General features: G+C 39.6%; 1 protein-coding gene across 1 annotated transcript; it reads right to left on the reverse strand.

Moving 5' to 3' along the window:
- Positions 1-4307: 4307 nt before the first annotated feature.
- Positions 4308-229896, reverse strand: TAFA1 (TAFA chemokine like family member 1). The gene is made up of 5 exons (XM_065642755.1): positions 229807-229896; positions 227628-227748; positions 47916-48056; positions 9096-9220; positions 4308-4325 (listed from the first exon to the last, which is right to left on the reverse strand). Exons 2-5 carry the CDS (start codon positions 227743-227745, stop codon positions 4308-4310), a joined length of 402 nt encoding a protein of 133 aa, XP_065498827.1. The 5' UTR covers positions 227746-227748; positions 229807-229896.
- Positions 229897-288358: the final 58462 nt, after the last annotated feature.

Raw genomic sequence — 288358 nt, forward strand, 5'->3', positions numbered from 1 at the left:
CATGTCAAGCCTATGATCTGAATTCAAACTGGTGAACTAGAAAAAGTGTTGACAGCCTTAAACCAACTGCCCGGTACACACAGCTCCTTCTGTCTACCTGAAAGATTATTTATGGAATGTATTTCTATTTTTCCCTGACAAAAAATAGAATACCGAGCAAAGAAGAATGAGCCGTTTCATTGTCAGGCAAGCTTTAAAGCCTGCTTACTGGGATGTGACTGAGGTACTGATGAAAGAGAACCTCATTTTAGGCCACAATATTAGTCCTGCCACCGAAGAAGAAACAAAGGCTGCCACCTTCAGATGAAGTGGATGTGCTTTCCAAGCCAAGGTATGTTTATCTCTACAACTTCTCTATCATCTGTGATTATATTTGGACCATACAGTGGAATAGAAAAGTGGCAGATGGGGAGAGTTAGGAGCATAAACTATTATTTTTAATAGGAATATATATAAGCAATACACCACTGAATGTATCTGCAAACTCTGTTAATGGTCAATCAATAGGCCTGATAAAAGCATCACTCATCACTAACTGTATCGCCTGCAGTAATTTTTCATGGGACTTTCTCTGTGTAATGCCAGGTTTGGGTGCACATCATGCTGTTCATAATTGTTTGCCATAGCAGTGGACTTTCTCCATGGGTCTTTTTTCTTCAACTATAATGTGTAGCATTACTCAAAGCAATATCAGGTCATACCACACTGAGCTTTTTAGTACCAGAGATTTTTGGACAGAAGCACATAATCTAGATTTTCGGAATCAATAGGCAGATGGTAGCTACTTTTTTCTTTTTTTTTCTCAGTATTTTTTCCAACTTGTACATTTTAGATTTACATAACTTGGTTTCACACATCTGAGGAAGAAACACTGACATAAATCTAAGTTTACCTTTGATGCATTTACAAATATATTTTTCCTTGACATGACTCTGTCTAGACTTCTGCCAGAAAAACCAGGAACTGTAACTTTCTTGTCTGTTGATGTAAATACCTTTCAACACTCTGCAGAGAATGGCATGACTTTCACTTTTTCATGAGAATGTGGGACCCATTCACTCCACCACTGAAACATACTGGGCTTCCATTGGCCAAGGTGAAAAACCATCTCTGACATCTTCACACTACACACTTCGTTACTGTGCATATCACTGAAACACATGATCATCGTGACTCCAGGCTGATTGAATTTTTTTATTATTGTTTTCAATTTGGTTCACTGAGACAATGAAGGTTAGCTGCATCCGGCTCTTAATTTGACTTCACGTTTTATTAGCCATTATTTTTGCAAAGGCCTTAATTCCCCTCTAAAACATTTTAATTAAAACAGCAATTTCTCAGTGCCGCACTTCATGAACAGATTTTGCAGCAACTTCAAAGAGACGCAGATGTTTACTGAATTTGGTGTGGTGATATTTGAGGCTGCCTACTGGCGAAGAAAAATTCATAAACATCCCCAAGAAACTTTGCTGTGGAAATGACAACATTTCCTTCTTCTATTTTAGCAAGTCTAATATTTCCCAATCTCAACAGGCATAAGCATTGTTATCTACTCATAGTCTGAGCCATGTCAGATACATTGCTATGGGCTATATACCTCTCAATGGTGATACCTTGGGCTTTGGCAAAGGGTATAAGAGGCCATGGGTTAGTTTGCTGTGTGTGATTCATCTTACAGAATCTCAGTAGACTGGGAATAAGGAAACCAAAGTTCAATTTCTGCTCAGTTTTCCATAGCTCTCCAATGTGATTCTGAGTGGCCATTTAGCTTTAGGTGCCTCAGTTCTCACTGTTAAATGGATGATAACATATCTTGGCTTTTAATCAACTTAGACCCTGCCCCAGGAGATATCTCTTAGTGCACCAAGGGCTACCTAGCTCTAGAAGGTCCTGGGGTTTTTTAAGTGCTGTTCTATAAGAATTGAGAAATGCTAAGGATTTCTTTTGGAGAAGTCTCTCCTTGTTTGTGGCAAGTGAGTCTGGAGCTGGTCTGATGATCTCATTTTGGGACCACATCTATCTGTGGGTGACCAGGCAGGCAGTGGTGCTTTTCAAATTGAGATGGTGGGATCAGGGACACATGGTCATGGCAGATCATGTCTAAAACATAGACCAGGGTCCAGGTATCTTCTGTGGTTTAAGCAGGTGGCTGTGGACAGAAAATACGTGGCCCATCCAGCTGGGCCACCAGTGGGGCTGGTTGCCACGTGCTAGGACCTACAGCTGGCAGTGAGGCTGGTGCTCCTACTTAGTCTTTCTGTGCACAGAAGAAAAACAAGTTTCTTCGCTGGACACTTTTCACTCTCATATCTTTTTGAAGCGGAAATAATAGAAGTACTTGGAAACAGCATATCCATTTCCACTGTGAGCTTCAGGCAGGGACCAGCACAGAAAGCCTGCATGGAGTATGGCGTGACATGTCATGTAGCTGCTTTAATACACAGTGTAATTGCAGTGACAAATTTCTGCCTCGTGAAGCCTCAGGGACTGAAGCGGTTTCCCTGAAGGAGAAAGGTAGTGGGAGAATTTTGACCAACTCCTGGTCAGGAAGTGCAGCACTTCCTCTGCATTGGATTAAATGTTATTGGCATGGCCAAAGTGGTCTGGTGAGAGACAGGTAAGCAGGCTGAAAGGAAACTGGAAATATTAAAGAAATGAAGCAGGAGTGGATAGAACAAGTTTTACAATTCCCTGTTCCTCTTTGATTTGGTAGCATTAGGTGTACCAAAGGGTAGATTGCACAGAGTTATGCGTGACAGTGAGATACTTTTCCACACGAATAAACCCCCTGAAATTAATTGGACTGCTCACAAAAGTGCCTGGGAATATGAACTACACTGGCACATTTCAGCCCTCAGATTTGATCTTTCTTCAGCAATGCAAGGGCCAGGCTGCATGGTCAACAGCATCAGCTTAGCTAGAAATGTGAATTCAAACTGCTTGAAGTGAGATCTATGTCTCTATGGACGCATCCTTGCTGTAAAGCATCTCATCTCAGCGGAATTAACCTTAACAAGAAACAGATTAAAATTAAACTGAAAGAAACTATTCCTGAAAGAAAAGCAGGGCTCGGACACAGTTTGCTTTCCACAAACTGTTGTGCATTTGTTGTGCGATGGAATTGCCCATATATATGCTTTTAGCTGGTGGCAAATGCTCTTAACATGACTTAGTCTGGTCTGCATCAAGGGAAGTTTAACTTCAGGTGGTGCTCCCTTGTGTGTGGGTGTGCCTGAGCATCCAAGCTGTCCAGAGAGGCATTCGCTTAAGCTGTAATGCTTGCTCACAAATTGCAAATGGTCTCGTTAATAAAACCAAACTGTAACTAAAAGCCCTCTTGCATGTTAGTCTGGAAAGAAACGGCTTTGTTGTTGTTTCAAAGAATTAGTGAGCCAACAACGCAAAGCTTTGGAGTTGGTTACTGGGTTTTTACTGTAGTCTCTATGAGCTATACAAAGCCTGAAGACATTGTATGTACAGTACATTTTTAATAAGAAGTCTACCAAACTCTGCCAAATAATCTTTTAATACATACTGTACTTCACTCAGTAGTTGTCCGCCTCTTCTTCACAGAATATCTAACAGCTCTAAAAATATTTTCTTGGAAGAGGATAGAATTATCATTGTTATATATCAATCAAGTATGGTTAATGAAGCAAAGCCGGCATGCTAGTATTGCACAAGGGGAAAAGCCTCCAACACAAAGTGGAACAACAAATGCCCTCGAAATTCTGCCGAAGGGAACAGGAAGCTCTGGATGCCGCATCGGTAGCAATCATGTAGCTCTTAGGCGTCCTTGTACCGCAGCAGGTTTGCTTTGCCTCTTCACTGCCACATTTCTCTCTGAAACAGGTAAGGATCTTCCAGACCATTACAAAAAAAAAAAAGAGAAAAAAAAATTACAGCAGCTGCAGCAAAGTGTGGTACTATTCAATTTCTTGAAGACTGAGGCTTTTATTTCAAAATATCATATATTTTTATATATATATTTCTATATATATACTTTAACTGGTATAAAGTAAATTGTAGATCCAAACTTATATGGTTGTTTTTAATTCATAATCTCGGAAACTTTACCAAAGGAACCATTTTCTTCATTTTTATTTTCAGCTGTCAAAAACCAGGGGCATTATTTCCACTGAATATTTTCTTTCACACAGTAAAGCCACTGTTGTTAGCTGGTAAACAGTCAAAGTGCAAATAAGAAATCCATTTGGCTTGTAAATGCTGAGATGGTTTTAAACTTTCAATACTTTGTCCTCATAAATCAGCATGGCTTTCACTGTCTCCATGCAGACGGCGCTCTGTTAGGTCCTTGGATGGATCTGCAATAAGAGTGAGAATGAGTCAGTTATATAAATTATGAGACAAAAGACAGACTCAGGCTTTGTGGCACTTTGCCCTGCTCATGATATAGCTGAATTTAAATTGCAATATTCTGAGGGGTTTCTTTTCTCTTAGGACTGCAGGGATTCAAGCATGTGCAAGAGGCAGACGCTGAGTGAGCTCCTGCCTGTGGCTTGGGAGCTCCTGGATGTGCATCCATCACCTGGGCTGGTGGTGCAGGAGATGCCAGGACAGCTTTGGGCATGGGGCCATGCTCACCCCAGCTTTCCACCCTCCCCTTCTCAGGGTGATGCTAGTAGCTTCTGCTAGACAAGGACATGCAGATGGATCTGTCTTTCGGGTTCATTTGGACCCCCACCAACCCACTGAACTGAAGAGGGGCAGGATAGGAGTGACTAGTTGTATGATAGACTGGCAAGTTTGACCGACTTCATCTACTCACCTTGGGTGAGATAACACGGCCTGCAACAGACTGTAAAACCATTGCTCTTTATGACTAACACCACAATTGATCTCAGTGAGTGCACTAATGGCTTGAAGAGGAAACGCCACTGCCCAGAGGTTTTTTTAGGATGCTGAAATAAGAATGACTGACCAGAAACAAAACTAGCTCTCTGGAGGAGAGGCATTTGTTTCTTTCCTGCACTGATACACACAGATGAATGGCACAAGGAGTTCAACCCTTTGCTAGATTACTAGGTCAGCAATGAAACTCAAATTGATTTGAATACGAGCAGGCTTGGGCATTAAATCAGGGCTACAAATTATTAGTTAAGCACTAGGTGATATGATGAAATGTAGCGGTAAGTCTTATAGCAAGAGATATTTACTATCTTGTGCTCTGCTGCTGTGAGCTGACCTCTTAATTACAGAGACTGTTATCACAAAAATAGAGGGGTTTCTTCACTGCTCTAAAGAAAAAAACTTAATCTGGAAATTACCTGATATATTAACCTAGTTGGATAGCTTAAAAAAATAAAATAAAACTCCGGGTTTGTTTACCATTTCCTTCCTTCCCCCAGTTCCCATTTTCTGCTCTCCTGGGTTGCCAGACAAGTGACCCTGCTGGGTTTTCTCTCCTGGGGATGAGTACATCCCTTACTTGTTTGTACACTGTCTCAAGAATTTGTGTGTTTGGTACAGGTGCGGGGAATGACATTAGGACTACGATGGCGAGGGGCCATGGGCACCTCAGGTGCTATTTCCTTCAGCATGAGACGAGCAGTGGCTGCTGAGAAATGTGGTACTCAGGTCCCTTGGGACAACGGCCTGCATGTCTCTGATAGCAAAATGTGTGCTGCTACTCTGGAAACTGGGGGGGTGGGTGGGCTGTAACGGGGGTTGCAGGCTGTGATACAGGAGACATGCTCCAAGCTGAGCTGCTCTGACAGTCCCCAAGTGCTCAAAGCTTTGATTTCCATTGTTCACAGTATCAGCAGAAAAACAGCTTGTCGAAGTATTTAGAGGGCTAATACATGAATGGCAGGTGTCATTAATGTGGATTACACAAAAAGAGCATTTTGCGGTGCAGTGCACACATGAACCGGGGCAGAAAGCCCTGGGGAAGAGCACGGCGCTCCTCACGCACCCTGCAAACCGGGGCGCAGAAAAGCCTGTGTAAACACCAATCCAAGAGCTACTGACTCCCTCGCTCGGATGGGAAGTGACAAAACATGGGATACACAAGGAGCCATGTTTTCATGTTTTTCAGCAGCTCTGATTCTTGCAGGCATTTATGTGCCTTTGTGGGTTCTATCTCCCAGCATTCTGACTGAGATCGTGCTCTTGCATTTTCCCTGGTGCCAGTAGCTCTGCTGAAGTGTAGTGATGTGATTTCCAGTCAGGTCCCAGTACAGCTCCAAGAGCCCCATATTTTTAAGGAAATATTGAAACTTATGTTCTTAAAAAAACAAAACAAAACCAAAACGAGTGAATAGGAGTTAAAAAAAGCATTGAAACTGCTCCAAAAATTGAATTACAAAATTATTTCTTTCCAGCGTTTGTCACCTGCTCTGATCACCAATAGAAAACAAATCGATTTACAGAGGCTGTGAGCTTTATATCTTTGGCTTTAACAACTTAATTGGTGAGCTATGCTAAAGGACTAAACACAGGAACAAATGCATGAAAAGGAAAGGAGGATGTGCTGGCAAAGCCTTCACTGAGAACCAGCCATGAATTAATACACTACCCTGTAAAATTTAATATATTGTGTATATACATGTGTTCACATATATATATACACATACGCACATGCTTATATCTGATTTACTGTGGACCTTGAAGAATATACTAATAGGTATTTTGATCCTGTGAGTCATAAATGTGAATGTTTTCCTTGACAGGAGAGCAGCTGCCTAGCATAAATGTATTTAGTGCAAGGAAAAGCCTTCATTAAAACAGTTTACAGCCTATGGTGACTTGCTCTAGTTCGTTGGCTAATCACCACAGATATATCTAGGATGTTGACTGATTTGTCTTGTTTCTTCTGCTTTCTTAACTTCCTTAACTACACAAATTAGATACACATGGCCCAATCTTGCAGCCTGGACTGGGATCAGTACAGATTATAGTGTAATCTCTTTCTCTGATGCCATCTGAAATGACAAAACAAAGAAAAAAATGCCTGTTTCAGGATCTGATTGCTTCTATTATTTTATATTTATGTTGCTAGACTTGACGAAGCAGTACGGATTCAAGCAAAGTTTCATGGATTATGAAGAAGAATTTTTGCTTAGAAAATGAAAGAGACAGTTGCTAAGCACATCATGTAACGTTGCCTTTGTCAATTGGGTTCTGTAATGATATTTTAAAGCAACAAAGCAAAATTCTACTGGAAGCAGCACCATAAGGTACTCCCCTCATGAGCTAATTAAAATAACTCCTGTGGGTAAATGAAGAAATATTTTTTCAGTTATGAGCACTCACTCTGTAAGTATTTAATTTAAATGAAATACAATAATGCATACTGAATAGATTGGACCATACATCTGCATATTAATGAATCTGCTAAATTTCCAGCAATCACTTCTAGATGCAGGCTATTGCCTAAAACTAGTTTATATGATGAGGGTTGAGGGAGTTAAGAGCAGGACAATTTCACAGAAAAAAAGCAAATGCAGTTTCTAAATTATATAATTTGCAGACAGACTGCAGAAGTACTGAATTATTGTAATTTAACCAAAGTATAACATTCTTTTTCATGTTGCTTATTGCTTCTTTAATATCACTTTCTTCCATTTTAAATCCTTAATTCAGTGAGAAAAATGTTGGCTCACTGAAAAGGACATGTAGTAGCTTCATTTTTCTGTTTTTAATTGCACTGCAAGGCACATAGAGCAGGGCACAATCTTCCAGTGGTGTTTCAGTTGTGAGCACAGAGTGGTTTGTAGCACCAACCACACTCCAGGAAGAAATCGTTCCAAGGAATCACAGTTCCCTCCATGATTTTTCCTTCGGTCTGGGAGATGGCAAAGAGGTAATATGCACCGTTTTTTCAGGGGCCACTTACTGCTTTCTGCAAGGAAAACCTCCTATGTTTATATGTATCCTAGGAATTTAATGTGGTGGTGAGATTAGCCATGCCAGAAGGCACCATTCAAGAAACTAGAGCTGCAACACAAATCCTGGGGTAAGTCATATGGAGGGAAAGAAAAGAATTCAGAAGGCATGAGGATCAGTTGGGGTAAAATCTCCTCCTTCAACAAAAGGCCTAGAAGACACGAAAAATGACTGGAGTTAGAATTGTAGAAAAAGGAAGAAGTCAGGAAATCATGACACTAAGCTTCATGTTCCTGTGAATTAGTAGCTCAGTATGAGTATGTAGAACTTCTTAATAAACAGGGAAAAATTTCTTGCAAATTTGCTTTTTTTTTTTTCCTTTTCATTTAGTAAGCTTCCAGAGTTATTTTCCACTTCACTGAAAAACAACTTTGTTCATTTATTAAAACTATTTTGACTTGACTACCACATAATTTTCTTGGGAAAAAAATCAGTTGTGGTATGAAAATAATTTAATAAAATTGTTGAATACAGGTATAGGTGGCAGTTTTAAGAAAATGGTTGTGAAACAATTGCACGGTGCAAAAGAAACCTAGAATCTATTTTTGAAAAACACTTTTTTTTCCCCAAGATATTCTCATAGTAGGAGAAGTTTAGCCAGCTCATTCATGCTCTTTCTCTTTGCAGCCATATCTCTGCATTTTCCTAGCAATGCATGGTCAAAGCTGTTACCTGAATCTTCAGCATCTAAAGCCAGTGTCACTAATGGGTGCATGGGGCTAGAGCTGCTCTGAGGTAAGACCTGAAATGCAGATTTGGGTCCTCAGCACCACCTCATGCTACAAAGCACGTGTAGAGCTCATACAGACATGGCCTGGAACAGCGAAGGAATGGATATATGATGCAGCATATCCCTTCCATTTAATGTTCTTTCCTTTATCCACTAGAAAGGGATCAAATGATATTCACTAGCTTTTTTTTCTGAAGTGACAATGTCTGTAAGAAGGTGACCTGGTGATTCAGCAGCTCTGAGCTACTGGTTATCAAGCCTGGACTCAGCTGACCAGCCTGAATCCATTCAAATTTTCCCTAAATTAAGGCCAGAAGTGTTGGGTGGCTGAGAAGGTATGCAGCAGTCTGTAAGACTTTTACAGCAGACATGATGATGGAAAAGATACAGGTGAGCAATTATTGGTGACTCCCTTTCCTATTAAGACCTCCTAGGTATAGACAGGAAGACGACTTACTCTGGTGGTCTTGATTTTATTGCCAGTTGCACACATCCATCCAGAATTATCAGGTAACGTCTTACATTCCTCTCCTTCTAGGCAGGGCTCCATCTCGCACCACCACTTCCCAATCACTATTGAAGCTAAAAGAGAAAAGACAATGTTCACACTATGATGAAAAAATCTAATTAAATAATATCTCCAGGCTCTACTGCTGCATTTAAGAGGCAGTGTCCCTTCTAAACCCTTCAGCTGAAATTTAGTTGCAAGGATTTCACATTTAATTACTTTGTTTGCATCCTAGATTCTCCACGACAGTGCGCTACTTGCCATAGCTCCCTTATGCACGAGATCTATCTCCCCATGGCTGCAGGGAATGCTGTGATGGCAGCAGTACTGCTTCAGACCAAGGGACCATCCACCCGAACAGCCTGTCTCTGTGAGTAGCCAGTCTGATCTTTATGGACATATTGTACAAGGCAAGTCAAAAGAGATTTTGCCCAGTATATTATCCACGTCTTCAGGACTTGTGGCTCAGGGTACTCCAGAATAAACAGTGCCTGCTTTGCTTTCAATACCTGTAGCTGGCTTCTTCTGTGCAGATTTTTTTGAAACCATGTAGACTTTTAGATTTCACAGCATCCCATGGCAGGGAATGTCACAACTAGACACAGAAGGTAAGGTAACACTGAACAGCAGCACAAGCTCAGTTTGTTGAAATGTGATTATGAATTTTATAGAAGCCATATTATCTCCAGCAGTAACTTTTTAATTTCCAAATGTTTAACATTGTAAATAGTGACAGTGTTTGGATCTTGTTGTTTGGATTTAATTGGCACATATGTTTACAACCTTGATTGTACCTTAACAAAGTTTCTTGTCTGGGAATTGGTATCTGTCTATAACCTTAACTGTATCTTAATGACATTTTTTGTCTGGGGATTTTGATAAACTTTAGCTCACCTTGTAAACCGTGAGTAGTTGGTGCATGAGTGGCTCTATCTGTGGTTTGTTTTCCCTGGCAAGGATTAATTTCATGGTTGCACTCATGACAGCCTAACTGTCAAAGCTTCTCACACACTCCAAGAGAGATGCTTAACCCTTTTTTATCTCCCCACATAGCCGCTTCAAGCCCATAATATACCTTTGAAGCAGCAGACTACCTTGTAAATACACCATCGAGCTCTGGAAAATGCCCTGTTGTGGATGCATTGATTTAAGGATATTTCAGAGTTTACAACTAGATAAAAAAATAAATCAAGACTTTAATTATAATCTGTTTATGCTTACAAAGTGCTAAGGAAACCCTCCAAAGATATATCTGCAGCTGCTACTAATGCCCATCCCCTTAATTCACAAATACAAAGATGAAGCTACAAATCCCTTTTTCTCTAATCTCTAACATATGACTAGCCCACACTGAAAAATAAATGTACCAAACCCACAGACACTCCTAGACTAAAAAGTGCATCACTAGTCCATTTATTTATGCAAGATGAGGCTCTGATTGGCACACAAAGCAGGAGCCTATACAAGAGAGAGACTAAAGTCACAAAATAGGGACCCTGGCATTTGCAATAGTGCTTGAACTGCAATCTTGTTTTTGGGTTAGGGGAGGTGGGCACTAGGTGACCACAGCTTCCAAGTTACGTATCATCAGCATTATCTATACAGCGTTATACCCATCATGTTATCTTTCCAGACCTTCTGTTAACTCCCCCTAAACAGTTGACTTTGTTGGTCCAATCCTAATTTACAAGGAACAGTTTCCATTTTGTGCTTAGTTCTGAAAGGAAAAGTAACTTTTCATAGGACTGTTCCAATTTAGCATTTCGTTTTCCAGTGAGGTCCATGAAAAAGGAACCACTTGCCAACAAGATGAGCCCTCAGCCACTTTGTCTGGCAGCCTCACATAATTCCTTCTCCTTAATGCTCCCCTGACTTTCCGATCCAGCTTCTTTTGCTGCAGACTAACAAACAGCACACACACACAGATGCAGGCATGTAGGCGTGTAATACTATGAATGTATATTTACAAATGGGAGAGTTATGTACAAATGTTTACACCCAAACTAAGCCCAAAACTGTATTATTTAGGTAAGAATGTAACAGAGAGAAATAATTTAGATTGGTTAAATGAACATGAAAATATGTCATGGGCCCAGAAAGGCAGCTGTTTTTTAATGTAAAATTGGTAGTAAACTGGGAAAAAAAATGGTAAAGATAGAGTGGGAAACCCTGTAAAGAAGGTCAGGTATACATTTATTAAATTTTACTTTTATTTCCTTTAAATTGCAATTAAGACTTCCCTTGGAAAGATGAAATCTTTGTTCCTCAGATAAGCTGGCCAAACCAGCCTCTGCCACTTTTTGAGGTACATAGTTGATCTGAATGGCATATGGTCAAGATATCTGGTGGGCTACGCTGGAGTGCATCCAAGTATAGCCCATCCTAGCGAAAAATAAACCTGAATGAGAAGCAATATTTCTGGGGTAGGTAATTAACTGTAATGGGAAGCTACTGCAATTCAGGAGTCCAACTTAGTATCACTAATATAGGCCTTTACTTGGTATGTGATGATACCAGCAGACTTCCTGAATAACTGTCCCAACAGGGATATCGTTTTCACTCTCTGTGTTTACCTGAAACACAGGGAGAAACACCTGGAGTTTGAAAGCTGCTTTGGTCTGGAAGAAGAGTTGAGAAATTTGGAGCAAGTAAGATAAGCTAAGCTTAGACTAGAATAGAATAGTTCAGTTGGAAGGGACCCCCAATGATCATCTAGCTCTCTGTGTTGTCTTTCCTATTTCTTCTCACACCTTATACCTCATTTTCATAATGTAATATATAATTTCTCCATATCTACAATACAAAAAAAACCCCCTCACCTTTACAGATGCACTTGCATGGCTGTTTAATGATTCTATTCACACATATTTTCAGAAGGGTGTCATTAATACTGGTAACAGTGGAGAAAAGAAATATCCCTCTTTGCTATGCATGAAAAGGCACGTGGGGGCTGAATCTCCTCTCTAATAATAGATTGTGCAGTAGGCAAAATGAAAAACCATATCCTGCTAAATACTGGCCTTCATGGCTATTATCAGAACAGATCATCCTCAGAAAATGCGAGGAGAATCCTGTGATATGGAATCAAAAGCGATGATCATAATTATTTACTAGTAGTAGTGCTGTAGCATGAAATAATCACAAAGATGGATCCTATGGTGCTAAGTACTAAACCCCACAAAACTGAATGCCCTGGCCTAGGGGCAATGTAAAACAGAGGTATGAGATGAAAACAGACTGTGAGTCAGCATGGAGAAGCAATGCTGTTCATAGCAATTAAAACGAACTAAGTACTTATTGATGCTGTTAAATACAGCCCAAGTATTTGAGTATCGATCTTGAAAAGTAATCAAATGCAAAGTCAGTGCTGAACCCTTATGTGAAATGATTCATCTAATAGTGTCCAGGTTTTGGTTGGTGTATATATTCATATATAAATTTGTGGTCAAAGTGCAGTTACAACCACAAGATAGCCCACCCAAGTTTCCACCAGTCCCTACCCAGTATAGCTGGGCTGGAGACAAGGCTCCTTTTATAAAAGGGGAGACTAAGGCCATCTGCAGATGAAAAACCTCCTATTTGTCTCTAATATATAAGTGGGCAAAATCCTTTGTAAGTCTGAAGCACTACAAAGCTTGCTGTGGTCTAGTGCTCAGCATCCAGTGCCCAGTGCAAATTGTTTCCTTTGAGTCTTCTGTTTATAGGTTTTTTTCTTCTATTAAGAGCCTTTTAATCTTTAGGACTGGTTGTCCTTTTTGGGCACTGCTGATCCTTAGAGGTCTACTTGATTTCAAAGTTTTACACCTCCAGCTCTGTTCATAGAGGCAGGAAAAAGCTTTAAAATGAATCACAGTTTGATGTGTTTGAGATTAGGTACACCTGTATGGGGGGGTGGAGCTTCCCCAGGGAATACAATTCAGCTTCTCTACATTTAGTTTTTGTTGTTCTGAAATGTGCTGAAGCAGTCATGTGAGAGAGAGAATTATTCAAGTTAAGATACTTTCCCTCCGGGCTGTTTGCATTGAAGATATCCCAGATCTTGAGGAATCGGAGCTTCTCAGTGACCTGAACTGCTAATTCTGGATGAGAATTATGGACTTCTGTTAGTCACCAGGCATCACAGGCTGTGAGTGCTCACATCATGCTGAATTAGATGCCTGTAATGTTTTGGAGTGGTTTTCATTGTGCTTTTCTCACTGTCTGGGGAATACATGAAGTATGGAGCTTTTTCATGCAAGGCTGATTTGACTGAGACAGATACCCTCAGCCAAGGGGGAAGAAAGAGGATACGATATAAAAGAGGCTTGACTACTCCTGCTTTGTATTTTGGTTTGGGTTTTTTTGTTTGTTTGTTGTTTTGTTTTGGTTTTTGTTTCTTTGTTTTTTACCCCCAGCTCCTACTAGTGTGAATATGGGATTGCTTATATGTGAGTCCTTCTCATGAAAATGCCTCTTTTAAAAGAACATTAAACTCTAAGCACAAAACTAATGGAGCTGAGGAGAAAAGCAACCTTCTTCAGAAAATTCTTGAGGTTTGTTTTTCCAGTCCAAGTCACACTGGTTTTGTTTAGTTTTTTAAATTTTTGTTTGCAAAGCCGTAGAAAATTTTAATCAAAATATTTAACTTTTAATGTATTTAGTCTGCATGGATTAACAGACAAAGAAGCACTTGGTTGAAATGGCATTTGCTAATCATGTGTACCAATCAGAGAATTAAACTACAGAGATCTGGCGATCGGATTGAATATAGCGAAAGAGCAAGAGACTAGCTTATGTTTGCTGGTGTTTATACAATTCAATTGCATTTTAAAATGAATTTGTTCCCAAACATAATGCCCAGAGCCTTAGGTGGCTGCAGGGAACTTCCAGCTTAGACTGAATTCAGTGGGCTTCAGCCTGCAAAGTTCATAAGAACCTTTGCAGGTTGCATAAGGGCATTGACCTCTTTTTTACTTATTCTTGTGCACCATTTGGAGCACAAAGTTTTGATGCATGAAGAGACCTGGCTAGGGATGTTTTCCCCTTGAATTTCAGTAACAAATTATTCTATTACAGGATGACAGTAAAAATGCACTGAACACCTTCAAATATCCACACTTAAACTGAAATCAAATCAACATGGAAATAATAACAATTCCGTCATCTTCCTCTTGAATCAAGCCACATTTGAAAAAAAAAATACACAATCCATTTGATTAAAACTTCCTTACTTGTTGAAACTCCCAAACTTGTTGAGTTTCATATTTCTCAGTCTTCATGTCCTTGCATTAAACTGCAGCTACTCAGTTGTTCAAAGTGGTGACTAACTGTCCTCTTACAGGTGATTAACAGGACATGGGCAGAGGGTGGTCTGAGAGAAAATGTGCACACACAGCCCAGAAACTCGCAGGCACTTGCTTGTGTCATGTTAGCTGCTCCAGTGTGTATTAAAAATGCAAAGACTTTTTTCTTTTTTTTCAGATAGAATTTTCCTTTAACTTTTCTGCATATGTATTTAGGAAATTGCTTTAACAATATGACAAACTATATATGACAATAAGTATAAAGGCATTATATTTAACAATGTAACAATATGACAATACTCACAGCGTAATATATAATTTTAATTCATGTTTATGGAAGACTCTGAAATATGAAAACAGAGCAAAGTATCATCATGCATTTTTCAACAGTTTATAGGGAACATGCTATGTATTAAAATGTTCCAAAATTGCTTCTGCATTTACCATTATAAAGCCACAGCACTTATCTCTTTTTTTGCCTGTGATAAAGTGTACTCATTTTGTTTATATAGAAATAGAATACAAAGCAATACAGGTATTAGATTGTGCTTCCTCCTGATCATAGGTATCATGTTGCTCCAAGGAATAAGAAACAGAGTTCGTTTTCAAAACCAGTATGACACTCGTTGCAGGATGGGAACATTTTTACTGTAAGTATAAAGCATTCCATTTTACTCTAGTTTCCACCAGAGAAGATTGATATAAATAAAATTTAAATAGAGAACACATTTCACAGATGCCAGCAGTGAAAAAGACTTTGTCAGCTTAATGAAAAGATATCAATTTTCTCCACTTTATTCAATAAATTGTGAGTCATTTTCTAAATGGATTAGATTAAAGGAAAGTTCAAACTCCCCATGAGAGACTCTTGCTCTGACGGAGACTTTTGGCAATGGGAATAGCACAGAGGTAGGTAAAATCTTTCAGGTCGTTTGTTTTGGTTTGGTTGTTTTTTTCAAAACCCCCTGATATAAACTAGAATAGGAGAATCTGTAACCCCGTGCTCACCTATTCCTTATAAAACAAAATCTCAGAGAACTGAATGAGACATGAAGTTTCTCTTACTTTATTGGGATGTCATGGGGTATGGAATGAATTATGGGGGTGGGAACACACTTTCCAGGAGGATGAGAAAACCACAGTGAAAGAACATGTCGTGAAGGGTTATGTATTTCATAAACAGGCTGAGATACCATTTACTCTGGGAGTTGTAAAGCAGTAGTCTGATAAGTTAAAGAATACAAATCTGAAACAAAAGATTTCAGGTTGAATAATGCTGTCTAGGAGAAATACAAGATGCTTCCTACAGGGAGTCCATCAAACTATCTGTTTTAATTCAATCTTACTCAATTTTAGAAGCATCAATCTAATGCTCACACAGTGTAATACTTTGCAGACATTGATAACAGACCTCTTGTAACTCTGGGAAAACTGACATTTCTCCAATTTAAAATACAAGCACAGTGCAATCAGTCTGGCAAGTGATGTTTCATATCTCCTAATTGCCTCAGATCCAGTCTTGCTGAGTTAATTTAATATTTTTTAATTGCAGTAAACATTAAAAAGAGATCATCGTATTAAGTTGGTGGGGTTTTTTTTTTTCAGAACTTTTTCATCTTTGCAATATTCTCTGGGTTTTTGAACAACGTTTTACTAATTCACTGGCAGAAACTGTAGAAAGAATTGAAGGGGTTTATATTTTTTTTCATCCATAATTCTTGATTTTTCATTGCAATATATTCAGCAGCCAGGGTAGGATATTTTTAAGAGTGTAATATGTATCTGAACAACCCTGTGGGCTGCACTAAAATATATCCGTGAAACATGAAAGGGCAGATTAGACACAAGGAATCCATGAACAACTTCCATTTAAGATCTGCACAGACTAGCAAAAAGGGTGCTAATTCAACAGCATGAGAAGACTCACTAGTGAAAAAACCACTTACATTGCCATTTTCTAACAGTTGGCATACTGTTAAGTAAATTGGAATAAATGACATAAGCATGTTGTATACTTCCTTCATCGCAATATGACTAATAGAGATGGCATTGGCTAATGGCCTGATAATCAGAAACTCCTGAGGCTTATTTAATCCCAGCTCTGCTTCTGACTTTATTCCTACATGTAAATCACCTTCTTGCTATACCAATTTTCCATCTGTAATTTTATTTACTTAAAAGGATGAGTTATTTTTGCCTTATTTCCTTGTGTGTTCCCTTCTGTCTTTACTGACTTGTTGAGCTTCAACACTGTATTGCAACAATTTGGGACTGACCTTTTTTCTGCATTTGTACAACTAGAAGAATGGTGTTTTGGACTGAGACTGGGTTTCCTAGGTACTGTGATAACAAATAATAACATCAAAATTATATGAAGTCTGTGTGCTGCTGGAGGTTTTTAAGCAAATGTCTGACTTTCAGCTGAATAGAGATGGTCTGTTAAAGAGCAGATTTCATACAAAATAGCTTAGAAATTGCAAAGGAATTTCCAGCCCTCAGTGCTGCTCAGCCTGGGTGGGTCGTACATTGCAGCTTTTACATTTTTCCACGTCCATCTCTTTGCACCTTTGGAAACAAATGTTGCTTAGACATATGGCCAAGGGGCATCCCTAACTGAAGTAGGATCATGATTTCTCATGGGTGGCATCTCCATGGTGAGTGAACATGCATCTTCACTTCCATGAGTGCATTAAAAATGACAGTACTCGAATCCTCCGAGTACTTATACAGTGTGTATTGCTGTTCAGAGGTAAAAAATCTCTGTTTTGTTAGCTAGGTACACAGATGAAAATATCCAGATTTTAAGGAGAACTGTAGGACTTGCATAATTATCTTCTGAGTTAAGTAGATCTTGGAGATCTCAGCAGCACTGAATACAGGCCAATAAAAGCAATCAAAATTTTGCGTCGGCTCTATAGTTGTGAGATAGTGTGAGATCCTTAAAAAATCTCAGATTTTAAGGCAATAAGAAAATGGAGCCACCAGAAGCTGTTAGGTTTGGAGGCCTATGGATTGTAGCACTCCTTCCCAGAGATGCCAGCAGGTCCCAGGTCAGTCAAATTGAGCTTGGCAGCCGGCTCTCAACCTCTGTACGGTTTTCATTTGCTAATACTGTATTCAAAGGGCATTTTCGCTTTTTTAATTACTCCACATTCCACTGAGTTCAGACATGACCAGTGCTTGACATTTTTTCTCTGACCGTTATGCATCATAGTTGATAGTATAACTCAACCTTCACTGAATTATCTATCTGGAAACTTGATTTCTACAATGAAAGGCAGAGCAAGCCTCCACAAAACAGGTTTTTGCAGATATCTATGGCAGAGAGAAAGGACATGAAATGATAAAATAAACCACATATGATAAACTTGTCTCCCCAAAAGTGCTTAGTGTGTTCTATGACCTTGCAGAGCGACAGGACACAGCCTTACATTTTTTTTTTCTTGGAAATTCTTGAATTCATACCCAGCAACATGCATATAAGGCAAGTGCTGAGCTGTCCACCTTTATTTATAATTTCATGCACGTGAGTTTATTGGTGTTTGACATAACCTCACTGCAAAGACAGTGGGTCATTTGAGAGCAACCTGCTGACACTAATGAGCGCTAATGAGGCTAATGAAAATATGAAATGTTCATATGCAGGGAGCTGAAATGAATGCAGGTAACTAAGGATCCCCTCTCAAACTGTATGGGGAAAAAATTGATCTTTAATAGTTTAGGGAGACCCATTGGTGTTATTTATTACTGAAGTTTGGAACGGAATATGTCCCTTGCTGCAGAGCAAAGCTGAGAGCAGGCTGATAAAATATTTGTGCAGCATAGCAGTGTTATTTACACCCTATTTGAACTGCTTCTAGATAGCCTAGTGAAAGCTTAATCTTATTGTTATATATTTAATGAAATGCCAACTGCAGCATAATTACACATTTTTGGAAAGACAATAGGAAGCTGCTTATAAATATTCACACATTTCAGACCAGGATTGAGGACTTGTGTGCCATCAAAGAAGAAAAATGTCTTCCATGCAATGTTAATTTTTCATTCGTAATAATTCATTAATAAAGTAAATGAATGAGTTGAGATGCGGAAAGAGATGACCCAGGCTGTGAGATGAGGATAAGGGAAGTACACAGAGGTTTGTAGGTGGCCTCGCGATGTTATTCCTCCAGCGGCTGCAGGGATGCTAAGTTTTATATATATACATACGATGACCTGCTGTGGTCCTGATGCTGCTGCGGAGACATTTGCTCACATAACCAGTATTGCCAGGAAATGACTGTGTTGAACGAAAGATATAATTGCTATGACTTTGTCCCTCGTGATGGTGGAAGCGAGCACCCAAGAGGAACAATTGTTGCCTGCTTTTGCATTAGAAACCAATGATCCGTGTTTTGGGTCTGATGCAACAGTTATGAAGAAATAGGAAAAAAAATCCTCAGGTTTTGCAGGCTTTGGACCAAATCTGGTGTCTGTAAAAGTTGCCATTTGCTCAAACGTGACTCTCCTGCATTGCAGGAGGTTGGGTTTAGCGAGGTGGAAGGGAAAAGCTGCAAGACAGGCTCTGAAGGGTGAAAGTCTATTAGGAAATTTTGACTGAATTAGGTGCCAGAAACATAGCTTAGCAGTAAAGCACTCTACAAAAGCACAGTAAAAATGAATAAATTATATAACTGTAATCCATTTATAAGGCATAACAAAGCACTCATAATATATTGGATAGTTATCAGTTATGAAATTAAGATCTGGTATGCCGCTTGGGTATAAACTGTGTAGTATTTGTTTCTTGTTGTTTCCAGTCCACAGAGAAGATTGCTGTAAACAAATAAGGAAAATTCTTCTGTTGAATATTTAGAAATTAATAACACATAATATGATTATGTGTTATTGGTCAATAAAAAACCACTTTTTAAAGTTTCGTATATGTTTTTCCAGGGGAAATTATATATTTTTTTTTCCCCCTGTGAAGAACACTAGGTTCTCTGTGCTTTAAAGGCCTAAGTCTGAACCTCTAATTTTACAAAATGTAGAAATATATAGCAGGGGTTCCGAGTGTCTCCCTATAATAGTGAGGGCTGTCAGGTAAGTACCTGCTGCTGAAGAAAGCATGTGAGGACAGAAGTGGCAAAAGAACTGAAAGCACAATGATCAGAGATCAGTGTGAGCAGTAAAAGGGTGATGTTTCTCCTAACATGTAGATATCAAGAAATTTTTGGAAAAAGAGACTGCTAAGACATGTTAAGTACCTGAAGCCATCTGCTATTCTTCCCTTAAAAAGGATGAGAAGAGGATAATTATCAGAGCTGGAAAATTCCTGAATCAAAACACTCCATAATTTTGAACTCATTATAAGAATCTAATGTCTTAAAAGTGTCTGAAGACCACCGCTGGTCTGAGCCTCTTGCTGGGTTGAGTGGTACTGGTAGATTCAGCAATACACTGAGGTGTGGGATTAAACACGGATTTCAGCTATCACTTCAGTGAGTTAGGTTTGCAATTTTATAGCAGAAACCTTCCTTGAGGTGTCATCCTTTTGGACTGGCTGACCCCGTCATGTGAAGATGGGCTTGAGATGTGAGCAGCTATCTGATGGCATTGTCACCGTGGCCAGACATGACTCTAGAAGGACCTTCTTGTCTCAATCCCATCAGCACAAGCACCTGCTGGTGCAGTCATCCTTATGTCCAAAATACCCACCATAACATCTTTGATCTGTCTTGCAGCTGTAAAGCTGCCTAACTGCTTCATGGCTCGTGATCAAAACACTTCTCAAATAGTTACGGTTCTTCTGTGCTTGACCTAATGTCTCATAATACATTCTTGGTATCTCTCTTCCCTCCCGCCCCTGAAATATTCTGCCTGGTGTGTCCTGCAGCCAAATAAAATATGCACAGATCTATTATCCAATGGACACATGGAGAAGAACCATGGCCTTCATTAGCTGCCTGTTGGCAAGCGGCCATTTGATTTTCAGACTAAAGTGATGTGCGACAAAGACTTGATGAGCACTACCCATGGATGACCCAGGGTGCTCTGGGAAAGAATGAGAGCAGCCCATTGCTCCTGTCTGTGCCCACCAGCTATTTTCAGACCACATCAACTACAGAAACATGTTTATGACAGATTGGTTTACAGCTGTGTTATTTAACATCCCCGCAACCAAAAACCTCACACTGCAAACTTGGGTCAGGTGCCCAGTGCTCTCGTTGCAGGGATAATTCAATCTGAAATGACAAACTAAGAGAGGTTTTATTGTCCTAATGATGGTACTATGAACTTGCATGTGGTGTGCCATTTTATGCGTAGTGGTACCAAAAGGCAGAGCTTGTGAATTTTTTAGGAGCTAGTTTAGCTAACTTGCAATTATCTCTGCTGTAAAGAGATTATATGGTCCAAATTCACTTCCGTGACTTGGGGGTTACTGTGATATGAATAATACACCTACAGGGCACTTAAATCTCCACAGTCCAGCTCTCAAAATTTATCTCAGAATGGCACAGTTTAAAATCTGTGTGGAGGAAGCTGTTTTCAAAGGTTAAGTTAAATGAGCCAACCTGCCACTCGACAAGGTAATTACTGATTTATTAAAAGTGTTGTATTCATTCAACTCTCTTTGTTCTGTGATGTAAGACAAGTCTAATTTTGTTTTAAAGATTAAAGGAACATTTGGTTTTTGTAAACAAATCCCTAGCTACTATTACAAATTATATCATGCATAATCTTGACATGATAGATTTGGAGATATTTCAGTGCAACAATGCCAGTACAATCAGAACAAGAACTGCGAGACTAAACAAAAATTGATGAATTGAGCACACGATACTTTGTATCTCATATCACACTTAATTACTGCTTCAATACACATGGAATAAGGGAAGTAAGTCAATTATAGAAGCTTATCAGCAAGACCTAAAAAAAAGTGAAATTCATGAATGGATATTAAAGTGACCTTAACTGAAAAGCTTTTCTTAGAAATTATGTTTTCTTTCAGTGCTCATAATACTTATTTACTCTGAAACATTTTACAGAGCTAAGAAGTCTGTTAATGGGCACTTGAAATTTCATGGCTGTGTTGGTATTGGCACAGCTTATGTCTTTTTGCCTCCGTTCAATTGAACCTGGAGTTTTATTATTTAAAAAAATGAAAATTCAAGATCCACTTACAGGTGTTTTGTTTTTCACCTTGGAAAAGTCCCTGGATTGCACGTCTAGGTAAGTCTTTGCTACAAATAAATTATATGATGACCTTACTCTGTTGTCCTCAGAGTGAGTAATCCTGAATTCATACAAGGATTATTACTTCTTATGTTTGTAATACACAAGTTGTGCTCTTGAAAAAATAACCAAATGGAAGAAGCTGTGAGTCTTTGACTCCAGATACTTGAGGAATCTCATGCACGCTCCGGTCAGATGATTCTTAGCTATCTAGCTGTAAGCTCTATTCTCATCACTACAAACAGGAGTTTAACATTTTATTTTTCACAAACATCTGTCCTTGTTCTACTTGATCTCATTAAGGCTCATACAAAATGAATGGAAATGGAACCTGAGCATGCCCAGAGCAAGTTCTTTTACAAATCTGAGCATGAATTAGAGTAAAATGCTTTGCAGAATATGTTCATTTCTGCCAGTTGAAAAATGTAGGCAAGCAGAAGCCCTCCAAAGATGAATTACTAAACGAAGATACTGAGAATTGCTACAGTTACTAGCAAACCAAACAGGAATTTGGTTTAGATGATATTTTATAATAGTCTTTGTTCAACTTTTTAAAGCACTTTAAAACAGCACAAGGTTGAAATAGCTGGGTTTTCTTTCTAAATAGTCACCTCCACAATTACTTTAAAGCTAAAAGTAGATCAAATAGGAAAAATAATTGGCTAGTGGATCCCCTAATTCTGGGAATTACACGGCAGTCCTCAGATTAGCAAAATCTCTCATTTTCTGCTTTAGCACTGTTCATGTTGATCTGCCATAGAGCTGTAGGACGGATATTCTTTCCACTACCACTTACAGTATCTGACTTCTCATTCAATCAATCAATCAGTGCGAGTGATTTCTTGTTTCACTTGCTCCAGGCTTCGTCTCAGTACCTCTCTCTCCCCTTCTGCTCATTAATTCAGCCTTCACATTTGTGATCTCAAAGTCAAGGCTGGAAACCAATTGCTCCTCCCGTAAGATATCGAGCATGGGTACATGCTCATGTACATGGGTCACATACTTGATTGTGTGGCACATTTAGTACAAACACCTTAAGACAGAAATGTTATTTTACTTTGAACTCTAGGTGCTGGGTTTTATTTTTTTGCTGCTACCTAGATAGAATGCTCTTACCCTGGACCTTGTGATGACAGCCAGCAGAAGGGTCTTTGTTACAAAAGGCAGTTTTCAAACTTTTGTAATTTAACTTTCAATGAAGGTAGAATATGATAATTTATTACGAGTTCCTTCTGCATGGGCTTCCTCAAATATTTATAAACTCATTAAATAATTAATACGGGAGTTTTAATAAACTGTTTATATTCACAAAAAGAATGTCATTTGCAGGTGCTAGGAAACACAGGCCACATGAATTAAAAATAATGGCTCGCATCTAAAGTTTACATGACCTTTTCACAAGTTGTCTAAGATCATTTTCTTGGGGTGAAAAAGTGCTTCTATTGAGCTGGTTAAGCTATGCACTGCACAGGCTATTTTAGGAAGGAAAAATGAATGACCTTCTATTAGTTTGGGGATTGTAAAGATCAAGGTTTATCCAAAGAAACAAAATATATTGTATTAATTAAGCATGTTGACATGAATTTCTCTCTTTTTTCCCTTCCCCCCCCCAACCCCCAATTGTGGCTGCATACTATTCTCAGGAAAGCGAAACTAGCTTTTCATTTATTGGGACAGGTTTCATTTATCACTATAGCAGGCCATTTTTTAATTAAGTATAAGCTTTTTTAAAATTTTTCTCTTTTTTCTCACCTAATATATATAAGCACAAAAAAACCTCCACAAACCCTTCACCACATGTAGAAAGGCAATCACAGATATTTCAATTACCAAACAAATACATGGTTTTTTTGTAACAACTTCTGCTATCTTAAAACTCAGGGGTACTGTGTTCTGCAAACAGCGTCTCTTTGCTGTGCTGGTGTAAACCACTGGCAGTCTCCAGCTTGGCTCCTGGGGAGAGCGTTAGCAACTAAACCAAGGTGGATAGCAGGGAAGGAAAGGAAAATATGCAAATTTCACTGGGCACACTATTATTATTATTAATTCATAGGGGAACAGATCACAGTATTTCACACTTATCCCATGTAATTCAGTCACAGCAGTATTCATTTTATTATTAATTTTAATAGAATAATTACCTTTATAAGGAAGAGAGAAACTATCGTTAGAGGGTCAGATCCTCAGGTGGGGAAGATATGGTGATTTATGCTAGTTTGATGAATTTTCTAATCTCCCTTTTTCCTTCCTTTGAAAAGGAATTCAGTAATTGACTAGTTGCCAGACTTAAAGAGATAATCTATGCTAAATGAAGCAAAATAAGAAGAAATGGTAAAGCAAAGAAATGCAAACACTTAATGGTAAAATGTACATATCTGTATTTGAATGTTTATGTATGTCTGTGCCTGGCAGACGTGCATACACATACACACAAGTGTCTAAACAGCCAGTTCCCAGTTCATTCCCAACAGTGTCTGGCAGGAAAAACAGTTCCCATAGTGACATATATTGCTGAATTCATAATGTTATGTGTCCAGATTCATCTCTGCAGAATGGAAAGGAGTTTGGGATTCCAATAACATTCGAGCATTAGCAGAGAGAAGGGTTTAGAATATGAGCTGTATAAATGACCTACAAAGTAAAGAACAGATAGCTATACTACTATCTCAAGAGCCCAGAAAGATATGCAAACCACTTAAAAATTTTGCTCTTGGCTACCAGAAACTTTTGATAGAGACACTTCATAACCTGCAGCTGTCATAGTTCATATATTTTTAAGAATAAGCTTAGACCTTACCCTCTGCCATTTGCTGCCCTCACATCCATTCTGCCTTTTTTCTTGTTTTCCCTGACATTTCCCTTTCCGTGTCCTTTTGCTTCATTCTCCTGTCCAGGCCCAGAGGAGCAGCTCCAGCAGATCTGCCTTCTGCCCAAGATGGTGTGGCAGAGAGGAGGCAGAATAGAAGGAGGCAGAGCTGGGCAGTTTCTGCATCTGCCTCTTGGCTTTAACCAGCTTCACCTGCTGCAATTTAGATACTTCAAGGTGTTGCATTATATTAAAATGAAATGCTTTGAGAATGACTACTGAGATTAATTGAATTGATGGTCCCACCCAGGAGTATATGCCTTCTTGTTGTGATAACGCGATAATCTGTTGCTTGAAACAGAAGTTAAAATACACACCAATTTCGTCATTCAGCAATGCCATCATTAAAGTATTTTACCTCAAAAAAAAAAAAACATTCAAGATAATAGTTTCCTTTCTCTCTGCTAAGGTTTCATATTCAACTATTTTATTTCAGGGTTCTGTTTAAATTGAAACTACTACAGCATTACAGGCAAAGAGAAATCAGTCTCAGAGCGGGGAAAAAGAAGAACTAAATATAGATTAAAAAGCTACCTCTCCAAAGATTTTTGAAACATGAGAAGCCTGGCTCTGCATGTAAAATTAATGACAGCTACGTGTGTGATGAATAGTTCAGCTCAAATCAGGGGAAAGTTTCGCCCTAAGTATCTGCTGTTCCGAGTGTTGAAACCCCGATATCATCCAGACATACAGCAGGTGCCCACGGCCTCCCTGTTCTCCTGGACTGCACAATGAAGTGAACAACAAAGAGAAATAATACGTATACTTATAATCAACTCACTTCACTTTATTACAAAAAGGTAATTTCTCTCTCTGGTTATCTTTTTTTTTTTTCATTATTTTTATACATGGTAATACATTGGCTTTGTTCACTTCTTATTAAGAAATGTACTGGTGACAGAGACTTGTCTCACATAGCAGCCTATGAATGGAGCTATTCTTGTACTTTAAATTGTAAGTATTTTTTTGAAGAATGGACAAAATGAATATTCAGTCACTGTGTGTTCAGGCGCTCAGTTCGTGGCCAAGGAGCATTCAAGACTTCAATTCTGCATTGGGAGCTCATGGGGAGACCTTCCAGCTCTGCCTCGCAGGGAGCACCAGTCCTGGCCAGGGAAATGCAGAATGTCTTCTGCAAAGAAGTGTCTTTAGTGGCTGATGTGCTTCAAGATTTTGTATTTTAATATAAATGCATTATTCAAACAGTGTCAGCATTTGTTCATTAAAAAGCCAGGCAGAAATAGTCAAACTAGGACAGCTTTTGACCTCCAAAGGCTTTTGTAGTAACGAGGAGGCTCATGCTGCAGCAAAGTTGAGGCATCATCCAGCCATAGCAGTTTCCTGTGTCTTTTTAACAGCTCCTCTGCAAGGATCTCAATGCAGTTTCCAAGCCCTACCTTGATACAGTAAAGCCCTGCTGAGGTGGAATGGAAAGAATATTCTTGTCCCTGGATCACTGTGGTTTGTACAAGCTGCTCTGAAGCACATGGGCAGAAATCGTAAAAATATCCATTATCGTTCAGTGGAAACACTGGGTTGTATTTGTATTCTGTTTGCCAGAGAGAAAAGTTGGTGGGAGGTTCCCTTCCACTTTCTGTGGCAGTGGAATAAAAAGGCACTCGTGATTTCTTTAGGAATGGACATAACATTTTATATAGCTATAAAAATCAGGTTTTTCTAATACTAAAAAAATCTGACCCAAGAGAGAGGTCTCAATGTACACATGTACATTTATTATTACTTTTTGGAAGGAAATTCCACAAAAGCTAACAAGTTATATAAACTTCTTTTTTTAAATCATTGTATTTGCTATTACTTTCAAATGGAATGAGTCTGAGAAAATGAATTATACAGTTATTAGTGCTTTTTGTTTTAAATTGCAACTTTTAATTTAGAAAGCCAAGGAGGGCAAGTAATTTAGGTGCCCAAATGTGGAATGTAGATGACTCACTAGAAGCCCTCAGTCTTTGAAAGTGAGATCTTAAATACTAGTTTGCGCTAAAGAAAGAGAGGAACAGGCTATGTCTGCAACTTTGTTAGTGCAGCCTCAGGTGTGTGTTCTGGGTCTTTCTTCAGCAGCCTGCAACGCTCTGCCAACTCATCACTGAGCATGATTGCAAACAGCTTCTTTTAATATACACCTGAGGAAACTATACAGGATGGGAGGTAAAAAAAACCACAACCAGACAGCTGTGAAATGCATTACATATATATACATATATATTTCTGTGTCATCTTTTCTTTTTTCAGGGGACTGAAAGAGAAAGACAATAGGGACACAGCTTTGCGACATCATCTCCCCATGCAGAGATGCCTGGTTCTACCACAGTGAAGTTAAATCCCAGCAGCATCTCAGTGAGACCTTGCTAAACTCTAGTGAAGCGAAGGGGAGTCAGATCAGCTCCACAAAGACAATATAACTATGTATTTAATATCCCTAAAGGACTGTCTGTGACCAATCTCTCAGCATAGCACGCTGCATTACATTTTTGTTCTGCAAGGGTAGAGCAACAAATGGGACTATCAGAAAAGGCCACAGATGCATCTTCTGTCATTTTTAAGAAAACTAGGTTTGGAAGAAGTCAGCCATACTGTATGCAAAATAGGATCTAAATGTACTGGAATAAGATTGAAGACTTGACATTTAAATTGCAAGGCTGAAGTTTTAATGCATTTTTATATGCATGCTGCTATGGCTAGGTGGGCAGATGAAAGATAGGAATGAAGAAGTGAAGAAGTATTCACCTTCTGATGATGGCTTGCAAAGGCAAAAAGAGAAATTTTTATTTAGAGGGATGTTGAGCATATTTTTATAAAAAGCACTTGCTTATTCAGGACAAAGACCTGGAAATCTCTGGATTTTGCTGGAACTGTTGGAAGATGTGTACATATAAGTGGTGGGGATCCGCACTCACACTGTGTTTCCAGTGATGCAGTAAAAAGAACTTTCCACTTGCAGCAGGTTATACAGTTATACAAATAAGAGTAGAATTGAACGTTAAATCCAGCAGCATTTCATAATGCAGGACTTCTTCCTAACTAGAAATGCAATCTATCTCACTAATTTTGATTCTGTCTCTTTCTATCTTCTTCATTTTAGTGGTGACTAGATCTGATTGAGAATTAGTTTGCTCCATTTAATCCTAATTCATGTGTGTCTATGACACTTCCTACCTTGCCCGCCTTTCCTGGTGTGTATACCTATAATGCAATAATCTGTGGTTCATAAGGTTTTTATGATGACAGCAAGCCAGAGAAGGTGCTTTAACTGAGCCAAACTATACTCGGCATCAACCTTAACATAAAAGTTGTCTTATTATCCACATCTCATTCTGAAACAGTTGGTGATAGTTGCAAATGTCTATCTCCTGTAGAAGTTTGGACTGGACTAGGCTGCTGTGCGGTGCAGGCAGCTGCTTCGCTTTCAAGAGGCTCAGAAGCAGCTGGGGGAGTTTCAAGAGAGATCAGGCACAGCACCAAACCATCGTCTCAGCTGCCTCTCTTTGCTGCTCTTCTAGGGAACTATGTCAGATGCTTAAAGCATCTCGTCCAGAGGCTTCTTACAAGGCAACTAAAGGGTGGAACTTTACCCCAATGCCCAGCAAATCTTTGCTTAGCAAGCAGTATATTTGCACCTCTCTTCTTCAGCAGGGCTGAACTGTTCCTGTAGAGTTTTGCATGGCAGTGGGTGGCAGCGAAAGGCTACCATGTGAGTTGGCATTCATTTGTACCAGTTATCGTGAAAGAAGAAACACATATATGTGTTAGTCTAGAAACAATACACAAGGGATATCATAGACAGATTAATCTGGCGCCTTGGAGACAGAATAATTCATTTGGATGAAAAGGGGATTCTCCCCAGTGACACAGAGAAAAATCTCCTTTTATCCTTTTCTTGGCAGAAGCATGAAACACAAGGAGAAGCTCTTCTCCATGGGAAATGGGGAATGTTATTATAATTGCTGACACCACTCTGGTCAGAGAAACTCAATTAGCCTCATCTCCAGTTTTGTTCTTGGCCATAGGCTTCTGTGGGCACCTGGGCTTTGTGATTCAGTTCCCTAAATATACCACAGGCACAACACCAACTTTTCGGTCTGCCTGTTCATAATAGGAGGACCAGTGATGCCGTGAGCACTGGTAGAATGACCAGAATAGGACAATTTCAGCCTCTCCTGGGAGCTGGGATTGCAAGTCTTGCAAAATTCATGCAAGTCTGTAACACAGACCAAAAAGTTTTCCCTCTGTAAACATTAAGTTCAGGCTAATGGTGGTCACGGGACGTCACTGTACATGGTACAGCTTCAGCACTGTCAAACTCTGCCCTCCAAACTTCCTTTGGAAAATATATTATTGTAGGCAGAGTTAATTCCTTGTAACTGTCAAGAGGCTTTATTTTTTCTTCTCCCCTGTGATGAATTCCCTGTTCACCAAAATAATCTGACAAGGAATAATTGTCAAAGAGGTAAACTCATACTCAGCTCTTTTGATGATTTGGCAGTTTTTTAATTTGCATAGATGGCAAGCAATGTTTTTTTTGATATACTGGACTTGAATATAATCAAATGTGCTTACAGTAAAATACCTCTTATCTGCATTTCAAAATGGAGAGAATTGCGGACAGATGTAGGTCAAGATTTCAGAGTAAGGCTTGCTGGATGTGTTGACTCTATTTTGAGGTGGGTAACTTGCCACTCCCTGAAGATATTTGGTTTTCAGAGAGAGTATAGGTCAGCTCTCTTAGAAAATGAGATTTCTATAAAGGCCTGTCCATTTGGTGCATCATTATGCACCACTTCAGAAAATCTCAAGTAGACTCTTCTCTAACTGCTATTTCTGCTGCAAAGATGTGCAAAAGGGGCTATACTCATTTCTCATCAAGAACCTGAATCCACACTCCTGGAAAACTCCCATTAGCTTGAATGTGAATTGCCTTATGCCAGTATAAAGTTATAAATATGGAATAGCACCACTGGCACAGAACTGACACTATTGTAAAATATGAGGTATGATTACCTTGGCCTGTTTTATTCTGTGTGCTGCTTCAGTAATATAGCTTCCAAGGCCCACCAAAGTTTGCAATAATCCCCTAATTTGCATCAGATGTCTATCCTCCATTCAATGGCTTTTTAATGTCTCTGTGATGCCACAGGGCAGTGATACTGGGCATACAGCTTTGGCAAGGGGCCACCGGAAACACGGTGTTTCCTTTGCAGCATTTTATTAGCAAAAAGACTAGGTAATGGAAAGAATGTTCAAAGAGCTGTAAAAATAATAATAGCACTGAGATATTGATTTATAAGGAACTAGTTTTAGATTACAACAAGACAAGCAATACTTAAATTCAACACCAAGTAAAAAAAGTATCTAAAATATTACTATAGAGGGAAATGTGAGACACAAGGAGCAACATCCTGAATAGCAGGCTGGAGAACAGAACAAGGTGTATCATCAGCACAGGGAGTCCTAGAAGAGAGTACAACACATCGGCTTGACACTAGACCTTGGTGAAGGCGATTGATTACGTTAGTATTTTGCTGGCAGGGAAAATTAGATGAGCAACTTGCCCAAACAAGAAGAACCATGAAGAAAAGTCAAGACCAAGGCTGCAGTCTTTGTTTCCACTGTCTGTAACACTGCATTCCTTGGAAAAGGAAATGATATTAAAAGATACTGGCTTGAGAATATTCCCCTGAAGAAAGTCTGTTTGTGCATGGCTAGAGACAGGAATATAGGCTGGAGAGATCCTGGAGGGAAACGTCATTGCTGCAACACCAGTGAAAGTGCAAAGACCGAAGGGGCAGCTAAACCAAAACAGATTATGCCACTAAATCACATTTCTTTCTTGAAAGGGTGAAGATTAATCAAGACAGAACTAAAAGTGAGTCTTTGATAAAATGCTTAAGTGGCCACATTTGATCAGCAAATTATTTGCATCAACTAGAGGATGAAACAGTAGTTTTCCACTGTGCTGTAGGAAATAGTGGCTTGCTAAATAACTCTTTTAACTTTCCTCTGGCACCTATTGATTATATCCAATAGAAATTAAGAGCAGAAGGCAATTAAGTTCAAAATTTAATGGTGTTCTGCTCCTGTTAATTTACTGCCTGACCTAATCAATACATTACACTGGATAACAATCTACACCAGCAAGGCTTGGTTCCTCCAGAGCCCCTTCCACTAAAATTATAATCATGACAAACAACTAAATTTTAAGCAAAAATTACATAAAATAATAAAATAACATATAAAATAATTTAAAAATTGATTATTCACTGTAGTGGTGAAAACAACAGCTTAAAACTAAATGGACTTTTACAACACAGAGCTTGGACTTAGTAAAATATTGGATAAGCCACAACCTCAGCTTCACAGAAGCCTCTGGAAATTGAAATCTCAAGCAAGTATTACACTACTCACATACACAGCAGTACAAAAAACCCACCCTTAATCTAGAGGGCAAAATTGAAGTGCAAAATTAAAGATCAATGGTAGTGAAACAATATTCTGCTGCAGTTGTTCTTTTTTGTACATAATATTTAAGGTCTCTAGGTGAATAAATACAGTATAGGTTTATGTATAACAAGCTCTATCAAAACCTAGAAGTTCTGAGTTGATTTGCACCAGGATGCAGGTTTTTTGGGGGCTCTCCCCAAAAACTTTGGAAGCACTTTTAAAATAACTAAGACAATTTCCTAAAGAACAGAGGGATGCGGCAGCATTTGTTACCTCCTTTTATTCTCAGAGGTGGCAGGTGAGGAGGTGCACAGATGTGGGGTGAGGAGCAGGTGAGCCTCCATCTCCCATCAACCTGCCTCGCAGTTGCTCCCGGCTCCCACAGTGCCACATGACTTTGAGTGGTCTTGGGGACCACAGGGATGCTCCTTCAGCACTGTCCTGCAGATATAATCCCTGAAGAGAACAATCCAGGTGCAAATAGTGATGAGCAGTTCAGCAAGTGTCAAATAATGGAGCATTTCTCTGGAAAGGTATCTCCTTCCAGGAGCAGAATCATCAAGTGAGTCTTTCTCCATGTGTGCCTATGTGCACACATGCATGCCTATGTAACAGTCTGAATTCCATAACTTTTTTTGCCAAAATTCAACATGTCAGCATGAAGTCAAAACAAAATCTGATGAGGTTTTCTGAAAATATCCTCTTTACTGATTGGCTGTATCCCTACCAGCATTCACTGTGTATCCAGCACACCATTAATCATTGTGAAACATTTTCATTTATTTTGACATTGAAGAGAAATTGGAAGGAAGAGTATTTTGGGATGGGAATGGAAAGCAGGCTGTAGGAATATGTCCTTTTACCTTAGGGTTTCCCCAGACTGAGTGTAGAAGAGGACTCTGTGGGTCTTCCCCCTCTCTGCCCCCCATGCTATTTGTTCTTATCTCATCCTTCACAGGTACAGTAACAGTGCTCTGAAGAGTGTACATCTTTAGTCTGTCTAGTTACTGCACACTCTTTCAGGTTTCTAAGAAATAAAAAAAATCCAAATGTCTGAGATAATTTACTGTATCCAGCATTACCTAAAACAGCAAGTCTGCTCCCACTCTGCAGTGTAACCTCTCTTCACTCCTGTGTTTCCTATAGCCCAATATTTCTTTTTTTCACTACACATAGCCTGTGCTCCTGCCCTTGCTGGATGCCTACCTTGTTTTGCAGCATAGACTAGTAGACCGCGGTTCCTTGTTAGATTTTGGAGTGCAAGTACAGCCCCCTCGGTCTCTGCAAAATTCCTGGCAAGAACCTCTCAACACCTGCAGTGTTGTTTTCTTAGTGAAAAAACAAACACAATTATGTAACAAATACAGGCACCTGTCATTTTTACCTGAAAAATGTGGTAGGAAATAGCAGGCTCTACATTCTTTGACATATCCTAGTGTGCCATGAAGCGAGCAAATACAAGGGCAGACTTAACCAAAAGATGTTGTGCAAGCAGGACACTACACTAACGTAACTGATCAATATTCTACAGAAAGCTACATTTAGGAAGACCTAATATTTCAGGAAAAGCTAGCAGAACAAATGCATGATCCATACCCTAAGCACAGGGATACTGCAGTAAGCCCTGCCCATAATTCTGCTCAAAACCTGTGGACTCAGCAGAGCCAGGTAGGGCTCCGACTGGCCCTTTTGCTTATTCTGAGACCTGCCAGCACTGCTAATGTTCCTGGCTACACATTTCCTCCAGGTCCATGACTACTAGATAGTCTTATTTAGGAAGGGAAAGTAAAAAAGTAAGAACATCAGAATAAAAATGCAGCAAAATTCAGCAACATGCAATTAGTACTTCCTATAATGGCATAAGTATCCACCAAAAAACCCAGAGCTGGCACTCACAATGGTGGTGAAGATGCACTGTAACAGGTCATTAGGATCCAGGTGGTCCTTACAGGATTTCTACTAATAATGCATTGTCGAAATTGAAAGAGTGTATTTACCGCTTTACATTTTCAGTAGCAGTCAGTAATAAAGACCTGTGTGTTATATTTGCTTCTTATTGCACACTACGTAAAGCAGAGCCTAGCAAATACTTCATGGCTAGCAATTTATTTGATTTAGGAATGTATTTTGTGTCCATGAAAAATCTGTTAGCTGAGTGTGTTGATTACATTTTGGTCATTTTAGAACTATTTGGTGAAAAAAATTAAAAAGGAGACAGTTTGCTCTCTGGCTACTGTGCTAACATGTCAGGCATTCACTACTGCGAGTTTATTAGCTAGGTTGAAATCTTTCAGATTTATTCCTGTAACGCTACTTGCTCACAGGTCATCATCTGTATTGATTAGACCTGAGACCTGGAGGTCGTTTAAAACCATGAATTTCTATTGCTATTTCTATTGGTTTGATAGTAATCCAATAATAAATGATTCTAATCCCCTTTTCAAATGCCAGACTATTTTTCGTTACAAATATAGACAGGAAAGAGAAAAAGACCCTAATTAAAGAAAGTTAAATCAGCAGGACAGAAGTTACTTACAGATTTTAATATACGAAAGCATTCATGGGCAGTTTTTTTCTATACTAAAAATGTCTATTTTAACAGTTAGGAGGTAATATTTTTGGCATTTCTGCCCCAGACTTCCATATTGCATCACATTCAGAGTCAGGGCAGCCTTTTCACACTGCCTCTACTGACCTTTATGGGACTGGCTTCCACACCTCTGAAGACCAGGAAAAGAAAAAAAAAAAGTCACGTTCAGTTCAGGCTGCTCCTGATACAAGTGGCAGAACAACTTCATGATTTTCCTTCCGATTACCCAGGATCTGCTCAGCCAAAACAGGCTGAAGATGCAAATTGCCCACAGCTGCTCCCCACTGACAGCCACGGACCGGTCACCTCTAAGGACAAGGTCCCAGCAAACCAGAGCTGGAGGTTCTCTCTCCTGTGGGACTCATGCCTAATCAGAACTACTGATTTTGGAAACTAGTACAGAGCAGTGGGAAGCTGCCAACACTAACTTCCTAAAGGTTAATACTTACAACTACATTTTGGCTGATATTTTCAAACCTGCCTAGGGGGAATGGATGCCCAGTCCCCATTAATTTTAATGGGAACTGGGCAGGCACAGTCCTTATGATGCTCTGACTATTTCAGCCTATTACTGCTGGTGACATAAGGTTTGATATTGCAGGAGGTTGATTACCTGCTGGGAGCACTGAAACTAGTGCAGCTCCTATATTTTGGCTTGAAAATTGAATATGCAAAATGCATGAAGAGTGTGGCTATGCTTACCATAAATAATGAGTTTTAAATTAGGGTGGTTCACATGGAAAGGGTCTAACCCAAAGCTTGTAACAAATGAGTATTCCAGATTATTTCTGAAATATACCAATTCAATACAGTGCTCACTTGCAGGAGTTTTCACTGAAGGTCTTTGCATAGGGTTGCCATATTTGCAGTGTAAGCTTCTAACCTGCTTTGTCAATTTATTCCTTTTATTAGAAAATTGTATCAGCTTTCAAAAGGTTTTCAGTGCCAGTAAACAGTAAAAAACAGACCTGGGTGGTATGTAATTACATTTGAATTTTAGGAATTTCAAAACCTCCCCCATTCATTTTATATACCAAACCTGGCTACACACAATACATTTAGACCACTTCCATTGCAATCACAGATCACCTCTGATCACAGATTCCATTCTGCTGTGTGTTAATCAGCAAACTCAGCTGGGAAATCTTCAAACTCGAACTGGTAAGTTTTGCTAGAATCCTCACTTGTGGGACACCAGAAGTCATTTTAACAATGCAAGCCAGGTAGCAACGTTATAATTTACTTAATTTATGTTTGCAAATGTCGATTTCACAATGACCACACAGAACTTAAAAGCACTGTTTCAGAGGAGTAGTAGAAATGTATTCTGCAATACTCCCTCAACTGTTGCTCATCCAGGGAAGTCCAGCACTGCCATCTCCAACAAATAGAATAGATTAAAAAAATCTAAATCAATACTTACAATGGAGAATTAATTGGTTCCACTTCTAAAACTGATTTATCAGCATTTTATTGCAAATGAACGGATAAGATATATCAATATTGGCCAACCAAACAATAAAAATTATTATATCAAATAAAGTCAAACTGTAACGAAAGACTTCAAAATGGGATGAAACTTTTCTGTATATCTGCATGGCAATTTTTTCCTTCCTTTTTTAATTAATAAATTCACAACATTGACAATACATTTTTGTTTTCAAAAATTGCCTTTCAAAAACCATCACACAGCCTGCCGGACTTCACCCTTTTGTTGGTAAGAAATGCAACTGCCTGAAAACTAATGTGATTTGTTTGTTATAAGTTTGCTGTGGGTTTTTTTGTTGTTGTTTGGTTGGGGTTTTTTAATTGTTTTGGGGGGGTGGGGAAGGGGTGGTCAGGTTGAATCAATTCTTGCTATATTAAAGGCAAAGCATATATGCAGTTGGTTGTGTCTCTAACACATGAATAAATTCTTATGAGTCTCCTCTGCAGTTATTTTTCTTGACTTTTTCAGTCTGCAGTACCTCTATTGTTCACCAGTATGCTGCAGTGTTATTTTCTCAAATAATACTAATTTCTTTGCCTTTTGGTATAGTGAAAGATGTTGGAAGTCTGCAAAACTAGCTGGCATCCCTACTGTGAAGCTGTTGCCAACCTCCTCTAACAGTTAGTACTATTCTTCTGATTTCCAACCTACATTTAATGATGGGGAGTTCATATTGATTAAATCTTCCACTGTTTTCTTAGCCATTTTTCCATTCCTGGTGCACACACGCTGATGTGACACCAGATTCATGCTCCTTCAGCCTTCCCTTTGCTGCCCTACAAGTCTTTCCTCTCAATAGAGGCTGCCCATTGTCCTGAGCAGCCAAAGCCTTTCTCCACACCTGGGCTCCCAAGTTAATTCACCTCCTTTTTTGAAGCTGAGTGGTCAGAACTGCACATCCATCCCGGGAAAGGACCCATCACTGCAATACAGAGAAGCATTACACTTCTCCAGCTCTGCCACAAATTCCTTGCCTGATTTCCCACCTGACATTTGAATGATCCAAATTCATCACAACACGCACACATGAGGAATGAATAGCACCAGTGCAACGAGGCTGGGCCTTTGCTACTGAGCTGAACCCCAGAGAAAACACAACCTGTCAAAAACTGTACAGATTTTCTCCTTTATTGCTTCATTCCTGTGCTCTCTGTTTCAAAGCAACGGTCACCCTCCTTTCCCCCATCCTGCTCAGAGCAAGAAGTATTTGTGTCCTGGGATAACAATCTCACTAATAGGATACAATGTTCATTACACTAATAAGCTTCTTCTATTTTTTTCTTTTCTTTTTTTTCTTTTTTTTTTTTTCAGATTTATTTAACAGGGACTACAGGTGCTCTTGTTTTCATGTGTGTTCATCTAGTTAGCAATTTTCAAGAGGAGGAAATTTCCAAAGGAAATAGAGTTCATTTGATATTTGCATAACTATATTACATACAACCGCATTTGATGGTATTTCATAGAGGGGTCTGAAGAAAAAGGAGAGGTCATTTTGTAGTATTAAAACCAACAGAGAGAGATGTTTTCTACTCTCATTTGAGTTAATGAGAGATTTGCCATTGTCCTCAGTTAGGACAGTGTCATCTGCTTCTCAATTTCATTTCTGAGTGATGGTTTATGCTGATGTTTCACCTTGCTGTTTGTGAGTTCTGAGCACATTAGGAAGATAAAAAAAAATGTACTGACCATGTACACATCTTGAAAACTGTTGTATGCTTGCTGCCTAGGAATTGTAATCAAAAAGAAATGATTACACAAGACCACATATTAAAAACAATCCATCTGCCTGCAGAACAGGTTTTATGTACTAATGACACAGGGCAGAATATTTAAATTGTAAAGCACAGCTCTTTTCCACATCGCTGTCTTTTGCATGATAGTTTCAAAAGGGAAAGGCAGCACTTTTTGAATATTATTGAACTTTGCCATACTACATCAGCATTTGTGCTTACTTAACCTTGAGCAGTTATTGTGGTAAACCGAATGGTCTATGGAAACACTTAACTCCCCAAGAGGAATAATGCTTTCTTTGAGATACTGGATTACTAAGCTCCTTTCTGGCACCTACATAGAGAGACCTGTTCCAAAATCTGCAGGCAATGTACATGCCGAATGGCACACTTCCTCGGCACAAAGTCTAAGATTTGAAATAAATCCCTTGCTTGCAATGTACTTACTTGATTCCTAAATGTAAGGCAATTCTGCAATGTTAATGCGTGAAAATCACCCAGAACGGACTATGGGCTGACAAACTGCAGAGGGGTTTGGGCCCTACAGCTACCTGGCTGTATTCTGAGAGGAGGAACTGGAAACATGTCTGTGATCAATTTTATGGATAATCAATTCTCTGAAATCAATTAAACACTGTTGACTTGCCCACCTCTAGTTGCAGTTGTCAGATTAATTCATGTAGTTCAACACAACAGATAATCCTAGTGCTAAATTAATGACTCTTATTTGAACTCACTGCACCAATAAAAGGATTAACAAAGTGTATTCTTCTTACAATGATTTTGTCATTGTTTCTTTAAAATTTCAGTGTGTAATAACTTCAGATTCTCGTCTCTTAATTTAAAGAGAGCACACTATGTAGCAGCATTTTCCATTTTTACTTAATCATCCACTTCTTTTGTGTTCAAATCCTAATCCTACAAACCACATTCAAGCCTTGTGAACTAGCTCCATGTTTATAGATAGAAGGTAGCTTTGAAATAAAAGAAAAAAAGACTTACAGCTCTGCAATACTCTGATCACGTATTTTCTATACTATATTAGAGACACCTGTAGACAAGCAGCATTTCACAGCCCTGCTGCACTGAAAATACAGCATCTGATGCAGAAAAGATGTGTATCATGACTTTAGGTAGAATTAGCTATTTAGTAATCTGGTCCTTCCTGGCAGAGATAGATTACCATCTGAATTACTGCAAAAATTTGGTGTAAGGGGATACAACACAGATGCTAATCTGACCTTAACGTTTCTCTAAACTCCTCTTGGCCACTGATTAGATAAATGCTGGTCCCGTATATTCCCTAAAGACCACCATAAGCAAGGATTAACAGCCAGTTGCCACTCTATTTATTTTCCTAAACTCAACAAACTGTGTCCTCATTTGGCACCAACTAGCAGGTCTCTCTGGGTTTCAAGAGCCAGTTTACACCAGCTGAAAATCTGTCTCTGGGTGTCAAACTGCTTTCTGAATGCGTTTGGAATGTTGTACTTAGACCGTGCACTTGTGCTTTGTTGCAGAAGACACAGATAAACCCAGTCTTTTGTTTAAAGACATGGTGCAAAGGTTTAAACCTTTTATTCCTGAGACATCACACATTCTGTATCACCTGGTGACATCACTTCACGCACATGTAGTAAATGGTAACAAAGCTCTTGCTGCTGCAACGCAGGGCAGCTACAGAGCAGACTCCATATCTTGCGGTAGCTGTGATGGGTACAAATACATCAAGGACCTTACACACAAGATCCTTTTAAATATCCAGATCTTACTCTTCGGAGCTATTTCTATGTTTCCCACCAAGCAAAGCTTTTTGGCTCTGACATGGTGCTGCTCACCCCAGCCTTGCAATCTCCTCTTGGACAGGCTTTTCCCATCTAGTTCCTGACATCTGGAAATCTCTCCCTCAGCACTGCTGGATGCTCACTTGTTGAGAGAGGAGCCTCCCTCAGCATTGCTGAAGTTTTTTTCCCCCCCACATCTGTCACCTCTAGCTTTGCAGATAGGTCCCAGGAGGCTGCTGCCCCTCTTCTGGGGTAATCCAGGCTCACTGTGGTAGATTTGCAAGAAGTCTTTGCAAAGAGCCTTTCTCCTGGCTGTTTTCTGTGCTTGACCAGGCAGCATGCCTGATCCTTATGTTACCTGAACTCACGGGGCACACCTGTATGGTCCTGCTCGTGGCTTCACTCCTGTGAGGGAATTTACTTTAGGCTCTTTTTTCTCACCCAGCTTGTGTTTCTTTTTCCCTGCAGTGCCTGGCACACCGGTGTGGCCGGCTGCCCTCGGTGCCTGTGCTCCCTGCCTCCAAAACCCCTTACCAGGCTCTTTCCAGTCCTGTGATTGACACTTAATGCTACCTATAAGAGGAGAAAATTCCTACTGTTTTTCCATTTAGCCTCTGGAGGGCTTATTGCAAGTATTTTAGAGAAAGGTTACTTTCCTCTGTATGGAGGTGAAGTAATTATATGTTCCTGTGTGTCTTTACACTGCTGTGTGGCCGTGCCATTCTGTAATTTCACCATAAGGCTGCTGCTTGTGCACCCCGGTTGGCTGCGAGGGCTCTGCGTCAGCACTGAAACCTGTCAGCTGGAGCCAGGAAAAATGACCACCCCTCACGCAGATGGAGACAGTGCCATGACTTACGGCTTTTTTCTCCTCTTAAGTAGAAAAAGAAAATGTTTTTTCTGTGTAAATTGGGATTTAAGTGAGCTCTCTGCACTTCATCAGGGGTGGATTAGTCAGCTGTTTTATGGGCTTGATATTAAAAAGGGTGGGAGCTTTGCTACGCAGGAAACCTCAATATCAATTGGAAAAGAAAGAAATATAAGACATAGGTAGGGAGATAAATTATAGCTGAGATGAAGATGTACTCACATAAACCCACAGTCAGATGATCTCATTAGCTGCACCATCTTCACACCAGAAAGACATCATCATCTGTCTGCTTCTCCCTAATGCCTGGTGGATGTTTGCGTGCGGCACAAACGATGCAGCCCTCACTGAGAGATGGGGAAGCACCTAACTCGGCAGCCCTCGCTGCAGACTTTGGCTCAGGTTGGCTGCAAATTTGACCCTTGAATATCTTCCCCTGTTTCCTTAATCACTGGAAACATGGGTACACATCTGATCATCACTGGCTGCTTTGATGTACCACCCATGGCAGAATGATTCTGCAGTATGTGCACAGATATACATATATGTATACACACAAATATATGCATTTGTACATACGCTTTCTCAGGGAGAAGCGTGGCCTCTCTGCTCTCTGCAGGTTGCTCACTGATGGGTTGGGTTTGGGAACTGTGCTGTGACACAAAAGTTCACCCACTATCGGCAGGGTCAGGCACATCCCTCCCCTCTGCTCCATCCAGCCTTTGCCCTGCAGATTAGGGGGCAAACTGGTAATGAGAGCTCCTGTAAATGAACTAATTATTCTGCGCCATCATTGCCAGTTTTGCTTTTGCTCCTCCTGAAGTCAGCACCTCTCAGGATCTGGCTGCAATTTCAGGGTGGCTGCAAGGGCGTTTCAAGAAGATGTGTTTCTGGACAAATGCAAAGTCAGAAAATATTTCACTACACAGTTAGGCTTCTCTCTCTCCCCCCACTTTTTTAATAGTGTACATGATATGCTGTGAATATTTTTTGAGCTTACTAAATGGGTGTTAGTGTGGAATGGATACATTTTTTTCCTCCTTAGAAATGAAGTAATCTGAATTCACCTAATAAAAAAAATACAAGTCTCTTGCTCAGTTCCCATGGTGCTACAGAAGGACAGGGCTATAGATTTTCCCAGGAGTGTGGAATAATTCACCAAGCCCGCTTGTTATTCATATAGACAGTGCATTAATAATATGGGACCCTGAGATCTCTTCTTATCTAGGCCGAAGCACAGCTAGAGGGATGAGAAGCTGACTCCTTGGATTTCGAAAACATTTTTCCCCCCTTTCTTCAAGAAATAAGAATTGATCGAAAGTATTTTCACAGAGTGGAAAAAAAAAAGGCTTTCTGGTGATACCACCTAAAGTACATATTAGATAAATAGAAAACTATTGGCTTTGTGACTGTGAACTGTTTTCTCTTGATGTAAGTGCTGATAGATATAGGATTCTATCTAACAAAGCATTTAGTAAGCACCTGACCCCAAGTCAATAGGAGTCTTTCATTTCATTCTACGGGGCTCAAATCCTGCACTCACTCCGAGGAGAGCCAGGAAGTTTCTGTATTTCCCATGTATTTTTCGGTGTATTTCTCTTAGCCAGTGTGAGCTGGGGTAGCAGGGGTGCTGTGGGAGGATGCATGGGCTGAGCACCAGCTCAGGGACCCGCGAGTGGACGTGCTGCATCTCTGACTGCAGGAACACAGTGCTCCTGAATTATGAATGCTTACTCTACAGTAGGCATCTTATCCATAATTTAAAAAATAAAACAAATTACCTCATGCCAATAGCATGGCTGCATTTACTGTCTGCCCAAGGAGTGACATAGCAGGTATGAGCTTTTCATTTGCAGGTCCTATGTGAGAGAAAGGAGGGCAAGCGCCAGCAAAGGGAACAAGTGCTAATTAATGCTGCCATCTTTCTGCTCCCACCATTGCACACGGCAAAATAAGGATGTGCTGTACTAACCACCCAGTAGCATGACTGGACAGTTGTGAGGTGCTGGGCCAGAGAGGCATTAAAAGTCACAGTGGTCCCAATGGTCATCAAGACTTTTGTTTAGTTTGTTAATGCTGTCCTGATGAAGTCTGATGTAAATTCACAAGGCCCCATGGTGGCTAGTGCTGGCTAATCCTCAAATTAGTAGAAACCTGACATATGCACAAACATGTTAATATTTCATATATTATGGAATTATTTGAAACCGGATGTGATCCGAAGCTAGTCTGGGAGAAAGGGAAATACTGGATTAATTTCATTTTATTTTTCTCTATCACTGAGTGATTTCCCTTTTCCCTGATGCACGACTGGTATAAATTGGACAACAGCAGACCATGGAGAGTTAAAACACTAGTCCTGCTGCCTGAGAGCTAATGCCTTAAATACTGTGTTGCAGACAACACGGAATCGGATCATCTCAGATCTCTGCAGAGACCTTTCTTAAAGGAATAATTTAGAAGAAGAGGTACTGGACAGCATTTTAGTAGCACCTTCCTTTTTCTACATTGTTTTTGACCAGTGTTAAAACCACCTCTTTTCCTAAAAGCACTGGCAACACGCACAACCTGCATGAAAATCCCTTTGTGACTGATTTCAAAAGCCAGCGCAGGTGCTTTTCTGTTATTCCATACTCTGTGGTCCAACAAATTTCACAGATAATTGTGCAAGAAATATTGAGGTTGCCTCTGAAAGAATTTTAAAAAGACTGGAAGATTGAAGAGAAGGGAACAAAAAATTCAAGCATTAAAAAATATGTGTTTGTGAGCATCATTAACCATAACACAGTAAACTTCAGTATAGATGAACAAATTATGTATTATTCAAAGGCCTCAAAGAACACAGAGACATAACCACCTACTGACTGTACAGAATGGTTCAATACCACTGTAAATGATATGGTGCAAAGCACGTTATTCACAGCATAAAAGTGACAGAATTAAAATTATAAGTATCATATTCCTATTACATTTTTATAGCAATCATATGAAGTATTAGGACTGAGAGAATATTATCAGAGCTTTTCTGTTAATATTTACTCAGTAACCCCATGGGCTCACTTGGCCTCTGTTCCTACCTGCTTCACACAGGCTATTTGTGACATATTTACTGATATTCTGAAAGAAACATGAGCAGTTGCTGCGAAGTACAGTAGAAAGCAAAAGTGTGTGTCCTTACAGGGAATGGGAAACTTCCAAATAGGAAAATTTTCACCTGCTTTCAACTAGAGTGTAGAAAAGGTGGTGACTCCCATGTCCAATCAAACATTCACGTTGTACATACTGAGTACTAAAACGAACTACTTAAAAAAACCCAAACCAAACCAACAAAACAAAGAAAAAAATAAATGAAGTGGCCACAAGACTGTTTTGCTAATGCAAGCAACCAAAGAAAACTGCAAGTCATGTAAACAAGCCATAAAGAACCAAACCAAAATGACATAAGTGTATTAATCAATTCACTGTTGCTCTCTAACTCACACAGCCAACTTCATTCATTTGGCAGAAGAAAACCTATTCAGAAGGGTGGCATCAATTTTGCATGAAGATTAGGTCAACGAAGAATGAGAGGTGGACATTACAGTCCTGACGCAAATATGACAGTCTTGTATGACCTTTACATTTCATACTGTCACAACGAAATTATTTTGAAGTCATAAAACCCCGTATGATGCCAAGATCTGATGATGCCCCACCAAACCTGGGGCAGTCTGCAGCCTTTTATTTGAAGAAAGTGTCTTGTAAAAGTAAAAGCAAAATGGCTTTTCAGGAGGCAGTGTGAATGCAAATCCCTCAGTAACATTTAAATATTTTGAGAATATGCTGAGTACATTTAGGAAAGGTTCAAATAGCATTTTAAAAGGTGTTTAAAAGCCACGTTTTTTCATCAGGGTTTCACTAGCCTCAGTGCTTTCCATGATAAGAAGGAAGATGGTGCAGGAAAAGAAAGCTCTGATGAAGTAATGAACAAGATTAAGACTATCTCCATGTTTGCATGAACAATAGAAGAAATCTTGGTCCCACTTAATGTAAAAGATGTGCTGGGAATGGTAGAAAAGTCTTTAAAAAGCCTAATATCTATTTAAAAATAGGAGAAATATATGACTTTTTAATTTTCATTTTAGTGGATACTTTTAGTTTTGTGGGGAATTCACTTATTAAGAAAACAAACAAACCAACCAAAAAACCTAAATGAAACAAAATTTTGCAGTCACCAACTGATCTTTATTCACAGAGGTAAATAGATTTTCTAAAGGATGTGGGCTTGAGACCTGAAAGGACAATTGTCATGTGCCCACTGACCCTACCAGGAAGATGCAAAAGGCATTGCTCTAAAGGAACAGAGGACATCACTGGGAACATCTCTCTTGGATAACCACAGTACCAGAAGAAGAATTCAGCTTATAAAGACAATGACATGAAACTTCAACCCTCAGGAGAGATTGTACTAGCCATGTGTCACCTAGCAAGGGGACAAATCCCAGCTATTTGTGCTGATACCTGAGTGCCCTCACAGGCCTACAGAGCCTATTGCAGGAGGAGGAAAATTCATGGGCTTCTGACACAAGGAAGACAAGCTGCTTGTGAGCACAGTGGAGAGGGAAGGTGTGAATTCAGAAGCATGGCTAAGAAACCCTTGCAGAAATAGCCAGCATGTTGCACAAGATATGCCTGCAATAACACAAAAACAAGAGAGAGTAAGTAGGTCCATCAAAGTGTGAAGCTAGAGGGGTCTGCATGCCTGTCTGAGCTGCAAACCCTGCAAGCCCTGTGCTGACCCTGGCCGTCTCTGAAGTGTGTGGGCAGGATGGTAGGTCAGGGCTTGCTCTGGTACCTTCAGATGGTGGATGCACCTGGTGTGTCCAACAGCATTGCTGCAGCATAGGGTAGGAACACCCAAAGCTGCACAGGTCTCCTGGAGGCAGAGAGCTGGGGACTCCCTGGCCATGCTCGACACTTCTTTGCCCAAAATAAAGGGACATTCTCAAGCTGCTGTAACACAAATGAGGTAAATCCATTTGGGACTTGCTCAGGAGAGGTATGAGGGGAAATGGAGAAAATAATAACAACCATGACAGAGAGCTGAACAGACTGATGCCTGTGGTATGTGCTACGGCCAAGTGACATGCAAGATAAATTGTACAGAGAGAACGGAGCATTCAAACCATCCTTCAAAAAAAAAAAAAAAAAAAAAGACCTTGAATCATGAAAGTAAATGTGCAACAGAATAGGTAAAGAAACAGAAACCGACATCTCTGTTTCATGACAAGATTTGGCTTTTGTTTTGCTCTCACTGTTGCTACTACATAATTCATTGGTGACTGAGGCAGGTTTTAGGACAGTGTCTGTTAAATGAGCAGCAAGGAATAACTTATAACTTCAGAGGCTGTCACAGCCTGGCCTCACTATACCTTTTTTAAGACGAGGCCCCCAAAGAAAAAGTTTGCTGGAGTTGGCAGGAAGCGATGCTTGGGAATACATGACAACATCCTGCCCTTCACAGCACAAAACCCCCACATTCTCAGCCTGAATTTCAGCTCATTCAGGAGAAGGATGGCATATGAGCATCCTATGTACAATGATGGTGTGCTGCCTATGATGAGAGCTCAGAGCAAGAGGACAAAAGGACCATTTATCACCCCGGATACTTATTAAAAAGGTTAAGATAACTCCTACGTATAATTGTATTCTCTCTTAAACAGAAAATAAAACTACCTCTCCATGCAGCCCAGTTATGTCTCGGAGCAATGGCTGGTAGGAGTGGAAGGCAATGCAATCTGTCCTCTGTAACACGAACTCAAATTGTCAAAGCATCAGCCTTGATGAGGTGTTTTCTGATGAAACTGGACTGAGAAACACCAAAAGCTTGATTACAATCCCATTAACTCACAGTTTGGCCAATGGTATAAACAGAGCAGAGCTGAAGTTCAGCTCGTTTTATATGCACTACTAAGCAGCCATCAGGTGGAGCTGGCTCAAGGCAATCATCAGCCACAGATGGGAGTCAAACTGCTAATGTGGCATCTCCCAGCCCTTGTCACCTTTCACAGGTGATCGGTCTGTTTGGCTGTGAGTATACTGCTCTACCTGAACATCCACGGACTTTTAAGTAATGGTTCCAAGCAAGCTTTCTTAATGATAGATTATGGCTTCAAATTGTATGCAGTATAAAACCCAGTGTGAGATTAAATGGTCTTAATCATTTCAATATGGTAGGTAAAGAAGGCAAAAAGTTGCAGATGACCTATTGAAATGTTCTCATGTACAAAAGAAATAACAAATCCCAAATCTTTGTGTGAGCTAAGGTATGGACATTAATGGGACTCCTTATGGGAAGTTTGGGAGTTTGCCTTAGCAAGAACAGAACCACTAAATAGGTCAAAGTTTTGACTTAAAACAGGTCAGTGTATCAAAAGTCACAAAGCAAACTCTGGGATAAAACAAAGGCCAAAGTAAATGCCCCTTCTGTTAATTTTTACGAGGAGCGTATTGGGCTTTTGAACCATTCACCAGCCATCTACAAAAGAAGCTACGGGCTGACTACAACAACTAAACTTGAAAAGGGAAGACATTTCTTTGTAGTTCACATTTGCTGGCTTTGAAGTCACTGTGAGTCTTACCAGTGACTTCAATGGGACTAGCTTTGCACTTTTATATTGGCCATTGTTTTATCCTTACTCCTTTCAAAATTCCAGACAATAACATTTCTTTTTATTGTAATCCTGACAGAGCAATTAGGCTCCAGTCCACACCTGCACCCAACTTTTTTTCTTAACACATCATTCTTTGAGCTCCTCTTCTCTGAAGAGAATTATAAGATCTGAATTAATGGTGTCTCTCTACACAGTGCCTCTGTTTTTCATGATCTACTGAAGAATATTAAATTCTTTAAGGCTTCTACATCTGATCTTTGGTTAAGACCATCTGTAGGTTTCACCTACAGTTTTATGAGTGTGCTTAACAGAAAAAGAAAGGCTTATTTTTTTCAGGATAATTAAGCAATAACAGAATGACAGAATGTGGATTAAAGCATAATCATTCACAGGTGCATTCATAGCTTGTTTTTAGTCATCAGTTCAGAAGCTGAATCACATTCCCACTGTAACAAGCTATGAACTACTGCCTCATAATGTAAAAATTTGAAAGCATAATGCTAAAACATTTTCCTTCTATATTTAATAAATTAACCTGATACGTACACACCACAAATACTTGCTGAGGAAACATGAGGTTCTCATCCCTCCAAGGCACTCCAAATCGCTCATCTTTTTATTGCAGAATGTGCAAGCATTAGAGCTTTGTCTACATAATCCACAACACCCACAAGTACTCCTGTCTAACTTTTGGCTACAACTGGACTGGCCCCTGCTCCTTTGCCAGTGCCTTTGCAGCACGTCATTGAGGAAAGGTGCCCAGAAGAAAGAATTTTTCCCAATGTTTGCTTGTACATCTTCCCCCTCTCACTCACTCACAGGGAAGCTGAATGCCAAAGAACGGACTCAAAGAAGAAACATTGGGTGCTTCCAAGAAATGCAGCTGTGCCACCACCCCTGGACATCCAGCCACAGTAAGGGTGAGGAAAGCCCAGGACAGAACCCACCTCAACTCCAGCCAAATGACCTCTGGCTCTTTGAAGCACGTTTGGGCTGTGCGGTGGTAGAAACAATGGCACGAGACATTTACCACAAAAAGCAGAGGGGAACTTCTATGAGATATTCTGTTTCACAAAGCTGCTGCACAGAGGGATTTTACAACATGGAGTGGCTTGTTTGGGAAGGGTAACTAACGGGATCAGTACCACTTCCCATCTTCTTATGAGATTCACATTTTGCTAAGGACTTCCAAGCCACGGCTTTCTTCCTAATTACTGCACAGTTTCACCCTGAAGCACTGGCAGGGGAGCCCCAGAGAGAAACAAACCCTGTGGAGCTAGACCTGATATGAAACCCAGACACAAATAACATGGTGGTCTTCCTTCAGCAAAGAAAGGCCCATGACAAGAAACAATACCAGTCATTTCGAAAGACAAAGATTCATCTTTTAATCTTTTTTACCAGGATTCATTTACTTATGTGGTTTTGCCACTGACTTTTGAAATGGCTAATCAAATCAAAATGAATGGCCACTGTCCTTTGAAATATTTATGAATCAAAACTAATGTGGCAAATGAGGGATCCTGTGAAGTGACTCAAAGATAATTTTGTCCAGTTATTTATTAAGAGCTTGATATCACCATAGAATCTGTTATACTTTTCCTGTACTGAATGCTGTACTCTCATTTTTGTGAGTAAATCTGAATGTGACCCACGTGCAAAGAATGATGCACTAAAGTACCAGGTGATGTCGTGTAAATGCATGCTTCTGGTTATACACTTTTCTGTTTTGTTAAATAGAGAACACAACAAAGTTCCTATGCATAATCTATAGATTTAAAGCTATTTACTGGATGGTACACAAACAGAGACATATACACAGGAGGAGCTACTTGCCATCAACACAAGAAGGTCTGTTTCTTGTAGTCCCAGCCACTTTCCCAGGTAGACAGGAACATTTTACTGTTTGTGATCTTTCTTCAATTCGATTCTTATTACAGCATCTGTGTGCTGCTATAACTTCACATGTTCCTCCTTCTGGCAAAAAAAAGAAGAAAGAAAAAAAATGAAAAGGAGAATATTGACACTGATTAGGAAGAGCAGCAGTGGCTAATCAAAGCACCCAGGCATGCTCCTGTCAGTATGTCTGTACAGCTTCTGTACAGGTGGAATTACAACATTATTCCTCTCATTGTGTGTGCTCCTGACTAAGCCAGGTGCTGCTATACCTCGGTTTTAATAGGAAATGCAGATAAATGTCCCTGTACAGCAGATATAGCTTGCCCATCTTATATTAGAAGCTTCTCTGATGTCAGCAGAATTTTTGGCCTGAAAAATGACTGTGTCATGATCTGGCCCTGAAGAAATGTAGGTAACACACTGCAGCAAATGTGCAACAACTGTTGGCTGATTTTATGCTTGTAATATTGGAGACCTCTTCTTCCAAATATTCTCTTGTACAAGGACGGGGACTAAGGGAATCCATCTAGAAATAAGCTGTTTCTCCAAATGTTTGATTCTATGCTAGTATTCAGCCCTTAGGGAGTGACAATCAGTCTCTTCAAATTACAGGATGGTCCAGCAGCACTTCCCTTTGCTACCCCCTCACTAAATTGGCAGCTTTAAGGGCAGGAGACCTTCCCTTGGTGTGCAAGATCACCAGGCTTAATTAGTCTTCTCCCTAATTGTTCTTTATGAACATTTTAAGTGGAGAACACAAAGGAGTGATCGACAGACAGACATTGGCTTAGGGTTTATTAATACTTGGTGTTTGTGGCATATGTTATGCACAGAAACAAAGCGTCAGGTGTATTATTCCCCTTCACCTCTGCAGTGCAGTGCAAGGAGATGAGACACCACAGTGGGCTAATGCACTGCCCAAGTAATTTCTCACTTCCTCAGTTCAGGTTCTATTTAGCTCATAATCACCAAGTATTTAATAGCACCCGTCTGCTCCCCACAGATATTTGGCTACTTTATGAAATTGCAGCATAAATTTGGCAGGATTTGTTTAAACTTAGTTCAAAACATTGTGCACAGCCTACTAAAGAGCAGAATGTGTAAGAAGGCTTGCTATTATAGAAAAGCATTATTACTTTATGCCACTATGAAATGCTAACTGTACATTGCTTTTATTATAGCATAAAAAGCACTATTCCTATCTTAGGCTTTCATGCTTTTTGAAACAACTTTGGGAGCTTTTGAACACTACTGTAACCCTGCAGCCAGGTAGGAGAATAAGCAGTGTGGAGATGCTGATCCATGTCTGTCTGTGAACGGAGGGATTTTGGAAGAGGTTGGTCAGTCCAGTAGCATCTCCCTGCTCAGGAGTGAGTCCTGTTACCTGGTAATTCTACAACTGTGGTATTTCTGTAGCCAGGCACTGGGGTAGATGGTCAGGGAGGAATCTCCCTTGAACGTGTGTAGTTACGGTCATGTGGTGGTGTGCTATCAGGTGTACTCACAGTATTAAGTGGTACAACAACTACCAATGAACAGGGATGCCACAAAGTGTGGTAATGTTTTATAATATTAAATTTTAAAACCACTGACCTTCCAGGGTGAGTCAGTGGATGAAAGCCTGTGAACGTCCATTAGGGTAAACGAGCTTAGGTTGCCTGGTCATGGGGTTAAGCATTGATGAGTTTGCAAGCATGAAACAAGACTAACACTGCAGTAAATATTTAACACATCAGGAGGGAAATTCTGCTAGATGTATTAGTTATTAGGTGCATTTGGCCTGCTGACACAAGCTTTTTGAAAGCCAATAGGTGCCATGGAAGAGCAACAATTCAAAAACCCATCACCTGACAAATGGTCTTTTAAGTGTCTCTTAGAAGTAAGAGGAATTGTGATAATCAACTCAGCCCCAAATGCTTGTGTTTTTCTATGAAGTAATGCTTCAGGTAAACTCCCTGTTCTCCCATCGAAATCATATTGAAAACAATGAAAAGATTCTCATTGGTTTAATTCATCTTATGGTCATGCCCTAAGAGAAGCAAGACTTGTGATTTTATTGATTGCAACCTCAACAGTAATGCAGACAGTATTAAGCATTTCTAATTTTAGACTACATAGACTGTGTGGTAAATATCTGTGAATAAGCTAAATGCTTAATTTTCTCTATTAATTTGCTGTATGAGTACTAATAGCCACATGAGCTAGTCTTGCTTAGTTATCTATTCAAAATAATGGGTTGTGGTGTATGTGCTTTATAACACCTTTAATTGTTATGTGGAAGCTCAAGTTGCTGCAGTAATAAAGAATTTAACTCAAAGTGTATAGTTGTTTAGAAATGGCAAAACATAATGAAACACTAACAGCAATGAAAAACCACTTTTTCTTTACCACTAGACAGTTAAGTATGTTAACTGGAACTTTTAGCTGCATGGACTATAACTGTAATGTGACTAATAAGAATAATAACAATAAAAAGACCCTTCCCGGTTCTGACACAGAAGAAAAATTCCATCTCACATGGAGAAAGTTATGCATGTTACACACCCAGTTTTCCTGGAAAATTTGTTTTGTGGGATTAGATTTTTCCATTAAAGCATGTTTAGCTCATGAATGACTACTGGAAAGCATTGCATTCTTTGTGTTTTGCTGGTATATATTTTAGCAACCCTGCATATACATGTTAGACTTTTTAAAAGCCATATATGAAATGGGAATACATAGCGGAACTCAGGCAAATACAAACAGCCACAGTGATACTAGGAAAATACATAACTGAAAAAACACTCTTCATTACTTTAGTCAGAGAAATACCTATACCACAAATATATTGGGGAGTGATACACATTCAACTTAAATCTCTATTTCAGCTGTACAAATGAAGAAGTTAGAGCAGGGAGAGGAACATGAACCAGTCTTCAGTTTCCACTGAAAAAAATCTAACGTGTTCAGATGCGTATGTGAAGTATCTCTTTATTCTGCAATTTTTTTTTCCAACTTTCTCTTTTTTGGGGGAGAGAGGGAGCAGGAGAGGGCACAAAGAAATGCTGTAATACCAAAATCTGAGGACTTCTGCTCCTGAACCAGTGATTTTTTCTCAGTGGTTTTTCTAGATTACAGGAAGACTTGGCAAAATGTTACAGTGCTGGGAGTCCTGAAAAAAATGTGAATTATTGACCCAATAGGCTGTGAGTGTGGCAAAAGTTTAAATCCTTGTCACAAAGAACAGAAGTGTCTTTTTTTGGGGAAGTTTATGGTCTACTGAGCTAAGGCAGCTTCTGGCTTTGTTTCCACAATAACAACCTCATCCAACTCTTTCAAGTCAATAGGGGAATTGCCATTGGCCTTAAAAGGAGAGGGAAGAGTCCTAAAATCCTCTAAGTAAGTGTCTTCTGAATCTTTTGTTGACAGTTGCATTTCATGAAGTGGCTGTTTTATCCACCTGGTAAGAAAAATACTGCCTTTTTTTTGTGTGCGTGTTTTTATTCTTTCTTTTTGTTTAAATTCTCTCCTGCCCCAAGAAAATAAGAAAAAAGATTAAAAACGAAATGGGAACTTGCAAATTAGGAATAGCTTTGCTGCACCTTCAAGAAGCTTCCGAGGTAAATGAAAATGTCCTAACATGACTTATATCCTCTTCACACGAGACATTAGCAGGACGTGACGGTAAGAACAGCTGATGAACTTTGCATGAAGGAAATGGGATGCCTATCGAAGCAAGAGGGACAGAATTGGCTGCTGGGAAGGACTCTGGGTTGTTGAAGATGGCAACTATCTGTAGCGTTATGACTCTGCTCGTATCTCCTAGCCTTTTAGGAGTCTTTGCTCTGGATAGGCTTAAAATATGAAACTGTAGAAATTATCTACCATTCTTACTGTAAAGCAGGGATAACTGTTTGTTTATAACTCCTGCAAATGGTTTAATTCTGATTGGAGGACGCTAAGCTCCTGAAACTATTTTCATGTTTATTTCTGTTATAAAGCCACCTTGAGTTTACACACCGCAGAGCAAAATATTTTATCATAAGTAAGAACCTACTCTGGGTGGCTGTGATTTAAAATATCTAATCATCTATAGGGTCCGAGTTCATGTCTGGCAGAAGCCAAAAAGCCATCTTCTAGTCATCTCTGGGTTTTATATCTCTAGCTGAGAGGTAATAATAAAAGCATATTTTGCACTTCAAAATTATAACTCACCTCTGTATTCTAGCCAAGCCTGAATTTATCAGTAAACAAACATATAAAAGGCAAACAGTAGTGCTGATTTGCGTTATACATTGTGGAAGTCATTAACTATGACTCAGGTAGCAAAACTTATACGTTCTCTCTTTGACAGTGATGACAATTTAATAGTATTTGACTCTGCTGAGTTACATGGAGCATCCTGCAGCAATGAGAGATGTTGTTTATCAAAATGATAAACATGTTTTCATTTCCTTCTTGGCTGCATGTATGTGATCGGAAGTCTAAGGCCATCAAGAATTCACTTATTCTGGCCACCAGGCAGACATTAAGCTATTCGGGACCATCTGTGCTTGAAATGAGTTCCACTTAATGGACTTTCCTAGGGCAGGTCAGTCATAATGAATGCAAGTGTGCATGAATGCATGAGCAAAGCACCGCTTAGGTGAGACTTCTTGGGTTTTTTGGCAGAGGCACAGACGGTTGATAGATAAGATATGCCTTTCTTTTGGGAGTCATACACCCAGTGATTTTAGAATTCAGATCCTCTATTACATTTGCTTCCATCTCATCATCAATGCACCAGACAACCTAATCCAGTTGAAGGTTGTTGTAAGTACTTGCTCATGTTACTCACAAAAAATAGTGATAACCAAACAACTTTATACGCTTTGCTGGTCAAATTCTGTCTTCTGTCACACCATAAGCAACCCACCTTGGAAATATGAGCAAAGGAAATCATGTGGACCAATTCTATCGACATTTCCAGAGAGTTCATTAGAAATATTACTGTTTTTCCTAGCTCTGTTTATTTATACAGTGTCAGCTAGACAGACTCTGTTCCAGTGTTGTCATCCTGTTTGGGGTCACATACCCAGTGATGTTATTCTGATAAATGCTTAAGTATATGCAGATGATGCTAGACCTGGGAGATCACAAAAAACTTTAAACTGAATTGAAATTCTTTAGACCTCAAGAAAATGATTAACGACATGACAGTGAAAAAATTCATCAGATACATGAAGACTTTCTGAAAAAGTGCCTACATAAACGAATGGGTAAAAAACTTTGCACCCTTGCCACGTCATGCCTTTATACAAACATCCTAGAGAAAGAGAATGCAATCCTGTGATAGCTATTTTTACATTTGCTAAGAAGAATTCAGATTTGGGGGCTGCAGTTTGAATAAGCTTTGGAAACTTCCCAGGTGTAATTAATACATTCATAAGCTTTAATCAAAATGTTTATGCCAGCTAATGTGCCAGAACTACAGACTACACTGTGCTCAGGGGAAAATACTATACTTTACTTTAAGAAATAATAAGCTACTTCTATGTTACTTACAAAATAACATTTTTGCTTCTGACAGAAATATGTAACAGATGGAAAAACAAAGTCCCATGCTACTCCATGAGCCACTTCATAAGTGAACAAATGAAAGACTCCTCATAGCCACAGCACAATTACACTCAAATTTTTTGTTTTACATATAATCCACTGACACTCTGTATCTGCTCCAGAAGGAAAAAGATCAAGCTTACAGGATGCATTTCTGCACACAGAGGAGTGTGTATTTCTGTGCAGAGATAGTGACAATGCTGCAGAGATATCAGACGGGGCTTAGGGTTTTTACTCATTTTTATAAGGCCAAGGCTAACTGCACCTCAGCTGCCAGAGTGCCATCAGTCGCAATGAAGTTACAAAATAGCTGAATTTGCCCATGAACTTTAAGTGGCACAAAGGTACCATCAAAAAATGGACCCAAGTATAAAAAGTTAGCATTAAGCCATAGTTAATTCTTTACCATTATGATAACTGATACAAACAGATTCATGGGTTACTCATTATATATGGAGTTAAAATAACAACCATGGGAATTTGTAACACACTGCACATGCTCCGCAAGCCTCCTGGTTATATACTGGATTTCTTTTGCCCAGTGTACCAGAACAGACTGCAGTGGTCTGTTCCCTAAACTTATATTTATATGTTCATTAATATTCAGTATTTTCGTTGTTCATTATGTGGGATATATATTATTTTCAGTTTGGGAAGGCTCTATGCAACTGCAGCAACATAAGCGACTCCTGCGTTGGATCATTAAGTTTTAGGTTGGGATATTATTTTCTCAAATCTTGTTGCTATGGAAGGGTTCTGGAGACACAGGGAACCTCCTCTTACAAAAGACCAGAACAACTAGTTCCATGAGGAGTTTGGCTAGCAAAACTTGCGTTTCCTGTAGATTTGCACCTTGTTGTTTATTTTGAACTCCTACTGAGCTTCTTTTGATGTCTAGGTGACTTAAAAGAGTACTTGTGGAGCTACAGCTCAGCTGAGAGCCCACAGGACTCTTTCCTGGTGGGTGGTGCAATAACCCCGTTCGGTGCAGGCTCCTATTCCTCTGTCACCCATACAACGACCCTGTTTCTAGTAAGACCAGGAATGTTATTGTCTTGGTTTGTGTTGGAGAAGAACTGCTAGACAAAGCAGGTCAGCTACAGCTGGAATTTAATTTCATGCTAAGCCAAAGGTTTGATAGATTCTGGAGTCAGAATTCAAATCTAAGAGGGACAATATGTATTAGCAGAGGCATCTCTGGTTATTTAGAGTGCTATATGCTAATTTTCTAACAGTGATTTCGACAGAAAACTTCATTTCCATGAAATCAAACTTTTCTACAGAAATCCATAATAAAAGAATTTCTAGAGGAAAATAGTATCTTTAAAATATTTTGTTCATCAGAATGTTAATATTTCATTTGAATACCAACTCTCTCATTTTTTTCATTTGTATTTTATTTCCCATTCAGTATAATAGGGGAATCAGGGATATGGAAAGCTCTAATTAGCACACGGATCTGAAGTCTTTTACAATTTTCTACTAATGCTCTCTGCCATCAGCCACAGGAGGTTTTTATCTGAGAGATTTACAGATTCTTATACTTACACCCAGAATAGACTCTGATTCTCAAGAATTGGTTTATTCTCAGAAAGTAAAAATAAGTATTTTTTGTAAAGAAGAAATGGTACAGATTCTGCTCTTGAATTCACACAGAAAACCCAGAGCGCACCACTGTATGAGATGTGGGTGGATCTAGGGCAGGCTTATGGATTTCCATATCAAACCAATATACACACTAGAGAATAGGTCTTTCTACTAAAGAGCCTTGCAAATTGATCTCCTGAGAAATTTGCACAGGACCTTATTCTTATGCATATTTAAAAAAAAAAATTCTTAAAGATGAATCAAAGGAAAAATGGTATCCAGAAAAACAAGGCAGTCTTCTAAGCAGCTACTGCCTCTGGCACATTGCATCTCAAATGGCAGCGCAATAACCAGTGTCGGCTGGAGTATTCAAGAGGACAACAGGGCAAAAGGGGCTGGAGAGGAATGCTGATGAGGAATTTGCTTCTAGCTATTAGGGAAGAAGAGCTATGGGTAGTTTTAATTATGATTTTGTATGCACACATACACTATACATATACACAAAAAATGACAGAGTTTATGAGAAAATCCCACCTATTGTGTGTGTATGCAGTCCCTGATAAACAGCAGAGTGAAAGCAATCAGGCAGAGCTGCCTGCAGAGGACCATACACATACCCCACACATTTGATTGCTTTTTTGTCACAGGGAGTATTGAAAGTGAATTGAAATAAGTACTATTAGCATTCTTGTATTGATGAACTACAAAAAGCAGATATGTAGCTCACGAGGCAGCCAAGAATCCCATGTTCTCATAGTGGGAATCTTCAGTCTTTTAATGAGATTTTTTTACTTTAGAGAGAGATCAACTTTCAGCCACTTTGAGAAATGAAGGTTAGAAATTAGAAGTTTTGGTGGGATTTACAGCTCTAGAATACCATTAAGAGATCATAGGATCATAGAATAGTTTTGGTTGGAAAAGACCTTGAAGATCATCATGTCCAACCGTTAACGGCACACTGCCAAGTCCATCACTAAACCATGTCCCAAAGCACCACTTCTACACATCTTTAAAATATCTCCAGGGATAGTGACTCAGCAACTTCCCTGGGCAACATGTTCCAGTGCTTGACAACCCTTCTTGTGAAGAAAATTTTCCTAATACCCAATCTAAATCTCTGGCCTCAATACTGAGCCCTGGGGAACACCGCTCCTGACCAGCCGCCAACTGGATTTGGCTCCGTTCACCACAACTCTTGTGGCCCGGCCCTCCAGCCAGTTCTTTATCCATCGCAGATACAGCCATCCAGGTGATGAGCTGCAGCTTCTCCAGGAGAATGCTGTGGGATACGGCGTCAGAGGCCTTAGTGAAGTCTAAGTACACAGAGGTGGCGAATGAATAACGTGTTAATTTCCATCACTATGTAATTCCCAAGTGCTTAGAAGCTCTGAGTGCAGAGGGCAGCAGGGGAGGGGACAGGGGAACTGAAGAATGCTGTGCAAAATGAAAGCTATCTTGATACCAAAGATGAGTGTATAATTGAAAGCAGCTGCACTTGTAAATGGAATGCCCATCCTAGATGCGAAGTGAAAACAGTAGGTCCATTGGCAACAGAATAAAGCCTTAAAGCAGTCCCATGTAAGAGCTGTGACGTGAGGTCTCATGACAGACTTGGTCTTCTGGCGGGTTGTGAAGCAAGGTACCAGGGCCACTGAGCAAGTGCCAAGCTAAGTCGTATCCCAACCCTTCAAAGAAGGTCCAGTGCTGTAATGCTTGACAGTAACAACAGGCACAGAAGGCGTTCTGACAATGTTACGAATGACTGACTGTTAAAAGTGGGAGACCTCAGGACAGCATCAGCGAGATAGACATGTAGCCAAAACAAGTACCTTAAGAAACCCGAAGTTAAATAAACTAAAATTGAAAATGAGAGGAGAGACTGCAGTAAAACACACACTCCCCTCCACTGTCGCAGCCAGCCCTGCTGACAAAAATGTTAGAAACCCATTCACCAAAAAAAATCCTTCTGTCCTGTACAGCAAGGCAGCGAGCTAGCCATGGAAGACTGTGCCAATGAAGACACTGCATCCATATTTCAAGTGTTTTCTTGACTGAAGATGAAAGGTCCTTTTGTGGCTGTGAGTGGTATGTGGGTGGCCCCAGAGTCTGAGTCCATTCCAGAGGCTGGGTTGGGGAGCTGGTTGTTTGTAGAGCTAGAGTGGTGTTGGTGCAGTCGTTGTTGGAGCAGGTGTGGATTCTGGAGCTGTTTGGCTTGGTGGCAGTGGATGTGTGTCTAGAGAAGGTTGCCGCTCACTCTGGCGGGTCTGGAGTGTGTTCCAGAGCTGGTTCTAGGTCGCTGGTTGGTTCTAGATCGGGTTCTAGACCAGGTTCTAGGTTGCTTGAAAGTTCTAGATCGGGTTCTTGAGCGTGTTCCAGGACACTTGAAAGTTCTAGATCGGGTTCTAGACTGGGTTCTAGGTCGGGTTCTAGGTCGCTTGAAAGTTCTAGGTCGGGGTTCCAGGTTGCCTGCCTGGACTAGACTTGGGTTGCAGAGTCAACACATGGTTCTCGACAGGGATCCTCTTCTCAGAGGGGCTGGGCCTAGAATCTACCAAAGGGCAAAAGTTTAAAAGATGGAGAATTGCTGGGGTGGCTTGAGCGGAAACATTGCCGGGCCGTCCCTGACTTCATCCCTTGACATCGCTTTTCGGGATCTCATTTTAGGGCTGCTCTGTGGTCTGGCTTTTAAGCTCATCCCTGTCAACGAGGACAGCTGAGAATGGCTCCCCTCCTAGCACTTGCTTAGTGCTTCACCACATGCTTAAAATTACAGCTCCACTTAAGTGGCTTCTTGAGGTGGCTCTCCACTTGGAAAAGATCTCTTCTGTGCCAAAACTGAACACCGTCAAAATATCTCTGTAGGTCGAGCAATGTAACGGGCAAAATTCGAGACTCCTGGATATCAATTGCTAAACTTACACTGCCTCCTCTCTGGGGGCAACAGGATAAAAATCACCCAAAACGTTACACAAATCAACACCTTTGCCCGTCCTGTCCTGCCAAGGGAATGGAACAAACGCTCCGTTCAGTCGAGTGACAGAGACACCTGTGGCAGGCGGGAAGTTGTTCATTTTTTTGCTCGTTCTTCTGATGCATCAACGACGTTTCCAACTACGCTTCCTTGCAAATTCTACAGAACAAATACATTGCCTGGGGAACTGAGGGGTTTGTCTTACCTCCTAGACCCTCCTCTGCACAGGGTAAAGTGGCCCTGTTTAATGGCTCCGCTATTTGTGCTGTTGCTTCCCTGGTTTGCTACGTAGGAGCCCTTGAGCAAGGGGCACTCCAAGGAACTCAGTAAACCCACCCTTTTCCTTTAGCTGATCTTGGAGCCAGCCCCTCTCCAGGCTCTGGAGGCCTCTCAGCCTCCTTGCTGCACGAGATAACAGCTGGAGACAACGATGCTCTCTACGTTCTTCGTCGAGTTCTCTCGCTCCTCTTCCGTACAGTGTTTTCTGGAAGCTCAAGGCCGTTCAAACCCTGCTTTGTGGTTATGACTCCAGGTCAGATAAAGCACAGATGCTCCTAAGACGTTTGCAACAAGTGCAGGATGTGATCTTGGGCTTTGCTTCTTATCAAATCCAAAACAAATTTTAAAAGAACCCTCAACATCTGGATTTCAGCAGTAACATTTCCTTTTAAATACATCTGGATGGTCACAGAAGCACTACCGTACATCAAGCCTTCGTATTCACGGTCTGCTTAACAGAAGCCTATCTGAATCTCTGAAATGGTTAAGCACGTGCTTAAGCATAATGGAGTGTGGACCCGGTCATGTGGACCCGCTCTAACATCTTTTTCAGCTTTCTGAAGCACAGTTTTCCTTACTTTTAAAATAATCATGCAGTGAATTATTCTGGCTTCACCCCAATCTCACATTTCTAATGTCGCAGGCTTGATCAGCAAATTTTAAACCAAAGCATTTCCTGTGGCTTCTTAGATTAAAGTGAAAAAAAACCCGCAGCTCAGCTGTTTATATACAAACATGCAGCAGTTATAATGAAGGAATTACCCACAATGCCAGTGTAACTATAGTAACCTGCATTCATAAAAATCTACATTTAGCAGTGGTTGAAGTCAAATGCATATTTATTTTCACGTAGCATTCTCGTAATAGAACGCAACAGCAAAAAACAACCTGGGGATGCATACATTAGTTAGGTGTGAAGTTTCCTACCAAATAAACTCTGCCTTTGCTAACAGGATGCAGACTCCTCAGCTGCTCCAAGCATGTCAGAAGACTGTTATTCAAAGTGTTATTTCAGCGCAAAGTCAGCTGAAACCCCAGTTGTCTAACCACTCATCCACAGCGGTATCCACTGGCGGAGGTCCCGCTCTGCAGGATAGTGCGGGACTGATGCGCTCTAACCTGTGGCAACTCCTGCATCTTCTGACTGCCATAAATATCAAAAATCAGGTGTTTGACTGTGTCAGAGCTGTTATTGATTCTAAGCAACGGAAAAAAACAAAAACCAAAAAAACAGTAAAAACCAAACAGAAGGCAGATAGAGGGAAGAACATAAGAAGTGGATGTAGACTGTAATCAAAAGATCCTCTAACTTCGTTGCCCTTTATGATGATGCTCTGTTAAAGAGAGTGGGAGTTTTTCAAGTCTATGGCTGATTGCAGGCAGAAATAACCACTGATCAATAGAAACCTCCACTGGGAATGGAACATTGCCTGGAAATGATCTTAGCAAAACTATCTGGCTTATTGCCTTGCAAGTTTATGCAACTACTTCTTCATAGTTGTTTCAATTCTTCTCGTATGCAGAAGAGTCACTATTGGCCCATATACACCTTCGTAGCTGGGTAGTGTCAGGGAATGTTAGGGTACAAGAAATGACTGTTTCCTCTACTTTGACTACTCTTAGACGCTGTGCTTTTAGTTTTGCCTAAATATTCCACATTAAGACTGCAAAACGTTCAGGACACTACCAGTACATGATGGGCAGAGGACGGGACAGAGCTGGGAGTCCAGGCATCTTCTGAAATGGGAGGTACCTGGATGATCCCAGTAAGAAAACCTCACCTCTCCTAAAGAGAAAGGCACAACCATCCTGCAAGCCTTGCAGACCTGGCACAGAGGAAAGAAAAGAAAAATCATTCCCAGCCTCAAAGCTGGTGAGTGAGGAAAGCACAACAGGCAGAGTCTGGGAATGCGTGTTCTCTGTGCCACCTCCTTCATTAGCCCACAGCAGCCCCTCTTCAGCAGCTGCGTCCTTCCACTGATCCTTCAGAGCAAGACAGAAGAAAACTCTCAGATTTTATCTAGGCAGTTGTTTGCTTTATAGAGAGAAAGCCAAATAAGTATGACCAGGTTTATCTGAGATGAATGGTTTCAAGCCTGGAAATACCAAAACAATATTGATGAAGGTTTCTCAGGGTTCAGAATAATTCCAAACCAATGTTTGTTCCAGCCACACTTAAAGCACGCTGTGCTTTTCGCAAGACCCATTTGTTACAGTATTATGTCTTTAATGGCTGCTGTCAGATTCATGTGTGCGTATCCATTTGTCCCCAAAGGCTGGGTTCCGATTCACAAATATGTGGAGGAAATGTTAGGGTATAAAATGGGTACATGAAAGCTTAAAGTCAAGCACCCATTTTGTGGGCTAGCGCTGATTTTTACCAGAGTTTGGTGTATCAACCTGCGTGGTTAAAACGGTTTCTATAGTGGGCTAGCATGTAAGACTGTGGTAGCTGGTGCCTTCCTCATCTTCCTGGTCGGGCTGACTTGGTACCTATTTACTGCTGCCTTGGCTGCCAACATCCCCTAATGCAAGGAGGTGTTATCCGCACCGAGAAGCTGTGTCTACGTTGTCTCTGTGACTTTGAAATAAAAAGCACTATAAAGCAGCTTGAAATTAGCTGCATTTTGTTATAGCTGAAAACAAGAACATAATTTCAAATGAACAGCACAGAGCTGTCAGTTGCTATGTTCTTTACATCTAAAAGTTTAATGTGATTCATCGTACGTGGATGAAGAAAAAAGGGAGAGAGCAAGTGTGGGTACGTGGAAGGAAAACTAAGGGCTGGCAGGTGGATGGGCCCAGTTCATTAGTACATTTCCGTCAGATCTGAAGGAAAACTTTGACGGTAGTAAAAATGTGAATGACTTATATGAACAGAAAGAGAATCAAAAACAGAAAAGTAGACAACAGTGCAGCTGGGATATAAATTCATAACGGCATGTTTGCAACATAGGACAAAAGTTTAAAATCTTGTTCCTAAACCAATAAAGAATAAAAAATGGCATACTTTACTCCAGTCATATAGCTCTTTGAATTTCAATCTCAAATAAAGCAAAAGCAGGTTGCCATGACTACTGAGTGTTATTGGATGTCTTCATATCTGTATAATTGCTGAATATTTGTAGACAAACAGTTGAAATGCATCTTGCACTTGAAAACTTGGAAGCCAACTAGTTGTTAAGTGAGTCCCCTGGTGTCTTTGGGAATAATCAGCTCGACATTAAGCTACAATTATCTCTATCCAGACAAAAAGATAGCTATTCAAACAGTCATCAGACATATATCAGACCTGAAAGTCATTACATGTTAACATGCAGTATATCTTAATTTTACAGAGCTTTCCCCATTTAGATAAATCAAGGGCCGCTAACATGGTCGATGTTATTTTATGAAGCTGGGCTGTTTGATCTTTGCTTCCAAAACTCGATAGCTTTTCACAGAGAAGTGGATCCCTTCAGCACAGCTGTGGCGCTCCTGTGTGTGGAGAACTGACAGTGTTCTAGGGCTTGTCAAGGATCTGTCACGGGGCTCTTTTAGACAGTGCTTGCCCACAGTGTTTCCCTTCATCTGGTAGGTGGGAGATCAGATCTAACAGGCATTGCTCATGGGTTTTTTGGGGTTTTTTTTTGCATTTGTATTGAGTTAAACTGTTCACATGCAAAATGAGATGTGGAATTTCCACTGTCTTCATATATTATGCATATACACTGTACTCCATTTGCCTGTGAAATGCAGCACTTCCCACTTTCGTAGAACTAATTGATGTTTAAACCAGCATAAGCAAGAATTGCCCCCAGTGAGACTAATTCAATATCCATAACTTTCAACAACATCACAAAACTTAAATTTTGATTAACTTGTAATCATCTATAAGTTACCTGCACAGTTTGTGCTTAGGCAAAGATCTCAACTTCTCTTTTTTTTTTTTTTTCCCCCCCCTTCGTGTCATGCCTTTGAGAAGATCTGGTCCTAAAACTGGAAGGAAAATATTTGGAAAGAAAGAAAAAATCCTTAATAATTTCCCTACTTTTCATCCAATTTAGAAATATAATTAAATGTTAGGAAAACCAAAAGCACTGTTACTTTTGTCTGCCTTTTTTTTTTTTTTTAACTGCATCTACAGTAGCAGATATGTGGGAGTAAATAGGAGGTAGGTGGTTCAGAAAAACAGACTTCATGTTGTATTGAGCAGTTGACTTTGCTATATAGCGCCTGTAAAAGAATTAAGAAAACATAGGATAATAGGGCACAGTTCTGTAAGGTACTTAGAGCTTTAAGCTCAAAGTTGTGCAAGTAAATCCCTGAGAAATAAATGTATATGGAAAGCAAGCTCAGAAGTAACGTGGAAAATGCTGAAATATTTGGGCGGGCTGTTTCCCCCTCACTCCACCAGTACTTGCCTGTTCTAGAAATAGTGTTATTCCTCATACAAAATTTTTGAACCTCTACGTATGCGTTTCTCACCAGCAGTGAAAGCAGTATGGTTATTGCTAATTAGCTGTTATTAGCAAAATGGCAGAACTCCAAATCAGAGAACTCTTAAAACTTCTGGCAGCACCTAACACGACAGATCTGGATCAAATTTTGCAGCTATTCCCTTGATACACAACTAATTACCCAAAATCCAACTTAGACCCTACTCCACTTCTGAAAAATAATTTAAGCATATACTGAAACTTAATAGTAGTAAAATTGTTACTTGCAGCTTGCTTTCTGATTAAAAAAAAAAAAAAAATGCTAACCTTAAAATCAGAAAGCTTATTTTATTTCTTCTAGCTGTACTAGGGTTGGTCCAATTTACTGGATTTTCCCTCGTGACTCTGCAGAAAGCAGCTTGGGTATCTCCATGTATAGTGTGCCTCCCACCTCACAAGCCTTTCATCCCCTTGTAGCTCTGAAGGCCACTGGAGTATTTTTGTTGATCTGTTTTAGGTCAAGAGAAACTCAGTCCATTGTACTTGGAACTGAGCTATGAAACTGTCTCCTTTCAGAACCAGTATGTGTCCACACCAATATTTCATGCATGTAACTCAGGCATGACTATGGAAAATAAGTTTTTTCCCAATTTCCAAAAAATTCTTACACTTTCCCCTTTTTCATAATAAATGGCCTCTGGTTTATCATTTTAGTGAGCGCAATTTATGATATTTTGAAGTTTTTTCTTGTATTACGTATTGACCTATTGACCCCAGTGAATTAGGCAGAGATATAATTACATAAAATTCTAGACTTTAGCTCCTGTGTATATGAATGTCTTTAACATCTGAATAATGGAAAAAAGGAAATAAACTAAACAAGGAAATACACATAATTAATCCTTCCAAGGTTCACAGACTCAGCATGTCAAAAGTGTGTGAGACGTCTCTTTTTACAGAGTTATTCCATTGACTCAAAGATTTTTAAAGTCAGAAGGTGTCACTAGAATTAGGTATTCCATTCTCTGGTGTAATATAGGTCACAGGATTTCATCCAGCTGTTTCAGTGCTGAGCCTCATAAACTCCATTGAATAAGCATATTTACTGAGGCAGAAGTCAATGAACTGGAGAAAAGAAAAGCGTTGTCTCCTCTCAGCCTGGCAAATCCCCTCTGTCCTATTCCATTTTTATTCAAAATGCCAACCTTTTAATAGATAAAAATATCTACATACATAGAGATTATGTCAGTTCTTTAGAACTAGCATCTAACGTTCTTTCTAGTGAAGGAAATGCATATGATGTACTCTTCTGAATACACATGTGCGCGCACACACTAATCTCATGCTAGTTTCTGTACTTGATAAAGTGTCCATGAGAATAAATAGTATTAGTTCTGCAAACATTTGTAATCCCTCTGTCCTGATCATCCCTATATCTATAATCCATTTGTTTTAGAGAATGGAAACTCTTCAGAAACTTCATAAAAGCTTTACAGATCAAATTTACAAGGAGGACAAAATTCTAACTTACAGAAGTAACACTGCTAAAACAAAGGAAAAAATGTATATGGCCTGTGCTTATTTGCGTAATTTTCTTGGAGTGACCCTTTGGTAAACTGTTTAGGACATCTGCAGCTCATCTGTCCAGTAGCCTCAAACACTGCAGTAAAATGCAAAGAAAAAGATTTTACTTTCTAGTTATGTTTAGTTTCCAACACAGTAGGAAAAAAAAAAAAAAAAAGAATGAGTCCCTTATCAAAGATGCTCTGCTTATTGCTAAACTTGTGACCTGAGACCTGCTAAACATTTCTGAAAGCATCACTGTGGTTGCCCAGGTACCATGGATGGACACTCATCCTCCATGTGCCTGCTGGCTTCCAGAGCTGCCCAGGACACTGGTGGCCAACATGATGCTTTCCAAGAGGGCAAGGAAATCTTTGGAACCCAAGTGGAGTCCTTCCCAGGCCATCCCGGCCAGGGAGATGATTGTGGGTTGTCAGGTGCCAGTCTGGGGTTTGAATGGTGTTAGGTGAAGAGCTTTTTCTGTAATCAAACAAAGCAGAAACTCAAGTATGAGTGTCCTGTGATCAGTACTGTGCATGCAAGTTGCTACAGAAAAGCATGTACAGGAGCTTTATTTAGTTCTGATGCAGAAGGGATGATAGATAATTTGAAAAAACGCACTGTATCAGCTGCACTGCTAAATGTATTGGTTGTGCATGAAGAATCTTAGGAAAAAAGGAAAAAAAAAATTTAAACCCTGAAGCTATGTCTGTAGAAACTACTGAGAAAACTCACATTTTCAGTAAGTCTAATACTTGGGAAAATTTCATTACAGGTTCAGGTAACTGAAAAGCTTGAGAGCTTGTAAGCTGTTTTGTCCATAAATAAATAGGTACCGGTGCATTTCTCAAGCATATTATCATACCATGTTACACTATAGCACAATGTGTATATTGGGTAGGAGTGCTGTCTCTACAGTGTACTCCAAAGGTTGGAACTGCCCCCTGTTACATGTCTGCTGTGGTGGCTCATCCTGGAAACAGGGAGATTTGCCACAGTGAGCAGGTGTGGTGTTGATATGAAGGAGCAATATTGCTGCTGAAGAAGTGAAGCCGTGTTGCAAAGGCTGCTGATGTGCTGTGAGTAGTGATCCTGAGCAGGTTTCCCAAATGGTTTCCCAAGGAAATAGTGTGTTTCTCTATTGAACTGACTGCAGTGGGCAAGGCAAGGACTAGATTATTCCTTGAACGAACAGGTTGAAGTTTAGCTAGTGCTGGAAAAGCTGACGTCAAGGCTGAGCACTATTTAAAAAAATTTCTTCTCTTGTATTAAGCATAAAATCTTGTTGAAAATAGGTTTTTCCATGTCTTAATTGTAACACAGAAAGTGTCTTTTATTCTTTCTGTGCTTGAGATAGCAAGGTAATTTCAGAACTGAAACTGATTGTCTCAGACATTCACGACTCAAATATTTAATCTAAAGGGTGAAATTCCCAGAGTACTTCTCTCGTTGCTCCTTAGTTCTGTAGAGAATAAAAGCTTCAGCTTTATATGATCTGATATTATTTCCATTATTGGAATTATGCTGGAGGCAAATATCCTTCAAAAAGCAAAATCCACTTCCCCAGTGCTCAGTAAGTTGCGCACCACAAAGGCCCAATCTCTCCTTTGCACTCTGTTCTGGAGATGCCTTGTAATCTGCTGAGAATTTAATAACAATTACTTTACTTCTTGTAGTGTAGAGCCTTTAAGATGTAATATAAAATACTCATCTGAAATCTGATGTATCCAAATTTCAGGGGCGATTTAGGACTGAAGGATGAATTTTCCAGCTAACCGAAGAGTTTAAGTAGTAGTATGCCTCTACATGTATGCATCTATGTACCTCTACACATGGGCATGCAATGACTGTCTTTGGCACCACTCTGATTTTACTGTTCTAATATATGCAAAGGCCGTGATAAGTAATAGCTTACTCCTAAGTAGTTCGTACATTTTTTGAGCTCTGCCTCTGGAAACAGAATAAAAATAAGCATTTGCCTGTGTGGAAAGCAAAGACATCAAGTTCATTTTTTCCAATAACCTCTCAAATTCTGTATCTCCTTAATAACAGCTCAAAGACTTCCACATGATCTGAGTCCAATTGCTTCTATCTGAAAGTGGTAAAAACTGCTAGATAAGAACTTCTAAACAGCATGCAGTGTAATATGACAAACTGTAAAATATTCTGCAATTGAAAACAGTGGGTAATGTAATGCACCTTACTTGTAATACAGAAGGGACCGATTAACGATATCAGACAAATTCATGATGTCTTTTTTTCAGTTCTTACTGAGTAGAAATCCCATTGACTTTATCACCTCAGTGGGGCTACAGGATTTTATCAATCCTGCTTGATACCATAACAACATGAATATGGATTGCTTTCTATATTTATTATAATACAAGGAAATACGCTTTGTAATTGTGTGTAGTGAGGTCTATGAAGCTATGAGGTGTGTGTGTCTGTGCATTTGCCACATACATGCAGGCAGGAGATGAATACAATTTCTCTGCTATCGATCATTTCTAAACATAAAATGAGATGGTAGGGAAGATTGCTTACCGCACTTGCACAAAGCAGTTACTGCATCTACAGAAGAAACTTGTGCAAACAAGTGAAAGAGTGAGGACTGGAACAAATACATGAGAATTCAGGGACACGTAGTTGATAATTGTATAATGGTATACACACAGAGCAGCAAGATCAAAGATTAGACTGAAATATTGTAGTAGACAAAGTCTTTTCATTGCTAATGTGTTGCTTTCTGTATCCAAAATATCTTTGAAGAACATTATTTGCTGTGTACAATTGTTACATCTAATTTGTAGATGACACAGTTGAGCCTTGATCGAACAAAGAAACAAGGGAATTGAAGACCAAGTATAAGGAATCATGACTCAGGACTGTAGAACAGACTGAAAAGCGAGAAATCACAACCTGTGCCAAAGAATGAGAGCTTTAATGTGTGCTTAGTCTGAATTTTCCATACCAGTCCAAACCAGGAGAATGAGAAGAATTCAAACTAGATGCTAATCAGTTGCACAAAAAAATATGTTCCCTTCCCTGTTATGACACAGTAAGGGGGATTCATTTTGTGCTGGTTTGAATGGTTACAATGCAAATGTTTACACCTGAGCTCAAAGATCCCCTTGCAGTCAAAAGCTTTGCATGATCTAATGTGCAAAATGCTACTGGCAGGCAGCAGATGCCTGACAATGATAATGTCATGTAGATAATACATAGCAACCAAATAAGCTATGTAAGTTTTATATATATTGACATGCTAAACCAAAGACCTAAAGGATACCAATAAAGATGAGAAACACCAAATTGTGTTAGAAAAGGGAATCATTTTGTGGGAGATGCTACATCTAGTTCGTGTTAGCTTTGTGGACCAAATTTTAAATCACTGAAGCTGTATCAAGTAAACATATCAAGCAATAATAGTTATGATGATCCACATTAGTTACGGATCCATTTCAGGATTCTGATTTTGATATTTTTCAAACATTAGAGAACAGAAAATTAATCCAGTGTGTTATTAAGTCTGATAAAGTTAATTAACATAATAGATCATCACTTCTACAATCTGGATGTATGTGAAGTTTAGTATTCATTGAGTGAACCAGGGTTATCACCAAAATGTGGCATTTTATTGTAGAAAATGATCTATATGTTCAATTTTTTATCTAACTTGCAAATAGCTGGTAAGTGTCAGAACATGCCAGATGACATTAAGGAAGTTATTCAAGCAAAGCTGTTCTAAAACACTTACTAGTGCCTGTGGTGTTTCTAGATGGAGAGTAGAAGACATCACTCAATTTCCTCTTGTTTTCTGGTAATAACAGCAGGTAAAGGTGGAGCAGTTGTTCAAATGTACCTTAAGCTATCTGCTAACTGCACATATCTTTCAAGATAGTCAGGGACTCCTGAGGAAAATACAATTGAATTTTAAATTCCAAGCTAGCTGAACCTTTATGAACCTTCATGTTTAAAAATCAGTATGTGTTTATACACATGTACACAGATTTTAGAGATATTCACTATGAGTGTGTGCAAATACGTTCTTAAATGGCATTATAATCTCCACTTAAATACAGAATATACCCTGCTTCAAAGTCAATACATTTCTCTCAGTCTCCTTTATTTGCATTTTTCAAAGAAGATTGTAGGAGTGAAGTTACACTGAATCTCTGATTTTATAGGTGAAAATAGATAATATCATTTATCATTAATTGATGATCCTTTTATTATCTTCTGTTACTTAGTCTTTTGAACAAATATAATGCAGCCTACTGTTGCATGAAAATTGTAATAATGTGGCTAAGTATTTTATTTTGCATTTATAGCAGCCACTTGCTGCATTATCTGGCTCTTCAAGGGACAAAGACTCTAGGAGACATCAGTATTCAGGAACAACTGTAGGACAGTGCAAAGATTAAAAAAGAATTAGAGGAACAGCAAGAAAGCAGCAGATAAATAATAAGAGGCATAGTCACTAAGAAAATGGGATTGCCACCTGTGATGGGGACAATGGTGACTAAATGTTGTACTCCATCTGGAAATAAAAAAAAAAAAAAAAGAAAACAGACACAAACAACAGAGCACATTCTCATTTTAATTGGTGAATAGGCTCTATAGTGACAGACACTGCAAATTATGTTGATGAATCTATAATATCTAATTAATAAAGTTACAGAATAATCTCATGAAGTTCCTGGGGATGGGATTGTATTAGTTGCATGCATGTTGCCATTAAACATGTTTATATTTTGGGGAAGAGGCAACATCTCTCGTCTTCCTGGGCCTTTTTAGAAGATACTCATAAGGGAACTGTGGGATTAGGGAATCAGCTCACCCATGCTGGGAAACACTGAGAGCTAAAGAGGGTCCCAGCCCAGGCAGGAGGAGATTCTGCAAGGAGGTTTCAAGTTTGCAGGAAACCTTCCAAGTGATGCAGGGCATCAGTCACCTTTAATGAGATGGGTCTTTTTATCTGAACCATTTTATCTGAAGCCATTATTAAGGTCAAGATCTAATTATTACTTTATTTTAATATTATAATAAATTTTGCACATGTTCTAAAGGAGCTTGAATAGTCATTTGCTTGAGCTGGAAAATTGCAAAACCAACTGAAAAAACATTGACTTCTTAAACATTTTGCATTACTGCCCAACTCTTTTAGCAAAAAAGGGAAAATCTCAGCCATACAAGCTAAGTGCAGGAATTCAAGAATCAAGACCTTTTTGAAAGTCTGGGGTTTTTTTTGCAAAATAAAACAAGCTGCCAAGTAACTTCCAGTCATTCTTGCTGTGGCAATAACCTTTCTCAAATTGATGCACTGTTACTTTATTAACTCATCTAGGTATAAAACTTTCTCCAGCCAGCCAGGCAACCTCTCCTTTAAGAAAATATAATAAATTTAAGCATATAGCAGGGAGTTAGTTGGTGCTATGATAGTCATAGTAGATCACTGGGAGGAGGTGATATAGTTCATAAAGCAGTTACTGCTGGGTTAGTGTGGGATATGCACTGTTAAAAATGCCCTCCCCTGGCAGTGGTCACCGCTTGTAGCCATTAGAGATGTGATGGTGCTCTTCATGTAGGGATGAGTATGAATCTACAGTGTCAAAATTAAATGCTAGAGGTCTAACAAGGAAGTTTTCTTGTTATTCATGATATGTTATTCAAAAAGCTTTGGGAATTATGGTTGTATAATTTTGTCCAAATATGTAAATATATCATGCAGGACAAAATGGTTTCAACATTTTATCCCTGATGCCTGTGAATTTTCTTAGGAAAACCCTGTTCTGTTTGGAAGTATATAAATTTTCTTCAATATTTTCAGCAGAGTGGAAGAAGCAAATGTTATGATATATGCATAGTGTTTGTTATTTTCCCCTATACTTTTGAGTAGTTTTGTAAGAGTTGTTGGAGGAAGCTGTGAAAGAGTTTGGATGCTGTATGGATGCAGTTAGAACACCCTTTGACCGTGTTTTGTACATAATTGTCTGTAATGTTTAAGCTGTTCTATAGTAAAGCTGGAGGACTGGATAGCAAGCATAGAAGCATACTAAGTGGTCACCTGAACACCTACAACACTTTTTCTGAGAACATGTACCTCGTTGACAACTGACCTGATTGCTGCCTGGTTATTTCCTGATTTCTACTTTCTACATTTTACTTTGAGGGTGACAGAGCCCTGGAACAGGCTACCCAGATAGGTTGTGGAGTCTCCTTCTCCGGAGACATTCAGAACCTACCCAGAGACATTCAAAACCCACCTGGACACATTCCTGGGCAATCTACTCTAGGTGAATCTGCTTTAGCAGGTGGGTTGGACTAGATGATATCCAGAGGTCCGTCTAACCCCAACCACTCTGTGATTCTGTGATTATAGTAGGTACAGGAATGAAAAAATACCTCCTCACTCCATATGCAACATCTAGCTTGAGACTGAGAAGTTGAAGCCAAGTTGAACACTACAGATATTTGCCGGCGTTGCTGTTCAGTTAAGCTGATGTGTATGTGACCTTCTGTAACCAAGGGAAAAATTAAAGTGGACAGGAGCTAGTTTGAGAAAAGGCCCAAGCATAAGGGCATAACCTGTTACCATATTTGGAAAAGGGAATCAACATCTCTTATTCACAGTCTAAAGTATGTTTTTAAAACCATCTACAAGGGTGATAGCATTTTGCCTTTTCTCCAATTGCTTTTTGATGATTGGCATCAAGAATCAAGCAATGTGGTAGAAAGATCTTGACATATCCCTTAGTGACATACAATACCTTGTAGGATGGTATGCAGCAGAATTTGCTTTCCATTAATAAAATTCTAATGCTTCCACGCAACCCCCATGATGTCAAATACCTGCCCTCCACCAGTTCAGATGTAATACTTAGCCTTCCAACAATGGCCTCAATTCACAACTCTCTCTGAAATATTGTCACTCTGGCAATTAAGTTTGTGGAGCTCAAGGCAGTAATAGTAAATCACAAAATATGCAGTACACAGCGTTTAATATTGCTTAGCAATACTGTAAGAGTAACCTACTGAAATCACAGATATGTGAGCATGTTTGTGCATGTATTTAATAAACTGAGCTAAAAATATATTGTGAAACATATTTTAACACTCTGAAAAAATACAGAAAAATGTACTGCTCATCTCTAATGAACACAGATTTTCTGTAATAGGCTCTATGGGTATAACATGGAAAACTCTTTATATCTGCACACAGACCACAGTCAAGCACGCTCAGCACTGATGGTTGCAGACCTGGATGGATGCTGATGTGCCCAATTGCCCACCCCGTGCATGCACATCCAGAGTTTTTACAGGCTGACATGCACAACCATGACTAAAAAGTGTGTGTGGCTTGGAGTCCCTGCTGGAATATGAAATTCCTTCACACTGCATGCAGATCAGTCTTAAAACTAAGACCTCCTTATGTTTGGGTAGCCAAGACAATATAAAGGCAAATAACGCTCATATAACAGTGTATGTACATGGGTGGGTGTGTATGTGCAAATAATGGAATTCTCTTCAGTAATGCCTTTAATGTTCTAACACTGCTTTCAAGTATTTCCAGAGTTACACAAAAATATTTGTTATAGTTATATATTATTTTAAATGTTAATTAATTAGCACTAAGAGATGTGTTTACCATGAATTAGATTTACTAAATGTTTGGGCAATGATCTGGCAAGTTTAGAAAAGTACGGTTTAAAAACATTTTTAATGAACACATGGAGAGACTTAGACTGATACAGTGGACAGTCTTGCGTGTTGTTGTAAAATATGTGGGATCCATGGTGTACCAGTAGTACCAGGGACATAAAATAATATGGATATTTTTCTGGATCATTTGAACATCATGACTTTGCATAGGATGAAAACTACTTCCAAAGGAATAGGAACTCCTATACCCCAGGATATGAGTGTGTAAGCAAGCTATATTGTAGTTGTCCCATTTTGGGGCTTCTTTAATATTCCTTTGAAGCCCCTTTGTGTTGGATCTGTCGTGAGTACAGAACAGGTGATGGACAACAGTTCTGATCTAGTTTGGCAGTTTTCATGTTCCAGGTTTGTACACCTTTAAGGGCCATTTAGCAGTGAATCTGGGACACTGAGGATTTCTCAGGTGCATGTGAGAGTCATCCTTAGCTTGAAGCCTAAGCACAAAGAAGTTTTGGAGAGGGAGTGGCTAGCAACAGAAATCAAAGAATTTGGGGGAGATTTTAGGGCAATGTGCATGACAACTTTGACATTTCCTTCCTTGTTCTGTCCTCTAGCAGTGACTCTGGACAAGGCTCCACAAGGCAGGCTGTCAGATGATGAATGAAATAAATAAAACTTTGAGTATGTAATTCTGATGGCATTTCATAGCACAAGTCTTCTTTTGAGAGAGCACATCAAAACTGATATAGTTTGAGTACAAAGAGAATACAGGAGATGGAAGCATGAAGGAGATTGGCCCTGGATAAGAACAGAAATAATGGAAACTCAAGACCTGAAGGGATATGAAATTCCCAATATGTGATTTATGTTAGGAATACATGTCCTAAATAAACTTGATAACACTTTGTAGTGGGTTGCTATTTTCAGTAGACTAGAAGAATGACCTCTGGGACATCGAGACCATCTCTGAGAATACAAAAACAACCTTACTGGGTCAGGCAAGGAATCCAGTATCTTGTCTCCAGATGCAATCACAGCACATGCTAAGGCACAGTACAGGAGTGATACATATGGAGAGTTTCCCCCTCAACCTTCCCAGTTTTCAATAGTTTGTGACTCAATGTTTACTAAACACAATCCCTAAATGAGTTTTCTCCCATTTGCTTGTCTAACCACTTCATGAACTTACAGAAAACTTTCGGTTCATGTGCCTTGTGTGAGAAAATCTCTGTCATTTGTCTGAACCTTCAACTGCATATTCTGTCATAACTCCTGGATTTGGTACTAGAAGGCACAGAGAAAATTCATATTTCCCTGACATTTAGCATTACCCTGATTACACATAATTTCAAACCACACCTCATGTTCATAACCCCTAATAATTGTCTTTTCCAGAAAGTCACTCTTATTTTGGTTAGAAACATTTGAATTTTGTTCATAACTAATATTAGTCACCACCGATTTACTATTTACTTTTTACAGTTGGTCAAACCTAATCTTCTCATACAGGGCTTTGGGGATTGTGTCAATGAGTTGCAGTTAACTTTTTGTCCTCTTTTATTCACTTTATATTATTATTTACCGAGTTTTGTTAACAAATGTTTATTGGCTTCATTATGAATAAAGTCAGACCTAGGAGAAACGCCTTCCACAATAGCAAATGATTTTGGAAAACTCTGTTTTGAGGGCATAATTGAAGTTTCTGAAAGGTGCCTGGTTTTCAGTGTGTTTATCTTTAACCTTTTCTAGCACATCTCCATGTAGACACTCAAAATCAGCAGCTACTGTGGAAAAACTTGATTTCATTATTCTTTTAGCTAGCAGGGTCAGTGGAGAACTGTCTTGTTCACAGGACTTAAGTGCTAACATTGTATGCAGACTGAGAGCTACAGAATTGCTGTTATAAGTCAGATGAGCCATTCAGAGGACTGTCATGTGTAGCAGCTGCCCCTATGACTGTCATTTACTGTTCCAGAGAGACTAAAAGTATGTTCAAAAGTTTTTTAAACACAGGATTATGAACATTCCCTTGAAGATATATATGCATTTTTTCACAGCTTATATTTTTTCTTCATGAATTTTGGATGAATTACAAGCCCTTATTTTTACCTTTTTCTAGTAGTGGCTTCCATACTAAAATCTCAGAGCTCCACAAATAAGAGAGAAAGCACATTTGTTCTTTATATAACCGAATTAATTTGAGAAGTCCCACCAGGATATGTCAGGTCTGTTTGCCAAGTAAGCTTCATAAAAGGTGTTCTACCTCATGCAAAGGAGTAAGAAACACAGAACATTATTGTGAATCATGCTACAGTGCAGTCTTCTCTGTGATGGGACATGGTGACACACAGTCAAACTGCATGCAGTTCCAGGAGTGAAGAGATGAGTATATTCACCTGTAGCATGAATTTGAGTGCAATGCAATTATCCAAGTCAGAATCCTGTCCCTTTCCTAATGGCTTATACTGGCATTCACCATCATAGTATTTGAGCGTCTTCCATGAGGGGACATTCCATAATGTTCCATGAGGGACATAAACACTGCTATTTTCCTTGCCTAGTGGAATAGGCTATTGTATTTTGGTTTTCTTCAATTCTTAACAGCATACAGAAGAATGTGAGTGGTATCTCCTTTGCTTTTATGGAAGAAAACTGGGTAGAGAGGTTGACTCTTTTGTGGCTGTGAATGTTCCTAAATCATCTGGCAATGAATTTTGCAATCTAACTAAGCTCTTCAAAGCTCGTTGTTTCTGGTTGCACTCACACCAAAGCCACCTGCTACCACGGAGCAGTAAGTGAGGCTATGATGGACATCATGGCTTGATAACCAGGTTAATGAAGCCTAATGGAGGGCTTCCAAAAATCTGCAGAGTGGCAGCCAGTAATTAGACCTTGCTATCTTATGGGACTGATACAAAGAGCAGTGGATGATACTTCTCAGAAAATAATCTTAATGAGATGGCATCTGCTACTTTGTGAAGTGATTGGAGTTTTCTTAGGACACTGTCTCATTCCTACCCAAAGGAATTTGGCCAAAACTGGAGATTTGATTTCATCCCTTGCCATTGACATTTGTAATGTTTTACCTTTTGAAAAGACGATTGCCATCATCTTTTGCCAAATGACTTTTCTCTTTCTCTCTCTCTTTTTTTTTTTTTTTTGTCAACAGCTAAAAGTATCTGGAGAGTTCAGCTTAAACATTCGCTTTAACTAAGCCTGTATTTCTTCAAGGAATTTCAGTGCAGTTTTACGCTTTTCTTTTTTGCTTGGTTCTGATGCCCAAGTGCTTACTTTCTCGGATCAGAAACAAAGCCATAAAACCAAGAGCAGTTGACTGGAAAGCCCGTATGTTAGATAACTGGCCAGAAGGGAGCAGAGCTATCATCAGTCCGTCATGCTGGTGACCATCTGATGAAATTCACAGCACAATTAAAAAAATTTCTGACTAAGTGAGGGTCAGTGAGTGACCATCAACAGCTGAGAGCTTGTTTGTTTAGGGCATTGATCAGGGCATATTTTCAATCATCTTAAATATCCCTTTTGAAGCAGTCACAGTCAGTGATTTATTTAGGACACAAAACCTCTAACATAAACAAGGATTAATCTTGGAAGGAAACTAACAGAGACAACAGCTTTGTGCCATTTCTTTTGTTTGTATAATTAATGTTCAACATTAAGTGTTCACTGGGCTGATACATGCATAGTACCAGCAAAGTAAATTCATTCAAATGCAAACAGTTTCTCTTGTGTTGTTTTTAGAACTATATGGTACATTTATTCAGCTCTCTGGTAATACTTTAAAAGCTAATTACTTTGAAAAGTAAACAGGTATGCAAATATACATCAAGAAGTGCCAATTGGTTGATTTTGAGGTTTTGGGTTGAAAGAGCCCAAAAGGAGAGAACCATGAGTTTGCTGAGTTACTGACAGTGCTGTATTTTCTATTTTCTATTGTAGCTCTCTGCAGGAGTTTTTTCTATTGTCAGCCTCTACAATACTTTCTTTATCCAACCTACTTTAAAAAGAATTTGAATCAATGCTTCAGGATTGTGCAAATTTTCAGCTGAAACAAGTCAACAAAGTAGTGATAATGGGGAGGAGACCACAAATGCCCAGGAGATTTGATCTGTTTGGAAAGCAGCAAGCAGTTGAATATTTATGCACCAACTTAACAGATCTCACAAATAGCTTGCCTACATTGGCTTGGGATGATAGGCTTTTGGTTGCTGCAATGAAAACATAAATGAACAAAGCAGAGAAGGAGAATAGGACATTTGGGGCAGCTGTGTCCCATTGTGCTTTTTCCAAGCCCAGGTTTCTCTTCTGTTGTTCACTGAGCTGAAACGTCGTGAGGTTAAGGGTTCCCTCCCTGACGCTGCATCTGCTGCAGCTCAGGACCAGGAGCTCAGGGGCTCAAATGCTACAAGCCCATGCGCTTTCTGCTCCGTGTTCTCTACTCTGACACCATTATCTTAGATGTAAACAGGTAGGTACAGAGATTTGCAGTGCATTGCTTGCTAGTTATGTGAGACACCTTAGTATTCAACTGTGCCAGTGAAACATCTACACCCAGGTGCTCTCACCCCTCTTGTCTGAGTGGAAGAGACCATGTGCTCATTTTTCCTCCTTGCAAGTCATCATTAGGAGGACGGGAACCACAGTTGTTTGTGGATGTCCCACTGGTGGTACTCTGTGAGGCTGCTCTCTGAGCATAACCAGTGAGCAGCAGGACAAAGTTTAAGCCTTTCAGATCTAGCCAGCACCTTAGATTTTTTCAATGATAAAACTATACATATAATGCTTAGGTATGAACTGGACAATGTCCAGTAACTGCTCAAAGGCAGATTATAGTAATTCATTACCTTGATATAAGGAAGCTTCTAGTTCATGTTTTTAAAGGAGCAGTCAGATTACTCAAAACCTGTGCCCAGCAGCCTCAGCATCTTCTGACATGACAGTTATTTAGGACCTGGTGCTATTGCACTGAGCTAGAAAATTTCTCAAAAGACCAACTCCTGGTCTGAGAAAGTCCTGCCATTAGATTTCTGTTCCAGCACCATTAGTTCGCTAGTCTGCTTCTCAGTACCATCCTGTGCCTGCAGAACAATCCCTTAAAATTCCAGTTCCAGTATGGCTGAGTATTACCTATTGATATGAAAAGAGGTATCTGATCCTGAAAGCATTAACTTATATATTCAGATATTGAACAGGTGATTTGCCTCACAGAGAGAATTATGCTTTCTAAATAAAAATAGGGCTACCACGTATGAGACAATGAGGTGGTGATTGCAATATCAAAGGAGGAAATAGAATGAACTTTCTGATTATTTCAGTAGCTTACTTGCTTGATACAGTGTGTAAGTTATTGTACTTACTTTAAATGAAATTTGTGTAAGTAAAAGTATTTTTCTAGATACACAAATTTGTCAGAAAAATATGTTTTGGATGTTTTCTGTGGATTTTTTCTGGTGATTGAAATAAGAGCCATGTCCTAAAGCTATTATTGTAGCAACATGGATTTTCTGGCTGCATTACTTGTTCACAGATGGTTAGCCTTTGACATGGCAATGAGATTGTTCACTTCTGCAAGATGTTAGCACAGATCAATAAGAAAACTGTCTTACAGAGAGAACACCTGTTTGTCAACCAAGCCTGCCTTAAAGGTATTTCTGATATTACATTTTTGTTTGTTCAGTGAAAAGGCAGTTGTTTCACTGGCTGCAGGGCTGAATTTCCTCTTTGTTAGTGTGCAGCTTGATAGTGGTAAGGAGAAGACTCCCTTTGGAAAAGGAGGGAAACCCACATCTTTGCAGTGCTGGATGGGCAGGATGGGCTTAAAAATCTGTTTCCCTTATTCCATTTTAGGCCATAGAGGCATTGGAAGTGTTAGTTTAGTTTTCTGCCAAGCAAAAAAATAAATTTCATCATCACTTTCTAGTTTTAAAATAAATATTTGGTGACTGCTCTATCCAGGTTGTGGCTCATAGGAAACAGAGCCTCTACCTGTTTACCAGTAATACTAAAATATGTGTTATAACAGATGTCACTGAAGTCCAAGACTCATAATAAAAAGGATCAGAAACATTCAAAGGCCTAGGAAATAATGTGAGTGAAACTAGAAAATTGTGAACTAATATATCTGGGGAAAAGAAGTATTCAAGTATTAATGCTGGAAAATTGCTAGCTGCTGCAGTGGGGATGAAAAAAATAGGAAAGTGATGACATTTTCTCAAAAAGCAGGAGGTAATAGTCTCTTTCCTTGTTGAGAACACTGCTGGAAAGCACAGAGCCCCATTTCAATTAGATATGGCATTCCTTTTCCACTCAGACTGTGTGCTAGATTTTCTGTTACATAGCATCTGTCTCTGTTTCTATCTATCCCTTGTTTTTAATTCCTTGTCTATCTCCATAGTGCCTACATGCCTAAGCAGTAGTAGATAAATGCCTGTGTATCTGGTAGTTTATACACTGATGCGCAAATATTTTTGAAATTTTATTAACTCATGTTGGTTGTCTATGTTTTAGTTAACACTGCTGAAGAGCAGGCTAGAGATAAATGCCGGGTTGGGAAAACAGAGCAGATTTCCTCTCTTAAATGGAGATGATAATACGTATCAACTTAAGAACATAGAATTTTTATCACTGTTAGTGAAAATGTTATTGTTATATAGTGGAATCTTAAAAACATCCGTACCAGTGATGTCAATGATGCAGAGAAGAGCTATAGGCATAATTAAGGTGATGGAGGCAGGCTTATGAAGAAAGATGAAGAGAAGCAGCAAATGCACAGCTTGGCTAAGTGGTGATAATGATGATGGGGGATGTGGTGACCATCTGAAATGTTTCTGACATCTGTAAACATAGAATAGGGAATAGTTGTGTTCAGTTGGTCATGGCATTACAATTAGCGTTAATGAGGAAAACTGAGCAAAAGAAAACACAGAACATTTTTTTGCTGTTCAGCTCAATGGTAGATCACATTAAATGCTAAAATGGTATCTTCGAAGGATCCCCTGTTGCACCACGAGAAGCCAAATTGCTTAAATAATGTGAAAATAAATTGACCAAGATGCTCATGAGTATGCAGAGGGACACATTTTGATACTGGGAAAGGACTGGGCAAGATGACCTCTTCTGCTTCTAATTTCCAACACACTATTAGAGTTAGCAGAGATGCCCTATATCTAGTTTGCAGGAATTTCTTTTTTTTACCAAAAAAAAGAAAAAAATATATATATATCTCTCCAAAATTATCAAAAACTTTCAAGATAGGAAGAACTGGAAGTCATTAGCTAAAAGTAGTTGAGTTACATGAATTATAATCTCCCTGAGACAAAGATTTTTTCTTGAACGGAAATTTATTGATGTTTGACAATAACATTTTAATTAAAAAGAAAAAAATTTGTTTAAAAAGCAATTTTAATTACAAAAAGCCTACTCCAAATTCTCAGAGATAGTATTTTGATGAATACTGATCATTACCAAGGGTAAACAGGAGAGAAAAAAATAAATGCATTTTCTGCCAGGCTTCTTTGGTTCTGCTAACTACAGAACTCCCTGACACTGCTACTGTTTAACTAATAAAAATAAATTAATATTAATTTCAAGCCAATGCTGTAATGTATCACACATTGCTTTCAAAGTAGGAAATTATTTGCTCACTAGACTTCATGTAATTTCAGTCAAGTATGCAGCCCTTTTTATTCGTATTATAAGGGAACAGAATGAACTGAATTGCATGTGTATTCAAAGAAACAGCACGAATCTGAACAGGAGCCAGATGATCAATTATTAGGATGTAGTACTGCATTGTGTTGTTCACCAAGAACTGAGAGAGAGACAAGAAAGAAATTGTCAAAGAGAGAAACATTCAATATAGTTACAAAAGAGGTAAAAATAGAGAGAGAGGAGAACCAGAATAAATCATGGTTAGAATTGTATACTGAGAGCTGGAGCGGAAAGACCGAGCAAATCAAGGTGACAGGAAATAAAATGTTGCTCATCAACAGAAACAGGCAGGAGAGAGGCATCAAAACATGGAGACTTATGCAAAGAAAAGGCAACTCAGGATAGTGACTATGGGAAAATGAAGGGGAAAGGAGGTTTAGGGAATGTTTGATGTAGTTTGGAAAAAGACAAAATCAGTCAGACTTTTTTGAGATGAATGCCACAGAAATAAAACACAAGAAAATAAGAGGAACCAAAAGTTCATGAAATAAAATTTTGCCACTGTCCTCTCCCTCAAAATTTTGGTGAGGAGTAGGCAACCACCCTTCCACTACGGCTTCCCGTAGAAGTGGCCACAATGAAGATTTAAATTTTGAGAAGAGTAACGTCTGAATTGCATGTCATCCTCTGTTTCCCTCTCTCTTCCTCAGATGTAGTTTGGTCCTGACCAGTAGTAAAACAGCTTAATCATGCCTAGGTCTGGATGAAATAGATTATTTTGAGAGATAATTTTTTAATCTGTTAATTCGTAACCACAGTATAGCAGTCTGAAAATTAAAATATTGCTGTTCTCACATCCAGTCTGTAACATTTACTGAAGTGTTTGACAGTGCTTGAAGCTAAATAAGGTTCAGTAATGAGTCTTCTATAAATTCCTTAGGCTCAGGTTCTTCTGCTATGGATAATGTATGGAGTGTAAAATGCTTCCCATGCAAAAACAACCGATCGCCTCTGTTCCTTCAATTCCATCCTCTGTCCTTCTGTACTATTGTGCAGTCAGTTCCTGCAAAGGTATAATTTTCTACTCAAATTTAGGACGAGCTGCTGGTGGTCACGGCATGAATGACTCTAGGAATATATGGGGTGGGATAATGTGCACGCTCGTTCACTGAAAAATGACTGAGAAATGCTTTCTTAACATTGCTTGGCTGTAGGAGAGTACAGAATTTACTGCTGCTGCTCGTGGCACACAGCACCTGTACAGTGACATTTTCATTACATATGCTGTAACTCATGGTCCTTTGTTTTCCTTTTTGTGGATTTTGTAACACATGGTCAACCCCATTGAGGAAAATGTTACTGCCACTAAAGCAAGACAACCCATCTGTAAGAGCTTCCATTCAAAACATCTTCACTTTGATCCCACCCTAACATCTCTGTTTTATATATTGGCCAAATTCTTTTAGTCCTGTTCCTCCTTGTTATTTTGTTTATTGCTATTCTTTGGAAGATTAATGCAGCTTCTGCACTGGGTATAATTCTCTATATCAGTCTGTCTATATTATCTCTGCAATCCTAGCTCTTCATCACTGCACATTCTTTATGGATCACATTACTTTCACCATCCCTTATCTAACTACTTCATAAAAATCACCTCACACATCTATAAAACATGACAAGAGCATTACCATGAACTATGTTACTCTATTCAGTAAACACATTATAGTCTCTCCATAGGCTAATCACCTTAGTGGATAAAAATATCTGGGGACAAATTTATCTGCAGCAATCATATCAAAAGATAAACTGTATAGAACAGCATTGTTCTGCTTTTCCACAAGAGTTTAAGATCCCTGCATTATTTTGTCTCAACTGAAAGCCTGGGTTTTAAAATTGGTTATTGCTGATCTTCTTTGTTATCAGTAGATTTATTTATTAATATTTAACAGAGATCCTAAACATGTGAGATTTTCATGTATCAGATGAAACAATAAAGGCTATGTTATGAGTGTAATAAGCAACTTTGGGTCTCTTTCAAGGTAATATAGTTTCCCAATTTGGAGAGTAAATTGAAGATAAAGGCATTTAATAAAAGGATTAGGCAGTTTTAGAGACCTGGAAACATCAAGGCGCTCAGGCAAAGCCTGTTGGACAAGAGCAAGACTCTGTCAGGACCAAACAGCACTCGCATGGTTGACATAGAATAATTTCTAAATCCTTTCTTAGTAACTACTTCTCATGCCCACTTCTATATTTATTTCTCATCAGCAGCTATGGCTAAATCACATATTTCTTATCAGTCTGATTATTTCACCTGAAAAGAGAGTTATCTTTCTTCCATTGTGTGCCTTTTCTAAGACTCATACTAACTTAACAACCATTCTTTGGATGCCTTTTGCTGGCAGAAGTTAGAAGAACAACATTTTGAGGCCCCAAGAACAATATTCTGTGGTTCACCCAAATTTTGTTCCTAGGATATTTTCAGGCTTAATTGCAATTTGTATTTTTGCTGTGGTCTGGCACGAAACCAGAGATGCCAATATTGAAAATGTTTGTTTCTGTTTAGCAGCAGCAATGTTCATTTCGCCACAGCTTTGTTACCTAGAGAATTTGTTCTGGGGAAGAATTGTGCAGCTGCAAAGCAATGATCGGAATAGCACAGTAGGTCTTTTTAATCTCTGGTTTTATCTTGCTGCCTGCAGTTTAAGTTATAGGAGAAGCACTGCTTCAAGGCAGGCATATTACATCTACTTTGCCCAAACTGTTTTATTTTATCCTCTCTGACAAATTAAATTTTAAATTTTCCAAACTACCCAAGTGACTAAGGGCAAGATTTTTTTAAAGATTCTTCTAGATTTTATGCTCAGCCTTACTAGGCCTACATCATTTAGACCAAGGAGTTGCATTTACAAGTGATATAGACCTTTTGGAGTGTCATAACTCACTGAAAATCAATGAAACTTAGGTTCATAATGCCTATTACTTTTCGATATGGAGCTTAAGTTATTTCTCAGAAATAACATTCTTCTATTTCTGCATTTTCAAAGTCTTTTCTCTTCATATGCAGCCACCCAAAGGTTCTTAGGGAGCTGGTGGATGTGCTCACTAAACCACTTTCAATCATTTATCAGCAGTCCTGGCTAACTGGGAAGGTCCTGGTTGACTGGAGGTTAGCAAATGTGACACCCATCTAGGAAGGGAGGATCCAGAGAACTACTGGCCTGTCAGGCTGACCTTGGTGCTGGGGAAGGTCATGTAACAGATTGTCTTGAGTGCCATCACAGTTCACATACAGGACAACCAGGTGATCAGGCCCAGTCAGCATGGGTTTATGAAAGGCAGGTCCTGCTTGACTAACCTGATCTCCTTCTATGACAAGGCAACCCACCCAATGGATGAGGGAAAGGCTGTGGGTATTGTGTACCTAGACTTTAGTAGAGCCTTTGACACCATTTCCCACAGCGTTCTCCTAGAGAAACTGGCTGCTTATGGGTTGGATGGGCATACTCTTCACTGGGTAAAGAACTGGCTGGATGTCCAGGCCAAAAGAGTTGTGGTGAGTGGAGTCAAATCCAGTTGGTGGCCAGTCATGAGTGGTGCTCCCCAGGGCTCAGTATTGGGGCCAGTTCTGTTTAATATCTTTATCTGAACAAGGGGATTGAGTGCACCCTCAGTAAGTTTGCAGACAACACCAAGTTGGGTGGCACTGCTGATCTGCTTGAGGGTAGGAAGGCTCTACAGAGGAATTTGGACCAGCTGGATCGATGGGTTGAGGCCAATTGTAAAAAGTTCAATGAGGCCAAGTGCCGGGTCCTGCACTTGGGTCACAACAACCACATGCAGCGCTACAGGCTTAGGGAAGAGTGGCTGGAAAGTTGCCCAGTGGAAAAGGACCTGGAGGTGTTGGTCAAAAGCAGCTGAATATGAGCCAGCAGTGTGCCCAGGTGGCCAAGAAGGCCAACAGCATCCTGGCTTGATCAGCGATAGTGTGGCCAGCAGGACCAGGGCAGTGATCATCTGCTTGTATTCAGCACGGGTGAGACTACACGTCAAACCCTGTGTTCAGTTTTGGGCCCCTCACTACAGGAAAGACATTTAGGTGCTGGAGCAAGTTCAGAGAAGGGCAACAAAGCTGGTGAAGGGTCTGGAGTGCACATCTTATGAGAAGCGGCTGAGGAGTCTGCATCCTGTTAGCAAAGGCAGAGTTTATGTGGTAGGAAACACCACACCTAACTACCGTATGCATCCCCAGGTCATTTTTTGCTGTTGTGTTCTATTACCAGAATGCTACGTGAAAACAAATATGCATTTGACTTCAACCACTGCTAAATGTAGATTTTTATGAATGCAGGTTACTATGGTTACACTGGCATTGTGGGTAATTCCTTCATTATAACTGCTGCATGTTTGTATATAAACAGCTGAGCTGCGGGTTTTTTTTCACTTTAATCTAAGAAGCCACAGGAAATGCTTTGGTTTAAAATTTGCTGATCAAGCCTGCGACATTAGAAATGTGAGATTGCGGTGAAGCCAGAATAATTCACTGCATGATTATTTTAAAAGTAAGGAAAACTGTGCTTCAGAAAGCTGAAAAAGATGTTAGAGCGGGTCCACACTCCATTATGCTTAAGCACGTGCTTAACCATTTCAGAGATTCAGATAGGCTTCTGTTAAGCAGACCGTGAATACGAAGGCTTGATGTACGGTAGTGCTTCTGTGACCATCCAGATGTATTTAAAAGGAAATGTTACTGCTGAAATCCAGATGTTGAGGGTTCTTTTAAAATTTGTTTTGGATTTGATAAGAAGCAAAGCCCAAGATCACATCCTGCACTTGTTGCAAACGTCTTAGGAGCATCTGTGCTTTATCTGACCTGGAGTCATAACCACAAAGCAGGGTTTGAACGGCCTTGAGCTTCCAGAAAACACTGTACGGAAGAGGAGCGAGAGAACTCGACGAAGAACGTAGAGAGCATTGTTGTCTCCAGCTGTTATCTCGTGCAGCAAGGAGGCTGAGAGGCCTCCAGAGCCTGGAGAGGGGCTGGCTCCAAGATCAGCTAAAGGAAAAGGGTGGGTTTACTGAGTTCCTTGGAGTGCCCCTTGCTCAAGGGCTCCTACGTAGCAAACCAGAGAAGCAACAGCACAAATAGCGGAGCCATTTGATAGGGCCACTTTACCCTGTGCAGAGGAGGGTCTAGGAGGTAAGACAAACCCCTCAGTTATCCAGGCAATGTATTTGTTCTGTAGAATTTGCAAGAAAGCATAGTTGGAAACGTCGTTGATGCATCAGAAGAACGAGCAAAAAAATGAACAACTTCCCGCCTGCCACAGGTGTCTCTGTCACCCGACTGAACGGAGCGTTTGTTCCATTCCCTTGGCAGGACAGGACGGGCAAAGGTGTTGATTTGTGTAACGTTTTGGGTGATTTTTATCCTGTTGCCCCCAGAGAGGAGGCAGTGTAAGTTTAGCAATTGATATCCAGGAGTCTCGAATTTTGCCCGTTACATTGCTCGACCTACAGAGATATTTTGACGGTGTTCAGTTTTGGCACAGAAGAGATCTTTTCCAAGCGGAGAGCCACCTCAAGAAGCCACTTAAGTGGAGCTGTAATTTTAAGCATGTGGTGAAGCACTAAGCAAGTGCTAGGAGGGGAGCCATTCTCAGTTGTCCTCGTTGACAGGGATGAGCTTAAAAGCCAGACCACAGCGCAGCCCTAAAATGAGATCCCGAAAAGCGATGTCAAGGGATGAAGTCAGGGACGGCCCGGCAATGTTTCCGCTCAAGCCACCCCAGCAATTCTCCATCTTTTAAACTTTTGCCCTTTGGTAGATTCTAGGCCCAGCCCCTCTGAGAAGAGGATCCCTGTCCAGAACCATGTGTTGACTCTGCAACCCAAGTCTAGTCCAGGCAGGCAACCTGGAACCCCGACCTAGAACCTTCAAGCGACCTAGAACCCGACCTAGAACTTTCAAGCGACCTGGAACCCGGTCTAGAACCCGATCTAGAACTTTCAAGATATCTAGAACCCGATCTAGAACAAAAAAAGGCGACCTAGACCGTGGTCTAGAACCGCCCAAAAAGTGACCTTTAGTGAGCTAAACCCTGATCTGGACCAGACAAGCAATTTGGAAACCTCCGCGTGATGCACAACACAGACTGGAACATGGTCCAGAAAACACGCTGGGAGAGCCATACTCCAATCTAGAACCAACATGTGACCTGGATCCCCGATCTAGAACTTTCAAGCAACCTAGAACCCAGTCTAGAACCCGACCTAGAACTTTCAAGCGTCCTAGAACACGATCCGAACCCGATCTAGAACTTTCAAGCAACCTAGAACCCGGTCTAGAACCCGATCTAGAACCAACCAGCGACCTAGAACCGGCTCTGGAACACACTCCAGACCCGCCAGAGTGAGCGACAACCTTCTCTAGACACACATCCACTGCCACCAAGCCAAACAGCTCCAGAATCCACACCTGCTCCAACAACGACTGCACCAACACCACTCTAGCTCTACAAACAACCAGCTCCCCAACCCAGCCTCTGGAATGGACTCAGACTCTGGGGCCACCCACATACCACTCACAGCCACAAAAGGACCTTTCATCTTCAGTCAAGAAAACACTTGAAATATGGATGCAGTGTCTTCATTGGCACAGTCTTCCACGGCTGGCTCGCTGCCTTGCTGTACAGGACAAAGGGATTTTTTTTGGTGAATGGGTTTCTGACATTTTTGTCAGCAGAGCTGGCTGCGACAGTGGAGGGGAGTGTGTGTTTTACTGCAGTCTCTCCTCTCATTTTCAATTTTAGTTGATTTAATTTCGGGTTTCTTAAGGTACTTGTTTTGGCTACATGTCTATCTCGCTGACGCTGTCCTGAGGTCTCCCACTTTTAACAGTCAGTCATTCGTAACATTGTCAGAACGCCTTCTGTGCCTGTTGTTACTGTCAAGCATTACAGCACTGGACCTTCTTTGAAGGGTTGGGATATGACTTAGCTTGGCACTTGCTCAGTGGCCCTGGTACCTTGCTTCACAACCCGCCAGAAGACCAAGTCTGTCATGAGACCTCACGTCACAGCTCTTACATGGGACTGCTTTAAGGCTTTATTCTGTTGCCAATGGACCTACTGTTTTCACTTCGCATCTAGGATGGGCATTCCATTTACAAGTGCAGCTGCTTTCAATTATACACTCATCTTTGGTATCAAGATAGCTTTCATTTTGCACAGCATTCTTCAGTTCCCTGTCCCCTCCCCTGCTGCCCTCTGCACTCAGAGCTTCTAAGCACTTGGGAATTACATAGTGATGGAAATTAACACGTTATTCATTTGCCACCTCTGTGTACTTAGACTTCACTAAGGCCTCTGATGCCGTATCCCACAGCATTCTCCTGGAGAAGCTGCAGCTCATCACCTGGATGGCTGTATCTGCGATAGATAAAGAACTGGCTGGAGGGTCAGGAGCAGTGTTCCCCAGGGCTCAGTATTGGGGCCAGTTCTGTTTCATCTCTTTATCAGTGATCTGGATGAAGGGGTTGAGTGCACCCTCAGTAAGTTGGCAGATGACACCAAGTTGGATGGGAGTGTTGATCTGCTGGAGGGTAGGATGGCCGTACAGAGGGATCTGCACCGGCTGGAGCATGGGCTGAGGCCAATTGTCTCAGGTTCAACAAGGCCAAGTGCAGGGTCCTGCACTTGGGTCACACCGATCCCAGGCAGCGCTACAGGCTCAGGGAAGAGTGGCTGGAAAGCTGCCCGACGGAAAGTGATCTGGGGTGTTGGTGACAGTGGCTGAATATGAGCCAGAATCCTGGCTTGTGTCAGGAATAGTGTGGCCAGCAGGACTACAGAAGTGATTGTGCCACTGCACTCGGCACTTGTGAGGCCCCACCTTGAATCCTGTGTTCAGTTTTGGGCCCCTCATCATAAGGAGGACATTGAAATACTAGAGACAGCGCAGAGGAGGTGACGAAGCTGGGGAAGGGGCCTGCAGCACAAGTGAGATGGGAGCGGCTGAGGGAACTGGGGCTGTTCAGCCTGGAGGAGGCTGAGGGGAGACCTTCTCGCTGTCTACAACTACCTGAAAGGAGGTTGGAGCATGGAGGGGGTTGGTGTCCTGAGTAGCAAGTGATAGGACAGGAGGAAATGGTCTCAAGTTGTGCCAGGAGAGGTTTAGATTGGATATTAGGAAAAAATTCTTCCTGGAAGGGGTTGTCAGGCACTGGAACAGGCTGCCCAAGGCAGTGGTGAAGTCACCATCCCTGGAGGGGTTTAAAAGGTGTTTAGACGAGGTTCTTAGGGACATGGGTTACTGCTAGAGTTAGGTGAGGTTATGGTTGGACTCGATGATCCTGAGGGTCTCTTCCAACCAAAATGATTCTATTTTCAGCCAACACAGAAACGCAATAAACAGTTTCTTATGAAGGCAGAACAAGACCAGTCTGTCATCAGCACATCCATCTCCAAATAGCATGACCCCAATTTCATAGTCTTCCCCTTCAAAAATCAGCATGAAGTGCAGTAGAGAGCATGAAAGTTGAAACCAGCTTTCCCTTGGGAACAAGCTGAATGTTTCAGGAACCAGACAGACATGCTTAAGACCAAGCCAGCCCACTGCACGTGTGGTTTACAAAACCCTTGTATTAAAAGCAAGGTAGGATAATGAGGGTTGTAATATCTCTTGTAGTATTAACTATAAATGAACATATTGACTCCAAACCAAAGTGAAGGTCACTAAATAGGGAGAAATGGTTCATTGTCCTCAAGCTCTTTCTTTTGGGTAATCAAGAATGAAAACACTGTAGTTTTGTACCTGAGATTCCAGCACCTCTGTGACTGATACCAAGAAATGGAGTTAAATGTTTAACAATTGCAATCTGAAGGTCCATCTCAAAGCAATCCAGCACAGCTCCTACCTACCTGGTCTAAGATTTCAGCAAAAGGAGCTAATGTCAAGATCCAGAAATAGTCTAAGGTACCTTTTGGACTGCAGTGATCAATAGAAGAGGAGAAACCATGCTCTTTATGATCCATGCTTACTTTTGCTGAATACATATGAACTAGTTTACGCTCTCAAGTCTTTTCCAGGATTTTTGTCTAAATCAACTTACCAACCACTCAAGACCTACCGCTTCAGAAACCCACGTTGCTTCTGAAGAGCCACCAAACTCATTGAGAGCAAGTATGCAAAAACTTAAATGGATATCTTGAAAACAAAGGACATGGGATAAAAAACAGACAAGAATTTTGCAGGGTTTCACCCCTACCTTCCAGCAATAGCTACTCCTACTACTTCTGTTCCTTGCATCTTATACATAGTAATTCATATCTCAAAATCTCCTTTACTTTTCTTTTAATGTGGCTCTTTAACTCTCAGTTCTTTTGCATTTAATGCCTCTGACTTTATTCATGCCAGGTAGGATTGATTATTTAAAATAACATTTTTAATATATGCATTAATGCTGTTTTAGGAACAGAATAGTCTCTACTTGGTCAAATTAGTGTATCTCTCATTTAATTACAACTCAAAAGGTTAGGAAGTTTTATCATGCACACATATTCTCTGGGAATTATCTGATTCTAAAATATAATTAATCATTCTCTGTCATGCTTTTATTATACCCACTGCTCTCTGGAGTCATTCTTTTATTTCTTCTTCATTCATATTCCTCCGACCTTCCTCTTCACTCTGTTACCACAGACCTCAGGTGAATTTTAGCCGACTGCTCAGAAATGAGTGGATATTGTTAAACCCATTTGTCAACCACATTATCAACTCACAAACATGAGATCTCTGCATATGTTCGGCATTTTCCATATATAGCAGTCCAAGTATTAACATGGATGGCATCTGTCAATGTTGACTAAAATTAAATTTTGGAACTACTGTAAATAATAAAGCAGTCATATAAAGATTATTTCTCTGGAGCATAAGCTACCAGTAAACATGATTTGCATATTGTGCTTACAGCTGTTTCAACATGAACTGTTTGCTGTGGTTCATTAAAATGATTTGATTTGTCAGATTCCAGGACAGTCACAAGTCTACGTATACCAGCTTGGATGAATGTGGTGACAATTCAGGTTTTCAGAACTGTGCACGTGTGTACTGGATTAGTGAGCTAAATTGAATAATAAAGCTTAAAAAGAAATCGTTAATCACATGTTTCTGATGAGAGAAATGAAAGAGGGAGTACCTCTGAGACACGTTCCTAAGAAACACAGAACACAAATAGCAAAGCAATGTCCCCTGTGAAAAGAAAACCTCTTTTATAGACGCAGATCTCACTTCTATTCAACACATCACAATATTTTCTATTGACTTACTGGAAGTTAAACTGGGATTTGGGCATGAAACTTGAATGATACTTCCATATAATATTCTTGTTCTAGATAATAATACATCTAAGAAATGTTTTATTCTAAGTTATTGTAAATCAGCACAAATATTTTTTTTTCTCATGAACATTTTCTCTATTTCTTTCTCCCATAACATCACAAGAGTCTAGATTTTCTCTTCTCTCTTTTCATCCCTGTACATGTAATCACAGCAGAGCAGCGCAGAGCAGGCAGAAATTTGATTTCAGCTATGGAGCTGTCGCTTCCCAAACAGAAAAATTGTAAGATGGCGCAAAGGCTGAAATAAAAGGAATCCTGTGCTGTGAAAACAGGTGAACACACAGATAAGACTCACCAAAGAGCCATAGCACTCGTCTGTATGATTAGGGCTGTATTTTAGAGTTCATCTATGCCAGAAAACAGCAACACCGAGAGCACCCTTGACATCACTTCAACTTTTGGGGCTAATTTATCTTTATACCAGACCCTCTGGGCGTGAGCCTGAGCTTGGTGGGGCTGGCTGTGAGACTGATGCTGGATCCCAGGTTACCCCAGCTTCCCTGCATCACATCCCCCAGTACACAGAGTCCCAGCTCATAAGGGAAACTTAAAAAGCAAGTACTGTGAGTAACTAGGATGACAACAGCTGCTCTGTGTTTGGTTATCCAGCCTTCCTTTCCACCACCTTGCTATCCCTTTCTGCTTTCAGCCATCATAAGAGGAAGATCTTAAGAGGGGCCCTAGATGTGCAGTTTTTTCTCAATTTGCAGAGTGCACAAGTTACAGAGAGCAGCACAGAGGACAGGCACTGCCTGGCTTCTCACTCTATTGCAGACAAAGCAATAGATGTGACACCCACTTGAACAGCTGTGTCCTGAGCAAAAACATTCCATTTTTGTCTTCTCTGCTTCTGCACCTCCTTGCTCTTCACAGTGCTGAAGTAATTTTCAACATTATTGAAAGAGATAAGATACCAAAGTCAGAAATAAGGATACCATAGTGTGGCACTAAACTTTTATAGCATTTGGACATCACTGAAAGTGTCAGTGCAGCTTTTAGAGGTGTATTTTCCAGCCAGGAGTCAACTTCACTGGAATAGAAATGGGTGTGATTGCAGGGCCTCTGCAATAATCCTGGTTAACTAGTGCTAACCTGTGAACTTTGGTGGTTAGCAAACACATGTCATTTGACTCCTAAATCTGCAGTCCAAGGCAATGGAGATGTTTCACTGCTCACAGAATATTACAGGAATTCAAATCCTACATTTGCCATAATAATAAAAGCTTCAACAAAAATACACATGGAATAACTGTTCATTGAATGCATGTCCAAGGAAAGCGCTCCGCAGAGTATTCTACAGCAAGAGTCTGCCACAGAAAGAACAAACATGCAAAATATTTCAGCAAAAGAAATTCTCTTGCTAGTCACAGACAGATAGATTTGCTTCCAGGAAAGCCTGTCCACTCTTGAATAGTCTGCTAAAGAAATGTAATGCTTCAAGAATGCTGGAACAGGGAGAAGGAGAGAGAAAAATAGATTCTTCTGTTTCCCAGCCAGTTCTGAGATTGAGAAGGAAATTGGTTTAGGTCAAAACAGATATGCTTTTGCAACAACAACAAGGCCTCCGCATTTAGAATAAGCACAATCTGAAATGCTTCATTTAACCTAAAATAAAGTATTTTATTATGTTTTTGGTTTATTTAACTCTTGAACAAAATATTGTTTCCTTTTTGAGTAGGTAGAGGGTTTTCTTTTAAACTGAAAAATGCTGATTTGAAGCAAAGAGCTAAGAAGTTGGATCATTAAAGCACTGAAATGAAATGGTTTGGCATTTCCCATGAAATGGTTTTGAATTCTCTCCTGTTCCTATATTTTTCATCAGGAGCTATTTATAGGATTTGACCCGAATTATTTTCTCCTCAGCTAGCTCCTATTTTTCAACTAATTTATTAGTTGTCCAGTCAAGTAGTCCCCAGATCCAAAGGTAGCATCAGTTGAGTTATCTAAAGAAAGCAGTAAAAAAAAAAAAACGACTCTCAAAAACTCATACAGGGATAAGAATGGGAAGAGAAACTTTCCTTACTGTACTTCTATTTTTCAAAATATTTCCTAAGAAGGAGCCTTCACAATAGACCAATTGTGTTTGAAATGCAGCTTCTCTTACTTGATGACATATTCCTTACTCCATGTTAGCCTGCAGGGACAGTTTTTATGCCTCACGCGTATGCTGAAGCCCAAGTATTTGTTATGAAATCACACTAGAGCTCGTACCCTGCCATCCTCTAGGTCCCAACAGTGGGATTTGCAGCTGTGCATCCTCCTTTGAATACATGCAACTAATTCCCGTGAATTTCTGTACATTTAAACAGCGACTGGGTGAAGACTTGGGCAGGAACAATCTTATTTCTATGCCAAATGAAACAGGGTTTTGGAGTATGAGAGCCACCAGGTTTTCTCCTAGCAGATATGTCAACTGAACCAGATATTCCAGGTGTAATCTGGATTTTGCTAAGGAGCTGCATTAAGAGCTGCAGAATAGCTACCAAGGTATGCTCGATCAATTTTTTTTTTTTTTTTACTGTTTTTTATCCCTACATTTTTCCATACCTGTGTTCTGTTATGCTTTTCAATTTCAAGCAAATTATTGGAGCCAAATCCTTGCTCAGATGCTGACAGCAAACAGCAGTCTAGAAGTCGCCACAGAGACCACTTGTGGGTAACTGCTAAACTGGCAGAAACAGGTTCTTTTATTTTAGCGAGCAGAAAGGTTTTGACATAGCTCAAATTATATAACCACATTTTCTTCTAGACGTAGAAAGACAGACCTTATTGAAGTCAAAATCAAAACACCCATTTACTTAAAAGGGCCAAAAAGTTAAAAATCTGAAGCCTCTGTAGCTTAAAAAGGAGAATCATAAGAGAGCCAGCTATCCCATTAGTTTACTGGATCTATCTGAAGAGTCTGGTCTGAGTAGCCTTTTTTAACATCCAATTTTTTGAGAAGATTGAAGGAAAGAAATGACCTGCATAGAGAAAAAGCAAATGGATGATTTTTTATTTACTTATTTATTTATTTATTTATTTTAAATTCTGAGGAGTTGGGGGGGGAAGTGGAAGTTATATTAGTTTTAGTTGCAAGTTACAAAAATATCATTGTAATTTGACCTAACTCAGTCCTTACCCTTTCATTAGCAAAGGCTGCTGTCTGCACCAGATAACTAATGACGGCTTTGTGATGGCTGCAGCACACCCAAACGCACCAAATGTCACACTGAGACTGTTTTTAGAATCACACAATGCAGCTACTACCTTGTACTGTAACTGCAGATCTGATTAAATAATGCAAACTGCCTCCAGAACAAAGTATTTTTGAAAACATTTGTTTATATACTGAAGTCATCAATGTTATATAAAATAACAAAAATTTAAAAGACAGAAAAGAATGAGCACTTGAGAATTCACAGACATTTACACTGTCAGTCAAGTCGATTATGGCAAGTAGGGAGAATAAGGAACTGGATATTACCCTACTGCAGGACAATATGCATAGGGCCTTGATAGAGCATTAAATGCTGCAGATGGATAGCAACAAATCTTAGATATCTAAAACTGTCACCAAAGAGCCTGCTAACAGCACAAGATCAGGCTTGCAATGACCTCAGCACCATCACACACACTTTATCTGCTAAATTGCTTTGTGGTAACCTCACCTCATGTCCTTGACCATACTTTTAAAAGTATTTGTCTCTCGATTTCCAAAGAACTGACCATCCTTTGGGGTTTCTGAATATCAGAAGGATATGTGGTTTTTTATTTATCTATTTCTTTATTAATTTTTACATTTATTAACTATTCCTGCTTTTTTCATTGTAGACACAGTCCATTCCTCCTTCTTACTACTTACACAACTGAAGAGTTAAATCAATTTTGGCATACAATGTCCATTTATCTCATTGAGAGTTACAGTTTTAATTAGCCAATTGGTAGTTGGCAAACAAAAGAATTACCTGTGGCAGTGCATGAAATGGGACAATTTCAAAGGATGCTTAAGAAAACATCCTTTGAAAAAGAAAAAAAAGTTTTTCAAAAAGGAAGAATTTAAAAAACAGTAGAAAAGCTCAACACAAACCAGTCTTTTGTATGTAGATACTTTACAATAACTACAGGACAGATGTTGATTTTTAAAATACACAATATTCCTGCATGAAATAAATAGGATATCCTGGGTTTGGTGTACACTACTTCACGGTGGACACTATTCGCTGCCTCCCTGAATGTTCTTGTTTCAACTGGAAGGAAAACGGGCAGGTAAGTGTGGCCCCACCAGAGACCAGAGTCAGCTCAGCGAGCCCAGCCTGGAGCAGGTGGGCGAAAACACACCTCACATCTCCTGCCCTTGGGGAGTCCCCTCAAACCAGGCTGGTGCTGGTGGTAAGTGACCCACTTTGGAGTCCCATCTGCACAGCAAATGGGGAAAAGGGCTCACACTGGCTAACTCAAGCTTGTAAAGTATTACTCATGGGGGAAAGATGCTTAAGGAATGTCTTTAAGACATACTTGGAAATCCATGGAGAATATCCACTATCCAAATGCACAACATGACTTTGGTCATTCTCAAGCCTTCCTCTCCTTTCTAGTGCAAGTCTCCCTCCTGGTCTCTCTGCAGTGTTCTGGGATGGAAGTAACAGACTGTGATATTTGTCTCCATTTAGGCTTTTTCGCCCCCCCCACTACTCTTTGCATTTTCTACTCCTTCGCGCTTTTTGTATTTATACAGCAAACTTTTGGAAGCAGAGACTTTCTCCTTTTCTGTCTGTACTGTGTCTCAAACCATGGTGTCCCATCAGTGCTCGGTCTGTTGGCACAACAATAATAGACTTGATAATTATTATTGGTCCATGCCATTAAAGTTACATCAGTGACATGAATGTGCAAAAACATCAAGCTGCTGGAAGAATATCTGCAAATATCTTAGCAGATGTCATGTGTGTGAGAAGCTTAGGTAAGGAGCTAAACAAGTACAAATCTGTTTAGAAAATGATGAAAATTCTCAGAATGGATGGAATTAGTTGGCACAGCACAAAATGGAGGTATCGTGGTGCTAGATACTTACTTCACCTATTCTTGTTTTACATCAGGGGTCATACTCCATTACCTTTTGCTCCAAGCTCCAAGTCAAATTTGATTAGGGACTAATCTGATTCCACATAATGAGAATACTATTTAGGACGCATGCTTTAAATGTGGCTTTTAGTCCACAGTTTGTTAGGTTAATGAATTTAACAATTGAGATGATTTGTACGTTCCATGGATGATTTGCCATGGAAGGCATTTGTAAAATGTGCAAAATGTGCTAAAAATGGCATTTCAAGCAAAACAAGCAAATAATTAAGGCTGATGCCACAACTTGCATTTGTCCTTCACTGATACATGGTAGTTAATATTTTTCAGATGTTTTTAAAAATACAGTTAGAAAACATGAAACGAGGAAGAATTTCTTGGACAGATAAAATGCAAGATGTCCCAATCACCCACCTCCGCTGGGCAGCCTGGTCATTAAGTGACAGGCAGAGTAACCCCATGCTGCTGAGTAATAGAGATAACAAGAAGGCAGATAACTACCTCTGGAAAGGTAGAAGCCCTGGATCCTGACCCCCACTTCCAGAAGCATAGGCACATTTTATTCAGTCACTTGAGGCATGCTGTTAAACCAAAGCATTTAGGTATGGCCAGAAGTGGGTAGCTGGATGAGCTTTCAGGGTTGCAATTTCAGACACAGGAATCTGAATTTTGCCCAAACCTTACCGTGATGCTCAAACCCTGTATTGGATTTGTCTTGCTCATTCCTGCTCCAGTATCTGAGAGCCAATTGCTTGTCAGAAGCACTGAAGCAGAGTGGTGGGAGGGCAGAGAAACTCTAATAGCACTACAAATCAATAATGACTTCTTTATATTACGAGTTTCTTGCAGCACAAAGCTCTGCAATCAGATGCTGCACATATTGTTCTTTTTTATAATTTGGAGGCATGGGGACTCTTGTAGTGAAAAGAGCACTGGGAGATTTCATGCCAAGCCAACTGTTCTAGGGGAAAGAAAGTTGTATTTCCCAGGGCACCACTAGGCTTTTCTTGAAAGCAGCAGCAACAAGGCTATCTGAAAAATGTCCTTAAAAAAAAAACATCTACCATGGTTACACTGCATGTCAAGGCTCACTCTGCTGTGTTTCCTTAGAGCTCTACTGCAAAGATCGTATTTCTGCTGGCATGTCACAAATTCCCATGATCCCCATGGTAACTTCAGAGAATGTGAAGTTCACTTTCCCTCTCCTTACTGAGTTGAAACCAACACCTACAGGCAGAAGTGGTGGTGCTTCCAGAGAGAAAGGATGACAAGTTCAAACACACCTAGAAGGGGAACTTCTTGGTGAAGAGATGCCAATCAAAGCCTGGAAGGAGCTGCAAAAAGCAATGAGACTCCTTCTCTCTGGTTTTCACTCCCAACATGGCATATGCCACTGATGGTAACCTGCCTTCGTTGAAGCCCATTGCCTTTACAGTAGTTTAAATTTAACTTACAATTACAGAAGAAGTCAGATCAGACCTCTGAGTTTTTGTGCTGCTGTGAGTGCAAGTCAGCCCTACTCTACAAGGTGAAGAGGAGCAGTCCCCCAGTCATCACTTCTAGGTGCACCACAGATTTGTTGGGTCCAAGTGGAAACAGATACATGACTTCAAAGAGTTTTCAGTTCCATCACATAAAACTCACAAAAGCTCAAAAGTGTACTGTTCTGAACCACTGTTGTGTCGTCCTATTTAAGGCAGAAGTATTACCTCTCACTTTGCTCTCCTGCTCAAGCAATATCTCTGTTAAGTGCGCAGGGTGTATCACAGGATTCGCCTTAGGGCAGAGACAGTAGTGATTACATTTCCCAGCTAATGAGCATCTGAGAAAAGGTTGTACAAGGAAGAGAAAAAGACATAGCAGCAATGCTTTTAGTTAAATATCACTCATTTGATCAGTCTTATTCCAGCTTGATGTGAACATAAAAACATTTAGGTCAATGCTGTAACTTACTGAACTTTGAGAAGCAGACATGATCTGGGGTGGATCACGCCTCTCCCACTGACAACGCAGGATCTGTGACTTCTGAACAACCAACTCAAGCACCTGACAACTTAAAAGACATTTTACAAAAGTACATTTATTATGGGGTACATCCTAACTGACACAAATATACTCAGCTGATTTTTGCCAGCTAGGAATCTTGCCTTGGAACGATGACAGAAGGGCAGGCTAGAGGAACATGATCAGAAATAAATAGCTGGTGTAACTTCTGCTCTTGTCTTGAAGTGCCTCACTTGAGTTTAATGGTGATTCCTTACAGCACAAAGTGCAATTCCACTCAAAGTGGGAAGGCAAGTGAGCGGATGACAGAGGGAGAAAGGGATAAGCATTTCCCTTTCCCAGAGTATGTTACAGAAACTACAGTATTCATTCTCCCAACTTCTTTCCTTTGAGATACCTCCTTATGTTGATCTGATGATACTAGGATGCTATCTAGTCCAGCATTTATAGAAATAAGCTGGCAGGACTACACTAATATTAGCATTTAGGAGAATTTATCTGGTTGAGTTAGCTTTGGACACATGTGCATTCTGTTGAAAAAGTGCACAAGGGGATCTTCAGCAAGAAATAATCATCGCAATGAACACAACACTGAAAGCAAGCCCTGTCGATTGCTGTATGCTGACCAATGCATTAGAGATCCCAACGACTATGTGCTTTGTGTGGATATTTAAACATATCTATTGCTAATATCTTCTTCACGGTTTGCTTAACACTGACCTTCTGATTTCAGCTCCTCATAATAAGCAGAAGTAATTTGCCAAGGTAACAACAGTAACAAGTAACAACTGTACTTAGGCTTAGCTCCCATATTGCCACAATAATATAACTGTATTAGCATCTGATGGCAGGGAAGATTTCAAGTCCCAGCACAGCGAGATAAACGTTACTAAACGTTAGACTACTGTGAAAGATTCAACAAAACATAATTACTATGATTATAGGCTATAAATGTAACATTACAAAAAAGCTCACTTAATACAAAGGAGAGGAGGAACAAAAAATAGATTTCTGTCTAGAGGTCCCTTTTACCCTATTACAGAACATTTCAGCAGTCGATAGAAAAAGCCAGGTTGTTGTATCCAGAAAAGCAGAAATAATTGGATTTTTCATTAAACCAGTGGGATCTCCTCACTTGCCTTCCTCCACCTGGTTCTACTGGTTTTATTCTGTTGAGAGTTATTTTGACAGGCCATGACCAACTTGTCACCCCACAAAGGCATTAAGACAACCTGTCTTTCACTTGAGGAGTTTCACATGACCCACAGTGGCATACAGAAGGAACAGGACTTTAAAAGGGTCCAAAGCAAACATAGAAGTAGTGCAAAAACCACATGAGTATAAACTTTCTGTCACGTACTATATATAAAATATTCCTTCTTTCGGGAGATGCAGAGATGACTTTTATTAAATTTTCTGTAACCAGACCACTGGGCTGGCCCCATGCTTACATCGCATATGGTGTGCTGTACATAATAATAGTGTGCATGCCTATATTCAGTGCCACTTTGGGATAGGATTCATCCCAGAATATGCATATCTAATTCTGTTACTTGAGTGAGCATCCACTCTTCCTCTCTACAGTGTCATCTATGTCAGGTTTATATTTCAGTTTTCAGCTCCCTCATGAAAGAGTTTTGGGGACGTTTTGCTGTTTGGCACGAATCAGTGTTTACCAAAATCTCAAAAATTGCCAGCCATTCTTCTCCTGTTACTTTGTGCTGACATTTTCACTCTCTTTCCAATGGAAAAGTAAGCATACAGAGGTATTTCTTACCAGCAGAGCAGCTTGTTAAAAATATTTTAATGAGTTGCAGTCAGCTCAGACTTTGCTTTGGCCAGAATTAGAGGCATTACCCAGAAATTCCTTTCAAAGAAAAAAATGATTGCCAACATAATTTAAAGTTTTAACTAATGATTCTCTTGAATAACTTACACACAGGTCACCATATTCTTGTTCTGGGTAATCTGTTATTTTTCTGCTCCAGGGAGGCTTTTCTTAGCTAGATCGATAATGTTCTGCCCTGCCATTTTGAGAAACTGAAGCATGAAAAAAAAGTTTTGAAAAACATTTTGAGCCCTTTTTTGTGCTTCAGAGAACTCAAATCTCTGTGTGTACTGTCAGAGGATAGATCTGTTGTGTCATTCACTGACTGAATGCAAGCGGTTTGAATTCAGTCGTGATACATTAAAAGAGTGCATGTAAAGAATGTGGTATTGCTGAAGGGAGAAGACTCATATAAACAATTGAGTCTGTTTTCTGTATCATGAAAGACAGAGGAGAATGATGGAGTGGCTTTGAAGTCAGAGGCAACCTTAGGTACACCTAGGACAGGACGTGAGTTCAGCTGAAACTCTGCTCTTGCTGGAGCCTCAATGGGAGCGAGGCACAGAGTGATGCTCTCAGAAGTGCTCGCCTGCATATTTAGCTTCCTAAATAATGTAGGTAATCTTAATCACCAGCATCGAAACAACACACTGTATTTACATGCACTGAAGGCAAAATTTCTATTGAATTTATGCCAGGTATTGAATAAAAGAGAAAAGCAGAAACGAAACCAGCATTTACTGTCTTTGCCTATAGTATGTTCTCTGAGGGCTATTTACACAGCATGAGGAATGTCCCAAAAAACAGCCTCATTAGTGGTCTCCCACCTCCTCTGGCTGCAATTTACGAAAAGACTTCAATCGTGAGGTGATCACAAAGTGCTGGAGAACACAAAGCCAGAAGTTGTTCAGAAACTCACAGCATATTCATTAATGGCCCTGGGAGAGATGTGCATTCCTCCAGCAGCTTTTCAGGCAGATGCGTGCATTGATCTCTGCAAGCTGCCTCCTTCAGAGAGGCTGCACAGCAGTCCTGGTCACATCTTCCGGATGACCTCGTCTCTTCTGGAAATAACTGCACTCCTAAGAGCAGGACATCTTGTTTTTACTCTCTTCCACTTTCAAACCCCTCCAGAACTCACTTTTTATGTCTGTGCTGAAAAACTAGTTACAGCAGGTTCCATATCACCTTCCCACTCTTCCTTCCAAACTGGCAAGCCAGCAGAACCTCTATTTTTTTCCCTAAATTATAGCCACTAAGAGGAAAAGCAGGCAGACGGCAATGGGTATTGGGCAGAGGGCCAGTTTCGGTGGGGTCTGGGGTAGCTGAACTCAGCAGTGCCATCACCCACTCCTCGGCTAATGAGCCACAAATATAATCTTGCTGGGCTTGTAGACTAGAAACTACTGCAGACAGGACTGTGTTCCCTCCACTGTCGTTCAGGTGATGGGCCTGTCCACATCGTGGCTCTGCAGCCTTTGTTTTAGGTCTAATTATTCATTATTTTGCAACTCAGCCACAAGCACTGGGATGTGGCACAGCGGGAATCTTTTATATGTACAGAAACATTTGAATTTCAGTTTTGCTTAGGATCACTTTACATGATTTGCCAGTCACTTAACATGACTAATGATCAAATGGGAGGTAAAAGTTTCCTGGTGAAAGTGATAAAAATCAAGGAAAGAAGCCTTTATAATAATTCCAATTATTTTCCAAATTTGGTTCATAAGTGACAAATTAATGCTTAAGCATATTGGGGGAGTATGTGCCCTTTATTTAAACAGCAATAAAGATATCAATTAAAGGACAAATTAGTTATACCTTTTGACTTATGTGCAAAGAAGAAAATTGCTACAATATTAAAGAGTTTTTAACTATTGGATAGTATGGTAATTAGGGAGCTGTCAGAGCTTGTTATGTTATCTTTCAGCAGTTGGTGTTCAAAATACTTCTTGCCACTCATGATCTGAGTGGGATGTTGTTAACATGCAGCTACAGTCTACAAGAGTTCAAAGGGTAGAATTTAATTATAATACTGTAAATTCTTAATTTTCAATTACTATGACACTAGGGAACTGCCCTTGACAAAGGGCAGATAAAAGACATTTTGGCATTTACAAATGTATGAATAAATAAGGCAAAGAGAAATAATATTTGCAGGATTGTTACATTTACAAGTTCCATGGTTGTTTTTTTAATTTATTTTTGCTGTACTAAATTGCAAAACACTTTTCCCCTGTCAAGACTTACAATGCATCATTTGCAGATGTTATTTCATGCCAAGCAGCAGTTTCAAGGCCATCAAAAATATTCCTTTGATCTGCAGTGTATTGTAAGCCCATTCACAGCTGATGGCCACAAGAGTTACGTACAGAAAATAGCTACCTATTCGAGGAAAAACCCTTATTCAGAATGAAATAACCAGGTACCTCGCAAGTCTCCTTTATTGTTGAATTCACACAATCACCTATACCAGTGATATGCAAATATTTGGGAGGAGGCCTTTCTCTGCCTTCCAGTTTTATCACTGGTCATCACCGACCTCACCACCAAACGCAGCAGTATAGGAATGATCTGGCTTCACCACCAGGCAAACTCCACCTGGAGGCTGCAAACCAAACTGGAAATGATGGATCAAAGTATCCTCCTTCCTTGCTGAAGCTCCATTACTAACTGGAGTTGACCGAATAAACCTAATCCTGACACACAAGAATATTTTTGTATGAAAGACCATATATTCATTAGATGGCATACAAGGGAGTCTCTGGAAGTCAGTACTAATAAGGAAAGCCAAGAAGTAGAGGAAGAAAGATTGCCTAGATAAAATAGTATGTTAAAGAGATGAGTAACTTTTGCCCCATGGGCAGTACTTGAGTCCTGTTTAGGAGGGAGAACACTGAACATTGGCCCCATGTAGCCACTTTGACAGGCGAGCATTGTTCTCGTGCTACCCCTAGCAGCACAGCCTGTTATCTATCACCTACAAGTACATCAAGTGCATTTCGTCAACCTGGTTTTCTCTCTGCCATTTTCAGAAGTGCCAACACAAGTGTTGACCCCAGGGCAGCACAGCTCAACACAGGAACTCACGTACGGAACACTCCCTCGTGCCCGCGGCGAGGCGAGAAATGGTGCTGCTCGCCCTCATCCACATGCAGAGCCGCACGCAGCAAAGGGCTCACTCACCACCTTTGCCTGCAGCGGGATGGTTTTCAGCTTCTCTTGTCCTAGGACTTATCAGACACAGTTCTGAAACAATTCTTAGCAGAAGGATAACAAGCAAATGCCTCACATAAAAGGAAAATAGGAAACACTCCATGACCCCGGGACATGTCTTTTATCATTGAAGAGAACCAGTGACTTGCATTTTAGACTTACAGGCAAGTTACTGCAGCTTAACAAGTTACACCAGGCTAGCAGAGCCACGCTGCCCATCTGGGTGCATGGCCTTTGCCTGCGGTGACTGCAAGCTAATGCGGCTTCTCTTACACCTTAGGGAAACGGCTCTTAGGAGAAGCTGCGTTACCTTGTGTTCACCACAACAACTTCAGACCGTTACAGAGGCTCAGCTGATCTGGCATGTTGTTACTTCAACTTACTAATTTACAGGGGAGCATTCAGCAGATGCACCAGCCGCTGGATTTCTGTTTCAGTGGGAAAACTACACATCACCCGCAGAACCCGACTTCCCAGATCTGCACTCCTGATATTTGTCGGTTCTGAATACCACAGCTGATAGTTTCACAGCTCCCAGTAAAACTGAGCAAGATCAAACTCACAGAAAACTCCGCGTTCCTCTCTGAAACTGCAGTGATTTTATTTTATGATGGCCTTTATGCCAAGTTTCACAAACAACCACTCTCTGAGGGACTGCAGCAGAAAACATATTTGTAGGTGTTTCCTACCAAACCTAGAAAATAAAAATGAATGCTCCAAGACAAAATATCTAAAGATACCTTTCATTTGAGCTGAATAAATAGCTATAATTGAATCCTGTGAAACAGACTGATGGTGGGGGAAGGGATAAATAGCCGTAATCAAAAGTTTACGTAGCGTGAGACTCCGCAGTAGGAAACTATGCTATTAAAGTATTTTTTCTGATGTATTTTTAAAACATTTATAATTTATATAAAAACACCAGGTGGTACCTTTAAAGTTATTTAGCATGAAAGTCCAATAAAAAGCTCCTTAGGTTTTAACAGCGTGATACAATAGCTCTCACAGTATGTACAGTTAGCCAACTCACATTCAGTAGTATAGGGAACAAAAGCAGAATACTTAGTGCTCTCTGTCAAACCAAGAAAAAGTCACTTCACCACTTACCATGATTTACATGCACAGCAAGTCAGACCAAAATGCTGGTACCTTATCCAAGAAGGGAGAGGAAGCTCAAAAGGTCAGAAACACCACCACAAGCACTACATATAAAACAGTTTCATCAGGTTTTCACAGATAAGAGATGCTGAAGGAAATCCCAACTGAAACATGTCCTTCAAGTAACACACATGTAGCACTATCCTAATTTGCTCAGTTATTCAGCAGTGAAGATCGTGTCAGCTTGTTAATAAGGCAATCAGCATGTGAGACACCAACAAAAAGTAGTAGGAAAACAACCTGTTTTCAAGTTGTAGGTACACAGGAATAATTTATTTGGGGTCTTCAGTTTCTGATTCTGAGCTTCAAACCTCTAGCCTCAGGTCCCACTATATAATTTCTCATTACAAGTCTATGGGAGTCTATACGGCCAAGGGCAGATTTCATCTCTATGCCTGTGATTAACGATTTGAGGAGGTAAAAGCAGCAAAGTAAAATAGAAACAAAACTTATTTTTATGTAGGACAGCTGCTTTTTTTTTTGCTCTGGACCACTCCGCACCATGGATCTTTGACATGGACCAGCTTTGAAAAGGCATACAGCAAAAAGAAATCATGATTACATTGGCATCCATGGTGCAGGCAAATCACTTTTCATCAGTTGCTCTATTATCAGTCAAAACTGGTGGCAATAGCATCAGCACGATCTAAGCCATTTTCCCACACGACAGCTTCCAAGAGCTGCACGTGGTGCAAGACCTGCATCTCCCAGCACTTGAGGAGGGGACATACTGTAACATTTTGCAGTGACAAACCTGCACACCTGTTGAAAACAGGTAGAAGAATGGCATCATACCAATGGAAAGGGCGTGCGGGATGCATGAACGAAGACCGTGGCGGTGCCACGCATGCACAAACTTGTTTCACAGCCAGCCCGTCAGCCAGTGGCATCACAATACTAATTTGGTTTGTTTGATTTGTCCAGTGCACAGAAACCAACTATAGTGGGTAGGTTGAGAGGGGAGAATTTGTTTTTGCAAACTAAGAGTAATTTTTTTTCTAGACTGACTCCCATTAACATAATCTAGAAGTGTTTCAAGGTGGTCTTTCAATAACAAAGTCTTAATAGATTATGTTGTAGATCCCCACACTAATTCAGATAGGCATCATGCCTAGGCTGAAGAGAAACCTAACAGTTGCTGATAAACAACTGAGGCATGAACATCAGTTCATTCAGCTCAACTGATGGTGAGAGCTTGAGAGAGAGCGTAACTATAGCTTCATCTTGATAGGAAATTAACTACCACTATTTATACTTATAATGAAAAAAAAAAAAAATCAACACAGAATAAACTTTTAAGCTGCAAAAACACAACTCTGCTCTGTGATCATGGGAGAAATAAAGGCTGAACAATCTTGTTTGCTTCCAGATCCAGAGCTGGGTTGGCCCACAATACAATCAAGCAACTTCAGTCATCTTCAAAAACCAACCTCCAGCCCTGGTGTGTGTATCACAGGCTGAGCGGTGCCAGAAAACCAGCTGTTTGCCAGGCCCTACCACTGGGCAGATCCACTGAGAGCCCTTTGCCCAGTTGCAGATTGAAATTGCTCAAAGCAAAGTTAACTGGTCCCTGGTTTGTCTCAAGATCTTCCTGCTGAAGGACAGCAATCTGGAGAGGAGGCTTCACAGCTCACCCATGTGAATAATCCTCCAAGTGCAACTGAGCAAAGCACAGAGGACACAAGTGAACTGGTATCAGATGAACAGGGGTTTGCCAGAACTGCATTTCTAATGTTTGGGCACTTGTGCTGACTCAGTCACTATGAAAAAGGCAAGAAATAACTTTGTAAGTTAATGTGTTCAAAGAACAAATAGGTTTTTTTCATTTTCAATCCCAATATTGCACCCCTACTTCACTTCAGAGGTAGCACCAGAGGAGGTAAGTGCATGATATTGTAAATGCACCAAAATGGAAATGTTTCTCTGTAATGGAACAGCTCATCACCTAGGCCAACTTCCCCATTGATTTACATTTCATGCAGCCTCAGGAATACTGTAAGGGCTGTAAATCAGCAAAGAATAACATGCTTTGAGTCTAAATCTCCCCAGCCATTCAGAAGTCATGTTAATATGTCGCTACAGCTGTACTGTACACGAAGCGACTGTCAGTTGGAGCTGTTACAATCAATGGTATTGAAAGAGAGAGCTGCAGTTAGCTACTGTATCGATCATGTTAAGGAGTGATAAACAATTACAACTATCAGCCCAGTATCATTGCACAGGACACTAAACGAAAGATTCCCATGTCTTACAGGTTGCATTTTTCATCGTTAATTATATCTTTGTTCAAATTATTGAGTTTTATAAAATCTATTTTTCAACTCTGCCTAAATGATAAATGCACCAAGATCTGGACTGCAAACAACCTTTAAACCAGTAAGGTGAAGCTGCACTCAGAGAAGTGGCTGTAAAAAATGCCTTGTCAAGTTAAAAATTTTCCCCATCTTTGAGCTAGATGCCAGATTGTTATTTTCTTTAACCAATACCTCTGTAAGCTTGACACTCATGTAAGCTCACACCTGGGGCAAGTCTGGTAATAGAGGGGCAGAAACACAGTTCTAGGCACTCAGGAAACTACAGCCTGAGTCAATTTGATGAAACCAGGACAGGAGGTGAAATGAGCTCACTTCCATGGACATACTTGGTACACAACATTCCCAGAATAAAGCATGTTTCAAAGTGCTTCATCTTCTCACCAACACACTTTCCATGCTAATTTACACCCTTTACCATTTAGGAATTTCCACATCTTATCAAAAGGCAGATGAAATCCACTTCAGTATAAAGATGGAAAACTCAACGTAGACTTGTGCTATTACAGGCTATATACCAGTATATATGGGGAGAAGAGAGGAGAGGAGAGATTTTCACCTGCTGCTTCCTTTAAGCTGCATGCTATTTCTGCATTTCACATTATAAATAACAGCTCTGCAAATTCAGCTTGCCCAGTCCTGATATAAGAGACCACCAGTATCTTAACTGGTTAAGAAGATTGCTGTACAGGACCTGCTCTTTTTGATTTTCTGTACTGATGTTCAGTTGCATATTCTGGATATGTCTTCCAGACACTCCAGCTATGAGATACATTTTCCATTACATCTTTTGAGCCAGAACAATTGCAGAAAAAATGGCTTTCTCCAGTTGATGCAAAACAGCCAAATCATCTTTTTTCGATGTAAAATTATCAGCTCCAGTAGCAAACCAAGCAAGGAGACTGGTAGAAGCACTCAAGGTGATAAACGTAGAAATAAAAATGGGTGCCACTGCCCCTCAAAGCAGTTGTCCCACTATCAGCAGCCATTTATGAGTGTGCTCAAATCCTGTCCCTGGTTTAGTTTCATCTGCAAGGCTATGCAGTAAAACACTTTAAATTCACAAGATCTCTCCCCTTTTTGAGCCAATCCCAGGGCAGCTGGGACACTGACCCTTTTAATACTTTGCTTCATGAATGAAGTCAACTACCAGCACATAGTGAATTTGCTTTCTAACCAAACCTCCAATCAGACCAAGAGCAAAACAAAACTCTGACCTGCAATGGCTGCCTGTTACTTTAATGATGTTTGTAGGGTCTTCTGTGCAAAAGCATCTCTGTAAGTGTTTCCTGAGAAGTTCTAAAGCAAGTACTTCTCCATCAGTAATTCCTCGCATGTGATTCATTGGAGCTACCGCTGCCGGGTGGGGGAAGATTGGGGTTTTTCAAAATGTAAGATCCTTTTCTTCCACAGTTATAATGGTATTGCTGACTGTATAAAGGAATAGGAATCAGGCCTCTGAGGCTCCCGCATTTAAAAGTAGCCACGTAGCATGCATATTTGCCCATCAGGGGGTAGGCACTGTGTGGGAGCCTTGAGCACAAAGCTTATTAAATAACCTGTGGGATGCATGCCAAAAGCCTGTGCACCTCTTTAAATAAACTAGCACGAACATTTATTTATCATTTTTTGTGTCAATCAGCTTGGGGGTGGGAGGGACAAGAATTAAATTGATGGTTTCCACAATGCCTCGCAGTACAGGAACTCTTATCTAATAGGTCATTGTCTCCAGCATCTTTCTATGCAGTTTTTGACAAAATTTGTTAGCCTATTTACACTATTTTAAGGCTCTATCTGCATAGGAATCAAGCGCAAAGGTTAAAAAAAAAAGTCCAAAATCCTGCTATACTGCAGTGTAGAATACAACAAACAGAAGGCAGCACTAACCCAAACAGAAACAATTCCTGAAACACATTGGAAGGCAGGCTGATTTTCATACACTCATTAAAAAAAATTTCCCAATCAGGTGCAAAATAGAAGATCCAAGATTCATATTATAAGAAAAGAAAAAGAGTCTCCATCCTCACGGTTGATGGATGTTGTGATTTCCAGAGCTTTAAAAAAATAAAACTCCACACTACCCTCCCTCCCTCACCTCCATTTTAAAATATTGCTTTCCAAAGCAATCAAGAATACCTCCTGGAAGAGCCAAATCAAACTATATCTTGTCCTTGAGGATATTAGCTGAGAAACCATTTTTTCAAGCTACATTGTAAGGCACACATTGATCTGATGACGGCTTTTGAATCTTTAGATAGAGTCGAACTTTGACCTTTTTTTCATAATGCCAGCATGCCTGTCTCTGTGAAAGCCCTCAGAATCGTAATTCTTTTTGCCAAACACAGAGAAATAAATCTATGAATAATTCTTTTGCCATTTCATCTCACTACTCCCATTTCTCATGCAAGTTTGTAGGTTTGCTCCTGATTTTTTTCCTGCCATCCTAGAAGCTAGCACATGATTTTAAAGAAAGAGATAAAAGTAATTAGGCTTATTGGGTTTTTCAAGTTGCTGGATTTTTAATTTTTTTAAGGGAAATGAAAATCTTCTTTTCCTTTTCTAATGTTTTCTTATCTTAGGACAGTTGCCAGCATTTTCCTCATGCTTCAGTGTGGGCACACGGACTGATTCAAAACTGCATGCAGAAATGAGGAAATTGAGAATGTATTGTCTAATAAAAATCTTATTTTAACTTACAAGATAGCAAGGGGTGGGATACTTAGGAAAAGAAAATAAAATTATTTGAGGATTGAACAAAAATTTCTTGTCCTCTAGCCACCTGTAAGAACAAAGTCTGCTATGAGCAGCCCCGCTTGCCAGGTCCATATAGATTCTGTCCTGCAAGTGAGAACTTCTCTATAGCTCCCCTACAGCTCCCAGCAGCTTTCACTATCCGAGGTTTTGGTATCTAACGAAATCTAACAAGATCTTAAAAATAATAACTCACTACTGGGAAATCCATTTGTTGCCAGAGAGAAAGAGAAGATAAAATAACTCTTGAATATGTAGATAGTTCCCAAGGAATAGAAAACTCCATCGCTCAGTCCCTCCCACCAAAGCCTCCTGAAGTCAATTAGAAGACTTGACTTTGGCCAAGCTCTATAACTTAGCACATGGTGAAGGCTCAAAGAAAATGGTGAAGTTGGCTAAAAAGCCTGATTTTTCTCCTATTCTCCATCTCCATTGTAGTCAGGTACCAAAATCAAAGATATCTATGCTAAGAAACTAAAAATACAGCCCCAAAAAAGGTGTTTCCTCAGTCTTGCACCTCACAGGTAGATTCCACTGGACCTTACCATTGAAATCCAGAAGAACTTATATGGAATCTGCACAGCATTGAGCAGTTTAAGTAAAAGAATATCTATGGCACAATTTCTCTTAAATACATCTCACATCTGTCAAACGTGCACTGCAATCAATACTTTTATGACTGTAGCTGCAAGTTGCTAAAGAAACACAGTAGCTATCTTTTAAACCGATATCAGCTAGATGTAATGGGATATCGGAATTAACGTTAGCTCAGTCAAGCATGACAGCTTGGCATAATGACTAAGTGTCAGCTACTTTGAAAGTTTACATCTCTTTTAATTACCACGATTACCCAACTGACTGGTTTTCTGTTCCTGTGCCTCCTGGAGGCTACGAGCGAGCAACAAACTGTAAGACATACATACGTCAGCAAAGTTTTCCGCTGAACTGTAAGGATCAGATGTTGATCCTTATCAAAGTGCTGTCCCCTGCTAAGAAGCACATTGCAGAAAACCTTACCACTGCTTGGGATGAGGAGATATATCCTATTTTTGTTCTCTTACTCAATATAACATTTTTTCTAGGCAGTGGTAGTTGTGGAAACTTGGTAGATCAAGGAGTTTTCTTACTGCAAGGCCTCTTCTGTATCCCACCAAGTTCAGGGTAGTTGAAAGCCTGCTTGTTTTATTTTAATTAAGGATTCCCTCTTTTGTCTCCAGGCTAATACAGCTCTTCAAATCAAATCCTGTGGGTTGCATATTATGCACAATTTTTTTTTTCTCCCTGTGTCCATGCAGAGGCTAGAAAAAAACCTAACTTGTAATGAGTTCTGTTTTCAGCTGAAACACCTTTCACTTTGTCACCTCAAAACTACCAAAAGTAGAAAATCTGTGTGAGGGAGTACCGGGTAAGCGCAGACTTACACAAAACACACTGAACTGATCAATCCTATACCAGACCTGTATAAGACAAACAGGGACCACTGGGACTCACCAAGTGCTATTTCCAGGGAGGACTATGGGAAACCTCTCACCTGTGATCGCTAAATTAGACTTTTTCTGAGACACAACAGTTTGAAGTAGCTTTCAGTCAGGTAAGGATGCCTCTTCACCACCTCTCCTGTTCATAAATGAACTTTTGCCTTTCTAGCCTTCACCCCCTACTTCTGTGGATTGTCTCCCAAGGGTACTCCCCCTTAATACACTTTTGAAGCAAGCATTGCAAGAGCTATGAGGAGATGTTTGCATAATAAGGGTAATTATCATTGCATTTTAATGTATTGCAACACAGAGCCATGGTTCACTAGCTTTACTTTTGAGCAAGTGTTAAAATAGAGAGCTTTAGATCTATCATGAAATACATCTGTAACTAACCTTTGGTGCTGCATGCCAGGATTTTCTCATACTAAACACTAATGAGGTGTGCTCTGGCCTGCCTGCTACAAGTGGATGAGGCTCTTCTAATGAGTCTATAGCTACAAAAAAAAAAAAGGGGAAATAACTATCAGGTCACTTCAGCCTCTTTTTATATACAGTGCCATCTAATAACTCTAATTGTGACAGAACATTGCCTCCTAGAGATTGATACCACTGCATTTAAAAAAAAAAAAAATCAAATCAGAATGTGGCAAAGGACAGGGGAGCTCAGAGCAAAAATAAGATTAGCCATAGATACAGCGAACTATCAGAACCATAACAGTGCTATAAATCCCATTACTTTCAATATATCTGACATAGTATACACAGATAGAAAGCAGTAAAATACCACATACAGGTTCATTATTTTCCTTGGTATACACCACTTGTATAGCTTTGCAAAAAAGGAAGGAAAGAGGGAAGGGGATGTGTAGGGGATGGTGAAGGAACACTCACCCAACTTTTTTCAATGAGAAAAATCCCTATTGTGGACATGCACAGAAAGCCTCTCACAGGAGAAGCGAAGCCACCAACAGCAACCCTCAGGTACTGCTGGCAGCTGTTCCAAAGCCTCTGAGCTTAGCCAAGCCCTGAAAACCATCTTCAGCCTTTCAAGGCCCAGAAAAGGCAGCTGAGCCTTGTTATTAAATTGGCCATGCAAAATAGGTAAACTTCAGTTATCCCAAAAAGTCAGTTAAGAGGACTTACAAGGCAAGTCTGGCTGGTCAGTAATAGAAAAGAGATTGGGAGCCTTGGCTTGGGAGGTAGCAGCCAAGGTAGCCGGGATAGTTACCAAGGTTGTGCAAGTATATGATGCTCTTTGGGTCTCAGTTAGGACCAGACCGGCAGGGATGACACGACACAGCAGGAGACTCGGGATGTAATGCTGTTAATCGGAGACTGCAAATAAACCCAAGACTGAGCAGAGTTCTCCTCTACACTGCCCGGGCACAGTGTGAACTGTGTTGCTTCTGCTGTGCTCGCTCGACCCCTCCAGCAATCCTCCTACTAGAAAGTAGAAACATTAGACACATCACTGTGCCTCCTGCCCAGGCCTGTGCTTTTGTTGAGAAACACCTTTTATGTGTAAATAAGTAAGGGCAGGGAATCTGGGATGGAAGTCTCCACGAGTGAGATGCAACTTTAAAGCAAAGCCTGTGAAAAACCCAAACTGGAAGCAGTTTAACTACTGGCATCAGAGTTGACAGGGGCAGCTAATGGAGCAAGGGAGAGAAAAAAAGCACAATGCATAAATTGTGAGGCCTGGAGTCAGTCAGAGGAGAATGGGTAAGAAATCTCCTTTATTCCCATTCCCAGCAGATGTGATTCCCCCTGTAGAAAAAAAGAGCTTTTCAAGTGAAGAAGCCATCAATGCAAGCCAGATTTTATGTTGGCTACAAAACAGCTCTCCTATTAACTGTTCCTCCAAGAATCACCACCAGGTTCTTCCTGCACGATGCAACATCTCTCCCAATCCAGGAAGTCCCTTTATGAAAATTGCATTGTTGTTCAGTGACATTTTCTGAGGCACGAGCCTGGCCGCTTCCATCGTTTCCCGCAGGAGCCCCAGTCTCACCCAGTCATTAATTTTCCTAAGAAAGCCTTCCTACTTCTTCATCTCTCAAGGCAGCTAAAACTGGCTGCAGTGACTGCATGGCTACAACAAACCTTTAAAGAAAGGGGCTATACAACTCAGAAATGTGAAGTATTAGTAATGTATTAGAGAGCTAACATGGTAGCTGTTCTTGCTGTTAAACACTTTCATAATACACTAATCTCACCATTCACATAATTCCTAGCATTTCCCCAAGGAAGCTGAGAATATTACATCAGCCATATAAAGGGAATTGTTGCTTTTCCATTCTTACGCAACCCACAACTTCTAGCACTGCCTTATTAAAATAACTTGCCCTGACTTTCACAGTGTTCTGAAGGTGACAACATTTTTAGGCATAACATCCTTCTCCAACAGAGACTACAGTTACAGGAGCCTTTTAATGGCTTTTGCAAAGCAATAACTCTGCAACTTGAGAAAAAAAAAATGCTGCCTTTATTAGGTTCCTCTTTTTCATTAATGTTTTGTATTTTAGACCCAGACAACATTCTATGGATATTGATGGTAGAGAACTGGGTATTATGGCACTGAAAGCATCTTCCCCTCGTGACTTATTTTATCGTAAATACCCTTCATTTACTTTACAGAAGAATGAAAAAAAGGAGAAAAATAATATTTTGATGTATGATTTTTCCTTTCCACACTCAGGTGTAACATGTCTCTGGCAAGGATAACCCATCAGTATTTAGAGACAGAATAAACTCTATCAGAAACCTAGATGTTTTTGCTTCAATGGAGAAATTCTACCAAGAGACACTTGGGAGCCTCATCCAAAAGAAGACTTCTAGAGATCAGAAGGAGATGTTTGTCTGAAAGTTCCAGCAGCAAAGCTACTTTTTGTGCAAACTGTGCAGGGACAATCACCATCAGAGCCACTGGAGCTCACAAAGTTCCCCAGTGGCCTCCCTTCACCTTCCTCAAGTGTTCCCACTATGATTTTATGTTGTTAAACTAGATCAAAGTTTTGAATCTCCTTACAAGTCATAAAAACATAAACACATTCACAATAAAAGCACTCACCAGCTATCTCAGAAATGGTCGATATCAAGCTCAAGGAGTTATTTTTCTCACATCCATAAAACTTTCTTCTTTGGTAGCCTGGGAGTATAATTTACAAAAAATTTCTGATTCAATTCCCTTTAACTTCAAGGTTTGTCCTTGACTCTTCCAGCAGGTAGATTTTCGTACAGTAATTTTCATACAATTTCAAACCACCAGTGCACCTTTCAGAGCTGCTTAAGTACAACCCTTCTTTTGGCAAGAATCCTTCACAGGTGAGTTTAAATGTCTCAGGTGTCAGCAAACGAGCTACAAAAGGGCATCCTACAGCCACTTAAGCAAGGACTCTTTGTTTGTTTGTTTGTTTTTTAAATTAATACGGTATTTGCAGAGACCAGCTGTATTCAGAACTGCTCTGTGGATATTTTTATGAGCATTTGTTCAACAAACACATTTTCCCCCAGTCCCAAGATGGGACTCAGCTCAAATATGTTTTTGGCAAAAATAGTTACAGCTGAACTTATGCTTTTAGCAGAAATGTACCAAGAATGTCGACACATCAAAGATCTCAATTTGAATTCAGGGAAGCTGCCACTTTTTTCTCTGCTTTTTATGAAAGAATACCTTTGGAAATATATCCTAAGGAAACTTCTGTGGTATTGTGACTAAATTTTCTTACCATTAGTAATTACCTCATTGTAAGCAGGGAGTCTGGGGAGAGCAGTATCCACTTACCTTACCTAACGGCTGTTGAGGAATAACAGACATTGACAAGAGAAGACAGACATAACAGTGAAGCAGGATTGTACTAAAAGGGACATGTTATCTTCCCACTCATCCCAGCCACTGACAGAGCACATCCAGAGTACAGCCCCAGCTGCACGAATACTCATCTGTCATGGACCCAGTCACCACGTGTATAATGGGTAGAAATCTCTATTTGCTCAGTTCTCGGTTAGCTGAGGGTCTCTGAGAGCACAGAACAACTGGGGGCAACTTGGAGCTGCCCCTTCAGATGCTCTAATCGAAATCAAGGCTGGAGCAGATGGGGTTTGTGAGTCTGAGACCCATAATCTGCTCCCTGCTATCCCTCCTCTGCACTGAGCTGATCTTGAATCCAGGCCAATATACGCTGCGCTTAGAAGGGTGCTTGAAGTAGCTTAATTAGGGAGATGCATGACAAAAGCTGCTCTCCTACAAAATAAATCATTTACGAGCATAAAGTACAGAAACAATTCAATCGGTTTTTACATTTCCATGTCCAACGCACTCTGTAGAGCTAAGGAGTACACTTATAGCTTCTTAAGAAAGAATAACAATGGAAATTATGAAAAAAGAGCCTGAGACACCGAAAATCCAGCAATTAAAAGTGCCTAATATCATATTCGCGCTTTCATGTATCAGATGGTCCCAAACTGTTCTTGCCGCATGCCTGAATTCATTACAATGTGTAAAACTGTGAGTGATAGTCATGGTCTGAAGTTAAATTATCCCACATCAAAATCAGTCTCTGCACTTCTACCTCAATCTCGTCATGCTGCTTGGCTCCAAAGTTGGCCAGTTCCCTCAATATAACCCTTATCTTTAATGCTTCCCTCCCTTCCCCCTCCCTCCACTTAAAAAAACGCTTTGTACTGCAAAATGTTGTAGCAAAGGATTTTAGGAGGAAGAGAAAACCCTTACTGCAGTAATCTGTCCTCATATCCAAGTGCCAATTTACAAACTCAAGGTGTCAAAAATCTCCCAAGTAGCATTTTCCTCCCGTATGTTTTCAAATGTTCCCTCCCCAAAGGTGACCCTTCTGAGATGCCACATCCCTGGCATAAACACACCCGTACCAGACCCAGCTGCTCTGACACGACACTTTAATTAGCGGGGAGGTGAGGGAAGAGCAGGGCTGATTGCACAGCGGGATGCAGTGCCAAAGTCTGTGCTCAGGAGGGACCCAGGACCTTTCTCATTTCAACTGAAGCAAACAGAAAGCACCAGGATTCCCCTCAGACGCTCTGGGAGTGCCAACTGGCAGAAAGAGCTCATCTAGCCTAATTACTGAAAGAGCAGGACAAGAAAATGAGTCACAGCAACGGAAATCGTGGCAAACGATGGTTGCCCTTTCACCACATTAAAATCTGGCATTTCCTTTGGGAAAAAACGAAACCATTTTTCCTCCTTTAACATTAATAAAAATCATGTCAGAAACACCAACACAGGCTTACAGAAATGTCACTAAGTCCTAGATATGTCGCTTCTTTGGAAAGCTATTCAAACATACTAAATAATCTTTAATCAATGGGATGCTTTGCACTTTGTGTGTGTGTGTGTGTGTGAATTGTTTAAAGATGAGAGGCTTTTAAAACAACTTTTAGGTTCATTCCAGTCCTGTGATACCTCTTGAAAGTTCAGAGCAATGGCTTTGCATTCAAGTGCTGCATTACTGAGGAATGTACATCAGCTGGAAAATCAAAATGTTATCATATAGACATATGGACATTATCTGGAAATGAAGATCAAGTAAAAAAACTTCAACATGTACAATAAATATTAGGGGAGAATATTATTGCAAATGAACTGGTGAGTTAAACAGCATTATCGCAGTGGAAAAAAAGCTAGTTATTACTATTCCAAGAAAGAATAGGTGGAATTTCAAGGCAGTGGGTGGGCTGAGATCCTTCCCATTGAATTCAATGGCAGACTTCAAGAGGAGCAAGCTTAGACCAACAAAATTATTAGTTCGAAAAGCAGCAGATTTCCTGCCTTGAGAGTTAAAAGATCAGAAGCTCCAAGGTGTTGCTTTTCTGTGGAAATCCTTGAAAATGCAACTGCAGGATTGTGCTTCACCCTGCGCACGTAAGGAATCTGCATCACTAAAAACGAGAGACCATTTCTGTGCCAAAATTAAGTCATGAGATTTACCTATTTGCCAATGTCTGCTCCTGGAGGAAAGATGGCCTATGCAGTTTTAAAGACCACTTCAAAATTGTGGCCCTTTGTAGAGAATACGTAGTTTAAACACTTTGTTCAGGCGCCCAAATGAATCACAAGCTTCCCCTCATGGTAGAAAGATATTGGCACCTCCTGAAGATGGTTCTGCTCATCAGAGATCGGGCTCAGCTCAGCCTCCTAACTCGGGGCATTCAGACTACAGGCCTAAAGTTTTGCATTGAAGTGTCTTATTCACAGGGTATTTGACTGCGCTGACAAGGAGTGCTGACCTCTATTAAAAAAAAAAAAAAAAAAAAAAAAAAAAAAGAAAGAAAAAAAAAAAAAGGGAGTTTTCATCAGGGGCAGGTAGTGCCCAAGAAAGTAATTTGATACATTTATAGCTGCAGGAAAAGAACAAGCTAAGAACCTAATAGGTGTTGTATGACTATACAGATCGGATCAAGAGAGTCTATCATCTATCAGGTTGACTAATTGTTCCTCTACATGAGATAAATTTCTACCTGGATGAAAAAAGTAAAGTCTTTCCATAGAACTGTAGTAAGCCATTAAACCCCATAGTGTGTGAAGGTTTGTAATGTACCTAACACACAATATCAAGGGTATTTCAGGTCTCACTTCATGTCACATCTTTTTTTTTTTATTGATGCATTACATTCCTGGGTTGCGATGGCAGAAATTGCAGGAAGGTCTCCGAGGTGTACGTCTGGGTAAAAGAGAGTTCCGTGTCATGAGATAGATGTCAAGTGATAATGTGAACGACTGAAAACGAGATGAGGTGGGGACCAAGGCTTCTCCGGTTGGGAAGTTATCGAACAGTTGGAGCCTAGGAGCAGATAGCTCAGTGGCAGCTGGCTGTCCCTAAATCCCTAAAAAATTAATCACTGCAGATAAATGCATAAAAAGACACCACCTCAATCTGCTTCCCACTGAAGCTGGTGGTAAAATTCCCATGTCTTGTTCCTACCCACCATCCAGTCTATGCTGTGAGGCCCAGATGTGCTCACAGCAGTCCTGGTGTCACCTTAGAATAACCGTGTTGGCACTAGCGGATTTTCCCAGCGGTGCCTGTGGGGCAAAGCCACAGGACCCATGTCCCACTCTCCCCCCATTCCCTTTGCACCACGCAGAATGAGGTCCCGCTGTGTGAGCCTTTGCAATGTCAAACTTCCAGGTTTAGCCAGTCCTGTGGTACAAACCAATGTGAGCACGAGCTGCTCACCTTGAGGAATTCGCTTCTATCCCTCCAGATACAAAACCTGATTTATAGTGTGTACATCAAAGATGATGGAATTGTAACTGCATAAAGAACATTCAGCCTTTCCTGGCACTCAGCAAATTACATTTACAGCCCTAAAACTCTGTTAATATGAACAAAATTACTTGTCTAAGCTGCTATTGTTTTCGGTAGGCATTTTTAAGAATTTCTTACAAACAATAAAAGAGCACTCCATGCTTTCAGAACAGGTACATGTGTGAGCACCAAGAGTAGCCCTTGCAAATATGCCTCGGTTTAGAAACAGTCATTCTACGAATATTTTTATTGATAAAACCATATTGTAAAAATGTTCATAGAAAATTAGCACAAGCAGAATGCAGAATAGCCAAAAGAAATCAATTTACAAGTGTGATGGCATGACTATTCCCAGGAAACACTGAGCAATAGAACTAACTCTAGTTACAATAGCTCTCTCTGTGTTTTCAACAGCAGTACTGCCCTTGGAAGAAAATTTCTACCTCCAGCAGAACAGCAGATGCAAAAAGGGCTGATAATGAAGTGCAATTAGAAATCTTTATGCACTGGTAAAAGCATGTCTTGCAATCGTGGCATAAATATCGATCCTGCGTGGACGTCTGGCAAATTCCCACTCTAGCCCTCATATTTACATCACAAAACTGATTTAAGTACCTTTACAGTCTAAATGGGACAATGCTATTTATTTTACGAAAAAAACCATTTAGCAACGTGCAGCTATGTAACTGTGTGCTGCCAGCAGCTGATATACCTCACGTGCTGGCATTTCTATGGTGTAGACTTCACATTTACTGTACCGGCTTTTTGGTTTTAAAGAAAGATGGTTGTAAAGACAAGACCTGACAACAGCACGGGCATCCACAGGACACAGCTCTGGGGCAAAGCAGGATGGGATGATACAGCTGGTAGGGATATGCTGGAGGTTTTCCCAGCACTTGCTCCCCTACGGTTTGCCCTAATCTCTCCATAAACCCACCATTTCCCTTCTTCCCTGTCCCATTACATTTTAAAAGAATTACATTCAGGAGGAAGAAGGTTTTCTGGATGTGCAGGCAGGCTGGAAAGGAGGGAGCTGCCCAATAGTAGCAACATGCAGTTTGGAGGCATAAATTATGTGGATGCTTTTTCTCAAAGAAAAGGAGATGACTATTGAGAATGACTATTGTTAAGGAGATGAAAGTTATTTTTTGTGCTGTAGGAGTGAAATGGGTTGAATTACATAAGTTTGAAAATAACCACGATATTTATCAGATGAAAAACCTGTTTTCAGTATGGACAACTTTTCCTTGTACATGTAGCTGTAATACCCAGGGCTGAGTGATGTAAGGGAGGCTTTGCCATTGACTCAGTAGACCAGGGTTTCCCTCTGTGTATACAGCAGACCATAAACATTTCATAAATGATTGCAATCAAATCCAAATAAATATATTTAACAGACCAATCTTCTCAAGACTGATTCTGAAGAAGCTCTATAAAATCATACGTGCATGTACATATAAAATAAAGTAAAAAAAAAAAAAAAAAAAAAAAGGCTTTTTCCTTCATGTTTTAAATTACTGAATTCCCCAGATTGGTGCCTTTGATTTTAACCTAAGAGGCTGAATCTGTAGATTGACTTAAGATAGATGAATATTCGTCATCTGTCCCACTAACGTTTTTCTAATACCTTGCTTCTCCTTTTGGCAAAGCTGCTAAGATTTGTATGTAGTTTTTATCTCCTGTTGTAAAACCAAATTTGTTTTGAATGACAAATAATTCATTACAGAATTCATTTTTTACCTTTCCATGCCCGAGCCATCTTTTCAATGGTTTCAGGGCATTGTTCTAGCCAAAGTATCAAATCCACTCTTCTATTTATTCCACCATGCAGTTTTGTGTTTTGCTCTGGCAAGCTTCCAGGTGAATTAATTTGACATTCACTGATCAATCAAACTGTCTCATTACTACCTTCTGCCCGCCTTGTCATCATGGTCCACTGTTGACAAGAGCAAGAAATGAACATCCACAAGGTCACCTTCTGAAAATCATTTATTTAACTGTCGTAGACCTACTGCTAAGCCCCGGAGTTATCTGCAATTTTCCTGTATGTCTCTCCCTTTCTCTTTACATGTGTAGTGAATTATTTTACGTAGGTTCATGCAGTTCACAGATGGAGTGACTCCAGCAGAGTTATTTAAACAGTGGCCTTAGTAATTACACTAAGTGTTCATACAAGGAGGATTGTTTTATTTCAAAAACCACATGAATGACAGGCCAAGTGGATCATTCAGAGAAAAGTATTCAGAAAGGGGTACGTAGGAAAATTGACAAAACCTTCAGTGAGGTATTATTTATATTCATTACGCAAGTGTTCACAAGAAAACCAATTTCCTCGTTAAATAGTTAATTATTCTAATTAATTACTACTTATAATTGCCAATTGATATGGTGAAATTCGCTGAAAAGACAGTAGCATTCCTCACCAGAACAGGAGTTCTGCCAGAGGATTTCCAATTTCTCTTTCCATTTAACTGAATTAAATTGACGCCTGTAGCAATTGTTACGAAATTCTTACAGAATTAAAATCTCTGTATCCTATACCAAACTTACAGCATTTAGGGGGAGATATCTGCTCTTCTGAAATTTTTTTGAGTTGATCCATAGGAAGGATATGAGTTCTTTCTACACATGCTATGGTATTTCATCATGGAGCCCTTCTAGTTCACATTTAACATGAATGATTAGTGCATTAGTATACATTACTAGAAAGGGAACTGAAGTCCTTTATATTCTCCTAAGACAAATATAGCTCAGTTTTGGTTATCTTTGGTTAACATATTCATGGATTGGGCACATCCTAACATTTGCTGCCATCTAGGATCACAAATGACACTGATCCTTAGACACCATCAAGTTTCCAAGGCAGCACAATTAAAACAGAAAATGCGTCTGGTATTTCAGACTCATTTTGTCTGAAAAACACATAGTATTTCTCAGGTTTATTGGTGGAAAAGCAAGTATGATCTGATAGATAGGATTCATTTATTTCAATACATTGCCTCTTAGGATGAAAGTTTATCTTATTTTTCTCCCATTTCTTAGACTTTTTAAAATGAGAAACATCTAACAAATAACACACAGTAATTTCTATGTTGCCTGTAATATCTTTTCCATTAATAAAACTTTTGTCTGTGTTACATATACGTGTTGATTGGAACTTTGCTCATAGCACAAAACACAGTATTGCAGATAATTAATCAATAATGACATGGTCATGAGCAGAACACGGAAACTCCATCACTGCCACAAACTTGGTAAAGATACTCTTATAAGAGAGAAGATGTACAAGGAATGGGGTGGATGTTTCAACAAGTCAAAGTCATAAGACACCTTGAGACCAATTTACTAGGTGCTTAGAAACCAAAGGGTATCATTATCTTTAAGAGGAAAGCTCACTTTGCAATAAAACACAAACCATCAAACTGGAGATAGGAGAGTTAAAGGAGTTATTAAAAGGATAAGAAGTAGTTTGGCAGCAAGCCTTCTGGTGCCCTTCCCAAATGGAAAGGGGAATTAAAGGTTTACCACTTCAGTCCCAGAGGAAAAGGTGCTGACTTACAAGAATTTGTAGAAGCATATGCTTAGGTCTACATAAGGCATATCTGAAGCAGAACTAATAATCTGCAAAACTAGGAGACCAACAAAGACAAAGGTGAAAGAACAAGAAATATCAGGTAGAAAAAGGGTAATTCTGTTAAGATTGACAATGCTGATAAGCATGTTATTAAGTCCTGAATAAATACATTGGGGTACACACCTCTCTTGTTGCATGCAGGTGGGAATTTATTTTTTTCCTTGACATTCAGTCTAATGCATGCTGCAATACATGTTTTCTGTGCTCGTGGATCTAAAAAGGGGTTAAACAATGGTATTTGGGGTAAAAAAAGAGACTAACTTGAAATTAGCAATTATATATGTTTACTTTTCCACCTGATGACACAATCAAATGCAACCTGTATTCCATGATCTATGTTTGCAAATTTATAACAACTTCATAGTATCTGGCCCAAAATAAGCTGCTGAACTCATCATACTGCAGTGAGTCCGTAGGACAAATCTATCAAAAGCAATATTAATGTCACAGGCTAAGCAAGGGCCACCTGTTAATTCCTTTCCACCACACTCACTCCCACACCACCACTGTCTTAACTACTGTGTGCAACTGCCAGGCAACAGGGCACTTCTGGGAAACAGAACTAACACAGTGAGGAAAAAACTCCAGATGTCTAGACCCCATTTCTAATAACATTTAATGCCATTTTTAATCATAGTTTATGGTTCATGCAAGTTTGGAGGCTTGCAGCTTTTTTCCACACAGATTCCTTGGGTTGTTGCCAGAATAGGAAAAGCTTGTGAGGACATGAGTCCCATGGGACATGGCAATAAACTTATGAATCACTTGCTAAAAATCAAAGAAAAGGGGTCATGGAATACTTAAAATAGGCTTACACATGAAAGAAAAGAGGGCTTGAGCATCTTAACAGTGTGTTGCACTATTTCCATGGTATCATTCTCATTTTGTTTTTAAACTGCTGTTAGTTTAGATGGGCTTGGTTGTCCTATCTTCTGATTTTGAGCAATGGGATAGGCATTTATGTAGGCATGATAGAGAAAGGAGAGAGAGACCGCGATATTACTTTGAAATATGATCCAGGACCTTGCTCTGACTCCATGTACAACTCTACAGAAAACTGCAGAAGACTCCTCCTAGCTTCGATACCCTGGAAAGACACCCCGTTTCCAAATAAGAAGTCCTGGTGTTACGTAGCTGAGGAGAAATTACTGATTTGCTCCAAGAAAGCTTTAATCAATGGTGTGAAGTGCTGTTAATAACACCATTGTGCACTTCCATGCAACACTACAATTTGCAGCCCCCCATTTCATAGTTTTTGTTATGTATTCTCAGAGCTGCTGCCACTCGTGTTGGGTGTTGCTGTGCAGGCTGCCAAAGGTGTTTCAAAGGCATGTTTGCCCCCGGTGAGAAAAAGTCTCTCCAGCCCTGGATTATAGGTTACAATCCTCTGGCTCTCAGCCTTGCACCCTGAGCACTAAGCTCAAACTCATTAATTCAAGCAGAAGTGCAAGAGTACAATCATGTTTCCACTCAGTGCCAAGAGAGATATTTGTTGTCATCAAGGGAATGCTTGAATTTTGTTTCCTACAGTTAAAGCCATAATAAACTGAGAATCCTTTTATTTTCCTTCTTATTTACAGTACAGAGTAGCAAGACAGATGGTAAGAACCCATATAGTATAAAGAAAAGGGTAGCTTTAATTGGCATTTCTGTTAAAAGGATTACTGTTTGATAAAGGTTTGTATTTTCCCCTGCTAAAGGAAGAAAATTAGATCTTTGATGGAGGTTTAGAATTGTGACTGAAAAAAGTAAATATTTCATCCTTGAGATGGATTGTTTATTTACAGCTGGCTGCGTCGCATTAGTTTATCAATTACCTCTCAAAATGTGATTTACCTATCTGCAGAAAAAAGCATTGTTTTTATTGTCTCTAATGATCATTTCTCACAGTTGTTCTTATTCCCAGCTGCAATAAAATAGTTCTAGTGACAGAAGTTTCAAAGTGTTCTGCAAAAGTTTTACTGCTGTCAGCTGCAGTACACATCTCTCCATCTTCCATTTTGTGCGGTATTTCTTTTAGATTGCACTTGTCATCATAATGATAAGAGAAGAAATGATTTTTTTTTTAACAGATCAATCTATGTGTCTTTAAAAATTTATATATTTATATTAAAAAGTAAACAAGTAAGAAACTGCCAAGACCACTGAATTTGTCTTTCTGAGATTGAAGACAATCTGTCATCCAAGGCCCACGTAAGAAAATCTACAAAACACCCATCAGACATGCAGTAGGGTGCAAAACAGACCCCAAACTGTTTCTATCACTGAAATCTTTAAGGATTCAGCAATCTCACAGCAGCCACTGATCTTGCACAAATCTCTTATTTTACCCAAACTCTTTCCATCATGTGATTCTAGGAGGATCAAATCTGACCCCGGTTTACCATATTTCCTTCCATTTGCTCACTAAAGCCCTAAACTCCCCATGCCACTGTTTTAACATCATCTCAATAAGCAACCAGACCTACTGAAGGACACATTTTCTCACCTATCTATGTTAAAATAAAAGGTATTTTATGGAATTTCCCACATTCTCCTTGATTGGTGACAACCCCATCCCCAGGAAGGCAAAGGCTGACTTTCACCCTTTCTGCTGTGCTGACAACAGGTTGTATTTTTAATTTGTTTGCCTGTTGAGCTTTAGGGAAAGAGCTGAGATATGTCTATTCTGAATGAGCTCAAGAATATTAGGAATCAATGTACTAATGCAACAAGAGTGACAGCTTTCTATAAAGGGAAGAGTGAGCAAGATCTGGCTCTTATCAGTGCTTGTGATAAGGCCAAATGGAGCCAAATTTTTCACTGCGTGGCTGCTGGATGGAGTAAGCTTTTGCCTTTACCTAGTTTACCTGTTCTATCTTTTTTTGGTTCTGCAGGAAATAACAACTTGGCATAAAGTCAAGTGCCAATAAGATTTCTGAAAGTGTGACCATTTCCGTCACTTTTGAAGTGTAGTGCTTTCTATCTGGGAATAATTTTTTGCAGTCTTCCCTATCTTCTTCTTTTGCTGCATATTCTTCAAGTGTTGGTAAATTAAGTCCTTGATACGGCAAAGGTTGTAAGCATGTGATTAACACTAAAATGGCCTGTCAGCAGTCTCAAAGTGGATTTCATCATGGGACTACTGAGGTGCTTAATGTTCAGTGCAAATTAAATGCTCTGCCAATTAGAAGGTCTGTTTGCCATGTTGTGCCTATATTACCACTGTAAGTGAAATTACCAGAGTCTATAAAACACCTTGTAGTCCATTTCTTCTGGATGAAAGGAGCTATGCAGAGTAAATTGCAGTTTCTGAAGTGCAAACACCCACCTGAGATGATTATGGAAAAACATATAGGAAAATGTTTGTAGATATATTTCTATTTCACTTCGGTATCGCAAAATTCAATGTATTCTCTTTGTATCAGATAATTCTATCTTGATAATTTTCAAGCTTCACAATCACCAATTACAAGTAAAATGTCAAAATAACAGGAAGGGAAAGCATCAGAGGTATCATTTGTCTACAGTACGTTGCATCTATTAATAACTAAATCTTAAATACAGCTCCAATATTTTGTGTCAGAAATCAAAGTAAGAAATCTTTCAAATAAGTATATTCCTACTCTATGAGAAACCTGCTTCAGATTAATTTTAGAACATATTAGCTGTGCATTAGAAGAGATGGAGTAAATATGCGTATGCTAATATGGTCTTCAATACCACATTTCAAGGAGCATAAAAGTACGTCAAACTCTTCCATCTTTTTTGGCTGGCCTACAAGGAAATAACATTAGTAAGTGGCATAAAATCATTCCATTTTGAGCAGTAACCTGACCCCTTGTTTTCAATTGTGTCAGAACTGAGAGCTCAAAGGGACTATGGGAAAAGATGGCACCCTAGAGACAGACAGATCACACATTTTTTCTATCAATCAAACAGTCTGCGCTCAGGTGGACTGAACTGAAGTACGTGGCTTGAATTAGAATTGCCGACATAAATTTGCCTTTACAGTTTGATATACCAACTACACTTTCATGCAAGAATTAAGAATTTTTCACTGATGTGGTGAATGTGATACCTTGTTCTTTTTATCATCCAAAATGCCTTTGAATTAAGCAGAAAAATCTTACTCGTACCTGGCAGACTGGTTACTGATGTGCTCTACGGTATTCTGAGGTGGCAGACCACCATATACAACCCATAGCGTATTGTAACCTTGCTAAGAAATAAATGCAGGTGGAGTTGTACATGTGTATTAAGATCCTGGGCAGTCCAGACTAACGTGGCAGTTAGCAACACCCACAGCATTCTTTGAAGTAAAGGCTAAGGTACTTGGTGGCTATAGTTACTCTATTTGGCATCTGAAAATATTTTAAGATTAGTGTTTGATTGATGCCATGCTGTAATCAATTAAACTGACATCATCAGTTTTATGGGAGAATTCAGAAATATTTTTACTTGGCAATTTTGGAAAAATTATGTTTAAATTATTTGCTCTCTATAATTTACGACAACACAGGGAATTGGCTGAAGATACAGTTTTCTTCAAATGTACTTAAAGGAAGCACCTACATAACTGCAAAAGCCATCTGTGACACAAAGCTTGCAGTGATGCTGACAGGACCCACAGCGCTGAGCTTCCCACCAGACAGCAGCTGAAGTTAACAGGGTCCAGCAGGTCAAAGGGACTCTCCTTGGTGTCTGTGGTCCTTCCCTTGGGTGCTCCCTGGGCAGACACCCAAACACGTACCCTCATGCCTAGGACGACAATTCGCATCCCAAAGCGCAATCCACAATTAGATAGTCCAACCGCAAAATCAACACTTCAAATGTGGCTGCAGATGGAGTGAGAAATTGAGGGTTATGGGCAAGGGGAAGAAGGTATTTATGGCTAATTGTTGGAAACAGAGTTATTGCAGCAGAGATACACAAACAGGTTCTTCCAGATGTTTGGGGCTGCAAAGAGGAGGAAATTCAAACACCAGCAGCTGTGGGTTTGTATGGGAACTGAGATGAAGTTTCTGGTAAAATAAAAGGATGAGTCCACGACAGAGGTATGCAAACCTTAATTTGCTGGAAAGTTTCAAAGACAGCTACTTGATATTCAGTGTTTTGGGCTGTAATGTTTGATCCATTTCCCTGAGCGTTAAATTGAGTAGAGATAAAATGAGATTATATTTGTGCAGTGACGTGACTGGTGATAAATAGGTGGGAATTTTTCATTAATTTCTCCTTTTGATTATGTATAATCAAGAATATATTTGTGTAAGATAAAGATAGATAAATACATAAGAATCTTTGCACCTGGTCCGTGGGAGCACTGCAAACTGGTAAATATCATTTAGTGATATTTAACAAATCAGCCAGATTTTGATAAAAATAAACAGCGATAGTGTGAAAGAAAGCAAGCATTTTCATTAAACAACTTCTTCTGAAACCAGTTATATTTAACTTCCTTAAAATGGCAAAAAACTCTAGTACCTTGGCACACAAACAGTAGTGTTTTGCTTGGCACAGTATATAGGTTGTGTCTCATGCAAGGAAGAAAACTTTGATTCTTCATTTAAGAATTATAAACGATTTAGCATGATTTTTTAAAATATATAAATACATGTATAACAGATACGTTTATATCTATTTGTGATTGTATAATATATATTTAAAAGCTTCAATACACACATTTCAAATGTGCATATATATGGATAAGTTTGACTTTCAGGCCTATTCCCTAGCTACCACAGAAAAGGAATCTTGCTACGTTTTCAAAGTTGGTCCTCTCATCACAAGCTTTTTCCCTTGAAGTCTTGTAAAAAGTGAGAAAAGCAACTTCAAAATAGTGGGACTAGGTTCTCAATATTTAGCTGGGGAAAATCAGCATATATCTGTGTTTGCAACAATATATAATGTCACAAATAGTTTGGTCAATGTATTTAAAGCCTTAAAAAAACAGCTTGACCACATGCCAATTCACACAAGCTGAAATTCAAGGTTCACCAAAGTTGAAGACTACATACCTATTGACTTGAACAGGGTTTTGCTGTCATCCAGTGTTGTTTTTACTGCCTTAGTGCTGCTGACTTGGCTAGTGACAAAACAATGTATATAACACATGCTGTAATATTAATTCTGAACATCCTGATAAAATTAACAGAATCATGCAAATACATTATAAATGCTGAGTCAAGGCAAGCCTCCTCAGCAAACTTTCCAAGAATAGGAAGACAAAAGTAATAACCACCTTAATCCAGCCTAAGTCAGACAGCAAGAAGATGAGGTGCCCAAACTCAGGAGGCAGCCTCTGCTGGCATCTCACAAATGTCCTGCTCAGATTCAAATGGCGATAACCAGCCACATGAAGTAATCACTTCTCTATTCCCTGTAGTATTTCCACTATCGGTCCAGAGATATAGGAAATTAGATTCAATTCCTTGGTTAGAAAACTCCCATTCCATGTTGAAACTGGGCTGGAATGCAGGTTAAACTTCCATTAAGCTCTTTTTTTTCTCTAGAAGTGCTACGTTATTGTCATTATGCTAATGAAGTCCACATAGGTTGTGTGAATGGTCTCCTATTTTTTTTCATAAAACACATACAACAAAGAAGTAAGTTTCAGTAGTGATTGACAGCTGTCAAGTAACACACAGGGCAATTCAGCTACGCAGAATTGCTGCTGTTTATCTGGGCACCATAAAACCGAGTTGCAAAAGCTGATGTTTTTGAAAGGGTCTTCTGAAGCAAGATCCTAACAATTATTTTTTCATTTCACTTACTTTTCTCTAGTTTCCACATAGATGTTAACGTTAGAAAGGCAGTGCTGTTCTGATCTGAAATTTATGTAAAGAAAAATCTAACACTGGTGTAGAGTATTGGCTGATTTTCTTGAGCCGAATCTTCATGCTAAGCAATCATTACCAGAGTTTTATGCACAAACACTAACTATGCTATGCAATGTTCTCATGGCTCTTTCCTGAAATATTTAATAAGTTTGGACACAGCTCTATAAATATCTGACAATAATCAGCATTTCCCTAGCAAATTGTTTCACAGTGGTAAATAATTTGTCATAAATAAAGCATCACATTTTTCTTCTTTCTGAATTACCCACAAGCAGGCTATCATTTAAGCAAGTATATTTGCTGTGCACAGTTATTTACCATATAATTTCTGTAAATAATTAGTGTTCTTCAGTTTATTTGTAAGTGATCATCTACAAGTTTACAGTGTCAGAAATTGAAGCTGAGTATGGTTAGCAGATGCTCAGCAGAGGCTAGATAATCTTCATGTCAGGGTTATATGAATTCTACTTTTTCACTGTTGCAAATTAAATACTTTTCTTTTCCCAGAATCCTGCCATAGTCCAACACACTTTGCTGTTTCCAGAAATGCTCTGTCTCTTTCTTGGAAAAAGGTGACAGCATTTAATCACAGTCCTCATCCGAGAATCTTGGGCAAGTCCATCAGGAAATCACTTGCATATTTAGGTTCCTAAACACATTTAAACACTTGAGGCTTAGGACAAGTCCGTACTACAGATAATATCCAACGCATTGACCCCTGAGCTGAGGCCAACCAGCAGAATTAACTCTGCTCTCAGTGCCTGCTGACATGGCCATGCTGCTCCTGGGACTGAGCCAGCTCACCGTGATGGATCAGGGAACACAGAAAGCTGCCCTGCTCCCCAACAGTCCCCAAAAGGCAGAGAGGGGACAGGGTTTCCTCCGGCACAAGGCAGCGGGCTGGAGCCCAGCAGAGGGGTGCTCAGACTCCAGGCTAACGGAAATCAAAGCATCACAAATTCCACTACGTTCTATTATTTAATAAACAGTTCTATTAAGCTGTTATAGTTTATTTATTTAATTGACTATAAAATAAATTAAATATGTGCGTATGTAAGTACGCAAACCAAAGCAATATTTCATCACAAAAGAGATTGTTTATGTTAAAAAGCCCCCTCAATTAACACTTTAAAACATTCATCTCGATTTAATCTTTTCTTAAATGGATCAGGATTTCAATTAACCAACACAAATATAACACTAGCATGGTCAGTGCAGGAATGCAGCTTTACTCCACTTGACTTCTTCCTAATAATTTGGAGCTGTCGAACATGACACTCCCACACTCTCCACTTGCAAAAACTCTAATCTAGAAAACATTTTGGGGACAAAAAGCAAAGAGAGGACTCCCAGCCATGCTGGGGATCTGCCAGAACAAGTAGTAGTGTTGTGCAGCTGGGAAGACTGTGCTTAAAAGATTTAGCATTTGTTAGTCACACGTCAGACTTTCTAAGAAATGAGTAGTGTAAAGTTATTTTGAGCAAATTGATTCTAATGATGCCACATGAAGTTGGTACCACAGTCTCAGACATAAAATTTTAAATGAACTAGAAGAAAAACATGTCATTACTTATTTTTACACCCTCAAAATAACAAGATTAGTTGTCACTTCAGCTTTTTACAAGACCTCTCTTTTCTGCTTTATCATAACAGAGCAGCTAACAAAGGCAGCATGCTAAAATATAATTTTTGCATTTCCTACTTAACAAAAGCTTCCACTGCAATTTAGCCATAGGAAGTCATCCAAACTCTCTCAGTTCTCTGTTCTTGAGAAGGATGCCAAGGTCATTAGGTGCCAAAAGATACATTTACAAAATGCCTACAGAGGTTGTGCTCCTAGGGAATTGGATGCCTGGCTTAATTACTGGTCTTGAAAATTGCTATCTCTATCTCAAGATGCTTTTATAACCTTGAAAATTTGGCCTAAAACTACTCCTGAAAATGAGATTTAGAAACCTCATATACTGTTGGCATTTTATCTTGAATCTCACTACGAAAGAATGGGCACCTATTATTGAATAATTAAGGAAAACCATGAATTATTCAGGAGAGCTGTGTTTTCCTTCCCAAAGGAAGCTGCTGTCCCAAATCTGAGCCTGCAGACAAACAAGCTTGTGTCCTGCTGAGTTACAGCCACCCCAAGCTGTACAAGAGCAATTGCTGCAACTGTTCCACCTCCCTCTTGGCATCCAGCAACACATTCGCAGAGGCTGCTGCTCCCAAAGAGGCAGCTCAGGGACTTCTTGTAAGCAAGAGACGGGATTTCTATTCAGTTAAGCCGCCGCTCTTGAATTGCTCACTGGATGGACCTTTTTCTCCTCACTGTCCAGAGAGCCTACAGGGATTTGAAATCCTCTACCCGGCGTTAAGTCAGCCCTGTAACAACCCAGCCTCTGCTGGAGAGTCTGCCACAAACCCCTACAGAGGATAGTATTTAACATCCATTCCGGCTGCAGCCCTTCTGCCTTGATGCGCATTTAGTTTCTAAAAAATCAATTCAGCTGGTGAGCAGATAAGCCTGGGCATGGACATTAGCTTCGTTTAGGTGACAGGAGCCACATGAACTCCTACATAATGGACACTGTAGGAAAGTCCCAAGTCACACCCTGCTGCTGCTCACGTTGCCCTGACCTGAGCCACCCCAGGTCTTGATTTAACAGCAAGAGAAACCACTTTCCCCACTCCCCTCCTCTGGCAAAGACAAACAAGAAGGTCCTAGAGCAGCCCTCAAAATAGAAGGGTTTTTTTTTCCTATTCTCACCTGCAGGCTTGATGAGTTGTGCTGATATCTAATTAATTAATTAAGGTTAGTTGAGGTCAGGGCCTGGAACCCGAGCAATTAAACCGTTTGCTCCCCTGCTAAAACAAATCACGTGCATGAGGCGAGCTGCCAAGTTCAGGATTTGTGAAATTTGACTGAGGAAAGGAGCTGCCATGCACCTACCCCTCATGGGTGAGCTGCCAAGAGCCATCTCCAGCTGTGGGGCTGCACCGCGGCCAGAGATCGCTTGGAGGAGGAAGAAAACAGTCCTGCTAACTTTTGTTTTAAGGATGACTTTTCCTGTCCTTATCGTGAACTTGACTACCTGGTACTTTAATTTGAAAACCCAGCTCTTGAAATCGTGTGATTAGATACAATATCTTGCCTTTGACAAGAGAGCCTTTGTGGGTTCAAAGATGAGCTTGAAAATGAAAGCTGATTAAAGCCTGAAGGGTCAAAGCCAAGGATGGAAATAAAAGTTACCTGACACAGAATTCTTTTTAAAGATCACACACATTTAATCCTCTTGCACGATTTTTTTTACTTACATAATTCAGCAGTGCAGAAGCAGAGCATGTAGGTCACAGAAGGAGAAAAGTGACCTGGGCTGGGTGAGGCGAGGGAGCGAGGACTCCGCACGAGGGTCTCTGCCATGGAGGTGCCTGCCCAAGCAAGCTGACCCCCCTCAGCCCTTCAGGCATTAATCACTACCTGGCCTGTTATAAATAAATAAACAGACTTATCACTTCTGCTGTAAATAGCATAGAGCTACCAACTGTGAAGACTCTACTCATCAGTTTAAAAATTCACAACATTCTACTGTGAGCAAGTGTTTGCAAAACTTCCTCATTCTGTTCAGGCAAACGAAGATGAGCTGGAGAACATTCTAAATACTGCCATGAACAGAAGATGCATATGCACTTCTCAGACATCATATGGTCACAGCTTTTCAAAGCCCGAAGCACGTGGATCGGGATAGGTCATGCTTATTATTGCTTGGATTTTCTGTTATTTCCAGGAATCTCTGTGCTTTGTACTTGTTGTTAATTAATCCAAACTTGTTGTTAAGTGATCTAGAAAGTTTTTAGAAATCAACAAAAGAAAATATCTCAAAAGGTGTGTCCACTCTCACTTCCCAAAGCACTGGAGAATTACTGAAGATAATCATGTAAGTGGCTAGAAAGGTTTTGCTCACAGGATTTCATTCCTATTACTGTATTTCAGACTTTCTAAGATATAATAGGTTAGAGGTAATTTAAATAATTATACTAGATATTAAATTAAAATAGCCTTGACAGTACATCCTCAGACACGCAATTTTAAATAAACTTTTTCAAATAAAAACCAGAGTTATTGGTTCTAAAAGACTGATGTGACCCACTAACCTCTGCAGTGTCATGCATTTTAACCAATGAACTATGCTCTTTATTGATCAGAAAAATAAAACCCAAACAAACAACATACCAACTAACCACAAAAAACGAACCCAAATGAACAGCAGGAAAAAACCCACAGGATTTTCATAAATAAAACAATTATTTAGAAAATGGTTTTGATCATTTTACAATGAGAAGATGGAGAGTCTCAGTGAACCGGGAGCACGGAGGCCTGGCCACAGGGTCCCACCTTCTGGTGGGTCCCACCTTTGAAAAACATTTTCAAAAACAGAGACTTGATACCTCCTATTTCACAGGCCTCCTCCACCTCCAACCTGGAACTGCTCTGTTCCGCAATGGTCCAGTCTGCCTTACTCCAGAACAGTCTGCATCAGGTGGAACAGAGGCAGAAAAAGCCTCCTGAAGACACAGGGTTCTTCTGAAACACCCTGTGAGGGCAGTTTTAAAGAGAGGGAAGGAAATGTATTTGCTTTCATTGTTTGTCAAATTAAGCAAGAAAGAATCTGATCATCAGGAAGCATTTTTTGAAGTAAAATCTGCTTTTGCATGAATTTCAGCTCTTGCATCCCTGAAGACCATATCTAAGGTTAACATACTTTCTTCTGCAATGCAATACTTCTTCAGGCCCATATCCTTCCTAATTTGACTTCCATTCCCCAGCTATTGATATACTAGGTATAACATGGAGACATAACAAGGTCATGGCCAGGTCTCTACATAAATACTGCTGGTAAGCTGCCTCCATTGCTTGCTCAGGGACCTCACAGGGGATATGCAGTAAGCTGCAGCTATAAAAACCTGCTGATCATCCTTCCTCTAGGTGAGATGATTATAACAACTTTAAGTCAAGACAAAGAAGCCTATATAGAAAATCCATTAGACAGTCATATATACAGTTCCTTTTTGTATTCAAGCCCACTCAAGTTTTTACCCCTTGAGTACTGCATGATCTGTATGAGATAGATGTAGAATCATAGAATGTCCTGAGTTGGAAGGGACCCACAAGGATCACGAAGCCCAACTCCTGCCTCTGCATATGACAAACCCAAACGTAGGTGAGAGCTTGAATGCTTTTTACCCTATGGTGCCTCTTGGGTCTCGCATAGCAGGAACTCACGTCCCTAATTCCTTCTTTACTCATCCTCTATACACAAGAAGAGAGGCCTTGATGCCAGAAAACACTTGAGAGGCTGTTTGATTTACTTAGGTACATGCTTGTAATCCCAAGTGAATAGCTGAGCAGAGCTACGCTTAAGAATATATTTAAGTATGGGACCGGAATGAGTAAGAATACAGCTGCAGCAAAACATGGTGAAAACATAGCTAGATCTATATGGCAGACACATGTTAGCAAAATAGTAAACCAGAACAGTCAAGCTGTCATCTATACAGATGGTTTTCCTCAGCCAGAATTTTGCTGTGTTCTGACACATAAAAAATTAAAATACCTTGCTAAAGAATCCTCTGGTTTACAAGACAAGCTATTGTGGAGAAGAATGTAAATGTGTTGGCCGCTTCACTGATAGTCTATGCTTCAGATTTTTTTTTTTAAGATATAACGTCTGAAGCCATATTTCCCTAGTGATAAAAATCCCGTTAGTAATCCTGACGAAATCTGAAAGGGCTAAAAAGCAATGAAGAGGATTTCTAATGGTAAGTTATAAATCCTTTTAGAGAATATCTTGGTTTAAAATAATTCAGAGGAGGACAAAAAAAAAAAGAATCTTAGGAATGAGGTAGTTCTACTTAAAAATCCTTTGACAAGATCAAGGGCACTTAGGAGGGCTGCCAATTTCTGAAGGAAGGAGATGACACTGAGCAGCAGCTTTTGCTGGTCACTAGGCCAGCGAGGCACCAGGTACCTGAGGCCAGGATAAGGGAAAGCGAGATCGTTTGTTCAGTGCTGTCTGTAATCCCAGCTTCCAGAAAATATATTGAGTTCTCCCCATTAAGTCAATAAGAAAATAAGTCAAGATCATGAGAATATGTGATGTATGCAGCTGCGGTAAATGGGGTCTTCAGAGCAAACAGTGGTGTTGAAATGGAAGCAAATAGCAGAGTGCAGTGCATTTGGCTGATTTCTCCTGTAACACGGTCAAGGCTTCCTTAAACCAATTTGTCTTGTACCACAGATGACTTCCACTTACCACCCTACACAATATTCAAGACCTGATTTTCAGGCTTTATTTTTTCACACAGCTATTTGTGCCACATAAATGCCTGATCTGTAATTCTAATGATTGTTTTAGAATACTTATAATTTTTATCCATAATTTGGAAGTGAATGAATGCACATCTTCACACTCAATGGTAGCATGCACATAGTGAAACTCACAGTTATGGAATACATGAATTTCTGCTGAGAAACAGAAGATATGTATGTTAAAACAAAAACACCAAATCTGAAATAACTTCAGTAAGCCTCAAACACTGCAGATATATAATTCATTCTACAAATTATACGGACCAACAGCATATCTAATATTATTCCTCTGCTAGATTTATAATAGAGCTGAATTTGTTGTGGAAACTGCCCATTGAACAAAATAAAGGGCGGAGAGAATTAATTGGGGTCTTTGCACCTTGGGTCACCAAAGGGAGAACAAGAGCCATGATTAATAATTTACTACATTCAACTACTAATATATCAAAAATGCTACATTCTTTAGTCACCTGGGTTTTAACAGGGATTAAATCAATTGGATTCCACAGGAATCAATAAACGCGCTACATTTAAATAAATAACTACACACCTCCTGGAGATCTTTAAGCCCATTTATAGCCTTCTAGAAAAGAAGTGCAACACTGCAACACTTGTTAAATTCTGCAGGCTGCAAAAAAATGATTACCATTCTTTATCAGCAGTGATGGTACTGCTTTTTACACTGTGAATAATTAGAAAGGAGAGCCCTCTGCTGAAACACACAGATGACAAGAGGCTGGGAGATGTGGGGAAGTCTCCAGCGACAGGCTCAGAAAAATGACCTTGAAATATTGGAGAAATGGACTGAAATCAAGTAAATGAAACTCACCCAAGACAGGTACAAAGTACTATGGTGTGGAAGGCAAATCAGATGTGCCAATACAAGCTGGGCCACAGCTGGCACTGGAGGTTCAGTGCAATGCAAACTGAAAACAAGGGAAGATTGTGTCAGGTTTGGGGGAATTCTGCATGAGGGCAGGACCTGTGCAGACATTGCCAACCAGCGTGGGCTGCTCCATGGATTGAGGTCCGAGGGCTGCTCACCTGGGCAGCCCGGGCTCCCCTCCTCCTCCTGCTCTCCTTCACATGCAGAAGTTTTCCTTGTGTGCTGATAGCCCAAGGCTCCAATTTGATTTAGCCTGCAATATTTTATTCAATAGATTTGATTTTAACCCCTCAGCAAGGAGTTTTGGGATAGCTCCAACCTCTGTGTACGAATAACTTAATCCCTGAAAAACGTTTGCCTAACCCTAAATCTAAACCTGAAACATTCACCGTGCAAGCCGTAGAGCCCTTTCAAGGTGTGAAGCCACAGGCAAGACATGTTACAGGCAGCAGTACGAAACTATACACATTGCATGGCGAAGTGGTAAGATGAGACCTCTGGGTGACCTTGCTATAGGATTCAGCCCAAGAGAAATTAAATCAAATGATCAAGGGGCTACTGCAATCCTTCTGTGGGCCACCTGGTCGGTATCTACACAGCGTGTTCACACTCTGCTCTACAGTGTCACAGATGGAGAAATATATGTAAAGAAGGGATTTTGATCTAAAAGTAAAGCTCCATTTATCTTCTTTATAACTGCAGTAACTCCTTATCAGGACATTCCTCATATAGCAATATTTGTCACAATGTTTGTTTTAGAAATGGTTCAGTCACACCTTTGCTAATTCAAAATGAGAATGTAATGGTATGGGAAATTAATACTGTTTCTCTGCTGTGTCACATAAAACTTGTTCCATATTCATGGAACAGCTTATTACTGAAATGATAAAATAATATGGACATGGAAAAGCCATTTGCTTCAGAAGTGCTGCGAACATTAAACCTTACAATAACTATACTGACTAGTAAAACATTGAGCAGCACTTACAAAAATCTTGTATGGGGCATCACAATCAGTTGCTGAATAGGTTGCATATTAAACAGAAGCAATATCTGGCAAAATAAAAGTACTTTGTGATGAAGTGGAAAGACTTCCTAAGTGCTTATAAATAAAAGGTGTTGCAGAAAACTAATTAATCACAGAAGGCACGTACTTGAAAAGTGGTTCAGGAATCACATATCTCAGAAGACATCTTAAGCAGGTAAAATCATTTATGTGTGCCAGTCTTTTCTACCTCATCTGGGGAAGCTGGTCCTGCCAGAAGCCCTATCCAGGAGCAGTCACTCTGCCCAGACAGCGATGACTTCAAGGGACTGTGAAGAACAGCTCATGAGGCATCTCTGTCACTTTATTTGGCTTTGGATTAGGCCAGACTTTGGATCTTGACCACGTATGATCCAGACGCAGCTTTCCTCTTAATTTCTAGTTTACTCTTATCTGCAGATAAAGTTAATGAATCAGTAGCACATGAGGAAAACTGCAGATTCATTGATTTGAACACAGAGCAGAGAGGAAAATTTGGCACAATTGGAATAAATTTGATTCTGAAAATCAAAACCCTGGTTCACAGAGAATTGATAAAGGTCTCCATGTGTCTGAAAACGCTATCAGGCCAGGGCTATGAGGCTATTGAGATCAAACTTATAACACAGTGGAAACAGATGCATATTTATCACACAGACATATTTATAACCCAGACAGATCTAGTACACTCATCCAGCTATTATATGTAATCAAAAAAAGGGATTGCTTCAACCTGTACTTGAAATCTGACCTTAAATCATACATCTTATTATTCAGCTAGAATTTTACTAGAGTATCTATCCATAAAGCATAGCTTCTTGTAGGATAAGAAAACACTTTACAGGCAACAAGAAAATCTATTTGCAGGAGTTTGTATTGGAAGATGAGGGAGACTTGTGGTTGTTAGTTAATAAAGACTCAGGGGAAAACCATTCGTAAATACATAGACTATTTCGAAGCATCACAAAACGAAGAGTCTGAGACATTTTAGCAAACCTCCAAACTACGTTTTAAACTCTCAAGTTATGGAACAAGTTGCTCCACACTGAGTCACTACCGAGAGGAAACTACCTTTAATGCCAGCAGAAAGAGAAGCGTATTACAGAAATTCCTCACATCTGCAAAGTACCTTACTTAAATGATAATTATATTCTATAAAGTGCTTTTACTCTTAGTCACTATTTGCTTTATCTATTCTGACTCATATTAAGCTTACTGTCTCAGCTGCAGAGAATTTCATTATACCATTTGTTAAAGCATCTTTAATAGGCCAATTTCGGTATCCGTCTACTGTATCCTACTAAATGGTTTTTATTTGCTAAATGATACAGTTTAGATGAAACACACTTCAACAAGAAACATGGTTGTACTACCACAGATGTCACACTAACAGCCAGGAGACTTTCTCTGAGATCACTGTGCCAACCAGAGAAGTGACAGCCTGCAATCAGTGAGCTTGATTTTGTATTCTTACACTGGTAAAACTTCTATTAAACTGCTTGGAACTAGAACTGAAATTTGACATTAAAACACAGTTTGTGGTTTATCCAGAAGAAATAAAAGTATTTCTTTGATGTTTTAATTTGTAAACTCCAATCTACACACATAGATTAGAGGGTCAAATAAATACTTCATGGACTTTATTGGCTATTCAGTTTCAGCCATGGTATTTGCAGAAATACTTCATACAGGAGTGAAACATTCGAATAAAAGAAATTTACTTTGCATTGTAAATAAAACAAGGAGTACAGCAAGTCTTGTCAATGCTGTTACCTGTTCTAATTCTCAGTAAGTCTATCCATCTACTTTTCTGTAATCAAGCCATATGTATTCTCAAAATTACATACTTTGGCATCCTTGTAGAGAGCCAATCTAGTCCAATTCACGTATATGTGTAGACAACCAATGCAATAGTATAGGTAAAAGCCCAAGCTTCAGCCTCTTTTTTTTTTTTTTTTAAATAGTATTTCTTCAGACTTGTGTCCTGGCTTAGCCTGGATTAGACAGGTCTGCTACAGGTAGGCTCCAACCCTCCATGAACTGATCTTTATTTTATACTTTGTTGATTCTCTAATGCTTTTGGTTCCTGCATCTATCTTCCTCTTCCTTCCTAAATACGTGATAGTTTCACACAAGTAAATCCAGGAATTTAGGGCCCTTTCAGTCTCTATTAGGGGAGGAAAAGGGAAACACCACTTCAGCTGACACCACTCAAGTGATGCTATCAGTTACATCAACGCCTAGAAAGGGTGTCTCCACTGAGAGCAGCCAACAAGGAAACATGCCTTGAATTCAGCAGTAACTTTCAGGCACTCACTATAGATAATCTGGGCAACCTGGTTACTGATAATTTAATTCCCTAATTTGGCAGTACCCATCCCCTTGTAACCAAACAAACATCTCTCTCTCCACCTGCAGGAGTTTTTGCACAGGCCCAAAGCAGGAAATATGCTGGTGCATGAGCTGCCGAATGTTATTTCCTTTCTTCTTTGAATTATTCTAACTTTTAGACATCCCAGACAGAGTCCTATGTCCTGATCACCACTACACATCACAGAAATTTCCAACAATCAATATATAAATACTGTAAATACAGAGCAGAATTTGGGGTTAAAAATCCATAGATTTTTCCTGAAGATCGGAGAAAAGCCTACAAAGCAATCTACATTTGCATGCTCTACCACTTCTTGAATGACATTTGCTCAAGGTGAAAACCCTCAACAGCAGAAGACAACAGTTGCAGATAAAGTCAAAAAAGACATACTGCTGCTACAGCTTTTTGTGACTGCACCTGAGAAGATCTGATAATCAGAGGTCAAGATTAAACACCCACAGTGTCCGTCCAGCCTTTTCATCCCTCTGAGGGGAAAGCAAGAAGTCCCTAAAGGTCTCTAAATAGGACTGGGGTGAAATCAATGAAAGAACCAGCTAGAGGGGCAGAGACACAATGAAACCCTGTAGCAGAGAAGCCCATAAGCCCTGTGCCCACTAATGGGGATGGAAATTCTGTAGGTTTGCAGCTAATGCAAAAGGAAAGGTGGCTGCTCCCTGATAATCACCTGCCCTGGATTAATCACTGGAAAGCCAGCTCAGGTGAATGCCACACAGGGCTACAGGCACCTTGAATTTTATGCAGGTCTGTACAACCACCTCACAGGGTGAGGTCAGCAGCAGTTAACGATGGCAGCCCTGGATAGAAACAGCCAAAGCAGCAGGTGATCTGGAAAGCAGATACCTGCAATTAACTTCCCAGTGGACTTCGGTTTTGTGGTGGTTTTTTTCCTCATTAATTAATTCCCTTAGGTAGTTAAAAGGACTATGAACTATGTGCCCAGTTTTAAGAAGTCAGGAAAAGTTTCTTTTTTCTCCCCCCTAATGTTGCAGTGCATCACAGCATGTTTTGTACTTGTTGGCCAAGGACTTATAGTGGCTTTTCATGAAGCACAGTGATTTACTGAATTTTGATGCTGAACTAAATTATTAGCCCTAATGATATCTTTGTACTGTTTCCTTCTGTATGCATTTTCTCTTTAATTAAAGTTGTTGGAGGTCATCACACGGTGTTCAAATCTCTGCAGGGAAAACAGTCTCTCTGTTTTGGTGCAGCTTGGGTCTATGAATCCTTATTCTCACTGGATTAATGTTTTCTTAAAGGGCAGAACTATGAAATGGAGTTACGTTGCAAATGAGTACAGTTTTTGTCAGGTATCTTTGCAAAAATAACATACCCTCTTCATCGTTCAACCCAGCCAAACACTTAAGCACATGCTTATCTTTAATAGCTCCACTGAAATCAATGAAACAACTCACGTGACAGCAAGATACTGATCAGGGGTTTACCCCAATGGCTGCTTTATGTCTTATGATTAAAAATAATTTCTACTTGGGAGCTAGGAAGGCATTTGTTCAAGCCTGCTGTTTACTGGTTTCTTATGAATGTCCTCTTGATTACAACAGCATAAGCACCACAATCTCCATACGAAATATTTGGAAGATACATATTTTCTATGTATCCAAGCAGTGCTTTGCTTTTAAATTGGATGTGAATGCCAAGGCAACTTTATGCTCTTTTTATACTCAAATGCTCTGCTGCCACATGTCTATAACGTTCTCTGGCAGGTCCCATGAGTGCCAGCAGTACAAAGTACACCCGCTGTGGCCGTCTCAGAGTTTTCTTTTCAGTTTTTGTTGCGGTTGGAACACATTTTTCTGATTACTGCCTAGCATCCTCCTATGAATTTCATCTCACTGAACTGATCTGCCGGATTTTTAACTGCATCCACAGCTCTTATGCTAACGACATAATCTCAGCAACATTTATTGTTCTCTTTATTTAGCTTCCGACTCCACCTCTTCATCAGGTGTTCTCCTTCCATTGTTAGGCCTGTTTTTCAGATAACAAGCTGCAAAAAGAAAAATAACGCAACTAGGGGTTTTGGTGTAGATACAAAGGAAAAGGTCTCAGATAACAAAGACTCTGCTCAAGAATGCCTGTTTTCCACAACAATCTCTGCTGTCTCCATTATCATGAGCAGGAAGACAGAGCTGGAGCTCTGCCCTTCCCTGGCACTCTTGGGAACAAACCCACTGGGCTTAACCAAAGCACCAGGTCAAGCTCAGACTGCACCGGTCCTTCGGCAGAGCTCCTCAGGGCTGAACTGCATGACAGATGAGTCTGAAGTGACTAATTTTAACTACATGTTTTTATAATTCCAGCTAGTTTTCTATATTTTTATGACAAACTTGTCACTGAATTTCCCACACAGGTTTAAGCCACCTGCAGGCTGCAAAACTGAAGAATAGCTCCTGTTTAGAAAATTACAATAAGAAAATCCAAATATAAAGACTGACTTCATAATAAGACTGTTTAATGTGATTTTGCTGCTCCGGAGTGAGGTAATCTGTCAAAACTCCAATAATCAAAAAGGAGGTTTGCCGTCTGTAACAAGAAGATACAAATCCTGATTCTATTCTTTGGCAGTGCTGAGAGCAGGAGCCCAGCTTGAGTTTGGTGTGAATTCAGTTAGTCTTTTATGACACTGTAATACGCAACTCAGAAGAACTCATCAACTTGATCTAATCTAAGCTGCTCTGCAGAAAACTCAAATAAGCTTGAATTCTTGGATTAGTCAATGTTTGCAGCCACTTGAATTACATTTCATATATACATAAAGTGAGCATATGAATCTCAGCAGTTAAGTACTCTGCTGTCAATTTCCATTTTTTCTCCTTAAGAAAAGAGGAAGACATTTAAAATCATCACTCTGAGACGTAGTATCTGGCTGTGATCAGATACAATCAACTGAAAAAAAAAAAAGAAATACTTGTATTTGCATCCATCATCTTTTTTATCTTGACACTGAAGGCTAATTGTCATATCAGTAAATGCAGAATGAAATATAGTATATGTGCTTGAAGGTACCGTATTTGCAAAATTGCTTAACAGCAGCTACTACTTGCTGTTTTGACAAAGATACACTCTTGTTGTCTGATAGCACATTTCTGTAGGAGATAATTTTGAGTAGTCCCTGTCAAATAAAGTTAGATTTAATGCAGCCACAATGCTAGTAATAAAGGGAAAGCATTGACATTTTCTTCTGTATAATTAGATGTTGCTACTGATATCCAGAGTGAAGATGCTGTTGTCCTGAATTGTCATTGTTGCTGGAATGCTCGTTGCATTTCTTGGAATCTGTGTTGTCCCTGCGGGTATGGAGCACAAGAGTTGTACTTCTGATTGAACTGTCATAAATCTATCAGAATATGATAGAACTCCACCAGATGAACCCTACCTGAGCATACAGCAAATATATCCCTCGCTGCCACTGGTTATTTGTATTATATTTCACACTTCAGGAACAATAGTAATGTGTTATGCTCTAGGAAAGAGGTTTTTAACAGCCTAAAAATTAACAGAGGCTGAGATTTGCTCTCATACACCACATATGCCTGGATTTTGTTTTGGTTTTTAGATATAATCATTTATCTGAATCAAATTATCAGCTGATGCAATGAAAAACAGACATGTCATTACAGGTGTACCATGACAGCCAGGGTGTCTCTGTGTGATGGGCTGCAAGAACATAGCAAAAGGAAGAGTTGCTACCCAGCAACGCCCACTGCTGGATTTAATTCAGAACAGACCCTGGGAAGAAGAAAAATAGACACAGTTTGCAGGTAGCGATAGCAGAAATCTGCATTGCCCACCGTCCCTAAGCATCTGACCATGTCAAATTCTGCGCATACCGAAGAGGTCTGCCCTCGCTGCAGCCCAGCTCCCAGGGGACACAGGCATTCCCAGAGAGATGAAGGCTACTTGGACACTGCTGGGTCCAAAGTGTCTCCCAGAGAGGTCATTTAGCCCCAGGGGCTCTTCTCATAAATTGAAAATAAGGAATAAGGATAGATACACGACTGTTCTGGAGTGAAACCGTTGGAGCCTTTCCTAAGGCAGATACAACCTACAGGTTGGTTGATTGAAATGATTTCCAGTATCACATTCAGCTTGCGCATATCCTATGTAAATAAAGCAAACGAGAGATGGAAACAAAGAGAGACGGAAACAGAGAGTATGAAATGCAGCTATAAATATTATAAATCCTGCAGCAACCCAGAAGCCTCATTTTATCCCAAAAGCTAGAAAGATGGAACTGATTAGTTCTCGCTGAGGAAAGGATATTTATGTTTAATACTCTTTTGAGGCTATTGAACTCAGTTACTGGATTCAAAGCAAGATACCTGATAGTACAGACAGGAGCATATAACTAAGTTTCCTTTCCTAACAACTGCAAGTCCACAAGAAAATTACCAGTTTCAGCTCAGAAATGAAGGTGCTCTTTCACTGACTGAAAATCATTTATTTATGAAACAATTTTAAATTATCTGCTATTTGCAACACCAAGAAAAATCAGCACATTTCTTAAGCCAAACTACAGTTATCTCTCTCTGCAGTGATGTTTAGAGTGGCCCTAATGTTTCTCATCTTTTGGGCTGAATTTGTTTTGGTTTTGCAAATGACAACACATACTGTTAAGCAAGATTTAGCCCAAATAGATAACATTGCAAGTAAAGATGGTTGGGGTTTTGCCTGGGAAAAAAAAAAAAAAAATCTCTGAAGGTGAAAAGAAAAAAATGATGAAAAATGAATTACCCAAAAAAGGAAAAATTGAAAAGTGAATAGTTTATACAGAAAACTGCCTTTCCGGAGTGAAGTCCATATAGACTTTTGGCCAAAAGAGGTGTTTATTTTTGAAAACTTGAATTTAACATTTAATATTTTTAAAATGAAGCTTCTTGATTTTTTTAATGTTGTTTCAAATTAAAATCTGGTTTAGTCATTCTAAAACAAATGCCAGATTTCGATTTTTTTTTTTAAAGAAGCTTAAAAACCTTAGAAACACATAACATCATTTTTATTCAAACAAAATGTTTTAGGTAACCTAAACTTACACTTATTTTTTTTTTACTAGGAAACAGTATTTTGCTCCAGAATTACTAAAATAAATAAAAACTCCAAACCAAATGCCAAAACCCAAACAAAACACCAAACTCGAGCTAGCAAACAGACCTATCAATTATTTACATGCCTCTGTGCAGAGCTGTTTGCAAGCTCTCTATTACACTTTTTATTTACAGAATATGGTTTCTAGCAACCAGAAATCATATCTGTGTCCTGTTTTAAATAAGAGGACAAAGTGATTATATAAATGACATCTGCTAAAGAATTGGCAAAATGCACCTGACGTAGGACATTAAACTTTGGGAAACAGAAATGTAAACACTGGTAGTTACAATGTACCAAAAATATGTTCTATTTCAGTATATTTGGGTTCTGCAACATCCTGCTAACTTCACCAGTATCTTACATGCATTTTTGCTAAAAGGTAGTGTATAAGCAGACTGTTTGACATATGAAACAGTAGTACAAATATTTTCTGCTCATGGTTTTGAATCCTCCAAAGGGAAACTGACAATAATATAGCCTAATTAAAACCCTGAATAAACCAGTTTTATTACCAAATGAACTACTTCAATTCTTTGTTTGCTCTCAAATGAAAATTAATACATGGCAAATTAATGCCATAACATTTGGAGTGAAGGATTTTTTTTCAGTTTGATTTGCCGTACCTGCAGGTACAGTTTCTCTCCCAGCATCACAGGCAATGAAGAACAACAGAGAATAGTAATGACAGATATTATATAGCACTGGGCTGCCTTAGAGCATAATCAGTCAGAAGCCTTCATACTTAAAAATGGGCTTTAAATACTTTTCAAAACTGAAATTTGACTGTATCACTATGCACCAAGAGTTATACCTCACTGGGGACCATGTGGAGAACTGTAACAAGCCACCAAGTGCCACGGTGCCTGATAACTCATGGTTTCTAGTTCATTACATCCTTATATTACGACATTGCTCTCCAGTACTGGGGCATAATTAGGCACGCAAGGTGCTATATTACCACATAATGAAGTCCAATTAAGATTCATTAACCTCTGACCTCCTTCACATATTTGATAGACAGTGAGCATCTCAGGGAGAAAGTTAAAAGGTGAGTTTAAATGAGCTCAGTTCAATGGTTGACATTTTAAGGAGTTAAAGATACCTTAGATGATAATTTACATCTGATGCATCAAAGCATGTTGACATATTGATTGATAAATGGAAACATTATATGAGATGGGTCATGCCGGCTGAACATTTAGAGTGATTTATGCTGAAACATTTGCTTTTTATATGTGTACCATTATTTTATGTTAACAATAAAGTGTTGTAAATGCTACATTAGTAATAAAATATGCACTAGATATGTGTTTTATCGGCTTTATTTGTGTATGAATAAATACCACCATATCCATGCAAAAATGATATGGAAATAATATACCTAGACTAGGCATAATGACAATCTATAACTATTTTATGGTGAAATTAATGTTGAAATCCATGTATGGAAGTCTGTACAAACCAAGATTCATGTAGGGAGGTACATCTCGCTGGAGAAATGTGGGGGTTTTTTAAAAAAAAGGATGTGACAGTTATTAGGAAAGCAGAAGAGAGGACTGTATGTAAGGGACAACACTCAACTGATATATGCCAGTGCTTAGGTACAGTTTAGACTTTTGATGGTCCTTTGAGATTAATAAAACCATCACTCTATGTGAGACACAGTGGCATAGCAATTACAGAAATGTTAGATAACTCTCAAGTAAAATGATGCATTTATAGAAAACTCCAGAGCAGAAGTAATTTTCCTTTGTGATTATAGACTTTTTTCCCCCACACCGTGCAGCCACAAGCCATATGCTCCAAGCAAGTTTTACTGGAAGATCAAGTATCCTGCTGTGCGACCATCACCCTCTGCGTGTCTTGCACATGGACAGATGCCCCTGGGGAACATCGCCGCTAATGCACCTGTAGAACAAAGATGCCCTGTGCACATGCAGTAGATCCAGCACTTTCATACATACTGAGTCTCCAGACATGCAAAGTAAATCCAAATGTTCCATGAAGTCCAGGACTTGCTTTATGGGTTACTGATAAATATATAGTGCATATATCGTATTGTCAAGATTTAAAGGGCTATTTTGCCTTACTGCATACCTGCAGTGCCCTTGACACATGCCAGTAAGACACACGGGAGTTCTGGATAGAAAGACTACTATGTAGCTATAAAAAATGTTTAGTATACAGGAAAAGATTTACTTAGAAAAATTTACAGGATTGAAAAGGAAAACAAAGAGACAAAACTTCAGACACTTGGTACCTTGAAGTTTGACTTATGATGCACACAGGAGACAGGGTAGATAGTAGAATTTGGAAATCCACAGTATCAGCAGTTCCAAGTTAGCAGTGAGTTGCTGCTTACACTGAGCAACTTTACCTCACAGTTAGCTGGCTCAGGCATAGCCCGATGCTAATCATTTTTTCTAAGCTAGATAAGGAATCAGGATACATGGAATAAAGAAAAGCAGTGCAAGAGTGGAATTGTTGTGCAATTACCACAGCACATTATGCTCTCGATATACTGAGTGCAAATCTTCAGCTCTGATGCAGGTTGTCAACAGTGAGTATCATCCAAGCATCAAACATCTGGGGAGATACTGTGCTGACCTGAAATTCAGCTGACTTTCTCCAGGATAATAATGCCCTGACGCTGTAGGGAAGCTCTATTTTGTTGACGAAAATAACCACCTTTGGAGGTGACAGAAGAGACACAGTTCAGCCAGTGCCAAGCAGAGCAGCATTCTCACGTCAGTGGGTTTCCTAAGGCTCCGGCCACCCCCTCAGTATAACCTTCACCATTACTTCCCCGTGCAAATTGCAGTTACAGAAGGCAGCAGAAACAGCATGTACCTTTTATAATCAAAGATCTCAATAGTTAAAGAAAATTGTGTAAAAAACATTTCTTCACTTCAGCAAGGACTAAGTGGCAATAAGGGAGAGGATGAAGCAGGGACAATGGCAATTAAAAGCAAAAGGGATTAAAAATATCCCCAGATGCCTCAAAAGTAGCAGGAAGAGAGGACCACTCAATTCTTAGTTAGTATTAGCCTCTTTACATGGAAACTAAGTCTAGACATATAAATGGTAGTATCCAGTATTTCTTTGTTATTCGCAGCACACATAGTGATGTAAATTCATGGAGGGAAGGGGATCATACACCACTTAGCAGATAACAATTACCCCATATATACATAGGCACACGCACATTTATCTCAGACACACACAAACAAGCCTACTGGCACATATAATGTACTCCACAAACCCAATTTGTTTTCACTTCATTATTTTTGAATACATAGGGAGAGTTCTGGGAATGCATGATGTTGCTATGCCAAATTCTGCAGAAATACAAATCCTTTTGGTACTAAACACGAGCCTTTATACCATTTTCATTCTAATTTTTCTACTATAGCACTGCCAAATACCATTTAGCTTTGCTCAGAAAGTTGAAGCTTTTGTAGGCAAAGCCCCAGAATCACTTCTTTTATTTCTTTACTCCTGTGAGCAGCCACATAAATCCCAGATGTTCTCGATTCTGCATGAAGTAAATATTGAAATTGTACTAGGAGACATTCAAACAGAATTGACAGAGATGTGAGCCCAAGATCCAGACTGTACTAAACTTGAAACAGTTCTATCAGTAATTGCCCACTCTGACAGTGCTGCATATCCTCTGTCTGCAGTCAGTATAGAGCGCCATACATCTTCCTAATCACCTTTCTTTCCAGTGACAAATATGAGCAAGTTAAAGCTAAGGTCAAATGAAAGTACTAAACACCTTCAATACATCAAGAAAGTTACCCTCACTCAAAATACAAAGCTCAATATCTGGCAAGCTTGAGTGATGCAAAGCATTTCGGGTAGGAGGTCTGTCAAAATACCAGCATGCAAACAGCCAGATGCAAATTGCCTCAAGGTTTGTTGGAAGTTGGAGAAGACACTGAAGTATCATCTCCGAGAGCAGATATTAACACATCAGACTCAGCCATGATATGAGACATTTGTTGTCGCTACCATATAAAATTGGTCTTTTAAACGGAAACAGAGGTGCTGTCCCATGGTGCGCCCTCGATGGAGGCCAGCCCGGAGGGACTCTTCTTCCAGCTAAGCCCAGCAGAGAGGATCCCTCGTGGCTGAGCCACCGCAGGCTTGGCCACTGCAAAGACGGCATGAAGGGCGATGTCCTACCCTGGGGCAGCTGCCAGGACTCAGAGGCTTTCAGGCCTGACAGGCCCGTAGATGTTCCCCACCTTCATTTGCTTATCCCCACCCGTCTCACTTATGCGCCAACAGATATCCGCAATTCCTGAAGGAAGCTGTAAAAAGCAGTGGCAGGGCACACCTCAGTCTTTTGGTTGTGATTCACAATGGAGCACAAGGGAGTTAAATGCTCATGTGCTGATGAGCTGGTGTTAGGTGACTAACTCCCTCCCTTCTTTTGAAAGGACAAGGTTTAGAAACTTTCCCCAGGAAAAGAAGACAAAGAAAGGAAGAGGGGAAAAACAAAACAAACCAGCCAACCAACAAAAACCCACACCACATACACACATCATCAAAAAAGTCCCAAACTTAATTCCCGGTCTGTGCATCTCAACCAGATGACAGAATCACTTTAACTTGAAGCAAATAGGGTGGATGTAGAAAATACAACTTTTACCATGTACAGCAAGCATGAACAGGCACAGAGGTATCTGAATGAAAGTTCGAATCCAAACTTTGTGCTAGGCAGTGTGAGTAGTCAGTAATTATTTATAGCTACAGGCCAGTGCCTTCTGAGCATAGGAGAAGCACTAAGCAAGGTACCTTTCACCATGAAAGAGGCTCTGGGAATATTTCAGGAGGTTTGGGGAAGAATATCTATTGAGGGGTCAGGGCTCAGGGCAGAAGGCTGCCCGGTGCAGCATGAATTATTTTATTCTGCAACTCCAGAATGTTCCATTTCATCTGTCACAGGGGCTGTCAGTCAGTTCTTTAAATACAGCCTATATCTAAGTGCATTTGTATTATTGTACAAAGGAGAAATGCCTTTTCTCCAAATGAGCCTCTAAACTTACTGACTCCACAACATAGATTCTAAATTCTCACAAACAGAAGGAAACTTTATCCAAAAGCAAGGGAAGAGCAGCCCCAAACCCAGCAAAACATTACAAAGACTAGAGGCACATTCTTGTTCTGAGCAGCTCTTCAGAGTGCTTGGGTTGGGGTTTTTGTGTGTGCTCTGCCACTCCTCATCCTTCTCGTGCTCCATTGCCCGTTCAGGGTCTTTTCAAAGCATAGCTCCCCATGACAGGAAAACTAAACTCTTGCTCCTGTGAACCTCATGTCAGCCTAAACTGGCATTCAACTGATATATTCATGGCTCCAATTTGTATTAGTAGCACCTTTTTCCATACAGCTTCACCCAAAGATGCTAGTCAAGAACAGAAGATTTTCCCCTTCTAATCCTATTCCCCTCACCCAAGAAAAAAATTTCCAATTAGTTCATTTGCTAAATCACCAACTAGAAATCTTCCCATGGGGGCGTGTATGCTGTATAGTGTCAACTAATAGAAATTCCACCTGCTCTGTGTGCTCCATTGTCCAACATATGGAGCATTCACTAGCATACTCCTGACTGCACAGAAAATTGGTTTGCTTCCCAATGCTTCCCCATGATGTGAGGTTCAGCATACAAATTGGGTACCTGTGTCTGAGGGCTGGGCTACCCCATCCTCCCAGCAGGTCACTTGTCACAGTCCAAGTGGCAGCGCAGCCCTGGCACATCCCACACGTGGCCACCCCATCGAGTTGCCCCTCTCCCACATGTGCATCCTCCAAGATACCACTCGACGGAGATCAGATCAAAATTATTTTAACCAAAAGTCACATTTCCATTATCTTTCCAGCTTAGACGTGTTTCTAAATGCTTTCTAGGAAAGTAATATGTCTTCATGGTATGCTGCCACTGAGAATAAGGCAGCTGCAACACACTGCTGGGACTGCCAGGCAAGCCAGGCTCCAATCCTCGATGTCACACCGCAATGTACTGTGAATACTTGCCATGATGCTGCGCGCGATGAAAGACACATCCAAATAAACAAATGAGAGGAGTTAGAAAGTAGCTCTGCCCCTGGGCTGCTCGGGCACCTGGTTTCCAGCCCCACGTGCGTTGCTCGGTCTCACTGTCAGCAGGACTCTCTGCAGGTCTCAGCTGGGTGGCCCCATCAACGCGCCGCAGTGCAGACAGCAAGGAGCAAACCACATGCAGGCGCCGGTTTTGTCAATGAAAGATCCTTTTCCTCAGATGTAAAGAAGGCCGAAAGTGCCCTGTTGTGTTACGGGGAAATATAAATGTTGTTTTTGGACCTCGGTGCTTCAGTGCTCCTTTTCCAATTATATAAGGCTCAATTGTTCATACGAGAATTCCTTGTTGACTAATTGGCAAAAACATATACACAGCTAAGTAGCACACTGTGTCCTACTTTGATGAAATGTGCTACCATTCCATCCTAATTAGAAATACTCATTTTCTCTTTTAATTGCATACCTTTGCATATTTACAGCAATTAATACATTGTAGAAGTGGAACATACTAAGTCAGTCTAATATTTGCATTTCTGCTAGTTAAGTCTGGTACGGCATCACTTTCACATTAGACTTTAATTATGTGAGGAATGCAAAACACCTGATGTCACACTGGAGCCCAGAATCATTTTCTTTGGACTCCTCTGCCTGGTCACTGACCAAAACTGTATTTGCCCCATAAAAATTGGCTGAAGATCTACTTCCCAAGGAATTAATGCTATAATTGCACACATTTTTCTAACTAGGTATTATGCCCTTGAAATACCGATACAATCTTAATTACAGAAGTATGAACAATACTATTACCATAAATTACTTTCTATTTTATGCCAATTATTCAACTAACAAACCACATTCAGTAACCACCTTTCAGCAGTACTCAAGTCTGTTCTATATTTTTAGCAAGTTTGAGAACTGCTTTTTTTCCTTGCCTGAAAATATCCTGCCATAATAAATATATTAGCAGTAAAATGGATAAATGGTTTATTTCTGAAACTTGTTTGTCGAACAGGCTGAATTCTCAGTTGATTCTGATCTGAACTACTCTTTTGATTTCATTGAGACTATAGAAGTTTACATCAGCTGGGATCTGGATCACCTGATAATGTTACAGGAAATGAGCATATTTGATCCAGAAATTCAGGAGGTCCTTTCTCCCTTAAGAATTTATTAACCAGCCAATGGAGGTAATTCATATATTTTAAGGTGTTCATTGTACATATACACACGCATATGTAGATGTACAACATACACTCTATTTTAAACTGCAATTTGTGTAGTAAACCAGATTGGACCAGGGAGGTTTTATATTAAACAAGATCAACACAAGAAATAAAACAATTTTTTCTAATACTTCCATACACACACACACTGCTTTCCAAAATCTTACTCAATCCACTCATGACACTCTTACAAGATGGTAACCTCAAGATTACCCACAGTCCTCATTTCAGAAAACAAAACGGCTGCTTTTCCCCATCTCTGAAACCTCTGGCTTTCCACCTTACTCTGGATTAGGGTTTTATCTGGTGGCATTTTATGTGGCTGCACCAGTGCCAGTTCAGCTCATCTGCCTGAGCCAACCGGAAAGCCCTTTCCTTGCTACAGCCTTTATTCTTTCTGGACTCGGAAAAAAAATAGTCCTTAACAGAACAGGTCCAGCTCACAGGATTTGTGATGCTGTTGACAGCCTTAGGAAAAAAAAAGAGTATGGCTGGAGAACAAACATGGTAGTACTGGCAACAAGTTACTGAAACTGTGTTTCATACAGACTCTACCAGCCTGCAGGTAATGGATGCTCCATGGCAGTGGCAGAGGGGACACAAGCAAACTGTTCATAGATTTCTAGGAATTTTGGACGGGAAGGTTATGCTGGAGCAGTCTCTGCCACAGGGCTGGACAAGGCACTGGCCAAGCCGAAACCAGAGCTGCATTGTGAGTGAGCTGGGGCGCACGGGCAGGGCTGGGCTGGCTGGACGTGGCTGAGGGATGATGGCTCCATCCCATGGCAGCGCGCAGAGTCAACCTTTCCAACATTTCATAACACATGTAGCTGGCTGTTAGGTCAGTGGCTTCAGAAAGTGCATTTAAGTCTATTTTCTAGTTATTTCACGGTAGAAAGCCAAGCCTGAGTTTCCTATGTCTTAAATCAAAATCACTGTCATTCTCTAAAAGCTATTTCTCGCCCACTTCTCTACATTTCACATTGCCATAAACATTTTAGCCATAGTAACATCTTTAGTACTTTGGTAGAGAGGAGGATTTGATTAGCAAATTCTTCAGCTCTTGTATTTTGCAGATAACATCCAAAATATCAGGCCTAGATGAGGCAGAAGCAAATCTTGCATCATTCCCTCTTCCTGGAGAGTGACAACCCCAACTCTGTCTTTTCAGATGCTTTATGGCACCAAATTTAAGTATGCAGCTATACTTTCAAGCATTCATTCATTCAAAATTAAGCCTGACATTCATTAAAAAACATAGAGCTGGTGAATGAAAGAGTTGTTGTGTTCTTTATAAGTAGAAATTCCAGAATTGAATCTGATTTTTTTTTTTCTTTCACTGTAGGGAGAATTTTTAAAAAGGGGATTTACGATTTCAAATGATACAAGCAAATTATGTTTGCACTGCAACTTTCTTCTTTACCAATTTCAGATGTTTTCAGAGAAAAAGGGGAGGAGAAGGCTACACAAAGATGAAAGGGAAATTTACCCAAATGGTAAGCTTTCAAAAGCTGAGAGTACAAAGAAAACCTGATCAAAAACTTGCTACCAGAACCTGGAATGTCTGTGTGTGTTTGGGGCAGGGAGAAATGCAATATTCACAAACAAGGAAATTTCAAGTACAATAGAAAATGGTGCTGGGAGATGGAATGATTTTTTCTGCGCTCCACTGGGAGCTGGAGTGATTTTCTCTGAGCTCACGGGAAATTACTGTATGGATATTTGAAAGATGGGTCATATCTTGTGTTGAAACCACACAGACATTTACTGAGCTACATTCACATACAGGAATGGTTTTCTTTGTAAATAAACATCAGCAAATTAAATGACAGACTTGCTGGTACAGACCCAATCTTAAACCAGAGACAAACCCCACCAACATGACTATGCAAGTATCTGTGTTGTTTCTGATGTGAAACAGTTTGGAAGTGTAAGGCCTATTCAAAAGCAAAATTTAATTTAAAATTATGCCCTACAGGAAAGCATATATTAAGCATTTGATCCTCTTGCTGTCTCATAAATTGCTACACTTTTTTAAAAATAGTATTTTTGTTCTCCAACAGCATAAAATGGATTTATGCTGCTAGATCCCAAGATTTTTTAAGTGAGCCCATTAAGATCAGAACTGCATAGCCAGAAGGGCAAGGCCAGGAATGGTCTAAGAGGCTACTGAGGAACAACCTAGCACAAGCTTGAACGCTTCAATTGGTTCACGAGAAATCAAGTTGGTTTCTGAGCATGCATATTCCCAGCCATACGCATGCAGTGGGCAAACGGCTCCTTAGGTCACCTATACCTGCACGAAACTGGAGAGGTGGCGTTGGTGATACAGAAGGAAAGCTTGCAGGACTGGGTAAATTTGTTCACCTAAATAAATCCCCCCACCTCCCAAGAAAATCTTTAATTTCCCTGTCACGGTTCTCTGATCTTCTGCAAAGCTCCCACAGGTGACATCAGACAAACCTTGTGAGCATTTCTGTAGGCAGATGTTGTCTGCAGAGCATGCAAAAATGCCTAGGACCGAAGACAGCAGAGGTGTGCAAATGATGGTGGCACATCTCCTGCAGATGGGAGATCTCTCCTTTCATGGCAGATCTAAGAACTCAGTCACGATGACTACAGTTAAGAAAATATAATTAGAAAAATCCCCTCTTTAGAGTTATGCAACAAATGCATAACAAGACAATTATAGACACAGTTTTGCAAATTTGGTCGAAATGTCTCTTCCATAATATGTGACTGCCTATTGATAAAGTATAACTGGAAAATCCTTTCACACATTGAACAACAAGGCTATGATTGACTGTCTGCACAGAAATGAGTTATAATGGGATTTAGCACCTCTCAGCTGGGAGGACACAGGGAGGCCAGCAATTGTTTGCATTTCTGGAAGGGTTATCCAACTTCAGAAGTGTTCAGTGGCGTGTTTCAATCAACAGCAGGAAAGTACAGCTATCTCCACTCTGAAGATGTTTAATCTATGGCTACGATCCAAAAAGACCAAGTGTCCTCTGAATTCAAAGGCATCCAATCTTCATAGACTTGAAAAGAGATTATCTAGAGATTATGCTGGTAATTAACTGAGGAAATGGAAAGTTGGTCTAAACCCTGTGGATCTGTCTCAAAGTGACATTGCTCTTTTCTTTCCACAAAGGATGTGCGTTGGAGGCTGTGGACACACTTTGAAGAGGAGCGTGATGCAACACAGGTAAAGCAACCAGGGGAACCTGAATATAGGTGTCTTTTTTAGCTAACTATCTTTGAATTGTACTGGACAAGTGGGTGGTTGACACAAGTTAATTTCTTTCGTGAAATTAAAATTAAAACTAGCAATTACCCACCAATACCCAACAATCATCATATCAATGTTATCAAGTGTAACTGTCATTAGTAGCATTTATTCTAACTAGTCTTTATTATACCACTAGTTTACTGTAATTGCTCCTAATTAGACAGAGACCAGCTTTTATACCCAGCAAAGCCCTTGTCACTTCTCAGATGAGCTGAAGGACCCCTCTGCTGCAACCCTGTTAAATAGACTTCATTTTATATTGCTCTAGAGAGCTTCTCCAGACAAACATTTCATTTTTATAACGTCATATTTCTTTTTTCCTTTTCTTTGCACGGCAGTGCTTCACAGCTCTCCTAATTCTTCAATTACTTAGTAACTATTTTTCTTTCTCATCTGAAAGCAGCATGGAGTGTAACAAAAGAGTACTGCATGGTTACAGACGTGAAGCAGCCCTGCTGTTTAGCATTTAGATGGTGCAACTGAAATACGGCCAATGTACCAGATAGATGGAGGAGAGATGGACATGACCAGCAACAGTTGGCTGGACAGAATGGCCCCCTCAATTCTTTCACTGTGGTCCTTGCCAAAAACATTACGCCATTCCAGGCAGATAGAGGAAACGTGCCTGCTTGCCATAGGTCTGCATCCCACTCTACAGACATTTTCAGGCTTCAAGTCATCACTGTTTTGCAGTGAAGGGCAGCTTGAAACAGCTACAACAGGGCAACAGAGCCCCATGTACCAGGCAAATCTCCTGTTGCAGATCGAGTGTGTAAAATAGACACAGACAGTGACATCCCACAGTTCATCCTCACATAATCCCAAACATTTACCAAATCTCAAGTTCCCCCACCGTGAATTTAGCCTCTTAACCCAGGATATTCACACATGTCTGGGAAGTTTTGGAGTCAGCGCTCCATTTTAAACAATCCTTTCACTCTTTCCCACATCAATTATTGTTATTTGCATTAGTGAGTGCACTCCATGCCAAATTTCCCGCAGGCCTCTTTCAACTGTGTGAGGCTTTATGTGCACACAAAGTATATGAAAGGATACCCAAAGTACCATCAAATCACATAGGTGCTTATTCATTTCTTAACATATTGCATACATGCATTGGCCATTTCAGGTAGAAGCAGAGTCATTATGAACAGCGGAATAACATCCGAGCAACACACACACACAGTCACACATTCGCAGACACTGTTCTCCAGTCATCAGATTCAAGGCATCAATAGCCACATAATAAGAGAAAGCTCCGAACTTGAGGCATCCTTCATTTGTTAACAAAATGGTGGTGTTTTTCCATTATTTGCTCCTTAACAACAAAACATTTAAGGTCTTTACTGCCTACTGCAGAGCGTTAATTTTTAATGGGAGAAGCTACATGCTGCTTGATTTCTTTAGTGCGTGAAGCAGCCAACCAATCACGCATCACCTATAACTCCAGAACAGCAGTTTCAGCAAGGAGTCTTTACAGCTCAGAGCATCCTTGAGGGCTAAAGATGTCAAGTGGTTTAAATGCCAATGAAATCAAGACAACACCAGGCTCAGATGCGCTAGGTAGAAAGGACAGGAAAACGGAGACCTCTGCTGAGAACAAAAAACCTCTGCTCTGCATTAAGAAATAAGGACTTACTTAAGACAACTGTAAAGCACTTGCCTGGTGAAATGGGGAGAGGAATACGCAGCACAAATGACAAAGTATATAACATATTTTATCATGAAAAATGAGTGTAAAATGGGCCAGCAGGCAGGTGAGGGAGTCCATCTCTGGACTAAGGAAGAATCAACTGTACCTGAGATATTACTGACACATGCCTAGCCTAGGCTGTCCGGTTTGAGGTCCGATGATGGCGACCCTATGATGATCCCAAGTAACTCGTTCCAAGACTTAAAACTTAGAAAGTTTTTCCAGTAATTTTCCAGAGCACTCAAACTCAGTGCATCTGTACCCATTGTCAGTATTATAAAACTCCCAGGCATTCATGTAATACAAGACTTCCCACCCCTCAATGTTAAAGCTCACTTGCTAAAATTATTAGTTCACACTGCTTTCAGGACTGCCTGTGCTTGGGCATCCTCCCTGTCTATATGGCCCTTCCTTCCCCAGCCCCTGCAAGAAGTACCGTGCAGAGGTATCTGCATCTCAGCAGCTCTCTCTGAAACTAGACAACCCTCTGTGTACCAGATCACATCGAGAGATCAAGATTTCAGTGGATAATCCAAGCTATGATGCTGCGAGGGTTTTGGTTTTGTTTTGGGTGTTTTAGCAGTAATTTTTAGCATTTTTTTCAACAATGTGTTATGCAGCAGGATTGAAAGTTAATATTCATTTAAGCCATTTCTAGAATAGGGATATTTCCACTTCTATATCTTTAAAAATAGCTTCTGGAATGAAACCACAGATGCCAAGTTTCAAGGTTGAGTGAATTTCTATAGTAAAATTATAAATCCCTGAAAATGGAGGACAAAATGGAGAGTGTTTAATAAGCCTTAACTGAAACATTGCTATCAGATGACCCTTTAATAATTTTGATAGAATTATACCTTCCTCAAGATTGTCCTATCTGTGAGTACAGCATTCAGCAGTGGTGTCATTCTCCTGATGGTCGGTATTTAAAAGTAAAGTATTTGAAATACTCTGGAGGGTTCATAAGACCTAGCAATAGCACAGTGGCTCTCCTGCAGGCAGAAATATGATAAAACACAAGCAGGGCTAGCAAATTTTCCACTAGTCCACTTTCGCACCACTGTGGTTGCTGTGAATTTAGCGCTGCCTTGGGGGATTAATATTTTCATATTGTTAACTGGGTGTTGGGTGGTCTAGACAAGCACACATGGACTGGGCTCCCACAGCCCCAGTGCTCCAGCTCAGCCCTGCAGAGCAGCGCTGGTGGTGTCACACCCAGTGAGCATCTCTCTAGTCCTACCACAGAGTCACCAGAGTAAGCAAGTTGATGTTACAGTGAGAGAAGAGGGCACTAACACTTGTATTAAGCAGGTAAGCTTTGAGTAGCACCCTGGGAGGAGAAGGGGAGTTTATTCTTGTCATATGCAGTTTAATCTATTTCAAATGACAGTCTTGCCTAGAGGAAATGGTTAGTGTCAACTGCAATGTGCCAATAAGAAATAATGAAAAATAAGTTTTGTAATTTCATATGCTGATTTCAGAAGTATTTATGGTTAGATTCAGTCCACTTTCGCCCCAGAATTTACAGTGATTTAAGTTAATTTTGTAATGACATCATCACGCTGGTGGACTCATGTGCATTCCTGCACTTCAAAGGCAAGCAGCAACAAAACATATCTTGATGATCAGAAGTAATGAAAAAGGACAGCAGCATGGGTACCAATAACAGGCTGTAGCTCAAGTCAGCTCTTGGGGGAAGCCGTAATTTGGTAGCTAAACAACTGCAGCAATACATTTGCTCCTAAATGGCAGGTGGCTTTTTGCTGCTACAGTTATTTCAAACACTGGTTGTTCTTCAAGATGCTACTCAACCACTATTGAACAGAGCTATAGTCTGCTATCTCTATAATGGACTAAGAAATCTTCCCTACAGGGGAGTCGTCTTTTTTTTTTTTTCTTTCTTCCTTTTTTTTTTTCCTTGGCACTTCTGCTCATTTTTTCTACACTAGGTCAAACTATACTTTGTTCCACTGTTTTGGTTCAGCTGAGCATGTGTACATACACCCTTTTTTCTGTGTTCTCTCTTTTCTCAAGCCATCTTCAGATCAGTCCTTCCCAATACTATGGAGAGGATACCTTTTTGATCCGTCCCCATTTTTAGCTTCAGGCCATAAGCAAACAAAAGCATATACTGACAGCAGCACGATATGCAAGACAGAACAACTTCAGCCAAGGCTCCTTAATGGAAATGGCAACTGCTATTGATTTCCTAAACATGGAGGTTGTGCCCTTCACCTCCATGACAAATCAGTTAGTAAAGACTTGGAACTCTAGGGAAACCCCTTGGTATGTAAACATGAACTCATAGTTTACTGTTAACACAATATACTCTACAACTTCTTGTATGGTGAATTCTGCAAAAATACAGGAGGAGTCTGCAGGTGACAAACAAACCAATTCATAGTACAACTAAATGACTAATATAAATGGGATAGAATTCAACAAGCCAAAGAAACAGCAGGCACATAAGAATACCAAGACACTGTGGTTGGCCTTTGAATTGTCATTAAATTTATAATCAAAATGAAAAAAAAATCAGATGACTTCATAGTTGTAATACAAGATATACAGTGATAAAGAAAAATATCCATTATTTATCGTCTGATAACAGTAAATTGCACTCAAGGCAATTAAAATTAGTGTAAGAACTCAGTTTGACAAGGAAAAATGTCTTCATCATTAATGGCTGTCGTGACAGAGGAGACAAATAATATTTTCCCAAACAATAAAATGAGATTAAGCAGCTCCTCACTATTTGGTAATATATTTTATGTGTTGAATACAAGGAATATCCCATTTAGTAGCAGATCAACTTAACCCTGAAGCATAGTTCCTTCATAACCAATGTTTTCACAAGCATTACCAAGGATGGGGAACACAGACATGACTGGAGATTTTTGCGGCTTCTCTTCTCTCAATATTAACAGTAAAAGCAGCATAAATAAAACCACTCACTGGTCTGGCTGTGCCAGCGGGAAGATCAGACAGACAGCTTAGATGAATAACAGTGAGAACAGAATAACTTATTTTGTCCTTGAAACAAAAGCAACTTCCTTACACCCCTTAAGTTAATAACACTTTATTTTGTCCCCAGCTGTTAAGTTTATAGAAATTAAAAGTCATGACTATTTGTCTTTTGCCAGCATGAATTTAAAAGTGCCTTTAAAAAAATCTCATTATCATTGTGGGTTTTTTTTTTTCCAAGCAGATTCAATACAAAACAGATTACATCCTGCCTGCACTAGTAAAGTGCACATAAATTTTTCACAAACCAATTTATCTTAAAAATTTGTCTTCCCTCATTTTGATTCTGGACAGTGCACAGCAGAAAGGCATTTCAAGTATTTTTTAGATAACACAATTCTAGAGATGGTGATGCATTAGTGTTTCTCGGGTCTTTCTGGTTTATGACATTATTTCCAGACCATCAGAAGGTACCTTTTATGAAGCATAATGATTTCATATGTAACAATTATATTACCATGAAATTTTAGGCTCATGTTCAACCTGTATTTTAAGATTAGAACTACAGGATTAATTCACAGGTAACAGTGTAAGACAGAAGTAATTTCCTTGGGTAAAGAAAGTTGGGTACATCCAAAAAATTGTCTGTGAGGGGGTTGCATGGATTCCCTGCACAACTGTTTAGAAATCAGCAGTCTTGCGACAGCACAGCTACAGCATCACCACTGGTTCCCCATAGAGGCACCAGTGACACCCAACAGCACAGCCACTCCATCAACCATCAGATCATTTTAGAGGTGCAGGCCATACTCTTTGAGACACAAACAGACGGAGGTGACCATAATTCTCACCAAGGGTCTTTAAGAGTAATGGCAAGAGAGACCAGATTTCCAGCTCTGCAGGGAAGCGTTCCCTTGGAGAACAGCCCTTCCTCTGCAGAGACATCACTTAATGGTGCTCGAGGATGGTCAGGAGATACTGGTTGAACAATCACTTCCAGTGAAAAATTACACTATACTTGGAGCTGGCAGAGATATTTATAGTCAGTTTTCTTTGAATCGCCATAATAGCTGAGTTACTACTTGTATTCTACCAGATGGCTCCTAAAAAAAAAAAAAAAAATCAAGGCAAGGACACTTGTGGAGCCAGGAAAACTTGCACTGCCACTTTTCATGCAGCATTTCTCTCTCTGGCACTGATGACAGCCTTTCACAAACACCAGAGCCGCTTTACAGAGAGAACAAGATGTGAGTATCTGTCATGACACGATCACACAAAAGACTGGAATAAAAGGTACCTTATATGAGTCTGAGTCACTTAGTGTTAAGACATATCAAAACCATGAATCTCTCCTATTCTTTCATCTGCTTTCACTCCTGCCTAAGGAAGGTTTTTGAGTAGACTTTCATTTTAGTTAATAAACCCTTTACTAGTAATATATTTACAAGTAATAGTATTATTGTCGCCTTTGAGCAAGACAAGCACTGACTGTCTAGGAACAGCTAGTGAATAACTGGGCCCAGTAGAGGAGAAAAAAGAAATTTCTTGGATATTTAGGTGCATTCTAAATGTGTCATCTTAGTCCTGCATAGTCTTGGAGCAGAAGTGATCAGAAACAAGATTATGTCATTATCTTTTTTAAGAATCTCAGAAATAGGTTGTCTTAAGAAACAATCCTAATCAGAAAACAACTCACAGATGAAATACAGTTCTTCGCCCACAGCAGGCTCCTGCTGCAATACCACAACATTGCATTTCTGCTCATATTTGAACATTTGCTCCCATACTAGGAAAAAGAATTTGGAAACCTGGGGGTAACAGAATAACCAATAGCACATGCAGAACAAAGCTGTTGACAAGACTTTTCTATTTTGGCCAAGCTGCGTGGTTGGCCAGAAATTAGAGATTCCTTATACTTTAAACTATAAAGAAAAATAACTCCCTGTGCTGCCCAGTCAGAGTTTCCAGAAAAAGATAAAAACTCCATCTAAGCACGGCTGAAATTGCTGCCCTGGGAAAAAATTCTTGCACATTCCTTTCCCTCCAGCAGACAGGCAGTGACAGCAACATTCTGGTCCTTCAGGAGAGCCTTCAGGGATACAGAGAAAACTTCCAATTTTCTTTTCCACATTAATTTGCTTTAAGCTGACATTTTTCATTATGGGCATTTTCAGGTTTGGGAAAAAGATGTTTTCCTTTAGAAAGTTCTACTACCTAAACTATTTCAAATTCCCCCTTAATCTTTAGTAGTGCTGCCTTCTGAAATGCAAGCACGAGAAGACACTTATGACATCTCTGCAGACACAGTCTTTACTATGATTACATTCCTATGCATCGTAATACATCAGAAAGCAGACAGTTGGAAAGAGTGGATGTAAAATTGCAACTTCAGGATGTTAAACTTTTCTTTATGACTGAATAGTTGATGGGACACAGGGTAGAAGGAACCAAAAGACAAAGCAATTCCTTATATGTACTTCTCAAACTGGATGCAATTAGCCCCCTCCAACAATATTTTGGTGTGCATTGACTCTTATGCATTGCTGCAGGCTAAACCCGGAGCGAACATCCCACGATGAGCCCTGGGAGGCCACCTGACTCAGAGACGATCTCTGAATCACAGTCACCTACTCACCTACTCCCCGTGGGAGGGAAAGTGTAATGATTTACCGCTGGCCCATAACAGAACTAAATTATTACCTCACCACAGGCAGGTGCTGGCTCAGCTATTTTGACCCAGTGAGTGGGAGGAGTGAGCCAAGGTGTTACCCAGCCCTTGGAGCTACCCACCATCTCCTGGTCTACTCACTGGGAGTAGAGGTCTAAGTGAGCTGCAGAATGGTGAATAGTTTATGCACTCTCTTCCTACCTTCTCTTAACAGATGAAGCCACAAATCAATTAAACTACAAACTATCCCACACTTATTTTCAAATTAAAGCTATGTTTAATACACAGCCTTTGTGTGCTTCATATTGTAAGTTCTGCTCTGGGAGCCTTTCAGAAATCATCAATGGGTAGGAAGCTGAAAGTTAGCAAAAGGTGTGTCCTGGAGCATCCTGAAATTGCCAATATTGTTAAAAAAGAGGAAATTATTCCATTTTTGTACCCCTTGGCCCTCTATTGATGCCAAAAAATAATAATAGTTCTGTCCTTATTCAAAACAAACCAAGTTTAGGATAACTATCCTTGATACCTATTGCAGGAAACCAAACGCTGAATTACGCATACTATGTATCAAGCAGTTCTGTGGCCTGGATAAGCATATGTCACTGAAGTCTTTGAGTGGAGCTCTGCAATAAAAGACCTGAGATGTAAGAGTAAATGTTCAACGTAGAAAGAAGCAACTATAGAAACAAGCGTTAACGTTATAAACTGAAGTTCATTAGTTCAGTGTGCTTAGAAACCAACAGCCAAAAGCAAATTAAAATGCTATGTAGCAATGGCAATCACGAGCATAAAACCAGAAGTGTTTAAAATTGTAGCAAATTCCAGAAATAGGTACCTTTTTCTGAGCCAAGAAAACTCAATTTCCACTTGGCACAAAAGAATCAATTACATACAGCACTTACTGGTCAACTGAGAGCTGCATACGCCTCTCTTCTAACACTTCGGACTGTATACAAATCAATGATCAAAGTAAAAACAATCATACAAATTTATGAGTTTGTCATAAAGACATTAATTTCTGAAGTTTGTTGCTCTGTATAGAAGTTTCTTATAAAAATAGAGATAGCTGCTGTCATAACTAGTGTCCATCGCTTGACAGAGGGGAAAGGAGCAGAAAATCAATAGATTTGCAAACTCAAAACTAATTGAACCATTCCCCAACACTACATGACTTGCAGCAAGACAAGGAACCACTTAATGACTGAGATATTTTACCTCTAATCTATGTACCTGTGTGGCTTGGAAGAGCATCTCATTTAAAGACAACTTCAAATGATGTGTATAGGCAGAGATAAGGGCTAAACCTTGTCCCCTTGCACAGTGAAATGGATAGTAGTGCAAATAACTTCTCCAAAGGCCAGTGAAAGCTGAGGTTTGGAGGAGATTTCATCTGACTCTATGGAAGAAAATGACTGTAACAGAAACTGGCTTAAGTGCAAGGCCTGGAAGATGAACCAACTTGTGGGATTTGGGCACCTCATTATCCTTGCAAATCCTGGTATTACGCACAAAAAGCACATTAAAATGACTGAACCAACACATTAATTTAACGGAACTATGCTTCATCTATTCTATGGTTCCTTGGAAAAAACAGCTTGAATAAAGTGATTTCAAAATGTAGCCTACTGTTAACATTTTTCTGCATTTCAGTTGTTCTTTAATACTTCATTTCAATACAGTCAGTAGAACAGAAACATAAAACAGCCGAGTTGCCATATTAACTCAGATTTCTGAACAGTATTCTTCTAGTGAATAATACCATCCCTAATCTCATGTACAACAAATTCCCATCCACCTTTCCTCATCTCCCGGTCCTCTCCCCAACAATGGCAGCTCCTTTTTCTTTTTTTTTTCTTTACTTTTTCCTTCAGTTGTCTGCAATGTTCTTAATGAGAATAACAAAGAAACAGAAGAAACACGCAATTAACTTTTTCATCTGTTTTTAGGCTCTAGCATAAGAAGAACATGAGTACTTTGTTCCTGTGCAAATGTTCCTACCATTGGAGACTCCAACACTTGCACAGATGTCAGGACAGACATAATCAGATTATTCATTCCAGCAACTCCTGTGTTTTTTCGAAGTTATTTACAACATTAATCCTTAATTCCTTCTAATCGAAGGCATCTGTTCTGATATCTGCCTCTTCTATCTGAGGAGCCTGTGTCCCCTTATGCAAGTCTTGCTACTCAGATTCCAATTAATCTTCTTGCTTGACTTTTTCCTAACTGGAAACTATATCTGTAAAGCACCTCCAGAAATGGAGGTGCGATGCTTGGTAGTACTTAACGTTCTAGATCGATTGAAGAATGTTTAGCTTGCTCTTACAATAACCATCACTGTGCAGTTAAATGGTGCCAAGCCACAAAGTACATCATCTAAACAATGGGATTAGTTCATTCTGGGACAAATATTGCAACTGTAAAAGCATCTAGCACAGAATTGCTTGATAAGGTCAGAAGACATTTCTTAGCACAATGGCATCATACTCGGATCACTGAATTAACACCCCTTCCCCCAACCTGCAACAAAATTTGCCACATCCTTGAAAATGTCAAGATGTATGGAAAGGATTCACTCTATTTTTGTCCCAGGACCCACATTACAGGGCAGAGGACCAACTTCAGATGAGGCGGAAAGTATATTCTAATAGGTTCAAGATGGGAAAACTTTCCTGACAAAAAATAGTTTACTGAAAATGGAATATACAAGTTAGTACTGTTTCCAGGAAAGATTCTCAACCAACCAGTATGTTATTCAAGGAAAAGAGGCTTTTTCTCAAGAAATACCTTTGATTCAGGGATGGGAACTACAACATTTGTAACTTATAGTAGGCAACTCTACATATTTCTCAGACTCAGTGATTTTATTCCGTTTAGCTACTATGCTATTTAACTTTAGTGATGTAGCTTCTTTCCTACGTGTAACAGTGTGATGGACTGGGGGCAATCCTTTGAGGTAGGGTAGAGGGAGAAAGGAAAACTGAAACTCTCTTCAAGGAGGAAGTAACGACGGTAAGAAGGCACCCAACTGTTGTACTTCGTCAGAGACAAGAGGTAGCTAATAAAGAGAGCAGGAACAGGCAGAGACCAACACTGAGAGCAGATCAGAGTGTCCTCCTGTGCTGATGGAAAGGTTTGAGTTTCCCCTAAGCAGCTTGCAGATAATGGGCTCATCACTCTTCTCCATGCGCTCCCATACAGACAGCAGCCAAGGAGCAATGTTCCCAGGGACGCAGACAGTAACTGAAGCTCTCTGTGTCACCTTCTTTTCCATCTTTATCCTGTGCAGCCAAGTTATGATGATTCCCTGTGGAGCCAGAGTTTACACTAGACCTGCTGAAGCCAGAGGCTTCTGCCATAACACTTCTTTTTCTTTTTTTTTTTTTTTTTTTTTTAATCCCCCCCCCAAAATGGGCAAAATGAAACATGCTGAAATATTGGAAAAAAAGAAATCTGGGGTATGAACTGTATTATCTGATTCTCTGTGCTCTACCTGTACATTCTGTAAAATGCACTGAACTGAGGACTGGTTATATGGCTAATAAAACTACTTGGTTACTGTTTTAATCCAAATGACAGGAATATCTAGAAGCAGAAGAAAAAGGCTGTGCATCTTAAAAACACATATTTGTGCAAAATATGTCTATTTTAAAAGCGTGTTCCCAAATCTGAAAATAACTTCTCCAAGAGACTGGACTGGAAGATGAAAGATAAAGGTACTGTATTCAAGCAGAGCTGAACAACATCCATCACCACTCAAGCATGGAAATACAGAGCAAGGGCTTCAGCAGCTCACATCCCTGGAATCAGTTATCTAATGATTCATCTTTGCCACAATAACTGTTACAAAAATCAATTCTACATCTTTCCTCCAGTCTTGGGCTTTGCATAGAAAAGCAATTATTTAAATTAATTATTTAGTGAGTACTTTCATGAAGTTAAAATACAGCAGCTAGCTATGTTGTCTGCTTATTTCACAATCATTAATTTTTTTTCATATCAGCATCTCAGATACACAGATATGTGATTAAAATCAGTTGTAAGAAATGTCAATATAAATAACAGACAATGAAATACAGTTTTTCAGTTCATTAATATCTGTATCTTAGGTGACTGCAGGTGCACGTTAATGAATTACATGACTAGTAAAATACAATTATATGCAGCTGCATATGTTTACAAAACTGCAGAACCAAATTACAGGTATCAGTAGCGCACATAATTCATCCATAATTGACAATTTTCATATTACCGGAATAAGGAATCAAGTCATGCAGATGATTACTGCATTTGCCTTTGAGCACTAGAGACTTAGGTTCATTTCCTATGCAGCACCACAAATGAAACAAATTACATGCTTTCAGGTTAAGATAGACCTGAAAGCAAAAGCACCCCTGAATGACAGCCAAAAACCCAAATCATTCAGGTTGTATTTTAACTGTCAATAAAACTTCATGAATGGCTGACAGCTGACATAACTTAAATATGTTGTTAATAAAATATTCTTCTTCACAGAAGAATCATCCTGCCTCTGCTGCAGAACCAGGTTCTGACCCAAGTTATCCAGTGAGCAGATTTTCTGGTTTCAAGGACATGACAAGGACAAAACAGAGAGGAGAATTTGTGCTAAAGATTTTGGGTTTCTTCTGTCTATTTTACACACAGCACAGCAATGATTTTTTTTTTTTTTTTTTTTTTTTTTTTGGCAGGACCTTTTCTATTGCAGTGACTCCTGTCTGCATTTAATTTTAATGTCACCCATAGACCTTGTTAGAACCTCATGTAGCATGGGTTGTTCAGACCTTGGCCAGAGAAGCTCCTGAGAAGCTTGCTCTACCTGCTGTGAGCAGGAGTTTAGACTGGATGATGCCCATAGGTGTCTTCCAATCGACAAGAGTCCACAGTTCAATTTCATTTTTCTCTCATTATTTATACCACCCACTACAGCAGTATATTACCAGGGTTATATGTTGTCCAGTCAACAGCACACTGGATATGGTCAACAGGGACAGCTGGATTCCGGTATTGATCACTTTGTATGCATGAAGAGTTACTGAGGAGAAAATACGTTTGTGTGCATGCTGGCAGTTGAGTGTTCAGTATGGAACAGTTTTCAGCTTTGGAGCCCAACTCAGACAGATCTCCTGCAACCCTCCACAGGTTGCACCCCACCTGGCTGCAAACCTCTACTGGTCAGAGAATCAGGCAAGCACAGACACCGAAGAACCTCTGCACAGCAGGATTTTGGATGACCTTATTGAGAAAGTGCTCAGGAACTCAAAGTCTTCATAAAAAGATTCCCCAAAAGCATGGACCAGGAAGCCTGACCTGACTTTTCACATGGTTGTGTGTTTCTAGAGCTGCAAGGTATTGCAAAGACACTACAAAGCCTCCTCACTTCATGTCAGGGGCAGCAGGGCAGAGAACTAGCAAGTTAATTATATTGAAGACTGGGAGGAAAAAAAAAAACAAACCACAACACACAAACAAGAAAATCTGTTAAATGAATAAATCTGCTGTGTCTCAGCTTAGCATAATCCTACCATGTGTATACATAGGACAAACCCTCCTGACAAATGCTTGCTAAAGAAAAAAAGTCTAGTTAAACGGACACCACTGATCCTGAAGTAAAACCAATCACAGTTTCTTCTCTTTTTTAATAATACACATCCATTGTGGGTTATACTTTTGATATGCAAAAAAATAATTAAATGCAGTAGTCTTTGTTGCTGGTTTCATTTCGCTTTAATATGGATGATAGCCAGTTCACATTTTTAAAAGCAAAAAATAGTATTTTCTGGAATCAAAAAGGGAAAATAATTAATTTCAAATATTTCTTGATGGCGCACTGGCTGATCTTATCTTTTTATTATACTGAGTAGTTTTATTCAAATCTTCCAAAGTATTTCAGCACCGAGTCCCAACAGATTTTGGCAAGAAGCAGGTGCCTAAAATAGACTAGAGGTTGCGGACAGGATCTGAGACTTCCGAGTCTCTTTTTTCCAGTGTTATTCAGAGGCGGTTTTCAGGGTGTTGGGTCAAGGGCAAAGTTGTTTCCTACTCCACACAGTGATGACTGCATTCCCTGGACCAGTAACACAGGAGTGCTTTAGGTAGGGATCGTGGTGCACAGATAAAGCCTCATGGAGAAGCAGCGTGGTGGCTGCATAACTTCACACACAGATCCTTCTCCTGAGCTGAAGTGTTGGGCCATGCTCAAAAGCAAACCGCTGCCCGCCTCCCTCCTGACAGCACTTACCTGGGCCAGCTCTGCAGGGCGTCCAGCTGAAAATCCACCTGCGGAAATCAGAGCATGGCCCATACTTTGCATGTCCTCTATGTTATCACACCTAAAAGGCAGGCCCAGCAACCTTTTCTTATGCCCTCTACTCTGTAGTAGTGTCCTAGGACTTTTTGAAGAAGGGAGAAGAAAACTTGAGTGGAGATCTTGCTCAGGTGCCATACATGCAGTCACCGCTGCCATCAATACAGCTATTCTGGGTGCATTAATTTAAGCCTTCATAAAGCTGGGGTCCAAATGCTCGGAGGAATGAAAGAAAGAGGAAGGATAAAGGAAAGAATGAAAGGCGACAAATTAAGAAAAGGACTAATAATACACAAGATACTAATAAGCTACTGCATATAGATTACCTCTTCCAATTAGGGGTTTAACTCACTACCAATTTATCCCTCAGGAAATGCTTCACAAAAAAGAGCGGTTCATTTTATGACTCCACCAGTATTTATCTTACCAACTGGAAAATTTTAGCTGGCTGCACCATGTGCAGGAACAACACCCAGAAAACCATTGCTATGACTTCCCTCTGCAAAATTATTGTGCATGAGATGTAGTAAATCTAAATTTCCAAAGACAAAGATAAAACCCAATTTCCTGAGATTATCTGTTTGAACATCTCTTTGCTGGATTTAAAGTATAAGTTATGAGTAGGATTTTATTTTAAAAGAACGGAAGGACAATTTTGCAAATTTATACTGACAAGTAGGTGTTTGTTATCACTTAGATTTTATAAAATGCCATAGTTTTATTTTTGGTTGTTTTATGGGTTCTATTGCTGAAAGAAGTCATGGCCACTTCTCTACATAACCAAATGGATGATCTCTTATGTAGGTGGGGAGCTTGAGATCATGAAATGCCTGCTCCCTTAAAGGTGTTCAAGTCTTTTAACTCTGTTCTTGTTAGAATTTGGGATGTGGAATGAGATGATACTTGGAGAACTTTCATACTGTTAAATCCTATTGTGTTCATTTGGTATCTGAGTACACCCCACTGATTCTGAACATAGAATAAGGGCATTGCAATGTTCTCAGCAGCAAAAATTGTTTCTCAGTCTAAAAATCACATTTCTTTAATCTTTGTGGAGACACGAAAAGAGTATCTTTCCAGACTACTGTACCCCCAAATACCTTCACCTGAACAGTCACAGATGTAAAGACTGAAGATTTCCATTCTTGGCTCAGTAAAGCTTCCTGCAATGTTTTTGCCAAAACGTCTATTTGTATTGACATCTCACTGCACAGAAATGCTGTATGACACTGCATGCCATCAACATCCCTGTCTTCCATACTCATGGCTGAAAAACTGTCCCCGGTGTGGCCAGCTTTTCCTGCTTGGTGTAGTGGTTTCAAGTCCTAGCAGTGCCCAAATGATGTACGTGGTCACCACAGTCACTTGCTAACAACAGTGTTCATCAAAGCTTGTTGTCCTCTGAGAAATCCCAGGGCACCAATTAAGAACATTTTAAAGATTAGGAGTAGGAAAAAATTATAACCAGGCAGGAAGAAGCCCACCATGACCCAAAATGTCGCAATCCATCATCTCTAAGACAATGTAACCTTGAGGAGACATTGTCCTTTCTGCAGACTCACTCATCTAGAAGATATGTGCCACATGAGAGCCTGGTACATACCACCCACACAGACTTCCTCTGAGGTTAGATTTAGTGTCCCCCTTGACCTCCGCAGATCAGTTCGATTTGCTAGTGACTCACAGTGAGCAAGAAGAGTCCATATCTATCCCATGTGAGGACACAGAGGAAGAAGCTTCATGTGGACGTTGCCCTAGAAGATCCACACCAGCATCTCAAGACTCAGTGAAGACACGATTGAAAGTTATTGTGAGCCTCTATCCACACAATCCTCCCACTCCTCTGCCCCCCGAAGAAAGACAGAATTGTAATGCATCCCAGCCTTAGCAAGAGCTACTTATATCCTGTAGTAGGAGGCTTTACCAGCTTCGCTTAGTTTCTAAGTGATATAACACAAATCTGTCACCACAGATGGTCTAGCTGATAGCATCTGTGGCTGAAGTGCCGAGAAAGGAAGCCATACTTCTTACCACTGTATATAAAAAGAAAACTCTCCTGCAGTAATATTTCACCACTGACAGCATAGCATCTTGGTTAAAAAAAGAAACACTCATGTATCCTAATATTCTGCCTTCCTAAATAATAAAATCAATCTCTATGTTAGCAGCCTGTCTAGTCAATGTTTCCCCTATAAAGCTAACTTATATTCCATTTGTATGCCCAGGATAATGTTTAATGGGAGGATAATCAACACATTACAGAGTCCTGATTTTCTATATGTTACAAAGATTCCTCTATCTTTATTAACTAAAAAGGAGGCAGCTTGCAGGACTATTTTCCAACTCTGACTCCACAGCATACACTATTCCTTTTGCTATTATTTTGTAAAGGTTTAACTTGCATGCACAGATTCATGTGGAATTCTCCTCACAGATTTCTCCTCCATATCTGTAATCACGGCCATGTAATTTAGCCCACATCCATGACTACACTGCCTCTCTGCTAATATATTTCTCTGACATTTATTTCAACAAACCAACATAATGGTATGCCTTCCTCAGCATGCCAAAATGGTCACTTTTAGGAAGGAAGGAAGTCCCTAAATTTATCAAAACATTGTTTTTTCATTTTCACTAAATGTGGAACAACTCTTCATCAATCAATTATACCTGAGTTACAGGAGTACCTAAGCATTGCTCTTGGACAGTAAAAGCTTTCTAGAAGTATAAATATCTCAGTGTAAAAGTCCATTATCCCACATCCTTTCAAAGATGTAAGCAAAGGTTCTTTATCTCAAAAAAGATTGCACAAGTGTAAATTCAACATGACCTGGAACTCCAGACCAGCGCGTAAAATTTCTTTGATAGTTATTACATATGCATTTAGAGCTCAAAAGCAAGAGCCTGCAAGATGAATGTCATGACTACTTTTGCATTCTAATAGGTACTTGAAAATTAGGATCAGTTTTAACTGTTTCATACGTGACAGAATTACATTTACATGCTATGTATATCTGGGCATAGGATATAAATATGACAAAGCATATGTAGACAGCAGGCTTGCAGTTACATTGTGATGGAGATTAAACAAACATACCTTGAGAAAAACATTAAGCTGTGATATACTCATGCATCTTCTAAGCCAGAAATGTAATTTGACAGGATCACATGTTAGGTTTACCACATTTAACAGGTATTTTTAAGTTTAGAGGATATTAACATATACAAAGCCCTGCTTTCACTTGTTTCCCCTTAAAAACTCAAAATTGTAAGCTGGACTCCTGATAAATTAGTTTTTCCCATCTAGTCTAGTGCCCTTGTGTCATTAATTTGTAATAACAGCCGGGATGCTCTGATCTGAGGAGACACCTGATATCCGGTTTGCTAGATGTTAATTGTGACAGCAAGATGACACGGTACAAAAAGGGTTTTAGCCACCTTGTTTATGATACCACTTCCTAGTAGAACAACTGACAGAGACGCACTTAGTATATTGTCTTAAAAAATATTACCTTTCAAGTAGCTGTATTTTTAAAATATGAACAGCTTTAAGGAGAATTAAAGAAAAACTAACCTACAGAAACCCAAAGAGCAGGTAGAGTAAGGTAGATACGACTACCTTTCCTCCTGTGTCCTCCATCCATGGAAATTATGCCTTGTTTGCCTCCTCTTCGGGTCCTGGCTTGTGATTTGACACACAATCGTTTCTTCATCATTTGGATATCTACATCCTGGGGTCAGCTGAAATCAGGAAGTATAATTCCCATAATACAGTGGGGGCAAAAGATTCAGTTCAGGTGGAAAAGGTTTTGACTAGAAGGATTTATGCCCAGAAAGTTGCCAGAAGGTCTGTAAAGGTATTCTTTCATAAGCAATAATGACACAAAATGACTGAGAAAAATGTTAAAGTTGCAAAGTCAAGGCCTTAGAAAGCAGGACCCAATCTGCTGTCAGGTTTAATCCTACGACACCATTAATCCTGCGCACAAGTGGTACATAACTCCATGCCCCCTGCTCCTTGGGACCCTGGCTGTATCAGTATGTAGTTCAGCCAGCGATGCAGACTGTGCAGCATTTATTCTTCCCTTCAGCATTCAATGTGCAGTCCCTCTGCTTCACTCTTTGCTCAAAATCCAAATCCAGCAATAAATGAAACAATAAACTTGCTGAATTCCCCACCAAAGAATACTTCATTCACTACCCTACTTACACAAGCAAAGAGATGGGTGTCCTGAGGAAAATACAAGCGCTGAAGGAGCCCTGCCTCAGGGAGAGGAGCAAGCTCAGGAGACTCATGGAGTAGATCTCACTTTGTCTAAAATCTGCATGGGAGGGGCGAACAGGATAAATGGATGTTTTAAAACCTGGATATAATAAAAAAACAACAGCATCAATCATTTTATTGCTATTACAATGCAGGGGGTTTTTTCGCCATGCAGGGAAACTGATCCTGACTGAAATGCATTGCCCATGGACATTCTGTACTCCAAGCAACAGCGTCCGTGGATCATAGCGAGGATCCCGCCTGCCTCCCAGCTTTCTCTCTGGTGGTCCACAAGATGCCAGTCAGCATTGCACTTTGGTCCGTGGAACAACATTAAGCTGAAGAATATAGAGGTTAGGTGTTCGGGTTTGTTGGTGGTGGTTTTGGGGGGGTTTTGGTTTTTTTGGTTTTGTTGTTATTGTTTGTTTGGGGTTTTTTGGTTGGTTGGTTGGTTTGGGTTTTTTTGGGGGGGAGGGCGTTTGAGTTTTTTGGTTGTTGTTTGGAGTTTTTTTCCCATTATTATTAAAAGTTTAGTAATAAGGGTAACATTGCAGAGAACTCTGTAATTTTCGGTTTGTCGGCCAAAAGACTGGTACAATTGGTGATGAATGGTACCAAATCACATCCGTTTTTACCTATTAACTATACAAACGAATTCACTAATCAGAGAGTACTTGAAGAATTTGGACACTTCTCAGTTAAATACAATGTCAAGATTTGTGATAAATATAAACTATTGTTTATTTTTATTCTTCCTGTAGAGGCATATCTATCATTTTCAGCAGGAAGCCAGGGCTATTTTTTTTTTTTCAAAGGTAGCTCTTTGGAATTAATTGCTCTGGTGTTAGACTAAGTGACAAAACAGGTAGTGCAGAACTGAGGGTAACAAGAAATTTTGTCTCACAGCTTTTTAGAGTCAAATTATTCTCCCAACCTGACTGATGATATACCATTTAATCACTATTACAGCCAAGACATATTTAACGAAATCCTATATTTTTCACTGCTAGTTATGTTTAATTCATTTTTTAAGTGCTGGCTTAATTTTTGCATGGCAACAAAAGACAATCAAATTGGTGTTGTAACTGCTCAAGCCAAATATATATAATGAAAGCTTTAAAAATGCATCTATTTATGGTTCAGAGTTTCTTCCATCTGATGGCACCATATCAAACATGGCAGCTGCTCTTCGGTGCCTGATGTCCAGCCCACCTGAGGTACTGCTGCTACACTTAGTGAGTTTGTGAGTTGTTTTGGTGATAGTCAGAATTGGCAGACAGTTAAAATCTCCACTGTAATGTCAATTAGTGTTTCCCAAGATGTCAGAGCTAAGATGGCATTTGCAACATTTTGACTGAAAAATACTCGTTTAGTTTTATTAACCACTCTCTCTACTTGCATTGTCAGAAAACAGCAAAAGGCAACGCTTTATAGTGTACTGGCAAACTTGTGGATGCTGCCTGATGAGCCCTCTTTTTGACACTGAGAGCTGCAAAGAAAAGAAGAAAACTGAGCAGCACCTGCTGACATGCACGAGTATCGTGGCTCAGGGTACAGTAATAAATCAGGTTAAATGAGAAATGTGGTTTATGACATTCTCATCCTCCAGCAAACTCTTCCCACCTTCTGCCACAGTTTGTTGCCATCTTAGTTCTGCAGATAAAACTCTTTATTGGGTCATAATATAGACTGGATCTTTAAAAGAGACGTGCATCGCAGGGAGGTTGAGAGCAACATATAACCAGAAGGGTGAGCAGCTACAGAAGGAAAGACTCAGTGCCAGTGTCAGCCATCCTGGATTTGCCGAAACACAGCTAAAAATCATCAGCATTTGAGGATCCTTACAAGAAAGAACAGTGATTTTAAAATTAGACAAACTGCAAAAACTTTCAGAGGCAACCTTAAAAGTGACCAAATGGTTCTCACATGGGATGTTCTCCTGCTGTAACCAATTAGATAACGTATTTTGTATGCCACATTACATGGGTTTTCAGGTGAAAAAAAACGTAACGTGGCCTTATATATCAGTTTTTAAAAGCCATGTGTGAAAACCTGCCAGCAAAACTGTCAGTCAGCAGCGTTTCAAAAATCATGTCACTGGGACAGGTGAACTTATCTACCAGAGTTTCCATATTCATGTGTTAGGAGAAAGTAGAGGGCCCCACTTCACCCTATTAGCCTTTAAAATGTGGCACAGGATAAGGAACTGAACACAAACTGCCATGTCCAGCATACAACAATAAGCCGACATTTGGAAAAGAATCAAGGAACAAGACTTTACAAATGGAGGTATTATTTCAAAAGATAGTGACCTCCAACAACAGAAAACTATGAAGATGATTTCTTACCAAAGTCTTGCTCTTGGAATTTTGTTAGAAAGCAGTTGCTATACTAAAAAGAAAACAGAAAGTTAAGTCTAAAATAATTGGATGTTTTTCCTGACTATTGTATTGCTGACAACAGATTTGTTTTCTAGTGTCTGGCCAAAAAAAAAAAAAAGAAAAGGCCCTTTTTTTAGGAGTAGAACTACATGTGGAGGCATCATCAATAATCCAGGAGATGAGTCCAATATGAAAGAGAATATCCAGTCACAGAATATTTTGCTCCCTTTACTTTTTAGTAAGAGGGTGCAAAACAAAGCAAGTGTCTAACAGGCCCTGACCTTCAGCTGAGACAGCTGACAAGAATGCGACTGTGAGGACAGGTGAAGTAGGACAATTACTTGCCAGTCTGAAAACAAACTGGGGCTGAAATAAAGGAGGAAGGAGAAAGTTCGTGTTAAGGAACTGTTGGGGTGGATGTGGGATGATTGATCAAGTCAGCGTCATAATGTCTCAGAGGCTCAGGAAGGGGACATGGAAAGACGAGGTAGTGAATTTATTTTTAACTGTACGTGCTTTCTTTTTTTTCTTTTCCCTCCTCCTGGGACAAAGAAAAGGTGGGAATGTGAATGGAAGAAAGCTCATCTTCAGCCAAAACCTGTGCACTTCTGGTGCCTGATTATTTTCCCGTCTTTTTCGGGTGAACAAATATTAAAACATACACCCTAATATGTCCTTTTTTAAAAATAGGTGAAGATACAAGACTCATTTGAAGCAGTTGCCATGGAGAAGCTGTTCAACTGAAGAATAATTACTAGGGCAAAATCACATACAATACGGGGACTGATCCTTCAGCTTTTACCCATGCAAAACTCCCACTGAAGTCAACTTGTTATCACACATTTTTAGCAAGCTGGGAAAAGAAAAAGAACTCATACTTCACTCCTACTAAAAGAAAAAAAAATTGTTTGCGTAACACAGCAGAGAGGATAGGCTTTTTCAGCAAAAGTCTTTTTTCTAAAGAAGACTCTGCAAGCCACCTTGTAGTGCAGGTGGGATGTTTTCTCTCTTAGGATCAAAGCAGCTAATTAATGAGCAGTAATTTTTAAGTGCATAGTATGCTCTTTCCCAACAGAAATATTGCAGATTGTGTAGTTAAAACAAAATGAGGTCCCTCTTTTTTATTTAATCAAAATAATAATTGCAAATCCAAAGAGAAGCATTTTTAGGCAGGCTCCAGCTGGCTATTGATGCTGACTTGCAGAAGGAAGCAACATTTCTTTGTTCTGAACACACATAACTCCAGAATTAGAGTTTTGTGTCTTCAAACAATAGTGGTTACACAAAGAGTTCTAATGCTTTTAACTGTACCTTGCACAGGAACTCTAGCAAGTTAATTCCCCCCTCACCTGCATTGCTTCCTCTGCTTTTAACTTGCCCAGCCTCAAAGCAAAGCCCTAAGCCTGGGAGGATTCTCCTCCCAGCCCTGAAGGCAACACTCACTGAGCATGCTGCTTTTACATTTCTTGAAAGACTCCATGCTATAATATCACCTCGCTTAAAGTCCAAGTCACTCCATCTCTTTTCAGAATCTGTGGTACCAAAAGAGACACATCCCTGCCAGACAGTTCCTTAATACTGTTCTGCAGAATAGCAGGATAACAGCTACCACAGAGCTGGCTGAAACACAGCCCATGGACAAAATAATCCCATCGGGCCCTGCAACACAGGCTTCCTAATTTTACCATGGTGCTGGGACATAAATCCACCTGGCTCTGGGTTTGGCAGATGATGAAATGACCCTTTCCGGTCAGTTTGCTGGGACCTGGAACAACCTGAGCTCCAGCACCCTGGTAAAGGTGAACACAGCTGCCAGAGTTTGCTCCTTTTCACCCAAAGCATGTCACAGTGCAAGCATGATAAACAATAACAAAGTAACTCTTATCCTGGAAAATATGGTGTATTTATGCTGGTACAATTAGAGCTGTATAATTACACTGGTGTAATTACAGCAGTAAATTTCTCCACATGGAAAAGCCCTTAAGCCCCTTGACTCCAGTCACTGCCAAATATCCAGAAACTCTCAATGGTCTGTTCCCAAAGCAGCAATTGTCATTTCTGAAACATCTCTGGAAAATAAGGACAGAACTTAGAGAGATGATTATCTTAAAACAATCCAAATGGATCTTTCTGCTGTATTTTCTTCTATTAGGCTATACAGGGATTGGATTGTGGTTTACACCCTACGATCATAACACACCCAATGGGCCTGTTTATCTTCTCCAATATCCATTTCAGAGAAAGAATAAAGTCATTACAAATTGGCATCTGGCTTAAATGACCCATGATCCTGATCCTGCAAACTAATCCGAAAAGGAATGTGGGGTATACGGGTTCCCAGCAGTGGTATGAAATCCAACATTACCAACTGTGGGGCTGTTCAGAAGTCAGACCTGACCCAACTGCCACATCATCCAGGACTCTCAGCATCTTCCCTGTTTTGTGTATGGCAGACACTTTCCCATAGTCTTAAGCAATTAAATGTTATGGGTATTACATTGAGGGAAACCTTAAACAAACAAAATCCACAACCCAGTAATAAAAACAAGATTTTTTTCTTTAATTACTCAAATTAAAGCACTAGTTATTACCTTGTACAGCAGCAAAGAGAGCACAATTAGAAAATTTAATTAATTAAGCTGAAGGCAATGATACTCATTTTAAAACCCTCCGTGCAGTTAGACCAGTAGACCAGCTCAGTGAAGCAGTAAATACTTAGTGCCGAAGGAGGCATCAAGCCCATTCATCGGACTCCGCAAGTGAATGGCTGGCTGGAGTAATCCATCCCTTTGCAAATGAGTAAGTGTCCTATAGGTGTCTTCTGCATTCTTCTCACAACCAGAGTTATAGACAAAACAACAGTTGCCCTCTACGTCAAAGCGAGCAATGTGAGAAATAACCATCATTGGATTGAGCTACACAAGGCAAAGCTGAGGGTGGGGGCACAAATGTATATTTTATCATTAAAAATGAACACATCGCATTTCATCGACAGCATTAAAAATCAGGTAAATCAGATGGATTTATACGATAGCAGAGTGTTAAAGGCCTGGCTGCTGTCAGAGATGAGCCCTCAGCAGCACCCAGAAACTCAGTAAGACACTATTACAGTTGCAGTGGGCCATTCGGGATAAAGAAAATCTGCAGTAGGATGGTGTCTATGCAGAAGACTAGTAGATAATAAGAGCCAAAAAAATTAACACAGTCTTAATGAGCTACACTTAAAATAAAGGACGTCAAACCACAGTGAGGAGAAACTAAAAGCATTATTTGCTACTATTTTTATAAAATGTTGTAATGTTTGCACAGATGCTGAGGAAGCCATCCCAGGTCAAGCACACAAATCAAAGTGGAAAAGATGGGGTAGGAGAGATGCTGAGGAGGGTGACTCAGGTGGACGCTCTGCCGATTCCACGCTTTTGCTAAAAGAAGGAAATTGCGAGGAAAACAACACAAAAATCCATCACGATATTTACAATTTCTGTCCACTAAGAGGAGGAAGGTCCAGATGGTGAAAACTCCATTTAGAGATAGAAGAGAAAAAGTGTGGCGCAACCAAGGCAGATGGCTGAGTCGGAAAGGAAATGCCTCTTTCAACTGAAAACAAACTGGTGGAAGCAGCAGCAAGTAACAGAGGGGCTGTGAACTGATGCATGGCCCTCCCACATCTAGTTATCCAAAAGCCACCGGGGAACAGCCAGCAAAACACCTTAGGTGGTTTCTTCAGCATTTAAACCAGGTTATTTTCTGGGCTGCTTCCACCATGGTAGACTGTAAGAGCAGTTCTGATGTAAACTGAAATAAGCTGCTATGAATGGGAATAGCTGCACATTCATTTCATCTAGTTTGGGTAAAGTGGTGTAAATCTGTTTGTCAGACAGCGCCCTGAAAAGAAACTAGAGTTCCAGGAAAATAGGAGGAGAGGAGGAGGGTGAGGAAGGACGATGGTTATCTCTGGGAGAGCAACCATCGGGGGAGAGGGAGAGCCAGAGTAGGTGAAACACGAGGCTTTGCCTTTGAGAGGCAAGTAAGGGATGGGAACAAGGAAAGGGAGAAGATGACAAAGGAAAGAGAAACAACAGTGAGATGTCTAGAAGAGAAAGAGAAAAAAATTTTGACGAGTATGAGAAATATTAATAAAAGCAGCAACAGACAAACAAGAAGAAAAACAGTGAGGGAAAGACTGCGGCTGAAGCAGCACCTCTGTCCTACTGGGAAGTGATTTTGGAGGTATCACTGGAGGAGAAAGGGCAATTTGATCTGCGTGGCAGGTGTTCGTCAACAGCAGGGATGGGCTCAAAAGGTGCAGAGGACATGTGATGCTCTCATGGGAGTTCTGTGTGGATCCAGGGTAAAAAAAGTCCGATGCAGGAAATAAGCAGGGAGCAGCAGCCTACAGGTTATTTTTTTGAACGAGCGGTAGTAAATACTCTTGTTGGCATAACTGAGAGTGCCAGAGACATGACACTACAATACTAGCAAGACAACATTTAGGAACACATATTTCTATTTATAAAATAGCTTTCAAGTAAATAAATACAGTAAAAACAAAATGTATACATGCATTTAGTGTTGTGGAAATAAAAGTATTGAGAAATACGCGTGGAAATTAACTGGTAAGTTATACACAAGTGGAGATTTCCCGGTTTTCATTCTCCCTTGATTTTCTCTTGATAAGTCTATAAAACTCATAGACAAACTTGAAATACAGCCTATGAATCTGTAGAAGCTCAAATAGCACATTTCTCAGAGCTGATATCTAGCTAATAGAGACAGAGAGAAAAGCAATTAAATAAAAATATAAAAGCAAACTCATTCCTCAAATGAATCATTTCTCACTTAAAAGAAGTATCTTTCCTTTGCCTCCACTGCCCTTTAATAGCTTCTTTGCAGCGACATCACTTCAGATCACTAAAGCATAACAGGCTCTAGTTCTTTTCAAGATCAGTTCTTGCCTGTTATCCCATGTGGAGAGCTTGGTGTCGCCTTTTGCTGTACAAAGCTGACTCCTCCTTCAACCTGAGCTTTTGATTTCTCCCCCCTCCCCGGGGACTATTTTAGACATCTTTTATCAAGGATTTCATGTGTCAAAGAGCACTTGTTGATGCTTCTGCACATCAGCTATTCCATTAGAGCACAGAGCCTTCTCAGGTTAATTTACGGATGGCCACTCATTTTTTGGGGAAGTCAAAGTACCCAGGGCTTGGCAGTAGGCTGGCATCCCTCTTCAGTGCTATCTGTGCTGAAAGCATTACTTCCGTATGTCCTGTGTCTAATGCACATCACAGCATTTGGTTTTGTGCTTCTACATCACCAAGAAACTTTAATGCTCAGAGATAATTAACCTATGGACCTTTTGACATTATTTGCAGCAGAAATATGTATTACACATAGGCCCTATCGAGCATAATAGTTGAGAGATGGCCCGTTCTTGTAGCTGATGAATTTATGAAAGTAACTTTCTATGACTGCTTCCACTTACCAGTCCTTTTCACTTACAGGGAAGAGCCAAGTCTCCAACAATTAGTGTTTAAGGTCTTTGTTTCATATCCTAGTTGGAAACATACGTCAAAGTCCCACTGTTATTGGATAAAGGAACATTATATTGCTCCGGAGCACAGTGGATTTTTCTTTGTAACTCTGGAAATAGAGGGAGCTGGGTACGAAGAATGCTATATGAATGCCTGTTCCTGGAAGGACAAAAAAAACCCAAACACAACATGGAAACAGACACTTAAGTATTCCTATTTAGATGAGACCTTTCCATCATTAGAAGATATGTCTTACGTTCCAATTACAGGGCAGAGAGAGGAAAAGATTGTAAAATACTCATTTTACCGTCGTGCCAGATAACACAATAGGAAAAATAACAATTCAGATGTCAATCTTTGCTCTTTGTCTTTTTATTTCAGGACTATGAATTACTAAGAACAGGCACAAGCAAGTAATTTAGTGCTTAATAAGTACTTAAGGGAATTAGGATCCTAATGAATACAACTGAACTACTCAACAACCCCTAAAAATCAATGGAAGCATGGGAACAGACTGAAAGAGAAACTGAATTATGTGCTTCAAAACTCTTCCCATCTCTTTCCTTTTAAATTGGGTTTAAAAGCTTGCTTTATTAATTACTTGTACACACATGCTTTTGAAAAATCAAATTGGATGAAATCCTTGCCTTTCTGCCAAGCATAGAATTTCAGGTGTTAGATTTTTTTAATAGCTAATGTAACAAATTGTGTAACAGTTTGGAGAGGTTTATTATTGTTGTTTTGGGGGTTTTTTTAGCTTTTCAGCACTGAATAACTGTCCCTCACTTATCTTCCTGCTTAGGTATCAGAATGGCATAACAGATGCTACAGCTGAAGACACATAGCACTCTATAGTCATGTATCACTACATATTCCTCAGACTGCAATAGGATCTGCTAATTGCAGCACACTACTTTTTTTCAAAGAGTTTATCAAATAGTTAAATGTTAATATTATCAATATATATTTCACAAAGACAATTACAATTATCTGTTTTTCTGAAACTCCCTTCCCCACTCCACCCCCACGGTCTTTAAATAATTTATGCAAGGAGTCGAAGTTAGAGACTTAATCTTGAATACTCTTTCAAAACACAGTATTATAGCCTGCAGCACTGTGAATAGAATTAGGCATATATATAAAGACAATTTCACACTTGGTCTCCATGTCAATCTAGTTCTACAAAAATGCACGAATGTGACTATCATGGGTAGCATGCTTGAAAAATAATATCTTGGAACTCACATGTATGTAAATTTATTTCAGAAATATTTTGTCCTCAATTTATCAAGATTTTATTGAATCAAGCTGCATTGGATATTAAGAAGAATTCTTGAGTTTTCACTAGATAGAGCAAAGTCCAGCTTCAGCTACTGGATCCATGAAAAAAAATGCCCGAGGCCACTCGAAACTACAGGCTGTACATGCAAACCCATCTTGGTAATGTGACATGATTGAACTAATGGAAGATACAAAACCACATGGCATTCTTCTAGTTCAGAAAAATAAACCAGAGTAATTATTTAATAGATAAGTAATGAGTACACAAAATGCAAATGAAACTAGAGAAAGGCTTCCCAGAGCTCTGTTACCTCACAGGTCTCTGATTTCTGTCCTGGAGAATGTTGAGGAGTGGGACCAGAGTGACAATCATCTCCTGGATCCTAAATTCCTAAGGAAACAAGGTTTGCAGTGCAAGACACAGGAATGCAGCATGTTGGGAAGCATTTTAAATGGCTCTAGGAACAAATGTATGAGAAAACCCATGGACTATTCCAACCAGTACACCCTGAGAGAGGAGTCTTAGAGGTGGATTCTGATCCTCACCTCATATAGTATTGTTTTTTAAATAATTTGGAACTTATTCAGGTGAGCAATGTGATAATGCTCATTTTTTATCAGGGAGGAGAGGAGGATGGTAAGAAGGTTCTAGGACTTCCCAAAGGACCACACAGGATTCAAAGACAGGAGTTTCTAGCACTTGCTTCTCTGGGTTTTGATGCCAAAAGGCACACGGTTGCCTGGTTTTTGTGTTCCTACACAGACCTTCTGAAATTAAGGAGAAAGCAGTGTAAAACCTTCAGTCCAAGAAAGTGGACTCGCTGGCATTTAATGGGAAAACTTTTACTGCATTTTCAAAAGAAAAAGAAAAAAGATGAAACAAAATTTCCGAGATCCAAAGGCCACCACACAGTAACAACCTATCAGGAAGGTTAAAGTTGCATATTCCAAAGATCCAACCAGTAAGTGCTGCTTAAATTAAATATACAGCCAGACTCTCACAGCTATCAAAAGCTGCTTATTAAATTAAATAAACAAAAGCTGATTAATAAGACACTTGGTGTTAAATGGTTAGCCTCCTGCTTGCTCTGCAATGTTCATTCTACAGCAATAAATGAAAAATCATCATGCCTAAGCATGTCTAAATCTGGGCTATAAGGATTCTTAATATATTCCTGCAGTGAGGCAGACTAAACAAAGAATTACTGACATGAAAGAATGATACAGCATATACTAATAGAAAATTTGAAGCACTGTCACAATTAACATGAGGTTATTCAACTTTCAGTGAGGAAATAATTTGTTAGAAGTTTTCCTTTGTGGCCAAGATGAAATAGGATTCAAGGGCCCTACTGTCTAGACAAGAGTTTCACAGTGGTCAAACGCTTGAAGTAACCCAAGGCTACAAGTGTCTGCAGACACATAGGTTGCTCCCTGTCCCCCACAGTGGTGCAGATGGGGACTCTGGTGCCAGCCTGGTCCTACCTAGTCAGGTCTGCACCTGGTGCAAATGTCCTGGACAGAAAGATCTTGTCAGAGAAATTCCATCCAGGACAGAAAGCTGCAATCATCCCTTTAGCTTCCACTCTAAATAAATTAGGTCAGTCTTCCATTTTCTACACCAATATCCCCAGAAATGTTCGAAGTCTGTCTTGGACAGCCCAAATCCCAAACAACAATCTACATTAGGATGTGAAGCCATGGCACTTGGTGCCCACTAAATAATTAGACTAGAATTGAAATACCTGTATCAGCATGGTACTAAAGTAGCTTCTCCAAATAGCCAGCATAACAATTTGAGTAGAGTGCCTCTGGGACATTGCCGTGATGCTTGGAGAGCCCAGCCAGCAGGCACCAGCATGCACAGCGCCGCTCTCTCCTGACACAACTGAGGTCAGCAGCAGCTTCGTTGCCCCTGCATCACACAAATGGTGGGTGTAGATTGAAAACCATGATTCAAGACTTCTTTGTGGGGGAAAAAATGCTGTTAAGGAGAATTAGGCTCATGTGCATGGGATGTTGAGCTTTCCAGTTGAAATGGGAATTACAGATCCTTCAACATTTTGTTTTCAAGAATGCTCACTAGAGTTGAACAAATTCAAAAATGCAGATTGAATAAACCAAACAAACAAAAACATCTGGGCACACTGTGCCTCACACTTCCCTTTCCAAGAAACAGATGAGAAGAAAAATACATAATAGATATTAACTATGCTGCATAATACACTCTGAAAGTTTATCATGTGCAGTTGTGGATGAGTGGCTACAAAACTGGATGCAACCAGCACTGAGATCAGGTCTTTGCTTGTTGGATAGTCAAATAAAGTTTCCAAGACCTTCAGCTCAAAAATAATTGTTTTAGGGCTTGTCCTCACAGAAAAATTACTGAAAAGCAAATTATAAGCACAGCCTACCCTAGCAACTCTGTCAGGACATCCAGGGCGCAGAAAGCATAGGACAGAATATTAAACTAGCTTACACTGCAAAAACAAAGGCAGAAAATCAACTGGTATGAGGGTTCCAGATAGAACAGCAGCAATGCATAGGAAGAGCACTGAGATTCTGCAATGCAAACCACTCCTGTTAGTGTTAAATAATGAGGTCGTGGTAGATAAATAACTAAGTTATTATAATGAAAGGTTATTTAAATAGCCAGGTAGTTGTTTGTTGATGATTTCTGAAAAAAGAAAAAGAGGAAAAAGTATAAGGCAAAGGTCAAGTGTTATTTTTTTTCCCTTTCAAAAGCAGTGCTCTACAATTCAAATTGATGCTTGTCATGACCAGTGAAAAAGAGGGGTTCTAAATGTTGGTTTTGTATAAGCCATTATTCAGGTGGTTAATAAGGGAGGAAAAAACAAACAAACAAACAAAAAAAAACACAAACACATAACAGCACAATCTGATTTCTAAGAAAGAATAACAATTACCCATGAGTTATTCGACAAACTTTATATGCTGATTACAACTGGTGGGTGGAAAGATTGCTTTGCCTGTGCTCTAACAGTATAGTATGGAAGGTGGCATCTCCTGGAAGATTGCAGCATGGCACTGGAGAAAAGCTAACCAAAAACATTATCTACACAAAATCACTTTAGTAGAGGAGCTGCACATGAAGAAGTTATAAACATGGATCTTTTACCAGTGGGGTGGTTCCTGGACCTTCGCACTGTACTAACAAGGTAGGTAATGAGTATATGCAGAGGTGTAATGTGCATTACAGCCTATATGTTAAAAATCTGGGTGTGATTAAAGAGGAAAATAATTGAGGGCCAGGCATTCACACGTTCTTCACATGCAGTGAACAGAGGAAATTCAAGGGAGGTCTAGTTTTTCCCTTAGCATAAATATAGCAAAATACTCCTGACCTGAGATGGAAGCTGTCTGTATAAAATACTGATACCAGCATAAGCAGAACTGAGCCCTGTGTGAGATGCAACGTGTAGCCTATATACTCTATACACTATGCTCCAGCTGTGAATCCAGCAGTCAGGAAATACATCTTCTTGGTTACGGCTGCATGCCCTGGAGCATGTTATTTCTTATATAAAACTGCTTTTTCATTTTTTCCCATAAATATAACACCAAAAGTGGTATCCTTCCATCATTAAATGTAGTTCACATTCAATTAAACATTGGTCCTCCAAGGGAGTTTCAAATCAGGGTTTGGACTTGATTTGATATCGCAGGCACTATATCAAGAGACTGAAGAACAACTCGTTCTCATTCTGCGTGAGTCACATCCTCTCAGCATCCATGCACTCAGGAATTCCTCTACAAAGGAAAAAAACCCTATGCTAATTTCCAGGCATATGATCCTCCTCTTTTTTTTTCCCTCTGTTTAAGATTAAGCTTTTAGAGTTATAATGGATATTGCATCATCAGGCTAGCTCTAATATGTAAAAGAAAGGCTAATTATATGCTGTTCAGTGTTAGAGGCAAAAATATAAAAATCAAAGCTGTTTATTTTATTTTTCCTTTGAATCCTCACAGCTCAGGGAAAGCAGAGAGTTGACAGCCTTGGGCTATGAAGAAACACAGGGTGAAACTGGCGCCCATGCAGACTACAGACGCTGGGCTTGTACAGAAATTTCTCAGGATTGATACGCTACTGCAAGTTTAATTTTTGTCTCCTGGAAGCAGACAGAGGATGCAGGGACAACACAGCCCAGCCTTCCTTGTCTGGGAGATCAGTTCAGCCCATCCAACACTGCTTTCCTTGGAAGTGCCTGTAAAATGTAGAACAGTGGTCGCCGATGTTGGAAAAGTTTGCAAATGCCACTTGCCCTGGGGCAGGGGTCGGGGCAGAGGGCTGTGCCCTGGCCACCACTCTCCAGTGTGTGGGAAGCAAGTCTGGATGACACAAGGCCTAGGGTCTGCTCAGCAGAAGGCGGCATCTCGTGCATCTTCAGAGCCTAGTTCTGGTAGAGCTATCATGAAGGTCTGGACTGGAAGACCTCTTGCAACCCAAGAGGCTTTGTCGCAACATCCAGAAAGGGAAATTATTTTATTTTTAAGGGTTTGTGCCAATTGACTAAAGGCTAATACCCATTATTTCCCATTATTTTTCATCTTTTCCTGAGTTTCAAAGAAATTTCAAGACTCTGCCAGCGTCCTGGGGGTTTTATTTAGAGTGCTAAGGAATCAAACTGGGCTGACTGTGGGAATTCAGCATTGTGGGAGAAACTCCTCTCATCTCAATGCCAATGTTTTCTAAACTAGAGCCAAAGGTAGAGCACTTAGCTGTACATCCAACAAATATCACAGTTTCCCTGAATTGTAATTTTTATCCTCTAGTTAATCACTAACAAAATAGATTTAGACAACTCTATTTCTGATGTAGTTCTAACCAGGTAAATCATCCTGGCTGGACTTTGAGATTGTGTCTCCAACCAACACTGTGTCCAGCCATACAGAATTCAGCTCCTCAAAGTATTCTCTCTACATCCTAAATATCCATATAAATGTACCATACAGTTTATATACTGCACAAACTGGGATCCATCACACGCCAAAATATATGCATAAACTCACACCTGAGTAGCTTCAGCATTTTTTCCTACATTCGATTTGATAGATAAAGTAATAGATGTAGGAAGAACAAAGTGAACAATCCAAAAAGTAAATCTTTCTTAGATAAGGAACAAAAACATGCATTGTTTTGGCAGAGGTCTCTCTAAATTTAGTTTGGGTTTGTTTTGTGTATTGATTTTGTGATTCTCCTACAATTCCCTATCCTAAGGTAGATGGCAAAAGTTACTTTTTGAGAGGGATTTAAACAAATCAACAGAGTTGCTGGGGAAACAGAGGTATCATGCAGCTCAACAGCCAGCACTTGAGAGCAAAGACAGGCTAAGGTAGATCAGCAGCTTTTGGTGTGCCATAAAATAAAGAGTACAGACAAACCTCCTCAGAGCTGAACTAAACTACCCCCACAAAAAAATGACTCCAGCCTCCCAGGGGAACAAGACATAACCACACAAAGCATCCTAAGTGCCTATTCATGTAAAAGGTTGACACACCAGTGCTGTGTAAATTCTGCTCACCTGCTTGCTTCTCATTTACAGAGTGATTTACTGTAGCAAATTGCAGTGTGACTACCTGCTCTCTTTGAAATGATGGGTATTTAATACCCCTATGCCAGGCCTGGGTCAGCTTTATCACTCACATCAGGCACCCAGGCTAATTCAAGTGCATCCCACATTCCCCCCCAAGGCACTCATTTGCCTCCTTTCAACCATGTCAATGCTTTATGCACCACGATCTAATTATCTGCTGCGTATCTGCCTCTCCCTAGCCCTCTAAAACACCCAGAAATGCAAAGAGAAGACAAACTCATTTCAAAGCTCTGACAAATGAAAGTTATCTAGTTTTGGGCTTCCATATCACCAGTCAGCAATTCCCAAGCATGAATAGCCTGAGAAACCTCCCAAATTCAAACTCCTCAAACTCAACTTCTGCCCAAGTGCTTGGCTTCTCTTGCAGCACCAGTATCAATTGACCTTCCTAATATCCAGGTAATCCTGCCTGCTCCTGGCCTATTTGGAGTGATTAGACTGCAGGAGCATTTCTGACCCATTCCTGATGGATGTATAGAAAAGGATATGTCTGACTTCGAGGTGCATAAACTTATTTTGTGACCATCTTCAGTAGAGGTGACCTAGAATACAAGCCAGGAATAGAGCTGCTGAAGGAAATGTCACTTTTCCACAGCAACTTTTCCAAAAACTGTTTCTTTTGTTGAAACAAAACTTCCAGAAGCTTGTAACCCCATAAGCTTAACTTTTTTTAAACTGAATTTCTGAAGCTCTACAAGTAACAAATTTAACCGCTACTTTTTAGATAACAGATTATTCAAGAAATTGTATTGTTAATATACATACACCTAGTCAAAAGACATTTGTGTAGTGTTGGCTCTGTGTAGGGAGAACAAGTAGATCTTAACTTATGCTGCCAGTTACTAGGAAAAAGAATTTAGTTAAATCCATCATTTGACTGACTAGAAGCAAATTAGTAGGAGGTTAAGGTGCCAGCTTTTGATATTGTCTTCTAATAAGAAAAGAACTCATAGAAGGCAGGTTTCCCAACCAAAGACTTCAAACATCGATTTCAAAAACTGACATATTTCTAAACAGCACTGTCAGGAGGAGGTTTTTCAATGCAACTGCACATAATTTGTATTATTCTCAAAGAACTGAGCGATTAATTGCGCAGGAGTGAAATGCATTCAGCTTTAGTGCACCTGGCTCTTACAGAGAGCGCTGTTCTCCCGAGGTGTATTTCTGCTCCCGGGGCAGAGCATGACTTTCTCCCCGATAGCCGGTGACACAGGCCAGCAATAAAAGTGCATAACCAGGAGCAGAAAGGGTAGCACTGAAGTTTATGCTACATCTTCCCCACGTCAGCAAGACTAAAGCTGGAAATTGCACAGCTACCAGGATTGCATCTTTCCTGGGGCCTGTGACATGCCTTCAGAGACACAGACAGAGTTTCTTCACACAGATATTTTTGTCTGTCCCTAAGGAGAGACACTGCTGGGAAAGGGAGTGTGTGTGGTTTGTGCGTGCTCTGTTTGCACTGCCTATCAGGGAGGAGAGAGTCGGGGAGGGGGAGAAGAAAAAAAAAAAAAAGTCTTGCTTGGGGACCAGAGCAGTGGCAAGGCGGTGAAGGCATCTAGAAGCTGGCCTATAGTCCCTTTTGAAAGGTTCTATTAAAAAAAAAAAAAGTTTTAATTCACCTGTCACACGCAACACATCTTCAATTTGGAAAGAACCCTCCCCCCATCCCAGGTCTCCACCTGCCCTTGGTACAGACTTTGCCTCCATGAAGGTACCTGCCCTCAAGGGCTCTTTGAAGCAAGACTGGGACTGCAGGTGACAAACACCAGGGGTGAGGACACGGAAAAGAGCAGCTAGAGGTGAACACACAGGGCAGGAGCTTCTTTGTGAAAAAGTAACACAAGCATCATTTGTGAAAGACCACTGCTTATCCAGCAATATTGAAATGGGTTAATTCTACAACCATTGCCTCCATTTGGAGTGGAGTTAGGACACAGATACTACACTTATTTTCGACTAAAAAGATCTGCAAGAAGGAGAAGAAAACAAACAAAGAAAATAGTCCTTTGCACAATGATATTTTCACTCCCACTGCATAACCTATGAAATGAATTGGCACCTATCAAGGCAAAGAGAAAACCCCTGTAGCACATCACTGGCTGATGTACAGTGCCCATGTCTACACCGCCTCCATGCTTGTTGTCCCTGTCGTGTGGAAAATCACCAACAGCCACCAAGATGAACCAGCCAATTTATTTTCCAGTTCCTGATGCGTTGGCTAAGTCAAATCTGATTCCTATGCAACAAAAGGCTTTTTCAGTAGTGATTTCTAGTGGACCACCCTCTTTGTAGAAATACATTGCATGATCTGCTAATAAGCTCTTCAGAAAAAACCTGAAACGACACTCTAAAACAAAACCTATCAGATTTTTCTGGGAGACGACTTACACCACCAAGCATGAATACACTGGAACTTCAGTTTAATTTCAAGCTGAAGTAGAAATCAAGAGACAATCATAACTCTTGCTTTTCAGTACACAGTACTAATTTACTACATTGCTCCCAGGTATTATAATATACTATTTCCCTCCATTCCGTCTCAGACAAAAAAAAAAAAAAAAAAAAAGAGTCTTCTGGAGGGACAGATGGTCTCACCCCAAGTTACAGCAGGGGAAATATTTGAAGGTAGGTGTTCATGCCATGGCTTTGTTTTTCAGAAGAGAGAGGTTTTTGTTTGTTTGTTTTTCTTTTTTAAGATCAGCATTGGCCTTCCTTAAAGCCCCATTTCTTTCTTTGACTAGATAGTAGGGATATTCCAGGTGTATTTACAGCAATTTAATTGAATTTCAGTTCTTATGTCCCTGTCACTATGGTGCTATGTCTTCTTTTCACTTCTCTATGTGTTGGTTTGATTTACTCTTCTTCCAGCTATGATTTTTTTAGCCCTTTCTCAGCCACATGTTATCTCCCTTCACCAGCCTTGTCATACCCCATCCGTACTTAAGGACACACCTGTCTGGGCAGTGCAGATGGACCTGAGCTCCTCCACTGTGACCCCTCTCTCACTTGCAAAGTGCACAGCCAGAGGTGATAGCGGCTACTTAAATATATGAATTATTATGCCAAAGGCAATTTAGTCTTAACCAGTGAACTGGCATGTATTTTTGCAGGTAAACTTATGGACAGGAAATATGCAGAGTTTCTGGTTCCCACTGTATGAGAGCAGCTCAAAACATTTCAGGCATTTATCTTTACAGCATCTTGCAGCAGTAAGAGATGGAGACAGTCTCACCGACAAAGGAGAAGCTCAGGAGGAGATACTGTGAGTGACCCCATGCTCGTGGTGTGGAGAAATCTGGGAGGAGGACTAAACCACAGTCAAAATAGATGAGACCTGTATAACCACAACTTACTCATCACTAGGCTGGATGTGATCTCTCCATTGGCCAGAATACATGACAGGAAATCGCTAAAATCTTGCATCTGATCAGTGCTCAACAAAATGCATGAATTGAGTTTATTCAACCCAAATAAAGTTTACATAGTAGTATAATGCACACTTACTAGCACACTTTAATTTTTGCCACTAGTCACATTCTTTCATCACTTATTTTTCTTGCCACTAAATACTGTCAACATGCAGGATAACCCAACATTTTGAAGTGAATGTAGAGTGAGACAAATCCTACAAGAGTAACATACTTTATATTTAACACGCTAGTGCCAATTACAGTGAGTACATCTGATGGTTGTTCAAAAATTTCCAAACTGTTTCGTTTTGACAGGAGACATTTTAAAGAGAAGTTGAGTTTTATTAAGCAGTACCTTTTAAGTACAGGAATCACTGCAACTTAAAAGAAACATCATTTCCACTACAAGCATTGGACTGTAAATTGTACTTCACTCTCAATCCAAAGTGAGAAGAAACTATGTAAGGACACAGCATTAGCTTTAAAGTAACTTTTTCCACCTTGCATTATTTCTGTATTAACATGACTGGAGAAATGATGCTGTTACCTAAATTCATGTCCTACACACTGACACAATATGTAAATTAATACCCTCAGTTTACCGTCAATTAGCAGATATCTTAATTAACCCAACAATCTTTGAAGGTCTTCTGAATGGCACCTCTTCTGTTGCAATGATACTTAGTCAGATTCCTATACAAGGTTTGTACAAGGGATTGCTATTCTCAGCTGGGGCTTTTAGGCCCAATTATTTAAGAATAACAATACATGCCATATTTATATACAGTGCTCACAATTAAAAATTTAGTATTTCCTCCAATAGTTAGAGTTATTTGAGATATCATTTGTTTGTGAATTTGCCTGAATTAGCAAATAACTATGGTGAGAATGCAGCATCTGTAAACAAATTCTGAAATGTTAATGGTGACCACTGTATCTGTGCAATATTATGTTGTGATATAAATATTTAATTGGCAGTCACTGGGGATGTCTCCATTGCAGATAGTAAACTCCCAAGCAACTTATGAAGGTCATCCTAAAGAAATATCTGTGAACTCCTTAGGGGACCTTAATCCATACTACTTCAAGCAATCTCTTTGAGCACGAAAAAAAATATTAAAATGTTTAAAAGCAACTGTGGTAATTTTCTCTTTTGCTCCAACTAAATACCTGGTCTAATTTAGTATGAAGTATACATTTACATCCTTCTGAAAGACTTCAGAATATTATTTTGCACTAAACTTTCCATACACCAGTGGTTTATTTTAGAGTGGGTAACATGCACCTGTGAGGCCTGATGTAACAACTACTTCTGTTCCCATCTGCTACGCCAGCAGGACCACTGGAGGCTGCACCTCAGCACTCCAACAGATCCAAGAGTGAATCCAGAAGCAATTGATCTCACACCTCTGGTCAGACTGATTCCACCCACTGTTTCACACTGACAGAGAGACCAAAGAGTACCTTGATTTAAATACAGCAACTCAGGTAAAAGAGGCTGAGGAGATCCAGCATTATTCCATAATAAACAAGTTTGTGAGCAGACTGTAGAGAAGCTGACTAAAGATATGCTTGTAACACCATGTATTACTTGGTTTTGCAAATTATGCAGGAGTATTACTTTATATACACAACTAATACCCACAGAAATAATTCTGCCTCAGATAAAGAGGTAGATCTACCTATTAAACTTACATATACGTAAATTTTGGGTTATATCCATACCCAGCTATCGTATCATCAACGTGTTGCTATAATTGAAACAAAGATTAGAATCACCAAGTAATATAAATGAAAATAAGTCTTTAAACAAATGCTTAGGAGAGCTCTAGCAATCTTTGCAGTTTCATTCTGACTAACGACTTTTAAGTCAGACAACTGTGGTTCTGTACCTAACAAGCACAAAGGGGATAGTTGCTAGATTTCTAGCACCTAAAAGGATAAAGGCACTAAGTGACCACAATTGGAAAACTAGTAAAAGCTTTTGTGAGATTTTAAATTCTAGATAGTAGCCATTAAAAGCCGATGTTATTAACCATTTATCATTATTAAAGGCCTCCTCATCCCTGAATGAGGAAGTGACACCAACAGTTGCACATACCTATCAAATGATAACAAGCCCATCAATCCTGCAAGGCTTCAAAGAATAAAAAAACCCCAAACAAACAACCAACCAACCACACCACACACAAAACCCCACAATTCAGGACTGGCAGGAAATAATTCCCACTACTAACAAACATTTTTTAAAAAAAATCCAAAATCTTCCAAAGAGAAAATATAACTCAGAAATTTAACTCAAAACGCTACCACAACACCAGAATACTTCAGGCAGGGCTTGGAAAGACTTATGAAAGAGTCACAATTCAAGAGCTAGATTTGCAACAGTAAAACATTTAGTAAAAGGGAAATAACTCCAGGGAGATTTTTGGTAGCATCTTTAGGTACCTACATATATGTCTGCAGATGTGGCCCTGTTTCCAGGCTCCACAGAACACTAATTGAAACAGGTGCTGCAGAACAGCTGCAGAGCTGATAGTATCATCTTAGTGTCATGATTTTTAGCCCCTCTCTGTGGGTCTTTGCCCCTAAAATTAATCCAAATATACTTATGTCACCTTTAGAGCCAGTCCTCTGAAGCACTGAACATAACATGTGAGATGCTCAGTGTTTTCAGCTCCCAGGGGAAAATGAGTGTAAGCACCCCTTCATAAAAAAATATCTTGCATCTTGCAGAGTGTGGTTCTTCATCAGTTAACAGATAACCACATTGTGAGAAAGTACAGTCAGCAGGATAGTCCTTTCGACCTGCTCTTCCCTGCAGAGTAGATTTAAGAATGTATAATAGACCAGCCAAGATATGTTTTTACTGTTCTCACAAAACATGTCACCAAGCATTCATCTCTCTCCTGATACAGCAAATCCAGACAAAAGGACAATCCCTCTGGAAATGGACAGAATTAGGAATTTTATCCAGCCTTAAACTAAAGGATCAGCTTTTTTGAACAAAATAGAGTTGTTTTCAAGAGTTCATTTTGCATCTTGTGATTCAGACTTTGTGTAATTCTGATTCAAGCCTTGTACCAGAACAGGTATCCAATAGTAACTAAGCAGCACCGTTTGCACAATACATAAATATTTCATACGGTTCTTAAAGCCACAAGTGCCAAACTGGAAAAATGTGTGCAAGCACCAGAGAATCCCACCTCTAAAAGAGTGAATGCAGCCTTGGGATTTAGGGGGTATCTTGTCAAGGAGACCCTTCTCATTCTGCAGATAAAATTCATGACAAGCCTACAAGCTGAATAGTGTTCAATCATATTGAATTTAACCTCCATGTTTCTGATCAGATCGTAAAAGCTGTTGTTTCTATGTTATTTAAAACAAAAAGCTCTAAAAGGCAGCAGAAATTTCTCCTCTACCAACTGTTAATGCCCCCATTGTACACTCCTCTCATTCTGGGAGTGATATAGTTTCTGTATTAATTGAGGTTTTTTGTTTGCTTGTCTGTGTGGGGGGTTTTTTTGGTGGTGCTTTTTGTTTGGTTGTGTTTTGTTTGCTTGTTTTATGTGTGTGTGTTTTGTTTGTTTGTTTTGCCTTTTTTTTTCCCCCCAGAATTGAACTGAGAGATGAAAATAATATGGAAATACCAGTCACATACTTAAAGATTCCTGAGGACCTGAAGTGAAAGCTGCCACTGTCACCATCAGCCCTCCAAAGAGCAATTCAACAGCATCACTTCTGTCCTTCTTACAGCTCCAAAAGACAAAGGTTCAAAAACCCTAATAGGAAATGTGGAAATCAGGCTGAAAGATCAATACAAAGTGAGTTGAAAAGACAGGCTTGGATACAAAACGTATGTTGGTAAATGTAATTCAGTATTTGTTTATGAATAGGTTTAATACATTATGTATGCATTTTCCATGATAGTATTACACCCTAAGAAACTGCATAACTTGCAAAAATCTTGGACATCGGATACTGTGAGGAACTGAAAGCGGAAGATGAATCTTTTATATTAGATAATCTGAGATTAAGTGGCTCTGGAAGTAAACTAAGCGCATTGCAAAATAATCTCAAAAGTATTTGTCCATATCATTGAAACTTCACTCAATTCTTCAAAAGCAGCAACCTGGCTCCTGCTGATGACCAGAGCTGAGTCTGTGTGGTGTTAGCAAGGGAATAAATGAAAGGTGTCGGAAAACTGGGATTGGGAGCTTTTTTCCTTCCACACTATCCTTACCAAGGCACTTTCCTAGGGCTTGAGAAAACAATCAAAGCACCTTCTGTCTCAGCTCAAATTCATATGCCCCTCTCTCCCTTCCCAGAATATACAGGAAAGGCAGGAAAATAAGGAAAGACTGAGGACTTTTTCAAGATGACATAGGAATTGCCTGTGGGTCAGTGCTCCCTCTCCCACAGCAGCAATGAGGTGCTGTTAAAGACCACGGGAGGCTTCACCACTTGGTGCCATCCCATCCCCTTGTCCTTCCCCAGCACATACAGCCCCACACTGGGGACAAGCATCCTTTTAAAATAATTTTTCTTCTCATTCACTGGGTGCTCATGGCTCTAGTTTTGAAGGATGTGGTGAACAGCGCCATGTTGGCTCTTTCTCCTGCCTTTGTGATTTGGTGAGGCATGCAATGTCCCCCTCAATCTTCTTCCCTCCAAACTGAGGGGTCCCAGCCCAGACCCTCAATTCGGTGCTGTGTCTGGAGGTGCAGTATTTATGAAAATACATTTGCCGTCTTCAACCCATTATCATCAATCTTAAAAATATGCACATCAATAATTCATCTGATCTATTTAGGTTAACATCTACCACCCACTTCTCTAGTATATAAAGACTTGATTGTGTCTTGGATTTCAGATCATCATGAAAGGGCTTTAGGAAAGAATAGTTCTTCCATCCCTCTCTCCCACAATAGAAGTTGATTGAGAAAGAGCTAGCGAGAATAAAAAGTGTGTTTAGCACCAATCTTCTGGAGTTTTGGTAAGGACCTGAGTGCCATGAAAAGCCTTTTCCCGCTTACGATATATTGTTTGCTCATAGAGTCTCAGACCCGAGTGCTGGTTTTTGTTCAAAAAAAAAGAATTTTTAAGACAAATTCTATTAACTTCAATACAAACTTCAAAGATAAGGTGGAATATAATGTATTCCAATTAGGTATTTTTTAAATGAAATCTAGGGGGTTTTAAGGGGAGTATTAAAATAACTTGATATATTTGACAAATTACATGGTGGTTCTTACTCTCACATTTTCCAACATGATGGCAGCAACATCCTGCACTACTTTACTATTGACATGCCTTAATGTATGACTTTTGTACAAGTGTCAAACCCACCATTCGCTGCATCTCAAAGCAGACACTTTGCTCTAGATAAAGGGTACAGTGATTTGATCAATGCAAGGCAAGAACAATTTTCAAAACAACATGAAAGAAGATACAACATGAAAGATCAGTTGAAATACTGAACTCGCTTGCACATATTTCAGAATTAATAAATAGACTATAAAAACCAGGAAAACTAAAGCTATTGGAAATAAAAAAATAAAATTCCACATTTTAACCAGTGCTAAAACACTGACCCGTGTCAGCCTTGACTCATCTCAGCTGTTCACAACACTCAGTGCAACCAATTGTAGCTACCCTAGATAAAATAAAAGGCAGACTAACAGTGTAGCCTATTCCAAAGGCACTGGCAGTTCTGAAAAGAGTCGTGTAGCAGTAAAGGAAAATTTGCCCATTCCCTCTTCTGCTGTAATAATGCACCACTTGCAAGCATTGCTGAGAGGATCGCGGGAGGTCATCAGACTGGAACTTGTTACAAATGCTGCAAATGGAACAACACCAAACACATCGTAACAGCAAAAATAAGTGAACAAGAAGGTTTCACTTGCTGATGAGGTAAAACGAGCCATTTATCTAGTGCTTGCAGTGCGACCTGGACTTTGCTTTCTTGAACTGGAAAATAAAACAATGCTCATTTTGGTTCTCTCCGCTCTAGGTAGATGCTGCAGAGGAATAGAGAAAAACCAAAAGGAGAATAAATTTTAAAATATATTACCTACACTGTAGGAAATGTAATATCAATAATTATTGAGCTACTGATAAACAGAAGTCACCCCAATGATGAAAAATTAGATGAAGCTTTGCACATTGTACACATTTTGTCAAATGGGAGTACTCAGAGTCTGACAATAATAAGGGAATAAGGAAAGAGCCAGGACAAATGAGTTTCCTGCCCCTGTGCCCTGGTCTGCGCTGCTGCTATGAGGTAGAAGGTAAAAGAGCTCCATGGGCTCCAGAGGAGATACAGACAGTGTCTGGCCAGGAACAGGGAAACAGAGGTAAAGTCATCTAGCTCACCCTGGTAGGGCACCTGGCAACAAAACCCATCCAGGAAATAGCAGTGGGGCTGATCATACATTTACAAGGTTCAGGGGCTTGTCTGAAAAAGCTTAATTACATACCTCCTAATCTAATCAGGACTTGTGGCTCGAAATAATTTTCAAATCTTTTTGCTAGCCTATAAACATCATAATGCTTTAAAACATTAAAACATGACTACTGCCAGAGAACCAATAATATCTCTTCTTGAGGATTATGCAATACTAATATGCCAAAAAAACCCCAGCAACAACCAAACAAAAAAACCACAAACACACACCACCACCACCCCAAACCTCACCCTTTACCAAATAGACACTTGCAAAAGCAAATTAGTCCTGTCCTGCCATAAGCAGAACATGAACTGGACTCCTTTGTTACTATAAGGACAACCTTTTGGTTAGAAGGTTACCTAGCGCATTTAGTATATTAACTGAAATATTAAGGCATACTTAAAATTCCTGTTTGTAGCCCACAATACTACAGCATCGTTCTTACTTGTGCGTGGCCCTGAATTGCATTGTAAATTATGGCCATCCCTTCTCTCTGCTACAAAAATTAATTATCTGATAAAGAGAGTTAATACACATGGCTGCTCTGCAACAATCTGTTTGATGGAATTTGTGTTTGGGGCACTGCAGATGGCTTTGCCAAGACACAGACACTATAAACATTTTGATTGTATGACTGGATGACTCACTGTGAAGCAATCCCTCCATGTTCATCACAAGCTGAAGGGTTCTCCAACACTCATGCTGGGGCTATGGACAGACAACCTCACATCTCCAAACCAAGCAGCGAACTGATAGTTCAGCTATAAAAGTAAATAGCAACTCCAGTGGTCAAAATATTGCCTTCCAATATCAATATAGCTAAACGTGTCAGAAAGAAATGTACAGGTGCATTACTGCACAGCCACTTTCACTTGGTAGTGGTCTGCAACACAGACAGCTGCTTCCCTGAGCTCCAGATGCTTTGGATGGGAGAAAACAGCAAGAAGAGTTAGTCTAACAAGCTGGAGAAAGGGGTGTTTTTTCCCCGCTAAACTAGCATATGAGGAAAAAGCAACATCAGTCAACAAGAAAGGCAGTAACCCAAAATAAAGTGTCTGAACTACCTTGCGTTTCATCACCATCTCAAATTATGCCAAATAATTAACACTGAAAACACCCTCTGGTGGGTTCTTCCCATTTCAAAAAAACAAAACAAGAAGCAAAAAGAAGTGAGTAACAGAGTTCAATGCTAGAGACAGACCAAATTCAAGTAGTACTGCCTCTGTTCTCAGCAAGATAAAACTATCCCATGACTAATTCACTGCCAACCAAAAAGACACTTTTTTCTCTCCCTCAGTTTAACCTTTCCTGTGACTGTGATGGTCTGTGCAAAAGTAGATATTCAGAACGAAGCACGAGTTTGAGTGGAGAAAACAGAACCACCTTGCGATTGCCAGTTCATGCAGCCAGACCCCAAACAATAAATCCACAGCTTATTCCTTCACCACAGCCAGGAAAACGAGCCGTGCCCTGTCTCAAAAGCATCCCAAATTTGTATTCATTTAAATGCCGGTCCCACTTTGCTCTTTGCCTGAACAATTACCCCTACCCACTACAACCTGAAGTCATTCTTTGGGAAGCTGAAAATGCAAACACAGCCCCAAAAGTAGCAAACCCAAGCAGAAGAATTAGTGAAAATGCCATCCAAGCACTAACCACACTGCCTGCTCTGAAGTCCAGGCACACAGCAGCATCACCTGACGACGACTGACACTTGACAGCCGGACAGATGCCTTATCTGCCAGGAGGAAATGAACAGTGCCCTCAATAACTTCAGGTGTCTCTTTCAGCAGATGACAGTGACAATTTAGTAGTTTGTTATGGCAAATCTAGCAGCATTTAATTGCATTTAGACAGCCAAATTGGAAGAGCTGTTCCTTCCATACTGCACTGACCAACATTTCTTAAAGAACACAGTTAATGACTCACTGTTTAGTTGCAAACAGCTTTTGTTTCAAACAACTTGAAGAACTAAAGCCTTTTCTGAAGCAGTTAGGGCTGTGGTTTTACCTGCAGATCTAATGGAGCTATAATATAATAAAATGGAGAAACAAGAGATTGCTGTTCATTATGTAAAAGAAATAAAATTGTGTCAAGATGTTCAACCCCCAAACTCTGGAATAAAAAAAAGAAAAAGAGTAACCTATATGACTCAGAGTCTGATTCAAAACAACCATATAAGCCAAGAGTTTATTATTCATGATTCATTCCAGTCAGTAGGCCAAGTTACAGTCACCTTTCAGAAGTCTGAAGAAGCTAAAGGATACAAGTGTGAGAAAGCTCTACATTTGAAGTGTGTAGGACCACTGGAAATACAAAAATGGCTCTTCAAAACAGAAGCCTGACTGACATCTCTGCCACCTCCAGATCCATGGGTGATGAGCAATATCTCCTGCATCTCACACTTTTGACCTTCTATCAAAGATCAAAAACATTCAAGATGTTTTCTTTATGTAACATAAGCATTGATAAATGTGGATTGATTTATCTAAAATGTAGCATCTGAGTAGGGAATACTATGGGCCTTTGGAATATCAGCAGCATCAACACGCTCCTGCATCCAGGGCAGCCTGGAGCTAAGAAAGATGGTCCATCCCCACAGTATCCTGCTGCAGGTGCCACTTAGGAAACACTAAAACAGCATTTAAATCTGCAAATCATGAAGGTTCAGAGACTGTTGCAAATTCAAGATCCCATGAAGACCTCAAGATTTCAAGGAAACAAATTCAAAAGGATTCTCCTGGAGAAACAGCAGCAAACCTGTACTTTTAGAGTAGACTAAAAGTTTCTCCCAACTGAAAATAGTTAGTTCTTTAATAGTTGGAGAGCACATGTCACAGCATAATATTTTGAATTAAAAACAAGTCTCACATTGGAAAACCTCTATTATTTCCTATGAAGTTGGGGGGGGGGGGCGCGGAAATTATGCACATCAGAGATTTAAGAACACTGAAAGGCCACATACAGTTTAAGCAATTGACATGAAATTTTATGTTATTACTTTTCTCCTCCAGCTATACGATAGAGGACAAATGCCATGATGCCACCTGCAAAACGTGGACATACCTAACATGTCACAATGAATCAAAAGCCTTAAAGGAAGACCTTTTTCAGGGTCAAATGTGTTTGAGTATCTAATGGAGAACAAAAGAACGTAAACAGGCATAAACTGCTAGATTTCTGAAGGGCTTTTCATTCTGTTCTTAGTGTTGTGGGCATCAATGCCAGAACACAAAAAATAACTAGAACAAAAGAAAAATAGTGAAACAAGAAAGAAATCTTCAAAGGAATGGTATGCTTCACACTCAGCTGTAAAATATATCACTGTTGGCAGATCAGTATGACTAATTTCTATCTGCACTCCCATCTCTGGGCAAAGGAAACTTCTAACAGTTACCCTTACAAGAAATTCAAATATAGAACTCTGCTAACATCCAGATCACTGCAATATTAAAGCAGTAATGGTTAATAACACAACAGGTTATACTCAGAACTCAGTAAGACCTCTCCCAAGAAGTCAGTAGAAGAAAGATTGCACAAGGATTCTCAGCATTTTGTCATCTATTTGACAGTTAAGGTGATATGCTCTATAATGCCACCCTTCAGATACAAACCTAGTCATTCCCCTTTTGTCCAAAGCCCCCCATATTCTTGCACTGCATTTTTCATTTGGTGAGGGAGAAAACAGATTCCCCAATCTGATCAATCACAATTCCACACAATCACGATTCTGAGAAATGTATTCTTAATTTGAAAAAGCTTGTGCATGTTGCACTGTTAAGATAGATATTCATAACCTCAAAACTGATAACATATAGACCCAAATATCTTTACTGATCTGGGTTCAATTAAAATGTTATGGGTAATTTATAATTAGATAGGTATTTGAGTAAATATAAAATGATAGCCATAAAGCTCAAACCTTAGACATTGAGCTTACGAATTGGAGATGAGTTGTCTGAACATCATGAAACAAATTTTTCTGCGCGTTTCTGCATCTCAAAGTAGTGCCAAGCAGCCACATGCAACAAAATTGAGTTACGAGCTCTTTCCAAGAAAAGCACACACAACTAGAGTACAAACGCAAACACAAAATGTCGGAGTTCAACTGGTGCTCGAGAAATACCAGGCCTTTGTCCCTGAACAGTGTATCTGCTGTGCCCCCTTCCTTTTTGGAAGCTCATAGGGAAATACCGTATGTCAAGCAGGATTTATTACAGAATCTCTATATATGATTAAGTTCCTTCTCAGCTTCAGGCAAGGCAAAATTAATTTGACTTTAAAACAAAGCAAATGTTAGTCTAATATCTGCATGTTTTCTGCCCTTTCGTTAGAGAGCAGATCCTGTATTTTGCAAGTAGTTGAGATTCCTTCTGAAACCAATAGTCATTTTGACTGATTAATCACCAAGGATTTATTGCTTAGTGAACAAATGATGATACATTATCTAAAAGAAATGAAGCAAGTGGTGTACATAGAGATGTGTCTGATGACCCAGCAACAAAGACTTACATACCCGCAAAAGAATATCTAGTGCTTTAAGTGGTATTATTTGCATAGAAATGCAAGCAGAAGAAAATAATCTGTTTACATTTGAACTTTTTTATTTAAGAGTAATCAAGCTTACTGTTCCAGCCCAAGGAGACACATCTGGATTCAAATTTTCTGTAAATAGTGCTCAGAAATAGAAATGCTTGAAAAAACATGGCAAGAATGGCCAGTACTTAATCACTTTGAACTCGAGGCACTAGTTCATTGAATTTTTCTGCTGTATTGATCATGTAACCCTAATTACAACCTTGATTTAAAATTTCAGTTTCTTGGTTATATGAGTTAGCAGTTAATTATTATTTAAGTGTTATTTATCCTTAGCCTATACAAATTTACTGAAGGTTTTCAGGCTTTGTTCCTGAGGATATAAATAAAGTGGTTTTTTTCTAAAGAGTAAGCCACAATATCTACTTATCCATTTAAGATGAGAAACTAAGTGGGCGCTCAGACCTCCATATCCTGCACAAAATGCCCCATCTCCCTGGGAAAGGTGAGGACAAGAAGCGGGGTCCCACTGAGGGTGCTGGACACCTGGACCCACTGTGGCAGTGATAAGCACAAGGATGTTTTGCAGCATTAAAAAGAGGAAAACATGAAATGCAGAGCAAATGCAGTAGCAGCAGCATAGGACCCAAGCTGGTGTCTCTGCATGGCGCTGTGCTCTGTGCTGATATCAGCCTGCTCAGAGCAAACCTGCAGATCTGCTCCTAACACTGCATCGCACAGAATGGATGTTTCCCTTCGGTAATATCACATTGCGAATCAACAAGAGCAGAAGAATGGCGCATGGATTTTGCACTTGTTTCTTGTTTGAAGCTGGTTGTTTGAATTCCAGTGGGCTTTTACAGAATTCCAACTACTTCAAACCCTAATTAACCCACAGTTGATCATGTCAGGACATGTATTCATTTATTTTCAAATAGACCTCAAAATAACTTATTGAAACACCTGCAGTTGTCCTTTTTACAGTAACTTTTCTAATAACAAATAATTTTAATTACAAAAATTATTAAATAGTCTTAACAGGAACAGAACACTTTTCAGGTATAAAACTATAAGGGAATGATATGTTCTGTACAGCACTAATAGGCTTTCTTGGACAAGTTATGTTTCAATGAAATATTAATTCTCGATCATTTCTCATGTGTTAATTAGCAGAATAAGCTGTAGGAAGTCTAGATTACCATGCAAATGTTAATGAGGTCATAATTTATGTTAAGCATTTCTAAGTATAGGAGCACCAGAACCTCATTTAGCAGCAGCTGAACTTCAGAAAAAATTTGCATTTGCAACAGCTATGTTCCTACTTAAATTTGATAGTTTCTATATTTTAATAAATACCAAAGAATCTATATTTAATTGTCCAAAGTCTCTTCTCCCCTTTCTACCCAGAGTCACACCTCAGCTAAAAGTTCGTCTGTGGCCAGGTATGATAAAAAGTTGGGAGCAGATGGTGAGGTAACTTTCCAATGCAACAACTCACAGGTACCATAGGAGGCCTGGGGAAGAGTTAATGTCTTTAATTTATATCAGAGCCAAAATACACAGCCCTGCAAAGGCAGGGATGCTGGCTCATTGGAGCAGTGTTGGAGCTCACCCCACATACAGTCAGTAGCAGCAGCAACACCCTTAGAGTCACCTCTTGTTTTTAAAAGAAGTGACTCATTATGGCACTTTCATAGTGAGAAGGAGAAGGCAGCTGAGAAACAGGGAAACCCTTTTAAGCCTGTGTCCCACTGCTACCCTCAAGAATGGGAAAAAACAAACAAAAAACCCTAAACAACCAACCCACCCCAAAACAACCAACCAACCCACCCCAAAACAAACAAACAAACAAACCCAACAACAACAAAACCCCACCAAAAAAAAAAAACAAACAAACACAAAAAACCACCAACCAAACACAAGCAAAAGAAATACCACACAGGGTGCTGGCTTCCAAAGCTGTGAGGCAAGAGCATCCTCCAACCTCAAGCTCCTCCTCTGAGGGCTTCACATTTTTTGCTGTTTACAGGCAGAGATCCTGGAAGTGTTTTTTCTCAACTGAAGCAGCAGGACCTGCATCCAGCCCAATGCACTGCAGGCAGCATTTGGGTCTGGTTTCCCTTACTGGCCCATTACCTGAAAACACCCATATACTGCAGCCAGCCTGAGGAAGTGGAGAAGCTGGCTCTGCCTGGGAATTTTATGTGGAACAACTACTGAAATAAACAGCTGCAATGACACACTGTAGTGGGATGAAGATAAATTTATTTTGCTATTTCCACACTCCCACAACTTTTACACCTCCCCACACAAATCTGTCCAAGCTGCTTCCACTTTGTTGGTATTACCAAAGGAAGAAAAATAGCACTGGGGCTCTGGAGGGAATACCGGCACTAACTCCCCCTGCTTCACTTTGAAAGCCAACATTAATTGTTATTCTCATTTGTTGAACTACATTTAAATTGATCTATTTTCTTTTTTTTTTTTTTAAAGGGAAAAAAAATCATTAAATTATAAGAGAGTTAAAAAAAGATGCAATTCTACTTGAAGTCATATCAGTCAGCTGTACCTTTTCCTAGATATTTCTGAAGTAAACAATGTCAGGTTGGAAAAAATAGTTCAGCCATAATGTCAGACAATATGTGAGCTAGAAAAATAACAGCTTAAAAAAATTAGTAGAGAAGGAATACAATTAAATCATAATTTTAAAAAAAAAGGGAGTAAAACTTAAGATCCCCACCCTAAAACAGGCAAAGTGTGAAAACTAGGAGGGAGACACCAGCAAAAGGATGGAAGGGAATAAAGGTGCTAAACAGATATAAACACTTAATTTCCAGCAGGAACAAAAAAAGGGGAGGGACACAGGAAAGCATAAAACATAGCAGATGACACTGAAAGACCAAGCAGTTATTTACCACTCTTCATAATGCAAAACCGGTGAAAAGTATTAAAAGACATCACATACCAAATTGATTTAGGTGGGTAATTTTTAAAGTGGTATAATTACTACATGACACACTTACTAGTGTTTTACTCCAATAAATCTATGTAATTTGTGCAGAGTAATTACTTAATCCTAGGTCACTACACAAGCTTAAGCTATGCTACCAAGAGGTGTAGAAAAGCTAGAGAGGAAAGCAGGACCTGGTATCCCAGGAAATAATTCATTGTGTGGCCTCTGAATCTGCCCCCATGCCCCTGACCCATCGCGCTGGCTGGCAGCAAGGTCTGGAACCCAGAACCTGCCCGCTCCGCACCGGCCCTCCAACTATAAACTAGCAGCTGAGCTACAGAAGGAGTGAGCACCCATGGACATCTTTAAATGTTAGCTTCTCCTGTTCAAGTTGTATTTAATAAGTGTTACTGATGGTATTATGTGTACTACTGACCGGAGCAATTTAAAACAACTCTGAGGCGATTCCCTGTTCCACATTTATTTCCTTAAAAACAGAACCCATTTATTAATAACTATTATTTCAGTGGGGGTGAGCTACAGTATCTTGCTCTCTTTTTGGAGCAACACATTTAAAACAATATGTATCCTATGATAGTGTTGATCTCACAGGACCTCAACCCAAACTACGTTTCTTTCACACTGCCTATACATTTTTTAGGGCAGAAATGCAATCAATACAGGCAAAAGAGTCTGAGGAACCCAAGAGGAACAGGAATAGGTTTTGTGAAATTGATGTTGCCATGCATCCATTAGCCCCACTCAGTAATTAGGAAATTAAAAGTGTCTGATTGCTCCCCTCTACTGAAGGTCACCCTTGAGGGCTTAACATTGGGTTTAGATGCTAATTAAATGTTTGCTGACTACTGCCAGGGCACAGGCTACAAACGCCAGCAGAAATCCTGTTCTGAGTCTCTGACTTATTAAAAAAACATATGCATGCACTTCTTTATATGGGATATTTTCAAGAGTACCTAAGCCTCAGGTTTATCACCACAGTTTGTAAAGCGATAGCCTGGCTATTCACATATACTTGACTTTAATAACATCTTTGTTCTTTCAGAGCAGCACAGTTTGGTTCAGATTAATAAACCAGGTGCACCCCACATTATACATGCTTTCATGCATAAGTGATTCCGTCAGTATTAAATTTTAGCTACATGTTTTAATAATTGTTATTGATAATTGTTAGTTTATTAACAAAAACTGAGAAACAGCATAAACATGCGTGTAATTAAGATAATATTTGATAAACTTTAAAATACTGAATTTTGGTCTTATGGGCTCCTAAATTGATAAAATAGCTTAAAACTAGTCTACACTGAACAACCAAGTGCAGAAGGTAGATTTGCAATCAACACATGCGTGATGCTCGAGCAACACAGGAACTAGCCCAGCTAGGGGTGCAGGTTACCAAATGAACACAGCAATCAGTTTGAGCTAATACATCCTGATGCACCTGTATTGACTCTAGAGCAAGTACAGGCTTCAACTAGGACACCTCCATTTTCCTTTGCATTATGTGGATACGCCTAGATTTTTTTTTTCTTTTAATGAGAGGGGAATATTCAGAGGACTAAGACCATTGAAAGGAAATCCTTATGCAACTGATCTTTTAAACTAGATGCCTGAAAAAATCACAGTAAGTACAAACCTACATTTGGGTAGCTAAACTAGTATGTCCCAGGAGGTGTATTTGTAGATCAGACATGGTTGCTTGAGTTTAAGAATGATTTGTTATTTTAAGTACAGATATTTATAGGCAGATTATCTAAATAAAGTCTTTCTTTCCACAGTTATAGAGAAGTTATTATAGAATATCGGACCATTTGCTACATCTAATCCAGTATCCCAACACCACCTATACACTAAAGTGGCTTAGTACTTTGAAAGAGTACACAAAGTACTGTGAATGAACGATGCAGAAACCTGCATAATGCAAGATACACACGAAGAATGTACAACACAATACACAGGAAATAAATCTGCTGGGAATAGACCAAAAAAGGCTATTAAAAAAAAAAATCAAAACAAGTAGTATACAACTTATGCAATAGCAAAAGGGATACCAGGACAGAGAGAAGATGATGTACAGGATAAGGACAGTCTTTGTCCATCATTTCAGATAGACACTAGCACAAATATAACAAAATTGACAGAGAACAGACAAATGAAGGTAGAAATAATCAGGGTATAAGACAAAAGCCTTAACAAGACTTCTGGTTGCACAAATAAATGAGCAATTGCATCTTAGATGGCTCATGCAGCATGATTCAGAGGTGACCAGGATGGCACAAGCTGAGGAGCTGAAGATGACACTCATGCAACAGGCAGGACAGACTCATTCACAGTGTACAACACTGAAAACTGAGATTTGGCACAATGATGAGTCCTGTATAGCCATGATAAGAGAGGAATTTTGTTCTAGTTATATTGCACCAGACTTAAAAGCCAGATGTCATGGATATCAGGAAGAGAGTAGAAGATTTTAGTGCAGGCATGACTAGGATTTGCACTAGAGACTTGAAGATAGGTGAATAACAAGCTTGTACTGATAAAATGAGGGTTATAAGCTAAAAAACTGTATAAGAATATCTCTTCTATGAATAGACGTTTTTATTAATCATCTAAGTCTGTAATCTGGTTTTTGAATCTCAGCATATTGTTGATTTGCGATTAAAATAACACATTGCAAAATGGTACTGCAGCTTTGCCTCCTGTTATTTAAGAAGATTTATGTCTCTTTCTTCCCCTTTGACTACCCAAACACTTCTTTGTCACCTGCAGACCTAGATCCATCCCACTTACTCTTATGGACCTGAACAAAAGTTGTCATCACAAATTTTCTACCTCAGTGGAAGCGATTAATTTTGCACTGGTTAAGATCAAATGTTCTGATTAACCATTTATTCTTTTCTGTGATGGATCACACAGGTCATCTGAGAACCCTCATGTAAACAATCAATGAAACTAGTTCTGTCAGATCTAAAGGTGCTTTTACATATAACCCTAGAAAATGGTTCTTTACTGCCCCATAACATTTGGGTAATGCTTGTAAAATGCCATTGAATTGGTGTGGTCTTTGTGCCTACATGCTGCTGATGGAGTAACACTACGATGAAAACTCAACTGAGAGCCAACTGCCTATTTTGGAAAGAATTCCTCCTTCTCTACAAGAGTAGCAACTTCTTCCATCACCTTTTTCTTGCCAGTTTTGGAGTCTGCGTTCCAATGTTTGCACCACCTCATCATTCACCAAGCTTTCGGAAATGCTGCCACCCTCATGTTTAGCTTGTTCTCCCGCCCAGCTTTCCTGCAGCCAGTCTCAGCTGATCAAATCTGCCTTGTTCCGTGTGGCCACGCCATGAGAGCCCAGGCTGACCCAACATCACTGCCAGGTGTGAAAAGCATCCTCAGCATATCCCAATGTCTGGTATGTGTTGTATTTTCATACTTAAGGTAAAGGCTCCGAGTCCTACAACTTCAATAAACTGAAAAATCTCCACGAAACACTAATAAGCCTATGCTAAAAAGTGCAGAAAAAAATTATGCAAAGGATGGTCAAACCCACTCATGTTGGTGTCAAGATCTCAAGAAGTCTGAAGGTGACAATACTTCACTTTAGAAATTTCAGGTAAACTGAAATATCTGAATAACTGGGGGTTTTAATTTGAATTTTCCATAAGTGTTTCCAGGTAAACATTTTCCTCAAATGGAAGTCTGACAGGAACAGTCAGTCACAAGCGAGTATGAAATTATTTTAAAAAACATAGTCCTGTTAGCAGGTGGTTTACTACAGCAGAAAGTGTGTTAGATCTAGCAGTAAAAGCTAATTAATTGAAGCAAAAATACTTTAGGAAGAAGAAATCTGAGTTATCAGACTTTAATAATCAAAAAAGATTAATACAATGATATTTGTGACCTCTACCCATAAATAACCCTCAAAAAGGCTTTTCTCTTTGGAACTCATGGGAGTCTCGGAAATTGTAATTAGTATTAATTTAGCTGATTGTACACTTAGATAAGCTATACATAAAATGGTTTCAGACTTTAGGGGAAACAGACAGCTACAAACACCAATTACCAAATTTTTAAAAGACCCGGAGATGAGTAATTAATTAGAGGAACCCAGACAATAAAGGGATTCCAGCTAAAGAAGTCAGTGGCTCTCCAGACAGCAGCCAAGCAATCACTTGAAAAGAGACACAGGACAAACCCTCTCCTCTGCAACACCACGCTTGCCAGCTCCACAAGCAGCAGGGATCAGCTCAGCTTAATTGAATTAAGCACAGTGACTATAGCTAATTGGGACTTATTTTTGAGGAAATCTGTTTGTAACCTGACAGCACGTATTCTGTACAGCTGAAACATTCTGAGGATGAGAGCCACTTGGCAGTAATTTTGATGGGAAAACATTGTTCCGGAACAAGGCAGGTTTGGGCCAAAGGAGCCTTGTCAGGGCACTTTCCTAGACCAGGAGCAGCAAACAAGAATCTTGGAGCCCATAAAACAGGCCAGGACATAACTGTGCATTTCCCATGCTCAACTTCACTGCACCACCACCCCCCAACTTAGAGGCCCTTCAGCAAGAAATGGAACTTTATTTTGTTCCATTTTCCATCAAAACCTCTGAAAGACTTGTTTCATCTTGCTTTGAAGTGGATTTTTTAATGAACTGTTTACCAGCCAAGTCTAATTGTGAATGGTAACTACTGCAACTTGAAAAATCACTCAGAAATGCTATATGGATGGGAAATGACCGCAAGCCAAAAGTTGCAAGCATGAGCGAATAAAAAATTTATTTTAAAAAGGGCCCATAATGTCAGTGAAACTGTAATTCCTCCTTTTTTATAATGCATGTCCTTGTTCATTATGAATTTGCTTAGCATTTACCAGTAAAAACCAGTTTCGCTTTCTATTCAAATTGCCAAAGACCTGTCTAGGCTGCAATTATGAACTGGTGTCATAATGACACGAAAGTCTAATGTTACAGTTGTAACAAAAGCAAATCTAAGAGATGGCAGGATTTTAATATTTCAATAAGGTTAAAGCAGGAGCATTAAATTATTTAAGTTCTGGAATAAAATATAAGCACTAGAGCAATATTGCATCCATACTCACATATCTTTTCATGTGTAGAGGTGATATCTATGTGATAAATCGCAGTAGTGTGAGGTAAATTAATTTATTATGCACTTTGATCACAATACCCTCTCCTGGCCTACTAATCCATTTCCCAGAAGACTTGCTCTAATATCCCAAATCACGGAACACTTTCATTGCTGCCATTAAAAACGACATTTCATAGTCTACCTCTTTTTTTCTCATAGGCATGGAAGCTTCCTTCCTTGAAAAGATAATAAATATAAATTAAGTTACAGAAAAGCATACTGATTAAACCTTTATATCCTCCACTCCTCTATATTATATAACTATGTAAGAGACTTAAAAAGAGAAAACATCTTAAAATACTGACAGCTGGGTGAGATGCTGTGATGTCTGCATGTTTCTAGTGTGGCAGGGAAAAATGAATAAAGAACAGATGTATAGCTCTCCAACTATGATGATTTAATATTGCCAATAAAGAAATAGTACATATCTATATATAATTCCTGGAAACGCACTAATAGTTAAACCTAATCTACAAATGTGCTCACAATTTGACATTTTCAGGCTATAGACTATTATGTGATAAAAATGCTAATTAATATATCTATCACTGCCAGAAGTGTGATGAAACCAAAATGTTTGGCAAGCTTATTGTAAAGAAAACCTGTTACTACCTCAGATCCCCACTCCCCACTACCTACCGGATCTTTACAGCCTATTTCAAAAGGCAGCTGGTGCACAGCACAGGAGCAGGGAGGCACCGGCCCCTCGGCAGGCAGGTCACGGGTGTCCCCCGGCCGCTGCCAGGCTGGAAGCTCCTGGAGGGGAGGACATTCACCCCTCTCCCCGCCAGGCTGTAAATCCAAATTATGATCTATCACAAAGCTGAACAAGCTATAAACTCTCAGAGTGCTATTTACCAGAAGATCACCAAGTGGATTGATTTTGTGGATTTGAAGCTTTTGAATCTCACCACACATACAGGAGCTTATAGTGCTTGAAACCCCTGTGAAAGTAATCCATACGTATGTGGGGAATGTAAAGGGGAAATGATCTGGCTTACAGTAAAGGTATGGATGTGAATACATACAAGCACTACCTTCCACCAATTTAGCATGGGCTTATTTACAGGACGAATTACACCTACCCGAAAACTAAATATTGACAGAAAATCACGGCAAATTTAATGACACTTCGGGCACTTTCTCTTTTGAAGTCAATATATTAATATATACTTTAGAATGTTACAGGAATTGTAATTCAAAATGTAATAAGAAAAACGTTTATAGTGAAGAAAAGCAGAATAATTTATATTGTTCCCAGGTTTCATACATTTATCCTTTATGATTTTAAGTACTTCATTTAGAAATCCTTGTGAGCACTGAGGTCTGCCTAACTGTGGCCACCAGAGCATAGAAAGTGGAAAAAAAAAAAAAACTTAGAAGAGGGTATCTTCTTTCTTTGAGGTGGAGGTAGGCAGATAATAAAACACATAATAAAGAAGCAGGGAGTTTAATATTTCCAATGAATGGAGTGATATTCCTGAAGGTTTTTCACTGTCAAGAATTAAAAAAAAAAAAAAAGAGGCAGATTACAAGTGTGTATAAACTAAACAGAAGGAGAGAAGCCCTGTGCCTCTGATGTCACCTTTTCTTTCCCCAGGTCTGCTGGGGCTTTGCTTTGCAGTGACAGGAGACACATACAATGTCCCCTCCACCAGGACCACAGCTCACCAGCACCACTTCAAGCCTGACAGTGCTGTGCCCCAGGACAGGCAAAGCGAGACTGGCCTGGGATGTGCACAGACAAGAAACATGGAAAATTAGTGTGTGCTGAGCTTCCGGCATTGCAGCAACATTGCTGTTGCTGCCCTGGCCAGCAAAGCTATTGGACATCTTGCTTCTGCAGCTGCAAACTGATGTCTTTACTGCTATTAGGGGAGTTGCAGAAATTCTCTTTGTGGGGAAAGAGAGTCTGAAGGTAGCAGCAACATTCATTTCCCCAGGGCAACGCAAGGTAGGGATTTTCTGCTGCCCCTTACAATGCTATTCCCAATGCAACTTTGGTCCATGACAAGCCATGGTCCTGGGGGAAAGCATCTCTTCCCAGACTGGTGCTTGCACAATGAGGAAAGATGCTCCCAGCAACAGCAAAACTCAAAACATTTCATTCTTCATCAAGACCCAGCAGATATACAGCCAAACCCCAAACCCTTGCAACTATTTGAATAACTGAAAGACCTGGTCAGCTGGTAGAAAACATTTAGCACTTAGTTATCCATGATAGTGACTAAACCTTGCTGCTTTGAGCATCCTCATCGTGGACCATTTTGAGAAACGAGAAATAAGAGAAGAGCAAAGAACAGTGTTCTGTGAAGAAAAGGAGTGCAGAATTGAGCTCTGTACAATAAAATTGTGTCTGCACTACAGGATGAGGTAGCATACAGAGGCTTGTACGTGAATATGCCTGCACCACTGAGAACAAAAAGGTTAGATATGTCTAGCCATATGCATATCCACACATTCTCATTTTGGAAGATGATACATTGCCACCTTCCTCCATCCTCCTCCAGGAGTAATGAAAGGAAATATATAAAATAATAGCAGTCATAAATAAGGAGGCTTTGCAGCAGAACAAGATTAAGCCTCCTCATAGCATCTTTCAAAAACTTCCCATTACAGAAGAAGGTGCTTCAGACAAAAGAGGGTTTCCAAAACTGGGTGAATTATTTACTGAGAAAAAGTTATATTACTGACGTCAAAGTATTCGGAGCACCATAGCAAGATGGAAAAATCTTCATCCTTTTCTTGTTAAGAGAGGTAGATTTTTGTTCTGTTGACATTTAGATAACATGGTAAAAAACAATGAGAAGAGACATAGGTAGACAATGATATAATCCAGCATAAAACCTCATGGGTTTATATTAAAAATGTTAGAAGAATGAAAAAAATGGCAGCTTTGCCTCATGGCTTAGTGGCCTAGAAGCATTAAGCAGCTTTTTTATGGGATGGCACCATTACCTCCTATAGATACAATTCATAGGACATTTCTCAAAACTACACCAAAAATAGAGTACTTGTTTATTCACAGTATCTGGTAGCTGCCTCCATAATTTATGGGTACCACCCTATGTAAATCATTGCAAAAAATGACAGATTTCAGGGGCTGTTTGTTGTTTAATCTCAGTTTGTCATGACTCAAAAAGAACTATGTGAAAATACAAGGAAAGTCATCCATAGTGGTAAAAAAAGATTCTTAGACATTCTTAGCTATTTTCTAAGAAACATAAATAATCAGCTCTTTGTCAGCTATGAAATGAATCTACATGTTCTATTCCACATGAAGGGTCGTCAAAACCACTCCTAAAGCGTTTCACACCCCATTCTATTTCTGCTGGCAGAAAGTTGGGGCTCTGCAAGATTTGACAACTACAGATTGTCCACCAAGCTGGGTAACAATATGAAAAGACATCATGCAGAACTAGGCTGGTACTTTTATAAAAATCACAAGGCCTTGGAAAAGAATTTGTGCTCGGCACTGCTGAAAAACAATCCCTGATCTTTATGCTGTGCGGCTGCCAGGCCATGCCATCAGCTCCCTGTGTGCTGAATGAGCGGCTTGTTGGTTGAATCAGATTTTCTCCCCAGGAAAGGAAAAATTCAGACAAACTCAGCCACCCAGTGGAAGACTGAGATTCAAGTCCATCTTAATCAACTTCCAGGGAAATGCTTAAACCACCACACCACTGATCATGTTATTGAAAAGATCTCAACCGCTCATTCTGTTTTACCAAAATTTCGATCACACCAAAACTGCTAGATATGCTCCTACCAGAAGATTTTTTTTTTTTTTAGTTTACGAGTTTATGTATTTCACTAAAGGTCTCTAGCACATAATCTCCAACTAATTTGCTGTAATTACTCTTACTTAAAATCCAATACGGCCACTTATAAATCCCACCACACTCCCTCCTACCCTCCAAGAACTTGTCATAAGAAAGGCACAAGTAGATGCAGTTTAAATAACTGTATTCAATGATTAATATTAGAGCACACAGACAGAGCTTCACTGCTGATAGATATTTTCTCAGAAGAGAACAGTGGCACTCTGCAAAGCGAGCTGAGTTTACATAAAAATGACAAAAGCAGATACTATCACTTAGATAAAGAAACACGTTTCTAATACTAAGCTTCAGTTAAAAGAAACTGGAATAATCTCTCAAAATAAAGTGATATTCCAGTCTGTGTTCCTTCAAGGACAGCAAAAAAATCACTGCTACAGATGTATATTGAAGGAGAAGGAGCATTGGCCTCTGACATGGATAACTGTCACCTTGATGAGTGAAATTGGCTCGTTAAATTAGCAAAGATCTTGAGATGACAGAGTCAGCAAAACACCTCAACAGCACCCCAGACAAACATCAGTTTGTCAGAGCTTTGCTGTCCCTCCCTGTGGGTTCCTGCTGTGTTCTGAAAGGATGAGCAGAGGCCAGGAAGAGTGCTCTGGTGTGGCTGGCGTGCAGCCTTGGCCTCCTCCAAAACGTCAGCAGATGGAGAAGCTGCAGTTCAAGTCTTATGTTAAAAAGCAGAAGAATGGCAGAAAATCTGCACCTACAGCACCACACTAAGAGTTAGCGGGCAGTGGTACAGCTTGCTACTGAAAGAAAGAAAAGCAGAACCATCCAAAGAATGCCCTTCCAGCAGATTAAACTCTGCAACAAGGTATTTTTATTATATCCATCCTTTGTTTACTAAAACCTCCTTTTCGTGCGCATTTAATTCTCAAGTACTAGCGTCTGCCACCACCATCTGAGAGCCCCCACCAGCACCTGGTTTCAGTGGCAGAGTTTAGCGCTGCCTCCTCCAGCCCTTCACTTTTTGGCAGGGGTAGGGTCTGTCTCAAAGCCCATCCAGCCCTTCATAAAGAACTACATTCACCTTTGGGCTCTAAAATGGACTGGCTTTTTTAAGCCTTTTCATAGCAAGTGAGAGAAAAATCCTGATGTCCCATCTCTGCTCTCCTGATTACCCAATTATTTATTCAAAGGGGAAAACTCAAGAGGTATTAGAATTTACTCTCTCTACCAGCAATATCTTAACACCACAGCTCTACTTTTGGAAGAAAAAAGATGAAGTGTCAGCCCCAACAGCGGAATACAGCTTTTGATTAGAGATACTCTGATTTAAATCCATTTAAGAAAAGAAGCAGTACCTTCTCTAGACTTCTTTGTTTTATTTTTTCTGGTCTTTTCCTTGCTTTTCTTTCAGTGTTTAGAAATAAGACAAATTGTTTCAGGTTTTGTTTTCTTTTTTTTCCTGTTAGTAAGAAAAACAATCAAATTTTTCTAAACTAATTTCAAAATGTAAATACTGCACCAACCCAACTCTTGATATCTTGCTTTGGCTGTCAAATTAAAAAAAATTTCAATTCTTTACACTGCTTTAGTCACACAACAAAAGAAACACTGCTTTGCAAAATGCAGACTGTTACCCTGTGTTCCTTCAGCCTATAAAAACAATTGTCACAATAGAAAATTTGCTATAATTTCTCAAGCATATAAAAGCTTATAACCACAAGAGGTCAAAATTAGCAATTTTTTTTTTTTTTTTTTTTTTTTTTTTTTTTTTTACAGAAATTCAGCAATATAGAAGTCCTGGTTTGATTCTCAAGGCCTGACAAGAGCCTCTAGGCACCTTCTGCATGCCAGGCAGTGGACATGAGCAGAAGCTCAGTCACCTTTTCATTGAATGAGAGGAAAAGGATCCTGTGGAAGAAGGTCCCTTGCCAGGACTTACCAGTCCAGCCAGGTGGCCCTGATATGAGCTGGGACACAGAATTCCTGCTGTGCCTCTATGACGGCACAAAATCCTGCCAGAAAACACAACAATACTGGTAAATAGCTACATAACCTTTCAGCTTCTTTGTTGCCAAAACAGAGGTAAATAACATAGAAGACCTTTCCCCAGCCTGGAGGTTTTCTAGGTTCCAGCAAGTGAGAAACAGAACTCCTGCAGCTGGCTCAAAACTCAACAGCAGGGGCCAAAAAAGGGCCATTTTTGGGGAAGGACATGCAGGACCCTTACAGCATCCTGGCCTTATCAAGTCCTCACCACACCTTTGGCTGGACCAAACAAGAAATCGTTCACATGCAATTTTCCAGATAGAATCCCCCAAAACACCATCCTCTTTTGGGAACAATCTTCTAGCTCTTTCCCCCAGAGCAATCTGTGTCTTTAGAATCAATCAGGAAATTAAGATTTTTCCAATTGTAGCAAATGAAAGAGTCTGAATTTTTTTTCCCCATTAAGAAAAAAAATTACTTGATTTATCTTGCTGTAAGTTTTTATGCTGCTGGAGCTGGCCTGCAAACGTATTGAGATAACAGTGTGCAGTTCACGAGATTTGCAAGTCAGATACATTACAAAAAATACACTACAAGTTATGCAGAATCAGTGTTACGCTGCCTGTGAAGGATTGGAAGCATCACACAAAACTCTGGTGGGAAGCATAGCCTTCAAGTGAGAAACACGCTTTAAGTGGGAGCCTTTTTGTCCCAATACAAGCCCAACCTTCTCATCTCTTAAAGGAAGCAATTAAGTAAAAAATGGGAAGTTCCACGTTTGAAGCAAATGCCACACTGCCTGTCTGCGTGTGCTGAGCCTGTGATTCAGCTGAGAGCATGGACACAGGGGAAAAAAATTCACTACAACAGTACAACTTGTTTGTCAATTGAGTAACAGTAAGTGAACGTGACGGCTCTTTACACCTCACAGCTGGGGCAGTCTGATAGATTATAGCTTAACCACCATGAAAGTTTAAGCCAGCGTGAAGTTGGCTTACACTAAAGCACTTGATTTCATGAAAAGAGGGAGCTAAGAGCCTCCGTGATCCATCACCCAGCTCACAGCAACGCTTGTACTTGCACACCAAGCCATGCCAAGGATGGAGCACTAGGGATGGGATGTCTGCTCTGGGTACCAGCCTCACTGAAAGAGGCTATATGAGAAATAGAATACCAAAACCTCACTGATTTGTCTCATGATTGAGATCTCCGTTTCCTCAAATCATCCATTCTACTGCTGGATGCTGTGTACAGACTACACAGGGGGATCAATTTGCCCCTGGCTGGGCACAAAGAGAAAGAAGAAAGCCAAACAGAAAGGCAGTTGTTGGTTGGGTGTCCTGTAAAACTATGCTCTCTTTATAGCAAATATTGATGTTCTGAGATCTGTATGTGCTATCAGAATACAGAATAATCTCTTGTGACAGAGGCATATTTGAATTTTGTTTGTATCTTTGCTTGGTTCCTGTGTGAAATCTGGACGTTAAAACACTTCACAAGCAGACAGGACACAGCTTACAGCAGGACCTCTGAAACTTTAGGTACTAGTTAAAACAATGCATATGTATTATACAGAGAAAACGATTTTGCTATAGTTAACATGAGAAAGCAACCTTGTGCTTTTAACTCAATAATAATTTCCCCCAACAGACTTTGATTCATAATTCTGTCAAGACTAAGGTATAATTTCTTCTCACCCGTTTAAAAGGAACAGCCCCTCAGATGCAGGGAACAGCATACTAAAGACAGACAAGCCTCACCAGAACAACTTCAGTATAAATGTGATACCCTTTTGTAGTTTGTTTCCACCTCTAGACACCACAGATTGCAACTTTTCCTTTGATAGATTAGAAAAATAAAATATGTACATAAGCAAATAATTTGATTTATATAAGAACATGGTTTAGAGGAGACTTGCATAGCCTGAACCTCAGAAGGGTACAACTGGTACAAAAGAACTGCTTGATATCACATCACTCATAGAAGGTAAATCATCACAAAACACAGAACAGCAACAGGCAGCTCAAAGCCAATTCAAATCCAATTTAAAAAGTCAAAGAACTCTTCTACCAGGGGAAGCCATCAAGCAATTCCCACTGGAAGCAGAAACTCCACTCCCTTTAATTTGCAGCTATTTTTATCACCAGCACGTGTTCATTTTCAGAACTGGTCCTGCTCAGTCAAGAGTTTGCTTTCTAGTGCCCACATCACCTGGGCTGGTCAACGTGTTTGTGTCTGTGGTACCGCCACAACTTCAACAAGGTGTCTTGACTACACTACAGCATCAAAACAGGGAGAAACTTCGGAGGTGTTAAGGACAAAGGTCTGGTTCCTGTACAAATACACAAAAATCAAAGCATAGAGGTGGAGAGGGGAAACAAACAAACAAAAAAAACCCCAACCAAACCAACCAGAAATGACTATAATAGTATATTGCCTTGCATACAGTCTGCTGCAGAGACAGGCACAAAGTACCTGTGAAATTTTTCCCACTGGAAAATTCCGATCAACAAATAATTTTTCCTACGGGTGAAAAAGTTTATAAATTATATTTTCTGCATTTTTTGTCAGAAAACACTTAAAATATGGTGTCAATATCAGAAAGTGGAAAACTTATTTTAGCATTTCAAATTTTCTGATCAATTAGCTCCATTTTGATTGTTTCCAAATAGCAATGTTCTGAAGTAGTTATTTCATTAAAAATGTGGGTGGTATTCTAACCAGGATGAAAACAAGAGGTATTTTGTTGCTCAAACACCACATCGAGGTGCATTGACTGTAAGAAAAGAAAGTTCACAGAGCCTTTTCTAAATGTAAGAGCAGTAAGAGCATACATCGAAATTTAAAAGAAAACAAAGAAAACAGATTTATAGAAAACATTTAGAAATAGAATAAACAGTGTGGAAAAAAAAAAAAAAAGAGACTGAAATGGAGTGAAAACAGCAGGTAATCTGGCTACACTGTGGTCTTTCCACTAAATCACAGCCTCTGTGTCTGGTGCTCTCCCAAGGGTGATTTGGGCACAATGTGCACGTGTGCAGGATGCTCGTTGCCCACAGCTTGCTCCCCGTCAGGGTATCTCAAAATTCCCTGCATTGACTAGTGGTGTGGCCTTGTTAATTTTCTCCTCCAAAGTCAGCATTCAGACACTCGCTGGCTTTTTGCTGTTGCTGTCATCACGGCATTTGCATGCACTAATCCATGACAAATGCTTTCATTTGACACACATCTGATTTCCTTGCCTGCCAACTAGAAAAAGATAATAGAAATACCAAGAGAAGCTAAATTAGAACTAAAGGAGTCATCTGTTTGTTGGAGTAACTCAAAACAAGGTTAAGATAAACGCTACCCAGGCTGCAGACTTAATGGAGAAAGCACTGAGGTTTCAGCCATGGAAAGACGGTTTCTAATTACCTGAGAGAAGAAAAACAAACAAACACACACCCCACCAACCAACCAACCCCCACCACACAAAACAAAAGAACAAAAAAAACCAACAACCAACACAAACCCTGTATTTCAAAGACTTACAAAAGTATGATATTACTATAGATGTGGGAGCTGCCTTAAACACAGTCATTCTCTGTTGGATCCTGCCCTGGCACACCAAAACCAATTACAACCTCTGAAACCTCCATTATCTTCAACTCATCTCTTGACTTTTTGTTTTACTGAAAAATAGCGACTTCTGGCTGATTGGCCACCCAAGTTTGAAAGCATCCCATACAAGTAACCAAGAAGAATTTCATGAGTTAATGACATCCACAGCAAACTGTTAGTGTAGCCCTGATAGCTTACGGATTCAAGCAATATTTTTAGATAAGGGAAACATCTTTTAATAAAACAGCAGAGAAAGCTGATTTGTGCTGGGGGGAAAGGCAACTTCTGGAAACACTAAACCTCCCTTAAGTTCAGTGCTGCTGCAAACCAAAACAAGAGCTGCTACCAGCTACAACATACAAGACCTTCTTCATGTTTGCATTGGTATGGGATTTGAAGTCTGCTAAGTTCGATTTCTTTCGGGAAAGAGGCAGCTACTGGCATATCTGAATATATGCTTCCTGGCAGGATTTATTCATTTATCAGAATGACTGGTTTTAGGTAGCTGCTGGGATAGCAGAAACCTTATGCAGATATATCTATCTTTTTTTCCAACAAGGAATTTCAAGGCAGAAATGAGTAATGCACAAAGATAAGCTATTTTTTACTTTAATTACAGTCACAACTTAGGAAACTGATACTCCTGTCCTCTCCCTCTGCCCTACCCCCCTAAAAAAAAAAAACAAAACACCAACAAAACAAAAGACACCAAAAAACCCACAAAACACAATATTAGGTCCTCAGAATTCTCCATCCAGTTCTGATTTTAGCATTGAAACATGAAATAGGCTAGGGTTCAAAAGCTTCTGAACTGTAAAATTAGCTGCATTTGAAATGCATGACAGAAAATATGGAAATTATCATAGAAATACAATATAAATATTATATTAATATATTATAGAAAATATTTATCTAGTCCTTTTTTTAGTGTATTTTACCACATCCTCCTTATCCAAAGCACCTTTAGCCAGTGCCCTGCACTGAACACTGCCTTACTGTCAGTTTCAGTGTTACTTGATCTCATTTCTTCTTGATTTTACATTTTAATTAAATTCATAATGATCCAGGATGTAAACATCTACTTCTTAATGGGTTTGTATAGGCAAATATATATAATACAGATACTTTTCCACTCTTGAATCTGTTCAAAGTCACAACTGTGTTATTGATGATTCCTGGAAAGCATGTAGGGCAAAAGGTGCTAAGCAATAGGTTGCCTTCATTTATTCATGTTCTTTTAAAAAATAAACACATAAATCAATGAAACCAATTTTCCAAATAAACTATCCTTGCCTGCTCCCAACCACTTAATTAAACACAATTAACTCTAGTTTGTTTTGGCAACCAATTAATGTCATGATCAAATATAAATAGACTCTGCAAGAAAAGATTATAATTAATAAATCCCTAACAATACAGTAAAATTACACTGAAGCTTTGCTTGCCAGAAATATTTAACAGCATTTTTGAAGAGCATTAATGAGGACACTAAAAAAAGATAATAAAGTTTCATCATAGAGTGTGCAGTCAAGAATTTGAGGCTCTTGCCTACACTCAGGCTGATCTGTAGAGTCTCTTGGCTGTTGATGTTACTTACAATATGGGAAATTACAGTACCAAGTTCCCCACTTTCCAATAAACTGACACATACGTTCAAGGAGTTTTCCAGTTAAGTTCTCCAACAATTTAACTGTCACTTGCACACAAGTTAACTATAGAAGTGATTTTTACTCATTGTGTTCAGTAGATTCACAATGAAAGATCTCAATTCAGATTTGTCATCTACAGAAAACAAAATTAATCCAATAAGAGTTTTGAATCATGCATGAGGATGGATCAAATGTATATTTTGATATGAACCAGTAACTCTCCTAATAATCAAGAGACAAGGATCTCCATCTAGGCTGATTTTTAGTTGCCTATTCATTTAGTGAGAGGTAAGGTACATGATACATAAATAAAATTGTACAGCTCATAGAATAAATATTTATGAACAATTTTAAGAAGTGTCCAGCACATGTGACTGTTTGTGGAACCCGCTAGTGCAGAGCAGACTACTACTAGATTACTTGTAGCTCAAAGACAAGGCATCACAATGAGAGTAGCCTGGTAGAAGGAAATTCAGCCATCTCGGAGAAGAGATTGTCCAGGTATCGCATTTCACTTGGCGATTCTCAAGGAATCACTTTCACTCACCCAAAAACTAGTATGGGCCTCCATTCCTGCCATCAATTCAGTTCCCAAGCAAAGCTGTTCTCTCAAAATAAAATAAGGATTACAATGGAATACTGCAACACAATTTTTGATTAGCATACAATAGCAATAATGATCCTGCACCTGCTGTCACTGAAGTGACCTTTCAAGAAGGGCAGGACTGGTTTCTTCAACCACTGCAAAGGGGAAAACTGCTCTAAAACGAATACAGAAGGCAAGGGAGAGATGTCAGATAGCAATCTTCTAAATAGAGCATAGAAATATGAGTCACAGATACATACATGTGGCTTTGTAACTTCATTCAGCTTAATTTACACTCCCAATTCCCCATCGTGCATCATTGACTGAGCCTCATAAATTTAGAGTCCAACTGTGCTGCAGTCCTCATGGTCCCTGCCTGCAGCACAATGAAAAGAAACCTCCAGCACTGCTCGCATGCAAAAAAATAAGTTTAGCTGGAGAGATCTGTTCTATACAGAGCATCTGGAAATAGCAAAAATGCTGAATCCCATCAGGAAAATAAATCTTGCTCACAGCAAAGGTTGATTTCACAGCAGAGTGGAAAAGAAAACATTCAAAAGGAAATACAAAGATTATAGGCAGGATAGGATAAAACAATATGAAACTTAGTGGGAGAAAACACATCTATCCTGTAAGGAAATGCACTTGGATATTGTCTTTTGAAATATAAATGAGCCTTGGACTAAAGTAGGCTAATCATTAAAGGCAGGTTTCCGATGTTATCAGCAGAAATACTTCAGCGCAGATCAACGTAGTTCGCCCTTGGGGCTTATATTTGTAGGTGTCAAATTTTCCTTGGGACTTAACCATGTAGTATGAATTCTCACAGTCTCTAATACCATGACAGCAAGCTACAAATAGCACAGTGCACTAAGGCCCCGAGGCTGCGCTTGGAGATGGAGGCTCAGCACACGGGCATGGGAGGAGAAGACACTGGCTGGGGCCATCACAGCAGGACATACTTCATGGTTTCTCTTTCTCCAGAGTAGCTTCGGTCACACAAAGAGGGACGTGCTTTGCTCCTGCCTGCATGGTTGTCTGCAAAGAGGCCTGAGGGAGAGCCAAAGTGGCACAGGATGGGGACAGGATCACAATCGGAAGGAAGGACAGAGCACAGGGGACAAAACCAGAGCACAGACACTGCCAGCACAAACCACCCATGCTTGATAAACATCCTTTCTCTCTAAATATCACTGTTAGCACTTTGCCATTGCCCTTTAGCACAAAGGGTGTCACAAGGGTGACCACAGGGAACGTGGTCACACTGCCAGCAGCTCCCACGGAGCCACGCTGGGCACAGCGGTCTGCTCAGCGCCCCACTGCACGCCTTGGTGTGCTGCTCTTCACAGTCCATCGAGCTGCAGCACCTGCTCCCCCTCAGGTTGCTTCATCTCCCTGGACCAGAAGTAACAAGGCGTCACATTCAGTAGCATGACTGGTGACAGCTTTCCTCCTCCTGCAACCAAGCCCTGAGCCTCACAGCTACGCACTCTTCTCCAGTGAAGAAGACAGATGTCCTCTTGCCTCTGACCCTCCATCAAGTATTGGTTGCTCCTTGGCAATGCCTACCTACCCTTTCCCCTTTACCTGAGAGACTAGAGCCCACTAAAATAACAGCTTACAGACTCCAGGAAAAAAAAAAAAAAAAAAACACCACACACACAACCCACCACAACGAAAAAAAACCACACCCACAAAAAAACCACAAAAACAAATTAAAAAAACCCCCACACAACAGTTCTCTCTCTGGCTGCAAACACACTCTATAGCCATGTTGTTTCTCTTTTGGAGGTTTGATTTTTCAGAAAATATAACCAGTAAAAATCACAAGGTACAACACTTCTGATAAAGTCTGCTGCTGTCAACAAGTACATCCCATAAGCACAGTACACAATTCATCACTATCATGCTGCTAGTAATCCTACCTCATCCTTAAGTGTTGATTTTGTTACATTGGTTCTCTGCCTACACAAAATACATATGAATACATTTGTCCATAGACATCCCAATCTGTTTTGTACATGACCAGGAACATAGTAGGTACCTTCAACCTGGATTTCTTTACTTAGCAGTTGGCAGTTTCACATTTTCAACAATAGGCTGTGAAGGCCAGAGGTATCACAGAAAGGCATCAAGAGAGATATGATTTCCAGTGAGTGACTGGAATAGCTTGTTGTGAGCAGGTTTTTCTGATTGTGAACAAACCAGGGTACATATGGTGCTTCCTGTGCATTTACTGGTGTAAATGAAATCTGAATCAGGCCTTAGAGCTTATAAATTTGCTCATTTTAATTAACACAGCAAGAAACACCAGTTGTCAACTTTCATGCCCATGATGTGATCTGCTGGATACTGGCTAAGTTGTTGCATGGCAATTTGGACATTTTCTACTGAAGGCAACAGTTCACATTCACACTGTATGATTAACGGAATGCAATTCCTGCTGTATACATTTATATATTTACTACTTAGTCCTACACTTGCTTCTATCAATACCAAGAGCAAAAGTCCTGGTGAATTCATCTTCCAAATCTCAATTTTTCTGCAAAGTAAAGACACGCGTTTTCTTTACACTTTCCTGAGGAATTAGATTCAGAACAACATTCTTCCCACTGTGTTTTGCATTAAATAGCCACATATACGGGTCATATGAAAAGAGTAGATCTTTTGAATTGTGAAAATATGCAGGTTGTTTTTTTTTTATAGCTGTGGGGAGAAAAAAAAGTGGAAAGGCCAGGATCAGAACTAAAATTATTTTTTTTTTTTTGCTCACAGCCACAGACTCAAGTTTCTGCAAAATGCCATCTACTGAGAAATATGCTCAGAGCATCTTTAGGTTGATGTTGCTTGTTAGCTCACGTAGAATTACTTTGAGACTGATTTTACTCATTGTAATATGAGGTATAGACAATCACTTCTCGAGATTATTTTTAATGGGCACATCATTAACTACTCTCACAATAAGATGCATACTAGATGTACAATTCCAGCCTTGATTCAGTCCATGATTTCTTCCTCTGAACAGGCCTATGTTTAATTAAGATACTTGCAAATGTCAGCATTGCTACAGTAGGTACACATTTCTGCTTGTGTCTGCCTTGCATCTTTACGTTGTATGCAAGACTAACCTAGCATCCTTAATGTATACCTAATTATTGTGCACAAGCTTGCAGGTGATCCCAATGTACTTTCCTGTATTTTTAAGCAACACATAGCCAGTGTTGTCCACTGTGATTCAGTACCAGCTGATGGTCCTCACCAGGAGCAAAATATCCATCATTTATGGAACAAAGTCAGTAAATTTGCAAATAATTGCATGATTGAAGGAGAGTGCTTATTTTTTATATTTTAATCTTGAACCTTTTGCTTTCTTAATATCTTGCCAAATGCCAGCGTCTACTTCCTACCTATGGGCAGGGTCAATCAGGCAATCAGACTATCACGGGCACTCAGCTAACTCAAATCACAACCTGTCCACTCTAATCCTCAAGCTAATTCAACAGCTCTACAACCACGTATATCTTAGAGCCTAAAACATCCAACGTGGAATTCTTCTCATTACCACTGTTTCTTATTAAATCACCCAGAAGTGACATCCTTGAAAAGAATGGAGATTTGTTTCCACATAAAGTTATTTCCTCCGAATGCTTTCATACATCCTTTGCCTAACATAATTTTCATGAAAATGAAATATAGTCATAAAAAAACCTGCAGAAAGCCATGTATATTACCCATGGGGAATCATACTGCAATGGTGTTCAGCTAGCTTACTCCAAAGGTCTCCTTCAGATCCCAGAGAAGAAGCCTGAAAATCTGCCCTGCCCACCTTCCCTATCAGAGGCAGAAGGAACAGCCACCAATACTTAAGAGTGCTTAAAAGCAATATTTGAACTTTTCATTGTGTTAATGAGACAAGACAGAAGAAAATAAGGCTAGATAGAGTCAGTTACAAATACTGTCAGGTAAAGTGGTTTATCGCATTTGTTTTCAGGTTCTTACCTTCTGCTAAATCATCGAACTGAATAAAGAACAACTGAATTATAAAACTGAAAAATTATACTACATGGAAAGGAAGCTTTTAAGTTTTTGTGATTGTACATAGGGTGTAGAAATCTATTGCAACCCATCCAGCTGCTTGCTTAAGAAAGTTTCAGAAGAACCAGCTCAGAAATCTCTGATGATAACCCAATCTTTTAATATATTGCCCTTGGTTTCCAGTGTTTCAAAACTGGATTAACCACAGTAGTAGAGATGGGTATGTTCACTGTGTTAATCCACTGAGTTCAGTTCAAGTTTACTATGCTAAATACACTCTGTGACGATTTTATATTTTACCTGCACTTCCATGTGCTTAGTGAGACTCTGCTATTCATCAAGTAAGAGAAACACAAGACAGGGTGGAATCTGACCTTTTTAATTATCTTGTACCAAAGTAGCCCCATGATGAGTTGAGATACTCTAAAATAAGAGATTTTGAGCTGCTCATTATCTATGGAAGACTATGAACTGAAGGAAAAAGTATGCTGAGCATGTTATTTATTACAGCTATATTTATAATGATTCAATAAGGTGAAATTTCGTATACCAAATATTAAATTACTGAAATTACGCACTGGCTCATCTGCACCCATTTTTTATTCACTTTTATTTGGCTGAACATTTTAATCTTACTTACACAGTGACTAACTAAAAGTAAATGACGCATTCCTAATATTATAAATATGAAAAATAGGGTGTGCTCAGGGACTGCAGCTGAATACATTAAAATCACTGAGTTTGCTAGTTAACATATTTCCATCCCTTTTATGTACAACCTTTCACATTCAGTTGGCAGACTGTAAATTCATGGCCTTATAAAAAAAAAAAAAACACACACAACACACACTGTCTTGATTTTCTGTTGTGACAGCAGAAATTGTCCAAAATCTCTAACAGTTTCCCTAAAGGATGCTCACTAGCTGGTACTTCCCAGGTGCAGCACAATCTGAATCTGAGGTGAACATCATGTCAAATTCCACTCATCTGTCAACGTAGTGGATTATTTCTTGAGAGACTGAAATTGGCTGCCTGGGATCAGAACACCATCAATCTTATTCATGTAGGGTGCGGAGAAGCTGCCTGAGAAAGGCTCACAGGAGGGAAAGCTTGGCTGTTTCTAAGTAGGTGATGAGGCAGCTGTAAAACCTTCACTCTATCTGTATCACATCTCTGAGTGAAAGATTTTGTCATTTTTCACATTTCCCCAACACTTGGTATGCATTCAATGTCTTGCTGTTCTTGCTTCATAAAAAAGGTGATTTTTCAAGTTTAGGCAAATGTTGCAGAGCTCTGAATCTGCCCAGCTCTCATTTTTCCTCATAATGTCACTTGTTTCAACTGATTTTACAAAGTGAGATTATGTTTTCCTTTTACCTTTCTGTTTAGCTGGGCTTTTTCCCCCCATATTTCCTTCACTGGAGGACAGACCCAAACAACCAGCTCCATTATGTATTACAATGCAGTTGTAAGTATTTTGTTCATTTCTCTGCAAGTCCCAAATAAGAACCTTACCACTCAAACTTCAAGTACTCTAAAATTTCCGGTGCCAGCTACTAAACATAACACCATTAGTTAACCTGATGTTCTAACATAGCTGCAAAGAGCTGGTCTGTCAAAGACTTCAGTTTATTACTTCATACTATGCATATTTTATTACAAGAAAGCAAGACAATGCCAATACCTATGACTTTTGGACAAGGAAAGTAGTTGGGGAAACTTTGAGTCACTAAGGTTGCTAAACACCTGTGGTTCAAAGACCATCTGTCCTTGAAGCTATGTCATTAAAAACATTAAAGTATTATTTGCCACATTATTAAATGTTTCATCACTGAGTTAATATTTTCCATTTTTCACTTCTAAAGCTCTCAGAACCTCTCCCACCTTTTTTTGGAACCAAATTTGTGAAGCAACATTCTTAGCCCATCTAATTTTAATTAGATGATGATGCTGTGCTAGAATATGCGAACTCCTCAATTTTTAACATGGCACAATTTTTAACAAAGTACAATTAACAGTTGAAAAAGTAACATGATCCGTTTCTACTAATAAAAACATAATAAAACTACTGACATGGATCATAACAAAGTGAGCTGCATTCTCCACTGCTAACCTATGGGATTTATTCTGACTTCTGAGGCATTTGACTTCATCGAAAGGCAGTCCCAAATTCTCTAGGCTGCATGTTTGCAACCCCACCAATTTTGAGAGGTAAACTTGAGAACCTTAGAATAACTGTCTCTCATTTATGGTAAGGTAAACACCCAACCTCCAATAAACACTAGTGACCGTGAGTGAGATTCGGTGCCAGTATTTTAAGTAACAGACCCGTGTCCAGTTTGGGTCAGATAACTGCAAAGTTATCCAAACCCCTGCTGTCACTAACTCTTTCCAAGTTATATACCCACTCCAGAACCACACAAAATGGGCAGTAGAGGAGACAGAAATAAGGACAGAGAAACAGACAGAGAAACTATACAGTTATCCAGAATGGGATTTCTGTGTTGGGAAGCTGTTAGAAGACAACGTTAAATGATGAATATTCCAACACCAGATTGGATAAGCATGATAGATATTAGACTGACCAAAAAAAAGGTGCTGTGCAATATAAAGGCAAGCATCTCTTAAAAGTTACAATGGGTTTTATGATTATCATTCAATCATTTATCAAGACAGACATAAGCACAGGCAGAGAGTCTGCAATCTTACGGCATCCCACAGGTGATCTCAGTCCTACCTGGTCTGTGCAGGTGATGCTGCTGGAAAGTGTGATGGAGGGACCCCTGACAGAGCAGCATTGCACAGGCACTTATCCACAAATACAGGACCCAGGACATTGCAGAGACCACTGCCATTCTCTAAACAAAATATTAGACAGACATTATTATCCATTACCTTACAGCACGCAGAATAGTCAGCTTCCATTACAACAGTATTTTGTAATTTTAAAATTTTTTTTACTCCTTTTGCTAAAGGTATTTTGTCTCTTCCCTGCAGGATGCAACTGTCATATGACAAAGGTCAAGTCCAAAAAGGACAGTTGAGGTAACAAGATGTCAACACAGGAGCCTGGATAACTTTAGTAAATAGAGGGCTGAAAATATTTCCACGCTGGTCCATAGTCAAATTTACAAGAGACTTTAAAAAAAAACAACACCAACAAAAAGACACTGCCAGCTAAAAAAAAACCCCACGATGTCCAGACAGTATCAGAACTACTTTGAACACGCTACAGACAGGCATACAAGGTCCTCAGATATCTGAGATGCATTTAAAAAAAGACTCCATACCCAAGACTGAAAGGCTAATCCTGACCCAGAAGCTAACAGTTTATTGGTTTTGACTTTTGCAAGCATTATTTTTTAATCATGATGCTGTCTGCTAAACAAAGTAATTGTCTCTTAGAATTATGTTCTAAAGCCCAGATGAAATCAAATTCTTTTTGTTCAACCTGTGCATGTAAAGCAACTGGACTACAGCCAGACCAAATTTCATATGTACTCTATAGAAGATTTGATCTTTTCACAAAACAGATTGTGTCAAAATTTTGAAAAGATTCCCACTGCAAAGGGAAAGAGCAGTTTCTTTGTCTCCTAGTGCTGGCATACTTGACCATCCAATACAGGCAACCGTGGTTTTTCATACTTGTATTCATTATTGTAAAAACTGGCTAAATTTCCCCCTGGCTTTTTAACTTCAATAGCTCTTTCTCAATGCCTGCAAGGACCAGGAGGTTTGCAAGGCTCAGCTACGCTACACATCGTCCAGTTCCCTTAACAACACCTTCTGCTGCATTTCAGATTGCCAAATTAATCAAACTTCATACACTCTCCTTATTCAGCCAATGACATGATGCCATTTTCTATCTAATAATCCAATCAGCTGAACATCATTTTCACAGAGCAAGAAAGACTTCGAAAGATTAAATCTCTCACATTAAAAAAAGTCATGTCCTTAAACGAAAATTAAAAATTAAAGAGTCCGTATGCGATATATCAGGGGGATTACTGCAGTAGAAAATTAACAATATTAAAATAATAGTGAAATATGGTGGTAATAAAATATATGCACTTTTTTTTCCCCTGATTTTAAGGAAGCAGACAGTCTTTGGGAAGCTTTTTAAGTCTAATAGGCTGAAAAGTACCACATAAACTGATAAGTATAATTAATAGAAAAGACCAAAACATTATTTTGATCAGCATGAGGCTCTTCCTTTCTCCGTATCGAGTATTTGATGCATTTCTTAGCATATAATTAATTTCATTTCCAACTGTTTACTTTGCAACATTACAGTGTACTTTCTCTCCTCTCTTTTTAGAGTTATTTATCCTGCAAAATAGATTAAATCCCTTAAATCGGGGAGCTCCCAGTAGGCTTCCCATGTCTTCTGGAATTAATGCCTTCTTGTCATATTTGGTACTCCCATGCTTTTTATACAACAAGGTAAAAAGGAAAGGTGACTCTCACATAAGGATATTTCAGGTATTCAGGTTATTTAAACTGTTCTTTAAAAATTCTAGCCAAAAAGCAAAGCCAAGCCAAACTTCTACAGCCTGCTAAATGCTTCTGTGCGTTTCATCGGGCATCATATTCTTAACCACATGGATAGCAGACTGACTTAACCCACTCAGGCTTTATTATTAAGTCTGCTTTTTTCCCCTCCTTTCTCTTTTTTTAAAAAATAAAAACCTTTCTCAAACTATACTATTTCAAACTACCTATTCCTCAAAACCCATCATTTCTTACAAACATTTCTTCATGCACTTGTTTGTCAGCAAACTGCTGTCACATACACACTTTTACACACAGACCATCTTATCATTAGTAAGAAACACAGTAGTGAGTATTCCTCCATTTATTATCTGATGAGTTCCACATCTGCTTTCTGAATCTTAAATCCTAAAGAAGCTCCTTACCTGAATAATCCAACCAAGAGCAGAGCACTCTATTAGTGTTCATTGGAAAGATTTAACACTTTTTAAAATCCATCTGTATCACAATCAGGGATTTTTAATAGCTTCCCAATAATCTTCTTTATCAGGATTAAAAGAAGAAGAAGAAAAAAAATCTCTTTCGTTACAAATCCTGTTCCCAGAGTAAAGAAGACATCTGAGCTCTCAGATTCTGCCGTCAGAAAAGTGGCCAAGGTTTGAGGGGTGGAAACCTTCTCATTTTCACCTTTAAATCATCTCCTAGCATCACCTTCTGCTTGATGAGACCGTTGAAGTGATCTTGAGATAATTTGCAGCTTCCCGGATACTTAAAGACGAGGAGCAGTTTATGTTTAACGACAGAGCAGCCTCACTCCAGCGCGGGCAGTGCAGAGTAAGGCAGCCGTACGTACACTGCTATAGGATGCTGTAAGTACCGTAGCCTATTTTAATACATCCCTGCTCGGGAAAGTATCACATGCCTTAAAGCGACACAGCCCTCGGTTGCAAGCCCGAGCCGAGCACTCCGTTAGTCACCGGGGCTCAGCAACTGGAGCTGCGTTTAAATACCGAGACTCAGACTTTGCACAGAGCAGAGGAGCAGCTGGTTCCGTCTGCGAGGAGCAGGTATGAATGGGCAGGAGGGCGGAGGAGGCTGGTGGGAAGGCAAAGGACTCGCACCACGCCGGCGGCGATCTGGGAGATGCGTTAATTCTGCCGGCAGAGGCTTTATTCCCCGGGCGTTGCTCTTGCACTTATTCGCAAGAGGCGAGTGAGACTTAAGGGAGTCTCATCCATTTCACAGGAGAGCGGCACAGGCGTGTGAACAGGGAGGGATGGTGCAGGGAAAGGGGACCAAAACTCACGGGAGAGACAGGGGAGGGCAGGAGGTTCCTACACACGCCCGTGGGCTTTCCAACACCTCGTCACAACTCAGAGAAATCTTTCCTTCCAACTCCATTTCCAAAGCATCTCAGTAGACAATGGAGAAAGAGCTCTGATTTACTCCTCCTAAGTGCTAAAGCTCAGACACACTAGTTTATTTATTACAGTTATTTATTTACTGTCCACACCTTAAGTGGCCATTTACAGGAATGGAGTGGTTTACTCTCCCCCTCTACAACACGTAACTATTTTTTTATAGAGCTATTGTATAGACTTAATACTTAGCATTACAGCTCTCACATCTGCCTACAAAAGAAAGAATGCTTGGAGACAAAACAGAAGTTTCCATTTTAAGAGCCCAGAGTGCATACTATAACACAACATGGGATTTTTTTTTTCCTTTATAACCTGTGGTAGAAGAGTGTACTACCTTCACTACTTCCCAGCTTCTGACACCAAACAATAGTAAATAATAACAGTAACAAGTACCCTTACTCTCAAGCACCTCCTCAGCACCCAAGGACACACATCTCAGTGAAGACTCTCACCAGGAGGTACAATGAGCTTACTTGACAGACCATACACTCCTTTGGAGCGACTGTATTTTATTGGGTGATGTATATCAAGAAACTGGCCCTGCACACTGACAGAAACATTATGTTGGTCTCTGTATTGCAGCCTTGTATCAATGAAGCAATCAGGGCGGGGTGGGGGGGGGGGTGACAAAGTGACACAGGAGAGCACTGTTGAGTGGACCCCCACCACACCACTGCAGCACAGCTCCCATCAGGTTCCTGATCAGTCCTGGGGAGAAGAAGATGGCTAAGCATAAGCTTTGTGGTGACTAGAGATACTTTCAAGAGGTCAACATTTTTTTCAGGTGTTTTGTATGAAAACACACAGCACAGGTATGGTTGGCAACATATGTTCTGTTTAATAAACATTTTTGGTTTTCCCCAAGAATTTCCTTAGGCATTGAAATAAGGCAAAGAACTAGGGCTGTTGGCTGCTACTTTCTGGCCTCAGAAGGGTCTAGAAGTGTCCAAGAATGCTGATAAGAGGCAACCACGGCACACCAAGTACCATGAAGTACTGATAAGCACAGAACCAGGACTTGGGACCAGGTGCAGCCCATAGCAGAAGGTGGTGGGTGGAGGGCTGCTGTGATTTGCTGCTAAAGTCACAGGGAGGGTCAAGAACTTCCTTCTTTCCATGGGAATAAGAGGAGCTTTCTGCAGCACCTGAGAGGGGCAGGAGATAGGAATTTATTTTAAAATAACACCTGTTTAACAGGATACATTCCCTCTAGGGCTCAAGGTGAAACTAGGAGGGAAAGGGTATTGAGTGGGGAAGTGTGAAGAAAGAGGAAGGAGAGGGACCTCAAGAAGCAAATAAAATCTTCTAGGAAACTGAAAGACTTTGTGGACAGCAGAAGGAATCTGACAAATTGCGACCACACACCTTGGCAGAGTAGGCAGAGGCAGATTTATGCAAGATACAGATTTATGTAAGGTACAGCAGAACTGTCACTCTGCCAAGCACTGCTAACTCCCAGCTCCATGAGGCTAATGCCACCATAACCCCTGACAGATGCTGCTATTGTTCCGGACAAGCTCTGCAGAAACATGGGACATGTTGCTTCTGCAGGGTGGAGGGGAGATCGGATGGACAGAAGAGAATATTAAACAGGCTGTGCTTGCAGTCTCTTCTCTGCCCTGACTTCCAGGATCAGACAGGAACAGAAGAGTCCTTCGCAAATGTTGCAGAAGCATCTTCACACCTGCTTTGATGTCTTCGCTGCCAATTTTAACTTCCAGTGGACAATCAAGACATGAAACAGCTCCTCTTAGCCTGCTTTGAGCTAGGCACAGTGTCATCTTCACCTGATGCTTTGGGGCTTTACTGTAGCCTCCTCACTGCAGGAGTCACTGGCTTTGACAGGAAGGAGATGATGCTTTACATGTGCCCACAGGCCTTTGTATTGAATGTGGGGCTACTAACACTGACACATTGGAAAGAGAAAATAGGAAGGAAAAATAAGACACTAGTGAACAGTCTGCACATTTAAAAATCCCTCCTCATGAAAAGGGAAGGCTGAAAGAGTGTCTAGAAAGAAGGGAGATGGGACAAAAGGGTGTGTCAACCATCCTGTGCAATGGCAGCTCCTGCCAGTGCTGGGGCAGGATGGATCCGGGACCTGCAGAGGGGCAGAAAATCCTTTCAGTTACATGGTCTATGCCTGGTTGCTGGGAGATGAAATGTCACAAGGAAGTCCTTCCACCTCCATTGATACCTGATGGCACACAGAAGAAAAGATGGAGGCCAGGACCTGAGCTGTCCCAGTCAGAGAGCACGGAAAGCTGCCTATCCACAGCTCTGACAGAAAGACTCCGCAGGGTTGCTGTCAGGGTTGCCAAAAGCAGACCATTACACCAGCGTGATATTTCCAAGGTGAAAGTAGATTGCAAGGTCTCAGCAGGCATCCAACTGCCTTTGAGCCAGGCTGCCTCACACACATGGACTGTATTCACAAGAAGAGCCTTTTCCTCCTGGTTCCACCATTCATCTAGAGATGCCAAGTGAACGACAAAAATAGGCAAACAAAAATAAACGCTCTTCACTGCTTCAACCTCTATTTATTACAATTTCCTGTGCACACAGAAAAGGAGAGCATATGCAACTCAGGCAGACTCATGCAGACAGCAGATTGGTACTTGCACCCAAATAGGGGCCTCTGGCCTCTACTTTCTGTGTGCCGCCTCCATCTCCTCCTCCCACACACACACGCCTTTTCCCCATGTAGAGATTTAACAGGACAAATCCCAGGCGTGTATGTTACAGGGTCTAAAGAAGGCTCACCACCTTTGAAATGCAAAGCTCATTAGTTCTAGTGCTCCTGGGACAATGAAGCTTTGCTTTTCACAGATTGTGTTCTCCATCCCTCCCAGCTGCTTCCACCCACCATACAAAGCTCTTTCCTATGGATTCTAACTCGGTCTTGGCTGCTGCCTGGGCAACAGGCAGTGCACATTGCAGCTCCTCAGTACCTACGTGTTTATACCACAGGTGAGCCCGGTGTAGTCTAACAGCAAGCTTTACTTTATATCCACTGAAAACCAAATTACTGACTCTCTTGTCTTATGTCCACAGCATTTATGGGATTTTTTTTTTTTGGTTTGGGTTTTGGTTTGGCTTTTGTTATTTTTTGGGGTTTTTTAAAAATCTGACGGAGTACAAGTTTTGCTTGGCCTCCTAGCCTCCCGATGCACCTTGTCTTCCATTGAAAACCAGCAGCTGAGCCTGTGAAGATGGATCTGCCTACATGTGATAGCCTGAACAGCAACTATGAAACCCAAAGTAAAACCAGCCAAGGAGAAATCCCCATTCAGGGCCCTAAGCCTCTCTGTTTCTAAATCCTTGTTTCTTTCCTCAGCGGAAGAGGGAGCACAAACATTAAAGCAGGATTCTTTTGGGACAGGGAAAGCACAAGATCTGTGAGCTTCCTAGAAATCAGCTGTGGACACAGCTTTGCCCAGACAAATGCCATATTCAATCAGTGTAGCAATGTTTGACACTTTATGTGCACATTCTCTGTGCTTAGCAGTGTTCCACTTCCTTTCTAGCACTTTTGACATATTCCCAGGGAAACCTTCCCTGCCCTGAAACTCCCTTTTCTTAGTCCCCAACACTTTTTTTTTTTCCTCGCTTGAAGGTCTGATGCAACCGCTGTGACTGAGCTGAACCCATTTCCTTTCCTTCCTACGTCTTCTACAGTGTTAAATTCTTTAGTCTATATTGTCAGGCTTTCCTCTTCTTTAGCTTTTCCAGTGGCAAGCGAAAATGCACTGATTTTCCTAGAGGCAACCATACTGACTATGGAAAGCTCAGCTAGAAGGCTACACAATTTTTCATTAAGGAAAACCATCAAGGACAGATTTGGTGCTTTGGCTGTGACTACAGCCTCTGCTGGCCAAACAAAGACTATACACATAAAAATCTCTAAAGAAGCAAAGCTGAACAATGAGGTGTGCACGGAAACCATTTGTTTTGGGAGCCCAGGGGCTGGCTCAGACAGTTATTATCCCACCTCAAGTAACAGGGTGCCAGGAAGTTTGCTCTCTTTCCAACACAGGTACCACTACGTAGGTATAGGGGACCAGCCAAGCACACAGCAACACCAGGGAACAGCACAACACACTCAATGAAGAAGCCTCACTCACTGTGCTTGGCACCCTGAAATCTGGTGACTCCTTCCCACCCCTCTTCTCTCATGCTGTATTGCTGCATCAGCTCTCACACCAACCTTGCTTGGTAGATGCAGCGGTTTTGTCAACCATCCCCCACTCCCAAATGTGCAGTGAAGACCCAACCAGCAAGATGGCATAGGCCAAGCCATTAAGAAAAAAAAAAAAAAAAACACACACACAAACCACAAGTGCACCATAAGTAGCTCATACTGGAAAACAATGAAGATCTAAATAACAAGTCTGAATATTGACAAAAGCAGGGAGAAGCAAGAGCAGAGCACAAAAGGAAAGTTTTTCACAGGTATTTTTCCCAGCCTGCCTTAAAGGTGTTGCTATTTCTTGTTAAAGGGATGTGTAGTCTTCACATTTACTGTGCTTGGGAGGCAAGGATTTTACTACTCATATGCCTAAGAGAAGACAGAAAAAAAACCCCACACTTACATTTGTCAAGGAAGTTTATATCAAAAAGTTTGTGTCCTAGTTATTTTTAAAGTATGTAGGACAACGCACAAAAAAAAAAAATCTCAACTCTTATCTATAACTTGCCATTAGCCAACAAGATCAGTACTTGCTAAGGATTAACAAGACAAATTATCCATGCAGTACACTATCATCATGCAACACAATTTCAATTGCACTCAAGATATTCAAAATATAACTGTAAAAACATGACTGTGCTTGGGATACCATGGCAGGTAAACATAGCTTTCATATCATGGAGACAAGTTTTTTATTTAGTTTCCAGAGATATCAAAAAGCAAAGAAGTTTAAGTTAAAACAGCCTTAAAGTGGTGCCAGCCACAGTGTTCTGTTCTTGTCAAACAGTGACACCATTATCCTTTATCAGTTATACATTAGCTAGAGAGATCACCCCAATCTGAAAATCCAGAATGTCCTCATTGATTCTCAAATTGTATACAGCACAAACCCAAGAGCCTTCAGACCAGATATTCTTATAGCAGTCAAGTTAGACCCATTATATAAAATGTTATTGAAATATTCCTAGTTTCAGAACAAATTGTTACTATTGTCAGTTTCGATTGCACTTCCAGACCAGCTAAAACCACATTATGAGGGAGACCCATCTACAGCAGGCTAACTGAAAGCCAGAGTGCATGAACCGAAAATTATTATATTTATAGCCAGAGAGGACACTTGGTATTTGACTTATGAGTTTCAGTATGTCAAATATCAGTCCTCAAGCACAGGTTTAGCGTCTACTTTTATTGCTGAAAAGTCAATTTTTATATGAAGTACAAGTGTTTTCAATATTCACAACATAAATAAAATAAATCCAACAGAAGCAAAACAATTGAGACACACAGGGAGGCCAATTCACTGTGGTGAGTTCAGATTCGGCTATTGTTTTCACTCCATGTTTGCTGTGTTCCTACTTTTCAGTTAAACTTAACCAACAGGTCTCTATTATCTCCAGGTAATGATAAAGAGGAGGCTTCAACAGCAGCTAAAGTAAGCCACTTCTATCAAAGTTTACAAATTTCATGTATCACCACAGAAGCGGGGGCCATCTAGGAAACAAATTTCTCCCTGTAGCATTGCAGCAAGTCATCCCCAGCTCAATGCCCCATGTCTTTCTCAGCTGTGCTATGGGAAACTCTCCTCTGGTCCCACCAGCCACCTCCCACCTTCTCCTGGCATAGGGAAACCAGTAAGAAATGCAGCCTGGACCCACAGCAGAAAAGTTCCCACACAGACCCAAGCTCAAAAATGTATCAACTCTTTCCTGGCTACTCGCTCCCCTCAGCAACACCAGGATGAAAAAGCACTTTCCCAACACATCATGAAAACCCAAATCAGGAACCCCCTCCAGCCCCAAAAGTCTAGTTCCCAAACACCAACCTTGAAAGAAAAAACAAAAAGGTTTGCACTCACAGACAGGCTTAGCTCTTCTTTTCCATCTCTCTCCTAACTCAAAAACTTTTCTATAAATTTTTAGCTGCTGCCTCACTCCTGAAGCAGAGAGCACCATCACCCCACCCCACCCCACTCTTCTCACTTCCTTCTACAGGCTGGAAATTTTGATAAACTCAAATCACCTGAGCCCTTAAAGGGTCCACAAACTGACACAGGGATGAGCTGGTCTTCAAAAAGGGCAAGAAGGAGGACCTGGGCAACTATAGACCAGTCAGCCTCACCTCCATCCCTGGGAAAGTGATGGAACACCTTATCCTTGGTGCCATCTTAAGACATATTAAGGATAAGAGGGTCATCAGGGACAGTCAACATGGCTTCACCAAGGGGAAGTCGTGTTTGACCAACCTCATAGCCTTTTATGAAGATGTAACAAGGTGGATTGACAATGGCAGAGCAGTGGATGTGGCCTGCCTTGACTTCAGCAAAGCATTTGACACCATCTCCCACAGCATCCTCACGGCAAAACTGAGGAAGTGTGGACTGGATGATCGGGTAGCGAGGTGGAATGCAAACTGGCTGAAGGAGAGAAACCAGAGAGTTGTGGTCAATGGGGTGGAGTCTGGTTGGAGGCCTGTATCTAGTGGAGTGCCTCAAGGGTCAGTTCTGGGACCAATACTATTCAATATATTTATCAATGACTTGGATGAGGGAATTGAGTGTACTATCAGCAAGTTTGCTGATGACACCAAGCTGGGAGAAGTGGCTGACACGCCAGAGGGCTGTGCTGCCATCCAGTGAGATCTGGACAGGCTAGAGAGTTGGGTGGGGAAAAATGTAATGAAATACAACAAGGGTAAATGTAGAGTCTTACATCTGGGCAGGAACAGATTCTTTTGGAAGAATAGTTTTGGCTGGCTCCTGTGCAAAAGGAAAATGCAAGAAGCCAATTCAGCTGTGCAGTGTTGCACTTCTGGTCTTTGTAACTCCAGGTGCTACCCTGAAAACAGCACTTTAAAGTCTATTAATTCTGCATCAGCCCCAGCTGCAGAGGAAATCTCAGCTCTGATACTACACTAGGGGATCAACCAAACAGCTTATTTGCAAACCTGTGTATTTGCTTCCACTTTATCACAAAGAAAGCCAGTGGTGGAAAAGCATTAACAAATTGAGAGGTTTCTTCGCTATTTGCCCCTGCAGCGTGAATTCTTATAATGGACTCACTATGTGATCTTAAACTATATTTCAGTTTATTACTTCTAAAATGCCCTGGATTCTGCAGGGGCACAGTGCAGCTTTCACACACCTATTTTAGCATGCTTGGAGATCCTCAGATTAGAGGTGCTATGTAAGGCAATTTTGATTATGGATGAAATCCACTAGGTAGAGATGGACAATTTCTGACTTCAGTTATGTTTATGAACAAAACAACAACAAAACACCACCAACAACAATGAAATTAGAAAGCAACAAAGAGATAGGGGAAAGTTCTCCCACTGGAACAAAAAAAAAAAACAACTGAGAATCAGCATGAATATGTGATATACAGCAGCCAATACTTCCCTGATGCCATCACTTTAACAAACAGAAACAGAAAAATTCCCTGTCACAGCTATGGGCTTTGACATTATTTAAGAAAAACACTCTTGAGCACTCCCCTCCGCATCTCATCTACTATAGTTTGCAGGGCTGGGCACAGACCTGCAGCCAGAGCCCTGTGTGCTGTGCTAGGGCTGGAAACCGCGAGTCCCTGTGTAAGGAATTAGTGCATGAAATGAGCATGGAAAAAAAATCATATACTGTTCTGCCTTTGCTTCAAAACAGGTTGGCTGATTGACAGCAAACCCTATATAATAGTTCCTTCCAGGCAGATGGCAAGATCACGATTTGATCTTCAGTTGCAATTTTCTGCTGCCTCTCACAAGCAACCAAGCTACATGAGCTACCCATAAGAAGGTCTGGGCTGTTTTATATGAGTTTTACAACACTCACATCAAAACATATGGATTAATATTGTGACTAGTTCTTGTATTCCATTTTGTAAAAAATTGTCTTGAATTTGCCTCCAACATCTCATAGCTGATCATATGTAGATAATAGCTTCAGAAATCCACACAAAAGCAACTTGTAAATTCCTACACCACCCCTGACAGACAATACTCTTTTGAACGTTTGCGTAGGTGTTGAAAATCTTGCCATACATCTCGAACTCTCTCAGCACATATTGTTTTTAGGCTGCCATCTGCTAATGCACAGTTCCACCCTAAGAGAGATGCGGGACTGCTCCAGTCTGTTCTGTTTTCAAATTTACTCTTATTTCTTCCCATTCCCAACACTCAGATTCTGTCATTCTGAACCCTGGTTGTAGTTACAAAGTTCAAGAGACTCATTCACACCACTGCTAATTTTCAGCGATAAAGAACATTTATTGAATGTGTATCCAGGCATTTGCTTTAATGAACCAAAGCAATGCTTTGTGCAGTAGTGTCCCTGCAAGCAGATTCATTTGCTTCCATGTCACCTGGTATCCACATAGAGAGGTGCTGGGCCCATCAGGAACTTTTGAAGCCCTCATTTGCAGTGCATGTATAGTAAAAACAAGAGTATTGAGTCTGTGGCAAGGGAAGACGACAATTCCCAAAGAAATAATGTGGGTAACATCTTGAACAAAGCAAGCCATGCACATCACAGTGCAGAATGTCAGGATCTAATTAATGTAGTAAATAAGGAATGATGAACATTATACTTGACTGGTTTTGTTCTTCACTGAAATTGTCAGCAGTACTCTTTGTCTTACTGTTGATTCTGCTTCACTACCAAGCACATTTGCAAAATTTATATGATGATATTTAATTCTATTATTTTTTTTTAGAAAGCAAGTTTGTAAGTGATAATTTAGGTTAAGTTTGCTATGTGGGATCCAACACTAAAATTTATTGGAAGCTACAAATTTAACTTTAGGAGACTGAGGAGTATGTTAGCACATGCCAGCTGAAATTTATCTGCTTTGGTCCTTTTTTAATACTCCTCTTCTCCCACACATCCCTTTTACTACTCCACCTTTTTCTCAGGTTTTCAAAGATTTTGTTGTCATTTACTTCTGAATAAAATACTAGATATTTTGGCATTGTAGGCTCTATACATCAAATCGTCGTTCATGTGCACCAAGCAGAGAAGTCAGAATGACTGAGCGTACACAATGACACAGAAATCTTACCCATATTGCTTGCAAAGCATGAAAGTGAATAAAAGAGGACCAAGAAAAGAAAATACAGAATGGAAAATGAAAATATAAAGGGGTGTATGTTTAAAGGAGGCACAACTAGTAGTTTTGCTTTTTATGCCAGCTTGTAGGGCAACACATTCCCTAAATTGTCATTCCCTAATTGTCATTCCCTAAATTGTACTAAACCAGTTTGTTAGACTAATTTATGTGTTTTCCTTGATTTCAGTAATCACAGTAAGCCGGAAAAATCTTTTCCATTGAAAAAATATTTCTTTTAAAATCTAAGCAGTAGTAGCAGGTTTTATTTCTTCTATCTATGCTTCAGCAAAAGATTGCAAGTGCCTTTGTATAAGCTTTTAGTTGCTAGAGAGATAAACTCTCTCTCCAAAGTATGACAGATGAATTCTCACACAATGAAATATAATACCTTTCAGAGAGTCTGAAAGCAACTAATAGATTTGCAGGAAAATACTGAAAATTGGCTTAACATTGCATAAATAAAGGCATTTATGCAACCTGGAATGAAATTCTACCACAAACAGAAGGCTAGGTCCTACTTATGATATCAAGGCCTTCTTTTGACAGTGTGCGTGGGTGTCAAATGCACATGTGGTCATTTGCTGACCTTCTGAATCTCACCTGATATAGTCATCATAGCTAAATTTTAAACGTCATTTTCCAGGCAGCATAACATCCAGTTGGCGCCTCCTTCCATCTCCCCACAGAAGACTGAAAAATGTTAAACTCTTCTCTTCACAATTAAATTCATGAAACGCTTAAATTCTATGGCAGCCAGACACCAAGGAACAGGAAACTCATTTCATCTCATAATGGTTTAGAGCCCCTAGGCAAATGTAAACAGAGTATGCTGTGATAGAGGAAGGATTTATTGCTGCTGCTGAACAGAGAATCTGCTGATTTATTTTTAATTCTGGTAGACTTTTGAGGGCAATTTATTTATTACAGAATTTTGGTGGAATTATTATTTAGGAAGTTTGAACACACCAGACTCATTTGTGTGGAAATGCATTTTAAACAAAAAGATACAGAACCAAATCAATCTCTACTGAACATACAGTGGCTTGTAATAGTGAATCATTATTGCACTCACTCTCCCGACAGAGCGTAAAAGGGGGTTTGAGCTCTCTCGCAGATCACAGCTTCTGGAGTCAAAGTAACATTTAACAGGCACTGGAGGTGCTGCTGAAGGAAGCTTAAGCTTAGGCATAGAAGTGTCTAAGTCACTTTTATATTCTTGCAAATATTTTACCTAAGATTAGTTTCATTGATTTTCCTGAGAAAAATATCACTAAACTCTGCACCAAGTGCTGTTTTAACCATTCATTTATATATGACTCAGAATGACAAAGGTTACTATTTTGAGTCAGTACATCTCTGTTAGTATATCAAATTCATAGAAACATTAGTAAAAATATGACTTTATGTCATGCCACTTACTTTTACAGTAAGCATTTAGCTTTACTGGAGAGCACTCCTCTGCTTCAGCTGTACTCAACAGCCTTGGGAACCCTTTGGAAAATGAAAGGAGTGTATAAATTCACTTTTATGGCAGAGAGTGAATTGCAGGTCTTCGACACCAGTGAGCAGTGGGTGCGTGCATGCAGGGACAGCCATCCACATGCCAGCCAACCATCTCTGTGGTTATCCGAGCTCCAGCAATGGTCTATCATCTTGCGTCTTCCTACCTTTTTGTCCCGTCTGACTCCTATTGAAATCTGTGGGTGAGAACTTTGAGCAGAAACCACCTCCTTTATATCTATGTGTATGAGATCCAGCACCAGTCAGCTGAGCTGTGACTGGAGCCTGTGACCATGGCACAGCACAGCTAAAGAGCTGAAATCTGATCATTACCGTATTTGACAATTCATCGCCAATGTCTCCATTAAAAGGTACCTTCATATTATGCAAGTAATTCAAAATCTTTTTTGTCCTCTTCTTACCCTCCATGCTCATTTAGTAAGGCTGACAGTAAACGGGAGACTTGTTTAAAAAAATACATAATTTCTGAATCTCTTCAAAGATGACACAGAAAACACTCCAGAGTGACTGCCAAGCTGGCATTCCTCTGAGACTGCTTTAGCTCTTTTCTCTGGCTAACTTGAAGCAAGAACTTGAACCATATCTCAGATAACTGCTGTAGAGAATCAATTTTCAATTTCCTGCTGAACTTCAGATATATATTTAAATACTCAGTACTTCTGGCATCTGGAAGGAAACCAACAATAAAATCAAATGGTCGAACTACTCACTTGATAAGAGAAAAATCTGCAGTGAATCAAGCAAAGAGGAGACTCAGACACAGGCCTGAAGGGTAAATTTTCTCAGCACCACTGTAAAATTAGTGCCGTGATCTTACTGCCTTTCTGACAAAAAATACCCAGTTAATAGCAATTTTGTCTAAACTAGAATATTTCTGTAGAATTCATAGTTCATTTTAAAGAAGTGTAGTTTTTTTTGCTGGAAGGTAAAAATAGATGAAGTTTATAATCAGGTTGAAATCAGAAAAAAGTGTTGATAGTGAGTTCATTAGAAATAAGGTTCAGTCAAAGAAAGAAACCCTCCATTTTTACAAGAGAGACAGTGGAGAAATGCTGATCTTCCTGAAGATACTGAGAGTTTTGTCCTTGTTCATGGCCAGATTTTTATCCTAACAAACAATAGCCACTACACTTCACTGTATGTTGTTATTAGAATACAAGTCTCTCGGCTCAGCAGTCAGCAGGTTTACCTGCTTGTCTTTATTTTTCTCTATCTGCAATGTCCTTAATAACAAACAAATAAATATAACAGCCCCTGAAGAAAATTCATGCTTAAAACAAGGCCATTGGAAAGATTTGTGTGAAAAGAGTTACAGCAGTTTTGGTTGAGGTGTTATTTGAACAAAATTTTTAAAAATACATCAGTGTTCCCCGAGAACATCAAAATGTTACCAAGTGAGAAACAATACATTCTGGCTCAGCCTCTAAACAGACCAGCAAATGCATCTTACTGCTTTCAGAAGGCAAAATATTAATTATGCCCATGGAAAACCACAGCTGTGAGGACATATTAAACTGGAATACACAAGCTAAGGAGGATAATAGCAAAAAAAATCGTGGCATATATGATTGTCCTGCAGTCTTGCAAGGTGTTGCTGCTTTAAGGGAATCAGAACAATAAAACACCTCCTCCTTTCCCAACTGTTGTAAGGCAGTTTCTGGCAGCGGCTGATGGGAAGAATGAACAAATACTCTTCTCTACAATGCTCTAAAAGTAGGAACTAGTAAAACACTTCTTTGAAGCCAGAGTGATTGCAAACTGAAGAGGGAAAGCCATGCAAACTGTATTAAATATGTGTCTCTGGGAGGTTTTATTCCCAACTAACCTGCTCCTGCAGTTTGTCCAGACAACTGACATGCCAGGAGCCTTCTGCAATTTGCAATGAGCCATCAGCATCTTGCAAGCAGAAAACAAAGAGAAATGACAACAAGGTATCAAATATAAACTCATCTTGATGCGACTGATCGGGAGGGAAGCAGCCAACAAAATAATAGGCAGACTGGTGACAACTTCAGAATTTTTTGGTTTTCAGAGGTGTGAGAGTAGAATTGGAAAAATTTAATTGGGTTCCAATTTTATCCTCACCCTGTGAAAATGCATGAGCAACTATGGGCAAAAACGCCGATAGTACTAATAGTAATTGTAATAATAAATTTGACAGGAACTGCCTGAAGAATACTAATTTGAAAAGTTAGAGCTTTTCAAAACTCCTACCCAAGGGACCTTTGGAGGCTGTTTCTTGCAGAATGACAGAACATCCTCTTGAGTAGGACTGAGACACATCCTCCTGTGTGGTACCCCTGCAAGGCAGCACAGCAAGGCTCCACACTTCTGTGGAACTGAGGGAAAGGATCAGCTGCATCCAAGGAAAACATTGCCCGTGCCATAGTGCCCTCCCCTCCATCTCTGGGCACCCTGTCCATTGCCTTCACAGGGTTTTCAGGTCAGATGTTGCCAGTGCAAATGCAAGGAAAGGAGGGGTTCTCCATGGCTGAAAATGAGATAACAACGAGGAGTCCCACCAGTGCTCCAGCTTGGCTTAGCTTAGCCCTAGATTTTAAAATACATTCTGCATTTTTTGCACAGAAGAGGTTTGGAAAGCTGTACTCTAATTCTACTCTCATGGAAATCACTTGTGAAGCTCCGTTGTTTCAGAAGAGCTAGATCTATATCAGTGCTCTGCAAAACCCTACACAGCTGTTGCAATGCCTTCACCTGCCTTGAAAACAGTAAGTCATACATGTAAGTTGAAAATGTCCCTCTTCAGAAAGGGGTGACAGCATTGACATCGGAGAAGATTCTTTCATGGCCACCAAATGAACATCAATGTGGGCAGACTCAGCCATCTCTTCATTTTATATGAAGTTTGTGTAGAGTAGCAAGAGCTATTGAAGGGGCTTTATGTGTGACGTCCACCTCGGTCTGGAAATGGGTGGTCCCAGCAGAGAAGATCTTTTTGTGTATTAGTGCCACAGATATCAGTGGCGCATAGGGCATTGATGTAGTTAAGAAAAGAATTCTCATTCAAAGTCATTTGGCTCTAAGGATAATTTAACCACCCTGGTATTGCTGACTGACTATGTATATTTGAAAGAGAGAAAAGCAAATACCCAAAGGCCTCCTGTTTACAGTGTTGTCATTTCAGAAAGTTGCTATACGGCAGAACAGGGTGCTGATAACACAGGAGATAATCCAGCATGATAGCGCTATCAGCACCTGAGGACTAATAACTGATCTATTTCATATTTATCAAACCTACCAAGCACTTTGTATTATGTTTACCTAATAATTAAAAGAGGCAGCAAATGGAATGACTTTCTTTTAATCAGCATGTCAGCTTGAGCAGCATAATGAAATTAGTCAGGGGTGAACACAGGCTTCTGAGCCAAAAGGGGCATTTCATTGCAACTCACTTCTAAAATTTGTAACATCGCCGTTTCCATGGCAGACCATTGTGTGATGCTGGGTTCCTTATTCAAATACAGTATATCCAAAATTAAAACAAATGCCCTGTTTCTGTATGTTATTGTATCTACTCGCCTAGCTTGCAAGCTCTCCAAAGTCTCAGCCAAGGATTCTTTTTCCTTAAGACACATTTATTAATCATTTGTTCGTGTCTACCTAGTTACACATGCATGATATCTGACAGTTTATCCCAGTTATCATTAATAACTATTAATGACCCTGTTGTTACAATCAAGCTGCATCAACTCACAGCCTCATTTGCATTCATCTAATTTTTCATTTAATTACGGAAGTCAGAATGCTTCTTTTATAGGCAAGCCTGCTTACTTAAAAGGGCAGGGGTCTGTCCATTTGATTGCTTTTAGGAATGTGGTATATTACACCATTTAGCTATACTTATTAAGATGTGGAATATATAATGCATTTCCTTAATCCTCAAATATAAATTATTGTCACTCCCATGGAAGCTACAGCATATGAAAGTTTTAGATGCAAACAAATCCAAATTGAATGAAGCCATGTTTTCTCAATGCTGACAAGGTTTAACAAATTCATGTAGACACTAATGAGTATTACTAGCCTTATGTAGGGTCATGGAAAATTAGACTGGCTTTTTAAGTCATTACTACTGATTTTCTCATTGTTACAAGCTAAACTCTCTACTGTTAATTCAGCTTACTTCTGCTTTTGGCAGCTGGACAATGTTTGAGGTTCAATGGCATGGCTCTCTTAATATTTTTTGTTTCTTTGGTAACCACGTATTTTTTCCCCACTTTAGGGGCTTGGCAGGATTGAATTCCTAACTTTAATTTACTGACTTCTTCCAGAAATTTGTTTTGTATCTATTCTGCAAAGAAAATTATCATCCAGCACAGAGTGCTCATTTACCTCATTTTCCAATCAGTACTTGATGGAATGGTGTATATCACCACTGCTGTAAAAACATCTATAATAAGAAAAATATCAGTTTCTTAAAGATACAATGTGGAGTTCTGGCCTGATTAAGTACCACTGGAGTCAGCAGTTATCAGAGTATAAACAGGAGCACAATTTGGAAGTCTGTATGTAGAATTAGCATACATAATACATATGTCTTTCATTCATAAAGTATATTATCTTGTGTTTCAACACAGTATAATGAATCCTCCAGTAACCACAACTTGAATGAGCTCAAAGGTGAGGAGCTGAGCCATGGACACATTTCACCCAATGCAGCTTCTTGACATTAGAGGGCTCCATAATCCACGGAGTATGGCAAAAGTGAGTCTCATTTTGAGGTCAATAGAGATGACACTGGAAGGAGAATTATGGACTCCTCTTGGAGCCCTGGTTTCATGGTACTGTAAATCCAGCTTCTGAAGTCCTAGTATTAAGTCAAAAGCATCACAGCTGAAAATGTAAAGAGCTGGTCTGGCATAAAATCATTCTACTAGTTCATCCTGCTTTAGAAGCTTTGAGTGGGGCTCAATTTCACGAAGAGTAGATCACATATAATGGATTTCTCTCTCTTGTATTATGATGGATCTGATGTTACATTGGTATCATCTGTCTTCCCAGGACTCAGAAAACTTGGCATAAACTGTCAAGGGATCTTGTTAATGAGACACAAATGCAGGGAGTGTCCATGCCTGATACAGACTAAATCTACATCTAAACTTCCCTATAAAAATTGCAGAGACATAGCTGCATGTCGCACTGCTCGTCCATCACTATCAGAGCTGTAGAAGGTGTTGTCAGCACAACAGCATGACACCAGGCAGCAGAGCAGGAGCATGCAGCCTGGGAATAGTGCATGTTCTGAAGGGAAATTCAGAAATGCTTTGGAGACAATAAAGAAAAAATCTGAGGTCAGGGCAATGGACTTGCAAGCCACTATTCGATCACTCTCTGGATGACAGGGTAGAGTGTGTTCTCCAGTATCCCACTCCATATCCATAAAGATTCTTGAACTCATGCTAGAACCTGGGTTAAATATTCCTGGGTTATTTTCTGGCATAGCATGGGTTACACAAGAGAAGTAATGTGGACTTGCCAAGGTCCATGCTTAGTGTCCATAGCACACACCTCTAGACTAAGATGGCACAGACACACCTAGAACAGTAGGGTACAGCTCACATGCCATACAGTATAGTAGGGTACAACAGGTAGCAGTTACTGGCCCTTATCTTGCACAAATCACCATAGTTTCATTCCATTATCTTGTCCTTTCATGCTCGGGAAGAAATTTCTGCGACCATCACAGAAAGACAGAGAGCAGAGTTTGATGGGCCTTCAAGAAGCCTTTGCATAGAGCTGAGTATAACTATAAAGAATCGCTTGCAGAAAATTTGCATCATGACTGCAAGAGCTTTTCCCTGACATAGATAATGTAGTAAGGTAATCATTGCAGAACAAGAACAAATATTTGAATGCCATTATCTCATCTTTATGGCTCAATTTATTAATAACAATACTCCTAAAATATTTTAAATGGCCAAACTTCAGAAAGATCTTTTATATATGATGTCATAGCCTTTAGAAAGTGCAGCTTGTCTCTGTTGCTCTTCGAAGAGCCTAATCCTAAAGATATCTTCCTATGGAATAAATATGCTCATGAGTTGAACTAACTTCATTCTATGGAAGATAAAAGAGCTTTTCCAAGTAGTGCTTGCAGAATTCCCAGCCTGAAAAATTGAACTGGCTCTTTATTGAGGCAGTCATTGACAGAGGTGCTTCGTTCCAGCAATGTGTCCATACACACACTCTGCCCCACCAGCTCTTCCTTCCTGCACCACCTGCATTCTGAATAAATGGCTGCTGCAGGGGTAAGCAGGTTGATTGACTTCTCAGAGGCTACAAAAGAAATTAATATCTTGGAGAGAATGAAAACTCTCCCCCTTTCCTGTGCTCAGACATGGTTTTCTATAATTAATGATTGATATATTGGTGTAGCTTTCCTGGCAAATATTGAAACAGGGTTGGATTATTTTGGCAGGGAGGGCCAGGTTATTACAAACTCTGATTTCCTAAAAGAAAATCAAGCACAGCTGGCTAAAGAAAATCTCATGCTGTGAATTTTTGGCCTCATTCTGATACATGGACCACGTTTTTCTCAAATGCTGCAGGCATAATTTGGACATATATTTCTGAAAAAAAGTCCATGCAAATAATAATTTTACTAGTCAACAACATGAAGAGTAAAAAGGAGGAGAAAAGTACTGTTCAGAGTATGGCCACCAGTAAAGCATGGGAAATCACAGTATCTTTTTCAATGTTACAGAGCTAGACATTCCAGCTTCAGCACTTGTGAATTGTGTATACCCAAGATAGCAAGAAAATTCCCACCATGAAAGGCAGCGGCTGATTTTGAAGCAAATGTGTGAAGATCCACTGAAGATCTGGTACTTGCTGCTGAATTTATTGAGCTTGAATCGAATTCCACTATAACCAATGGGGGGGAAAAGGAAGAAAGGAAAAAAAAAAAGAAAACCCTTCACTTCATTGTCGTACAGACCAGACTTGCTGTGTGTGGACCCCTTTGGGCCACATGACACAGATATCAGCAGCTTTCAAACCATGACCATCTGATTAATACAAGGATACTGAATCATTCTTGGTTTACTGAAAATTCCCGTAAGTAATATAAGTAACATATATTTGGTCACAAAACTGCTATGAAAAGCTTACAGATTTATATATCTGAAATGAAGTACTCTGAAAAATTTGGGGGTGAAAGGGAGTAAATTGTGTCTTTCACACCTGTGTGTACAGAGTATTGAGCCTGATACCCAAACCAGAGATCAATAATATTCTGGCAAGATGATTCCTCATTGTGCTTTATTTTGAGGTAAATTAATGTAACATGGAGACGCAGCTGCAGGAGGAGAGCTAATAAAACCTCAGTATTTCCTTATGGCAGCTGAAATTTTTGCTAAATTTCTAATTCTGTGCCTGTATTTGATGGGTCACTGATTTGAATAAATTAAAGACATAAATCACATAAAAACTGTAAGTGAGGGATTATTTTTTCAGTTGATGCTTATAAAGAATATTTATTTCACAGTGTTTTATTGCCTCAGCTGTCGTTATACTGAGATAGTTTCTTCCTTGGGATTTGTCTGTGCCTGGTTCCCAGAATCATAAGCTACTTGTTTCGATAGATTAGGGGATCCTTGCTGGCTAGGATCTAGCTGACTTTCCTGCCCAAATTCCACCATACAACGATATGCCCTGAAACACCTCCACCTGACAAGAAATGCCCTTTGTCTCATGACCCAGACATCCCAGAGGTTGCAAACTCACACTGATCCGATTTTGGCAGCCAGTCGTATCAAGGGCTTTACCAGAGCATAGCTGTGACTGTAACCAAATTCATGCAGCACTAAGGGATGCTACAGTACCATGCTAAACACTGGGAAAAATGCAATCATCAATAAGGTTTTCAGGGAGTATCTGTGGCTGGAGAAGTGAGTTTACCCAATGTTCTCCAAGAAGACAGGGAGGTACTGGAGGTTCTAGGAGCTAGAGATGGGTGCCGAGTGCTTGCACAGCTCTGAGCTTGAGGCAGATTTCCAGATCTGCTCCACAGCCCCAGCTTCTTCGCACTGGCCCCAACAGCCAACCAAGGAGTGCCAGACTGGCTGAAAAAAGGCACAGAATTAAATATTCTAAAAATGCAGATGTGACTAACATCCTCTAGCTTGCCACGCAGCCCAGTGAAGAAAGCAAACTGGCAATGACACATCTGCTCATACTTCTCCGTTTATTAAATTTGAAACAAAATTTTGACAGCAATAAACCAGAAGGAGCAGTTGTGTGTTTGTATTAAAACATCGTTTAGATAAGCAATAACCAGTGATTGGTGTAAAGGAACATCTGTGATATTATCCTGCTATTTTTGTCTGAGTCACGTCACATTGAGAAAGGCAAAGAAAAAGAAAAAAATAAATGAAATTATCACATGTGATGCTTCAAATTTAGCTTTGTTAAAGACACACTCCTTTTTATTTTCCAGTGCAATTCCCACAAAGTTAAGCTAAAGACATCTGTCTTTTCTATGGAATCAAATAAACATTCTGGTATTTTGGTTTGGCTATGAATCATGCTCCTAAAACATTTTTAGTGATTAATTTTTAATCCCAAATTGATAAATTCCTGCTCATACAATAATGTTAACATTAAGATTCAAGCCTCTGTGAGCCCTTAATCTGAATCTCCCTTGTTACTACTAATGGGGTTTATTTTGTCTATGAGAAAAATAATTAAATATAGCAGAAAACAAGGCTGAGATGAAAAGGGCAATAGGAAAGATATGTTTTTTAAAGATAAAACATGTTAGCCTATTGTTAGGCAATAACAAAGCCACTTTGGTTATTAGAGTACACTACAGAAAGACTGAGGAAATTTATTCTAGCCACAGAAAAAGCACTTCCACTGTTGTATGAAAGCAAATATTTTCTTCATGTGTACTGAGGAGGGGGAGGGAGGAAGCGCTTAAAAGCATTTGTAGGACTTTCAGCTCATCATAGTTTATGTCAGACAAGAAAGTGATAAAAGATGTTGATTTTATTAATAATTTATATAGAAACAGTATTTATAGCCTGCTCGGTGTGTGGTAAACTGAAGGTCCACAGTAATAAACGACTCATTAGAAACACTAAGCATCGGAATTTTTTATAATGTACAGAAAACTGCTCACAACTACATGCAGATAATAAAGCCCCTTTGAAGGAATATATATACATTTACACACGTATCTCTTCCTCCTAGAAAGAACACCCATTACATCCATTTCCCTTACACCTCTCAGGGCCCACTCCCTGCTCCATTATTTCTGTTGCTTAACGGTGTTTGCAACTGGCAGCAATGGTCTCACAGTTCACTGTCTTGTTGTTACTTCAGGTGTTTCTTTTAAAAATTCAATTCTTTATGACTAATCTGAGAAAGCATGTATTTACCATCCCTGATTGAGGTTAATAAGGAGGGAGTATCGGGTCTAAGCTTTTGATCTTAGTCTAGTGGTTAAAAGAAAATGACCCTTTTTTTAATAAAAACTTAGCTATTAGCAATATTCCTCAGCAGGATTTTGTATGGTTAATTAAAGAAAAAAGTTCTTAGATATAGATCCAGTCTTCCTATTAAGCATAGCTAATCTCTGCATCCCAATGGCAGTTTATCAGTGATGCTTCTTTAATACATTATAAACTTTTTGTCAAATGTTTTGCACGGAGCTTTTTCACTGCTTTCCCTGGGGATGTTTGAGCTACTAAATCACTATCATGGGGGCTGGAAACTAGGGCCAGTATTTAGTTCAGTCCCCAGCTTCCACTGGAAAATTGTTCAGACTCCTTACTTCATTTTATGTCTCCAGCAAAATTTCTTAGCTGACAGTGATTTATGAAGATAACATTTCCTACGTGATAAAATTCTGAAGAGAGCAGATATTGAAGTGATGTCAAATTTACCTAAAGTGTAAGCTGAAACAATTAATTTAAGGCCTAATGCTGTAGCACTTGTATTGATCAAATTTCTACTACTGCTTACATTAAAGAGCTCCTTGATTTTGTGCATAGGTGATTATTATTAAAAGACTGCCTTTACAAAACCCTCTCTGTACATATTAGATCAATAAGCTGTCCAAGAAGCAAGAAGCTGTGGAAATGAGTTATAGAGGGAGCTGTGAAGATGAATTATGGGCAATAATTAAATAAAAAACACTGTGTGTTATTGACAGGGAGAAGACATTTTTGTGAATATCTAGTCGACATTTTAATGCTTATTTTTCACTCTTAAAAGATCCTGAAAAATTAAAGTTAGTCCTTTTGCATTACTGTGGTTTTGGTACTTTTCTTAATTAAATCTAGTCTCAAGGCAAGGCCTTATTTATGAAGCTATGCTGTATGCAGGACAGCTTAGAGAAGACTAGAAAAAACATCAGCAAAGATGGGGCATTGCTCTCTCCTGGTGCAAAAGAAGCAGATAGGAAGTGCCAAGAACTTATGAAGAAGTTGTTGCAGATGGCACAGTCTAGAGAAGATGAAGAGTGGGTCAAGAAATGAAGATGGATGGCTGAAGCCAAATTCTCTAAACGGCCACAGGTTTGGTCCCACCACCCAGAGGCCCCAGGCATAGGGAACTGGACCTCACCCTGATGTCTGCCTTCAGCCACCTTAATAATCCAACATGACAGTTCTTCAAGTTATTGATATGATGGCAAATGGAAAAAATATGCATTTTTAAATGTCAAATTATCCTGTCAATTTGAAATGCCAACGTTCTATAATAAGTGTTGTTTAGAAGATATTTCAGAATGTTAAAGAAGTGCTTCTAGAAGTGGAGGATTGTATGGCTGTAATTGTATTATTTTGCTAGTCAATGGCCTAGAACTGAGGACATAGTGCAAGTTTCAGTTTACTTTCTTAAAATGGTAATAGATTATATAAGTTAACATGGTATATGCTTTTTATTCATTTATGGGAAGCCAAAAGTGATGAAGTCACATAATCTGAGTTTCATAGGCAGAACATTCATATTTAGTTCTTTTGCTCTATTTACAATGGATTTTTAAAAGCTGCAATTCACATGAGTGCCATCATATTAGGATACAAGAAATTGTTCGGATAGTTTCCTGTTTCCAGCTTCTGTACTGGGGAATAAAATGCTGTGTTAAAAATGCATAGTGTGAATAATGTGTGTGGTCATTCATATTTCCAATTATTTTTATTGTACAAATGAATTTATTATAGGGTAATGGAAAATGCAATAATTTGACATATTCAGTATTTAAATACGCATGCTTTGTATCTAGTATATGTTTATAGACAATATGTTTGTACAAGTGTATCTAGTATGTTAGATGGGTTTATCAATCTTGGAATTACTGTGTAGTAAAAGCATTATTTCTTTAGTCTCTCTATTGTTTAATGGAAATGACAAGTAGATCAGGCATTTGGAGATGAATGAAGCAGCACCAAGAACAGTTCCCCTGGAAAAAAACTCAATAAACATCTACAGTTGTAAATCTAACCACTTTTCTTGGCAAAATAACATTGAAGAACTGTTACAGAATTATAAAATGTTGCAAAGCCGCCTTTTTAGGATTGAACAAGAATTCTTCCCTGTTCTGTTAAAGAAAGACGGCTGATCACAAACCAGTTTCTCCTTTGTACTTCCCAACTTAATTTGTAGGAGTGACATACTTGTAACACTGGCTACTTCTACCACTAAACATTAATTTTATTGTAAATCATGTGACATTTTAGCCAGAGCCTGATAAACCCAGTAAGAACTGGCTGCAGTAGAGTAAGGTCCTGCATTTAAAAATGCAGTTAGTTGGGATTACTCATTGGAAATCGAGCTGAGTAGAAAGGTATTGTAGGCTTGTATTAGGGGGTGTATTATTTCCAGAAGATAAGGTACACTATACGTGCTCCTAATATAGTCTTCCATCAGTGCCCAGTGTGCCAAAACAGTGAATGGAAGTGACTGATCTACAATTTGCATTCTCTTTTCAGTCCATCAACAGAACATTATTAAAACCATTGAGCCAAACCCCATTAGAACAGCACTCACGTATGAAACAATGCACAGGTCTGCTTGTTCCCATTTTTATGCACTGCTATAAGACTATAAATATTCATTGTAATGTAACTGAAAATTATTGAAGTGAGAAAAAAGAGAAACAGGGAAGCCATTTGCTTCAATTCATAAACAGCATCTGTTGGGAAGTTATTCATAGATTGCTTCAGGGCCTGCTGAGCAGTAAGCCCATGGAAAAGGATGCCATTGCAAGCAAATTGGCCAAAACTGCAATGGAGATGCTATTAAACATGATTCACTGACAGCCAGGGAGAATGATCAGGCACTGGGTTGTTTTATGTCTTCTTTTATCACTGGGACACAGAAGTAGCCTCCAGCCAAAGTCTCACACAGTTCAAATTAGAAGAGCAACCTTCTAAGTATATTAGGCCCTAACTAGTGGCAAGAGAAAGTTGCATGAAGTGATATTATAGTGAGCACAGTTGTTTACTTGTTCCTACCTGAGGCACATATAAAATTCCCTTGCAAATCGGGGTGGCTACAACCTTTCTTACTGTACATTTTTGGCCAAAAGTTGTTTAAATATCTTATTGTAAAAAGGCAGAAATGCAGCAATTGATTTACAGAGCAGAGCTACAGTAAGGCAAAACTGTTCAGCACTTCTGAATTCAATGCAAATAGTGCTGAGTTTTCAGCTGATGATCTGGCCCAAATTTTGTTACCACCTGTGGGATTTATCACATCATGAGGAATTTGAAGAATGCACTTGAAATCAATATGTGGACAAAAAATTCTCCATTTGTTCTCTTGTTGCAAGTTATTTATATCTTTAATTAACTGCAGCAATTCACTGACTCTAAGTAACAGAAATTGAGCCCCCTTCATAACCAGGATGTTCCATAGGCCCACAGCTCACAAGGTGGGGTGGTTTTGTATTTGCTCTATTTTCCTGTGCTGTAACTGAGACAAACAGGAAGAGGTATGGAGCTATCCAAATGACATTTGTTTGTCTGTGGCTGTTATTTTTTACTACTTTTAAATATCCCCGTAAGTTGTTTTCTCTTTTCACAAATATATGGGAAATACCTGTTCTTCAGCTGCCTGACCTGCATGAGGTGGGAGACTTTCAGGTTACTGGTAGGCTTTAAATCAAGCCCATAAAAAAGCCTGAATTTGCAAGCAAACAATGGTATTTTCTCCTAAGCAGACATTAATCATTTGTTGTTTGGTATTTACTTTTTTGTTGTTGAAGTACAAACTTGCCTGTGACTCAAGTGAGTGAAGGCCTTTTGCACATACCAAATGCAAGTTTGTTTGCATGCATTTTTCGAGGGATATTTGTGACTAGCAAATGCATTTCCACAAATTAAGACTGTTTCACGCTAGGGGAAAAAAGTTAATTTATTTACCAAGTACTCTGGAATGTGATATCTGGTGGGCATTAGTTAGACCTATTAATTAGTGTACTTCTCAGGAAAGTTAAGTTAGCTTTAAATTATTCATTTAAAGATTGACATGCTCTCCAGGAACAGTAGGGGATGTGGTGGGTGTGATACATTTACGGGGTAACAAATGCTCAATCACAAAGAAACCTCCACTCAACCTTTAAATGGAAGAAAAAACATTTTAAGAAGTTTAATCCAAATTCTCTTCATATTACTTTTTGACATAATATGCCCCTTTGGTATTCATTTGCATGAAACTGTTTGCTAGAACAATTGAGATTTTACCCGTAAGAAATGTTACTGAGGAAATATTTGTTGTCAATAAATTACATATCTGAACACCTACGAGATGTGATGCACAGCTTCAGCACTGTCCTACTCAATATAAAGAACTATACCACATGATTAACGACATATAATTAAACAACTTACCCTGAAAGTTCCAGATCAGGCAAAATTATTCAAATGTGTGTGATATTATCAAATCTTTCTAAGGCTAAATGACAAAATCAATGTTTGACAAGCAAACCCAGATCTTAACTTCATAGATTAAATATTCATTGCATATAACTTGCTTGCCCTTTCATCTCTCCACACGCAAATTGTGTAATCCTGTTAATTTCTTGGACATCCTGATTTTAAACATGTGAGGATGTGGTCTGGCAGCTGCATCTGGAGTCTAAGTGTGAGTTTTCTAGTTCAGGGGCATCTTGGCCTGGGAGCCAGTTTGGGACTGACAGGTATGCTCCCAGAACAGCCTTCAACCCGGTCCTGCCACACTGAGAAAATCCTGTTACTGCCCCTTCTCTGTCAGGTCAAGTAATAAAATAAAGGGCTCAAGTTCTTGAAGATTTAGGTTCCATATTCTCCAAGGAACTGCATTTTGGGGGGTATTTATGCCTGTCCTCTTACACTTCCAGCACAAAACAGCAGGAGGCAGTTGAACAAAACACTTGCAAAGATCTCCCTATTCATAACTTCCCTACTTCCCAAGTGAAGCTTCAGGGATGGTTCAACTGGAATTGGCATAAATTTAGACAAATTAAAGTCATTTCAAGCATGATCAAAAAAACCCATTCTTGTTTACAGAGGAAGATAATTAATTTTTCAAAAGTGTTACTGCATATATTAGAGCTGTTAGGAACAGCGCTAGTTTGTGCTGAGACCATTTATGGAGATTTCCATTCCTTTATTTATTCCTTTATTAAATAAGGGAGATGCCATAGCAACCCCTATCACACACTTCCATTCATTTATTGATTCTGCATTATTCAATCTATGTAGGTTTTATTGTGGTCATTGTCTCACATTATACTGTAGACTCTCCAAATCAAAACTATTCATTGTAATACTCCTGCATTTTGGGACTCTGAATAACCTGGACAGAAAAACAACCACCCTCAAGAGCTGAGTTGGGTCTAAGAAGACTTTGCTTATGAAGACTTTCCCCAAACCTTTTCATCTCAATTCCCACTTTATGTCATCTCCACCTAAAATACCAACCAGCCCAAAGCCCAGTCATTACTCTGAATGAACCAAATTTATAGTGAGAGGAAAACCAAACCAATAAGCCAGTCAGCTTTGAAACAGTCTTGCTTAGGCACATTTCCAGCAAAATTCTATGTTCCTCATAGGAGGCTAGTATTCTAAGCACAAGTTATTTTATAAAAGCTATGTTTCTCAGTACAATTGCAACGTTTTATTATTATAAATGTTTTCAGCTATTCACCAAAATGGGTTTAGTCCCTTACGTGATAAAGTTCATACCCTAAAATGATAAAACCTGGATCATCTCAGCTGGAGATGAGAGCTTGCTCCTCATGTGTGCCAAGTCATTCCAGATGCCCTGTGACCACGTTAGCCCAGCTCCAAGCCTGTCTTAGGAAAAGCAAAGTAAATTAGTTCAGACTTGGGCATGCATGAGTGTAATCCCAGGACTGTGAGTCAGAGAAGATACCTCCCTGAGCTGGGAATATGGGCACAGTCAACTCTCAGGTAGACAGACCCTTGAAAGGCACTCAACTGTTCAGCACTGAGAAACTCTAGAAGATGCCTGGGAAATCCTTTGAGTGACTTACTTCCCCTAGGAACTAACACTTTTTTTGCCTGTTAAGGCTTTGATGCAAAAGAGAAGAGCTGTTCATCCACAATGTGAGAGAAAGTTGGATAACCACTTTTAATGGCATATGGCACGTCCATCTGTTAAGGACATGGCACATTACACATCTGTTTTCTGGCACTGGCCTGGGAGCAAAGCTGCTCTGAGCTGCTACCAACACTATCAACTCCCTTCCTAAATAAAAAGCGATGGCTTTCCCAGGAAGGGAGTGTTGAGCAGCAAGCTCAAATCAGCATCCTGAGCCACACCAGCATGAATCATACCAGTGCTTGTGTCTCATGAGCTCAAATTTGCCGGGATATCCGCAAACTGCAACGAGAGTAGATTTAGCCCACATGGATGTGTGCTCCCTATACATGTGGGAAATAGAAGAAAAGACAATAAAAGGAAAAGAGAACAATTCTGTTCTAAAAACATTGTTCACATCATACTTTCTTGACGAGCCTGACCCAATCTCTTCTCACCAAGCAAGCAGTAAGTGAAAGCAGTGGTGACATTGTCCATACTGTTTTGGTTTTCTGGTCATATGCTCTGAATCTTAACAGATCTGAATCTTAAAATTCCAGACCTGGTCTGCACTGTGAGGGGCCTGAGCAAGCAACTGTATCCATAGAATCAAAAACGTAAAAGTTCCTTTCCTTAATATTCACTGTCCTTCCAGGAGAGAGACTGAAAAGGCACAGGATCAGGCAGTGATTAATTCTTAGGAAAAATCCACTGAGGAAAACCCCAAATTTAATTGATCTCATTGGTTTTCTCCTTTGGGGGCTAGTCTTTCTCATGTATCATGTCAGCTGAGGAAAACTATGGAACCAGAAGTCTTCCCACCAAAAATTATTTACCAGGTTTAGAGGCTCCTTAGGCTAATAATTTTGCTCATTTAATTATATTTGTAGACCAAACAATTATTTAAATAGGAATAAAAGAGAGATTTTCATGTAGTCTGTTTGAAATACTGTGATTGATATCTCTGAGGTAGTTCAGCGAGTGAACATATAAAATATGAGAACAGAGTGTGTTAGCAGGGACACAAAAAAATCAGAACAAATGACATGGCTTCAGCATGTAACCCAGGAAACAAAAATACTTCATTCAGCTGGCATTTATCAAAGTGATATATATCAATATCGTTGTTCCCTTGTAGGTTAACTAAATCTATCAAAAATGGATACAGCTAGGACTCAGTAAAACAGTCTCTTTTTTACAGCTTGTTTTCTTGAGAAAGTTCAATTTCTATTATAGGAGGCCAGCAGTTATAGAGCCACATATCTCTAGCCTACTATCTCTGCTCGTGTTTGATTTTTATAAATTTGTACCATAGTATAATCAGAGCTTTCAGCACTGAAAACGTGCAGTCCCTTTTGTTAACACTTTAAAATTTGAAAACTCAGTAGCAGGAGATTAAATCAAAAATTGCTTGGCCTTATTCTCTCATTCAGTGGAGGAAAAAATAATAATATAAAGAAGCTTTGTGTTAGTCAGAGAAAGCAAGCTCTTTATGCACCATTAACAGAACTAGTACAAGGGATTTTTAAACAATGGGCTAACAATTGCTGATCCTGAAAGGTGAAAAACAGCATGAGTCTCAACAAAAAGGATTCAACTGCTTCTTCATTTCTGCTTGCAAAGAGAATACAGAGCATCATACAGCTTTCTAGCACTCTTACAATACATAAACATGAAACAGAACATCATATGCCTTTCTATGACTATTATTATGTATAGTTTGATCGAGACACACAGCACAAGTAAGTGACTGCACAGAGGATAGGGGTGGAGGGTTTCCCAAGGCACATGGATGACAGCGTTTCCACTCCTGCATGTGGAAATCTCTTTGTTTGCAGAAAGATTATCCACACAGTCTAAAAGACCATATGAAAGGCTATTCACACAGTCCATCCATGTGATAGGCGAGGATGAGTACACTGTACATTAATAGTGCTCTATATTCTGCAACTCTATGAGTCCTCGTGATCTAAGTGAGAAAAGGATATTTTGAATATTAAGTAATAGCTACAATACAATGAACTCAACACTGTATCTGTCTCAACAAATTTCCTCTTTCACTTAACCACAACTCAAGGATACTCAACTTTTTTGTGGTGGGATAAGCTACCTTATAGACTGCTTGGACTCTTTCCCTATTTGATGTTGTGCCAATTCACTGTCATTGCTTTGTCCTCTAAGAACATTAAGTGCAGTTTGTAGCTCCACTGAGCATTTTGTATAACAAAAGTAACTTAAAACAAACAAACGAAACCAAAACCAGAACCAGTAGAGGAAAGAGATTGTGAAGGACAGAGCGGTACTACCCTTTACAGCTGAGAGCAGTTGCAGTTGCCCAGCTCTGTGGCACCCCCGACTCCAACACCCACCAAGTGACTGGGTAAGACTCCAGGCAAAAAGCTGCCACTAAGGTTGTGCTGTCATGCTAACAAATCCAAGGCTTGTTAGTTTAATGATGCCTTTGGTGTGTCTCCACTCCATAACATTCACAGCAGCAACTGCAGTGTAGACTTACCCAGGGAGAGGCCAACAGATGTGGTGAGTTGTGCTCACAGCTAGAAGTGCAAAGTGTTTAATCAGCTGTATGTAGATAATTAGTTCCATAATTTAAAAAAGTTTCTGTTATTCCTTAACATCCTCACTAAGCTGCAACTAGAGAAATGCTTCTCTAAACACTGTCAGAGGAAATTTCCATTCATGGGAACTTTATTGTTAATTCACAGAGAACTGAAAACAAAAGAAATTTATAAGAACATTCAGAAGACTCACAAGCCAATCTTACTATATTTCTGTAAACTTTGATATATAAAATACAGTAGACTGATTCCCAAATGTTCAAATGATCCAGTAAGAAGTAAAGTGACAAACGTTAAGCAAGGTGATCTTCCAAAACAAGTATCTACATCATTTTGTTGGAAAATTATTTAGACCAGAACTATCAAGATTGAGTCCAACTGTTAACCTAATTCTGGCATTAAACCATGTCCCTAAGAAACTCAGCTATGCATCTTTTAAACAACTGCAGGGATGGTGACTCCACCACTTCCCTGGGCAGCCTGTTCCAATGCCTGACAACCCTTTCCATGAAGAAATGTTTCCTAAGGACCAATCTGAACCTCCCCTTGGGGCAACTTGAGGCCATTTACTCTCACCCTATTCCTTGTTACTTGGGAGAAGAGACCAACACCCTCCATGCTACAATCTCCTTTCAGGTAGTTGTAGACAGCGACAAGGGCTCCCCTCAGCCTCTTCCAGGCTAAACCCCCTCAGGTGTCTCAGCTGCTCCTCATCAGACTTGTGCTTCAGACCCCTCACCAGCTTCATTGCCCTTCTCTGAACTTGCTCCAGCACCTCAAGGTCTTTCTTATAGTGAAGGGCCCAAAACTGAACAGAGGATTCGAGGTGTGGCCTCATCAATGCCCAGTACCGGGGTTTTATATTGGATTCTAGAGTGACAAACACAAAACTTTATAAATATCATATTTATGGCCATTCACTGGAGCAGAACAGCAATGTTAAAAGCTTACATTTCTGATAATATATTTTTCTAAGCCCTGCATAGCTTTGCCATACAAAAGCTTGAAAATATTTGAACAAGGCTTCTGGTGTTTCTCTACATCCTATTGACGAGAGCACTCTTGTCCTTTTTTTTTCAGAGCTTTTAATTCAAAGTATGAATCCCTTCTTAGAATATATAGAAAGAACTGATTAAAGCACTGCCCAGTGTAGTGTATCTGACATTTAATCAACATTTGCCCATTGTACTGGATCTCAATACCAACAGGACGATAAGGACTTCTGCCATTTTCAATTCATGCATATCTATGCATGACTTTAAAAAGAAGCACTACTGAATTTCTTCTGAATTGCACAGTTTCGTGTCCAGCATAAAGCATGGTGATATGAATCTGCTAGTGCTATGCATTTATGTGGAAGAGTTAACTTTTAAAAAGCCAGATTATCAGCCTGTTTATACAAATGAGAATGTTGTTATTCAAGACAACAGCAACCAAGTGTTATATAGCAGAGTTCAGACTATAGATGAGAAATGGCAAGGAAGGACTCCTGGGTTATATGCTTACACTCCCTCTTTCTAGTTTTATGAATGCACCTGGTCACTGCCAAAAGGATGAAAAACCTCAGTCATGTAAAATAATGTCCAGGAAGGTTTGCTCAAAGAGAAAGGGGTCAGATTTGATCAATCATCATTTCTGCTATGGTTTTATTCATTGTTCTTACTTTAAATAAGCCAAAGGAACTACAACACTTCTTTGATGTCAATAATACTTGTTACCACAGGAAAGTACGTTGGTTTTGATCCATCTTAAGGTATGGACTGGACTATGGACACTAATGGGACAGTAGCAGTATCCTTCAGTTTTAGAGAGAGTGGTGGCTGCAGATACGTAAATATGTTGAGTCTCTTGTAAAAATTATTTTGGAAATCAAGGGGAAGAAAAAAAAGGAATTATTTCCTCTCAGTCAGGGAAATGATGCTCTGTGGAGCACGTGATTGCTTTGTAGTGCCAAGTAACCCAAAGACACACTTAAGAAGCAGGGGGATTGTGTTGTTTTGCATTTTTTGACAGATCACCTATTTAAGGACCTTGAGATTTAGATTTTAAATGCTTAGTTTAAAAGTTTCCTTTGTATATACAGTGTCCTACATATACAGAGCAAAAAATACATTCAACCTCTATGCCCTTGTTTAATAATGTAGAATGTTCCTGTTAGTTCTGTATCAGTTTCTTGTAATTAAGACATTAGATGTCTTTGCTATAGAAATATAATAAATGAACTTCTGCCTTCAAACTACCGTTACATAGTGCAGCTTTTTGCTGTAAGGGCGATGCACTGAAGTGTCTGCTGTGTCAGCAATGCTCCTTTATGATGCTGTGCCCACCAAAGAGAAGTATGACCACATGGATTTCTTTCCCATTCTTCCATAAAGTACTACTACAGGCTATGAGGGGAGGAAGAGTCCAAAATAACCCCAGAAAAATTACTTCCAGAGCAAATCCACTTTTTTTTTTTTTCCTGAATATTTGGGCATTAGGAATATTAGGAAAATTAGAAATAGTAAATCCTTTTCTTACCACCATTCTTGAACTGCATTCCGACAACTTTTTATCTACGACACCTGGCAGTAGGGACTAGGCTTCAGCAGCTGGAACGCAGTTAAATTATCTTCTTTGCATCTGTAGAACCCATATGAAAGTTTAATAAACATACCAGATGACAGATTTTTTAAGGCCTTAACCTGGCTGCCAACTAACAGTAGTTCTCTTAGCTAATGGTCATGAGTGCTTAGAAAGACTATTGTTTTTAAAACATTAATGACATCCCAAGGCTACCGCAGCAGCCACCCTATATATTAATGTAAATGTTTCAAGGAACCTAAGCAGAGTCAAGACCTCTTAAAAGAAATAGATTGACTTCATTTGAACTTAAACATACGCTTAGAGCTATGTATACATTTAAGTGTTCTGCTGAATGGCATTTTTCTTCAAAGAACAGCCCTGTTAACTTCAATAAGACTATTTATATGATCATGTTCTACCAGTCTTAAAGTATAAATTTACAATCTCTTAATCGCAAGCCCAAACCCATGAAATACTGTTAAAATGAACATACTTAATAAAGTTCACCTTTGCTCAGTTCTAAGCCTTATAATGTATCTGTAAAGAATCTCAAGAACTTAGGATTGTATTACTAAAGGGCACTGAATATGAATTTTAGAACCTGGATCCATACATTTGGTTTTATACTCTTTTATTTGCCATGCTATTTAAAGGAGGTCTTGGTGTCATTTCAAATGCGGTTTCGCATCCAAACAAAGGTACTTTGGAGCAATGTATCACTGTTTGCTGCTACCAAAACAATGGAAGGAAACTGTCTAAAAATGCATAAGCCCTATTTAGCCTGTTTATGAAATACATAAGGCAAGTTGTGCACCAAAGCTCTCACTGAAATTATGCTTAAAAAATCAATTTTATTAATATTAAACAGGCCATACAACACCTTTACGCCTTTTGCTTAAACGCAGGCTTTCAGTATTCCTGTGAATGAAAAAATCTGTTTACTCTCAGTCTGTGCAATAAGATCCTTTGAAAGGGCATTGCCATTGTCAGGTGGCCATTTTGGGAAGGGGAGCATTGCTCTTGATCAAGAGAGCAATTAAACCTAACCAGAAAGAGGTTTCAGGGAATACAGCATGGAGAGCAGGAAGGAGCTGTGCACAGCAGGGCACCAGGAGCCTGCGGCGTGCACAGAGACCAAGATCGCTGGGAGCAGCCAGCCCAGCCTCGGGAGCAACAGCAGCGGCTTGTGAGGGACCAGAAGGGAAGAGGCAGCATCTGCTGCAGCTCAAAACGTCACTTGGTTTGCCTGGATGCAGAGACTTACCAAAGATATAGTAGAAGCGGAAGGGAGTTTTCATTAACAGTTTGTCAAGTGTCATCACCTTCAGATTTATTTAGGTATCAAGCTAAGACATCTCCTGAAATGAAACAGCAAAAAACATGTATGTCAAGTTTCAGCTCAGAGTTTATATGACATATATTGTACAAAAGCCTAAGGGATACGTACCGTAGTGGGAGAGAAAAGGGAAGGTATACAGAGACTCTCATCCCTGGGGATCCCTGTGAATCCACTGGACAAGGTGTTTGTTCCCCTGCAGCATAACTCAGAGCAGACCTGAAATGTGACATACATTCACCATGCTGGGGTTTTTTGTTATATAAAAAACGAAGGAAACTACAAGGTGAAGCTATTGAGAAATCCACTTTTCGTCTTGGAGTTTGGGCTGAAAAAACTACATTTCATTCTTTCTACTTAGAAAAGGAAAAATATTTTTTATTACCTTTCAGTGAAAGAATTCCTCATTTCCTATTTTGTGACCCAGCCTTCAGTCACTATTGCTAATAGCAATGAGATTTGGACAGACAGCTGGAAGACTTGGAGGATACCATCTGACTCATGAAAACTAAAGAGAGAGCAAGAGGCGCAGGAGGCAGATGGGTGTGGGATGGGGCCACAAGCTCTTCAAGCAGCACAGATGCTCCAGAAGAGAATGTGTGTCTGCAGCCCTACACCCAGTTGTGGGGAGTCAGATGAGGCATGAACCAATAATATTTGCAGCAGGGGTGGAAGGAGTAATCATGGATGTGGGCATCTGAGTCTCTTAAATTCTTTCAGTCCCGTTCTCACTGCGTGGGGTTACCTTGCAGCGTAATTCTGGACTTACAGTGAGGTAACAGACTCAAAATGATTTGTCTGTTGAGAAGACATTGCCTGTGAATGATTTGAGATTTTCAGAGGGATTTGTGCACTTAATTTATTTGAAAATCTAGGTACTGGCACTCTAGGAAGTTCTACCATTGATTTCCAGGGAGCAAAGATTTCATCTATGTCTTCACAACTATTGTTGTAACACAGAATTGCTCTTCTGTGTCTAGGAAAACCACTCTATTATGGGACTATATCTAAATAAAAGCAATACCTGTTAAACTCGTTGTTAAGAATGTTAATTGTTAAGATGTTAATCCTTTTAGAATAATATATGATTTACTCTTGAATGTAACCTCTAGTGAGATTAAAAGAAAAAAAGACATGATGGTTAGTAGCTAGAACATTAGCAGATTTTGACATACCTTTCTCCTACTCAAAGCAATATTGCTACTCATCCTCTCAAGTTTTAACAAGTTAAAATGTAGAATGGAGCAAAGAGGGGAGGTTGTTGGGTCAAAACTTTACATAAAATAGCTAAGCACAGAAGAGAAAAAGCAGTCTCTTAAGAAAAGTCAGAACGAGGAACAAAAGGCTAATAATTTACAAGCCTGCTTCTAAAAACAGACACTGCAAAGTGTTTTCATTGCACTTGAGGCAACAGTCCCTACTTCTCATTGAAAATGAGGAAAAGAATAGTTTGTCATTGCATCTATCAGCAGCACTTGCAATATTCATCTATGTGACCTGGCACTGGGAGCGAGAGAAATGAATTAAAGTACTGGTGGAAAAGGAGGGGTAGGAATATCTGAGTGGGTATTACACTTTGCTAGAAGCGGTGAGCTGTTCATATTGCATTTTGGTTTTGTAGATTGAAATAATTGGCAGGGTGCTCAGAGCAGGTGGATGGTGATTTCTAGTCTGGCCTATTCTGGTCTAGATCAAAACTAATAAATAAAGTAGAAAATGTACTCAGCCTCTGGGTCCTTAGATTGGCTTTGGTTTTATTACTTATGTACTACCTGTAGCCCCAGCTATTTTCTTAGTTTTGGTGTGTAATGAATAGCTATTTGCATTTATGGCTGTAAGTATGACAGAAATCATTACATCATGCCCTATAAGAAGAAACTTTTTTTAATTTCACCCTGTTTCAGCAATTATATTCAGACTATTATGCCGCACAATCATCTCGTATTGCTACACGTTGCAGTTCTGAACTGGCAAAGCAAAAGTGCCCTTTAAATGGGAATCAAGTTCTTTCCAAACTGTTTCCAGCATCTGAGGCAAGCCTGCTTTTTGTCCAATTTTCTTTTTCAAGACCTGCCCCTCTTACTATGAGTATCGCTCAGTTGAACAGCTCTATCATTAGGCTTTACAGGAAGGCGTGCAAGAGCATCTGGGCAGGACTTAGCACCGCATGCCTCTGAGACATGGAGAGAAAAATGTCACCGGCTGGATCGCAGGCTGCTGACAAAGCAGACGGCGGCTGGGGGAGGCAAACAGAAGCAATTCAGTAAACGATACGCACTCCCTGAAGTGATGCATTCTGAAGGTAAAAAGAAAGGAAAAAGCAATTAGGAAATGTGTTTGCCATGGTTGCTAACACTGCTCCAACTCATCACAAAAAAGGGAAAAACTCTCATTTAGTACATAGCAGTGAAAAGTGTCAACCCCGTTTGTCTGTCAGAAAAAGTCTCTTATAATACTTTCTACTAAATAGCTTATCTAAATTGCTCTAGCTACTTTTAAAAGCTGATATTATTAGCTCCATTAAAAGGACTGACAAACTGAGGTCCACAGGTGCAGCCTTTCTAAGGCTGCATTTCATGGCTCCTGAAAAATCAACTTCACATCAAAGGTGATTCTGCTGTGTCAGTGCTACAAGATGAATTCAGGGTTTGGGGGTGGATTTGGGTAAACTCATCCATGGCATTGTTATGCTTTTTGGCACAAGTAAGTTGAAGATGTCTGTATTCATCTCAAGAAGATATGGATTTAAAATCTGAAGGAGCCTGGACATGAGCTCACGGTTGCTCCTTCCAGATAGACCACAGGAACGAAGAAGTGCTCAGATCCCCTCCAGGTCTGTCTCTCTCTAGAGAGCTCCACACATGGACACAAAAAAATATTCCATCAAGAGGCAGAAAAAAAGCCCTTTTCATTGGAATCATCCCATATAAAACACACCTGTTCTTTAAAGGGACAGAATTCCTTGGGCAGAAGAAAGACTGACCAGGAAAGCTGACATTTCCATTAGATGGAAAAATAGCACATTATAGTGCTCCCGTCTAGTCTGCAGGTCCTGAATTTTCTCTCTCTAAATGGCCATATAAATCTAGTGACAAAAGCAGGCAGTTTGTCAATGAATGAATAACCACCAGAGCAGTGCACCATGTCACCATCCTTCGGCAGCTATCACACCTGAGAAGTATTTTTTGGAAGAAACTGGAAAATATATGTAGGCTGAAGCTTTCAAAAGAAACTAAGGGAAGCTTCATCCCTTCATTTCTACATTAACAAACTAATATTCTAACACAGCTTTTTCAAAGATTAAAGATTTTCCACTAAAAATTTCTGTATATTGTACCTCTGTATTAAATCATGCATGCCAAAAAGTTGCTCTGAATTCCTAGTACACACCGTTGCTTCTTGCTCACCAAGAACCTCTGAAAGTGTATTATGTACAAGCCCAGCCAACCCAGCACAATATTGTAGTCTCCTGACATGATCCAAAAATCATTGCTATATGACTACTCTGAAGTAAGTTTTCTTGCCATTTAAAATGCTAAAACCTAAAAAAGAAAAGGAAAAGAAAAAAAAAAAACGAAAACCAAAACACTTTGAGCTTTCACTTTAAGCATTTCACGCCTTCACAAACCACGTGAGAGAAGACAACCTTTCCAATCACAGAAGGTCATGATCTCATCTCTGGAACACAAAACCAAACCAAACCAACTAACCAACCAACCAACCAACCAACCAAGAGTCCAGAAATCTTCTTCATTTCCAAATCAGCTTGAATCACAGACTTTATCTTTCAAGCCACAGCTCTGCTTTACTCAAGTTTGAATTCCAGGTAACCTAGCAGGAAAAAAATAAAATCAACTTTTTTTTTTTTTTAAGTCTGGCCTTCTGGGGTGTAAGTTTAGAATATACTTCAGAGATTAAGCACTAAAAACATTTTTGAAAGGTGGAAGATTTGGCAAGAGCTGAACATGCAATGTGTGCTTCTGGGAGAAGTAGAGAGTTAAGAGGTTTTTAACCCACTCAACATCAGGTATCCAACTTCAATGTCATGAATGAACTGGAAGAGATTAATTTTTTTTCCCTAACTACAGATGAAGGTTGGACTTCCAAAATTGAGGGCTTTAAGTAGCATTTGGCTGAGATGCACAAAGCAGCCTCAGGAGTGGTGTGAATGACCCTTTCCTACAGAGCAGAGAAGCAGCGTTTTGTAATGGAACTAGGGGAAATCTTGGCACATATATGCAGACTCTTCCCACCTATATTTACAAACATGACCTCATACTGCATGGTTAAAGATAATTTACAATATGGCAGTTGACACCAAGGAAGCTGGGCATTGGATACAGTACTCTTTAAGACTTGGCACTTCAGCAAAATGACAGATATTTGAAAACAATATCAGCTTAATTTCCCTTTCTGCCCCACGCAAAAGAAAGCTGTAAAGTGTTAGACCTTTTTCTTGTAATTTGCTTAATTGCTTAATTTGATTGATGTAGATGACTGAACAAAGGGTAAGGCAATGAAAACCAGGCCATTATCTTTATTTGTCAGCATAATTTTATTTTGTTTAAATATTTAGTTTTGATTTTATTCGGGTTCTTACACCAGAGAACATTTTTCAAAAGCAAGCCATTTTGACTAACAAAAGACTTGTCATCAGAAATTTCACTCCTCAAACGTAAAGGGGAAGTGACTTAACCAGATAAATATTACAGGAATCTGAGTGAAATCATAAGCAAGAGATTGACTGCAAAATGAGCAACGTGTTGGAGAGAGCTACTCCTCCTGCCCTCAGCAGCTGAGAGGCCACTACTCCCATTTGAGTTTGACACTTTTTCCAGCTTGTCAAGTAGCAAATTAATACTTTATTTCTTGAGTTGATCGTCAGTGGCTAAATTTTACTGAACTACAAGATTTACTCTGTAAAGCAGTTGTTCTTTTGCTAATGGTGCTGTGCTTCATTTAGGAAAACAATATAGAGCACAGTGAATTATGCCTATGGTGATCATGGGCATTTGGCTCTCAGATTTTGATCGTGCCATTAAAAAACGTGGAAGATCATTACTCAGAAATAAGGTCTTGATAAACATTGTGATAGAAGAGTTAGAAGCTGTGTGGGGAAAAGGACATTCATACAAATTTGATTAATTATTGATTGAAGAAAAATGCTTTTGTCCTATCAGTATCATAGGATGGTGGTTCTAAAGTAAATGCATGTTCTTTCCTGTTCACTGTGGCATTGCTTTAATTTCACAACTCAGTAGCCCAGGCATCACCTGAGTTCCTAAAGAATTGAATAATTGATCCATAATTAATGGATGCACAGAGCAGGAAAACAATAACAGGATAATAGTTAATACAACGGTCAGCTATGGGGAATGAGGCTGTGTGGTTGTCTAACTTTATGAAATTGTTTTATTAACTTTTATTAGATCGAGATGGTCACATGCTGAAAGACATTTTTAAGAGCAAAGGTCATTTGAGAAAATGTTGTGTGTCTATGCCAAACTACTTTGAAGAATAACCTAAGAAGTTTGGTAAACGCGCACACAGTTGTGTGCACGATTCAAATTCACTCCATGGCCACAGTAATCATGAGCTTTTCTTTGTACAGATGGAATGGACTGAACAGGTGACACTTTCGCATTGAATTAACTACAAGATATACCGAAGTTCTTGTGAAAAAGAAAATTTCAGCATAGAGGCTTCTACCCTGCCCTCATCTTCTCCCCAAAGTTTGATTTACACTGTCAAAAGAGAAGAGCCCTTTTTACTTGGCCTCTGGGCATGTTGTGGAGGAGAGACCTCCTTGTTGTCAACCAGACCACCATGGCAGGCAAGATCCATCCAAAGGCTTCCCATATTTTGTATTTTCCCTGTTGCCATCCTCATGCCAGCATTATGCACCCACATGCATATGTGCTCCATGAGTATGGGACTATACTCTGCAATTAGCTCAAGTTTAAAAGACTCAGGTTACCATAACACCCAGATCTCAGATATGAACAGATGGCATTTATAAATGCACGGAAACTAGAAGGTAATCCTCTAAAGTAAGTTTATTTCTGTAAACCTTTCAGAGTCATATGACAGACTGTATTAATCCATTGATCTGCTGAACAAGAGAAGCAGAGCAATCTGGTTTGTTCAAGTATCTTTGGCTCTTAATGTGAATTTTAGCAAATGAAGATGTGTATAGAAACCTATACAGTTAGGTGATCAGTTCAGTCTGCAGTACTTGTTTTGCAACACTGGCTGCTGACCTGATGGCTATCATTCAGCCTCAACCTGGTCTCATCTCTTATTTCTCTGAGCATGACTGAAATGTTCCCAAGAAGAGGAACCTCAGAGAGCTGCATGGGAATCTCCCCAAACTGCAAGGGATCAGACATCTCCTGCATGACTGATATATACTTTGGAAATCAGACAGCAATGTGCAACTGGAGAACACAAATGAATTAAGATGAGGCATGCACTTTAGAGAACAGACTGAAAACATGGGTCGTGTCCATCTTTAAGCACTGTGAATCTCTGAAAATCTCAAGCTGACAGCAGTTTGCAGAACTGGATTCTAAAATAAAAACTTAATTTCCCATGTACAGCAGATGGATCTAAATGAGAACATGGATAAATATAGAGGATTAAAAAATATAATATTTATTTGAAGCAAATAAATTGCCATGCTCATAACCATCCAAAGAAAGGTACCTACCCACCAGAAGGGGCTGACCAGCATTAGCAAGCTCCTCCTGAGTTCATTCTGTCTCCCCTCAGAAAAACACAGGCAAGTTATCAGGCACTTGCCAAGCACCCACATAAGGAATATTCTGAAGGCACCTGGTCTGTGGTCATGAGTATTAAGATGGCACATATGAAAAGCAGAGAACTTCAGACAGGCAGTTCTTCTGTTCACGGACTGCTGATAAAGTTGGATCACATGTATATGTAACAGGAGCTATTTTGAAATGAGTTGGTGAGCATGTCAGCTAGAACATGTTAGGACTAATGTTAACTGCACTTGCCCGGGATTTAGAGTGATGGGGTTCCTAACGCATCTGATGATTCAGCGAAGAAAAGTACCTGAACAGCAAGAAAAGTCACCTTGCCTTTTCCTAGTAAAAGCCTACATCAAATTTCATTTCCAGGCTTCTGGGATAAGGTTGGATTTCTTTTTCTTTATGCTCTTTGTTGATGCTAAAATTCAACAGTAGATAGAATCTAAACGCAGCCTACCTTCAGACTGGATCTGCCTTATTTAAAAGAATGTGCCAGCACTTGTCCATTCAACTCAAGCCTAAAGATGCAAAGTAATTCACATAAACACAAGTATCATCTACATTATGGAGATGGATTCCTGTCAGGTGGGTGTACACTGTTTCAGTGTGGATAGCCAGATGCTCTAGTCATTCTTTGAAAGGACCTAGAACATTTTTAATGATTAATCACATTTCTAAAGCAGTAATATATGCTACCATCTGTTTAATTAAATCTCATATTTCCAGACATACGCCAGTCAGCTCACAGGGGTCAAACATTAATTCCCCCCTTTTTACATCAGGGAACAATTGGCTTACACCATTATACTTTTTATTCAGTCCTTCTGGTTTTAGGTACCAACAAGTGATAGAGATATGACTGACAGCACAACGGGAGACAAAATTATTTTAAAATGTAGAGATCTGACCTCAGACATTGTTTTCTCTATTATTACTCCACAGTTTTTAAGTACCCATCACTTCGTACCTGAGACAGCTGTAGGTATCCTACTCTAATGTGAACTAAATAACAAACTCAACAGGTTATGAAAAAAACTAAACTGCTCTAGAAAGATTTGCTCACTTCTTCATATGCTCAAGTTCGCATGCCCAGAGGCTCCTGTTTCATTCAGTGTAAAAAAGGATTTTGACAGGGTTGTACATATCATCTGATCCTGTTCATTGCATGACATTTGTCACTATGAGTTTTGGGTTGTCTTATATATGCCTAGAGCCTTTTTCACCCATTTCCTTGTACTGATTAAGCTTTTGGTTAAAAATGCTCAAAAAAGTAGCCTTAGGGATTTTTAAGATTATTATCTCCTACTTTCATTTTGTAGAGATACTAAAGTATCTCGACTTGAAGTATTACATTTAATGTAAGCTACTGAAGCATGCTTTATGTTTCAGACTGAACTTTAAATACTACTACTTATACAGATTTGCACTTTATTAGCATTGCAACTGTGGGGGTTTTTCCTTTGTTTGTTTTAGTAGAGGAGTCACTGAACTGACAAAATCTTCCATGATGCAGTATCTCAGGAGTGTTCCTGCCCTCCAAACTGTACAAGATGTTTGAGTCCTGTCTGCTGCCTTTCCTGAGGACTGTGCTAACCCTGTTGTCCACCTAAAAAGAATGATCATTTCACTTGCACTGATTCTTCTCCAAAGAGACAGATTGTTCTAAAACATAACTATTTCTCCAAATAATGTTTGATCTTAGAGTATGCCAGGTTTCTAACATAGAGTAGCAGCTGAATCTGCTTTATACACAAAAAGAGGAACTATTTCAATACTGCGGACTTGTTATCAAGATACATCTATTTCTTACCCAGACAGACAGCACTCTCACAAATTGGCCTAGTTGCCTGAAGGAAAATTACTGTGTTTTCTTGCATGTATGAACTCGATGGCAGGATTATGTTAGAGTGAAATTAAGCACATTTATTACCTATTTATGCTTGAGTCAAATCTTCATACTATTTACTCCTAGGCAATTCTGTTAAAACTTTCTTGAATCTAAACCTTAAATTCAAACTGTTTATTGAGGCAGAATGACACCATATGAAAACTTCTAGTAAGGCGCTTACTGGCAAATATTTTGCTTATCTTCATCAGATGTGGGAGTCTATTTCTTTTCTTGCGTCTTCAATTTCTACTGGGTCATGTCAGTAGTTAGGATAATAGGTTTTCCTATAGCAGGTCTGATCTTTCTGTCCAACAATGGCCAGATTCAGAAGACAAGGTAACAAAACGCTTCTGGGAAGGGTCTCGGAATAATCTGAACAGTAACCTTTTCACTGGCTGTCATCATTAGGTGCTCATTACAGGCATTGCTTGTAACTTCTGCAACATTAATCTTGAGAAATATTCCTTCTGCACACAGAAGTGAACTATTATGTAAATCTCCTTAAAAGTATTTCTAAAAGTCACACTAAGTGAGATCTTCAGCCACCTGAAAATATCTGCAAAGCTGAACATTTCCTCAGTCAGACCTTCACGTGCTGTTCTGGTGTCTACAATTACTTCTGAACTTGCAGCAGTTGCACTAGCTCCATGCTGGCAGAAGAATGTATTCAACATCACAGTGCACAGGTTGAAACTCTATCTGGGGCAGAATAGGAAAGATCCTAATAAGGCTTTGAAGCCAGAGGTCTTTGAGAACCTCCAGAGATGCACAGAGATGACAGCAGCCCTTCTTTGATGCAAGTATCACCATTACCACAGTTTCATTCTTTTCTGTCATTTGAAATTTAACATTGTGACAAACTCTGCAGCCTTGGCAAGGAAACGGATTCAGCTAATCCTCACTGTCAGAGGAGAGGATTCTTCATGGCAGGAGAAATCTCATATGTGCTTTGGACATGGAATGAGTAGAATAGTTTAGAAACTATCAGATTATATAGATTAATGAATCTGAATGCCAGAAGAGGATCCTGTCAAAATGTAGTTGGATTTGGTCCTCTCCTGCAGTTTCTAGTTTGGTTTCATTGTTTCCAAAGGGGACATCCAGTTCTGTTGGATATTTTTACAGAAACAAACAGCTTGCATATAGATCTCATCATCATTGCTTCCTGTGCAATCTGTTTGGCAAATATCCCTTTACATAATGGGATCTCTTTAAACAGTTCCCATTATAAATATTTTAATAATAGAAACAGTTATTGTAGGGAAAAGAAAAGACTACGGTTAATTTTTCAAAGAGATCAGCACCCACTCAGCAGTCACTAGATGAAACAAGTGTGCACAATTAATTGTTTAGTCACAACACTTGGAATTGAAAACTGCATGTGCCAAGGTGTAAGACCTTACACTGAGTATAATCCCATCTCTGATAGATTGTCTCAGCCAAGGGTAAAATAGAAACATTGCTCTTACTGAAGCATCAAATGTTAACGATTACTACAGCTGAAATGCAGGAAATGCAACTTGTGCTAAGGCAATGCCTGTTCTGAAGTGTTTTATTAAGCAGGCAATTTTTAGAGCTAACTTCAGAAACACTGCAAACTGAAGCTGTAAAAAAAACTGCCTTCAGCTTCTCTGAAGCCAATCTTTCACCCAAGTATCCAGTCAGTCTGGAGCTTCTCACATATGACTCTTACAGTTGGGCATTTGGACTATAAACAATAACCACTATAGACATATATTAAATGAAACCAAGCAGATTTATCATAATATGAAATTTTGGACCAAATACAGCTTTAATTTCTCTGACACATCTGAGCTGGCACCTTAGTCAGTTTCTTTTTGAACAGATGGTGACATTATAGTCACCACAAACAGTGAAGAAAAATTGCAAGAAAAAATAAATACTTATACACACAAAATTTAGAGTTTGTGTGATGAAAAACATTGCTGATGCAGTCTAACACTCCATTTTGAAGACTGTCCATATTTGAAACCTAAATCCCAGGCAGAGTACACAGCTTCAAAGCCTAATAATCCAAGTATCAATGAGGTATTGGAAGCAGCTGCAAATAAAAATCCCTAAAAAGTTATGCTCATAGAATTAAGTTTTCATCATTTCTTTTTCTAACATTTAGTGATTTTGAGAGTCCTCCTATAAAGAGTGATTAAAATAGTATCTGGATGAGACTAAAGCCAGATCATCTTATTGTCCTGAAGTTTCTGCCGGAAAAGGCACTGAAGAAAACCTCTCCATAATCTTATGTAGATTCACAGAGATAAAATTCTTTACAAGGAAATTGATCATAACCCATGATCTGAAAAAGATCCCTTCTGGATTATAAACTTGGAAGTTTGTCTACATGGATGCTCAGCCTGCTAAACTGTCAATGTAAACCATGGGACTGTGCCCCACATGATAGGATGTGTTGTGTATTGTCTGACCAAGAGGTCATTGCCCTCAGCTTTTCAGCTATCACAAGGATAGCAGATGTCACTATTGTGGGGACAACTGGATGGCTTGTGAGGAACCATCATACTCAGTAGTTTTCTGTTTGGTGTATTAGATAACCTGAGATGGGTTCACTTAATGCACTTACTTGGAAATGGAATAGTTTTAGGAGTCTTTCATAAGATGTTCTGGTATCTCTGCAAATAGAATGAAAGCATGTGTCAACCAGGGTCAGGCAGAGAGATGGAAGGTCTAGGTGCACTTGCAATCCAATTTTAATCCCCTAGATGACTGTTGAAGCCTCTACTGACTGTTTCAGATTTGTACACATACAAACCTGCAGCTGCCTGGCTTGCCCCATCCAGTGAGAAAACCCTCAGACTGGCACCTACAGCTTAGCTGAGCTCTGAAGCTGAACAGATATTTGCTTTTGGTTTTCCCAACAGATAGTCCAATTGGATTTAGCTGTCAGAGTCGATGTTACTGTCCCCAGCTATGCCTTGGCTGGCAGGTGGACTTGGTTAGCTGTTACAACTGGAATACAGTCAGTCATGGGCCCACAGCCAAACATTTTTAGAGCTGTTAGTTTTGAATGCTCTGTGGTACAGGTCAAAGGAAAGGATCGAATATATAAAGCCCACTACTATGCAAAATAGCAATCCTGCTCTGTATCCAATCGAGGCTGAAACTCATGTGGGGAAAATGATTGCAGTATTTTTCAGATCAAGAACCATTCAAAACAATAGAGGTCATCGTAATGGGAAATACATAATAGGGAAGAATTAGGGAATGTAAGTAAATGAAATAAAATGCCTCTGGGCTGAAAAACAATAAGAGGAAAACTGAGGTAAACCATTACAGCATTGGACTATAACACACAGTTGATCAGGTGATGGCCAGAAGAAAAAAATGCTGTGTAAGAAAAAATCCCATTTATTACTGTTCGACAGCTAACACAGTGCTTTCAGCCCCAAATAACAGCCTAAAACAAATGCTAGCAGAGCTCTCTGCAGCTGGAAGGATTATCTGACTCTTACACAATTCCTGTTACTCAGGTTCATTTCTGAGAGATGTGGTTCATAAACTTAAAGTGTTTGGTAGTGGTTTTGGGATTGCTTTAATGTAAAATTCACTGCTAACATGATTACATTCTGATCATCTGCTAAAGGAAAGTCAGAGTTACCCAACAAAAGTACAGTGTGTTTATGGTTCAAGGCTCTGAGGGAGGTTGTCGTAGCTATTGGACCTGGAGGGAATTAGATGCATTTACCGGCTTTGGAAAGTTTCCAAGCTTTATCACTGAAGGCTGTTGGAAACACTCCTAAGAGCATCTGGAACTTACAACAATATTTTCCAAAGGTTTGATGTAGTTCATAATCCTTGGGCAATTTCCAAAGAACCCGGGCAATTTTACAGTTATTAGAAAGCAATGCAAAAGCCAGTGGCTGAAATTCATTTCCCTTAAATTGCAGGATTAAGCATCTCAAGAAACAGTCAAGGGAGTATGAACTTGGCATACAACAACATGGAGAGGTCCACCTGTGAAGCACCCAGAAATTTATGTAGATACAAAATTTAAATGCCAGGAAATGCATCTAAATACATGCTTCCTCCCTTAAATCTATGGTTCTGATATTTGCCTATGTGGGCAAGACTGAGAATTTCTCTCTTATCCCATCTGAAGGATGTCTACATGTGATAAAAATAGTTCTCCAGATTAACATCTTAAATACCTCACTCATACTGCCCCTTCCTTTCTCAAAAAAAAAAAAAAAAAGCAAGCTTAGAACTGAAAGAAACACTGCCCTCTTCCTACAATTAGGAAAGCAGGCTTTCTGATCCTTTGTAAGCTGCAGGGACTGCATTATACCTCCTATTACTTATCTAGGAGAATGGACTAAACAAGGAGATAAGGTCTTTGAAGCATGATTAGTTTACAGAGGCCTTCCCACTACAATGTAAACTGTTATCCAAAAAGAAAAGCACAAATCTTGATTTATTTTTGATACAGGAATGACTGCAGCAGTGGGAATGGTAGTTATTTGAGCTACTATATCTGTATCAGTCTTCCCAAGTGGAAAGGTTATAACACTGTACCTCTTCAAACCACTCTGTCTGTAATAGGGCACTTTTTGCAGTACCAGACAATTTTGACCATGTAAGTTCCCTCGCACAAAGAGAACGTGATGTGAAACATTTGCATCTCGGTTGCCTGGCCTCTGTTCAAATACAGCTCACATGATGTCCTCCCTTTCTGTATTCAGTCCTAACACCCCAACCTGTCATAATCTTGTCTTCCATTTTTCTTCACTGTCCCTGTAAGCTACAGTTTACAACTTGCTTAATCAAGCTTTGAGTAATATGGAAAAGCAATGAATTCACTAGAAATTATATCCTTTTTTTTTTGCTCTACAATATCTGGCTCAAATATCTGGTTGGTAGATTTGCAAAAAATCTGCTTAACAATTCCCCTCCCTGCGCTGCAGTTCCAGATGGATTGTAGAAATATTGTACTAAAGCATCCAATTTCTACTCTGTCTTACCTGCCACATCTCCAGTCTACAGAAAACACTGAAATGTTGCTGCTGTAGAACTTCACTTTTCAGAGGCATCTTTCTGTTAGATCTCTGATAGCTGTCAGAATGTATTACTTCGTTGCCTGACATTTGCATGGGTCTTCCATTGAATATTGCCTTCCACAGCAATCTAGCTGTCCAGATAAGTGAAATTCTCCTTTTTTCAGCTCTTCTCCTGCAAACATTACTCTTCTGTCTTTCTATATTCCTTGCACCTTCAGCAGCTTTGATTTGGAACTACATAAACAGTCTGTATACAGAAATACAAAGATGCCATAGAAAAAACAGAAGAAATCTAGGTGCCACTCAAAGCAGAATCACTCAGAGTTAGACCAGGAAATGTAACGCCTACTTTATCATTCCTGGTTTATGTATCATTTTTAATGTCACCACTGGATGTGCCTCTTCTAGAAGATGGAAATGCTGAATTACTTCCATGCCACATTGTCTCAGAAATGCCATCACTTAAGTTTCACAAGTAATACAAGACTGAAGCAAACTGGCAAACATGCAAAAACATTCAGTAGTTTTCTTTTAAAAGAAACATACACACTCACAACTCACAACACTCACAACTTTAACGGAAGACAGTGCATCTTGCTCTGCTTTCTACCAAATGAATTGTATGCTCTCTGTAAGGCTGGATAATAAATACAGTGATATGTTAACAGTATGAATTGATGAACTGTAAGTGATAGCCTTCATTCCTATTTATTTAGGAAAATTTGCCTTGTAGTTATAAACATCCAATAGTAAATTAAAGACTGAAGAGATACCTATTCTAGCTTTCTTACAGCTTTAATTCTATGTTAGCTTAACTGGTTAGGGTATCAGTTCTTAGGTAAAGTTTCACAGGAATTAATAATTTAAGAATTTGGATATTTGTCCAGATCCAGAAAGTCTACACTTGCTCGGGTGAAATAAGATTGCTATGTCCAAACTTTGTAAGCCATTCTCAAGAGCAGATACCCAGACTACCTAAACAGAAACAGTAGAACATTCAGCCAAGTATCAGAAAAAGTAGTTCTCATTGATCACAAAAAGGCAATACTTACAATTCTTACACACAGAATAGACCTGATTTCATTTTTGGTTTTGATATTAAATTCTATTAAGCCTATCAGCGAAATATGTTGAAGAGTCCCTGAACTTTCCTTCCCCCTCTATTCCCTGTGGAATCCAAGCTATGGAAGACCTTAGGAATGTCAGCTGAGTGAGGAAAGATCAGACAGAGGGGTACCAGGCTCCTTCCATTGGTTTGCTAAAGAGGAAACATCTACTTTGCAGCCAGAGGTGTGAAACAAGATAGGCTTGCTGCCTTTTAGACCCTGACTGCTTTTTTCTCCTACTCAAGTGACCATGAAAAATAACTTCAACTGAAATTTTAAGCTTCTCTATGTTGCAGTGAGCATCATGACTTTCCTGCTGCTGTTGGTTATATTTTGTGTGAAAGTTTGGCTTATTCGTATTTTTCGTAACAACTAGGAATCCAAAGAATTCACTGAGTGCTAAGCGTAAAATGAAAGTTCACATTTATATCTTTCCTCCAGTGGCTTTGACAATATCTCTGTGATGCTGAGTGCTTTCATACATACTTTTATACTTTTTATTTTCAGGCAATCAGCTCCCCACTTCTGGTTTCTCCTCCCTTTCCGAACCATCATCTTGATGCCTTTGCAGCTTCCATGTGCACTCCTGCTAGCTAACTGCTCCTCTGCCCCTTTTGACAGCTAAATACTTATTTCTTCTTCTGCAGACTTCACATTCACGTGTGTGGCAAGCTTCCAAAATCCTCAGGGTTCAGAGTGTCCACAGATTAATAACCAAGGATAAGCCCTTTCAATGGAGAGAGGAACATAGGAAATCGGTAACACCAAATGAATTATTCTAGAGTAGTTCATTAGTATTTACAAAGATTTACAAATATGCCATTGTGGCCTGGTATCACAAAGTATTGTGTGTGCTCAGACTGATGTCAGACATACTATAGGAGTCAGCTGGAAAAGCATTAGACCTTAGTAACTGGGTAGAAACTATCTGTAACCTAGTTCGGCTCCTAAGCTAGGATGCTCTTTCCAAGACTTTAGTTAAAGCTGAAATGTTTTTGCGTTTGACTTCGCATCTGAGCCTGGAATATTTTATTACTGCTGAGTCAATCCAACGCATTTTTCTGAAGTGCCTCAGGATAGTGTTTGAATGGCTGATAAGAAGTTAATTCCAATGCATTCAGTGGCAGAAAAAAACTAAACTGGCATGGAACAAGTTGATCTTATTTGTCACGTCCCAGTGAAATGACAGCCCTCAAAGACATAGACTTTACATTCCTTACTTCAATACCTATATCCGATTAGAGCTAAAGGAGGAAAAACACCTAAGCAAGAAACACTTTCGAAGATCTTATGTTCATAGGCTATTGGTTACTGATTCCATATAGAATATTTGGAGGAGGCTGGAGCTGAGAAAGTAAGAGCAGCACAAAGAGCTAGATACTATAAGAAGGAGGAGAGAAGGAAAGAGGTCATAGAAATGCTATAAGTTATCTTCAAATTAGGAAAAAAAAAGGAAATAGAAAATTCTGAGCCAGGCTTAGAACAAAGCTAAGTGGTACTTCATGCAACAGGCATGTGGTCTGTGAAACCTTTTGTCAAAGGGTACTGTGGATGCTAGCGTAGGGCGGTTTGAGGGAAGACCAAAAAGTTCATGGAATCAAAATCCACTGAGGTTTACTAAAAACTTAATACTCATATTGAGAACAGCTGGAGTCTAGCAAGAGTTTAGAGAGGAGAATCATATATATGCCTCTTCTGCTCCTCCTCAGGTATCAGTTTTTGACAAATGTCAGAGCCAACATATTGGCTTAGATGGACCTTTAGTTTGACTCACAAGTCATTCTTGTGGCAAGAGGTAGGGGATACAGCCCTGAAGCAAAGTGGTAAACGTATGGCAAGAAATAGCTGGGCAGCAAAATGTCACTATTCATCTTCTGTTTGAAGAGGGTATAGGTAGATAAGTTAGAGCAAGTGCATATATATATGGTAGATGTGTGTATGCAATGGATGTCAGCAATCCACACCTACCTCAACAGAAGATACAGTGCAGACTGAAGCAGCAGCTCCTGAAAGAAGTGATATTTCAGAAGCTGCAAAGCGTTTCCACCAAAAACTGGTAAGCTGTCTCAGTGAAACACATCTGTGGCTTCCTCCTAGTGAAATTTCATTGTGCTCACATAGAAAACTTGTATTTGCTCGTAATACTAGCAGCATTTTCTTGTAGAAAAAATTCATGGATTCTTTGCAAATATCTCTAGCTTTGTATGCAAATCCTAACAAGAGAAAAAGTGGATCATTTTGCTTAGCTCAAATCCAATAAGAAAGGGAGTGATGTTTGAAATCAGCAAGCAAGAAACAGGACAGAAAAAAAGGAGAATTTTTGCAAACAGCATTAGAAATGCAGTCTGAAAATATCCATAGAGCACAGAACATTACAAACTAAATATGAGCTATAAATATATAACAATATAAATACATAAATACAAGCATATTTGATTTTGAGATTTTCAGGTACAAACCTTGAACTTCCTCTCTTCAGTCTACTGCGGTTTGTTTGTTTTGCATAATAAAATTATTTTGGTCTGTCCCTTAAACCACACTGCAATTTCTTTCCTAAAAAAGCCCACGTTTCAGTGCAATGACATTAGTTCTGTGAAGACACATGGCTTATTTCAGCTGAGAAGTGTTCTGATCTACGGGAACTAATTAGAGCATTTTGTCGAGCTCGTTCCTTTCTTCTCATTACTGGTGACCAAAGACAACTGCTGAGACATGATTATTGCAGAACTGTCTGATAGTGTATGCATTATCTTTTCAGAAATAAATTGGCAAATACTACCAGAGTAAGGGGTAGGGAATGCTTAGGAATACAGCCAGTGGCAGAAAAAAGCACCCATAAAAGTCACCCTAAGGCCACACAAAATGATCTCTGTCTAAAACAGCTTCAGAAAGAAGTGTTGTAGGGCAAAGGGAATGTAGAAGAAATTAAGTCTGTGCAGGGTGATGTGAGTGTTTATTCATGAATGCATTCACAAAATCATCAAAGGGCTGAAAGAGTTGGAGGAAGAAATTTCTACATGGAGGATGGTGAAACACTGGCCCAGGTTGCCCAGAGAGGTGGTGGATGCCCCGTCCCTGGAGACATCCCAGACCAGGCTGGACGGGGCTCTGAGCAACCTGAGCTGGGTGAAGATGTCCGTGCTCATTGCAGGGGAGTTGGACTAGATGAGCCTCAAAGGTCCCTTCCCAACCAAACCATTCTATGATTCTACGATTTCTCAGCATGGTCTGCAGGTTTTTGCAACTGGTGGGTGTTTCTACCAGTGATTTGGAAGGTGGAACAGCTGCATACAGAGAGTTCTTGAGTTCAATAAATTAGTGTTATTTACAAATCAGTTTATTTGTTTAGAGCCCTTGGCACCATACCCTATCAGTGATATATTTGACCTCGACGTGATAGCTTGCTTCATCTGCAAGTCATTAATTGCTGTGCAAAGAACCAGCAATAATTACATAAGAAGTGAGGAAAAGGAATCTGTTCACCCAGTTTAAGTGTAGCCATCCATACTACTATAGCATTTCTGCATTTGTGATGCCTTTCTACAGTTTTGCACGGTATGCCTTTTTTATTGTCTGGCTGCATGAACTTCTAGAAACCTGAATTAAGATGTCATACCATCACATTCTTACTGCACTGAATGTCCCATGGAGTCAGCTGATATGTCTGCACATTATAAAGACAAAGATTAATGTGAAGGAAGAGCAGAGAGCTATTTACAATATTGGCACCATCATGCCCCTAAGAAGTGTAAAGGTTGCTCTAACTGTTCACATAGTCGTGCCTGACTGTATGTTTTAAAGAGTGGGTTGCTTTGGTGAAGAGTGTTAATAAGACATGCCAGATTTTAACAGTCAGTCAATATGACAAATTCTGTAGCCTGAAAAAAATGGTAGGGGAAGAATTTAGCTTCAAAGAGCAACTCCATCAACAGGACAGGCTCAAATAATTATAAAATCCATCGTGCTGCAAAAGCACACTCAACAAAGAGTATTTTAACTTCCCCAGTCCTTCAAAATCCCTTTTTTTTCTATTTCCAGAGTGCAGCAGGGCTTAAAAACCACACATTTTCAAAAGCGACAGATTTAAATCCAAACCAAAATAACAACACCAGGAAAAAAGGAAAACATCACACTGGGTTTATGAGGGTGAAAATCATATGGCATTTTTACATGCAAATGATGAATATCAGTGGGAAAGAATTCAATATGATAGATGTGCTCTGTTTCCTGTCTGCTATTAAGTGAGCCCCTGTGATGCATTTGCCTACTCCAGCTTTACATTTCCATAGGAAAGTGCACAAGCTTTCTCATGCAAATTGGCAGCAGCTGTACAGGGGACATGGAGCACAAGGCCATGACTGGTTGACCCATCAATTGAAAGTAACTGATGGATCTTTTTCCTACCAGTGAAGGCAGTGGAAAAAAGAAAGACTCTTCTAGGGCTTTTTGTGGTTTTGTGGGGGTTTTGTTCGATTGTGTTTTATTTGTTTTTGTTTTTCCACTTTTAACATTTCATTACTGCTACCAGTATTTTTTTTTAATTTTTTAGGAAGATCAGAGTCCATCATAGTCACAGACTGAGTTCATGGATAATTCAGCAGTAGTTTCCCATGGTACCACCAGCCAAGACTACACTGAAAAGTTTAGCTTTGTCTCACTGTTTCCTTCAGGACTGAAAAAAAAATTATATATTTCAAAAATCCCCCCCAATAGAGTTTAGTTTATATCATCAGTAGCTATACCAGCAGGGAAAACTACTTTCAGCAGTATACACTGTCCCTTTGACAGTGTTTTCCACAACAGTACCACAGCACAGAGACCTTCATAGTTGCAGCTTGTGACTTGTCCTTGTTTTAGTTATTTTATTTAAAATACTGAATAAAGCAGGAAAACCAAATAACTTTCTCTCTTTCACAGGGAACTGATTATTTTACGATTTTTAACCCTTGGAAGCTAACATCTAAAGTCATCATCTTACAGTCCCCAAAAACAGAATTTTCACTACAGTCAATGAAGGTTTTTCCAGGAAAGACTGAATAGTAAACCAAACACACTGAACCTTACTTATTAGAAGGAGAGACAAAATGAAAATGAAATATGTTAATAATAAATTTTCTTCTTGAAAGGACACTAAAACTTCAAGACAGTGCTAGAATCAAAGGGTTAGATTTCTGATGGAGAAATCTTAAAATTGTATGTCTGTGTGCCCTAATTTGAAGACGAGGAAAACTTTTCCCACCACTGTAGTAAGGTCCTTGATTAGGGAAAAGAGAATGAAGAAACAAATAATGACAGTCAATTTCCAATGCTTTTAGGCTATTTCATATCAAATAGTGTGATGAATGTAGCAATATCACTTTTGGCTATAGCACAAAAAATATTATTCTCTATAGACACTGCAGCATAAAACAAAAACGCTTTTATTACCAGTAGCAATGATGTGACATGCCTGATAAATGCCACTTTAAGACTCCTTTGGGTCCCAGCATCCCTTCACACTTATTATCAAGTTACTAATAGATTCTGTAGGTTTGACTGGCCATCATTTAAAAGTGTCATTTACTCTAAAATGACAGAAAAGTAAAATGTTCTAAAACGTTCAATTTTTCTCTTTTCCCTGACTGAATGACTAATGACTAAGAATAATAACTTTTATTCATGTTGTCTAGGTGATGAAATGGCCATTGTAGAATGATGAATATCAAGTAAAGATGTTTTCATTTAACATAGGCAGGGGAAAAAAAAAACCATGAACCTTTAAGTCTTAAAAATATGAAAGAGAGCAGGCAGCTATTTAAGTATTCACATCTCTTCTATGACAACTGAGTCTATTTCTCTTTGTTAGTAGTTTTTCTTTGGATGCACAGAAGTATTCAAAACAACAGGGTCAGACATGTTACAGATTAAATTCTTATTTGCAAGATGACACTGTCCAAAGGTCCCCATTGAGATTAACACCCCTTTGTTCTAGGTACTGTATAGACATACCTCAAAGGTTGATTCCAGCAGCAGAGTGTAAGAGCAGAGAGAGATGCACAGGAGAATTCATGGCAGACCTCACAATGTGTTATATTTAGATTAGAGATGATACTCAGGTTGCAAACACCTTGGAAGTGTCCCTGCCATTGCAAATCATAACCATAATACCCAGCAGAAGACTATCTTCATCCACAGATGGTTTCTACAGCACTCTATAGTACCGACAGAAATAAGAATATAAACCACATCTTTCTGCAAATTTAATTAATTGGAGCTGAGAGACTAATTCTCTTAAGCCATTTAAAAAACCAGCATAAATTCTTTTCTGTATTAGAGGATTTGATCTCACAATGACAAAGATACAATAAGTAATTCTACATTAACTAAATCGATGGAAATACTCACCTCACCCTCTGCTCAACATGCTCAGTCCTTGTAGTTCAGACTGGTCTGCAATGAGGGCCACTGGGAGCCAATCTTTTCTGCAAAGAACAAAACATTAAATAGTCATCTTTCCTTTCAAGAAAATAGATTTAATCTTTATCTACGAAAACCAAAAAAACTTTATTTCAACCTAATTGTGTGTTGATCCTGTACAATTCTAAAAATATTTTTCTTAAAAATGTATCTTTGCTTAAGATAGCTTGGCCTGTTCATTCCAGTGAGTTTATTTGCAGAACAAAGCCACAAAGCAACCTGTGATTAATATTGTGTCTGTGTAAGTATAGTAGCAAGTAAAAATATTCTAATGTTTTTACACTAAAGTATATCCAATGGCTTTAGCAGGGTTACTTTTGATTTGACATTGCAGCAATTCCAATGTCAGTGGAGATACTACTAATTTGCATGAATTATGTCCTGATTCAGTTTCATTGATTTCAGTACTGATTTTCATCTGGAAGAGTCCCACCATCCCAGATCTCCGTGTTTGCAGTTCTGCAGGGAGACTGAAATGTCTCTGGAGAGCCCAATTCAGCTAAACAGGGATTAAGTGAGATAAATTTGAGCAAGCATTTTTAGTTTCTCTCCTTGAGATGGAGAATTCCATCATGAAAAAGGGTCTGAAGAACAAAGGGCTTTATGTTGTAGGAGATGAATGTCCACCATGCCAACTAAATCACCAGGCAGAGCAAACTAGAGACTGTGGGAGATAAAAGCATCCACGGCCACAGCCTCAGTAAAGGAGTCAACTCTGCAGCTTCTCCAGTAACAGTGCCACAGCCTCTGATCCACTCTGAGAGGATGCCCCTCGTTACTCCGCATTTTATTCATTAGACAGACTTTGAAATGCCAGCTTCTGGTCACTCAGTGGTCATTTTTTATGATAACAAGTTCCCTGGCAAAGAAAAGAAGAAAGTGAACTATGTGATCAGAAATATCACAAAATGCTGCTCTGGCTTCACTGCAGGCTGTGTAATGTAAACTCTATCAAATAAACACTCCCAGATATTTTCCTACTCTCCGATTACCACACTAGAAATGCTCAATAATGTTCAACAAATGTACGAAAACAGCATATGTCAATACAGCATTTCCTTCAAACTGTTCTATTTTGGATTTCTGTTTTGTTCAATTAACACCGCTATAACTGACTCACTGATCTCAGATGGTCATTACATACGATCTGCTTGGGAAGAACAGGAGTTTTGTTAGCACTGAAAATCTATCGTTAAGCAACTTTACAGCAGTGACACACACAGGTGAACGTCAGAAAGTTCTGAGGTGTGATGTTCAAAGGTCCTTCTCAAAATGGTGGCAAAAAGTACATCCCTAGGGCTGCTATTGAGGCTGAGCAAAGTCTGTGACTCTCTTCCTCCAGCCAGAAGAGAACAGAGACAAAAACACCTTTATATAGGATGTAATTAGTGATCACACATTGTCTGTTAACACTAGTAAGAGTGATATTATTTTTTCTTAAGTTTCTTGTGTGCATTTCTTCCATTTGCTTTTTCCTTTGTGTATTAACAGGAATTCAATTATTTAACAGAAGAGGACAGCAGAACATACTTTTGGCTTAGTCAAAAAAGCAGACTAAAGCCCAGCATGGAAACTTAGGAATAAAGTTCTTTATTGTAGCTGGGAGTGGTGGTCCTACACAGGCAAACATCTATATATTTTATCTCTCTCAAAACCCTAAATCTCTTCATGCCAAATAAGCCACTAGTGATTACAGTTAGTGTTATTCTAGAGTGATGCCAATCATGCTAAGTACCACCCAGCACAGCTGTGGGCCCTGCGTAGAAGACTGTCTGATGTAATTTCACATACAGCACTCAGAAATTTTTTTTTAGAAAAAAAGGTGGGAAGGACAGAGGAGCATGTGTAGCACTCCCATGGTTATCAAGCAAAGCTTGCTGTTTGAGCACTGGCAGGTAAAAAGCTGCTGGTGGTGACTGGTTAGTGTACTGAAGCAAAACGTAAGAGTTTCAGGGCGCAGCATGTGAGTGTTTGCCAGCTGTGTGGGAAGCAGAGAAGACAGAAATATTGCCAGGAAGATGCTCTGGAGGGACTGTGGAAGTCCCTTGTATGAAAGAGGTTGCGTGGTCCTGAACTGTCACTGCTCAAATGGAGCTGTGGCGTGTGAGCCAGCTGGAAGAGAACATGTGCAGGCTGAGAGATGAAGAATAAATGGTAGGAAACAGGTCAGGGATGGAAAAAGGAGTGTTGTGAGTCAGTCAGTCAGGGCAGGTAGCTAAAGCCACATAGAGGACAAGATTCAAAGGTCATGCACTGGCATAACTGTTTTCCTGCTGGAAACTAATGACAAGTTAAAGGTCCAGGACTCTGACGACTTCACTGAGAATAGGACCCAATGGTACACTTATTTAAAAATGTATTCAAGCATCTAACTATGATATCTATCTTAAATGAAAATACTTATGAGCTTGACAGAATCAGAATCCAACAAAGTGGAAGAAATGCAACTGTTCTTCAAATATGGTTCAGATAAACTCTGAGAATCACCAAACAGCACATTCATCCCAGATTCCCTGGTGAGCTGTGCATTAGAAATCATTTGTAAAATTATTTTTTTAGTCCTAAAGACAAATTCATTTTATGCAAGCCTAGAAGACTCTTTTGCTATTAAATCACCATCAAAAACATCAACGAAAGGTCATTTTGTCAGTGTTCTCATTTTATATTGCTAGACCCAAACTTCCCTGTGCCTGCCAGAATCTCTCTGCCTGAGGCGCTCTCTTCCCCTGTCGCTCAGGTGAAGGCAGCTGCTGTATGGGTATAGTTTACAACGTGGTTTGAAATTATTCTCTAAATAAAAATTGGGTTCTGTAGGCTGCAATAGGCATGTATAAATAAGGAATATGTCTTTGGTTTAAATACACCAAGCAAAACACACATTCCTAATGCAGAGTAAGAAACATTTCTGGATAGAAGCAGGAAGGTACGACATTATATTTTAAATAAAATCTAACACTAATGAGCATTTCTAAGATGGATTTGTATTAAAATTACCCTGAAAAGATTTTAGAAACAGGTATATTAAAACGTTCATTTGAAATTGTTATGAATTTTTGTCTGAGGAGCAAGTTGCCTGAAAGGTTTGATTTTCTAACACAGAACTGTTTTAATTTTATGAAATATTTTGCACTATATTTTAATTAAAGTTATAATTACAGAACTAAATATAATTAGCTTCTTTCTTCAAAAGAAATTGGAAGTGAACTTACTTTATTAAATTTTCAATTTGTTTCCTGCAGTGTTACATAGTTTATTCTAATTAATTGAATGAGATCTCATAAATATTTTATCAACATAGGGATGTGATTAACAGCTCTGGTTTTGTGTGGTTTTCTTTTTTCTTTCCAGCTTTCTTCTTCTTCTCTGCATTACCATTCCCTCAGTTTTCATGTGCATTCTCCTGCCTTCAGTGACAACTTAAATATGAGAGCCCTGCCAGAGCCCCCCCTCTTCCACAGCAAAATGTTG

This window comes from Caloenas nicobarica, chromosome 11 (genome assembly GCF_036013445.1).
Source record: "Caloenas nicobarica isolate bCalNic1 chromosome 11, bCalNic1.hap1, whole genome shotgun sequence".
Taxonomy (NCBI): domain Eukaryota; kingdom Metazoa; phylum Chordata; class Aves; order Columbiformes; family Columbidae; genus Caloenas; species Caloenas nicobarica.

What these genes read in the sequence shown, in the direction of transcription:
- TAFA1 (XM_065642755.1), bottom strand. Translation starts at nt 227,745, where the DNA reads ATGGCAGTGGTCTCTGCAATGTCCTGGGTCCTGTATTTGTGGATAAGT. An exon ending in GCATCACCTGCACAGACCAG is followed by an intron (nt 48,057 to 227,627) that starts GTAGGACTGAGA and finishes TTTTTTTGCCAG; the next exon opens with AAGGAGGAACATGTGAAGTT. An exon ending in CAGACCTTCTTGTGTTGATG is followed by an intron (nt 9,221 to 47,915) that starts GCAAGTAGCTCC and finishes TTTCTCTTTTAG; the next exon opens with CTTCAATAGTGATTGGGAAG.